This window comes from Pseudophryne corroboree, chromosome 10, assembly GCF_028390025.1.
Source record: "Pseudophryne corroboree isolate aPseCor3 chromosome 10, aPseCor3.hap2, whole genome shotgun sequence".
Lineage (NCBI taxonomy): Eukaryota > Metazoa > Chordata > Amphibia > Anura > Myobatrachidae > Pseudophryne > Pseudophryne corroboree.
The window spans coordinates 186,644,450-186,932,807 of record NC_086453.1 but is presented as its reverse complement, the minus strand read 5'-3'; the positions used below and the strand labels follow the sequence as shown (position 1 = coordinate 186,932,807).

Here is a 288,358-nt window from a genome sequence, read left to right as displayed (position 1 = left end):
AGGAGGCAAGTCTTCGAATTCCAGCCTGTATCCTTGAGAAACAATCTCTAATGCCCAGGGATCCACCTGCGAGTGAACCCAGACGTGGCTGAAAAACCGAAGACGAGCCCCCACTAGATCTGCCTCCCCCCGGGAAGCCCCAGCGTCATGCGGTGGACTTTGCAGACGCAGGGGAGGACTTCTGCTCTTGGGAACTAGCTGTGTGCAGCTTCTTTCCCCTGCCTTCCCCTCTGGCAACAAAGGACGATCCCCGTACATTTTTGTTTTTATTGGAACGAAAGGACTGCATTTGATAATGAGGTGCCTTTTTTGTATGCTGCGGGGGGACATAATGTAAGAAATTCGACTTACCAGCAGTAGCAGTAGAGACAAGGTCCGAGAGGCCGTCTCCAAACAACTCCTCCCCTTTGTAAGGCAAGGACTCCATATGCCGCTTTGAATCGGCGTCTCCCGTCCACTGTCGGGTCCACAAGAGCCGCCTAGCAGAAATAGACATAGCATTTATTCTGGAGCTTAATAAACAAATGTCTCTCTGAGCATCTCTCATATACAAGGCAGCATCTCTGATATGCTCTATGGTCATTTGAATGGCATCCCTATCTAAGGTGTCAATCTCCGTAGATAAGGAATCTGCCCATGCCACCACCGCACTACAAACCCAGGCCGACGCCATAGCCGGTCTAACAATAGTACCTGAATGAGTGTAAATGTGCTTCATGGTAATTTCCTGCCTGCGATCAGCAGGATCCTTGAGGGAAGCCGTATCCTGAGAAGGCAGTGCCACCTTTGTCAGCGCATTGTCTACTTTAGGCGAAGATTCCCACCGTATCCTATCCATTTGTGGAAAAGGATATGCCATAAGAATCCTTTTGGGAACTTGTGGTCTCCTATCCGGAGATTCCCAAGCCTTTTCGCACAATTCACTCAAATGAGGACGGAAAGGTGACTTCAGGCTTTTTCCTTTATACATGTGTACCCTCGTGTCAGGGACAGGGGGTTCCTCAGTAATATGCAAAACCTCTTTAATGGCAATAATCATGTACCGAATACCTTTTGCCACCCTCGGCTGTAATTTTGCATCTTCATAGTCGACACTAGAGTCAGTATCCGTGTCGTTATCTGTGTCATCGATCTGGGATATGGTGCGCTTCTGAGACCCCGAAGGGCCTGGCGCCACAGGGACAGGCATGGACTGGCTACCTGACTGATCCCTAGCTTCAGCCTTGTCTAACCTTTTATGCAATAGATTGACATTTGCATTCAAGACATTCAGCATATCCACCCATTCCGGTGTCGGCGTTGCCGACGGCGACATGACATTCAAGCACTCCCCCTCCACATTAAGCGAGCCTTCCTCGTCAAACATGTCGACACACACGTATTGACACACTTCACACACACAGGGAACCTCTTTTTTTCTGAAGACAGTATCCCCTTCAAGGCCCTTTGGAGATACAGAGAGAGAGTATGCCAGGACACACCCCAGCGCAATGACCTTGGAGACCAACACAAAATGTTTTTCCCCCAGCCGCGCTGTATAATATGTTATCCGCCAATTATGTGCCCCCCCCTCTTTTAAACACCCCTTCACCGTGTGTAAGCAGGGGAGAGTCCGGGGAGCTTCCTCTCAGCGGTGCTGTGGAGAGAAAATGGCGCTGGTGAGTGCTGAGGGAGAAGCCCCGCCCCCTCGGCGGCAGGCTTCTGTCCCGCTCAAACTTACTAAAATATGGCGGGGGCTCTTTTATATACATGTACAGTGCCCACCTGTACATGTATATCGTCTTTTGCCATAATAGAGGTGTTATATTGCTGCCCAGGGCGCCCCCCCCCCCTGCGCCCTGCACCCTTACAGTGACCGGAGTATGTGAGGTGTATGGGAGCAATGACGCACAGCTGCAGTACTGTGCGTTACCTCAGTGAAGCTGAAGGCTTCTGCCGCCTGACGTCTTCTGACTTCGGTTCTTCTGGCTCTGTGAGGAGAACGGCGGCGCGGCTCTGGGGGTGGACGCCCAGTAAGAACCTGTGTTCACCCCCTCTGGAGCTAATGGTGTCCAGTAGCTGAGGAAGCAGAGCCTATCTTAGACAAGAAGGTCTGCCCCTCTGATAAAGCTGAATATTTATCTTATATAAAACCCTTTATGAGGTCTAAGAACACTGTACGCTATTTACGTATGGAGTACCGTAAGGGTACGCACGTTGCGTAGCAATCGCTTAGCCGTAGTCGAGACGCTCAAGCGTCACGTTCGCTCACGGCCAAGAGATCACAGGCAGGCACGCTATTGGCTGCTGACTAACGTAATGATTCGCTATAGCGTAGCGGACGCTCGGGACCACGAGGAGATCACCAGCGGCGCTGACGCTAACAATGTTAAACCTTTGTATCTAAAACATAAACAGTGTATTGTGCAGTAAAACCTTAGTGTAATGATAGAGTGTAAATGCAACACAGTATAACCTTATTAACTCAAAAGCTGTTTGAGCGTCACTGACGCTCTGAGAATACTAAACACTATAAGAAATACACAGATACCTGGGCTTAGGGTCCAACGCCTAATAAATATATATTATGAATGATATACTTGCAAAAGAATTAACACAATACAAGTCATACACTACAATATAACATAGACTACCTAACCAGATAACTACACAGGAAATACAATACAATACAATTACGTGTTAAGGGAAAAATAAGAGAGCAAGAGGAGAAGAGAGAGAGAGAGAGAGAAATGGCCCACAATAACAGTAAGAACAATATGGTTGCGGAGAAAACTTACGCACAAAGGAAACGATCGCATGCGCCTCTGGACATCCAGCTCCCGATTTTCAGCAATGATAACCGTTGAAGAGTGAGAGCTGGATGTGATCGGCTTGTCTATTTATGCCCCACACACAATACAATTCAATGGTCCCTACAATCTCATTGTTCATTGGACACAGGAATTCCTCCTCGCATTATAACAAAAGGTCATAGGTTGATTCATACAGGTGGGCCGTGACTATTTCCAACAGCTCAGGTGGGAGGGAAACTGGGTTTCCCGCCGCATGGATAAGTAAGTGCAAATACAGTAAATGTTCATAAACTTCTTATGTCCATAACTATTCGCACGAGCGATTAATCCGCTTCAAACCAACACCGGAATATTGCTAATTAAATACTCTTCCGATGGGTACTAAACACCACTGTATTACTCCTGTCTGACCCTTCGTATCAAACAAAGAGGGATTTCTCTGTTCATGAACATTCTATATTAACCAAACTTTCAGAATCTATCAAAGGGACCATGATCTACAAAATACATTATATAGTGAAAATATGTAACGATTGAGTCGCACGCTACGATCACATAAACTCTACCGTAAATACGCATACCGTGCGCCTGCGGGTGCCCGCGACTGTGAGTATGCGCACGTACGGGAGAGCGTACGCATGCGCAGCACGGACCTGTGTGAGGTGCAAATATGGTAGTGTGCATAGAGATATTTTTCTGACTTTGACAGTCCACCCTTTGGCAGTCAACAATAACTGCCACCTTCTAAAACATTTCAAAAAGAGAAAAATATATGTCAGGGGTTAATACATTTACATGGTTGGGTAGGGGAGGAGAGGAGAAGGTAGGAAAAAGGGTATGACCTAGTGAGATAGCAGGAGCATGTGTGTATGAATCCGTGCTTGGGGGTCATGTATCATCGTGCCGTACGTGTTTTAAATCAAGCTTCGAGGTATTGCGAAGTATACATTTGAATTCCTTCTTATCCCGTGGTACGGGTCTGTGGATGGGCTGTCAAACTTTACCGAGCTCTTTTCGGCTTTGGTTGTAACAAAATGGGGGAGCACATTTTAGTTGATGATACATGAATGGGGGAGATATGTGGTTGCTGATATCTGTGCCTGTATTCCCTATCGACTATGTGTGTCATTACCTGAGGGTTGTAGAAATGAAGAAAAGACATAATTACGGTAAATGCGGTGGTATTCTATGTCAGGTAAATGTACATTCGTCGATTGAGGTCTTGTTTGGTGTCTGTTGAATGCAGTCTTCTTTGTGCTTTTGCCCATAAGGTGCGAGCAAAAGCTGTCAATGTCCATAGATTTACAAAAGTGTAGGGCTAGCGTAATTTTAAAATTTCTAGGGAAACTGGGGATCCATGGCATAGTTCATCAAAAATCTGTGTATCAGGTTGTCAAAACTTCTTCTTTAATCCATCTGTTGTCTGTATATCGGCTCATCAAATTCCTCGTCTAAGTGGGTCTTTTTACCTTGGAGGAAACGGAAAAACAGGTGAAAGAAACGGACCGTAGAAATCGCATTTTCATCACATCATTGTTTCTACATTTGGGTCATAAATCAAATCCATTGGAATTACAGTTTCCTCACTCCTTAAACTCATCACCCTGGTACTTCGTTTACACTTCGTTAAAGCCTGACCGCATCTAAATATCAAGCCAATCGTTATGATAACACCTAAGATACATAGGAGAAACTTCCCAACATCCATTATGACTCCTTGAGCCCAGTCTCCTAAACCAGAGAACCAATTTCGCGGGTTCAACCATGACACCCAACCAGTTAGCTCATTACCTACAGCAGCAAGAGTGAGATTGTGTCTCCTGCGAAATTCCCACTTCAGTTGGAGAATATCGTCCATCTTTTGGTCTATGACCTCGACCGGGTCCTCGGTGCTATTCGTAATATATGTGCAACATTTCACGCCGTATTGTGTTGCCAGTGTGACACAATATCCGCCTGTCACTGCTGTGAGGTAATTAAGAACCATTCTATGCTGTACCAGTTCTGTTTTATAAGCTTGAAGTTCTCTTCCAGTATACCTAAACGTGTCATCATACATTTCAGTGATATTATCTAACAAATTTGCAAGTGCGGATATGTATTTATAATTCAACACTCCTCTGGCGGTACGAGTGATATCTAACGCGATTAGAAACTGAATCCCGGTGGATTCATGGATCATGTCAGAGGCCGGATGCTCTGTTCTTTCTATCAGGTGCCGTTTAACTATGTGCTCGTAATGGGTGTGAGTATAAGGAGTTTGGGCAACACGGTGTATGTCTTTCATTTTGTCATGTGATACAGTCATTACTTCAGGCAGTACTTTTCCAATATAACACAATCCTTCAGAGTTTGGGGCAAGCCACTTATACGCCTTTCTCCCGCATATGAAATATGCATCATCGGGGAGAACATATGGGACGGAGTAGGACATAACCATATTACACACCTTCCATGTGAAATCTCCTAACCCTAATTCTTCCATCTGCTTAGTACACGTATCAGGTTGTACGATATGTGCACAGTATCCTGGTGATACCTCTCCAACTCTCGTAATCCTATTTCCTAAGGTATACCTATACCGGAAAGATTTTCCTCTACTGGCTATGTGGCGTATAAGCTCTGTATCTGTAGGCATTCTATCTGCTCTATGCGAAAAGGTCATGGTTTGATTACTCCATGACACTTCCCAATTTCCCGGCTTTCGGGGATTGGAGATGTTAAAACATAATAGGGACCTATCCACATGGTATTGGTGGAGCTTCAAACTAGGAGGGCTGGAGATATTAAACCTCCTGTCCACCGGTCTCCCACCACTTAACTCAAGTACCTCCCCTAACGTTAAAGGAAATGGTACTAGCCCTGATTTGCTATGACCTTGAGGTACTTGAGAGCATACCCAACAATCTGTTTTATTTAACACACTACCCACTAAGGAGTGATAGTCACTCAATGGATGCCGGTCCATATGGATATTAAAACTGGATTGGCATTTCTTTATGCACCCATCCTCAATGACATTGTTACAGAGCCGACAGATACAGTTTTCTTCAGCTAATAATCCTTCACAATTCCTTCTATGGTCAATGCTATCGGATCGTTTTCTGATACTCGCCTTTGCTTGTTGATTATGTTGTTCTTGGAAAACTACGCCTCCATCTCTGTCATCAGAACCCATTCCAGAACCTCTCTCGACCTCCATGGTACTCTCGCCGGAACAGACTGCTCTGATCAACATCATGGTCAACAGGAAAATCCGGATCACAGTCTCTTGGGGCAAGTCCATCTTATAGGAGGAAACGAAGAAGAATGAGAAGGGGGAAAAAAATAATTGAGGGAGATGGGATGGGAAGTTGGAGAAAAGCAATAAAAGGGAACAGGGGATCGACAACTGCTTTTGGTCTTGTGATTTTCAATGCTCAGGTGCCTCCTTAGTCCTCCTGGAACAGACACTCCAGTGATACAACCTCTACCGTCTGTTCCTTATCACGGGACTTCTCTGGATCAGCGACCTTCTTACAGTGGGACGAATGAACCCAAGTCTCTCTCTCAGCAACCTTCAATGCTGTAGTGCTAGTCAATAAGACCTGGTATGGTCCTTCCCATCTGTCAATAAGGCAACCTGAGCGTAGAAAATTCTGTATCATTACATAATCCCCAGGTTCAATGTCATGACAATTACTATCTGGTAAATCAGGAATCACTAACTTCAGATTATCATTTTGATTCCTTAACTGTTTACTCATGTTAATCAAGTATTTTACAGTCACTTCATTGTTACACTTCAAATCATCCTGAGGGTTAATCATAACATGCGGTTGTCGACCAAACAAGATTTCAAAGGGAGACAGATTAAGAGGGGACCTAGGAGTGGTTCTGATGCTGTACAGTACAATGGGTAAAGCTTCTGGCCATGTCAGTCCTATCTCTGCCATCACTTTACTCAGTTTATTTTTAATAGTGCTGTTCACCCTTTCCACTTTCGCACTCGCCTGTGGACGGTATGGAGTATGCAGCTTGCTATCAATTCCCATCAATTTACACATTCCTTGAAAGACATCACCTGTAAAATGGGTACCCCTATCACTTTCAATTATTCTAGGGATACCATATCTACATACAAATTCCTGCACAATTTTCTTAGCAGTAAACATAGCGGTATTTGTGGCCGCCGGAAATGCTTCGACCCAATTTGAGAAAACATCTATACAAACAAGTACATATTTCAAATTTCGACACGGGGGTAATTGAATAAAGTCAATCTGTATTACCTGGAAAGGGCCGCCGGCAGGTGGGATATGAGATGGTTCTGTAGGTATTGCCTTTCCGATGTTCTTTCTCAAACAGGTAAGGCATGACATTGCTCTTTTACTCGCATGAGATGAAAATCCTGGGGCACACCAATATGCTCTTACCAACTTGCACATCCCTTCCTTGCCCAGATGAGTCAGCCCGTGAGCTGCCTCAGCTAAACATGGAAGGTATGCTCTGGGGGCCACTGGTTTACCGTGTCCATCCGTCCAGAGTCCTGAGGACTCCTGGCCATATCCTTTTGCCTTCCAGACTGCCTTTTCCTGTGTGGAACACAAATTTTGCATTTCACACAACTTCTGTGTGTTGATGGTATTAAATACCATCAATTGTGTGGTGTCTGTCTGTCTGGGGGTACCAGCTGCTAACTTAGCAGCTTCGTCTGCTCGGCTGTTACCAAGTGATACTGGGTCTTGGCTATATGTGTGTGCTTTACATTTGATAACAGCCACTCTGTCGGGTTCCTGTATCGCTGTTAGAAGCCTTTTTATGTGAGCTGCATGCGCTACCGGTGTACCAGCTGCTGTCATGAAATTTCTGAGGCGCCATAGGGCTCCGAAATCATGGACTACCCCGAATGCGTATCTAGAGTCTGTGTAGATATTGGCTGATTTGCCCTAAGCCAATTCACATGCTCTGGTTAGGGCGACCAGTTCAGCAACCTGGGCTGAGTGAGGTGGGCCTATTGGTTCCGCTTCTATGGTGCCTTGGTCATCTACGACTGCGTATCCAGTACACAAGTCTCCCGAGTCTGACTGTCTATGACAACTACCGTCCGTGTAGAACGTAAGTTCTACATCTTCCAGTGGGTTGTCACTGATGTCAGGCCTTGCGGTAAAATTTTGGGTCAAATATTCCATACAATCATGTGTGTCTTCCTTTGTATTAAATCCTCCTTCCCCACCACTCTCATCCTCCACCCTTTGTGCCTGTCCAGGCACACCTGGGAGATATGTTGCAGGATTTAATGCACTGCATCTCCTTATGGTGATGTTTACGGGGGCCATTAGTGCCAATTCCCATCTTGTAAACCGCGCTGATGAGACGTGCCTGGTTTGGGCAGAATTCAGCAAGGCTGACACTGCATGTGGTGTATGAATTGTGAGGTTGTGACCTAGCACTACATCTTCGCTTTTTGTTACTAGCAATGCTATCGCAGCAACGCTTCGCAAGCATGTGGGGAGGGATCGCGCTACCGTGTCTAGCTGAGCGCTGTAATATGCTACTGGCCTGCTGGCATCACCGTGCTTTTGGGTTAGTACGCCTGCCGCGCAACCAGCACTTTCTGTTCCGTATAGCTCAAAGGGTTTCCCATAGTCTGGCATACCTAATGCTGGTGCCTGCGTTAGGCACTGTTTAAGTCTCTCAAATGCTGTCTCAGACTCGTCTGTATGCGAAATCCGATCAGGTTTGTTTGAGGAGACCATCTCCTGCAAGGGTAACGCTAGAATGGAAAACCCTGGGATCCAGTTACGGCAATACCCACACATTCCTAAAAACGTTCTGATCTGTTGCTGGGTTTGTGGCAGAGTCATGTCTCTAATTGCTTGAATTCTATCAGCGGTCAGGTGTCTCAGTCCTTGTGTTAGACAGTGTCCCAAATATTTTACCTTAGTTTGGCATAATTGCAACTTGTCTTTGGAAACCTTGTGTCCTGTGTCTGAAAGATGAAACAGGAGCTGTTTCGTATCCTTCAGGGATGCTTCCAATGAATCAGAACACAGTAGTAGATCATCCACGTACTGTATTAATACTGATCCACTCACTGGTTGGAAAGACTGTAAACAATCATGCAAAGCCTGGGAAAATATACTTGGATTATCTATGAATCCTTGTGGTAATCGAGTCCATGTGTATTGGACTCCTCTGTATGTAAATGCGAACAAATATTGGCTGTCAGGGTGCAGAGGTACCGAAAAGAAAGCGGAGCAGAGGTCAATAACAGTGAAAAATTTCGCAGTGGGAGGGATTTGCATTAGGATGACAGCTGGATTTGGCACTACGGGGAACTGACTCTCAACTATTTTGTTAATCCCCCTTAGATCCTGCACTAGCCGGTAACCCCTCCCCCCACTCTTTTTCACAGGGAAGATGGGACTATTGGCAGTGCTGGACGTTCTTACCAGAATGCCCTGTTGTAGCAAGCGCTCTATTACTGGGTAAACTCCTAACTCCACCTCTGGCTTCAGAGGGTACTGTGGGATTTTTGGAGCTATCCTACCATCTTTTACTTGTACAACTACCGGAGCTACGTTTGCCATTAATCCAGTGTCCTGTCCATCTTTAGTCCAAAGTGACTCTGGTATCTGAGATGTCATTTCTTCTACTTGGGAGGGAGTCCTATTTGTCATAATGGTATGTGACATTAATTTTGATGGGGAGTCTAACATGTCTCGCACTTCCTGAGCGTGATTCTCAGGTATGTCCAAGAATACACCTTCAGGAGTACAATAAATGACGCACCCCATTTTACACAGTAAGTCTCTTCCCAGGAGATTAGTTGGTGCCGATGCAGCCAGCAAAAAGGAATGCTTGGTATGTAACGGCCCTACTGTAATCTCGGCTGGTTTGCTAACAAAGTAGTGCTGGACTACTCCCGTTACCCCTATGGCTGGAATTGTCTTACCAGTGGTTCTCATGCCCACTGTCGAATTTATCACTGATTTGGCCGCCCCTGTATCTACAAGAAAGTTTAATGATTTACCAGCTACATTGATTGCAATTTCTGGTTCACTCCCAAGACTTGCAATCAATTTTACTGGCAGTAGATTACAGGTATGGCCACACCCCTATTGGGTATGGTGACCTCCCTGAATCCCGCTGGCAGCAACTACTTGTGATGGAGTTAATTGGGAGCTACCAGAGGCTTGCCAGTCTCTGTTCGGGGGATATCTTTTTGTTTCCCCTGCATGTGGCTCATAACTCCGTTTCTGCGGACCCTGATCCCAATGTCGTGTGTCGTGTCGTTGTCTAGGGGGTTGATAAGATTTTTGTATATTTCTCGATCTACAGTCTCGTGCAAAGTGTCCCTGTTTGTGACAAGAATAACATGTTACCACATTTGACTTACCCACAGGGTTTGGTGATATTAACACAGGCTGTTTTGTGGTCAAGGCCTGTATACTTACTGCCATTAACTTATCACCTTGTTGTTCCCTGTGTCTGGTGATATTCCGGTCGTGATCAATAGCAGCCTCTCTCAAAGTAGCCACAGACAGACCTCGCCAACATGGTTGTGTGGTCTGTACCCTAGTCTTTAATGACTCTTTTAAACCATCCATCAGTACCGATACTGCTACTTCTCGATGGTTTATGTTTGTTTTAATGTCCTCTATGCCTGTGTATTTTGCCATCTCTAATAATGCTCTGTGAAAATATTCTGTAGCTGTTTCTGACTCCTTTTGTTTAATGGAGAATATCTTGTTCCATTTAACTACCGCTGGGAAATACTCTTTTAACTGTAAGCTTATTCTTTTTACATTGTCTTTGTTGTACACTTCTGTAAGAGGTACATCCTGATCTAATCCACAGTCAGTTAAAAATTGAGTTGCGTCAACATTGGAGGGTAAACATGCTCTCAGCAATATCTGCCAGTCTTTGTTGTTGGGCTCTAACGTGTTACCTAGGTCTCTGATGTATTTTTGGCTGGCAACTAAGTCTTTTCTAGGGTCAGGGAATTCAGACACTATGGTCCTTAATTCCATTCGGGAAAATGGGCTATACATGGCAATGTTCCTAACAGGAGTGACTCCTGAAGTGTCTGTTTTCCCATTTGGAACTACTATTACCTTAACAGGATTAACTCTAACAACCTCATTCTGTGTAGATTCTACAGGCTGTGGTGAAATAGTTTCAGCATAGTGTATGGTGCCGTACTTACCCGTTGATACGACCTCACCTATCCCTCCGCTAGGGGCCTTTGTTACTAATCTCGGGGGTGGAGCTGTGCCTACTGTGGTCTCTGCTATGGTGGCTGCTAGAGAGAGCGCTGAAATTGTTGCCGATTCGTCCTCTTGATCACACTCCTGAGGAAAGTTCAAAACAGGGTACAACTTGCACGGGTTAATACTTGCATTGGTTAATTGGTTAACATTATCTTTAACATTTACACAGTTGCTAAGTGTTTGTTTGTTACACCTTAGTGCGTCATTCTCCGCAACCAATTTCTCTCCCGATATGTATGGTGGCGGTGGGGCCGTGGCTATCAGTTTCCTGATCGAGCCAGATCCCGCCGCCTGAGCCAATCCTCTCTGTATGTCACCCTCCTGTTGCCACAGCTGCAAATAATCATAATGCTTGATTCGTCTCTTTGCTGATTTAATGAGACATATCCTTCTCCTTAAATTCGTTAACACTTCTGAGCTGAAGCTACCTACTCTTGGGAATTTCTCCCCGTCATGTGCTGTCATTCTCTCCCATTCATCACATAAAGCTTCTGTGTGACTTCCGTACTTTTCACACATTACGTACCTTGCCGACCCGACTGGTCGGTTTATGGAATCAACCCGAACCGAGGTTGATCGCCCCCTTCCTGAACAACTGGCCCCCATAATTTGCAGGTGTTACGGACCCTTACAAAAAACCAAGATATTCACGATAGGTTGACGGTAAGGTTTACCGAGCACCTTACTCACTCTGCCCACGCCGACCAATACGACCTGATCACACCGATATGGTGCTGGCGTACTCGACCCAGGGCACCTATTAACCTTTGTTTACTGGAACATGCGAGGGATATCCGCAGAACACTTACTCTTTCCAGTAAAGGTGAGGTTGTTGGATAATTCCTGAGTGACCAGCGAACTTCCCTTTGTAAAAATAAAAAATTACACAAATCACGTCAGAATGTACAAATAGCGTTTATGACCTTCGTACTCAAATAGTACCGGTCAGGTTTACTAATGCACACAATTACGTGCGGTACAATCGTTCAGCACATAAGCAACTAATCTTATGTACGGAGCGACCAGCGGAATCGAAAATTGCGGCTGCGAATTCCTTCAGCAAGAGCTTGTATGCCTATATGGGTGTTGCACCAACCCTTTTTGGTGTTGTGCCTGTGGACTGTATAGCGGACTTCCTTGTCTGCTGTACCTAGACCTCCTGGTCTGTTATGACCTCCTGGTCTGCTACAGTATGACCTCCTGGTCTGCTATACTCTAATGCTCAAATTTTATGTTTAACCAAGGATGCCTCCCTAGCCACCGTGCATGTCACTTACACGTATGTACCTCACGAGAACTCGATGATTTCTTTTGGTTCAACCTCAAAATTGTATGTAAAAACACTCACTCACCACATGTACACTTTTGTTTCTATTTCTATTTCTGCGCAGAAATTTCTCTTTAGACCAGATGTGTTACAAATTAGGAGAAGGATCTGTTAATTTAAATTTCGAATTTAAAGTAGATTTGCGCTATTTATCGCCTGTTGCGTTACTTAAAAATCCACACTATCGTGTGACTTAAGTTACGTGGGCGTACCCAGACGCTCCGTTGCGTAATTTACGCTGCGTGCGTCGGCCTTTGCGTACGCGAGTCTCCCTTTGTTAGAGACACGTGTACACCAGTCTTTGTCTACCGTAACACAACTAACACGTTTTATCAATGTAGATGATCCTCGATCATCTACCGCACACCACACCAATCTCTCCTTTTACCTTTAGGTAGAGCTGTGTGTATTTCTATACCTTAACTGTATTACCTTTACTCTTTAACTATGGAATAGCGGCAAATCTCTCTTAGTACGTTTATCAATTATACAATGGCAAACAGGAGAGTGATATATGAAAATACACGAATGAAAAGAAATGCAGATATGCGTGCGTGTGTACGCAAGACAGAAATAAACAGTTTTAAAAAGACACTATCGTTTTGTTCTTACCTCCGGTCCCGGATTCCTTCAGCACCCTTTACTAAGCGAAGCAGACGCTTATCCAAACAGCACTACGAGGAATATGACCTCCCGCCCTTTGCTGCTGGATAATGTCTGCTGAAATTACCTAGTGCAGATATGTGAAGGACGGGCGAGCCGCCAATTGATAAAGCTGAATATTTATCTTATATAAAACCCTTTATGAGGTCTAAGAACACTGTACGCTATTTACGTATGGAGTACCGTAAGGGTACGCACGTTGCGTAGCAATCGCTTAGCCGTAGTCGAGACGCTCAAGCGTCACGTTCGCTCACGCCCAAGAGATCACAGGCAGGCACGCTATTGGCTGCTGACTAACGTAATGATTCGCTATAGCGTAGCGGACGCTCGGGACCACGAGGAGATCACCAGCGGCGCTGACGCTAACAATGTTAAACCTTTGTATCTAAAACATAAACAGTGTATTGTGCAGTAAAACCTTAGTGTAATGATAGAGTGTAAATGCAACACAGTATAACCTTATTAACTCAAAAGCTGTTTGAGCGTCACCGACGCTCTGAGAATACTAAACACTATAAGAAATACACAGATACCTGGGCTTAGGGTCCAACGCCTAATAAATATATATTATGAATGATATACTTGCAAAAGAATTAACACAATACAAGTCATACACTACAATATAACATAGACTACCTAACCAGATAACTACACAGGAAATACAATACAATACAATTACGTGTTAAGGGAAAAATAAGAGAGCAAGAGGAGAAGAGAGAGAGAGAGAGAGAGAGAGAGAGAAATGGCCCACAATAACAGCAAGAACAATATGGTTGCGGAGAAAACTTACGCACAAAGGAAACGATCGCATGCGCCTCTGGACATCCAGCTCCCGATTTTCAGCAATGATAACCGTTGAAGAGTGAGAGCTGGATGTGATCGGCTTGTCTATTTATGCCCCACACACAATACAATTCAATGGTCCCTACAATCTCATTGTTCATTGGACACAGGAATTCCTCCTCGCATTATAACAAAAGGTCATAGGTTGATTCATACAGGTGGGCCGTGACTATTTCCAACAGCTCAGGTGGGAGGGAAACTGGGTTTCCCGCCGCATGGATAAGTAAGTGCAAATACAGTAAATGTTCATAAACTTCTTATGTCCATAACTATTCGCACGAGCGATTAATCCGCTTCAAACCAACACCGGAATATTGCTAATTAAATACTCTTCCGATGGGTACTAAACACCACTGTATTACTCCTGTCTGACCCTTCGTATCAAACAAAGAGGGATTTCTCTGTTCATGAACATTCTATATTAACCAAACTTTCAGAATCTATCAAAGGGACCATGATCTACAAAATACATTATATAGTGAAAATATGTAACGATTGAGTCGCACGCTACGATCACATAAACTCTACCGTAAATACGCATACCGTGCGCCTGCGGGTGCCCGCGACTGTGAGTATGCGCACGTACGGGAGAGCGTACGCATGCGCAGCACGGACCTGTGTGAGGTGCAAATATGGTAGTGTGCATAGAGATATTTTTCTGACTTTGACACCTCTCTCCTCAGTCCCTCGATGCAGGGAGCAGGGAGCCTGTTGCCAGCAGTGCTCCCTGTAAAAAAGTAGAAAAAAATCCAAACAAAAATGCTTCTAGGCAGAGAACTCAGGAGAGCTCTCTGCAGTGCACCCATCCTGCTCTGGGCACAGTGTAAAACTGAGGTATGGAGGAGGGGCATAGAGGGAGGAGCCAGTGCACACCCAGAGTCCAAAGCTTTCTTAAAGTGCCCTATCTCCTGCGGAGCCCGTCTATTCCCCATGGTCCTTACGGAGTCCCAGCATCCTCAAGGACGTTAGAGAAATAAAAATATATTATAATATATATTAAGCATCTGGAGCTGGAGCCAGCTGATTGAAGGCTGATATCTCTGGATCTGGGCATAGTAGAGACAAGCTGCCAGTGTCCTCCAAAAGGGAGAGTCCCAGCTTTTGGGGTATACTATCAGAAAACTGAAAGTCAGACCGAACCCGAGATATCTGGCTGGCAAAAGCAATTAATAAGCTTGGATGGGGACCACTGTTTTGAAGTCGGATATCTCAGTTTCCCCAGAGCCGATTTTAAAAAATCTGGTACCACTGGAAAGAGGGGACCCTCAGCTATCAGCCCAGGGCCCTTATAAACCTGGTGCAATGTGTAAAAGGAAAGGGGGATCTATCTGGCGCAATGTGTAAAAGGGGGCTCTACCTGGTGCAATGTGTAAAAGGAATGGGGGCTCTTCCTGGCGCAGTGTGTAAAAGGGAGCTCTGCCTGGCGCAGAGTATATGAGAGCTCTCCCTGGTGCAATGTGTATAAGTGGGACTACTGTGTGGCATAATTTGAATAATGGAGACTACTGTGCGGCATAATATGAATTGGTATTATTTTGTGACCACGCCCCCTTCCCCCTGAAGCCATGCCCCTAAATTTTCCTGTGCACCTTCGGGGGAACACCAATTTTATTTCTGGCACAGGGTACCAAAATGTCTAGTTACAGCTCTGGGGTGCAGTATTATATGCCAGCGGTCAGAATACCGATGCCGGCATACCAATTTTCTAAATCCCGATGGGGGGATGTCAGTATATTCCCCACTGTCCCCTACCCCTCCGTGCCCGAAGCCTAGCCCTATCCTCCCCTTTAGTGCCTAAACCTAACCTCCCTCCGGTGGTGCCTGCCTAAGCAGTCTAACCCTAACCCACCCCCCACATACCTAAACCACCCAGGAGGCACCTAAACCTAACCCCCTCATACTGGCCCTAACCTGCCAGCTATACATATGGTCGGGAATCCAGGATCGGTCTCCTGATCCTGTTGGGATTCTGGCACCGAGATTCTGACAGCTGTTGGGATTCTGATGTCTGTCGGAATTCTGGCTGCTGTGATCCCGACAGCAGGCACCTTGACCGCATCCGCCTTAGACAGCATGTGTCATATACTAGTGTAACTAATGTTCTTGATCATGAAACATAGCTGAAAGAGGAGATTCAACAGTGTTTTACACTACCATAAAATTTGGAGGCCATGGCCAATCCCTTCCTTCTGTAAACCAATCATAGGCTATTGTACAATTAAATCATATTAATAACAAATAGTGCATGTGTTCACATCAATGAGACTTAAGGGGCATATTCAATTAGGTGTGAGAATAGACTTCCTTCATTTCACTGTGCCCAGCTCCAGAGCCTGCAGCCACCACTAGATACCTGTGCAGTCTTCTTGGGCATGCACTTCCTCATCCTCCGCTGCTGGTCCAACCCCCCTGTCTCATGGTACTGCACTGTGCTGCTAGAGGAAGTGAGCTGGGCCACGCAAGGAGGAACTGGTGACTGCTGCTGCCTAGGAACCGGGAGGAGTGGTACAGTCCATCATCCATGACCTGAGAAGCTGCTGTCAGAACGAGCGGCGGCAGTGACCCGGGAGCTATGGAGAAGAGGTGACATACTTGTTCAGTTTCCACTCCCACCCTGGCTGCTTCTTCCCAGCTACCACCACTACCTCCCAGTCTGTTCCCTGCTCCCCACTACTACCACTCCCAGCCTGCCCCTATTCCCCACCACTACTACTCCCAGACTGCCCCCCACTCTGCACTACAACTACTCCCAGCCTGCCCCCACTCTGCACTACTACTACTCCAAGCCTGACCCCACTCTGCACCTCTACTACTCCCAGCCTGCCCCCTGCTCTCCATCACTACTACTCCCAACCTGCCTCCCGCTTTGCACTGCTACTCCCAACCTGCCCCTCCTGCTCTGCACTACTACAACTCCCTATGCATGTAACATGATTTTGAGACAGATTGAATGTGGGGAGCAAAGGACAGTTCTGAGTCAAGTATGACACCTAGGCAGCGAGCCTGTGGTGTAGGGTTGATTGTAGAGTTCTCAACGGTGATAGAAATATCAGGTTGGTAACTGCTATTGGCCGGTGGAAATATAATTAACTCTGTTTTGGAAATATTAAGTTTGAGGTGGCGAGACGACATCCAAGACGAAATGGCAGATTGGCATTCAGTGACCCGACCCAATACAGATAGAGACAAATCAGGGGAGGATAGGTAGATTTGAGTATCATCTGCATACAGATGATACTGAAATCCAAAAGAACTGATTAGTTTCCCAAGAGATGAGGTATCGATTGAGAAAAGCAGAGGACCTAAGACCGAGCCTTGTGGTACTCCAACTGAAAGAGGTAGCGAAGAGGAGGTGGATTCAGAAAAATGGACACTGAAAGTGCGATTAGACAGGAAGGATAGGAACCAAGATAGGGCCGTGTCCTGAAGACCCAGGGACTGCAGTGTTTGTATGAGAAGAGAGTGGTCAACAGTGTCAAAAGCAGCAGAGAGATCTAGAAGAATGAGTAGTGAGCAATGGCCTTTAGACTTCGCAGTGACTAGATCATTCACTACTTTAGTCAGTGCTGTCTCTGTGGAGTGTTGGGAGCGAAAGCCTGATTGATGTGGGTCCAATAAGTTGTACGAGTTAAGAAAGTGTGTGAGACAAGTATAGGCAAGTTTCTTAAGTAGCTTGGAGAGACATGGGTACTGAGAGATGGGACGGTAGTTTGAGAGAGAGTAAGGGTTAGAATTTTGTTTTTTCAGAATGGGAGTAATCACTGCATGCTTGAACAGTGAAGGAAAGATACCAGTAGAGAAAGAGAGATTACAGATGTTAGTTAAGTTTGGGATGAGCACAGGAGACAGAGCTTTACTGATCTGTGAGGGTACAGGATCAAGAGGAGAGGTAGTAGAGTAATAGGATGAGAAGAGTGTTGATACTTCATCTTCATTAGTGGGATCAAATGAATAGGGAGTGCCAGAGGGTTCAGGTAAGGAATTGAGTAGATCACTGGTTGAGGAAGAGCATACCATTTCATCTTGGATCTTGTCAATCTTGTCCTTGAAGTAGGAAGCAAGATCTTGCGCCTTGATAGTGGCTGGCAGGTTGGGTGAAGGAGGGTTGAGAAGTGATTTAAATGAATTAAAAAGTAATTTGGGGTTAGAGGCTTGAGCAGAGATGACAGTTTGGAAATATGTTTGTTTGGCAGTGTCCAGAGCATTACGATAAGAATGGTAGACAGTCTTATATGTGAGGAAGTCACTTGGAATACGAGATTTATGCCACTGGCGTTCAACTTTACATGACAGTTTTTGTAGGTGTCTTGGTACTTTAGAGTGCCCCGGTTGAAATCTTGGTCTACGTGGTGTATGATGGGTAGATGGAGCCACTTCGTTAAGGGCTATCTCTAGAGTCTGGTTCAGGTGTGACACAGCCATCTCAGGAGAAGTGAATGCAGAAATAGGTCAAAACTGTTGTTGCAGTGAGGTGGAAAGTTCTTGAAGATTAATTGCATTAATATTTCTGTGGGTTTGAGGAGGATTGGAGGATGTCAGTGGCACTGAGTTTGAAGAATTAGAGGAGAGCATGCAGGTGATTAGGTTGTAAACTGAGTGAGGGAAAGGAGTTAGTGAGTTCAGGAATGGAGCATAGTCTAGTGAATACTAGATCAAGGCAGTGGCCCTCCTGATGAGTAGAGGCGTCAGTCCATTGTGAGAGGCCAAGAGAAGAGGTTAGAGAGAGTAGATTGGAGGCATGAGCAGCAGATTTTGGACTATCAATAGCAATACTGAAATCTCCCATGATAATGGTGGAGATGTCAGAGGATAAGAAGTGAGGGAGCCAGGCAGAAAAATCATCTAGAAATTGTTTGGGTTGCCCAGGTGGGCGATAGCTGCAACACGCAGAGAAAAAGATGTGTCAGTTTTGATAGAATGTACTTTAAATGATGTAAATGTGAGTGATGGTACCTGTTGTAGAACTGTGTATGTGAAAGATTGGGATAGTAATAATCCAACCCCACCTCCTTTACTGTTACCAGGCCTGGGGGGGTGTATAAAGTGGAGACCACCGTGTGACAGTGCCGCAGGGGAGGCCATGTCTGGTTGTGTGAGCCATGTTTCTGTAATAGCCAGCAGGTTGAAGTTGTTAGATATGAAGAGGTCATGAATAGATGTTAGTTTGTTACAGAGTGTGCATTCCATAAGCCACATTTTAGTGATTTGGAGGGTGATGGGAGACATGTGATGTTTATGAGGTTAGCTGTATATCTATATTGCTGTGAATCAGGTGAATGGAGTGGGGCAGGTGTTTGGGGCCTGGATTAGGTGAAATATCACCAGCTCATAGTAGTAAGAGAGAGAAGTAGATATAGTTGTATGAGGTTTGTGAATGTTTTTTATGGTGTCCAGTTGTGGATGTTATTGTTAAAGTACAAAGATGAGTAAAAAGCACATGAGTGTTAATAAGAGGTGTGTGGATAATTGAGGTTGCAATATGTACAGAGGGGTGGGTTGCAGGGAGAGTAGACAATGCATTTGCTTTGATGAGAATACCATGGAGTGAAATGAAGTACAACAATTTGAGGTGCATGGTGTGTTTGCGAAAGAAGGTATTGAGTCTAGAGCATGAATGTATGTTCAAGTTTTTAAGTTGATTACTGGTGTTGGTCAGCTGTTCATTTACAAATACCTTGTTAATGTGGATGCACGTTGACCAGCACAGCTGAACCTAGATTGCATGTAATGAAATCTATGGCTAATTAATAGATTACACAGACTAGTCAAACAGCCATATAGACCTTCATGAAGTATGGATAAATATTTAAAATTTGAAGTAAAAATAGGATTTTAATTACCTGCCGGTAAATCCTTTTCTCGTAGTCCGTAGAGGATGCTGGGGTCCATTTTAGTACCATGGCGTATAGACGGTTCCGCAGGAGCCTTCGGCACTTTAAGACTTTTTAACAGTGTGAACTGGCTCCTCCCTCTATGCCCCTCCTCCAGACCTCAGTTTAGGAACTGTGCCCGAGGAGACGGACATTCTTGAGAGAGGAATTACTATTAAAATTGTGGCGAGATTCACACCATACATAAAAAACATGTCGGCTAACATGGCCAATAACATAACTCATGTCAACCAGCATGTATAACGCAACAGCAACAGCTGTCAACATCTGAACACGTGTGCAAAAAAATAAACGTAATCAGCAGGAAAAATGAGCATTGGGCGGGCGCCCAGCTTCCTCTACGGACTACGAGAAAAGGATTTACCGGCAGGTAATTAAAATCCTATTTTCTCTTACGTCCTAGAGGATGCTGGGGTCCATTTTAGTACCATGGGGATATACCAAAGCTCCCAGTACGGGCGGGAAAGTGCTAATGTTCCTGCAGAACTGACTGACCAAATTGAAGGTCGTCAGCAGCCAAGGTGTCAAACTTATAAAACTTAGCAAATGTGTGTCAAAGTCGGAAAAATATCATGCTACACGTTGCCATATATTCACCCCATGCGCTTGCCCGCTGCACATTCTCTCCCGTGCGTACACATATTCGCAGTTGTGTGATGGCGCCTCCACGGCCATGCGCTCGAGCGCGTGGTTTGTGCATTTACGGTAGAGTTTGTGTGCGTCTAGCGGGCGACTCAATCGTTACATAGTAAATCCAAATAGTATGTTTTATAGGTAATGTTCCCCTTAATAATAACTGTAAGTCTGTTTAGTGTAACTGGTCGCTGGACAGAGGAATTCCTCTTTACATGATACGAAGGGTCAGACAGGGTTTGAGCAGTTGTGTTTGGTACCTAACTAAAGAACATTTTATTAGAAACAATCCGGTGCTGGTTAGGTAAAGATTAATCGCTCCTGCGTATAGTTATGTCTATTAGTAGTTTCTGGACATTTACTATATTTGCGGTTCATTATCCATGCGGCGGGAATCCTGAGATTCCCTCCCACCTGAGCAGTTCGATATAGTCACAGCCCACCTGTTCAAACTAACCTATGACCTTTTGTTATAATGCGGGGAGACATTCCTGTGTCCAATGAACAATGAGATTATAGGTCCCTTTGTAGTGTACTGTACTCAGTGTATATAAGAACAGCCAGCCTGGCCAGCTCAGTCTTCTCTCTACAACGGTTTTCATCATTGACTAACCAGGAGCTGGTACCAGGACTGCGCAGCGAATCATTCCCCAGTGTGTAAGTTCTCTCTGTGACCATTCTTAAATCTCTGACTGTATTTTGCCACGTTCTCTCTCTCTCTCATTGTATGTTATTGTTTGCGATTGTGTCGCTATTGTATATTTATGTGTAGTTATTCTGCTTAGATATTGATGTTAGTCTGTAGTGTATGAACTGTTAACTGTTTTCCCCTTTTTACATAGCTAGATATTGTTAGTAAAGGTGTTGGAACCTTAGCAAGGTATTGTGTGTTTATTACATTGCAGAGGGTAATCGGAGCGTCTCAATTGCTCGAACAGCTTTAGTATTAACAAGGTTAAGCAGCGTTATATCGCTACAGTATTTCAGTAGTAAGATTTACAGTACAAACTCAATCTTTCAGTGTGTTGCATACAAGGTTTACGGAGTGTCATCCCGTGAGCGTCTGCGCCGCTCGTGTTCCCCTCGTGGTCACAAGCGTCCGCTACGCTAGTAGCGTAGCGTTACGGTAGTCGGCCGCCTATAGCGTGCTCGACACTAAGCGTTAAGCTGTGAGCGAGCGTGCCGCATGTGCGTCTCGACCACGGCTAAGCGTCTGCTACGCTAAGTGCGTACCCTTACGGTACCCCATATGCCAATTGCGTACTGAGTCTCTTACCCATATATATTGAATGTTATAAGGTAATAAATCGGCATTATCATGTGTTTGCATCCGACCAAGTAGCAGCTGGGCAGATTTGCAAAGCCGAGACCCCCGGGGCAGCCGCCCAGGACGAACCCACTTTCCTTGTAGAGTGGGCTTTTACCGAAGTCGGTAACGGCAATCCTGCCGTGGAATGAGCATGCTGAATGGTATTCCTGATCCAGCGCGCAATAATCTGCTTAGAAGCAGGACCCCCAATCTTGTTGGGGTCATAGAGGACAAACAGAGATTCTGTTTTCCTTATCCGAGCCGTTCTTGCAACATAAGTCCTCAGCGCTCTGACGACATCCAAGGACTTTGAGACGGCTGAGATGTCAGAAGCTACTGGCACCACCACTGGTTGGTTGATGTGAAAAGAAGACACAACCTTCGGAAGAAAGTGCTGACATGTTCTTAGTTCAGCCCTATCTTCATGAAATATCAAATAAGGACTCTTGTTTGACAGAGCTCCTAACTCAGACACTCATCTGCCCGAGGCCAAGGCCAAGAGCATGACCACTTTCCAAGTGAGAAAACTTTAACTCCACCTCTTGCAGAGGCTCAAACCAGTCCGATGTAAGGAATTGCAACACCACATTTAGATCCCATGGCGCTGCAGGAGGCACAAAGGGAGGTTGGATGCGCAGAACCCCCTTCACGAACGTCTGGACCTCAGGAAGAGAAGCCAATTGTTTCTGAAAGAAAACAAGGCCGAAATCTGAACCTTGATAGATCCTAATCTCAATCCAGCATCCACACCTGCCTGCAGAAATAGGAATAGGAAAAGTCGTCCTAATTGAAACTCCACCGCAGAAGACTTCTTGGATTCACACCAAGATACATATTTTCTCCAAATATGATGGTAATGTTTGGACATTACCCCTTTCCTGGCCAGAATAAGTGTGAGAATGACTTCACTGGGAATACCCTTATGGGCTAGGATCTGGCGCTCAACAGCCATGCCGTCAAATGCAACCACGGTAAGTCCTGATAAACTAACAGCCCCTGCTGAAGCAGGTCCTCACGAAGAGGAAGAGGCCGAGGATCTTCCATTAATAACTCTTGAAGATCTGGATACCAAGCTCTCCTTGGCCATTCCAGAGCAATGAGTATTGCTCGAACTCATGTTCTTCTGATGATCTTGAGAACTTTTGGAATAAGTGGAAGTGGAGGGAACCGATACACCGACTGAAACACCCACTGGATCACCAGTGCATCTATCGCTATTGCTTGTGGGTCTCTTGACCTGGAACAATATTTCTGAAGCTTCTTGTTGAGGCGTGATGCCATCATATCCACTTGAGGAACACCCCAACAACTTGCCACCTCCGCAAAGACTTCTGGGTGGAGGCCCCATTCTCCTGGATGGAGATCGTATCTGCTGAGGAAGTCTGCTTCCCAGTTGTCCACTCCCGGAATGAAAATTGCCGACAGAGCTTTTGCATGTTTTTCTGCCCAGAGGAGTATCTTTGTCACCTCTGCCATTGCCGCTCTGCTTTTTGTTCTGCTTTGACGGTTTATGTAAGCTACTGCCGTTACATTGTCTGACTGGATCTGTATGGGACAACCTTGAAGAAGGTGTGCCGCTTGATGAAGACTGTTGTACACAGCTCTCATCTCCAGAATGTTTACCATCTTCCTTGGAAGCTTTCGCCTTGCGTGACTGCTCCCCATCCTCGGAGACCTGCATCCGTGGTCACCAGGATTCAGGCCTGAATCCCGAACCTGAATCCCTCCAGGAGGTGAGAAATTTGTAGCCACCACAGGAGCGAAATTCTGGCTTTCGCTGACAAGGTTATCCTTTGATGCATGTGGAGATGCGACCCGGACCACTTGTCCAGTAGGTCCCACTGGAAGACCCTGGCATGGAATCGGCCATATTGTAGCGCCTCATAAGCCGCTACCATTTTCACCAACAGGTGAATGCACTGATGAATTGATACTGTTCTTGGTCTCAAACGTTGTTTGACCATGCTTTGGATCTCCTGAGCCTTTTCCACCGGTAGAAATACTCTCTGTACCTCGGTGTCCAGTATCATTTCCAAAAATGATAATCTCATTGTCGGTTCCAACTGGGATTTTGGAAAGTTGATGATCCAACCGTGCTGTTGAAGCACCTTCAGGGACAATGCTATGTTCTGGAGTAGCTTGTCCCTGGATCTCGCTTTTATGAGATCGTCCAAGTATGGAATTATGTTGACTCCTTGTTTGCGAAGGAGAACCATCATCTCTGCCATCACCTTGGTGAATATTCTCGGAGCCATGGAGAGCCCGAACGGTAATGTCTGGAATTGGTAGTGGCAATCCTGAACCGCAAACCTTAGGTATGCTTGATGTGGCGTGTAAATGGGGATATGCAAGTAAGCATCCTTGATGTCCACTGACACCAGAAATTCCTTTCCTTCCAAGCTGGAAATCACCGCTCGCAAGGATTCCATCTTGAATTTGAACCTTTTCAAATGAAGATTCAGAGATTTTAGGTTTAAAATCGGTCTGACCGAGCCATCTGGCTTCGGCACCACAAACAGGCTTGAATAAAAACCTTGGTTTCTTTGTTCGGCTGCAACCAAGGAAATTATTTTGTCTTGACATAATTTGTGTATTGCGTTCAGGACATTTGTGTAGTCCTGAGCAGAAACTGGCAAGGCTGATTTGAAAAATCGGCATGGGGAAGGTCCTGAAATTCCAACTTGTAACCTTGGGATACTATCTGTAATATCCAAGGATCCAGGTCTGAGTGAAGCTAGACCTGGCTGAAAAATAATAGACGTGCCCACACCCGATCACACTCCCGCAGAGGAGCCCCAGCGTCATGCTGTGGCTTTTGCAGAAGTAGTTGCTGACTTCTGCTCCTGGGAGCCTGACGGTGTTGTAGATTTTCTACCTTTTCCTCTCCCTTTTCCTGTGACAAAAGGGGTACTCTTAGCCTTTTTGTACTTGTTGGGCCGAAAGGACTGCATAGTATGAGAATGATATACTTTTTTAGCTGGTGTAGCTGCCGATGGCAGAAATGCTGACTTGCCAGATGTAGTAGTTAATATCATGGCATCTAGTTTCTCTCCAAAGAGGGCCTCACCATTGTAGGGAGCGCCCCAATATTTCTTTTGGATTCAGCGTCAGCGTTCCATTGGCGGATCCAGAGCGCCCTGCGGGCTGAAATCGCCATAGTAGAGGCCCTTGAGCCCAGTAAGCCTACGTCCTTCATAGCCTCAACCAAGTAACCTGCAGAATCTTTGATATGACCTAGAATTTGCAGCATATCATCTTTATCGACTGTGTCAATATTAACAATTAAATTGTCTGACCACTTTTCCACTGCGTTACCTACCCACGCAAAAGCAATTGCGGGCCTGAGTAACGTACCCGTAGCAACATAGATGGACTTTAAAGTCGTTTCTAATTTGCGGTCAGCAGGTTCTTTTAATGAAGCTGACCCTGGGGCAGGTAAAATGATTTTCTTTGACAACCTAGAGACTGAGGTGTCTATCATTGGGGGTGACTCCCACTTACACCTATCCTCTTCAGAGAAAGGGTACGCTATCCTTAGACGGAGGAAAAGTCACCATCTGTTTTTTTATTAAATTTAAAATAATCTTTTTCCTCAGGTGGAGTTGTTGTGTCAGGAAATTCCAACACCTCTTTTATAGTGACTATCATACATTGAATGCTCTTAGCCAGTTTGGGATCTACCCCCCTCAAATCTCCAGTGTCGACTTCAGTGTCGGAATCTGTGTCAGTGTCCCTTTGCATAATTTGGGTCAGAGACCTTTTCTGGGAACAGGAGGGGTCCCGAGTGGGTGACGTGGAGGAATCAGCAAACAGAGCATCCTCCACAGACTATCTCCATTGCTTTGTCTGTGGTTCAGACTCAGAGAATTTACATATTACTCTGCAGCTTTCTCACCCACACAGGCTCAGAACACTCTTGTGCCTCCAAAATGGGTCCCTCTGGGGAAGAACTTTCTCTAGACATGTTACACATGTGTATAGTCACACCTCTCACACACACAGGGGAGCTATTGGGGACAGATCTACCTAAAGTCTGTCAGAGAGATCCAGAGGGGATTGCCAGTCCACACCACGCGCCCTATATGTATTGCATACAATAAATACACAACCAGAGCGCTTATTTATCCAATATGAAGCCCACAGACTTCAATAACTATGCGCTCCCCTCCCCTTCTATAACACCCTGGCACTTGTATCAGCGATGTGTGAGGAGATGCAGCGTTCAGGATCAGCACTCCAGTGTCTCTGTGAGGAGAAAATGGTGCCAAAGTGTTACTACCAATTATGAGAAGCCCCGCCCCCTGTAATGGCGCGGTTCCGCCTCAGGAACACAATATTTATACTGGCATGGGTATGTACACCAGCGGCTCCCTTGTGTGTACTTTGTCGCCAGTGAGAGTAAGGATTTTATTTTTCATGTCCCTCAGAGCGCGCCCCCCCCCCCAGCGCGCCCTGCACCCTGTGCTGAGAGACATGTTTGTGCACAGCGTCGCGCACTGCGCTGGTACCTTAATGCCACCATGACCGGAGAGCCCCTCTCTGCAGGTCTCCGGTAAATACCAGCCTTCTGACTTCTGGCTGTTAGGAGGTGGCGGCAGTGCTGTGGGAGTGAGCAACAGCCAGGCAAGGGCTGTGTTCAGTACCCTTCAGGAGCTAATTGTGTCCTGTCAGCGGAAGCAGAGCCATTGAACTAATTGAGAAGTTGGTTCCTACTCCCCCCACCTAAGTCCCACGAAGCAGGGAAGCTGTTGCCAGCAGCTTTCCTGTAAAATAAAAAAAACTAACAAAGTCTTTTCCAGCAGAACTCTGTAGAGCTCCACTGGTGTGCATCCAGTCTCCTGGGCACATTTTCTAAACTGAGGTCTGGAGGAGGGGCATAGAGCGAGGAGCCAGTTCACACTGTTAAAAGGTCTTAAAGTGCCGAAGACTCCTGCGGAACCGTCTATACCCCATGGTAATAAAATGGACCCCAGCATCCTCTAGGACGTAAGAGAAAGTATTATAATTGCATGCAAATCACTACTACTCCCAGCCTGCTGCCTGCTCTACACCACTACTACTCCCAGCCTTCCCCCCGCTCTGCATTGCTACTCTCATCATACCCCTCCTACTCTGCACTACTACTACTCCCAACCTGCCTCCTGCTCTGTACTACTTCTTCTCCCAGCTTTTGCCCCTGCTCCCCCCAACTACTACCCTCAGCCTACCCCCTGTTCTGCACAACTACTGCTACTCCTAGCCTGTCCCTCCTGCTCTGCACCACTACTTCCAATCTGCCCCCTGCTCTGCATTACTTCTTCTCCCAGCCTGCTCCCCTGCTCCCCACACTACTACTTCTGTCCTGCCCCCTTCATCCTACTACTACTTCTCGCAAAGAAAAATGGAGGTAGGGCTAATTAATGAATAGATGGATAATCTGTTAATAACACATTTAATATATTAGGTTTAAAAATTAATTCATATAAAATGCATAGAATTACAGAATAATTCACATGAAATTTGGACATAAAAAAAGCTTTAAGGCACCACATATGTTAAGCATTCCACATCTCACCTGTTCCTACTGTTCACATAGGACCCTGTAAATTGTGCAAGTGGATGATAATACATTTCTTAGGACTGACAGCGCAGTCACAGGAATGGTAAACCTCACTTCCACCGCAGGAGGAATAACAGTCCCAATGATGTACATTTCAAAATAGGGGGTCCTCACCAGGATTACGGTGGTTGTGATGGGCGTCTGATCCTTTGGGTCAGAAAATAGTCCAACTCAGTCTCATCCGGCCTCCCGGAAATGATGTGGCGCGGTCCGAATACTGGGGAGTGCGAGCTGCAGGTCCCCGTTCACGTCCAGTAGCCAGAAAGTTAATTCTAGTAAATATAGGAGGGCATCGGCTGCGGTTCACGGATGTGCCTCAGGTGTGCCCGGCAAAGCTGTAAAGCCGAGACACCCCGGTCAGCTGCCCATGAAGAACCCACTTTACGAGTAGAGTGGGCTTTAACAGATTTTGGACACGGCAAGCCTGCCGTAGAATAAGCATGCTGGATAGTAAAACAGATCCAACGAGAAATCGTCTGCTTAGAAGCAGGACACCCAACCTTGTTGGGATCATAAACGACAAACAAAGCATCCGACTTCCTGTGACGAGTTCTCTTCACATAAATCTTCAAAGCCCTCATTATATCCAAGGACTTTGAGGAAATTGAGGAGTCAGTAGCCACTGGCACCACAATAGGTTGGTTGATATGAAAAGCTGACACAACTTTTGGAAGAAACTGCTGACGCATTCTAAGCTCAGCCCTATCTTCATGGAAAATCATATAGGGGCTCTTGCATGACAATGCCCCTAATTCCGACACACATCTAGCAGATGCCAATGCCAACAGTGTGAACGCCTTCCAAGTAAGAAACTTGACGTCCACCTACTGCAAAGGATCGAGCCAATCCGATTGCAGGAACTGCAGCACCACATTAAGATCCCAAGGTGCCGTAGGAGGCACAAAGGATGGTTGGATATGTAAAACCCCTTTCAAGAATGTCTGAACCTCAGTGAGGGCAGCCAATTGTTTCTGGAAGAAAATGGACAAGGCCGAAAACTGGACTTTTATGGAGCCCAAGCGTAAGCCCACATCCACACCTGCCTGCAGAAAGAGGAGAAACCGTCCATGTTGAAACTCCACCGTTGGAAACGTCTTGGATTCACACCAAGACACATTTTTTCCAAATCCGATGGTAATGTTTAGACATAACTCCCTTCCTAGCCTGAAGTAAGGTAGGAATTACCTTCTTTGGAATGCACTTCTGAGCTAAGATCTGGCGTTCAACCGCCATGCCATCAAACGTAGCTGCGCTAAGTCTTGATAAGCGAACGGCCCCTGTTGAAGGTCCTCACGAAGAGGAAGAGGCCTTGGATCCTCCAGGAGTAATTCCAGAAGATCCGCATATCAAGCCCTCCTTGGCCAGCCCAGAGCAATGAGGATCGCCTGAACTCTCGTTCTTTTTATTAGTTTGAGAATCCTTGGAAGAGTGGAAGTGGTGGGAACACATACAGTGACTAAAACACCCACGGAGTTATCAGTGCGTCTACTGCCACTGCCTGTGGGTCTCTCGACCTGGAACAGTACCTCCAAAGCTTCTTGTTTAGGCGAGAGGCCATCATGTACACCCCATCGGCTTGTCACCTCTGCGAACACCTCTGGGAGGAGGCCCCATTCTCCTGGATGCAGATCGAGTCTGCTAAGGAAGTCCGCTTCCCAGTTGTCCACTCCCGAGATGAAGATTGCTGACAGCGCCATCGCATGTCCTTCTGCCCAGAGGATGATTCTTGTTACCTCTGACATTGCAGCTCTGCTCTTCGTTCCGCCCTATCTATGTAGGACATCGCTGTGACGTTGTCGACTGAACCTGAATGGGTTGATCTTGCAGAAGATGTTCCGTTTGTAGAAGGCCGTTGTAAACGGCTGTTAATTCCAGAGCATTTATTGGAAGGAGAGATTCCTGACTGAACCACCTTCCTTGGAAGTTTTCTCTACTGGTAGCAACACCCTCTGCACTTCCGTGTCGAGTATCATCCCCAGAAAAGGCCATCTCCGTGTCGGTTCCAAATGTGACTTTGGAAGGTTTAGGATCCACCTATGATCCTGAAGTAGTCGAGCTGAGAAAGCAATACTCTGCAACAACTTCTCCCTGGTTGATGCCTTTATCAGCAGATCGTCCAGATATGGAATTATGTTCACTCCTTGCCTGCGAAGGAGAAGCATCATCTCTGCCATGACCTTGGTGAATACCCTCGGTGCTGTGGAGAGGCCAAAAGGCAATGCCTGGAACTGATAGTGATAATCCAGTAAAGCAAATCGGAGATAAGCCTGGTGAGGTGGCCAGATCGGAATGTGAAGGTATGCATCCTTGATATCCCAGGATACCAGGAAATCCCCCTCTTCCAGACCTGAGATCATCGCTCTCAGAGACTGCATCTTGAATTTGAACTCCCTCAAGTAGGGGTTCAAGGACTTTAGGGTTAATATCGGCCTTACTGAACCGTCCGGTTTCGGCACCACAAATAGGTTTGAGTAAAAACCGTTGTGTATTAGTTGAGGTGGAACTGGAACAATAACATTTGTTCAGACCAATTTTTTTAATGGCTTCTAGCAGGATAGCACTTTCTGTCAGCGAAACTGGTAAGCTTGACATGAAGAATCTGTGAGGTGAGAGTTCCTGAAACTCCAATCTGTAGCCCTGGGTAACAATATCTGTCACCCAGGGTTCCAGGCATGATGACGCCCAGATGTGACTGAAATATTTTAGTCTGGCTCCCACCTGCCGGATCCCCAGGCTGGGAGGTCCACTATTATGCTGAAGATTTTGAGGAAGCGGAACCTGGTTTCTGTTCCTGAGAACCTGTTGGAGCAGGGTTTCTGGATTTTCCCCGACCACCCCTGCCGAAGGTGGATGGGGATTTGGAATTTTTAAAGTTTGTGGTCCAAAAAGACTGCAGTGTAGACGTAGGATAAGATTTCCCAGTCGGCGGTGTTGCTGATGGGAGAAAGGGTGACTTACCCATGGTTGCCGTGGAGATCCACGCATCCAATGCATCCCCAAATGGAGCCTGACCTGTGAAGGGTAGGTTCTCCAAACTTTTCTTAGATTCTGCATCCGCAGTCCATTGGCGTAGCTAGAGTCCTTTGTGTACTGAGACCGCCATGGAAGTAGCCCTTGCATTCAGCATTCCAAGGTCTTTCATGGCCTCCACCATGAACCCAGCAGAATCCTGTACGTGATGTAAAAACAAATCAATGTCACTCCTATCTATAGTATCTAAGTCCTCTAGTAATGTGCCTGACCACTTTACTATGGCTTTAGAAATCCACGCACAAGCAATAGTGGGCCTTAAAGCCTCGCCTGTAGCAATGTATAGAGATTTGAGCGTAGTCTTAATCTTGCGGTCAGCCGGCTCCTTTGGGGCGGTTGAACCAGGGACATGTAAAACCACCTTTTTAGACAACCTAGATACCGAAGCGTCTACCATAGGTGGGTTTTCCCATTTCTTTCTATCCTCTTCAGGGAAAGGAAGAGCAATGAGAATTCTTTTAGGGATCTGGAATTTTTTCTTTGGGTTTTCCCAGGATTTTTCAAATAAAGAGTTCAGCTCTTTAGAAGCAGGGAAGGTGAGGGAGGATTTCTTATTTTCTGTAAAATAAGATTCCTCTTCTGGCTCAGGTACCTTCTCAGTAATATGCAAAACATCCGTAATGGCTTCAATCATCAACTGCACCCCCTTAGCAAGGGATGTATCCCCCCCCTGCATATCCCCATCACCGTCCCCTGTATCAGAGTCGGTATCAGTGTCAACTTGCATTATTTGGGCAAGCGTACGTTTTTTAGGGTATGAAGGTGGGGTATTTGAGGGAGTAGGAGCTGAATGCTTCAAACCCTCTACAGACTTTCTCAAAAACTATGTCTCTTTCTCATTATGTGACATCCTTGTTTAAATATGTGATATCATTCCCCTTAAAGAATCCACCCATATGGGGTTCAGATTCGGCAGGTTGGAAAAGCACATTGCAGTCCTGAGTACATGGGATAGACTCTTCAGGGGAAGATACACACTCTGCAGCACATTATACAGAGTCTTTAGACATGGTAATGTGGATATATACACATAAACACACACATACAGGAAAATGTCAGACACAGTTTCCCCCAGAGTACCTTCAGAGAGTCACAGAGTATAAGGAGCCAGCCACACTGCGCCCCAGTGAGCAGTTATTATGATAACAGCCCGGCGCAGACTAAATAACCTTAATAGGTTAAATAGTACTAACTACACTCTCCCCCCCTGTCTACAACAACCAGGTACCGCAGTAACTGGAGTTATGTGGAGGGTCAGTGCTCCCTGTCAGCGTGTCTCAGCATTCTGCAGGGAGAAAATAGCGCTGGTGAGTGCTGGAACCGCTCTGAGAAGCCCCGCCCCCTGAAATGGCACGCGGCTTTCCGCAGATTATGTTTATACTGGCCTGAGGTTTTTAATGCTAACAGCAGGATTAGCCCCTGTTAGCTACATTACCAGTGTCAGGGTGATCACGCTGGCGCAGGACGCCCCTCAGCCGCGTCCACAGTAACCTGTTGCTGAGTCTTCATGGAGCTCAGCCTGACAGAGCTGCGCTCCCACCCTTGTGCCGCTAACCGGGCCGTCGGTGCCGAACTCACCACTCTTCTTTCTTTTGGCTCTGTTAGGGGGTGGCGGCCGTGCTGCAGGAGTGAGCGGTCGCCTCGTGGGCTTGCGATCAGCACCCTCAGGAGCTCAGTATTCTGTCAGTTGAGATAGAGATCAATTAACTTCAAGAGTTGGTTCCTACTCCCCCAAGTCCCACGAAGCAGGGAGGCTGTTGCCAGCAGCTTTCCTGTACCTAACAACTCTTAGAAAACCAAAAAAAACCTAGAAAAACTCCTAGGAGCTCCCCCAGCTGTGACCGGCTCCTCTGGGCACATTTTCTAAACTGAGTCTGGTAGGAGGGGCATAGAGGGAGGAGCCAGCCTACACTATTAAACTCTTAAAGTGCCAGTGGCTCCCAAAGGACCCGTCTATACCCCATGGTACTAAATATATTTTTATATTTTCATTGGTGGATTGCTCTGGCTCCTGAACTCTGATCCCCAAAGGTGGGAATCTCCAGTTTTTTAATCCAATTCAAAGCTAAGAAATCTATTTCCAGGAACTTTAGATATCTGTAGTCAAGCAAGCTGCCCTGCCACCAGAAATCTTTTGTCAGGCAGCATAGCGTCTTCATTATACACTGCTCAAAAAAAATAAAGGGAACACTAAAATAACACATCCTAGATCTGAATGAATGAAATATTCTTATTAAATACTTTGTTCTTTACATAGTTGAATGTGCTGACAACAAAATCACACAAAAATTATCAATGGAAATCAAATTTATTAACCCATGGAGGTCTGGATTTGGAGTCACCCTCAAAATTTTGCAGGGCTCTGGCAGTGCTCCTCCTGTTCCTCCTTGCACAAAGGCGGAGGTAGCGGTCCTGCTGCTGGGTTGTTGCCCTCCTACGACGTCCTCCACATCTCCTGATGTACTGGATTGTCTCCTGGTAGCGCCTCCATGCTCTGGACACTACGCTGACAGACACAGCAAACCGTCTTGCCACAGCTCGCATTGATGTGCCATCCTGGATGAGCTGCACTACCTGAGCCACTTGTGTGAGTTGTAGGGAGGTCATACAGGCACGTGGAGGCCACACACACTACTGAGCCTCATTTTGACTTGTTTTAAGGACATTACATCAAAGTTGGATCAGCCTGTAGTGTGTTTTTCCACTTTAATTTTGAGGGTGACTCCAAATCCAGACCTCCATGGGTTAATAAATTTGATTTCCATTGATAATTTTTGTGTGATTTTGTTGTCAGCACATTCAACTATGTAAAGAACAAAGTATTTAATAAGAATATTTAATTCATTCAGATCTAGGATGTGTTATTTTAGTGTTCCCTTTATTTTTTTGAGCAGTGTATATTCTACTATGCTGCCGGGAGCCAGGAACCGGCGCTGCTATATCAGTGCATATTTCTGCCGGGGCAACGGCAATACACCACTGGCTAGTATGTGGGACACACAAGGGAACAATGTGGCTGGCTCCCAGTTCCGACCATGTAAGCAAGCTCGCCGAATAACTCCCCCGGCACATACCCCACTCGCCCCACCCTTTTTACGCCTCTAATTGCTGTAGGCTGTGGGGGCTATTCAGAGTTGGTCGCAGATTTATTTCACACACACCAAAATCTGTGACAATAGACTCACATGCTGGGGGCCACCCAGCATGTGTGGCACCAAACTGCGATGCGTTCACAATTTATTTGTAAACACATCGATTAGAGGTCGACCCGTTTGTGTAGCATGGCTGCATAGACAAGGGTACCGCTACCATTTTTTCATATACAGGAAATGCAGGCGACATCATAGACCTGCCTCCAAAACGTCCATGACACGCCTGCGTTTCCCGATATCTCTCCCGTCTCCTGTCAATCACCTAGCGATCGCATCCTGCTCGGTGAAGGGTCGCACCCGCGCATTATGGCAGCTATGCAGGCGCAGACCCTATGGACGTGGCTGCTGCATGTAAATGCAGTGGCTGCGCACATCTCTGAGTAAGGCCCAGTGATCAATCATAGCTGCACATGGAGGGCTGACAGCAGGAGCCACATCCTGGTGATACCTGTGCTATAATGGAAGTTAAAAAAAACAGGATGTTAATACCTACCAGTAAATCCTTTTCTCCTAGTCCGTAGATGATGCTGGGGTCCACTTCAGTACCATGGGGTATAGACGGTTCCGCAGGAGCCATGGGCACTTTAAGACTTTTCTAGAGTGTGAACTGGCTCCTCCCTCTATGCCCCTCCTCCAGACCTCAGTATAGGAACTGTGCCCAGGGAGATGGACATTTCGAGGAAAGGATTTACTTTAAAGTTAACGGTGAGATTTACATCAGCTCACACTTCAACCATGCCGCACAACGTGATATTCAACAAAACACATGCCAACGGGCATGAACATTACATCAAACGTGCTGAAAACATTTTCAACAAAATAACAACTGCAGGTAAAGTACGCACTGGGTTGGGTGCCCAGCATCCTCTACGGACTAGGAGAAAAGGATTTACCGGTAGGTATTAAAATCCTGTTTTCTCATACGTCCTAGAGGATGCTGGGATCCACTGCAGTACCATGGGGTTATACCAAAGCTCCAGTACAGGCGGGAGAGTGCGGATGACCCTGCAGCACCGATTGACCAACCTGTAGGTCCTCATCGGCCAAGGTGTCAAACTTGTAAAACTTAGCAAACGTGTTTGCCCTTGACCAAGTAGCTGCTCGGCAAAGCTGTAATGCAGAGACCCCCCGGGCAGCCGCCCAGGTTGAGCCCACCTTTCTAGTAGAATGGGCAGTCACCAAATTCAGTAACGGCAATCCTGCCGTAGAATAAGCATGCTGAATCGTACCTCTGATCCAGCGCGCAATAGTCTGCTTAGAAGCAGGACCCCCAATCTTGTTGGGAGCAGACAAACAGAGCCTCTGTTTTCCTTATCCGAGCTGTTCTAGCGACATAGATTCACAAAGCCCCAACCACATCTAGGGACCTTGAAGCAGCGATGGTGTCAGTAGCCACTGGCAACAAAATAGGCTGGTTTATATGGAAAGAAAAAACCACCTTTGGAAGAAATTGTTGACGAGTTCGTAACTCAGCGCTAGCTTCATGGAGAACCAAAGTAAGGCTCTTGTGAGACAAGGCCCCTAACTCGGACACCATTCTTGTGGATGCCAAGGCCAACAGCATGACCACTTTCCAAGTGAGAAATTTCAACTCAATCTCCTGGAGAGGTTCAAAACAGTCCGATTGAAGGAATCGCAACACCATGTTAAAATCCCATGGTGCCACAGGAGGCACAAATGGAGGTTGGATGTGTACACCCCCTTCACGAATGTCTGAACTTCTGGAAGGGAGGCCAATTGTTTCTGAAAGAAAACGGACAAGGCCGAAATCTGGACCTTGATTGAACCCAATCGTAGGCCCGCATCCATACTCGCCTGGAGAAAATGGAGAAAACTGAAACTGTTCCGTTGGAGTCTTCTTGGTTTCACACCAAGACACATATTTTCTCCAAATACGGTGTAATATTTAGACGTTACTCCCTACCTGGCCTGAATAAGAGTGGGAATGACTTCTTTTGGAATACCCTTTCGGGCTAGGATTCGGCGCTCAACAGCCATGCCGTCAAATGTAGCCGCGGTAAGTCCTGATACACGCACGGCCCCTGCTGCAGCGGGTCCTCGCGGAGAGGAAAAGGCAGAGGATCTTCTAAGAGCAACTCCTGAAGATCTAGATACCAAGCCCTCCTTGGCCAGGTCTGGGACAATGAGGATTGCTCGAACTCCTGTTCTTCTTATGATTTTGAGAACTTTCGGAATGAGTGGAAGTGGAGGGAAGACATATAGCGACCGAAACACCCACTGGGTCACTAGTGCATCCACTGCTATTGCTTGAGAGTCTCTTGACCTGGAACAATATGTTTGAAGCTTCTTGTTGCGACGAGACGCCATCATGTCTATTTGAGGAATTCCCCAAAGACCTGTCAACTCTGCGAAGACTTCTTGGTGGAGGCCCCACTCTCCTGGATGGAGATCGTGTCTGCTGAGGTAGTCTGCTTCCAAGTTGTCCACTCTCAGAATGAAAATTGCTGACAGAGCTTTTGCATGTCTTTCTGCCCAGAGAAGGATCTTTGACACCTCTGCCATTGCCGCTCTGCTTTTCGTTCCACCCTGACGGTCGGTTTATGTACGCGACTGCTGTTACATTGTCCGACTGGATCTGTACGGGTTGATCTTGAAGAAGATGTACCGCTTGTAGAAGGCCGTTGTAAATGGCTCTCAACTCCAGAACGTTTATGTGAAGACAAACTTCTTGACTTGACCATCTTCCTTGGAAGCTCTCCCCCTGTGTGACTTCTCCCTAGCCTCGGAGACTTGCATCCGTGGTCACCAGGATAAAGTCTTGAATCCCGATCCTGCGTCCCTCTAGGAGGTGAGCACTGTGTAGCTACCACAGGAGCGAAATTCTGGCTTTGGATGACAGGATTATCCTCTGAAGCATGTGCAGATGGGATCCGGACCACTTCTCAAATAGGTCCCACTGGAATACTCTGGCATGGAATCGGCCAAACTGTATGGCCTCGTAGGCCGCTACAATCTTCCCCAACAACCGAAAGCATTGATAAATCGACACTCTTGTTGGTTTCAGAATTTGTTTGACCATTCTTCTGTGTCCAGTATCATCCCCAGAAAGGACAATCTTGTCGTCGGTTCCAATTGTAACTTTGGAAAACTTATGATCCAACCGTGATGTTGAAGTACTGTCAGGGAGAGTGCTATGTTCTGCACCAGCTTTTCCCTGGATCTCGCTTTTATCAGGAGATCTTCCAGGTCAGGAATTATATTGACTCCTTGCTGTCGAAGGAGGACCATCATCTCCTGCCATCACCTTGGTGAAAACTCTCGGTGCTGTGGAAGGTCCGAACGGCAACGCCTGAAATTGGTAATGACAATTCTGTATTGCGAATCTCAGATAAGCTTGATGTGGAGGATAAATGGGAACGTGTAAGTACTGTAGGCATCTTTTATGTCTACTGTGACACCCTGAAGTCCCCCACCTCCAGACTGGAAACCACTGCCTTCAGAGATTCCATCTTGAACTAGAACCTTTGCAGGTAGAGATTCAGAGTAACAACTTAACAAAAATAAATAAACCTGCACAGGATATAACAATTATTATTCAGTGAATTAGAAGTAATTAATATTAGACCAACGTGAAAGCCTACTTAAATGATAAGTTCAGCAAATGGTTGGTGGTGCTCCCGGAAGATAGTTATAACAACTATGAAACAACAGGTATGGTCCTTTGGAGAGAACAAAGAACCAAAAAAAGCAACTATAGGCCTTTTCCTGGGCACACTTGAAAAATTGAAATGATGAGATTAAAAAATATCTTTTATTAATGAATACTTTAAGAAAAGACGAGAGCTGGCATCAATGATTAAAGAGATTCAGAGTATACAGGTTTAGAATCGGTATGACCGAGCCGTCCGGCTTCGGAACCACGAATAGGGTTGCAATAAAACCCTTTTCCTTGATGTAACAAGGGAACCAGGACAAAAACTTGATCCTTACACAATTTTTGTATTGCTGCTGCCACCAGTTCCCTGTCTGGGATAGAAGCTGGTGAGGTCGATTTGAAAATATGGCCTGGGGAAATGTCTTGAAACTCCAGTTTGTACCCGTGGGACTTTATTTGTATGACCCACGGGTCTAGGCCAGATTAAACCCAGAACTGACTGAAGAGTTTCCGACGTGCCCCCACCTGAGCGGACTCCCGCAAGGGAGCCCTAGCGTCATGCTGAAGATTTGACAGAAGCAGAGGTTGATTTCTGCTCCTGTGATCCTGGAGACACTGTGGACTTCATTTCCTTTTCCCCTTCCTTTTACCCACAAAGAAAGGGGAACCTTTACCCTTTTCTGTAATTTTTGGGCCGAAATGACTGCATCTGAGAGTGATGTGTCTTTTTCGCCGGCGCAGGAGCAATAGGCAAGAATGTCGACTTACCTGCAGTAGCCGCAGAAACTAAAGCATCCAGCCCATCTCCAAATAAGGACTCACCATAATACGGGAGAGCCTCCATATTCCTTTTGGAATCTGCGTCAGCATTCCATTGGCGAATCCACAACGCCCTTCGTGCCATGGTAGCGGCTCTTGATCCCAAGAGACCAAAATCTTTCATGGTTTCTAGCATGTACGCAGCAGCGTCTTTGATATGACCTAACGTTAGGAGTATCTCGTCTCTATCTATTGTGTCAATGTCTGATGACAGGTTTTCTGACCACTTTTCAATAGCACCACTCCCCCATGCACAGGTAATGGTAGGCCTGAATAGTGTCCCATTGGCCACATCAATAGATTACAACGTAGTCTCCAACTTGCGGTCTGCCGGCTCCTTAAGGGAACCCGTCCCAGGCGCAGGGAGAAACACCTTTTTTCTTTAACCGTGACAGGGCACTGTCTAAAATGGGGGGTGACTCCCACTTTTTCCTGTCCTCTGCATGGAAAAAGCTAAGCTGCCTGACTTCTTTTGGAAATCTGAAAATTTCTTTTTGGGTTAAACCAGACTCCCTCCAAGAGACTGTACAGCTCATGAGGTGGAGGGAAAGTTACATTACTTCTTTACTAAAGTAAGCCTGCTCCTGTGGTAAAGGAGGGGGCCCTGTAACTTCTAATACCTCCTTCAGAGCTAAAAACATGTTTTAATGTTTTTCGCTAACTTAGGACCTATTCCCCTGGAATCACTATTGTCGACACAGGAATCAGTGTCCGTGTTGGTATCATTTCATACTACTTGTGCAAATGTTTATGTGACCCAGTTGGGTCCCCTGTGGATGAAAGGCAGAACTCAGAGGTTTCCGAACTGTGTGCCGTGGCTCCCTAGGGTGCCTCGGGACACTTGCAGGGGTGCCCTGGGTTGGTGGTCCAGGACCAATTCAAATTATTCATGGTCATTATAATAGGCAAAACCAGTGCTGGTGGCTGCCAGTCATAAAATATGTGGCCAAACAGAAGCAAATCTTGTCCCTCACCACACAACTGACCCTAAGGATGACATGTAAACGCGATCTACTTAATGTAATATTTCTTTCTAAGTTTCTTATTAAGAAATTTTTGGCCTAGGGGCGCCGTGAAAAAAATTCTGATATTCTAGGGCGTTGTGATTCAAAAAAGTTTGGAAACCACTGGCAGAACTATTAAAAATCACATCTTCAACAGATTATTTTCAGTTTTCTGCATGAGACTCAGACTTATCCAATCTCTTACTAATATGATTCACACTATCACGTAATCTTTCACCCAGTCAGGCTCTTGGTGTCACATTACAACTCTGTGTCCCTAACATGGCTCCCACAGAGGAAGAGCTCCCTGCCTCAGACATGTCACACACGTGCACAATCATACCAGACACTCCGGGGCTTATAGGGGACAGACCCACAGTAAAATCTGTCAGAGGGACACAGAAAGGAATTGCCAGTCCACAAATCAGCGCTTAAATAAAAAATCCCTGTGTCATGTACTTTGTACACAGAGACTTTCCGCTCTATATATATTGTCCATAATAGGTTATTATACCACAATATACACTTTTCCCCCCTTTTTTCACTCTGATACTAAAATCATAAGTTGAGAGGAGGATCTTCCCTTGCTTTCTCTGGCTGGGTCCACAAGATTATCCACAGGATAACATTGGGATATGGTTGAGCGACAGCGGAAATGGCACCAACACGGTCACAAGCTTTCTGGCCTCCCAGGATGCATCGGGGCTTCCCCATATAATCCCGCCCACTGACTCAGTCAGATCAGTTTTTTGCTTGGTGCGGCAGGAAGCCGCATGGTCACAGGGCTGCTGTAGATAAAGTAGCCTAACGCCTTTTATTGTTTTATTTTTATAGACTTACTATGTTTTTTTTGAGCAACTCTTCTTAACAGCGTCTTAAACGCATACTGGAAAGAATCGCTCCAACAACTCCCCACCGGGTCGCAACAACGCTTACCTTCGCGGTACAGTGCTGTCTCGACGGGCGTCTGTGTCGGATGTTCTAGCAGGTCCAGCAGACGTTACCAGGCTGTGGCCGGAGCATGGGGGAAGGTAAGTCTATGGATTTTCTCTTACAAGAGGAGTCCGGACACAGCTACACTGATTTGGTGGAGACTACAGTGTGTTGATGCGCCGAACATCTCGAGTGCGACAGCGCTACGCTCTAGGGATTATAGGCGCCAGGACTAGGTAGAGCCCGCGATCCTTAGAGTTTATGTCAACGGGGGGATTCAGACGCTCTCCTGGCCGCCCCTCCTCCGAGTTCATGACCAGTTTCCGCGCGTCTCCCGTCCATGAACTGAATGACCTCACTTCTGTCTCAGACGCTACCACGAGGGTACTCGGTCGCAGCTTAGACGCTGCGGTTGTGTACCATAGAAATCCCGCCTAGACCGAGTCGCAGGCCTTAGCGTCTGCATACACGTGAAAGTCGCTGAGCGTCCGTGTCCGCAGGGAGCGACTGTGTCCGTTATCAGTTATACAAGAGCGGTAGTGTACATCAGTAGCGTCTGAATCCACTCAGCGTCTTACGAGCGTATTTGCTTGGATATGGAAGTGTGGTGACTCTCCCTGTATACCGCTCTACAGAGGAAGGGTATACAGTACTAAATATTCTCTCTACTTGTTAGTATGAATTGTTAATTTTTAGTACATATTGCATATGGGGTCTGTGTATTACGGTGTTTTCTGCATGTTATGTTGAAAAAGAATCAGTTAAAAACAGAAGTACAATTTTCCTACTTACTTGTAAGTTGTTATGGGGGTTGTATTCTCATATGACAATGTCTAATGCCTTAACATGTGACTGACTGCTAGTATGTGTGCTGACTTTTCTATGTAACGTCAGTCCTGTTCTGACCCTCAATTCAGGTCAGTGGTCAGATTGATCTCACTTCTATATACTCATATATAGGTGATTTTCAGTCACAAATTGTGTAGTCATTTACAGATTATTACCATGTCTGTGAGCGGCAAAAGTGACGAGGACAATTTATCAAGCACTCCTACATCCCTAAAATGCTTATCTTGTAAGACAGGGTTAATTGGTATGGACCAATTACTCACTTATGAGGGGTTGTGTTCGAACTGTTTTGCTTTTCAGCAAAGTAAAAAACAGGAGTTGGTTCAACTACAAACAGAGCCACCATGGAATATGTTCACAAAGACTTTATCCTCAATAGCGGACAGGTTAACTCCGGTAGCACCACCTCAAGGGTTAGGTTACACTATTAACCCATACATGCAGCTCCTTTCCTACGGCTTGGTTCCAGTAGCCTCTACAAGCAACCAATGGACAGGTAAGACTAAGACAGATACGTCTATGTGGCAGACTGCACAAGATGATACAACAGATGATGATACAGTATATTCAAATACTCCGTATGATGATCAGTCGCAGAGTTTTAGTTCAGAGGATGTAGCTGAACTTATTGATGCTGTGAAGGCTGTTCTCTCTTTGAAAGAGCCAGCCAAGACAGTGTTAAAATCTAAAGCACCTGTGTTTAAACGAACAAAATCAGTGGGAACTCAATTCCCAGCGTCAGATGAGCTGACGGAAATGATGGATGAGTCTTGGGCGACGCCCAGTAAGAAATATGAGATTCCGAAAAGATGGAATTCTTATTATCCATTTCCAGCTGCGGATTGTTCGAAAAGAGAAGTTCCTCCGAAAGTAGATGCACGTGTACTGCGACTTGTGCATAAATCTGCTTTACCACTGTCATCTACCTCACTAAATGATGTAACAGACAGAAGGGTAGTTTCTTGAAAAATTTATTTTCTCTAGTAGGAGCAGTGGTAAGACCTGCTATGGCTTCGGCCTGGGTAGCAAAGGCAATGGGCGAATAGATAGAGGAACTAGAGAATGACATCTCTTCTCCTAATAGGGAGCAAGAGTATCATTTAAGCCGTTTAAGACAATCTGCCCAATACTTAGAAGTAGCAGCAATTGATATGGGTACAGTTGCTTCTAAAGCTTCAGCCTTGACAGTAGCCGCTCGCAGAGCAGTTTGGCTACGTACCTGGAAGGCAGATGCGGAATCCAAGAAGGAATTTGAAGCATTGCCTTTCATTGGTAATATATTGTTTGGGAAACCATTATCTGATATCCTAGAATCAGAGGCTGAATCAAAGGTCAGATTTCCGGCTACTTATAACTCTAAGTCTAAGGGTTCAAAGTTTTGCTAATTTCGTTGGCAAAGCAAAGCAATAGTTAAAGAGGAGTCGTAGGAAGCAGTGGGCTAGCAAAAAGCCAGCTTCCAAGCCTGAACAGAAACCATCAGCCTGAAGAGACGGGCCTCCGCCTGGAGGATTCCAGGGTTGGGGGCCGACTCTTTCATTTTGCACACATATGGCAGCAGTCAACAACAGATGCTTGGGTGCAGAAGGTGGTATCTCAGGGGTATGGGTTCCCATTCAGGAGGCAGCCTCTTCAAAGATTTTTTTGCACCAGCCCGTCTCGTATAGAGTCGAAGGCCAATGCCCTGCAAGAAGCAGTCCAAAAATTACTGCAGTCAGGTGTGATTGTCCCAGTACCTCCATCCCAAAGGGGACAGGGGTTTTACTTCAATCTGTTTCTGATACAGAAACCAAATGGGTCATATCGACCAATTCTCAAGCTGAAAAATAAGATTTTACTCACCGGTAAATCTATTTCTCGTAGTCCGTAGTGGATGCTGGGAACTCCGAAAGGACCATGGGGAATAGCGGCTCCGCAGGAGACTGGGCACAACTAAAGAAAGCTTTTAGGTCACCTGGTGTGCACTGGCTCCTCCCACTATGACCCTCCTCCAAGCCTCAGTTAGGACACTGTGCCCGGACGAGCTGACATAATAAGGAAGGATTTTGAATCCCGGGTAAGACTCATACCAGCCACACCAAACACACCGTATAACTCGTGATACTATACCCAGTTTAACAGTATGAAAACAACTGAGCCTCTCAACAGATGGCTCAACAATAACCCTTTAGTTAACAATAACTATGTACAAGTATTGCAGACAATCCGCACTTGGGATGGGCGCCCAGCATCCACTACGGACTACGAGAAATAGATTTACCGGTGAGTAAAATCTTATTTTCTCTGACGTCCTAGTGGATGCTGGGAACTCCGAAAGGACCATGGAGATTATACCAAAGCTCCCAAACGGGTGGGAGAGTGCGGATGACTCTGCAGCACCGAATGAAAGAACTCAAGGTCCTCCTCAGCCAGGGTATCAAATTTGTAGAATTTTGCAAACGTGTTTGCCCCTGACCAAGTAGCAGCTCGGCAAAGTTGTAAAGCCGAGACCCCTCGGGAAGCCGCCCAAGATGAGCCCACCTTCCTTGTGGAATGGGCTTTTACTGATTTAGGATGCGGCAGTCCAGCCGCAGAATGCGCCAGCTGAATTGTGCTACAAATCCAGCGAGCAATAGTCTGCTTAGAAGCAGGAGTACCCAGTTTGTTGGGTGCATACAGGATAAATAGCGAGACAGTTTTCCTGACTCTAGCCGTCCTGGAAACATAAATTTTCAAGGCCCCGACTACGTCCAGTAACTTGGAATCCTCCAAGTCCCTAGTAGCCGCAGGCACCACAATAGGTTGGTTCAAGTGAAAAGCTGATACCACCTTAGGGAGAAACTGGGGACGAGTCCTCAATTCCGCCCTATTCATATGGAAAATCAGATAAGGGCTTTTACATGACAAAGCTGCCAATTCTGACACACGCCTGGCTGAAGCCAAGGCCAATAACATGACCACTTTCCACGTGAGATATTTTAGATCCACGGTTTTAAGTGGCTCAAACCAATGTGATTTTAAGAAGCTCAACACCACGTTGAGATCCCAAGGTGCCACTGGAGGCACAAACGGGGGCTGAATATGCAGCACTCCTTTCACAAACGTCTGAACTTCAGGTAGTGAAGCTAGTTCTTTCTGGAAGAAAATCGACAGAGCCGAGATCTGTACCTTAATGGAGCCTAATTTCAGGCCCATAGTCACTCCTGCTTGTAGGAAATGCAGAATCGACCTAGTTGAAATTCCTCTGTTGGGGCCTTTTTGGCCTCACACCAAGCAACATATTTCCGCCATATGCGGTGATAATGCTTTGCAGTTACATCTTTCCTGGCTTTAATCAGCGTAGGAATGACTTCCTCCGGAATGCCCTTTTCCTTCAGGATCCGGCGTTCAACCGCCATGCCGTCAAACGCAGCCGCGGTAAGTCTTGGAACAGACAGGGCCCCTGCTGCAGCAAGTCCTGTCTGAGCGGCAGAGGCCCTCTGAGATCATCTCTTGAAGTTCCGGGTACCACGCTCGTCTTGGCCAATCCGGAACCACGAGTATTGTTCTTACTCCTCGTTTTCTTATTATTCTCAGTACCCTTGGTATGAGAGGCAGAGGAGGGAACACATAAACTGACTGGTACACCCACGGTGTCACTAGAGCGTCCACAGCTATCGCCTGAGGGTCCCTTGACCTGGCGCAATATCTCTCTAGTTTTTTGTTTAGGCGGGACGCCATCATGTCCACCTGTGGCCGTTCCCATCGATTTACAATCAGCGTGAAAACTTCTTGATGAAGTCCCCACTCTCCCGGGTGGAGGTCGTGCCTGCTGAGAAAGTCTGCTTCCCAGTTGTCCACTCCCGGAATGAACACTGCTGACAGTGCTAGTACGTGATTTTCCGCCCATCGGAGAATCCTTGTGGCTTCTGCCATTGCCATCCTGCTTCTTGTGCCGCCCTGTCGATTTACATGGGCGACTGCCGTGATGTTGTCTGACTGGATCAGTACCGGCTGGTGTAGAAGCAGGGATTTTGCCTGACTTAGGGCATTGTAAATGGCCCTTAGTTCCAGAATATTTATGTGTAGGGAAGTCTCCTGACTCGACCATAGTCCTTGGAAGTTTTTTCCCTGTGTGACTGCCCCCCAGCCTCGAAGGCTGGCATCCGTGGTCACCAGGACACAGTCCTGTATGCCGAATCTGCGGCCCTCTAGAAGATGAGCACTCTGCAGCCACCACAGCAGAGACACCCTGGTTCTTGGAGACAGGGTTATTAGGCGATGCATCTGAAGATGCGATCCGGACCATTGGTCCAACAGGTCCCACTGAAAGATTCTGGCATGGAACCTGCCGAAAGGAATTGCTTCGTAAGAAGCCACCATCTTTCCCAGGACCCGCGTGCAGTGATGCACCGATACCTGTTTTGGTTTCAGGAGGTCTCTGACTAGAGATGACAGCTCCTTGGCTTTCTCCTCCGGGAGAAACACTTTTTTCTGGACTGTATCCAGAATCATACCCAGGAACAGTAGACGTGTCGTCGGAACCAGCTGTGATTTTGGAATATTCAGAATCCAACCGTGCTGGTGTAGCACCTCCTGAGATAGTGCTACTCCCACCAACAACTGCTCCTTGGACCTCGCCTTTATTAGGAGATCGTCCAAGTACGGAATAATTAAAACTCCCTTTTTTCGAAGGAGTATCATCATTTCCGCCATTACCTTGGTAAACACCCTCGGTGCCGTGGAGAGTCCAAACGGCAGCGTCTGGAATTGGTAATGGCAATCCTGTACCACAAATCTGAGGTACTCCTGGTGAGGATAGTAAATGGGGACATGCAGGTAAGCATCCTTGATGTCCAGGGATACCATGTAATCCCCCTCGTCCAGGCTTGCAAAAACCGCCCTGAGCGATTCCATCTTGAACTTGAATTTTTTTATGTATGTGTTCAAGGATTTCAAATTTAAAATGGGTCTCACCGAACCGTCCGGTTTCGGTACCACAAACAGTGTGGAATAGTAACCCCGTCCTTGTTGAAGTAGGGGCACCTTGATTATCACCTGCTGGGAATACAGCTTGTGAATTGCCGCTAGCACAGCCTCCCTGTCTGAAGGAGTAATCGGCAAGGCAGATTTTAGGAACCGGTGGGGTGGAGACGCCTCGAATTCCAGTTTGTACCCTTGAGATACTATTTGCAGGATCCAGGGATGCACCTGTGAGCGAGCCCACCGATCGCTGAAATTTTTGAGGCGGCCCCCCACCGTACCTGGCTCCGCCTGTGGAGCCCCACCGTCATGCGGCGGACTTGGAAGAAGCGGGGCAGGACCTTTGCTCCTGGGAACCTGCTGTTTGTTGCAGCCTTTTTCCCCTACCTCTGCCTCTGGACAGAAAGGACCCGCCTTTTCCACGCCTGTTTTTCTGAGTCCGAAAGGACTGTACCTGATAAAACGGCGCCTTTTTAGGCTGTGAGGGAACATGGGGTAAAAATGCTGACTTCCCAGCAGTTGCTGTGGAAACTAGGTCCGAGAGACCATCCCCAAATAACTCCTCACCTTTATAAGGCAAAACTTCCATGTGCCTTTTTGAATCTGCATCCCCTGTCCACTGGCGAGTCCATAAGCCTCTCCTAGCAGAAATGGACAATGCACTTATTTTAGATGCCAGCCGGCAGATCTCCCTCTGTGCATCTCTCATGTATAAGACTGAGTCTTTTATATGCTCTATGGTTAGCAGAATAGTGTCCCTGTCTAGGGTGTCAATATTTTCTGACAGGGAATCTGATCACGCAGCGGCAGCACTGCACATCCATGCTGACGCAATAGCTGGTCTAAGTATAATGCCTGAGTGTGTATATACAGACTTCAGGATCGCCTCCTGCTTTCTATCAGCAGGTTCCTTGAGGGCGGCCGTATCCGGAGACGGTAGTGCCACCTTTTTAGACAAACGTGTGAGCGCTTTATCCACCCTAGGGGGTGTCTCCCAACGTGACCTATCCTCTGGCGGGAAAGGGAACGCCATTAGTAACTTCTTAGAGATTACCAATCTTTTATCAGGGAAAGCCCACGCTTCTTCACACACTTCATTTAATTCTTCTGATGGGGGAAAAACTACGGGTAGTTTTTTCTCCCCAAACATAATACCCTTTTTAGTGGTACCTGGGTTTATATCAGAAATTTGTAACACCTCTTTCATTGCTTCAATCATGCAACGAATGGCCTTAGTGGACATTAGACTAGACTCATCGTCGTCGACACTGGTGTCAGTATCCGTGTCGACATCCGCGTCTGCCATCTGAGGTAGCGGGCGTTTTAGAGCCCCCGATGGCCTTTGAGACGCCTGGACAGGCACGAGCTGAGAAGCCGGCTGTCCCGCATTTGGCATGTCGTCAAATTTTTTGTGTAAGGAGTCGACACGTGCACGCAATTCCTTCCATAAGTCCATCCACTCAGGTGTCTGCCCCGCAGGGGGTGACATCCCTTCTATAGGCATCTGCTCCGCCTCCACATCATTATCCTCATAGAACATGTCGACACAGCCGTACCGACACACCGCACACACACAGGGAATGCTCTAACAGAGGACAGGACCCACAAAAGCCCTTTGGGGAGACAGAGTGAGAGTATGCCAGCACACACCAGAGCGCTATATAATGCAGGGACTAACTGAATTATGTCCCCTATAGCTGCTGTTATATATACTGCGCCTAAATTTAGTGCCCCCCCTCTCTTTTTTACCCTTTTCTGTAGTGTAGACTGCAGGGGAGAGCCAGGGAGCTTCCTTCCAGCGGAGCTGTGAGGGAGAAATGGCGCCAGTGTGCTGAGGGAGATAGCTCCGCCCCTTTTTTCGCGGACTTTTCTCCCGCTTTTTTATGGATTCTGGCAGGGGTAATTATCACATATATAGCCTCTGGGGCTATATATTGTGGTATTTTTGCCAGCCAAGGTGTTTTTATTGCTGCTCAGGGCGCCCCCCCCTAGCGCCCTGCACCCTCAGTGACCGGAGTGTGAAGTGTGTATGAGGAGCAATGGCGCACAGCTGCAGTGCTGTGCGCTACCTTGGTGAAGACTGATGTCTTCTGCCGCCGATTTTCCGGACCTCTTCTTGCTTCTGGCTCTGTAAGGGGGACGGCGGCGCGGCTCCGGGACCGAACACCAAGGCCAGTTCCATGCGGTCGATCCCTCTGGAGCTAATGGTGTCCAGTAGCCTAAGAAGCCCAAGCTAGCTGCAAGCAGGTAGGTTCGCTTCTTCTCCCCTTAGTCCCTCGCTGCAGTGAGCCTGTTGCCAGCGGGTCTCACTGTAAAATAAAAAACCTAATTATATACTTTCTTTTTAGAAGCTCAGGAGAGCCCCTAGTGTGCATCCAACCTCGGCCGGGCACAAAATCTAACTGAGGCTTGGAGGAGGGTCATAGTGGGAGGAGCCAGTGCACACCAGGTGACCTAAAAGCTTTCTTTAGTTGTGCCCAGTCTCCTGCGAAGCCGCTATTCCCCATGGTCCTTTCGGAGTTCCCAGCATCCACTAGGACGTCAGAGAAATGTTGAATACATTTGGATTCCAAGGTTCCACATGGAGACGTTACGCTCCATAATGTTGGCTATGGAACCGGGAGATTACATGGTTTCTCTGGATGGACGGGATACTTACCTACATGTGCCTATAGCACTGTCTCATCAGTGTTACCTCAGGTTTGCCATCCTCCAGGAACATTTTCAGTTCCAAGCTTTGCCCTTCGGGCTAGCAACAGCACCTAGGGTGTTTACCAAAATTATGGTGGTTATGGCAGCTTGTCTGCGCAAACAGGGGATAAGAATATTCCCATACCTCGACGACCTGTTAATCTTAGCACATTCGCAAGATTTGCTTTTGAGCCATCTTCAACAGACAGTAGTTTGTTTACAGAGACACGGGTGGCTCATAAATTGGGAAAAGTCATCTCTGAATCCGTCACAGCGGATGGTTCATTTGGGGGCCATATTGGATTCAGACCTACAGAAAGTTCTCTTACCAGAGAAAAAGATAGTCAAGGTGCAGGTCATGGCTCAGGAAGCGATGCACACCCAGACAATGTCAGTCCATGCAGCAATGCGACTGTTGGGTCTGATGGTATCAACCTTCGACATGGTGGAATATGCGCAATTCCACTCCAGACCATTGCAGCACCTTATTCTGACCAAATGGAATGGAAATCATCAGACGATAAAAAAGCAGATGATAAAGTTTCCAGTAAACGTAAAAAGGTCTCTAGCGTGGTGGCTATAGACAGACCATTTAAACAAGGGGAGACCCTTTTGGATAATAGAATGGCAAGTCCTGACGACAGATGCCAGCCTGCAAGGCTGGGGTGCGGTACTCGGAAGCCTTTGGTTCCAGGGAAAATGGACCGCAAGGGAAAGTCGCCTGCCGATAAATCTGTTGGAAATAAGGGCCATTTACTTGGCTCTAGTTCAGGCAAAGGACAGTCTGCAGTAGCGTACCTCAATCATCAAGGAGGAACTCACAGCAAGATTGATGGAGGAAGTAACTCCCATTCTAAGATGGGCAGAGCTCCATCTCCCAGCATTGTCAGCAGTGTTTGTCCCAGGTGTTCTGAACTGGGAAGCGGATTTTCTCAGTCGACACACCATTCAGGAAACCGAATGGGCATTACACCCAGAAGTGTTTCAGACATTAATGAACAGATGGGGTCTACCAGAGATAGACCTCATGGCGTCTCATCTAAACAACAAGGTTCCAAGGTACGGATCGAGAACAAGGGACCCAGGAGCGGTCCTTGTAGACAGTGCATCAGTAGAATGGAAATTTAATCTGGCATATCCGTTCCCTCCAATATCTCTGTTACCCAGAGTAGTGAGAAAAATAAAGCAAGCAAAGGGAGCGATAATTCTAATAGCTCCAGCTTGGCCAAGAAGGCATTGGTACACAGATCTGTTAAGAATGTCCGTGGAAGCACCGATACTGCTCCCTCAACGTCCAGATCTGTTAATACAGGGTCCTTGTTGCCACAGTCATCTCGATCGTCTGTCTTTGACGGCGTGGCTGTTGAAACCTCTATCTTAGAAGCTAGAGGATTTTCAAAACAAGTAATCCAAACTATGCTTAGAGCAAGAAAGCCTTCTTCAGCTTGTGTTTATCACAGAATATGGCAAGCCTATATTCATTGGTGTACTGGAAAAAGTTTGAATCCAAGATCTTTTAAAGTATCCAGGATTTTGGATTTCCTTCAAGCAGGATTGGATAAAGGTTTCAAAGTTGCTTCCTTGAGAGTTCAAGTATCAGCATTAACTGTATGGTTTCAGCGAAAGATTGCTGATTTACAGGATGTACGTACTTTCTTTCAGGGAGTTGTACATATTCAACCTCCATTTGTTCCTCCTGCAGCTCCCTGGGATTTGAATTTTGTTCTTAGATTCCTTCAGGGACCTCCGTTCGAACCACTTAAGAGAGCAGATCTTAAATGCTTAACGGCTAAAGTACCTTTTCTACTGGCAATGGCGTCAGCCAGAAGAGTGTCAGATTTAGGAGCGTTATCGTGTAAGTCTCCTTTCCTAAGTTTTTTTCCAGACAGAGCAGTTCTCAGAACGAGATCTGGTTATCTTCCAAAGGTGGTGTCAAAGTTTAACCTGAATGAAGAGATTGTAGTCCCAGCTTTTCAGGTATCGGGACTATCTGCGGGAGAAGCGTCGCTGGCCGTAGTCCGAGCTTTAAGAATCTACATAGATCGTACTAGTGCCATCAGGAAAACAGATTCTCTCTTCATCCTCTACGGATTCCATAGAAGAGGATGGCCTGCTAGTAAACAGACGCTGGCGAGATGGCTACGAATGGTAATATCAGAAGCTTATTCTCATGCAGATCTCCCTACTCCGGCTAATGTCTCTGCTCACTCTACACGTAAGGTACGTCCTTCATGGGCAGCACAACAGGGTGCTTCAGCAGAACAGATTTGTAAGGCAGCCACATGGTCTTCCATAAACACATTCATTAGACATTATGCCTTGGATACTTTTGCCTCTCATGACGCAGACTTCGGTTGAAAGGTCCTCCTGTGTAATCAGGAGCGTCCCCACCACTAAAATTGGCTTTGGGAATCCCAATGTTATCCTGTGGATAATCTTGTGGACCCAACAGACGTTATGGTAAGAACTTACCGTTGATAACGTGATTTCTCTTATGTCCACAGGTATCCACAGGGATCCCACCCTGACGCACCTGATTTCAGGATCTTGCCAATCACTAAACCTCTTCCCTCTTGTATAAAAGGGTGTGCATGTGTGTTCTTATCGCCTAAATAGGTTTCTACCTGATGCTCCTGCCTAAATCGCTGTGGAAAGAACTGATCTGACGGAGTCAGTTGGCGGGATTATATGGGGAAGCCCCGATGCATCCTGGGAGGCCAGAAAGCTTGTGACCGTGTTGGTGCCATTTCCGCTGTCGCCCAACCATATCCCAATGTTATCCTGTGGATATCTGTGGACATAAGAGAAATCACGTTATCAACGGTAAGTTCTTACCATAACGTCTATTTTTGCTGGAAGAAAATGGCGCTGAACAGTGTGCTGGCTGCCTGAGGAAGAAGCCCCGCCCCCTGCAATGGCGCATTTTTCCTCAGCAAACATGAGGTAATATTTATACTGGCGGGGGTGTAGGATTGTGCACGGCCCAATATGCTACCTTTTTGCCAATCAGAGTAGGTTTTCATGCTTTCCAGGGCGCCCCCCCGCGCCCTGCAGTGCGCTGTGTATGGATAGCATGTCCGCGCAGCGTTCCCACTCGCTGCGCGGTACCTTGAGCCGTCACGATGACCGGAGGTCCCTCTTGCAGATCTCCGGTAATAATACTCACGCGTCTTCTGACTTCTGGCTCTGTTAGGGGGGTGACGGCGTGCTGTGGGAGTGAGCGCATAGCCGCAGCTAGTGTTCAGTTCCCTTCAGGAGCTAATGGTGTCCTGTCAGGAAGAAGCAGAGCCATGAATTATTCAGGAAGTTGGTTCCTACTTCTTCCCCCTAAGTCCCACGAAGCAGGGAGACTTTTGCCAGCAGTCTCCCTGAAAATAAAAAACCTAACATAAAGTCTTTTAGTGAAACTCAGTAGAGCTCCACTAGAGTGCGACCAGTCTGCCTGGGCACATTTTCTAAACTGAGGTCTGGAGGAGGGGCATAGAGGGAGGAGCCAGTTCACACTCTAGAAAAGTCTTAAAGTGCCCATGGCTCCTGCAGAACCGTCTATACCCCATGGTACTGAAGTGGACCCCAGCATCCTCTAGGACGTATGAGAAATAAAACTGTTTTAAACAACATGAGGGGAGGTGGGTTGCGACATGTGCCTGTGTGCAGCAAGTGGCTATGTAAGACTTGTATGTATAACAGCACGTTTGTTTAAGCACCTCACTGTGCTGCTCCCCCCTCCATTCATCCCTCTGTCCGGGGCCAGCAGCAGCGGGGTAGGAAGCTATATGTCTCCCGCTCACAGCAGCGCACGGACCCCTCCGCTGTGTGTGCAGGCCTGACAGTCTCCCGGGAGCAGCAGCCGCAGCTTCGTGATGGAACAGAGGAGCCGGCTCTAAGCTCTCGCTCCCCGCTGACAGCTCGTCAGACAGGTCCCCATGACGGACACGCGCATAGAAAGCTCCTCAGCGGCAGGCGTCGCTGCAGGGAGCAGGTCACGTTCGACGTTCCCTCCACAGTAGTCATTACAGCATTACTGTCACTAGAGCGATATTAGTGCTTACCATACTGTCTCACTTGCCAGGAATTCGGCGCCATTTTAAAAATGACCAAGGTTGCTGCGGGTTTCAGGAAGCTTTCACAGTAAGCAACTTTAAACATTTTTTACTTAAACATAACGTCCTCGTCCACCAGCATAAACTGAGATGCAAACCTCGGTCACTGTCCACCGCAGAGTGATCTGAGTGTGTACGGTTATTGCGCTGAATATAGAGGTGAATCATGTGAAAGGGGCTGTTACTGTAGCTACAAAATGTCTCAGCTTGTGCTAGTACACTGACAGCAGCTATAAAATACACACAGTGTACACCCTTATCCTTATAAAATACCACGCATTATGGCTAATAGTGATAACCTGTTCATTGGCAGATTTTATATGTGCATGTAGTCTGTGTGTAAAACCGAATGTGAGAATCAACCATGGTATTTTATGTCACTCTTGCATTCAGTATACTTTATTACACTGTTGCATGTTTTCTGTCTGTTATACAGAACATGGTCACACTGACCTGGAATTGGTCGTGTGTAGATTATAGCATGTAGCCATGCATGGAGTAATTTTAATTTTGTCCAGAAATCTAGGCCCTCCCTTACAGCTATATTTATTATATTGTATATAGTATTATGATACCTCCCAACAGGGGCGTTTCTACAGAGGAGAGGACCCGCGTGCACCTCCGGGTGGGCCCCCTTCTCTGAAAAGCCGGAGTCTACAGCGCATGCGCAGGTCTCCGGAAACATGGCGCCCGCCCAGTTCATGACGTCAGTCCCCGACGGATCGGGCAGTGTGTATGCTCAACACACTGCCCGATCCGTCCATAGATATATCTGCAGATCAATTGATCTGCAGATATATCTTTCTAGTGTGTACCCACCTTAAGAGAAAATTGCAATCTTAACTTGTGTTTGGTGCCGCTGACTTATACCCCTTATCCACTAGAAGTCTCGGGTCTGACCCGGAATTTGGAACACGGTTCCAAGCCAGGTCAGACCCGAGATGGACCCCTTTTCCATTACGACGCCGACCTGGGAATATCCCGTGTACGCGCCGTTTACACTGAACCCGGGTACAGTGTCTTCTGGCCGGCACTTGGAGATGACGTCATCTCCAAGCGCCGGGAAAACCGGCAGATCGAGACCCCCAGGGCATGGCCTCGGTCCCGTTAGGCCACGCCCCCAATTCCACGCTGCCCACCGTCACGCGGGGGGCAAGCCCAGCACTCTGGAAGCTGCTGGGCTGCCTCCAGCCTCCGGCAACCGCTTTCCCGGCCGGCGCTGCTGTCTGCATAGCAGGAGAGACAGCATGCGCTGTGTTCCCCCAACCTCCCGACCGCCCGCGAGACCCTGCAGTCAGGGAGGTATGGGATCTTCACATGCTGTAAACGGGTCCCGTGTCGGCTGACACGGGTAACCCGTTTACACTACACCTTACCTGAGTCATTTCCGTGTCCTACCCAGTGATAAAGTCAGTTATTACCTAAAAACATTAAGCTATATTCTATTATGGACTAAGTACGCTATTGGCGCACTGAGTACCGTAAGGGTACGCACTTAGCGTAGCAGATGCTAGGCCGTGGGCGAGACGCACGAGCGACACGCACGCTCACGGAATGTTACACAGTAACCCTTAGTAACAACACACCATAAGGGTACGCTTTACACTTTAAACCTTGGCAATGAAATACTAAAACGATGTAATGCTTATTAACCTTGATTATATGAGAAGCTGCTTGAGCGATTGAGACGCTCAGAAACCCCTTTACAGTAACTAGTGAAAACACAAGACCTGGTTAGGATATAAAAACCACTTAGGCTCTAACACCCAGTGGATAATTCTATTTGAGTAAAAAGGGGAAAAACAGTACAGCTTATACACTACAAAACTAACATAAAATCTAAACAGAATAACGAGGAATAATATGAACAATAGCGAACGATCGCAAACACAAGAAAACAGAATGAGTACACAATGAGAACAAATGGCAAACACAGAGGATAACAAAATGGCTACAGAGAACTTACACACGTGGGAATGATTCGCAGGCGCGTCCTGAATCCAGCCCTCAGCCTTCAATGTGAAAACCTTGCAGAGAGAGTGAGTGACTGGACAGGCAATGGTGGTCTTTATATACACAACATACAGTAACAATACAATGGTCCCTATTATCTCATGGTTCATTGGACACAGGAATGTGTCTCTGCATTATAACAAAAGGTCATAGGTGGGTTCGAACAGGTGGGCTGTGCCTTTCTCCAACTGCTCAGGTGGGAGGTATCCTTTGGATTCCCGCCGCATGGGTAATGAACAGCAAATACAGTAAATATCTATAAACTACTTTTGTACATAACTATGCGCAGGAGCGAGCATTCTCTTCCTAACCAACACCGAAATGTTACTAATAAAATACTCTACAGCTGGATACTAGTCACCACCGTTCTACCTTTATCTGACCCTTCCTATCATGCAAAGAGGAATTTCCCTGTTCAAGAACCGTTTAAACTAAACATACTTTCTGACATTGTTAAGGGGAATATTCACTATAAAACACACTATGAAGGTAAAATATGTTATGATCGAGTCGGCCGCTAGACGCTTACAAATTCTACCGTAAATGCGCATACACCGCGCGTGATCGCCGGAGCGATCTTACGCAAATTGCGGATATGTGCACGCACGGCAGAGCGTGTGCACGTGCAGCGGGCATGTGCATGAGGGGTTAGTACAAGGCATATGAAAGAGGATATTTTTCGACTTTGACAGTCCACCCTTTTGTTAGTCAACAATAACTGCCACTATCTAAACAAGCAGAAAAATATATTTCTCTGACGTCCTAGTGGATGCTGGGAACTCCGTAAGGACCATGGGGAATAGCGGCTCCGCAGGAGACTGGGCACATCTAAAGAAAGCTTTAGGACTATCTGGTGTGCACTGGCTCCTCCCCCTATGACCCTCCTCCAAGCCTCAGTTAGATTTTTGTGCCCGACCGAGCAGGGTGCAATCTAGGGGGCTCTCCTGAGCTTCTTAGATAAAAGTTAGTTTTAGGTTTTTTATTTTCAGTGAGACCTGCTGGCAACAGGCTCACTGCATCGAGGGACTAAGGGGAGAAGAAGCGAACCTGCCTGCTTGCAGCCAGCTTGGGCTTCTTAGGCTACTGGACACCATTAGCTCCAGAGGGATCGAACACAGGCCCAGCCTCGGAGTCCGGTCCCAGAGCCGCGCCGCCGGCCCCCTTACAGAGCCAGAAGCAAGAAGAGGTCCGGAAAATCGGCAGCAGAAGACATCAGTCTTCATCAAGGTAGCGCACAGCACTGCAGCTGTGCGCCATTGCTCCTCATGCACACCTCACACTGCGGTCACTGATGGGTGCAGGGCGCTGGGGGGGGGCGCCCTGAGCAGCAATATTAACACCTTGGCTGGCAAAAATACATCACATATAACCCCCAGGGCTATATGGATGTACATTAACCCCTGCCAGAATCCATAAAAATGCGGGAGAAAAGTCTGCGAAAAAGGGGCGGAGCTATCTCCTTCAGCACACTGGCGCCATTTTTCCCTCACAGCTCCGTTGGAGGGAAGCTCCCTGGCTCTCCCCTGCAGTTAATACACTACAGAAAGGGTTAAAAAGAGAGGGGGGGGCACAATTTAGGCGCAGTATACAATATATATGCAGCTATAAGGGAAAACACTTTTTTATAGGTGCTATCCCTGTGATATATAGCGCCCTGGTGTGTGCTGGCATACTCTCCTTCTGTCTCCCCAAAGGGCTTTGTGGGGTCCTGTCCTCTATCAGAGCATTCCCTGTGTGTGTGCTGTGTGTCGGTACGGCTGTGTCGACAGGTATGTGGAGGATAATGAGGTGGAGGCGGAGCGAATGCCTGTAAATATGTTGTCACCCCCTGCGGGGTCGACACCGGTGTGGTTGAACTTATGGAAGGATTACGTGAAAGTGTCAACTCCTTACATAAAAGGTCGACGACACGGAACAGCCGGCTACTCAGCTTGTGCCTGTTCCAGCGTCTCAAATGTCATGGGGGGCTCTAAAATCGCCCGCTACCTCAGATAACAGACACAGATGTCGACACGGATACTGACTCCAGTGTCGACATCGATGAGACTGGTGTACCCTCCAAATAGGTCCACCCGTTACAGGATTGAGGCAATGAAAAATGTATTACACATTTATGATTATACCCCAGGTACCACATAAAAGGGTATTGTGTTTGGTGAGAGAAAACTATTAGTAGTTTTTCCTGCATCTGAGAAATTAAATGAGGTGTGTGAGGAAGAGTGGTCTTCCCCCGGTAAGAAATTGATAATTTCTACAACGGTTATTGGCAGCGTACCCTTTCCCGCCAGAGGATAGGTCACGCGGGGAAACACCCCATAGGGTAGATACAGCGCTTACACGCTTATCAGAAAAGGTGGCACTACCGTCTCCGGGTACGGCCGCCCTGAAGGAACCTGCTGATAGAAAGCAGGAGGTTACCCTATAAGATATGGTCACACACTAGGGCATTATATTGCGACCAGCCGTTGCTTCGGCATGGATGTGCAGTGCTCCCGCTGCGTGGTCAGATTCCCTGTCGGAAAATAACTATGGATAGGGACAATATTTTGCTGAAAATAGAGCATATAAAAGACGTGGTCTTATACATGCGTGATGCACAGAGGGATATTTGCCGGCTGGCATCAAAAATAAGCGCTAGGTCCATTGCCGCCAGACGGGGGTTATGGACTTGGCAATGGTCAGGCGATGCCGACTCGAATCGGCACATGGAAGTTGCCCTATAAGGGGGTAAAACTGTTTGGGGATAGTTTTTCAGACCTCGTTTCCACAGCTACTGCTGGGAAATTGATTTTTTTGCCACAGGCTACCCCACAACAACAGAAAGCACCGTATCATCAAGTACAGTCCTTTCGGCCCCTGAAAAGCAAGAGGGCTAGAGGCTCATCCTTTCTGCCGAGAGGCAAAGGTAGAGGAAAAAGCTGCAACACACAGCTAGTTCCCAAGAGCAGAAGTCCTCCCTGCGTCCGGTAGGTCCACAGCATGGTGCTGGGGCTGCTCAGGCGGACCCGGGTACGGTGGGGGCCCGTCTCAGATATTTCAGCGGACAGTGGGCTCTCTCACATGGATCCCTGGGTCCTTCAAGTAGTATCTCAGGGGTACAGGCTGGAGTTCGAGACGTTCTTCTCCCCGCCGTTTCCTAAAATCTGCCTTACCGGCACCTCCCTCTGCCAGGGAGACGGTGTTGGTGGATATTCAACACTATAATCACAACAAGTGATTGTCAAGGTGCTCCTCCTTCAGCAAGGAAGGGGTTACTATTCCACAGTGGTTGTGGTACCGCAACGGTTCGGTGAGACCCATCTTGAAATTAAAATACTTGAACTTTTATATCAGAAGATTCAAGTTCAAGATGGAATCGCTCAGGGCGGTTATTACGAGCCTGGACGAGGGGGATTACAGGGTCTCCCTGGACATCAAGGATGCGTACCTGCATGTCCCCATTTACCCCCCTCACCAGGAGTACCTCAGATATGTGGTACAGGACTGTCACTATCAGTTCCAGACGCGGCCGTTGGAGTTGTCCACGGCACCGAAGGTCTTTACCTAGGTAATGGCCGAAGTGATGATACTCCTTCGCAAGAAGGAAGTTTTTATTATCCCGTACTTGGACGATCTCCTGATAAAGGCGAGGTCCAAAGAACAGTTGGTAGTGGGGGTAGCACTCTCTCGGGAAGTGCTACGACAGCACGACTGGATTCTCAATATTCCAAAGTCACAGCTGGTCCCGACGACACGTCTTCTGTTCCTGGGAATGTTTCTGAACGCAGACCAGAAAAGAGTGTTTCTTCCAGTGGAAAAAGCCGAGGAGTTGTCATCTCTAGTCAGAGACATCCTAAAACCAGGACAGGTGTCGGTACATCAATGCACACGAGTCCTGGGAAAAATGGTAGCTTCGTACGAAGCATAATTCCATTCGGAAGACTCCACGCACGTTCCAGTGGGACCTGTGGGACTAATGGTCCGGGTCCCATCTACAGATACAACAGCGGATAACCCTGTCAGCAAGAAACAGGGTGTCGCTGCTGTGGTGGCTGCAGAGGGCTCATCTACTAGAGGGCCGCAGATTCGGAATACAGGACTGGGTCCTGGTGACCACGGATGCCAGCCTTCGGGGCTGGGGTGCAGTCACACAGGGAAGAAATTTCCAAGGAGATTTCGCTTCACATAAATATTCTGCAGCTAAGGGCCATTTACAATGCCCTAAGCCAAGCAAGGCCCCTGCTTCAGAACCAGCCGGTACTGATCCAATCAGACGACATCACGGCGGTCGCCCATGTAAACAGACAGGGCGGCACAAGAAGCAGGATGGCGATGGCAGAAGCCACAAGGATTCTCCGATGGGCGACCTACACCCAGGAGAATGGGGACTTCATCCAGAAGTTTTCCAAATGCGGGTAAACCGTTGGGAATGACCACGGGTGGACATGATGGCGTCCCGCCTCAACAAGAAGTTGAAAAGATATTGCGCCAGGTCTAGGAACCCTCAGGCGATCGCTGGGGACGCTCTAGTGACACCGTGGGTGTACCAGTCGGTTTATGTGTCTCCTCCTCTACCTCTCATACCCAAGGTACTGAGAATAATAAGAAGGCGAGGAGTGAAAACCATACTCGGGGTTCCGGATTGGCCATGAAGAGCTTGGTACCCGGAACTTCAAGAGATGCTGGCAGAGGACCCTTGGCCTCTGCCGCTCAGACAAGACCTGCTGCAGCAGGGACCCTGTCTGTTCCAAGACTTACCGCGGCTGCGTTTGACGGCATGGCGGTAGAACACCGGATCCTAAAGGAAAAGGGCATTCCGAAGGAAGTCATCCCTACCCTGATCATAGCCAGGAAGGATGTCACCGCAAGACATTATCGCCTCGTTTGGCGAAAATTTGTTGCTTGGCGGGAGGCCATGAAGGCCCCGACGGAGGAATTTCAACTATGTCGATTCCTGCACTTCCTGCAAGCAGGGGTGACGTTTGGGCCTCAAATTGGGGTCCATCAAGGTCCAGATTTCGGCTCTGTCGATTTTCTTCCAGAAAGAACTGGCTTCACTGCCTGAAGTTCAGACTTTGGTTAAAGGAGTACTACATATTCAGCCTCCTTTTGTGCCTCCTGTGGCACTTTTTGGATCTCAACGTGGTGTTGGATTTCCTAAAGTCGCATTGGTTGAGCCACTTAAAACCATGGAGCTAAAGTATCTCGCGTGGAAAGTGGTCATGCTGTTGGCCTTGGCCTTGGCCAGGCGTGTGTCAGAATTGGCGGCTTTGTCATGTAAAAGGCCTTATCTGATTTTCTATATGGATAGGGCAGAGTTGATTACTCGTCCTCAGTTTCTCCCGAAGGTGGTCTCAGGTTTTCACTTGAACCAACCTATTGTGGTGCCTGCGGCTACTGGGGACTTGGAGGATTCCAAGTTGCTGGACGTAGTCAGGGCCCTGAAAATTTTATTTTTCCAGGACGGCTGGAGTCAGGAAAACTGACTCGCTGTTTATCCTGATGGCACCCAACAAGCTGGGTGCTCCTGCTTCTAAGCAGTCTATTGCGCGCTGGATTTGTAGCACTATTCAGCTGGCGCATTCTGCGGTAGGATTACCGCAGCCTAAATCAATAAAAGCCCATTCCACAAGGACGGTGGGCTCATCTTGGGCGGCTGCCCGAGGGGTCTCGGCTTTACAACTTTGCCGAGCAGCTACTTGGTCAGGGGCAAACACGTTTGCAAAATTCTACGAATTTGATACCCTGGCTGAGGAGGACCTGGAGTTCTCTCATTCGGTGCTGCAGAGTCATCCGCACTCTCCCGCCCGTTTGGGAGCTTTGGTATAATCCCCATGGTCCTTACGGAGTTCCCAGCATCCACTAGGACGTCAGAGAAAATAAGAATTTACTTACCGATAATTCTATTTCTCGTAGTCCGTAGTGGATGCTGGGCGCCCATCCCAAGTGCGGATTGTCTGCAATACTTGTACATAGTTATTGTTAACTAATCGGGTTCTTGTTGTGAGCCATCTATTCAGAGGCTCCTCTGTTATCATGCTGTTAACTGGGTTTCATATCACAAGTTGTACGGTGTGATTGGTGTGGCTGGTATGAGTCTTACCCGGGATTCAAAATCCTTCCTTATTGTGTACGCTCGTCCGGGCACAGTATCCTAACTGAGGCTTGGAGGAGGGTCATAGGGGGAGGAGCCAGTGCACACCAGATAGTCCTAAAGCTTTCTTTAGATGTGCCCAGTCTCCTGCGGAGCCGCTATTCCCCATGGTCCTTACGGAGTTCCCAGCATCCACTACGGACTACGAGAAATAGAATTATCGGTAAGTAAATTCTTATTATTACCATGAAATACCTTATTATGATTGGGAGTAGGGAGAAGAGGAGGAGGTGGGAAATGTATGACCTAGTGAGATAGTAAAAAGCATGTATGTATGAAATCCATGTCTGAGGGGTCATGTATCATCGTGCCGTACATGTTCTAAAATAAGCTTAGAGGTTTTGCGAAGTATACATTGAATCCTTCTTATCCCGTATTAAGGGTCTGTAAGTGGGCTAACAAACTCTACCGAGCTCTTTTCGGCTTTTAGTTCCAACAAATGGGGTGCACATTAATTGATGATACATGAAGGGGGAATGTATGTGAGTGCTAATATATGTGTCTATATCACCTGTCGACTATGTGTGCCACTACCTGAAGATAGAAGAGATGAAGATAAGAAACATGCGTTATAAATGCATTCGTATGAATATATATGTGTGGTCGTCCTTGGGCGTCTGTTGGAGCCTTGTTGATGTCTTGTCCGGATAGCTGTATCTTTGCTGTGTGGCAAGCAAAGCTCTTCAAGTGTCCATAAAAATTAAAGTCTCTAACAGTTCATCAAATGGCTGTGACAAAGTTCATCAATGGTCTGTATAATGGGTCATCAAAATCTTCTTCCGAGTCGGTGTCTTTTTACCTTGGAGAAAAACAAAGGAGAAACGGGTGAAAGAAACGGACCGTGGAATCACGTCTTATCACATCATTGTCTCGATTGCTGGGTCATAAATTAAACTAGTTGTTGTTACAATGTCCTCGCTCCTCAAACTCATCAATTTGGTACTTCGCTTGCAATTCATTAAAATTCGAACACATCTGAATATCAAACCAATCATTATGACAACTCCTAGGATACATAAGAGGAATTTCCCTACAGCAACGATAACATTTTGAGCCCATTCTCCTAAACCTGAGAACCAATTGCGTGGGTTCAACCATGATACCCAGCCGGTCAGTTCATTACCCACAGAAGCAAGGGTAAGGTTGTGTCTCCTTCGGAACTCCCACTTCAATTGCAAGATATCGTCCATCTTTTGATCTATGACCTCGGTTGGGTCCTCAGTGCTGTTTGTGATATACGTACAACACTTCACTCCATACTGAGTTGCTAGGGTGACACAATACCCTCCTGTTACTGCTGTGAGGTAATTGAGAACCATCCTGTGCTGGATCAGTTCCGTTTTGTAAGCTTGCAATTCTCTCCCAGTATATCTAAAGGTGTCATCATACATCTCGGTGATATTGTCTATCAGGTTCGCTAGCGTGGTAATATACCTAAAATTTATAATTCCTCTGGCGGTCCTCTGGCGGTACGGGTGATATCTAGCGCAAGCAGGAGTTGAATCCCGGTGGATTCGTGGATCAAATCAGAGGCTGCATGCTCTGTCCTATCTATAAGGTGTCTCTTTACAATGTGTTCGTAATGGGTGTGAGTGTAAGGAGCTTGAGCATTGCGGTGAACGTCTTTCATTTTATCATGGGTAATGGTCATTACTTCCGGTAACACTCTTCCAATGTAACACAATCCCTCTGAGTTTGGGGCAAGCCACTTATACGCCTTCCTCCCACATATCAAATATGCATCATCGGGGAGGACATATGGGACAGAATATGACATCACCATATTACATACCTTCCAGGTGAAAAATCCTATCCCTAGTTCTCTCATCTGACTAGTACACGTATCAGGTTGTATGATATGCGCACAGTATCCTGGTGATACTTCTCCAACTCGCATGGGCCTACTTCCTAGAGTGTACCTATATTGGAAATATCTTCCACTGTTGGCTATTTGGCGTATAAGTTCTGAGTCAATGGGCATTCTATCGGCTCTGTGTGAGAATGTCATGGTTCGGTTGTTCCATGTCACTTCCCAATTTCCCGGCTTTCGGGGATTGGAAATGTTAAAACATATTAAGGACCTATCCACATGATATTGGTGGAGCTTCAAACTAGGAGGCCTAGAAATATTAAATTTCTTGTCCACCGGTCTCCCACCCCTTAATTCAAGTACCTCATCTATCGTTAAAGAGTATGGCACTAGTCCTGACTTTCTATGACCTTGAGGTACTTGTGAGCACACCCAGCATTCCGTTTGGTTTAAAACCTTACCCACTAATGAGTGATAGTCACTCAATGGATGACGGTCCATATTGATATTAATGCTGGACTGACATCTCTGGATGCACCCATCCTCAACTATGTTGTCACAATTCCTACATATACAATTCTCTTCAGCTAACAATCCTTCACAATGTCTGTTAGTGTCATGGCTACCAGATCGTTTTCTGATACTCGCCTTTGCTCGGTGATTGTGTTGCTCTTGGAATTCTACGAATCCATCCTGGTCATCAGAACCCATTCCAGATCCTTTCTCGACCTCACTGGTACTCTCACCGAAACAGACTGCTCTGGTCAACAACAGGGTCAACAGGAAAATACGGACTGCAGTCTCCTGGGGCGAGTCCATCTTAGGAGGAGAAAGAAAGAGTTGTAATGGGGGAAAGAAAACAACTAGAAGGGAAAGAAAACTTTGCGCGACAACCGCCTCCGATCTTGTGGTTCTTTGTGCTCAGGTGCCGTGACAACAGTACTGCCTCTCCGCCTTCCCGGAACAGACACTCCAGTGATATGGTTTCCTCCACACTCTGCTCTTTGTCACGGGCTCTCTCTGGGTCAGCGACCTTCTTACAGTGGGACGAGTGGACCCAAGTCTCTCTTTCGGCAACCTTCAATGCTGTCGTGCTGGTCAATAAGACTTGGTACGGTCCTTCCCAACGGTCAATCAGGCAACCTGAGCGTAGAAAATTCCGAATCATTACATAATCCCCAGCTTCAATATCATGACAATTTACTGTCTGGCAGATCAGAAATCACCAGCTTTAGATTTCTATTCTGATTCCTCAACTGCTTGCTCATCTTAACCAAATACTTTACAGTGACTTCATTGTTACATTTCAAATCATCCTGGGGGTCAATCATTACATGGGGTTGTCGACCAAAAAGAATTTCAAAGGGGGACAGATTAAGAGGGGACCTGGGAGTGGTTCTGATGCTGTACAATACAAGTGGCAAAGCTTCTGGCCACAACAATCCAGTTTCAGCCATTACTTTGCTCAACTTGTTCTTAATAGTGCTGTTTACTCTTTCCACTTTCGCACTCGCCTGTGGGCGGTACGGAGTATGCAGCTTACTATTAATTCCCATTAATTTGCACATTACCTGAAAGACTTCACCTGTGAAATGGGTACCCCTATCACTTTCAATTATCCTAGGGATACCATACCTGCACACAAATTCCTGCACAATTTTTTTTGCAGTAAACGTAGCGGTATTTGTGGCAGCAGGGAACGCTTCAACCCAATTTGAAAACACATCAATACAAACCAATACATACTTTAAATTTCTACAGGGTGGCAATTGTATGAAATAAATTTGTATTACCTGAAAAGGGCCGTCCGTTGGCGGAATATGGCATGGTTCTGTTGGTATCGCCTTTCCAATGTTCTTCCTCAAGCAGGTGAGGCATGTCATCGCCCTCTTACCCGCATGGGAAGAAAATTCTAGTGCACACCAGTAGGCTCTTACCAACTTGCACATACCTTCTTGACCTAGTTGAGTCAGCCCATGTGCCGCCTCCGCTAAACTCGGAAGGTATGCTCTGGGTGCCACTGGCTTACCCTGTCCATCTGTCCAGAGTCCTGAGGACTCCTGGCCACATCCTTTTGACCTCCAGACTGCCTTTTCCTGTGGAGAACACAAATCTTGCATTTCACTCAATTTCTGTGTGCTGACTGTATTGAATACAGGTTGAGTATCCCATATCCAAATATTCCGAAATACGGAATATTCCGAAATACGGACGTTTTTGAGTGAGAGTGAGATAGTGAAACCTTTGTTTTCTGATGGCTCAATGTAACAAACTTTGTTTAATACACAAAGCTATTAAAAATATTGTATTAAATGACCTTCAGGCTGTGTGTATAAGGTGTATATGAAACAAAAATGAATTGTGTGAATGTACACACACTTTGTTTAATGCACAAAGTTATAAAAAATATTGGCTAAAATTACCTTCAGGCTGTGTGTATAAGTTGTATATGTAACATAAATGCATTCTGTGCTAAGATTTAGGTCGCATCACCATGTTATCTCATTATGGTATGCAATTATTCCGAAATGCGGAAAAATCCGATATCCAAAATACCTCTGGTCCCAAGCATTTTGGATAAGGGATACTCAACCTGTACCATCAATTGTGTGATGTCTGTCTGTCTTGGGGTACTGGCTGCTAGTTTAGCAGCTTCGTCTGCCCGGCTGTTACCAAGTGACACTGGGTCTTGGTTGTATGTGTGGGCTTTACACTTGATAACAGCCACTCTGTCAGGTTCCTGTATTGCTGCTAAAAGTCTTTTGATGTGGGTCGCATGCGCCACGGGTGTGCCAGCTGCCGTCATTAAATTTCTGAGGCGCCATAGGGCCCCGAAATCATGCACTACTCCAAAGGCATACCTAGAATCCATGTAAATATTGGCTGACTTACCTTTAGCCAATTCACACGCTCTGGTTAGGGCAACCAGCTCAGCAACTTGTGCTGAGTGAGGTGGGCCCAGGGGTTCCGCTTCTATGGTGCCTTTGTCATCTACGACTGCGTACACAAGTCTCCCGAGTCCGTCTGTCTGTGGCAACTACCGTCGGTGTAGAAAGTAAAATCTACACCTTCCAGTGGGTTGTCACTGATGTCAGGCCTTGCAGTGAAATTTTGGGTCAAATATTCCATACAATCATGTGTGTCAGTGTCTGTACTAAATCCTCCTTCACCATTACTCTCATCCCCCACCCTTTGTGCCTGTCCAGGCACACCTGGGAGATACGTTGCAGGATTTAGTGCGCTGCATCTCCTTATGGTGATGTTTACAGGGGCCATTAGTGCTAATTCCCACCTTGTAAACCGTGCGGATGAGACGTGTCTGGTTTGGGCAGAATTCAGTAAGGCTGACACTGCATGAGGTGTATGGATTGTCAGGTTGTGTCCTAGCACTACATCTTCGCTTTTACTCACTAGCAATGCTATTGCTGCAACACTTCGCAAGCATGTGGGGAGGGATCGTGCTACTGTGTCTAGCTGAGCGCTGTAGTAGGCTACCGGCCTGCTGGCATCACCATGCTTCTGGGTTAAGACACCTGCCGCACACCCAGCACTTTCTGTACCGTACAGTTCAAAGGGTTTCCCATAATCCGGCATACCTAATGCTGGTGCCTGCGTTAGGCACTGTTTGAGTCTCTCAAATGCCAGTTCGGACTCATCTGTGTGCGAAATCCGATCTGGTTTGTTTGATGAGACCATCTCTTGTAAAGGTAAGGCTAGTATGGAAAACCCTGGGATCCAGTTACGGCAGTACCCACACATTTCTAGGAAAGTGCGAATCTGTTGCTGGGTTTGTGGCAGAGTCATGTCGCGAATCGCCTGTACTCTATCAGCAGTGAGGTGTCTCAGTCCTTGCGTCAAGCCATGTCCCAAATATTTTACCTTGGTCTGGCATAATTGCAACTTATCCTTTGAAACCTTGTGTCCCGTATCAGAAAGATGAAGCAGAAGCTGTTTCGTGTCTTTCAAGGATGAGTCGAGTGAATCAGAACACAGCAGTAAGTCGTCTACATACTGTATTAATACTGATCCGCTCTCAGGTTGAAAGGATTGTAGACAATCATGCAAAGCCTGTGAGAAAATACTTGGGCTGTTAATGAAACCTTGTGGTAAACGAGTCCAGGTGTACTGTACTCCTCTGTATGTGAATGCAAACAAATATTGGCTGTCAGGGTGCAGAGGTACCGAGAAGAAGGCGGAGCAGAGGTCAATAACAGTAAAAAATTTCACAGTGGGAGGGATTTGCATAAGGATGACGGCTGGATTTGGCACTACGGGGAATTGGCTCTCAACTATTTTGTTGATCCCCCTTAGATCCTGCACTAGCCTGTAACCCCTCCCCCCGCTCTTTTTCACAGGGAAGATGGGACTATTGGCAGTGCTGGACGTCCTAACCAGAATGCCCTGTTGTAGCAAGCGCTCTATTACTGGGTAAACTCCTAACTCCACCTCTGGCTTCAGAGGATACTGTGGGATTTTTGGAGCTATCCTACCATCTTTTACTTGAACTACTACAGGAGCTACATTTGCCATTAATCCAGTGTCTTGTCCATCCTTGGTCCAAAGTGACTCCGGTATCTGGGAAATCATTTTCTCTACCTCGGGCGGACACCTATCTGTAACAGCAGTGTGTGACATTAGCCTTTGTGGGGAGTCTAGCATATCCTGTACTTCCTGAGCATGATTCTCGGGTATATCTAAGAACACACCTCCAGGAGTACAATATATGACACACCCCATCTTGCACAGTAAATCTCTCCCAAGTAGATTAGTCGGAGCCGATGCAGCTAGCAGAAAGGAGTGCTTGGTCTGCAAAGGCCCTATCGTAATCTCTGCTGGTTTGCTTAAAGGGTAGTGTTGTACTACTGTTACTCCCATGGCTGGAATTGTTTTACCAGTGGTCTTCATACCCACTGTTGAATTTAACACTGACTTGGTCGCCCCCGTGTCTACAAGGAAAGGTAGAGATCTACCAGCTACATCAATTGTGACCTCGGGTTCACTTCCAAGGCTCGCAATTAATTTCACTGGCTGCAGACTACAGGTGTGGCCCCACCCCTATTGTATGTGGTGACCTCCCCGCAGCGCGCTGGCAGCTACAACAAGTGAAGGGGGTAACTGGGAATTTTCAGAGACTTGCCAGTCTCTTTTTGGTGGGTACCTTCTTGTTTCCCCTGCATGTGGCTCATAACTCCGTCTCTGCGGTCCCTGATCCCAATTACGTGTGTCATGTCGTTGTCTAGGGGGTTGGTATACCTTATGTGGGTCGTTAAACATACAATTCCGTGCATAATGCCCTTCCCTCTGGCAGGTATAACATTTTATCACATTTGACTTACCCACAGGGGTCTGGTGCTTAGGCTGAGGTGGCTTCGTTGTAAGGGCTTGTATACTTACTGCCATCAGCTTATCGCCCTGTGACTCCCTGTGTCTCATGATGTTCCGATCATGTTCAATAGCGGTCTCTCTCAAAGCAGCCACCGACATACCTCTCCAGTTGGGTTGAGTGGTCTGTACCCTTGTCCTCAACACTTCCTTTAAACCATCCATTAATACAGAAACTGCTACTTCCCTATGGTGCACATTTGTCTTAATGTCTTCTATTCCAGTGTACCTAGCCATTTCCTGCAGTGCCCGATGGAAATACTCAGAAGCAGTTTCTCCTTCTTTTTGTCTTATGAAGAAGATTTTGTTCCACTTGACAACAGTTGGGAAATATACTCCTAACTGCAGGTTGATACGTTTTACATTGTCCTGATTGTATTCATCAGTGAGAGGTACCTCTTGATCTAACCTACAATCAGTGATAAACTTTGCAGAGTCGATATTGCGGGGCAAGCATGCCCTCAGCAATGTCCGCCAATCTTTGTTATTGGGTTACCTAATTCTCTAATGAACCTTTGGCTTGCAACTAGATCTTTCCTAGGATCAGGGAATTCAGACATAATTGTTCTTATTTCTGTCCTGGAAAAGGGACAATGCATTGCAATGTTCCTGACGGGAGTGACTCCTGTAGCGTCAGTTTTTCCATTTGGGACTGCAATTACCCTGACAGGATTAAGTTCAATCACATCACTCTGGGTTGATTCTACAATGTGTGGTGTAATTGTTTCTGCATAATGTACAGTACCGTACTTACCTGCGGACACGACCTCACCTGTCCCTCCACTTGGGGCCTTTGCTACTCCTCTTACTGGTTGGGCCGTGCACACTGTAGTCTCTCTTATGGTGGCTGCTAGAGAGAGTGCCGATATTGTGGTAGGCTCATCTTCCTGGTCGCAGTCCTGAGGGAAGTTTAAGACAGGATACAACTTGCACGGGTTAACATTAACATCAATACACTTATCTACTTTACTCTTATCATTTATACATTTATTAAGTGCACTTTTATCATATACCAGTATGCCATTCTCTGTAGCCACTTTCTCTCCTGTTATGTATGGTGGTGGTGGTGCGGTAGCTATCAAGTTTCCTGATAGGATTGGAACCAGCTGCTTGAGCTAATCCTCTTTGTATCTCGCCTTCCTGTTGCCATAACTGTAAATAATCATAATGTCTAATCCGTTGCTTGCCGGACTTTATTAGACATATCCTTCTCCTTAAATTTTGCAAAACCTCAGGATTAAAACTGCCTACCCAGGGAAACTTCTCCCCATCGTTCACAGTCATACGTTCCCACTCATTGCATAAAACCTCTGCGTGTGATCCATATTTTTCACACATTATGTACCTCGCTGACCCGACTGGCCGCGGAATAATATCAACCTGAACCTTGGTTGATCGTCCCTTACTTGAGCAACTGGCCCCCATTCTTTGCAGGTATTGCCTTCTCAGCGAATTCCTACAAAAACCACGTTCCCAGAGGTAAGGCGACGGTGAAAGTCCAACGAGTGCCTTCACCCACTCTCGCCCACGTCGACCAATATGCCCACACACTGCTTCAGCGCTGGTGTACTCAACCCAGGGCCCCTATGTGACCTCTACTTACTGGGGTGTGTGGGAGTATGCTACCCTCCCCAGTAAGTATCAGTTGCTGGAGAATTCCTGAGTGAACAGCGAACCTCCCTTAAAATTAAAAAAAAAACCTACACAAATCACGTTAGAATGTACAAATAGTGTTTATGATCCCGCAAAGCGTACGCAAATTGCGTAATGGGTATCAAGGTAACCAACTAATGCACACAATTACATGCGGTACAGTCGCAATGCGTATAAGTAACTATTACTTATCCGCAGAATGACCAGCGGAATCGGTTGTTTAGGCTGCGAAACCTTCAGCCGGAGCGTATTCTCAAAACGGGCCTATATGGGTATTGCGCCAACCCCCAGGGCTGCGCTCACTACCTCTGACCTTTCTTAAGTCAGGGTCTTCAGAAGCTTCGTATAGGTACTTTTAACGGCTTTCTGACTTTCGCGGACCTTCTGGTCTGCTGTAACACTAATTGCTCCTCTTACCTTATTCACTTTAAACGTGAGATGGCCTTCTCCCACGCCACCACGTGTTCACTTCACGGGTATCCTTCTACGAGATCTCGAATTCCGGGGTTCACACCAAAGAAAACTTTACTTGCATACACATGCTCTTTCACTTCATACATACTTTGATTTTTCTGTACAGAAAATTTCTTTCATTCAGGTAACACAGGCTAATCCCAGAGGTAATGCAACGAGAGGAGGATCTTTTTTTTTTTTTTTAAACTAAATTTTGGAAACTGAACAAATTTGTGCTATTATCTCGTGGCTTCCGTATCTACTACTAAATCAATGCTATCGTGTGATTTGTATTTAGTGGGCGTATCCGTACGCACGTTGCCTAATGTACGCCACGTGTGTAGGCCTTTGCGTTGCGTACGCTGTCTCGCACTCGGTCAGAGACACGTGTACACAGGCCGGATACGTCCGCAGTAACACAAATAACACGCTTCTATAAATGCAAACGATATTTAACTATAATCGTTTACCAAACACCATACAGTATCTCCTGTATAACCTTTATAACTGGGTCAGGCTGCGTGAGTGTTTTACAATTACTCCCTTAAGTATTACTTTTACTTTTAACTAAATAGCAACAAATTTTCTCAGCACGTGATCAATGCTAATGGCAAACAGAAAGGTAGATATGTGAAAATACGCAAATGGAAATACAAGTGTGTGCGTGTGTTGCGTGCGCAATTTTCACCAATACAGAAATTTAAACAGATTTAAAAGACAATAGCTTAACGTTCTTACCTTTCGGTTCCGGATCCCACCAGCATCCCTACAAACCAAGCGGAGCAGACGCTTATCTAATCAGCACTTTACCGTATCCCCAACCACCAAACGGCTAACAGGGGATACTACCTTCCCGCCCTTTGCTGATGGATAAAGTCTGCCTGGTTCCGCTTGGCTGCGGATATGAGGAGGCCCGGACGGAGCCCCCAATTGATAAAGTCAGTTATTACCTAAAAACATTAAGCTATATTCTATTATGGACTAAGTACGCTATTGGCGCACTGAGTACCGTAAGGGTACGCACTTAGCGTAGCAGACGCTAGGCCGTGGGCGAGACGCACGAGCGACACGCACGCTCACGGAATGTTACACAGTAACCCTTAGTAACAACACACCATAAGGGTACGCTTTACACTTTAAACCTTGGCAATGAAATACTAAAACGATGTAATGCTTATTAACCTTGATTATATGAGAAGCTGCTTGAGCGATTGAGACGCTCAGAAAACCCTTTACAGTAACTAGTGAAAACACAAGACCTGGTTAGGATATAAAAACCACTTAGGCTCTAACACCCAGTGGATAATTCTATTTGAGTAAAAAGGGGAAAAACAGTACAGCTTATACACTACAAAACTAACATAAAATCTAAACAGAATAACGAGGAATTATATGAACAATAGCGAACGATCGCAAACACAAGAAAACAGAATGAGTACACAATGAGAACAAATGGCAAACACAGAGGATAACAAAATGGCTACAGAGAATTTACACACGTGGGAATGATTCGCAGGCGCGTCCTGAATCCAGCCCTCAGCCTTCAATGTGAAAACCTTGCAGAGAGAGTGAGTGACTGGACAGGCAATGGTGGTCTTTATATACACAACATACAGTAACAATACAATGGTCCCTATAATCTCATGGTTCATTGGACACAGGAATGTGTCTCTGCATTATAACAAAAGGTCATAGGTGGGTTTGAACAGGTGGGCTGTGCCTTTCTCCAACTGCGCAGGTGGGAGGTATCCTTAGGATTCCCGCCGCATGGGTAATGAACAGCAAATACAGTAAATATCTATAAACTACTTTTGTACATAACTATGCGCAGGACCGAGCATTCTCTTCCTAACCAACATCGAAATGTTACTATTAAAATACTCTACAGCTGGATACTAGACACCACCGTTCTACCTTTATCTGACCCTTCCTATCATGCAAAGAGGAATTTCCCTGTCCAAGAACCGTTTAAACTAAACATACTTTCTGACATTGTTAAGGGGAATATTCACTATAAAACACTATGAAGGTAAAATATGTTATGATCGAGTCGCCCGCTAGACGCTTACAAACTCTACCGTAAATGCGCATACACCGCTGGGGCGATCTTACGCAAATTGCGGATATGTGCACGCACGGCAGAGCGTGTGCAGCGGGCATGTGCATGAGGGGTTAGTACAAGGCATATGAAAGAGGATATTTTTCGACTTTGACACCAGGTAGGATTCCCGGATCACTTAACCTGGATTTCTCTAACGTCCTAGTGGATGCTGGGGACTCCGTCAGGACCATGGGGATTAGCGGCTCCGCAGGAGACAGGGCACAAAAATAAAGCTTTAGGATCAGGTGGTGTGCACTGGCTCCTCCCCCTATGACCCTCCTCCAAGCCTCAGTTAGGTTTTTGTGCCCGTCCGAGCAGGGTGCAATCTAGGTGGCTCTCCTAAAGAGCTGCTTAGAAAAAGTTTTTAGGTATTTTATTTTCAGTGAGTCCTGCTGGCAACAGGCTCACTGCATCGAGGGACTTAGGGGAGAGAAGTCAACTCACCTGCGTGCAGGATGGATTGGCTTCTTAGGCTACTGGACACCATTAGCTCCAGAGGGATCGAACACAGGCCCAGCCATGGAGTCCGGTCCCGGAGCCGCGCCGCCGACCCCCCTTGCAGATGCCGAAGATGGAAGAGGTCCAGAAGCAGGCGGCAGAAGACTTTTCAGTCTTCCTGAGGTAGCGCACAGCACTGCAGCTGTGCGCCATTGTTGTCAGCACACTTCACACAGCGGTCACGGAGGGTGCAGGGCGCTGGGGGGGCGCCCTGGGCAGCAATGTATAATACCTTTTTATGGCTAAAAAATACATCACATATAGCCCTTGAGGCTATATGGATGTATTTAACCCCTGCCAGATCTCACAAACTCCGGAGAAGAGCCCGCCGAAATAGGGGGCGGGGCTTATTCTCCTCAGCACACAGCGCCATTTTCCTGCTCAGCTCCGCTGTGAGGAAGGCTCCCAGGACTCTCCCCTGCACTGCACTACAGAAACAGGGTAAAACAGAGAGGGGGGGCACTTTTTTTGGCGATATTACTATATTTAAGCTGCTATAAGGATACAACACTTATATAGGGTTGTTCCCATATATATTATAGCGCTTGGGTGTGTGCTGGCAAACTCTCCCTCTGTCTCCCCAAAGGGCTAGTGGGGTCCTGTCTTCAATAGAGCATTCCCTGTGTGTCTGCTATGTGTCGGTACGTGTGTGTCGACATGTATGAGGACGATGTTGGTGTGGAGGCAGAGCAATTGCCGGTAATGGTGATGTCACCCCCCAGGGAGTCGACACCGGAATGGATGGCTTTGTTTATGGAATTACGTGATAATGTCAGCACATTACAAAAATCAGTTGACGACATGAGACGGCCGGAAAACCAGTTAGTACCTGCCCAGGCGTCTCAGACACCGTCAGGGGCTGTAAAATGCCCTTTACCTCAGTCGGTCGACACAGACCCAGACACGGACACTGAATCTAGTGTCGACGGTGAAGAAACAAACGTATTTTCCAGTAGGGCCACACGTTATATGATCACGGCAATGAAGGAGGCTTTGCATATCTCTGATACTACAAGTACCACAAAAAGGGGTATTATGTGGGGGGTGAAAAAACTACCTGTAGTTTTTCCTGAATCAGAGGAATTGAATGATGTATGTGATGAAGCGTGGGTTAACCCAGATAGAAAAGTGCTAATTTCAAAAAAGTTATTGGCATTATACCCTTTCCCGCCAGAGGTTAGGGCGCGCTGGGAAACACCCCCTAAGGTGGATAAGGCGCTCACACGCTTATCAAAACAAGTGGCGTTATTGTCTCCTGATACGGCCGCCCTCAAGGATCCAGCTGATAGGAGGCTGGAAACTACCCTAAAAAGTATATACACACATACTGGTGTTATACTGCGACCAGCCATCGCCTCAGCCTGGATGTGCAGTGCTGGGGTGGTCTGGTCGGATTCCCTGACTGAAAATATTGATACCCTGGATAAGGACAGTATTTTACAGACTTTAGAGCAATTAAAGGATGCTTTTCTTTATATGCGAGATGCTCAGAGGGATATTTGCACTCTGGCATCGAGAGTAAGTGCGATGTCCATATCTGCCAGAAGAAGTTTATGGACACGACAGTGGTCAGGTGATGCGGATTCCAAACGGCATATGGAAGTATTGCCGTATAAAGGGGAGGAATTATTTGGCGTCGGTCTATCGGATTTGGTGGCCACGGCAACTGCCGGGAAATCCACCTTTTTACCTCAGACCCCCTCCCAACAGAAAAAGACACCGTCTTTTCAGCCGCAGTCCTTTCGGTCCTATAAGAAGCGGGCAAAAGGACAGTCATATCTGCCCCGAGGCAGAGGAAAGGGTAAGAGAGGGCAGCAAGCAGCTCCTTCCCAGGAACAGAAGCCCTCCGCGGGTTCTGCAAAGCCCTCAGCATGACGCTGGGGCTTTACAAGCGGACTCAGGAACTGTGGGGGGTCGACTCAAGAATTTCAGCGCGCAGTGGGCTTGCTCACAGGTGGACCCCTGGATCCTGCAGGTAGTATCTCAGGGTTACAGGTTGGAATTCGAGAAGTCTCCCCCTCGCCGGTTCCTAAAGTCTGCTTTGCCAACGTCTCCCTCAGACAGGGCGACGGTATTGGAAGCCATTCACACGCTGTTTTCTCAGCAGGTGATAGTCAAGGTACCCCTCCTACAACAGGAAAAGGGGTATTACTCCACGCTATTTGTGGTACCGAAGCCGGCCGGCTCGGTAAGACCTATTCTAAATCTGAAATCTTTGAACCTGTACATACAAAAATTCAAGTTCAAGATGGAATCACTCAGAGCAGTGATAGCGAATCTGGAAGAAGGGGACTTTATGGTGTCCCTGGACATAAAAGATGCTTACCTGCATGTCCCAATTTGCCCTTCACATCAAGGGTACCTCAGGTTCGTGGTGCAAAACTGTCATTATCAGTTTCAGACGCTGCCGTTTGGATTGTCCACGGCACCTCGGGTCTTTACCAAGGTAATGGCCGAAATGATGATTCTTCTGCGAAGAAGAGGCGTATTAATTATCCCTTACTTGGACGATCTCCTGATAAGGGCAAGGTCCAGAGAACAGCTGGAGGACGGAGTAGCACTAACCCAAGTAGTGCTGCAACAACACGGGTGGATTCTGAATTTTCCAAAATCTCAGTTGACCCCGACAACACGTCTGCTGTTCCTGGGAATGATTTTGGACACGGTTCAGAAAAAGGTGTTTCTTCCGGAGGAGAAAGCCAAGGAGTTATCCGAACTTGTCAGGAACCTCCTAAAACCAGGAAAAGTGTCTGTGCATCAATGCACAAGAGTCCTGGGAAAGATGGTGGCTTCTTACGAAGCAATCCCATTCGGCAGATTCCACGCACGAACTTTTCAGTGGGATCTGCTGGACAAATGGTCCGGATCGCATCTGCAGATGCATCAGCGGATAACCTTATCGCCACGGACAAGGGTGTCTCTTCTGTGGTGGTTGCAGAGTGCTCATCTGTTAGAAGGCCGCAGATTCGGCATACAGGACTGGGTCCTGGTGACCACGGATGCCAGTCTGAGAGGCTGGGGAGCGGTCACACAGGGAATAAACTTCCAGGGAGTATGGTCAAGCCTGGAGATGTCTCTTCACATAAATATACTGGAGCTAAGAGCGATTTACAATGCTCTAAGCCTGGCAAAACCCCTGCTTCAGGGTCAGCCGGTGTTGTTCCAGTCGGACAACATCACGGCAGTCGCCCACGTAAACAGACAGGGCGGCACAAGAAGCAGGAGAGCAATGGCAGAAGCTGCAAGGATTCTTCGCTGGGCGGAAGATCATGTGATAGCACTGTCAGCAGTGTTCATTCCGGGAGTGGACAACTGGGAAGCAGACTTCCTCAGCAGACACGATCTACACCCGGGAGAGTGGGGACTTCATCCAGAAGTCTTCCACATGATTGTGAACCGTTGGGAAAAACCAAAGGTGGATATGATGGCGTCTCGCCTCAACAAAAAACTGGACAGGTATTGCGCCAGGTCAAGAGACCCTCAGGCAATAGCTGTGGACGCTCTGGTAACACCGTGGGTGTTCCAGTCAGTGTATGTGTTTCCTCCTCTGCCTCTCATACCCAAAGTACTGAGAATTATACGGCAAAGGGGAGTAAGAACGATACTCGTGGCTCCGGATTGGCCAAGAAGAACTTGGTACCCGGAACTTCAGGAGATGCTCACGGAAAATCCGAGGCCTCTACCTCTAAGACGGGACCTGATTCAGCAGGGACCGTGTCTATTCCAAGACTTACCGCGGCTGCGTTTGACGGCGTGGCGGTTGAACGCCGAATTCTAAGGGAAAAAGGCATTCCAGAAGAGGTCATTCCTACACTGGTTAAAGCCAGGAAGGAGGTGACAGCACAACATTATCACCGCATTTGGAGAAAATATGTTGCGTGGTGTGAGGCCAGGAAGGCCCCCACGGAGGAATTTCAATTGGGTCGATTCCTACATTTCCTGCAAACAGGATTGTCTATGGGCCTCAAGTTGGGGTCCATTAAGGTTCAAATTTCGGCCCTGTCGATTTTCTTCCAGAAAGAATTGGCTTCAGTTCCTGAAGTCCAGACTTTTGTAAAAGGAGTACTACATATACAGCCCCCGGTTGTGCCCCCAGTGGCTCCGTGGGACCTTAATGTAGTTTTGGATTTTCTCAAATCCCATTGGTTTGAGCCACTCAAATCGGCGGATTTGAAATATCTTACATGGAAAGTAACCATGCTACTGGCCCTTGCTTCAGCCAGGAGAGTGTCAGAATTGGCGGCTTTATCGTATAAAAGCCCATATCTGATTTTCCATTCGGACAGGGCAGAACTGCGGACGCGTCCTCATTTTCTGCCTAAGGTGGTGTCAGCGTTTCACCTGAACCAGCCTATTGTGGTGCCTGCGGCTACTAGCGATTTGGAGGATTTCAAGTTGCTGGACGTTGTCAGGGCATTGAAAATATATATTTCAAGGACGGCTGGAGTCAGAAAATCTGACTCGCTGTTTATACTGTATGCACCCAACAAGCTGGGTGCTCCTGCTTCTAAGCAGACGATTGCTCGTTGGATTTGTAGCACAATTCAACTTGCACATTCTGTGGCAGGCCTGCCACAGCCTAAATCTGTCAAGGCCCATTCCACAAGGAAGGTGGGCTCATCCTGGGCGGCTGCCCGAGGGGTCTCGTGGTCGGGGGAGAACACGTTTGTAAAATTCTACAAATTTGATACCCTGGCTAAAGAGGACCTGGAGTTCTCTCATTCGGTGCTGCAGAGTCATCCGCACTCTCCCGCCCGTTTGGGAGCTTTGGTATAATCCCCATGGTCCTGACGGAGTCCCCAGCATCCACTAGGACGTTAGAGAAAATAAGATTTTACTTACCGATAAATCTATTTCTCGTAGTCCGTAGTGGATGCTGGGCGCCCATCCCAAGTGCGGATTGTCTGCAATACTTGTACATAGTTATTGTTACAAAAAAATCGGGTTGTTTCTTGTTGTGAGCCGTCTGTTCAGAGGCTCCTACGTTGTCATACTGTTAACTGGGTTCAGATCACAAGTTGTACGGTGTGATTGGTGTGGCTGGTATGAGTCTTACCCGGGATTCAAAATCCTTCCTTATTGTGTACGCTCGTCCGGGCACAGTATCCTAACTGAGGCTTGGAGGAGGGTCATAGGGGGAGGAGCCAGTGCACACCACCTGATCCTAAAGCTTTATTTTTGTGCCCTGTCTCCTGCGGAGCCGCTAATCCCCATGGTCCTGACGGAGTCCCCAGCATCCACTACGGACTACGAGAAATAGATTTATCGGTAAGTAAAATCTTATTTTTTTCAGAGGGAGCCGTTTCCACTAGCAAAAAACACGGGTAAATGCGTGCCCCTGTGCAAAAACCTGTTGTTTTTTTTGAGCTAGTGGAAAAGGGTTATAATCGGTTAATTCAGTTAGATAATTCTACTTTGGAGATCTTCGTTCACTCCCCATAGAGGTGTGCGCAAAAATCTTTGATTTTGCAGCAGTGCTGGGGGTGCCATTTATGGCAAATATATGCACACAGCCACATCGTCATCATTGCACCCACTAATTGTCACAACCCCTTAGGGGGGATTGTAATACTGGCGACGTGCAGCCATGTTTGCTTGCACGCATCATGCCAGTTACAGTAGTCCTGACACCATATGTTTTCCTGCGCTCCTCTGTAGGGTGCAAGGCATAATCTGAGATGTAGATGGATGCAATTTCCTGTTTCTGAATTGCAATTCCTCCCCATTGTGCTAATTAGAATTTCCCCCAAGACTGTTATATCTTTAAAGGAAGGACCTCTTCTGTTTTTGTTGTTGTTGTTGTTTATGCTGCCTAAACATCTGTGTTTATATTCCTATTTCTCTAACGTCCTAGTGGATGCTGGGGACTCCAAAAGGACCATGGGGAATAGCGGCTCCGCAGGAGACTGGGCACAAAGTAAAAGCTCAGTTAAGATTTTGTGCCCGAACGAGAAGGGTGCAATCTAGGTGGCTCTCCTGAGCTGCTTAGAGTAAAAGTTTAAATAGGTTTTTTATTTTCAGTGAGACCTGCTGGCAACAGGCTCACTGCATCGAGGGACTAAGGGGAGAAGAAGCGAACTCACCTGCGTGCAGAGTGGATTGGGCTTCTTAGGCTACTGGACATTAGCTCCAGAGGGACGATCACAGGCCCAGCCATGGATGGGTCCCGGAGCCGCGCCGCCGGCCCCCTTACAGATGCTGAAGCAAGAAGAGGTCCATAAATCGGCGGCAGAAGACTTTCCTGTCTTCATAAGGTAGCGCACAGCACTGCAGCTGTGCGCCATTGCTCTCAGCACACTTCACACTTCGGTCACTGAGGGTGCAGGGCGCTGGGGGGGGCGCCCTGGGAAGCAATGAATTTACCTTATTTGGCAAAAAATACATCACATATAGCTCCTGGGCTATATGGATGTATTTAACCCCTGCCAGTTTTCCAGAAAAAAGCGGGAGAAGAGCCCGCCGTGAAGGGGGCGGGGCCTATCTCCTCAGCACACAGCGCCATTTTTCCCACACAGCTCCGCTGGTAGGAAGGCTCCCAGAATCTCCCCTGCATCCTGCAACTACAGAAACAGGGTAAAAAAGAGAGGGGGGCACTTATTTGGCAAAATAACAGATATAAGCAGCTATAAGGGATAGACACTTATTGTAAGGTTGTCCCTATACATATATAGCGCTCTGGTGTGTGCTGGCAAACTCTCCCTCTGTCTCCCCAAGGGGCTAAGTGGGTCCTGTCCTCTATCAGAGCATTCCCTGTGTGTGTGCTGGGTGTCGGTACGTGTGTGTCGACATGTATGAGGAGGAAAATGATGTGGAGGCGGAGCAATTGCCTATAATGGTGATGTCACCCCCTAGGGAGTCGACACCTGAATGGATGGCCGTAATTAAGGAATTACGTGACAGTGTCGGCACGTTACAGAAAACTGTTGACGACATGAGACAGCCGGCAGCTCAGTTAGTGCCTGTCCAGGCGTCTCAAACACCGTCAGGGGCTATTAAACGCCCGTTACCTCAGTGGGTCGACACGGACCCAGACACAGACACTGACTCCAGTGTCGACGGTGAAGAAACAAACGTATTTTCCAGTAGGGCCACACGTTACATGATCACGGCAATGAAGGAGGTTTTGCACATCTCTGATACTGCAAGTACCACAAAAAGGGGTATTATGTGGGGTGTGAAAAAACTACCCGTAGTTTTTCCTGAATCAGATGAATTGAATGAAGTGTGTGATGAAGCGTGGGTTACCCCCGACAAAAAACTGCTAATTTCTAAAAAATTATTGGCACTATATCCCTTCCCACCAGAGGTTAGGGCTCGTTGGGAAACACCCCCTAGGGTGGATAAGGCGCTCACACGCTTATCAAAACAAGTGGCGTTACCGTCTCCAGAAACGGCCGCCCTTAAGGAGCCAGCAGATAGGAGGCTGGAAAATATCCTTAAAAGTATATACACTCATACTGGTGTTATACTGCGACCAGCAATCGCCTCAGCCTGGATGTGCAGTGCTGGGGTGGCTTGGTCGGATTCCCTGACTGAAAATATTGATACCCTGGACAGGGACAATATATTATTGACTATAGAGCATTTAAAGGATGCATTCCTATATATGCGAGATGCACAGAGAGACATTTGCACTCTGGCATCAAGAGTAAGTGCGATGTCCATTTCTGCCAGAAGAGGATTATGGACGCGACAGTGGTCAGGGGATGCGGATTCCAAATGGCATATGGAAGTATTGCCGTATAAAGGGGAGGAGTTATTTGGGGGCGGTCTATCGGACCTGGTGGCCACGGCAACGGCTGGGAAATCCACCTTTTTACCCCAAGTCACCTCGCAGCAGAAAAAGATACCGTCTTTTCAGGCTCAGTCCTTTCGTCCCCATAAGGGCAAGCGGGCAAAAGGCCACTCATATCTGCCCCGGGGCAGAGGAAGGGGAAAAAGACTGCAACAGACAGCTTCTTCCCACGAACAGAAGCCCTCCCCCGCTTCTGCCAAGTCCTCAGCATGACGCTGGGGCCTTACAAGCGGACTCAGGCACGGTGGGGGCCCGTCTCAAGAATTTCAGCGCGCAGTGGGCTCACTCGCAAGTGGACCCCTGGATCCTGCAGGTAGTATCTCAGGGGTACAAATTGGAATTCGAGACGTCTCCCCCTCGCCGGTTCCTGAAGTCTGCTTTACCAACGTCTACCCCCGACAGGGAGGCGGTATTGGAAGCCATTCACAAGCTGTATTCCCAGCAAGTGATAATCAAGGTACCCCTCCTACAACAGGGAAAGGGGTATTACTCCACGCTGTTTGTGGTACCGAAGCCGGACGGCTCGGTGAGACCCATTTTAAATCTGAAAGCCTTGAACACTTACATAAAAAGGTTCAAGTTCAAGATGGAGTCACTCAGAGCAGTGATAGCGAACCTGGAAGAAGGGGACTACATGGTGTCTCTGGACATCAAGGATGCTTACCTCCATGTCCCAATTTGCCCTTCTCACCAAGGGTACCTCAGGTTTGTGGTACAGAACTGTCACTATCAGTTTCAGACGCTGCCGTTTGGATTGTCCACGGCACCCCGGGTCTTTACCAAGGTAATGGCCGAAATGATGATTCTTCTTCGAAGAAAAGGCGTCTTAATTATCCCTTACTTGGACGATCTCCTGATAAGGGCATGGTCCAGAGAACAGTTAGAGGTCGGAGTAGCACTATCTCAAATAGTACTACGACAGCACGGATGGATTCTAAATATTCCAAAATCGCAGCTGATTCCGACGACACGTCTGCTGTTCCTAGGGATGATTCTGGACACAGTACAGAAAAAGGTGTTTCTCCCGGAAGAGAAAGCCAGGGAGTTATCCGACCTAGTCAGGAAACTCCTAAGACCAGGCCAGGTGTCAGTGCATCAGTGCACAAGGGTCCTGGGAAAGATGGTGGCTTCTTACGAAGCGATTCCATTCGGCAGATTCCACGCAAGAACTTTTCAGTTGGATCTGCTAGACAAATGGTCCGGATCGCATCTTCAAATGCATCAGCGGATAACCCTGTCTCCAAGGACAAGGGTGTCTCTCCTGTGGTGGTTACAGAGTGCTCATCTCCTAGAGGGCCGCAGATTCGGCATTCAGGATTGGGTCCTGGTGACCACGGATGCCAGCCTGAGAGGCTGGGGAGCAGTCACACAGGGAAAAAATTTCCAGGGCTTGTGGTCAAGCATGGAAACGTCACTTCACATAAATATCCTGGAACTAAGAGCCATTTACAATGCCCTAAGTCAGGCAAGGCCTCTGCTTCAGGGTCAGCCAGTATTGATCCAGTCGGACAACATCACGGCAGTCGCCCACGTTAACAGACAGGGCGGCACAAGAAGCAGGAGGGCAATGACGGAAGTGGCAAGGATTCTTCGCTGGGCGGAAAATCATGTGATAGCACTGTCAGCAGTGTTCATTCCGGGAGTGGACAACTGGGAAGCAGACTTCCTCAGCAGACACGATCTTCACCCGGGGGAGTGGGGACTTCACCCAGAAGTCTTCCACATGATTGTAAACCGTTGGGAAAAACCAAAGGTGGACATGATGGCGTCTCGCCTCAACAAAAAACTGGACAGATATTGCTCCAGGTCAAGGGACCCTCAGGCAATAGCTGTGGACGCTCTGGTAACACCGTGGGTGTACCGGTCAGTGTATGTGTTCCCTCCTCTTCCTCTCATACCAAAAGTACTGAGAATCATAAGAAGGAGAGGAGTAAAGACTATGCTCGTGGCTCCGGATTGGCCAAGAAGGACTTGATACCCGGAAATTCAAGAGATGCTCACGGAAGACCCGTGGCCTCTACCTCTAAGACAGGACATGCTCCAGCAGGGACCATGTCTGTTCCAAGACTTACCGCGGCTGCGTTTGACGGCATGGCGGTTGAACGCCGGATCCTGAAGGAAAAAGGCATTCCGGATGAAGTCATCCCTACCCTGATCAAAGCCAGGAAGGATGTAACCGTACAACATTATCACCGTATTTGGCGTAAATATGTTGCGTGGTGCGAGGCCAGGAAGGCCCCTACGGAGGAATTTCAACTGGGTCGATTCCTGCATTTCCTGCAAACAGGACTGTCTATGGGCCTCAAATTAGGGTCCATTAAGGTTCAAATTTCGGCCCTGTCGATATTCTTCCAAAAAGAACTAGCTTCTGTTCCTGAAGTTCAGACGTTTGTCAAGGGAGTACTGCATATACAGCCTCCTTTTGTGCCTCCAGTGGCAACTTGGGATCTCAATGTAGTGTTGGGATTCCTAAAATCACATTGGTTTGAACCACTCACCACTGTGGACTTGAAATATCTCACATGGAAAGTGGTAATGCTGTTAGCCCTGGCTTCAGCCAGGCGTGTATCAGAATTGGCGGCTTTATCCTATAAAAGCCCTTACCTAAATTTTCATACGGACAGGGCAGAATTGAGGACTCGTCCTCAATTTCTCCCTAAGGTGGTTTCAGCATTTCACTTAAACCAACCTATTGTGGTGCCTGCGGCTACTAGGGACTTGGAGGATTCCAAGTTGCTGGACGTAGTCAGGGCCCTGAAAATATATGTTTCCAGGACGGCTGGAGTCAGAAAATCTGACTCGCTGTTTATCCTGTATGCACCCAACAAGCTGGGTGCTCCTGCTTCTAAGCAGACGATTGCTCGTTGGATTTGTAGTACAATTCAGCTTGCACATTCTGTGGCAGGCCTGCCACAGCCAAAATCTGTAAAAGCCCATTCCACACGGAAAGTGGGCTCATCTTGGGCGGCTGCCCGAGGGGTCTCGGCTTTACAACTTTGCCGAGCAGCTACTTGGTCAGGGGCAAACACGTTTGCTAAATTCTACAAATTTGATACCCTGGCTGAGGAGGACCTGGAGTTCTCTCATTCGGTGCTGCAGAGTCATCCGCACTCTCCCGCCCGTTTGGGAGCTTTGGTATAATCCCCATGGTCCTTTCGGAGTCCCCAGCATCCACTAGGACGTTAGAGAAAATAAGAATTTACTTACCGATAATTCTATTTCTCATAGTCCGTAGTGGATGCTGGGCGCCCATCCCAAGTGCGGATTGTCTGCATTACTTGTACATAGTTATTGTTACAAAAATCGGGTTATTGTTGTTGTGAGCCATCTTTTCAGAGGCTCCTTCTGTTATCATGCTGTTAACTGGGTTCAGATCACAAGTTGTACGGTGTGATTGGTGTGGCTGGTATGAGTCTTACCCGGGATTCAAAATCCTTCCTTATTGTGTACGCTCGTCCGGGCACAGTATCCTAACTGAGGCTTGGAGGAGGGTCATAGGGGGAGGAGCCAGTGCACACCAGCTAGTCCTAAAGCTTTTACTTTGTGCCCAGTCTCCTGCGGAGCCGCTATTCCCCATGGTCCTTTCGGAGTCCCCAGCATCCACTACGGACTATGAGAAATAGAATTTTCGGTAAGTAAATTCTTATTTTTACTCTGAAAAAGCATTGCATCACAGTGGCTTTATCAACATAATTTATTAATAACGTATTCTAAAACTAAATAGCATGGATGAATCAGTTTTTTTTTTCTCATACGTCCTAGAGCAGAGGTTCTCAAACTCGGTCCTCGGGGGCCCACACAGTGCATGTTTTGCAGGTCTCCTCACAGAATCGCAAGTGAAATAATTAGCTCCACCTGTGGACCTTTTAAAATGTGTCAGTGAGTAATTAATACACCTGTGCACCTGCTGGGTTACCTGCAAAACATGCACTGTGTGGGCTCCCGAGGACCGAGTTTGAGAACCTCTGTCCTAGAGGATGCTGGGGTCACCATTAGAACCATGGGTTATAGACGGGATCCGCAGGAGACATGGGCACTTTAAGACTTTCAAAGGGTGTGAACTGGCTCCTCCCTCTATGCCCCTCCTCCAGACTCCAGTTTTAGAATTGTGCCCAGTGAGACTGGACGCACTACAGGGGAGCTCTACTGAGTTTCTCTGAAAAAAGACTTATTGTTAGGTTTTTTATGTTCAGGGAGACTGCTGGCAACAGTCTCCCTGCTTCGTGGGACTTAGGGGAGAGAAGTATGACCAACTTCCAGTGAGTTCAATGGCTCTGCTTCTGGCTACAGGACACCATTAGCTCCTGAGGGTGCTGATCGCTGGGTACGCCTAGATGCTCACTCCCGCAGCCGGCCGTCACCCCCTTACAGAGCCAGAAGTCAGAAGACAGGTGAGTAGCAGAAGAAAAGAAGACTTCAGTGATGGCATTTCTGAGGTACCGCGCAGCGGTCGGACGCTGCATGCCTGGCTCCCACACACGCACACAGCATTACAGGGTGCAGGCCAAGGGGGGGGGGGGGGCGCCCTGGGCAGCTAAAAATCCTTAGTGTACACTGGCAAGAAGGGACATTAGTGCCAAGGCACTGTCCTAACCCCCGCCAGTATATTCATTTATTGAAATAAGCAGGACAGAAGCGCGTCATTAAGGGGGCGGAGCTTCGTCCTCACAGCTCACTCGGCGCCATTTCCTCTCCTCAGGCTGCAGAGAAGCCGGTCCTTCCTCACACTGTGCAAAACGGCACAGGATAATTGCAGCAATACACTTAATATTAAAAGCGCTACAGGTCTGGGGCATTTTTTAGTGTTTTCAGACCCGTCAATTTGGCGCTGGGTTGTGAGCTGGCAAATCCCTTCTGTGTCTCTCTGACAGACTTTACTGTGGGTCTGTCCCCTATATGCCCGGTGTGTCTGTGGGTGTTTGGTACACGTGTGTCGACATGTCTGAGGCTGAGTGCTCTTCCCAGGAGGAGGCTGTATTAGGGACACAAACGGCTCTGGGGGTGACCCTGTCGGCACCGCCGACTCCTGATTGGGTAAATGTTTGAATGCTTTGAATCCTAATGTGTCTCTTATTAGTAAGAGATTAGATAAGTCTGAGTCTCAGACCCAGGCATGCAAGAAATCTGTGGAGGATGTGTTATTACAAGTTCAGGACCCCTCGGGGTCACAAAAACGTACTTTTGCCCAGTTGGCAGACACTGGTACCGACACGGACACTGATTCCAGTGTCGACTATAGTGATTCCAGATTAGATCCAAAATTGACAAAGAGCATTCAGTACATGATTGTGGCGGTTAAAGATGTATTACATATCACTGAGGACCCTGCTGTTCCTGATAAAAGGGTCTGTTTGTATAAGGAAAAGAAACCTGAGATAACATTTCCTCCCTCTGATGAACTGAACACACTATTTGAAAAAGTCTGGGAAAGCCCTGACAGAAAGTTTCAGATTCCCAAAAGGATTCCGGTGGCTTATCCGTTTCCCTCTGAGGATAGGGACAAGTGGGAGTCACCCCCCCATTGTAGACAAGGCCCTATCACGTTTGTCTAAAAAGGTTGCTCTCCCGTCACCTGGCACGGCAGCCCTTAAGGATCCTGCAGATCGTAAGCAAGAAACTACGTTAAAATCCATTTATGCGACCACAGGCACGCTACTCAGACATGTCATTGCATCTGCGTGGGTGAGTAGTGCTATCAAAAAGTGGGCAGATAACTTGTCATCTGATATAGATACCCTAGATAGGGATAGCATCCTCTTGACGCTGGGTTATATCAAGGACGCTGCAGCGTACCTAAAGGAAACTGTGAGAGATATTGGCCTTTTGGGATCAAAGGCCAATGTCATCGCAGTCTCAGCTAGGCGAGCATTGTGGATTCACCAATGGAATGCTGACACTGACTCCAAGAAAAATATGGAATCTCTACCATATAAAGGTGGTGCCTTGTTTGGTTTCGGCCTCGCTGATTTGGTATCTATGGCTACCGCGGGTAAGTCATCTTTTTTGCCTTATGTTCCTCCACTACAAAAGAAAACCCACCACTATCAAATGCAGTCCTTTCGGCCCAATAAATACAGAAAAGGGCGAGGTTCTTCCTTCCTTGCTACTAGTGGAAGGGGAAGAGGTAAAAGATCACCAGCCTTGTCTGGTTCCCAGGAGCAGAAGTCCTTCCCAGCTTCTGCCAACTCCACCGCATGACGCTGGGGCTCCTCTGCAAGAGTCCGCACCGGTGGGGGCACGTCTAAAACTCTTCAGTCAGTTCTGGTTTCGTTCTGACCTGGACCCATGGGTTTTACAAATAGTATCCCAAGGGTACAAATTGGAGTTTCAAGACGTTCCCCCTCTCCGATTTTTCAAATCGGCCTTACCAGCTTCTCTTCCGGACAGGGAGGTAGTATGCGACGCAATACAAAGTTGTGTCAAAATCAGGTCATTGTCATGGTTCCCCCGTCACAACAGGGAGAAGACTTTTATTCAAGCCTGTTCTTGGTCCCGAAGCCTAAACCTAAAATCCCTCAATTTCTACTTAAAAAATTTCAAATTCAAGATGGAGTCTCTCCGAGCAGTGATCTTTAGTCTGGAGGAAGGGGATTTTATGGTGTCGGTGGACATAAAGGATGCCTATTTACATGTTCCCATTTATCCTCCGCACCAGGCTTACCTGAGGTTTGCAATTCAGGATTGTCATTATCAATTTCAGACGTTGCCGTTTGGTCTGTCCACGGCTCAGAGGATTTTCACCTAAGTGATGGCGGAAATGGTGGTTCTCCTTCGCGAGCAAGGAGTCACGATTATCCCGTACTTGGACGATCTCCTGATAAAGGCGAGATCCAAGGACCAGTTGGTGCAAAACCTTGCTCTCTCCCTGACAGTTCTTCAACAACATGGTTGGCTCCTAAACTTGCCAAAATCACAGTTGATTCCGACGGCACGGTTGTCGTTTTTGGGAATGATACTGGACACAGAACTACAGAGAGTTTTTCTTCCAGTGGAATAGGCTCTGGAACTTCAGAATCTGGTCAAACAAATTCTGAAACCAGCAAGAGTGTCAATCCATCAATGCACTCGGTTGCTGGGGAAGATGGTTGCGGCCTACGAGGCCATTCAGTTTGGCAGATTCCATGCCAGAGTGTTTCAGTGGGACCTGTTGGACAAGTGGTCCGGATCCCACCTGGACATGCACCGAAGGATAATCCTGTTTACCAAGACCAGAATCTCACTCCTGTGGTGGCTGCACAGCTCTCACCTCCTAGAGGGGCGCAGGTTCGGGATCCAGGGCTGGATCGTAGTAACCACGGATGCAAGTCTCCGAGGCTGGGGAGCAGTCGCATAGGGGGAAAACTTCCAAGGAAGATGGTCAAGCCAGGAAACTTGTCTCCACATAAACGTTCTGGAGTTAAGGGCCATTTACAACGGCCTTCTACAAGCGGAACATCTTCTTCGCAATCTGCCTGTACTAATACAGTCGGACAATGTAACAGCAGTAGCGTACATAAACCGCCAGGGCGGAACAAAAAGCATACAAGCGCTCTGTCAGCGATCTTCATTCCAGGAGTGGACAACTGGGAAGCAGACTTCCTCAGCAGACACGATCTCCATCCAGGAGAGTGGGGCCTCCATCAAGAGGTCTTCACAGAAGTGACAAGTCCTTGGGGAATTCCTCAAATAGACATGATGGCATCTCGTCTCAACAAGAAGCTTCAGAGATATTGTTCCAGGTCGAGGGACCCTCAAGCAATAGCAGTGGATGCACTGATGACACCATGGGTGTTTCAGTTGGTGTATGTATTCCCTCCACTTCCTCTCATTCCGAAAGTTCTAAAGATCTTAAGAAGAACAAAGATTCAAGCAATCCTCATTGTCCCAGACTGGCCAAGGAGGGCTTGGTATCCAGATCTTCAGGAATTATTCATAGGAGATCCCTGGCCTCTTCCTCTACGCCTGAGGACCTGTTACAGCAGAAGCCGCGTGTGTATCAAGACTTACTGCGGCTACGTTTGACGGCATGGCGGTTGAACACCAAATCCTAGCCCGAAAGGGTATTCCCAGTGAAGTCATTCCCACACTTATTCAGGCCAGGAAAGGAGTAACGTCTAAACATTACCACCGTATTTGGAGAAAATATGTTTCTTGGTGCGAATCCAAGAAGGCTCCTACGGAAGAATTTCAGCTAGGACGTTTTCTCCATTTTCTACAAGCAGGTGTGGATGCGGGCCTAAAGTTGGGCTCAATTAAGGTACAGATTTCAGCCTTATCGGGTTTTTAAAAAAAAAACAATTGGCCTCCCTTCCAGAAGTTCAGACTTTCGTGAAAGGTGTGTTACACATCCAACCTCCATTTGTGCCCCCAGTGGCACCATGGGATCTTAACATGGTGTTGCAGTTCCTTCAATCACATTGGTTTGAACCTTTACAGAAGGTGGGGTTGAAATTCCTCACTTGGAAAGTGGTCATTCTGTTAGCCTTGGCACCCGCAAGGCGGGTGTCTGAGTTAGCGGCCTTGTCTCACAAGAGCCCTTATTTGATCTTCCATGAAGATAGAGCAGAGTTGAGGACTCGTCAGCAATTTCTGCCGAAGGTGGTTTCATCTTTCCACATGAACCAACCTATTGTGGTGCCAGTGGCTACTGATGCCTTAATTGAATCAAAGTCTCTGGATGTGGTAAGAGCTTTGAACATTTATGTCGCCAGAACGGCTCAGGTTAGGAAAACGGAGGCTCTGTTTGTCCTGTATGCTCCCAACAAGATTGGGTGTCCTGCTTCCAAGCAGACCATTGCACGCTGGATCTGTAATACGATTCAGCATGCTCATTCCACGGCTGGATTACCGTTACCGAAATCGGTGAAGGCCCATTCTACTTGAAAGGTGGGCTCGTCCTGGGCGGCTGCCCGGGGGGTCTCGGCATTACAACTTTGCAGAGCAACTACTTGGTCGGGTGCAAATACTTCTGCAAAGCTTTACTAGTTTGATTCCCTGGCCGTTGATGACCTCAAGTTTGGTCAATCGGTGCTGCAGAGTCATCCGCACTCTCCCGCCCGTTCTAGAGCTTTGGTATAACCCCATGGTTCTAATGGTGACCCCAGCATCCTCTAGGACGTATGAGAAAATAGGATTTTAATACCTACCGGTAAATCCTTTTCTTAGCCTGTAGAAGATGCTGGGCACCCCTCCCAGTGCGTACTGTATCTGCAGTTATTAGTTGTGGTTACACACATGTTGTGTTACGTTTATAGTCAGCCTGCTGCTGAAATTGTTCATGCCGTTGGCTTTTGTTCTGTTGAATGCCACGTTGTGCGGCATGCATGAGGTGTAATAAATCCTTTCCTCGAAATGTCCGTCTCCCTGGACACAGTTCCTATAACTGGAGTCTGGAGGAGGGGCATAGAGGGAGGAGTCAGTTCACACCCTTTGAAAGTCTTAAAGTGCCCATGTCTCCTGCGGATCCCATCTATACCCCATGGTTCTAATGGTGACCCCAGCATCCTCTACGGACTAAGAGAAAAGGATTTACCGGTAGGTATTAAAATCCTATTTTTTTTTTAATTGTAAACATCACAGATACCCATATATTATTTGTAGTAGTGCTCCCGGGTTGCAGTAAAACTAGGCAGATGCCCAATGATACTCACAAATGGTGACATAATATCTGACATAAATGAGACTGAGAACCTAGGAACCAGTGATCATCATCAGTATGATTTAATATAAAGATAGAGACGGAATCATGGCGTACAAAGACGGACTCATGCCGTGTTAGATTGTAGGAAGGCTGATTTTGTTGAGATGAGATGTGTAAGTGATTCATTGGTGTCGATAAAAGAGTGCAGGAGAGTTGTGAATAATTAAAAAGTGCAATACTAAAACCAGCAGACCTTTGTATCAAAAGGAAAAATGGCATGGAAAAGAAGGCCAGTGTGGATTACAAAAGAAGTATACACTAGTGTGAAAGCAAAAAATATGGCTCAAAATAATGCATGCAAAGTGGTGTATCTTGTTAGACTAAAGGTACCCGCACACTAGGACAATATTGTGCCTTTTAGCAAGAAATCGATGCATCGGACCGACGTATCGTAAGTGGATCACATTGTGTGTGGTCCACTTACTATCTGAGGCGAGCTCCCAGGGGTCGTAAGTAGGGTTTTCAGATCTCACCTTCAGTAGGTAAGATCTGGCCCTGTCACTTGCGATGAGGTGCTGTAACGCTAAATTGCATGTGATCTGGCAGTAGCACATTGTGAGTATAAACACCTGGACTTGCAATATCGTGAGTCCAGGAGCTTCTGGGAGCAAGCGAGGAGTTGGGGGTATTGCATGTGACAGAGTGCATGTGATACCTGTTCCTGGTGTATGGGCACCTTGAAGGAGGCTAATACCCCTTTCACACTGCCAATGCCGGATCCCACCCTGGAATTGGAAATGGGTCCTTCCCGGGTGGGATTCGACATTGGACACTGCTGCTGGTTTCCCCGACCCGGCTATATGCCGGGCGGGTTGCCATAGCAGCGGGGCGGAGGCGGCGCTGGGAGATAAGATCATGTCCGCGCCGCCTCTCCCTGTTGTAGTGAACCCGGGAGCCCGTTTACGCTGCCATTGACCCGATATTCAACCCGGGTATAACACTCCTTTTAGATACCTAGCGTCTCAGACGGAAGCGGGAACTCAGTTCATGGTGGGAAACTCGTAGGAAACTGGTCATGAACCAGGGGCAGGGGTGACCAAGGGAGCGTCTTACTCCCCACTGCTGACCTCAACTCCAGGGACCGCGGCCTCATATTACCCCTGGAGCCCATGATCCCTGAGGCCTAGCGCTGGTGCACCCGAGGTGGCAGCTGTGTCAGCGACTGTTCGTAGTCTCCATCCCGAAACAGTGCAGCTGTGTCTAGGGTTTCCCCTACTAAGCGGAACCTATGCCTTCTCCCCGTTCTCCAGCCACAGCCTGGTATCGTCTGCTGGACTTGCTAGTACATCCTACACAGATGCCCGCTAAAACAGCACTGTACACGTGGGTAAGCGTTGTCGCGACCCGGCGGGGAGTTGTTGGATCGACTCTTTCTAAGGTACGTATAAGACGCTTTTAAGAAAGATCGCTAAAAAAAAACTAGTAAGACTATAAAAATAAAAAAGCTTATGGCTGCTAAAAACCAGCGACCCATTTACCATGGTCCGGCTCCTGCCGCACCAAACAAAAAACTGATTTGCCTAAGCCAGGAGGCGGGGATATAGGGGCAGTCCTGTTGCATTCTGGGAGGCCGAAAGCTTTGATCGTTTGGTTACATTATGTAATGACCTTAGCTTACACCTATTTATTTTTGATGTATGTTGTATGATCAGTTCATGTCTCTTCATTGGCTGTTACGGTCTTCAGTTCTATAGCCAATTTTATAGCTCTCCTGACCATATTAATGTCTCTTCTGTAGCTCATCCATTCAGTACCCTATTTAGTAGGGTGACACATACTTATGCCATTAGGTGGTGAGGTATCTTAACCACTTGACTTGCATAGTGCTTGGGCTATATGTCCCGATCCCATAACGATATTTGGTTTGTTTCTGTAAGGATGCATTCTTTTGTTAGATGTGAGGCCTAAAATATAATTAGGTCACCTACCATTTTTCCTTTTGCTGTTAATGCGGCACCAAGGCCAATGGGGCTAATTCAGCATGGAACACTGCTGTGACAGCATTCGTATGCTGATGCCCTGTGAAGTATGCGCAGAAGCTGCACTCCGTGTGCGCACACTGTAAAATGCGATGGCATCTCACATATGCAAACTCCTCTGCCTGACTTACAGGCAAAGGTGTTTGCGGGGCAGGAGGAGGCATTGTCCGGACCGTCTGCAAGTATTTGTAGTCACATAAACAAATTTTGGGTAAATTTATATTTTCAACTATTGCACAGAAGTGTGTTCTTATCCATTTCATTTTGGAAACTACACCACAAAAATGACAGCTCTACTCTGATTGCTTTTCCTATGCATCAAGTTTCCTAAATGTCTCTAGTTTGTAATTTACATAATTAATCTGTTTTGTTATTTCAATTTAGTGTGTACAGTTAATGACTACAAAACCTATATGCTTAATCAGTGTACGGAGTGATCTTGGAGGGCGCCAGAATGTCTTGTCAGGTGAGAACGCTGCCTTCAGTTTTTTGTACTTTGCACTTAGTTTCCAATTTAAAAAGAAACATACATGAAAATACCAGTATTATGTTGGAACATTTAGATTGAGGATGCTAAACCATTTGTGGTACGAGGGACACATGGATTGAGATGATAATCACATTGTGTCTCGCTTGTAGTAATTAGAACTGCGCACTACAGTGAATCAGACTGCAGCAGATTTAACTTGATTCGATGTTGGCGTTGCTGATTTCTCTTACGTCCTAGAGGATGCTGGGGTCCACATTAGTACCATGGGGTATAGACGGGTCCAATAGGAGCCATTGACAATTTAAGCGTTTAATAGTGTGGGCTGGCTCCTCCCTCTATGCCCCTCCTACCAGACTCAGTTTAGAAAATGTGGCCGGAGGAGCCGGTCACAGCTAGGGGAGCTCCTAGAGCTTCTTTTAGTTTTATTTTTTCTTATATATAGGCACAAGGAGGCTGCTGGGGGGGAGGGAAGGGGGGAGTAGTGTCCGCCCTGAGGGGTTCGAGCCACTATCTCCGCTGACAGGACACTGAGCTCCTGAGGGTGATGATCGTTAGCCGCCCCAGGCGACCGCTCACTCCCGCAGCATGCCGCCACCCCCTTACAGAGCCAGAAGGCCCTCCCCTTTAGAATGTAAGCTCTCACGAGCAGGGCCCTCTTCCCTCATGTGCTTATCCTTTCTTACTTTAATAATCTTCAACTGCACCAAATCCAGCAGTCTTCTGCCACCTGATACTTATTCCAGTGTCATCTGCTGATGTAACTATGTTTCTCTATCGTCCTAGTGGATGCTGGGGTTCCTGAAAGGACCATGGGGAATAGCGGCTCCGCAGGAGACAGGGCACAAAAAGTAAAGCTTTAGGATCAGGTGGTGTGCACTGGCTCCTCCCCCTATGACCCTCCTCCAAGCCTCAGTTAGATTTTTGTGCCCGGCCGAGAAGGGTGCAATCTAGGTGGCTCTCCTAAAGAGCTGCTTAGAAAAGTTTAGCTTAGGTTTTTTATTTTACAGTGAGTCCTGCTGGCAACAGGATCACTGCAACGAGGGACTTAGGGGAGAAGAAGTGAACTCACCTGCGTGCAGGATGGATTGGCTTCTTGGCTACTGGACATTAGCTCCAGAGGGACGATCACAGGTACAGCCTGGATGGTCACCGGAGCCTCGCCGCCGGCCCCCTTGCAGATGCTGAAACGAGAAGAGGTCCAGAATCGGCGGCAGAAGACTCCTCAGTCTTCTTAAGGTAGCGCACAGCACTGCAGCTGTGCGCCATTTTCCTCTCAGCACACTTCACACGGCAGTCACTGAGGGTGCAGGGCGCTGTGAGGGGGGCGCCCTGGGAGGCAAATGAAAACCTTTTTTGGCTAAAAATACCTCACATATAGCCTCCGGGGGCTATATGGAGATATTTAACCCCTGCCAGAATCCGTTAAGAGCGGGAGACGAGGCCGCCGAAAAAGGGGCGGGGCCTATCTCCTCAGCACACAGCGCCATTTTCCCTCACAGAAAGGCTGGAGGGAAGGCTCCCAGGCTCTCCCCTGCACTGCACTACAGAAACAGGGTTAAAACAGAGAGGGGGGGCACTAATTTGGCATTAGAAATATATAAAAAAGATGCTATAAGGGAAAACACTTATATAAGGTTGTCCCTATATAATTATAGCGTTTTTGGTGTGTGCTGGCAAACTCTCCCTCTGTCTCTCCAAAGGGCTAGTGGGTCCTGTCCTCTATCAGAGCATTCCCTGTGTGTGTGCTGTGTGTCGGTACGTGTGTGTCGACATGTATGAGGACGATGTTGGTGAGGAGGCGGAGCAATTGCCTGTAATGGTGATGTCACTCTCTAGGGAGTCGACACCGGAATGGATGGCTTATTTAGGGAATTACGTGATAATGTCAACACGCGCCAAGGTCGGTTGACGACATGAGACGGCCGACAAACAATTAGTACCGGTCCAGACGTCTCAAAAACACCGTCAGGGGTTTTAAAACGCCCGTTTACTTTAGTCGGTCGACACAGACACAGACACGGACACTGAATCCAGTGTCGACGGTGAATAAACAAACGTATTCCTTATTAGGGCCACACGTTAAGGGCAATGAAGGAGGTGTTACATATTTCTGATACTACAAGTACCACAAAAGAGGGTATTATGTGGGATGTGAAAAAACTACCGTAGTTTTTCCTGAATCAGATAAATTAAATGAAGTGTGTGATGATGCGTGGGTTCCCCCCGATAGAAAATATGGGCGGTATACCCTTTCCTGCCAGAAGTTAGGGCGCGTTGGGAAACACCCCTTAGGGTGGATAAGGCGCTCACACGCTTATCAGAACAAGTGGCGGTACCGTCTATAGATAGGGCCGTCCTCAAGGAGCCAGCTGACAGGAGGCTGGAAAAATATCATAAAAAGTATATACACACATACTGGTGTTATACTGCGACCAGCGATCGCCTCAGCCTGGATGTGCAGAGCTGGGGTGGCTTGGTCGGATTCCCTGACTAAAAATATTGATACCCTTGACAGGGACAGTATTTTATTGACTATAGAGCATTTAAAGGATGTATTTCTATATATGCGAGATGCACAGAGGGATATTTGCACTCTGGCATCAAGAGTAAGTGCGATGTCCATATCTGCCAGAAGATGTTTATGGACACGACAGTGGTCAGGTGATGCAGATTCCAAACGGCACAAAGGTGTATTGCCGTATAAAGGAAGAGGAGTTATTTGGGGTCGGTCCATCGGACCTGGTGGCCACGGCAACTGCTGGAAAATCCACCGTTTTTACCCTAAGTCACATCTCTGCAGAAAAAGACACCGTCTTTTCAGCTTCAGTCCTTTCGTCCCTATAAGAGTCATATCTGCCCAGGGATAGAGGAAAGGGAAGAAGACTGCAGCAGGCAGCCCATTCCCAGGAACAGAAGCGTTCCACCGCTTCTGACAAGCTCTCAGCATGACGCTGAGACCGTACAGGACCCCTGGATCCTACAAGTAGTATCCCAGGGGTACAGTTTGGAATGTCGAGACGTTTCCCCTGCGCAGGCTCCTGAAGTCTGCTTTACCAAGGTCTCCCTCCGACAAGGAGGCAGTATGGGAAACAATTCACGAGCTGTATTCCCAGCAGGTGATAATTAAATTACCCCTCCTACAACAAGAAAAGGGGTATTATTCCACACTATATTGTGGTACTGAAGCCAGAAGGCTAGGTGAGACCTATTCTAAATCTAAAAAAATTTGAACACTTACAAAGGTTCAAATCAAGATGGAGTCACTCAGAGCAGTGATAACGAACCGGGAAGAAGGGGACTATCTGGTGTCCCGAGACATCAGGGATGCTTACCTCCATGTCCCAAATTTGCCCTTATCACTAAGGGTACCTCAGGTTCGTGGTACAGAACTGTCACTATCAGTTTCAGACGCTGCCGTTTGGATTGTCTACGGCACCCCGGGTCTTTACCAAGGTAATGGCCGAAATGATGGTTCTTCTTCGAAGAAAAGGCGTTTTAATTATCCCTTACTTGGACGATCTCCTGATAAGGGCAAAGTCCAGGGAACAGTTGGAGGTCGGAGTAGCACTATCTCGGATACTGTTACAACAGCAGGGGTGGATTCTAAATATTCCAAAATCGCAGCTGATCCCGACAACAAGTCTCCTGTGCTTAGGGATGATTCTGGACACAGTCCAGAAAAAGGTGTTTCTCCCGGAAGAGAAAGCCAGGGAGTTATCCGAGCTAGTCAGGAACCTCCTAAAATCAGTGCATCATTGCACAAGGGCCATGGTAAAAAAATGGTGACTTCCTTCGAAGCAATTCCAGTCGGCAGATTTCATGCAAGAACTTTTCAGTGGGATCTGCTGGACAAATGGTCCGGATCGCATCTTCAGATGCATCAGCGGATAACCCTATATCCAAGGACAAGGGTGTCTCTCCTGTGGTGGTTACAGAGTGCTCATCTTCTAGAGGGCCGCAGATTCGGCATTCAGTTTTGGATGTTGGTGACCACGGAGGCCAGCCCGAGAGGCTGGGGAGCAGTCACACAAGGAAAAAATTTCCAGGGAGTGTGATCAAGTCTGGAGATTTTTCTCCACATAAATATAGCTAAGGGTAAATTTATAATGCTCTAAGCTTAGCAAGACCTCTGCTTCAAGGTCAGCCGGTATTGATCCAGTGGGATAAAACATCACGGCAGTCGCCCACGTAAATAGACAGGGCGGCACAAGAAGCAGGAGGGCAGTGGCAAAAACTGCAAGGACTTTTCGCTGGGCGGAAAATCATGTGATAGCACTGTCAGCAGTGTTTCATTCCGGGAATGGAAACTGGGAAGCAGACTTCCTCAGTAGGCACGACCTCCACCCGGCAGAGTGGGAACTTCATGGGGAAGTTTTCCACATAATTGTAAACCGTTGGGAATTACCAAAGGTGGACATGATGGCGTCCCGTCTGAACAAAAAACGGGACAGGTATTGCGCCAGGTTAAGAGACCCTCAGGCAATAGCTGTGGACGTTCTGGTAACACCGTGGGTGTACCAGTCGGTGTATGTGTTCCATCCTCTGCTTTTCATACCTAAGGTACTGAGAATTATAAGACGTAGAGGAGTAAGAACTATACTCATGGCTCCGGATTGGCCAAGAAGGACTTGGTACCCGGAACTTCAAGAGATGCTCACAGAGGACTTATGGCCTCTGCCGCTAAGAAGGGACTTGTTTCAGCAAGTACCATGTCTGTTCCAAGACTTACCGCAGCTGCGTTTGACGGCATGGCGGTGGAACGCCGGATCCTAAGGGAAAAGGCATTCAGGAAGAGGTCATTCCTACCCTGGTCAAAGCCAGAAAGGAGGTGACCGCACAACATTATCACCACATGTGGCGAAAATATGTTGCGTGGTGTGAGGCCAGGAAGGCCCCACGAAGAAATTTCAACTCGGTCGATTCTTGCATTTCTTGCAAACAGGAGTGTCTATGGGCCTCAAATTGGGGTCCATTAAGGTTCAAATTTCGGCCCTGTCAATTTTTCTTCCAGAAAGAATTGGCTTCAGTTCCTGAAGTCCAGAAGTTTGTCAAGGGAGTATTGCATATACAACCCCCTTTTGTGCCTCCAGTGGCACTGTGGGATCTCAACGTAGTTCTGGGATTCCTCAAAACACATTGGTTTAAAACCAGTCAAATCTGTGGATTTGAAGCATCTCACATGAAAAGTGAACATGCTCTTGGACCTGGCCTGGACCAGGCGAGTGTCAAATTGGTGTTTTTTTTTTTTTTTCTCAAAAAAGCCCATATCTGTTTGTCCATTCGGACAGGGCAGAGCTGCGGACTCGTCCCCAGTTCTCTCCCTAAGGTGGTGTCAGTGTTTCACCTGAACCAGCTTATTGTGGTGTCTTGCGCCTACTAGGGACTTGGAGGACTCCAAGTTGCTAGATGTGGTCAGGGCCCTGAAAATATAGGTTCCAGGACGGCTGGAGTCAGGAAAACTGACTTGCTGTTATCCTGTATGCACCCAACAAACTGGGTGCTCTTGCTTTTAAGCAGACTTTTGCTAGTTGGATGTGTAATACAATTCAGCTTGCACATTCTGTGGCAGGCCTGCCACAGCCAAAATATGTAAATGCCCATTCCACAAGGAAGGTGGGCTCATCTTGGGCGGCTGCCCGAGGGGTCTCGGCTTTACAACTTTGCCGAGCGGCTATTTAGTCAGGGGCAAACACGTTTGTAAAATCCTACAAATTTGATACCCTGGCTAAGGAGGACCTGGAGTTCTCTCATTCGGTGCTGCAGAGTCATCCGCACTCTCCCGCCCGTTTGGGAGCTTTGGTATAATCCCCATGGTCCTTTCAGGAACCCCAGCATCCACTAGGACGATAGAGAAAATAAGAATTTACTTACCGATAATTCTATTTCTCGGAGTCCGTAGTGGATGCTGGGCGCCCATCCCAAGTGCGGATTATCTGCATTACTTGTACATAGTTACAAAAATCGGGTTATTATTGTTGTGAGCCATCCTTTCAGAGGCTCCGCTGTTATCATACTGTTAACTGGGTTCAGATCACAGGTTGTACAGTGTGATTGGTGTGGCTGGTATGAGTCTTACCCGGGATTCATAAATCCTTCCTTATTGTGTACGCTCGTCCGGGCACAGTACCTAACTGAGGCTTGGAGGAGGGTCATAGGGGGAGGAGCCAGTGCACACCACCTGATCCTAAAGCTTTACTTTTTGTGCCCTGTCTCCTGCGGAGCCGCTATTCCCCATGGTCCTTTCAGGAACCCCAGCATCCACTACGGACTCCGAGAAATAGAATTATCGGTAAGTAAATTCTTATTTTATTTACCCTGTACTTGTCCTATACTGTCATCAACTGTAAGTTGCTGTTTTCCTGTTTGATTTTTTAATGTACTCTGTAATTGGGCGCTGCGGAACCCTTGTGGCACCATATAAATAAAGGATAATAATAATAAAAAGATTCCGGTGGCGAGTGATTCATCGGCCCCCACACCAAGCGGGGAGCCGGTATGAAGATGGCGGCAACAGGGTGGGAGCGCAGTACTAACTGCGCTCCGGAGGCTCAGTGGTACACAGTGCGGCACTTTGAGGGGTGCCCGGAGCCAGTGCCTATACCCTACACTGGTCACCAAGGCTGTCAGGGATCTTGGTAATGCTGCCAGCACCATTCCTCAGGCCAGTATAAAGAAGTGAAGAGCGGGAAGCAGCATTGCCATGGTCAGGGGGCGAAGCTTCTCCTCAGAGCAGACCCAGCAGCGTTCAGCTCCATTTTCCTGCCTTCAGATCCAGTACAGAGATGCTGACAGGGAGAGCTGTCCCTCCACGCAACTCCAGCTATCCTGTGCGGTACCAGGGGGTTGTAGAAGGGGGGAAGGCTGTGTAAATACTGTGCAGTCTATTAAGGTACACAGGCAGCACCAGGTAGTTATATTATATCTACCTAGGGTAGCGCTGTGTGTGGGTTGGCTCCAATCTCTGTGTTTATCTGTGGCATACTTGGGGGGAAACTGTGTCTGACATTTTTCTGTGTGTGTGTTGGTGTTTGTTTCTCACAAAGCCATGTCTAGGGACTCGGTGTCTTATGCTGCAGAGGACATTTCCTCTCAGGAGGAATCCATTCCATGTACACAGGACTGTAATGTTTTGTCTCAGATCCCTATTACTGAGCCTGAGTGGTTGAACTCTATTAAGGGAATGATCTCTCAGATCTCTACTAGGGTAGCTCATACTGGGACTGAAACTCAGGTACTAAAGAAGTCTATGGCAGTTTGGTCGGGTTCTGTCCCTATTCCTTCAAAACACCCTAGCATATACCCACAAAAACGTGCACTTGCCCAGATTATGCAAGATGACACGGATACCGACTCTGACACTGCTGACGGTGATGGGGATGTGCTGAGGTGGGCGGTATCCCTGGCTAAGGGGGTGCAGCTCATGATTGAGGCTATTAGAGATGTGTTAAACATTTCTGACACAACACCTGAGCAGGTTGAGGAGGCTTACTTCACAGATAATAAGAAAGCCTCGCTAACTTTCCCTGTGTCTGAAGAATTAAACGCTTTATTTGAAAAATCCTGGGAGAACCCGGGGAGAAAATTCCAGATCCCCAAAAGGGTTTTGGTTGCTTTTCCTTTCCCTGAGGATGATAGAAAAAAATAGGAAAATCCACCCATAGTTGACGCATCTGTTTCCAGACTGTCAAAGAAGGTGGTCTTACCTGTCCCTGGATTTACCGCATTAAAAGAACCGGCTGATCGTAAGTTTGACACTACGCTCAAATCCATATACACTGCTTCAGGGGTGGCGTTGAGACCCACTATTGCCTGTGCATGGATTTCTAAAGATATAGTAAAGTGGTCAGGCACGTTACTAGAGGATTTGGATTCAATGGATAGAAGTGACATTGAATTATTTTTACGTAACATACAGGATTCTGCGGGGTTCATGGTGGAATCCTTCAAGGACCTGGGTACGCTGACTGCAAGGGTATCTTCCATGTCGGTCTCAGCTTGCAGGGGTCTCTGGCTACGCCAATGGATGACAGACGCGGAATCCAGGAGAAGTGTGAAGAACCTAGCCTACACAGGTCAGGCTCTATTTGGGGAAGCATTGGATGCCGGATTTCCACGGCAACCGCGGGTAAGTCACCTTTTCTTCCATCAGCTACGCCTTTCTACGAAGAAACACTTTTCTTCATTTGCATGGCAGTCCTTTTGGACTGCTAAGACAAAAAAAAGTCCAAGCCTCCTACCACCTTCTTTAGAGGTGGTCGTGCAAAATCCAAAAAGCCTGCACCCGCAGGCTCCCAGGACCAGAAACCGGCTTCTGTTTCCTCAAAATCCTCAGCATGACGGTGGTCCGCGAAGCCTGGAAGATGGGCTGGTGGGTGCGAGGCTCAGACGTTTCAGCCACGTCTGGGTGTCGTCCGGCCTGGATCCCTGGGTATAGGATATTGTGTCCCAAGGGTATAGACTGGAGTTTCAAGACCTTCCGCCGCACCGATTCTTCAAATCAGGCTTTCCAGTTTTGCTGGCAGACAGGGCTATCCTACAGGAAGCCATCCAAAAATTGGAAAACTCACAGGTCATTGTCCCTGTTCCACCTCATATGCAAACCAAGGGTTATTATTCAAACCTTTTCGTGGTACCGAAACCAGATGGTTCGGTCAGACCGATTTTGAACTTGACATCGTTAAACCCTTATCTGAGGGAGTTCAAATTCAAAATGGAGTCTCTGAGAGCGGTGATCTCCGGTCTGGAGGAGGGAGAGTTTCTGGTATCCCTGGATATCAAGGATGCGTACCTCCACATTCCCATTTCGCCGCCACACCAGGCTTATCTCAGATTTGCACTGTTGTACTGTCACTATCAGTTCCAGGCGCTGCCATTCGGCCTCTCCACGGCACCGAGGGTGTTCACCAAGGTGATGGCAGAGATGATGGTTCTCCTCCACAGACAGGGGGTGAACATAATTCCATATCTGGACGACCTGCTGATAAAGGCATCGTCCAGGGAGAAGTTGTTACAGTCCATTGCTCTCATGACTCATCTACTCAGGGAGCACAGTTGGATCCTGAAACTTCCGAAGTCACATTTGGAGCCGACAAGGAGATTGTCGTTCCTGGGAATGATCCTCGACACATAGGTGCAGAGGGTGTTTCTACCGGAGGTGAAAGCTTTGGTGATTCAAACAATGGTCCGGGATGTCCTGAAATCAGCCCGAGTATTGGTTCATCAGTGCATTCGCCTTCTGGGGAAGATGGTTGCCTCTTACGAGGCTTTACAGTACGGAAGATTTCATGCTCTGTCATTCCAGCTGGATCTCCTAGACAAGTGGTCGGGATCTCACCTACACATGCACCAGAGGATACGTCTGTCGCCGAAAGCAAGGATTTCACTCTTCTGGTGGCTTCAACTGCCTCACCTTCTGGAGGGCCGCAGGTTCGGGGTTCAGAACTGGATCCTTCTAACCATGGATGCAAGTCTCAGAGGTTGGGACGCAGTCACCCAAGGGGAAACCTTCCAAGGAAGGTGGTCAAGTCTGGAATCCCTTCTTCCAATAAACATCCTAAGGGCCGTGTAAAACGCCCTTCTGCAAGCTGCTCATCTTCTACAGGATCGGGCTGTTCAGGTGCAGTCGGACAACGTGACCACAGTGGCCTACATAAACCGACAAGGCAGAACGAAGAGCAGGGCTGCCATGTCAGAGGTGTAAAAAATCCTCCTCTGGGCAGAAAGGCACAGGGTGGCGATGTCGGCAATCTTCATTCCGGGTGTAGACAACAGGGAAGCAGACTTCCTCAGCAGACACGATCTCCATCCAGGAGAGTGGGGCCTCCATACGGAGGTGTTCGAGGAGGTAACCGGTTGGTGGGGGGTTCCTCACATAGACATGATGGCTTCAACAAGAAGCTGCGGAGGTACTGTTCCAGGTCGAGAGACCCACAGGCAGTGGCGGTGGATGCACTGGTTACACCGTGGGTGTTCCCGTCAGTGTATGTGTTCCATCCACTTCCTCTGATACCAAGGTTTCTTCAGCTGATAAGAAGAACAAAGGTTCTGGCAATCCTCATTGCTCCGGACTGGCCAAGGAGGGCTTGGTACGCGGATCTACTGGATCTTCTGCTAGAAGATCCAAGGCCGTTACCTCTTCGGGAGGATCTGCTACTGCAGGGGCCATTCGCTTATCAAGACTTACCACGGCTATGTTTGACGGAATGGCGGTTGAACGCCAGATCTAGGCTCAGAAGGTTATCCTGAGTGAGGTCATTCCTACCCTGATACAGGCTAGGAAGGGGGTAACGTCTAAACATTACCATCACATTTGGAAAAAATATGTTTCTTGGTGCGAGTCCAAGAAGTTTCCTGCGGTGGAGTTTCAACTTGGATGTTTTCTCCTTTTCATGCAAGCAGGGGTGGATATGGGACTGAGATTGGGCTCAGTCAAGGTCCCATATCTCTGCTTATCCATTTTCTTTCAAAAACAATTGGCTGTACTCCCTGAGGTTCAGACCTTTTTGAAAGGGGTTCTGCACATCCAGCCTCCCTTTGTGTCACCAACGGCACCCTGGGATCTTGATGTGGTGTTGCAGTTCCTGCAGTCTGCTTGGTTTGAGCCTCTACAGGAGGCTGATCTCAACTTTCTCACGTGGAAGGCGGTCACTTTGTTGGCCTTGGCTTCTGCACGACATGTGTCGGAATTGGGGGCTTTATCTTGTAAAAGTTTTGGGACTCATCCGCAGTTCCTGCCTAAGGTTGTATCGGCTTTCCATATCAACCAACCTATTGTGGTGCCAGTGGCTACTGACTCCTCAATTGCTTCAAAGGCCTTGGATGTAGTTAGGACTTTGAAGATTTATGTGAAGAGAACAGCTCGTCATAGGAAAAGTGACTCTCTGTTTGTCCTCTATGATCCCAAGAAACTTGGGTGTCCTGCTTCTAAGCAGTCGATTTCACGCTGGATCAGGTTCACTATCCATCATGCTTATTCCATGGCAGGATTGCCGTGTCCGAAATCTGTAAAGGCTCACTCTACTCGTAAGGTGGGCTCTTCCTGGGTGGCTGCCCGGGGTGTCTCGGCTGTACAACTCTGCCGAGCAGCTACTTGGTCTGGGTCGAACACGTTTGCCAAGTTTTACAAGTTCGATACTTTGGCTCTGATGACCTCAAGTTTGTTCAAGCAGTGTTGCAGGACCCTCCGCGCTCTCCCTCCCGTACTGGGAGCTTTGGTACATCCCCATGGTACTAATATGGACCCCAGCATCCTCTAGGACGTAAGAGAAAATAGGATTTTAATTACCTACCGGTAAATCCTTTTCTCATAGTCCGTAGTGGATGCTGGGCGCCCACCCAACGCTGCGTTTTCCTGCATTGGTTTTATAGTTCAGTACTGCCTGGTTCCTAGGTAAGTTTTGCGTTATTTACTATTTCAGCTGTTGCTGTGTTATTCTGGCATGTTAGCCGGTTTTGCCTGTTGTGTGAGCTGGTATGAATCTCGCCACTATCTGTGTAATTCCTTCTCTCGAAGTATGTCGTCTCCTCGGGCACAGTTTCTAGACTGAGTCTGGTAGGAGGGGCATAGAGGGAGGAGCCAGCCCACACTATTAAACTCTTAAAGTGCCAATGGCTCCTGGTGGACCCGTCTATACCCCATGGTACTAATATGGACCCCAGCATCCTCTACGTACTACGAGAAAAGGATTTACCGGTAGGTAATTAAAATCCTATTATAACCCATCACCACTTATATGCCATCATACTTCTCCACATGCCGCTTATATGCTATTAAACCCCTCATGCCCCCAGTATGCCATCAGACCCCTCCACATCTCCCTTATATGCCATCAAACACCTCCACATTCCTATTTTATCAGACTTCTACACATGCCACTAATGCACCATCCGATTTATCCACATGCCCTTTATATGCTATCATACTTCTTCACATGCCCTTATATGCCATCAGACTCCCCATATTCGAAGAATAGTCATATTTCATTGTTCAGTGTTGTAGTGATGCAAAGTCAGGGATAATTATTCTAAAGTTGCATGATTTCTGTTTTCTTATAGTAATTTAGTGTTTTCCTAATGCATAATCTCTATTAAAGTACATGATAAAAGTCTGGCATTGCTTCAAGGAGGCAGGTAAGGAAAAGCCAGGCAGTTACATCACTTGAGACACCATAGAGCAGGCATGTCCAAACTGCGGCCCTCCAGCTGTTGAGAAACTACACATCCTAGCATTCCCTGACACAGCTTTAGCATTCTCTGACAGCAAAACGGTGTCAGGGCATGCTGGGATGTGTAGTTTCACAACAGCTGGAGGGCCGCAGTTTGGACATGCCTGCCATAGAGTGTTACTGGAACCTAGTGAATCGACAGACCAACTGTTTGTGAATACAATTGGTTCTACTGTGCACAGGTCATAGGAACTGTTTAAACTTTGAAAGATAGTGCAAAATATCAATGTTACCTTTTCTTAACAAACTTCTAATAGTTCACTTAAAGTACTTCTGATTTTATTTGTATCTGCTGCCTGTTATAAGTTTTTGTGATTTTTTTTTTTTTTGTCATGTCATTAATTTAAATTGTGTTTTTGTGGCATTCTAATTGCTATGGTTCTAAGATTTGTTTGTTTCACAGGTTCCCATTATATTCCATGATGTTGCAGCTTCTTTTACAGAGGAACAGTGGATGCGTCTGGACAACTGGCAGAGAGACATTTACAAAAACGTCATGATTGAAATCCATCGAGCCCTAACAACATTAGGTGAGAAGCTTATGGCTTAACACCTGCCACATCGACTTAGCAGTTTTTGAGTGGTGGATGTTAGTGAGCCGGGGCAAGCGATCAGAGGAGGAGCAGTGGCATTAGGTTCAACAATACCTATCTTTGCTCTTTTCTTGGTGTGCTCATAGGGAAACTTGGGGCCAATGCCTGATCTAGCCATCAATGTAAACGATTCAGCCAAAGATGTGGTCAATATGAGTATGCTAGGTGGTCATGCTCTGCCCAATTTGCAAAAAAATAGAAACACAGGCAGAACTTCACATTTTAAGTTCGTGTTCTGGTACACATTGTTCATTAGCTTAACATTGCCCTTTACCAACCAATATACTACTTTTACGAAAGCTTACTTTGCAATGTAAACTCAATATTAGTACATTACATAACTGTTCTGAAGCTTGCCATGAAACACAGTTAACAAACCAGAAAGGATAGCAGCCACAGCAAGTTAGTAAACATACGCTGTATTAAGATAATTAAAGAATAGTACAAAGCACTATATGCACCTGGCTCCTCCTGGAGTAAACAGTAGTATATGCAACTGGTTTACGCCACAGTGGTAGTGGTAAATGCTAAATAAACAGTACACAATTCATATGCAATATAGTTCTTGACAGTGTTATTAATAACAAATAAAATCACATCTACCATGCAAAAAGAAATTACAACGGATGCCATATCAAAATGAAAGTATTACATTAAAATCAATACACACATCCATTATCTTCCCCTTTAAAATTAAATGGAAATATGCTTTATTGCTGTGGACCATTCACAAGTGGGAGGTATTTAGATGCAGTCAGACAGTCAGAAGCGGCTGTCAGTTGTCATGATCAGTTTTGCATTTTGCATCAGTGGTCAAGCAGCAGCAAATGATCTGTCTCCTAACAGGCGCATATGAGATTTATTGTGGTCAGAATTGGTCACATTTTGCTCAGACATGTTCTTTTTTTAAATAACTGATTTTTATTGAGGTTTTTCATATATAAGAAATATATAAGACATATGCGTTTGACAATATGACATCAGCATTATAATGTGACGAACCTTAGAACATAGGGAACGTATGAAAAGTGGATCAATACAAGTATATCTAAGCCAAACAACAATATGTAATAAGAAAATACAGTCAAACAAGGGGGGGGGGGAGGGGGGTGAAAGATCAGAGCGCTGTCGGCCCATCAAAGGCAGAAACACCAAATTAGGGTGGGGTCATGAACATACAACCATACATCGTTATACATAGTTCCCAATTAAGTTATTGTAACTAAACTGATGTAATATTACATTAATAAAAATAATAACAAGCTAGGCATGTAGAAGATATGAAAAGACAAGAGAGAAGATGACATCTAGAAGATTGACGAGGAGATAAAGAGGAGGATAGGAGTAGAAGAAGAGAGAAGCCAGATTATCTGGACATTGTCCACTGAGAATTTTCAAAGGTTGCAATTATCGCGGATTGGGTGGTCTGGTCTAGAGTAGCCATATAGGGGCCCCATTTTTTGTAGAACCTGGCAAGGTCAGAGGGACCCGTAAGGAGAGTGGACCTACGATCAAATTACAAATATTGTAACATAGTTTTCAGAACTTCAGCTAGGGAGGGGGTCGATCTAACAACCCAATGTTTCAGAATTGCTTTTTTGGATATGGTAAACAACATGGTCAGCATGGGGAAAAGTAGGTTAATCCCTCTCTCCAATCTCCAGGTAGAAAAATTAATGCAAAGACAGGCCAACGGGTCCGGTCTCAATGCCGTATGGAAATGGGTATTTATGAATACAAATAGTTTATTCCAAAAGCGTTGGATCCTAGTACAGCTCCAAAGGCAGTGGTAGAAAGTGGCTCTAGCTCCTTTACATTTAGGGCATCTATTAGGGAATGCAGGATCAATGGGTATCTGTTCATAAGGAGGTAAGTATGCCCTATGGATGGATTTTATATGTACCTCCTGTAGGTACGCAGAACTAAGAATTGACATGGTCCGGTGATGGTTGTCTAAGAGGAGGTCACAGGAGGTCACGCTTGGAATGTCTGCTTGCCAGGAGGCAACCAGTCTGGAAATGAATGGCTTGGATGGGATATTTACAATGAGTGAGTAAATTTGCTTTAATTTGTAGGGATGGGATTCCCAGTGCTTTAGAATCTTAGCTAGTGGGGAAGAAGGAGATGAGAGGATAGAGTCGAGGCGCAGTGAATGGAGATAGTGTCTCACTTGTAGATACATATAGAAGTGGGAGGACGGAATAGAGTACCTGTCTCTTAGTGTTGCAAATTGGGCGATATGGCCACCCGGGTCAAATACTTGTGAAGCAGCGCACAGCCCCCTCTCCCGCCATCGGACAAAAAGAGCATTGTGATGGGAAGGAGGAAAAGAAGGGTTTCCCCAGAGGGATACATAAGAAGAAACAGTGTGGTCAGATTTGAGTTTTCTATGTAATTTCACCCAACTAAAGTAAGTGTCTCGAAATAAAGGATGTTTCAGGATTGATGGAGGTATGTCAGCTTTTTTGGTGTGTAGAAGTGCGCATGGGGAATAAGGTCGAAAAGCGTCAGTATCTAGAGCCAAGTCAGTATACGTGCTTTTTCCTAAGAGCCAGTCAGCAGCATATCGGAGAAAGATTGTAAGTGAGTACGAAAGAAAGTCCGGGACTCCCAGTCCACCCATTGATTTGTCCATTACTAGTTTGGCAAAGGCCACTTTTGGTTTCTTCCCGTGCCATATAAATCGAGTCATAGCCTTGCGTAATGTAGAGCCATCCGCTTCTCTGAGGCTGAATGGAAAAGACTGCATAATATAAAAGATTTTGGGAAATATTACAGATTTAAGGACTGCAATCCTTCCTAGCAATGAGAGCGGTAGGGTAGCCCAACCCTCTAGTTTAGAAAGCACGGCCTTAATGGCCGGGGAGAAATTAATCTCGTAGGTACGCGAAATATCACGTGTAATATTAACTCCTAGGTATTTAAAGTGAGACTGAGTGATCGTGAAGGGTGAAGCCTGGGTAAGAGAAGATAGTGTGGAAGGGGGGACGTATATAGGAAGCAATTCTGATTTAGTGACATTGATCTTATAGCCAGCCTTTTCACCAAAGTCCGAAATCAAACGCAGGATTTCCGGGACTGACGTGAGAGGGTTTGAGACAAATAATAACATGTCGTCAGCGAACAGGGCGACTTTAAGCTCAGTGTTGCCTATGGAGATGCCAGTAAAGGAAGGGGAAAGCCTAAGAGCCACTGCAAGAGGTTCTAGAGCGATGGCAAAAAGGAGTGGGGAGAGAGGGCAGCCCTGTCTAGTGCCTTTTTCTATATAGAAGGGGTCGGAAAGGAAACCGTTGCAAGAAATTTGAGTGGCCGGGGATGAATATATTGCACGGATAGCCTTAATAAACGCATCAGGGAATTTAAATTGTGTCATGGTTGCGTAAAGGTGTGGCCATTCGACGAGGTCGAAGGCCTTTTCCGCGTCTAAGGATATGATGGCATATCCTGAAGAAGACATGTTACCGTGGCAGGAATGCATGGCCGCTAACACCCTTCTCACGTTGACCACCGAGTGTCTGCCTGCAATAAAGCCTGTCTGATCGGGGTGGACAATGTGGGGGAGTATGAGTTTCAGACGATCGGCAAGTATCTTGGTGAATAACTTGTAATCTAAGTTTAACAAAAATAGTGGTCGATAGGAGCCTGGAAGGGATAAATCTCTGCCTGGTTTAGGGAGCAATTTGAGGAGTGCCGAATTAAAGTGGGGTGGGGGGGTCTTAGCTAGCAGTAAGGAGTTGAAAATGTCCACCAGAATGGAGTCGAATTTATGGGAGAGGAGTCTATAGAACTCTCCACTATAGCCGTCAGGACCTGGGGCCTTATTGGGTTTTAATTGTTTGATCGCTGACCGGACTTCAGTGATAGTGATCGGGGATAGCAGTTGAGAGGCCATATCATCTGTAAGAGCAGGGTAAGGTAGGGCTTCCCAAAAGAGAGGAGTGTTGGAGGAATTGTCAGCGGGGGTAGGGGGAGGGTATGGTGGTTGAGAGCAGGGTGTCGGGGAATGTAAAGCAGGCGAAGGTGGCTGCGGGGTGTTTGGAAGGGTGGATGAGTATAATTGGGAAAAGTAAGACTGCATGATATGTGCAATCTGCTTGTTTGTGGAAGTCAGTGTGCCTTGTTGTGTGCGGAGAGGGTGAACCACTGCAGATGAAAATGTGTCACGAAGCAAGTTGGAGAGTAAGCGGCCAGATTTGTTCCCGAATTTGTGGAACTTGTAGTGGACAGAAAAAAGGTATTTATTTCCCATTTCGGAGATGTGTTCGTCAAAGTGGGTTTTAGTAAGCAGATATGCTTGCTTAGTGGCTGGTGAAGGTGCATGTTTGTACGCCTGAAAGGCCACAGTGAGAGCGTTCTGGAGCGTCAGATATTGCTTTGAGAAATTCTTGTTGGAGGCTGCGGTGAAGGACATAATCGCCCCTCTGAGTACGGCTTTCGCCGACATCCAAAACAGAAAGGGATTCGTCTGGAGGTGTTCAGAATTGGTAGTGCAATAGTCGTCCCAAGCAGCCTCCAAGAAGGACTTGAAAGTAGCAGAGCGACAAAATCTAGTTGGGAATTTCCATAACCTAGTCGTGTCCCTGTCATCTGGAAAGTGGATAGTCAATGAAATCATAGCGTGGTCTGACAGTGAGATGGGGGCAATAGAGCAGTCCGTGACCTGAGGGAAAAGAGCATGAGAGATGAAGAAATAGTCGATGCGAGAGAGAGAGCCGTGCGCCGCCGAGAGACAGGTGTATTCTCTTTCTGTTGGGTACAGGGCTCTCCACAGGTCTATAACCTGCAGGGTGGAGGTGAAGAGGGGGATGCCAACCTTAGGGAGTGGAGGGGGGGTCCCACGGGTGTTTGATCTGTCTAATATGGAGGAAGAGATCAGGTTAAAATCGCCACCAATAATCAAATTGTCACCCATGAAGGGGGTCAGGAGGGTAATCAAGTACTGGAAGTATGACTTAGAATAGGGAGGGGGGATATATACATTTGCCAGCGTGAGCCTTTTGCCCAGTATATCCACCGAAACCACCACATATCTACCAGTATCGTCAGTAACAACACTGTGAACCTCATGAGCCAGAGTGCGTTTTACCAGGATAACCACTCCTCTTGCCTTGGAGCTGTAGGAAGAGGATGCCAATACAGACCAGCCCAGCATTCCCAGTTTTGCAGATTCAGAGGTAGTCAGATGAGTTTCCTGGAGCAATGCCACGTCCACACCAGACTTTTGTAAGAAAATCAAAATTTTCCTGCGTTTCGCCGGAGAGTTGATACCTCCAACGTTCCAGGTTGCGTAGCGTAGACTAGGCATCCCTGCAGGAAACAGGGAAAAAAAGGAACAGCAGTTTAAAGCATAAAAAGACAAAAAGGGGAACTTTTAGTATAGCGATGTCAAAGGATATCATACATTTTGGCAAAGTTATATAGGGTAGGACAGCGCCCACAGGAGTTGGAGGAGGGTACCAGTCAGTGAGTGAGGGGAGGAGTGTACGGGAGGGGAGGTAGGGAACACAAATGAAAAGAGGCATACAAACGCTAGCATTTGATGCCAGACTTCCAAGCAAAAGCACATAAAGTATCATAACAAAAAGGATAAACATCCAGCACGGAGGGGCGTGTCCGCCCCCCGATCCTCAAAGTGCAGCAAAATATTAACGTATAGCTGTAAAACTGTAAAACTGGGGCCCGTAGGTCCCGGCAGTGCGCCACACATAAGAACAATAAAATATCATGTAGTTTAGAGAGAATGAGCCACTAAATGTGAAAACAAAAGGTAGCGGTGTAAACTCAGAAATCACGGAACAGACATGAAATCATGCAAAACAGAGAGAACTTAATGAGACAATTTAGAACATGGAGCACAGTCCTTCATTTAGTTGAATCAGAGATGTCTGCATCTTTGGCCTGGGACAGCTCCTGGAGGTAAGCCAAAGCGTCAGGCGGGGTAGAAAAGTCCTTAAATGAAGACCCGTCATAAATGAGAAGCCTGGCAGGATATAGCAGGCCAAATTTGCGCCCTTCAGCGACTAATTGAGAGCAAACAGGGGAAAAGGATTTCCTGGCTCGTGACAATTCAGCGGAGTAGTCTTGAAAAATATGAAGCTTATGTCCTTCCCATGACAAAGATTTTGCTTTGCGAGAGGCCGACCATATCTCCATTTTGTGTAGGTAATTTAAGCAGCGGAACAGGGTAACGCGGGGTCTCGGCCTGTTGGGGGTCGGAGTCGGGTCCACCCTATGGACCCTCTCTATTACCATGTCCTGGCAAACCGCTTCTATGCCTAAAAGCGAGGGTAGAGTGTTGCGGACAAAATGGGCCAAAGCGGGCCCCTTGATAGATTCAGGGAGGCCGACCAGCCTAATATTGTTTCGACGCGATCTGTTCTCAATATCGTCTATCTTGTTCCATAGCTGGTAGGAATCGTTAGTGAGGCGCTTCACGGTGTGTTGCAAATCTCCTATATCATGGGAGGCTATATTGATCTGCTGCTCTGTATTAGAAACCCTGTGGGTCAGATGTTGCAGCTGGCTGGTGATATCAGCCACTGCTTTGGATAGAAGGGGGGTCATGGTAGCTGTAATGGCCGCCACCACCTCTGAGTAAGTCACAGGGGCATCGCAGCCTGCACTCACGTGTCCCCCAGGTCCTTCGGCCGCGGTTTTCTTATGCAGGGGGGGTGCACTCTCCACTGCAGAGTCTGCCTGCATGGTCCCTGCAGCCCGCCGCTTCTCCTGGCGTGGAGGCTGCGGCTGCTGCTGGTCCGTCTGGGGCTGCGGCGTCAGCAGCGCTAAAAAGCGGTCCATGTCGGCTGCGGGGAATGTAAGGTCACTGCGGGAGAGCTCCGGGCGCCAAACGAGGCTTTAAAAGCCTAATTAAAAGTGTCTGAAGAGGAGCGGGGGACCGAGCTCAGAACGGAGCTCAGGTCTCCATGAAGCCGGAACCGGAAGTCCCCCACTCAGACATGTTCTTACTGTACATTTGCCACACCTACACTCCCTCCAACCCTGTTTCGTCCTCATTAGTGCAAGAGGTAATAGGTGTAAAATGCATCAGCATTGGAAATGTTGGTGCAGTATGTGGGATAAAACACACAAATTGCGTTTCCGTTGTCAAAGTCAGAAAAATATCTCTATACACACTGCCATATTTGCACCTCACACTGGTCCGCGCTGCGCATGCGTGCGCTCTCCCGTGAAGGCGCATACCCGCTGTTGCGTGCACCCGCTGGTGCACGGTATGCGTATTTACGGTAAAGTTTGTGTAGTCGTAGCGTGCGACTCAATCGTTACATATTTTCACAAATAATGTATTTTATAGATCATGGTCCCTTTGATAGATTCTGAAAGTTTGGTTAATATAGAATGTTTATGAACAGAGGACTCCCTCTTTGTTTGATACGAAGGGTCAGATAGGAGTAATACAGTGGTGTTTAGTATCCATCGGAAGAATATTTAATTAGAAATATTCCGGTGTTGGTTTGAAGCAGATCAATCGCTCGTGCGAATAGTTATGGACATAAGAAGTTTATGAACATTTACTTTATTTGCACTTTATTACCCATGCGGCGGGAAACCCAGTTTCCCTCCCACCTGAGCAGTTGGAAATAGTCACAGCCCACCTGTATGAATCAACCTATGACCTTTTGTTATAATGCGAAGCCGAATTCCTGTGTCCAATGAACAATGAGATTGTAGGGACCATTGAATTGTATTGTGTGTGGGGCATAAATAGCAGGCCGACCATATCCAACTTCACTCTCTTCAACGGTTCTCATTGCTGATAATCGGGAGCTGGATATCGAGGCGCATGCGATCGTTCCCCTTGTGCGTAAGTTCTCTCCGTAATCATATTGTCTTACTGTGAGCCATTTCTCTCTCTCCCTCTCTTCTCTTTCTCTCGTATTTTTCCTTGATTAGACTTAAATTGTATTGTATTGTATTTCCTGTGTAGTTATCTGGTTAGTTGGTTTATGTTATATTGTAGTGTATGCTTTGTACTGTGATTCCTTTTGCAAGTATAATAGTCATAATACACATAATAGGTTTCGGACCCTAAGCCCAGGTATCTGCGTATTCTTTATAGTGTTAAGTACTCCCTGAGCATCGGTGACACTCAAGCAGCTTTGTAGTTAATCAGGTTACACAAGGTTGCACTTACACTTTGTCTCTACATTAAGGTTTGCTGTGTATTTCATTGCTAAAGGTATAGATATAAAGGTTTAACGTTGTGAGCGTCTGCATCACTGGTGATCTCCTCGTGGTCCCGAGCGCTGCTACGCTATAGCGAATCATTACGATAAGTCAACAGCCAATAGTCTGCCTGCCTGCGATCACTTGGCCGTGAGTGAACGTGACGCCTGAGCGTCTCGATCACGGCTAAGCGATCGATACGCAACTTGCGTACCCTTACGGTACTTCTTACGTAGATAGCGTACATTGTTCTTAGACCTCATAAAGGGTTATATACACGATAAATATTTAGCTTTATCAATTGGGGGCTCGTCCTGTCCTTCACATATCTGCACTAGGTAGATCAGCAGACATTATCCCTCAGCAAAGGGCGGGAGGTTGTCTCGTAGTGCTGACGGGATAAGCGTCTGCTTCGCTTAGATAAAAGAGTGCTGAAGGAATCCGGGAACCGGAGGTAAGAACAAAACGCTAGTGTCTTTTAAAACTGTATTTTTCTGTCTTGCGTACACACGCACGCACACATATATATCTGCATTTCTTTTTCTTTTTCATTTTCGTATATCACTCTCCTGTCTGCCAGTTTTATAGTCGATAGAAGTGCCAAAAGAGATTTGCTGTTATTTCATAGTTTAAGAGTAAAAGTAATATAGTTAAAAGATAGACAAACACACAGTTTTGCCTGGGAGATAAGGCGAAGTCAGTGTGTTGTGTGGTAGATGACCAGGGATCATCTACATTGATAAAAATATAAATTGTGTTACGGTGGATCTTTGCTTTGCGTACACGTGTCCCTAACAAAAGACTTGTGTACGCAATCCAAAGGCAGACGCACGCAGCGTACATTACGCAACGGAGCGTCCGGTTACGCCCACGTAGCTCAAGTCACGATAAGTTGATTTTTAACGCAACGCGATAAGTAACGCAAAGCGGTAAATAGCGCCACAGGCGATAAATAACGCAAGTCTATTTTTGGAAATCCAAAATTTAAATTAACAGATCCTGCTCCTAATTGGTAACACAGCTGGGCTAAAGAAAAATTTCTGCGCAGAAATAGAAATAGAAGCAAAAGTGTACATGTGATGAGTGAGTGTTTTTGTATTACATAAGTTTATATAACTTAAAGGTTGAACCACAAGAAAAGTCGAGTACTCGTGAGGTACACGCGTGTAAGTGACGTGCACGGTGGCTAGGGAGGCATCCTTGGTTAAACATAATATTTGAGCATTAGAGTATAGCGGACCAGTATAGAACAAGACCAGGAGGTCAGACCAGGAGGTCGTACAGAACAAGACCAGGAGGTCATAGTAGACCAGCAGGTCCAGGTACAGTAAACAGGGAAGTCCGCTATACAGTTCAGAGGCACAACACCAAGAGAAGGGTTGGTGCAAGACCCATATAGGCCGTACAAGCTCTGGCTGAAGGAATTCGCAGTCGTAAGTTTCGATTCCATTGGTCTTTCCGTACACAAGCTTAGTTGTTTGTGTACTGAACGACTGGACCGCACGTAATTGTGTACAGTAGTTAGTAATCTGACCTAGTACCATTAGAGTAAAGGGGTCACAAACGCTATTTGTACATTCTGACGTGATTTGTGTAATTTTTTATTTTTCAAGAAGGGAAGTTCGCTGGTCACTCAGGAACTATCTGACAAACCTCACCTTTACTGGAAAGAGTAAGTGTTCTGCGGATAACCCTCGCATGTTCCAGTAAACAACGGTTTTTATAGGTGCCCTGGGTCGAGTGCGCCAGCACCATATCGGTGTGATCAGGTCGCATTGGTCGGCGTGGGCGAGTGAGTGGGGTACTCGGTAAACCGCCACCGTCAGCCTATTGTGAACAATCTGGTTTTCTGTAAGGGTTCGCTGAAGACTTTGATATAGAGATCAGAGGTAGAGCAAGCAACGCCTGCAGAGTTATGGGGGCCAGTTGTTCAGGTAGGGGGCGATCAACCTCGGTTCAGGTTGATTCAGTGGTCCGACCAATTGGGTCGGCCAGGTATATCATGTGTGAGAAATATGGAAGTCACACAGAGGTTTTATGTGATGAATGGGAGAGAATGACGGTACAAGACCGGGAGAAATTCCCAAGAATAGGTAGCTTCAGCCCAGAGGTGTTACAAAATTTAAGGAGGAGGATATGTCTCATAAAATCAACAAAGAGACGAGTTCAGCATTATGATTATTTACAGTTGTGGCAACAGGAAGGTGAGATACAGAGAGGTTTGGCTCAGGCGGCGGGATCTGGCTCTAACAGAAAACTGATTGCCACGGCCCCGCCGCCACCATATATATCAGGAGAGAAGTTGATTACGGAGAAAGACGCACTAAAGTGTAACACAAAATCACTTAGTAACTGTGTAAATGTTAATGATAATGTTAACCCATTAACCCATGCAAGTATTAACCCGTGCAAGTTGTACCCTGTTTTGAACTTTCCTCAGGAGTGTGATCAAGAGGACGAAGCGACAACGATTTCAGCGCTCTCTCTAGCAGCCACCATAGCAGAGACCACAGTAGGCACAGCAACACCCACGAGATTAGTAAAGGCCCCTAGCGGAGGGATAGGTGAGGTCGTATCAACTGGTAAGTACGGCACCATGCATTATGCTGAGACTATTTCACCACAAGCTGTAGAATCTACACAGAATGAGGTTGTTAGAATTACTCCTGTTAGGGTAATAGCAGTTCCCAATGGGAAAACAGATGTATCAGGAGCCACTCCCATAAGGAACATTGCCATGTACAGCCCATTTTCCCGAATGGAATTAAGGACCATAGTGTCTGAATTCCCTGACCCTAGAAAAGATTTAGTTGCCAGCCAAAAATACATCACAGACTTAGGAAACACTTTAGAGCCCAATAATAAAGATTGGCAGATATTGCTAAAAGCTTGTTTACCCTCCAATGTCGACTCAGCTCAATTTTTAGCTGATTGTGGACTAGATCTGGATGTACCTCTTACAGATGTGTACAACAAAGATAACGTAAGAAGGATAAACTTACAGTTAAAGGAGCATTTCCCAGCAGTTGTTAAATGGAACAAAATATTTTCCATTAAACAAAAAGAGTCAGAAACAGCTGCAGAATATTTTCACCGGGCACTATTAGAAATGGCAAAGTACACTGGTATAGAGGACATTAGGACAAATCCAAACCATCGAGAAGTAGCAGTATCTGTACTAATGGATGGTTTGAAGGAAACATTAAAGGCAAGGGTACAGACCACGCAACCATGTTGGCGAGGTCTGTCAGTGTCCACTTTGAGAGAGGCTGCTATTGATCACGACCGAAACATCACCAGACACAGGGAGTCGCAGAGTGATAAGCTAATGTCAGTAAGTATACAGGCTCTGACCACAAAGCAGCCTGCGTATGTACCATCCAACCCTGTGGGTAAGTCAACTATGATAACATGTTATTCTTGTCAAAGACAGGGGCACTATGCACGAGACTGTAGAGCGAAAAATTCGCAAAGATCATACCAACCCCCTAGACAACGACACGACACACGACATTGGGAGCAAGGTCCGCAGAAACGGAGTTACGAGCCACATACAGGGGAAACAAAAAGATATCCCCCAAACAGAGACTGGCATGCCTCTGGTAGTTCCCAACTATCTCCCTCACAAATAGTTGCTGCCAGCGGGATTCAGGGAGGTCACCATACCCAATAGGGGTGTGGCCATACCTGTAATCTGCAGCCAGTGAAATTGATTGCCAACCTTGAAAGTGAACCCGAGGTCACAATTAATGTAGCTGGTAAAACTTTAAACTTTCTTGTAGACACAGGGGCGGCCAAGTCAGTGATAAATTCGACAGTGGGCATGAGAACCACTGGTAGGACAATTCCAGCCATGGAGTAACAGGAGTAGTCCAGCACTACCCTGTTAGCAAACCAGCCGAGATTACAATAGGGCCTTTGCATAACAAGCATTCCTTTTTGCTGGCTGCATCGGCACCAACCAATCTCCTAGGAAGAGACTTACTGTGTAAAATGGGGTGCGTCATTTATTGTACTCCTGAAGGTGTATTCTTGGACATACCTGAGAACCACGCTCAGGAAGTGCGAGACATGTTAGACTCCCCATCAAAATTAATGTCACATACCATTATGACAAATAGGAATCCATCCCAAGTAGAAGAGATGACATCTCAGATACCAGAGTCACTTTGGACAAAAGACGGACAGGACACTGGATTAATGGCAAACGTAGCTCCAGTAGTTGTACAAGTAAAAGATGGTAGGATAGCTCCAAAAATCCCACAGTATCCTCTGAAGCCAGAGGTGGAGTTAGGAGTTTACCCAGTAATAGAGCGCTTGCTACAACAGGGCATTCTGGTAAGAACGTCCAGCACTGCCAATAGTCCCATCTTCCCTGTTAAGAAGAGTGGGGGGAGGGGTTACAGGCTAGTGCAGGATCTAAGGGGGATTAACAAAATAGTTGAGAGTCAGTTCCCCGTAGTGCCAAATCCAGCTGTCATCCTAATGCAAATCCCTCCCACTGCCAAATTTTTCACTGTTATTGACCTCTGCTCCGCTTTCTTTTCGGTACCTCTGCACCCTGACAGCCAATATTTGTTTGCATTCACATACAGAGGAGTCCGATACACGTGGACTCGATTGCCCCAAGGTTTCATAGATAGTCCAAGTATATTTTCTCAGGCTTTGCATGATTGTTTACAGTCTTTCCAACCAGACAGTGGATCAGTATTGATACAGTATGTGGACGATTTATTACTGTGTTCAGATTCACTGGAAGCATCTCTGAAGGATACGAAACAGCTCCTGTTTCATCTTTCAGACACCGGACACAAGGTGTCCAAAGACAAGTTGCAATTATGCCAAACTAAGGTAAAATATTTGGGACACTGTCTAACACAAGGACTGAGACACCTGACCGCTGATAGAATCCAAGCAATTAGAGACATGACCCTGCCACAAACCCAGCAACAGATCAGAACGTTTTTAGGAATGTGTGGGTATTGCCGTAATTGGATCCCAGGGTTTTCCATTTTAGCGTTACCTTTGCAGGAAATGGTCTCCTCGAACAAACCTGATAGGATTTCGCATACAGACGAGTCCGAAACAGCATTTGAGAGACTCAAACAGTGCCTAACGCAGGCACCAGCACTAGGTATGCCAGACTATGGGAAACCCTTTGAACTATACGGAACAGAAAGTGCTGGTTGCGCGGCAGGCGTACTAACCCAAAAACACGGTGATGCCAGCAGGCCAGTTGCATACTACAGCGCTCAGCTAGATACGGTAGCGCGATCCCTCCCCACATGCTTGCGAAGCGTTGCTGCGATAGCATTGCTAGTGACAAAAAGCGAAGATGTCGTGCTAGGCCACAACCTCACAATCCATACGCCACATGCGGTATCAGCCTTATTGAATTCTGCCCAAACCAGACACGTCTCATCAGCGAGGTTTACAAGATGGGAATTAGCACTAATGGCCCCCGTAAACATCACCATAAGGAGATGCAGTGCATTAAATCCTGCAACATATCTCCCAGGTGTGCCTGGTCAGGCACAAAGGGTGGAAGGTGAGAGTGCTGGGGAAAGAGGATTTAATACAAAGGAAGATACACATGATTGTATGGAATATTTGACCCAAAATTTTACCGCAAGGCCTGACATCAGTGACAACCCACTGGAAGATGCAGAACTCACGTTCTACACGGACGGTAGTTGTCACAGACAGTCAGACTCGGGAGACTTGTGTACTGGATACGCAGTCGTAGATGACCAAGACACCATAGAAGCGGAACCGCTAGGCCCACCTCACTCAGCCCAGGTTGCTGAACTGGTCGCCCTAACCAGAGCATGTGAATTGGCTAAGGGTAAGTCAGCCAATATCTACACCGATTCTAGATACGCATTCGGGGTAGTCCATGATTTCGGAGCCCTATGGCGCCTCAGAAATTTCATGACGGCAGCTGGTACACCGGTAGCGCATGCAGCTCACATAAAAAGGCTTCTAACAGCGATACAGGAACCCGACAGAGTGGCTGTTATCAAATGTAAAGCACACACATATAGCCAAGACCCGGTATCACTTGGTAACAGCCGAGCAGACGAAGCTGCTAAGTTAGCAGCTGCTACCCCCATACAGACAGACACCACACAACTGATGGTATTCAATACCATCAACACACAGAAGTTGTGTAAAATGCAAAATTTGTGTTCCACACAGGAAAAGGCAGTCTGGAAGGCAAAGGGATGTGGCCAAGAGTCCTCAGGACTCTGGACGGATGGACATGGTAAACCAGTGGCCCCCAGAGCATATCTTCCATGTCTGGCTGAAGCAGCTCACGGGCTGACTCATCTAGGCAAGGAGGGAATGTGCAAATTGGTAAGAGCCTATTGGTGCGCCCCAGGATTCTCCTCTCATGCGAGTAAAAGAGCAATGTCATGCCTTACCTGTCTGAGAAAGAATATTGGAAAGGCAATACCTACAGAACCATCCCATATCCCACCTGCCGGCGGCCCTTTCCAGGTAATACAAATTGACTTCATTCAATTACCCCCTTGTCGGAATTTGAAATATGTACTTGTTTGTATAGATGTTTTCTCGAATTGGGTCGAAGCATTTCCTGCAGCTACAAATACCGCTATGTTTACAGCTAAGAAAATTGTACAGGAATTTGTATGTAGATATGGTATCCCTAGAATAATCGAAAGTGATAGGGGTACCCATTTTACAGGTGATGTCTTTCAAGGAATGTGTAAGTTGATGGGAATTGATAGCAAGCTGCACACTCCGTACCGTCCACAGGCGAGTGCGAAGGTCGAAAGAGTGAACAGCACTATTAAAAATAAATTGAGTAAAGTGATGGCAGAGACAGGATTGACATGGCCAGAAGCTTTACCCATTGTACTGTACAGTATCAGAACCACTCCCAGGTCCCCTCTTAATCTGTCCCCCTTTGAAATCTTATTTGGTCGACAACCGCATGTCATGATTAACCCTCAGGATGATTTGAAATGTAACAATGAAGTAACTGTAAAGTACTTGATTAACATGAGTAAACAGTTAAGGAATCAAAATGATAATCTAAAGTTGGTGATTCCTGATCTACCTGATAATAGTTGTCATGACATTGAACCTGGGGATTATGTAATGATACGAAATTTTCTACGCTCAGGTTGCCTTATTGACAGATGGTAAGGACCATACCAGGTCTTATTGACTAGCACTACAGCATTGAAGGTTGCTGAGAGAGAGACTTGGGTCCATTCATCCCACTGCAAGAAGGTTGCTGATCCAGAGAAGTCCCGTGATAAGGAACAGACGGTAGAGGTTGTATCACTGGAGTGTCTGTTCCAGGAGGACTGAGGCGGCACCTGAGCCTTGAAGACCGAGAGCTGTTGTCGACTCCCCACTCCCTTTTATTGTTTTTCTCCACTTCCCATCCCCTATCCCTCAAATGTATTTTTCCTCCTTCTCATTCTTCTTCGTCTCCTCCTCAAAGATGGACTTGCCCCAAGAGACTGTGATCCGGATTTTCCTGTTGACCATGGTGTTGACCAGAGCAGTCTGTTCCGGCGAGAGTACCATGGAGGTCGATAGAGGTTCTGGAATGAGTTCTGATGATAAAGATGGAGGCGTAGTTTTCCAAGATCAACCTAACCAACTAGCAAAGGCGAGTATCAGAAAACGATCCGATAGCATTGACCATAGAAGAAATTGTGACGGATTGTTAGCTGAAGAAAATTGTATCTGTAGGCTCTGTAACAATGTCATTGAAGATGGGTGCATTAAGAAATGCCAATCCAGTTTTAATATCCATATGGACCGGCATCCATTGAGTGATTATCACTCCTTAGTGGGTAATGTATTAAACAAAACAGATTGTTGGGTATGCTCTCAAGTACCTCAGGGTCATAGCAAATCAGGGCTAGTACCATTTCCTTTAACGATAGGGGAGGTACTTGAGTTAAATGGTGGGAGACCGGTGGACCGGAGGTTTAATATCTCCAGCCCTCCTAGTTTGAAGCTCCACCAATACCACGTGGATAGGTCCCTATTATGTTTTAACATCTCCAATCCCAGAAAGCCGGGAAATTGGGAAGTATCATGGAGTAACCACACCATGACCTTTTCACATAGAGCAGATAGAATGCCTACAGATACAGAGCTTGTACGCCACATAGCCAGTAGAGGAAAATCTTTCCGGTATAGATACACCTTAGGAAATAGGATTACTAGAGTTGGAGAAGTATCACCAGGATACTGTGCACATATCGTACAACCTGATACGTGCATTAAGCAGATGGAAGAATTAGGGCTAGGAGATTTCACCTGGAAGGTGTGTAATATGGTAATGTCTTTCTCCGTCCCATATGTTCTCCCCGATGATGCATATTTCATATGCGGGAGAAAGGCGTACAAGTGGCTCGCCCCAAACTCGGAAGGATTGTGTTATATTGGAAAAGTATTGCCTGAAGTAATGACTGTAACACATGACAAAATGAAAGACATACACCGTGGTGCCCAAGCTCCTTATACTCACACTCATTATGAGCACCTCGTTAAAAGACAACTGTCAGAAAGGTTAGAGCATCCGGCCTCTGATCTGATCCATGAATCCACCGGGATTCAGGTTCTGGTGGCGTTAGATTTCACTCGCACCGCTCGAGGAGTGATGAATTACAGATACATTTCCGCACTCGCCAATTTGTTAGATAATATCACTGAAATGTATGATGACACGTTTAGATATACTGGAAGAGAACTTCAAGCTTATAAAACAGAACTGGTACAGCATAGAATGGTTCTTAATTACCTCACAGCAGTGACAGGCGGATATTGTGTTACATTGGCAACACAGTACGGCGTGAAGTGTTGCACGTATATCACAAATAGCACCGAGGATCCGGTAGAGGTCATAGACCAAAAGATGGACGATATTCTCCAATTAAAGTGGGAATTTCGCCGAAAACACAATCTCACTCTTGCTGCTGTAGGTAATGAGCTGACTGGTTGGGTGTCATGGTTGAACCCGCGAAATTGGTTCTCTGGTTTAGGAGACTGGGCTCAAGGAGTCATAATGGATGTTGGGAAGTTTCTACTATGTATCTTAGGTGTCGTTATATCGATTGGATTGATATTTAGATGCGGGCAGGCTTTAATGAGGTGCAAACAAAGTACCAGAGTGATGAGTTTGAGGAGTGAGGAAACTGTAATTAACCTGGATTTGATTTACGACCCAACGATAGAAACAATGATGTGATGAAAATGCGATTTCTACGGTCCGTTTCTTTCACCTGTTTTTCTGGTTTTTCTCCAAGATAACAAGACCCCCTTGGACGAGGAAGTTGATGAGACGCTATACAGACAACGGATAGACCAAAGAAGAAGTTTTGACCACTTGAGATATGGACATTTGATGAACTTTGCCATGGATCCCCAGTTTCCCTAGAATTCTTAAAATTACGCTAGCCCAACATTTTTTGTAAATCTAATGGCATTGACAAAGCTTATTGCTCACGCTTAATGAGCAAAACAGCGCAAAGAAGACGACTTTCAACTGATACCGAACAAAACTTCAACCGACAGATGTACATTAACCTGACATAGAATACCACCGCATTTACCGTAATTATGTCTTTTCTTCATTTCTACAACCCTCAGGTAATGACACACATAGTATAGGGAATACAGGCACAGATATCAGCAATCACATATTCCCCCATTCATGTATCATCAACTAAAATGTGCTCCCCATTTTGTTCAAAATCCGAAAAGAGCTCGGTAAAGTTTGACAGCCCATCCACAGACCTGTACCACGGGATAAGAAGGAATTCAAATGTATACTTCGCAATACCTCGAAGCTTGATTTACAACACGTACGGCACGATGATACATGACCCCCCAAACATGGACTCATACACACATGCTTCTGCTATCACACTAGGTCATACCTTCTTCACACCTACTCCTCTCTCCTCCCTCACCCAACCATGGAAATGAATTAACCCCTGACATATATTTTTCTCCTTTTTGAAATGTTTTAGAAGGTGGCAGTTATTATTGACTGCCAAAGGGTGGACTGTCAAAGTCAGAAAAATATCTCTATACACACTGCCATATTTGCACCTCACACTGGTCCGCGCTGCGCATGCGTGCGCTCTCCCGTGAAGGCGCATACCCGCTGTTGCGTGCACCCGCTGGTGCACGGTATGCGTATTTACGGTAAAGTTTGTGTAGTCGTAGCGTGCGACTCAATCGTTACATATTTTCACAAATAATGTATTTTATAGATCATGGTCCCTTTGATAGATTCTGAAAGTTTGGTTAATATAGAATGTTTATGAACAGAGGAATCCCTCTTTGTTTGATACGAAGGGTCAGATAGGAGTAATACAGTGGTGTTTAGTATCCATCGGAAGAATATTTAATTAGAAATATTCCGGTGTTGGTTTGAAGCAGATCAATCGCTCGTGCGAATAGTTATGGACATAAGAAGTTTATGAACATTTACTTTATTTGCACTTTATTACCAATGCGGCGGGAAACCCAGTTTCCCTCCCACCTGAGCAGTTGGAAATAGTCACAGCCCACCTGTATGAATCAACCTATGACCTTTTGTTATAATGCGAAGCCGAATTCCTGTGTCCAATGAACAATGAGATTGTAGGGACCATTGAATTGTATTGTGTGTGGGGCATAAATAGCAGGCCGACCATATCCAACTTCACTCTCTTCAACGGTTCTCATTGCTGATAATCGGGAGCTGGATATCGAGGCGCATGCGATCGTTCCCCTTGTGCGTAAGTTCTCTCCGTAATCATATTGTCTTACTGTGAGCCATTTCTCTCTCTCCCTCTCTTCTCTTTCTCTCGTATTTTTCCTTGATTAGACTTAAATTGTATTGTATTGTATTTCCTGTGTAGTTATCTGGTTAGTTGGTTTATGTTATATTGTAGTGTATGCTTTGTACTGTGATTCCTTTTGCAAGTATAATAGTCATAATACACATAATAGGTTTCGGACCCTAAGCCCAGGTATCTGCGTATTCTTTATAGTGTTAAGTACTCCCTGAGCATCGGTGACACTCAAGCAGCTTTGTAGTTAATCAGGTTACACAAGGTTGCACTTACACTTTGTCTCTACATTAAGGTTTGCTGTGTATTTCATTGCTAAAGGTATAGATATAAAGGTTTAACGTTGTGAGCGTCTGCATCACTGGTGATCTCCTCGTGGTCCCGAGCGCTGCTACGCTATAGCGAATCATTACGATAAGTCAACAGCCAATAGTCTGCCTGCCTGCGATCACTTGGCCGTGAGTGAACGTGACGCCTGAGCGTCTCGATCACGGCTAAGCGATCGATACGCAACTTGCGTACCCTTACGGTACTTCTTACGTAGATAGCGTACATTGTTCTTAGACCTCATAAAGGGTTATATACACGATAAATATTTAGCTTTATCACCGTCCACTTTTATATTAGCATCTTTAGATATAAGAAGAAAAGCCTGCACCCAGGAGTTCTGGGTAGAATTAGCCACCGTATCATCTAATATATTAATTTGATTTTTGAAAAACAATTAAATGCTTTCACATAAAGATGCAGAGCCATGGCCAACTTGTAGAGTGCTGCTGTTAGTCGATCAGATTTGTAACATAGTTAATGAGGTTGAAAAGAGGCAAAGTGCCCATCGGGTTCATCCTGTATTCTATACTAAGCTATGCGCATTATAATGTACCTGCTGAAGTACTGATTTTAGTACCAATTGACAACTATAATTTGTATCACTCCCAGATATTTAATGTCAATATATTAAATCCTATAGCCTTGGATACCTTTTTCAGTTTGAAATTTGTCCAATCCGCTTTTAAATGCATTTACAGAGTCCGCCATTAATCACCTTCTCCGGCAGGGAGTTCCAAATCTTTATTGCCCTTACCGTGAAGAACCCTTTCCTACGTTGTATATGGAATTTTCACTTCTTTAGCCTCAGCGAGTGCCCACATGTCCTAAACAGAGTTCTTTTAATAAACAAATTGTTATGCACACCAGTGCCTGCAGGAATGTACTGGTGTCTGAACTGTTATGCACACCAGTGCCTGCAGGAATGTACTGGTGTCTGAACTGTTATGCACACCAGTGCCTGCAGGAATGTACTGGTGTCTGAACGGATAGGGATGCAAAACAAATGAACTCACAGACAGACTGGGGAATATGACATTACGTACACAGAAGGTGATAGGGTAACAAAATAAACACAAAGTGAACAGAGAAGCCCAGAGGCAAGAAACTGGGTGTCTCCCTAGTATTAGTAATGCTCAGGTGGAAAAAGCAAGATGTTGTGTTTTAATACGTAGAGAACCCGAAATGCTGTTGCTAAGGGCAACAGCAAAACCCTAAAGGGTTACCAACGGGTGTGGCAGTAAACTCCTTGGTCAGAGATGGAATGATAGACACAAGGAGAGTCTCCACAATCCTAATCCTCACTTGCAGTGCACAGGTTCAGCTTACTGCCACTAAACTGACATCTGAACACCTTGCACAGTGAGAAAGGATTTAGGCAGGCAAGTCTGAGAATACAGCCGCAAACTTGCTAAGTTCACAGAGTAGCAAAAGAACCCCAGCAAGTTAAACGACTGACTCCAGTCTTACTGCTAGGTCTGGATTGGCAGAGTGTAGTACCAAACCCCAAGGCCTATTTGCAGTAAGCAACAACAAATACAAAGCTACACAGTACTGGCTAACTTTCAGGAACTGACTAACCAACAAAGATTCAGCAGCATCTGCTTAACCTGAGAAGAGGGTTTTTAAAGCAGGTGCTGTCCACGCCCCACTCAGACCTCACAGACTGTGAGCACAAAAACCAGCACCGGATCCCCTGCCGTGCACAGAGCCTGTAACCACTGCACAGCAAAAGACCCGAGCCGGAGTATCAGCTGCGCTCAGGTTAATCCGCTAGCACTTGTCTCCCGGTTGCCATGACGACGTGGCAGCACAGGGCAGGAGACCCTAACACAAATCCCCTGCTAACTCCTTGTATGGAGATCATTTGTGAGGGATCATTTATGTGCAAGGCCAGCAGTGACAAGATAAAACAATGACCAATGAAACTAGATACATTTTCTTAATTCTCATGGATCAAAATTCTTTGTGTGCACCAAATGAGTCTTACTCACTAAATAAGCTATATTAATTTTCTTCCTGTAACTGGCTATACAGATATGCCTAGTCTTTCTTAAGTGAATTATGATTAACTGCTTATGATTAGTTTATTAAAGGTGAAGTACAACAGCTATACCTTTATAATAAATTACTTTAGTGTATGTATCATACACTAGAATAATTTACTATAAAGGTATAGCTACTTCACTGCCATGACAGCATTTGGCCCAATATCTGTGTGGGTAATGCTGCACAAGGAGCTATACATTATGACATAATATATTTCATATGGGACTGCTTTATATAGAGGACACCAGTCCATTTTATATGCTGGTCATTTCTGCGTATGATATTTGCCAAGTTTTCAATGTAATATTATATTCTAAAATCATCCATTGGATGACTCTAGTAGAAGATTCATGGGGTATGATGAGTGGTGGATGGAGCCTGTGTGCCTCCTCTCCTGAGGGCACTTTTTTCTAAACTGCCTGTGGGAGGGGGCATAGAGGGGAGGAGCCAGCACACCCAGTGAAGAAATTTAAAGTTCACCGGCTCGCCGAATTCTGTGGTTGAGGTCCTGGAAGGTGGACTTAGACTCCAAAAAGACCTTGGAGGTTAAAGGAGACATCCTATTTGGGGAGGATCTGAATAAGATTGTGACTGACTTGGCGTCTGCTAAGACTGCGTTCCTCCCAAGTACTAATCCTTCTGCACGTAAGGCAAAGAGTACTACTTTTCGTTCCTTTCGACCTCCAGAGAAAGCAAAGGGTCAGGCATATCCGAGACAGGCTCGTACTTCCAAAACCACTAAGCCCAAACCTAAACAATCCTGGGCAGCCCGTCAGCCTGCTTCCAAGCAAGACAAGCCTGCTGCATGACGTGGCGGGTTTTCCCCTGGGGGATCCGAGGGTGGGAGGCGGACTTCTACAGTTCGCCCAGGCCTGGGTGCGGGAAGTTGTCTCTCACGGATACGCAATCTCTTTCAAGAGATGTCCCCCTTGCCAGTTCTGCTCGATGGTTATCCCTTCAGATCCATTGAAAGCGCAAGCTCTACACTTGGTTGTGCGATCCCTCCTGGGCACAGGAGTGGTAGTGCCGGTACCCCTATCCCAGAGAGGCAGGGGATACTATTCGACCCTGTTTCTCATTCCGAAACCCAATGGATCCTTCCGGCCTATACTCAACCTCAAATCATTGAACAATTTTGTGAGAGTGTCCAAATTCCGGATGGAAACTCTGCGCTCTATTGTACTGGCCATGGAACCCGGAGATTATATGATATCCCTAGACATACAGGATGCTTATATCTGCAATGCAATATCTTTGGTTTGCTATTGGCAACCTACATTACCATTTCCAGGCTCTGCCATTTTGACTGGCCACGGCCCCTCGGATCTTCACCAACGTCATGGCCGTAATGACGGCCCTTCTCTGCCGTCAGGGAATCGGGATCCTGCCGTATCTGGATGACTTGCTGATCCTGGCGAACTCCAAAGAGGTTCTCCTCAGTAATCTGGAACGGACGGTCCAATTCCTACAAGCCCACGGATGGCTCATCAACTGGAAAAAATCCTCGCTGTCCCGCTCTGAGCATGGTGCACCTGGGGACACTGCTAGACACACACAGCCAAAGACTGTTTCTGTCTCCGGAGAAAGTCCTGAAACATCAGGACAGGATCAGATGCTTCCTTTCTCGCCCAAGAGTGTCGATACACTCGTTGATGCAAGTACTAGGCCTCATGGTGTCGGCTTTCGACATGGTGGAGTTCGCTCAGTTTCATTCCCGCCCTCTGCAAATGTTAATCCTTTCCAAGTGGGACGGCCTACCTCATCGAAGCAGGTCTCAAATGATACTGACTACAGAGGTTCGTCTGTCACTGCGCTGGTGGCTACAGGACCAACAGTTGAGCAGGGGCCGTCCCTTCTGGATCCCCAATTGGGTCCTACTGACAACGGTCGCCAGTCTGCGAGGTTGGTGCTAGAGCAACACTCTCTCCAGAGTCGGTGTTCCAAGGAGGAATCTCTCCTCCCGATTAACATTCTTGCCCTGCCTCTGATACAGAACAGGCCTGTTCAAGTACAAACCGACAACGCCACACGGTGGCATACATAAATCATCAAGGCGGCACTCGAAGCCTCATGGCAATGATGGAAGTGTCAAAAATTCTTTGTTGGGAACGCCATCTGCCGGCAGTATCGGCAGTGTTTATTCCGGGAGTCCTCAACTGGGAAGCGGATTTCCTGAGTCGTCAGGACGTGCACGCCGGAGAGTGGAGTCTTCATCCGGAAGTCTTTCAACTCCTAGTGGACAAGTGGGGCCTACCAGATGTAGACCCGATGGCGTCTCGACACAATCGCAAGGTTCTGGTCTTCGGCTCAAGGACAATGGATCCTCATGCAGCGTTCGTGGACGCACTGGCAATTCCATGGAACTTTCGGCTGCCATACGTGTTCCCTCCAGTTATGGATTGTTTTGCAACAGAGAGCGCTGTGTAATGAGTATAATAGTGGCACCTGCAAAAGTAAATTTTGTTAGTAAAAAAATGTTTACAGCCCTATTAGGCTAGGTAAGGGGATAAACAGTCCACTTTTATAGATGTTTCCAGACTTTACCAGGATGTTAGTGTCCTACCTGTCCCTGTCTAACCGCGGCACTTCCAGAAGATGGTGTACGGCTGGCCGCAGCTGTCCGTCTCTGTCCGTCTTTACTCCGCTGCGTCCAGCGGGTTGTAGCCGATGACGTCACCGGGTATTTGCCGAGACGGCTCGTGGAGCGGCGTGGAACAGCTGGTAAATTTTTTGATAGAGCCAGTCTGTAGTAGCGTGGCTGGTCAGCTTGAATGTAGTCCAACGCGTTTCATGTGACATGCACACTTTTTCGAGGATGAATGATTTATTTCATAAAAATAAAGTCTTTTATATGTTTAAAATACCGGAACTTCCAGCCGGAAGTGTTTTTTTTTTTTATTTGTCCCCGCAAAAAAAAATCGTCACTTCCGGCCGGAAAAATTTGCGCACGGCATTGCCAGAGTGTACCCTCCTTCTTAGGCTTGCATTGGGATGTCCTATCCTCTACCAGGTAGGACAAAAGAGGAAACAGGAGTTTTTACTCCGTGTAAAATCAATTCCTCCGAGTTCATCTGGGGTACACTGGGTACCTTCCCTGTTTTTATTATTATTACGTTTTATTATTTTTCTTGTGCTTAGTGCAAAAATTTAATTGCATGTTGATATGGAGAGGTTAATAGGGACGGAGTTTTAGCTCCAATAGATTTAACTATTTGGTGCCTACTCTTCACCGTTCCCTCTCAATCCATATTCTACCAGTGTCACCCAAATGGACTCACTGTGAGCACTTTTTTTAATTTTTCAGAAATTACCAACTATTTGGAAATGTTCTGATTTCTGCTAAGTTTAATGTCTTTCACTTGCTCTTTTCGGATCAGTATGAGATCCTGGCAGTCAGGAGACCGACGCCGGAATCCTGACAGAGAGCGTAGTGTCCCCCCTTGTGGACTCACTGCGCTCGCTATGCTTCGGGCCCGGTGGCAACCTTCGGTCACCAAAGGGTTCTGTTCCCCTTCGGGTTGTGGGGTGGTCCACCACCCCCAAGTTGGGGAACTAGCCGGCGGTCGGGACTCCGACCGCCGGCATTGCAGCCTGTGTCGGGATTCCGGCGTCGGTATATTGACCACAGGGATCCTGTCCGGCGGTTAGATGACTGCCTCGCGCTCTTTTCTCTTACGTCCTAGAGGATGCTGGGGTCCACATCAGTACCATGGGGTATAGACGGGTCCACTATCATGGATCTTTGGGGCTTACTTTAAACAGACATGATGGCCTCTCGTCTCAACAAGAAGCTTTGGCGTTATTGTTCCAGGTCGAGGGACCCACAGACAGTGGCAGTGGATGCCCTGGTGTCTCCGTGGGTGTTCCAGTTAGTGTACATGTTTCCACCACTCCCACTCATCCCTAGATTCCTAAAACTCATAAGGAGAACAAGGGTTTAAGCGATCCTCATTGCCCCAGACTGGCCAAGAAGGGCTTGGTACGCGGACCTTCTGCATCTACGGCAAGAGGAGCCGAGGCCTCTTCCTCTTCGGGAGGACCTGCTGCAGCAGGGGCCGTTCGCCTATCAAGACTTACCGCGGCTACGTTTGACGGCATGGAAGTTGAGCGCCTAATTCTTGCTCAGAAGGGCATTCCGAAGACGGTTATTCCTACCCTCATACAGGCTAGGAAAGGGGTAACGTCTAAACATTGCTATCGTATTTGGAAGAAATATGTCTCTTGGTGTGAGTCCAAGAAGTTTCCTATGGTGGAGTTTCAACTGGGACGTTTTCTCCTCTTCCTGCAAGCAGGAGTGGATATAGGTCTGAGGTTGGGATCTGTGAAGGTCCAGATTTCAGCCCTATCCATTTCCTCTCAGAAACAATTGGGTGCCGTCCCTGAGGTTCAGACCTTTTTGAAGGGAGTTCTGCATATCCAACCTCCCTTTCTAACGCCTACGGCGCCCTGGGAACTTAACGTGGTGTTGCAGTTCCTCCAGTCGGATTGGTTTGATCCTCTACAGGAGGTAGAGGTCAAATTTCTTACATGGAAGGCGGTCACTTCGTTGGCCTTAGCTTCTGCTAGACTGGTGTCCGAGCTGGGGGCTTTATCCTTTAAAAGCCCTTACTTGATCTTCCACGAAGATAGAGCTGAGCTCCGGACTCGTCAGCAGTTTCTTCCGAAGGTTGTGTCGGGTTTTCATATCAACCAACCTATTGTGGTGCCAGTGGCTACTGACTCCTCAATTACATCAAGGTCCTTGGATGTCGTAAGGGCTCTGAAGATATATGTGAAGAGAACTTTTTGTCACAGAAAGTCGGACTCTGTTTGTCTCTCGCTGGATTAGGTTCACTATCCAGCACGCTTATTCTACGGCAGGACTGCCGTGTCCAAAATCTGTTAAGGCCCACTCTACTCGTAAGGTGGGGTTTTCCTGGGCGGCTGCCCGGGGTGTCTCGGCAGTGCAACTTTGCAGAGCTGCAACTTGGTCTGGGTCGAACACGTTTGCAAAGTTTTACAAGTTCGATACTTTGGCCTCTGATAACCTGAAGTTCAGTCAATCAGTTCTGCAGGAGCCTCCGCGCTCTCCCTCCCGTTCTGGGAGCTTTGGTACATCCCCATGATACTAATGTGGACCCCAGCATCCTCTAGGACGTAAGAGAAAATAGTATTTTGGTACCTACCGGTAAATCTCTTTTCTCGTAGTCCGTAGAGGATGCTGGGCGTCCGCCCAGCGCTTAGTTTTCCTGCAAATGTTGTTTGGTTCAGTACCACTTCATTTTGGTTGAGTACTGTGTTGTTACTTGGTAAGTAATGTTTCAGCTGTTGCTGAGTAGTTCAAGCTCATTGGCTTGACGTGCCTTGTATGTGTGAGCTGGTATGAATCTCACCACTATCTGTGTATAATCCTTCTCTCGAAGTATGTCGTCTCCTCGGGCACAGTTTCTAGACTGAGTCTGGTAGGAAGGGCATAGAGGGAGGAGCCAGCCCACACTATTAAACTCTTAAAGTACCAATGGCTCCTGGTGGACCCGTCTATACCCCATGGTACTAATGTGGACCCCAACATCCTCTACGGACTATGAGAAAAGGATTTACCGCTAGGTACCAAAATCCTGTTTTTCTTTAGGCAACACTGGTTTGAACATATTTTTGATGATTGGTCTGCTTTAATATAGATCACATAATGACTAATTGTTTTTAACTGGTAGGATTTATTTATACTTTTTGGTTAACCAATTTAAAGTGCTAATTTATTCTTTTACATTTATGTTGACAGGTTATGCGATCGCTAACCCAGATGTTTTATTTAGCATTAAAAAACCACATGAACCATGTGTGCGAATTGATTGTAGTTCTGGAGAAACTAAAGAGATTCCTGTTGGAGGTAACTTGATTTTATATTTACAATGAGGCATGTTTTATGACTTTGAAAGTTTTTACTTTTTAAAGCTACAGTTTAATTTAGGTGCCAGCTCCGGCCCCAACCTGTAATCCCATGGTCCACTGTCCCACAAGCCTTGCTAAAATAGAATGTATATAATTTATGGTATTATTCATAATTCTACTTTGTTGCTTAGTTAAAAGCCTGCCAGCCAGCAGGTTAAAGTTGTTGCTGTGTTTTTAAGGTGCATGTGACGGGTGTGGTTCATCAAATCGACAGTGTCTAGGTCGACCACTATAGGTCGACAGTCACTAGGTCGACATGGATGGAAGGTCGACAGGGTTTCTAGGTCGACATGTGCTAGGTCGACAGGTCTAAAGGTCGACATGATGATTTTTTTTTTTTGTGTCGTTTTCATCGTAGAGTGACCGGGATCCCAAATTAGTGCACCGCGTCCCCTCGCATGGCTCGCTTCGCTCGCCATGCTTCGGACATGATGCCTTCGCTCCGCTACCGCTTCGCTCGGCACACTTTACCGTTCCAATCGTAGTCCACGTGGATCGTTAAGTATGAAAAAATAAAAAAAAATAAAAAAAATTTGAAAAACTCATGTCGACCTTTAGACCTGTCGACCTAGCACATGTCGTCCTAGAAACCCTGTCGACCTTCCATCCATGTCGACCTAGTGACTGTCGACCTATAGTGGTCGACCTAAACATTGTCGACCTAGACACTGTCGATCTTCAGACCGGATCCCGCATGTGGAGTCTGCTAATTTGTTTGGGCTTGACTAATATTCCTTGACAATGTCACCATAAACTTCTCTATGAACCAGTGGTAACATGCCCCAATAACGTTGCTGGTGTTAAAAGAAATAAAAAGTGCATTTATTACTGTGTAGTTGAGCTGAAATGCAAGACCACTTGAATCTTACATTTTATGGTTGATGAACTTTGTTAAATGAGTATCTGGTCCTAAACTAATTCAGATCTTAATCTTAATTATCTTTATAATTTAATATTTCTACTTGTGGAAGGGTGTTTTCTGTATGTAGAACTATTACTCTGAATGGTGGTTTTCTTTAAATGCAATTAATGTATATGAGATACTACTTTAGCTATTTAACGTTGAGGTTGTATTTTTTAATTATTTTCTTTAGACCATCCTGACATTTTAATAAGGATAAAGGAAGAAGACGGCGAAGACCAAATAGAAACTTTTGTTGAATCATCGAATTGTGAGTGTTAGACATGTAATGCTTAGTATGGACTGTGGTAGACACAATGCTTAGACCTGTGCTGATGGTATGCAATTCAGGACTCCATTGCTGTTTGCAGAGTAGCTATGCAGCTAACTAATATTTGGGGTTCCTGATCAAAACGAATGCAAAGGTTTTTTTCTGCAGCGGGGTACACTGTGTTCCAGAGGGAATACATCGGGGTGTAGAGTTGGATCTTGATCCAGAGGCACCAACAGGCTAAAGCTTTGACTGTTCCCAGGATGCATTGCATGGCCTCCTCTATAACCCCGCCTCCGGACACTGGAGCTCAGTTTGTAAGTTGGTGCTGGCAGAGCAGGTCACTTAACAGGGGGGCTGCGCTAGGCAGCCCTGAAAAGAGGTTTTCTTAGAAGATTCTTCAAAGGCTGCAGCACTTTTATGTCCTAGTGACATACTGTGCTGTGGCTCAACACCTCTCCAGCGGCGCAGCATATTCCCGCTGGCCGGGTTCCCGGGTACTTGCGGAGGCGCTCCGGTTTCCAGGCACACGCCGCTGGTACTCTGCAGAATCGCGTGGCTGCTCATTTGGGAGGAGGTAAAAGGGTCCCCCAGGTGGGACCCGCTGAAATCGCATTCCGGTCACGGTCTTAGGAGACGGACCGCGGCGCTGGCGTGGACACTGTTACCGTGCAGGGACCCCACTATATCCACCAGGGCAGGGAGCACATGTCTGATTACACAAAAATCCTTTTTAACAAGGCTCACAGTGCCCGGTGGTGAGGACCAGCATAGGTGATAAGATGCTTGACCTGTAGACCCTCCCCAGCTATGGTCGCCATCTACTGCTGGTGTTCCCGCCCTGGAGCTGCTTCTCACTCTCCCTCACTCCCTGACATAGAATTTGGCGCCATGTTTACACAAGTAGCTACGGCTGATCTACGGGACTGCAGGGCTCTGTTTCCTCTGTAAATCCGCCTGCCTCATCAGCGCTGTGCATTTACAGTCACTTAGATATTCTACATGTCATTTTAGACAGTGTTAGTTAAAACAAGTGTACTTCTACCTGAATATTTAGTATAAGTATTCTGAGATATACATCCTGTATCTGACTGTGCACCAAATCTTATTGACTTTTTTTGACTGTGACTAAAGTGATGCATAAAGGTGGAGCCGTGGATATAGCTTATCTAGACTTTAGTAAGGCATTTGACACTTTTCCACATCGCAGACTGCTAAATAAACTTGGAAGTTTGGCATTGGATACTAGGATTATTGATTGGATAAGATCTTGGTTGCAGGATAGAAAACAGAAAGTTGTGGTAAATGGAGTGCACTCACAGGAGGGAAATGTTACCAGTGGAGTACCCCAGGGATTTGTACTTGGACCAGTGCTTTTTAATATCTTTATTGGTGACATTGCAAATGGCATTAAAGGGAAAGTATGCCTTTTTGCAGATGACGCAAAGGTATGCAACAGGGTAGACACACCAGGTGGGGTAAAACAAATGATTGAGGATCTAGGTAGACTAGAGGAATGGTCAAGAGTGTGGCAATTATAGTTTAATGCCAAAAAATGCTAAATCATGCACTTGGGTCTCAAAAATCCAAAGGCTAAATATAGTATTAATGGCACTATACTGGAAACTACTGAGGAGGAAAGGGATCTAGGAGTCACTATTTTAGGTGACTTAAAGGCAGGTAAGCAATGTAACAAAGCAATGAGGAAGGCTACTCAGATGGTTGGCTGCATTGGGAGAAGAATAAGCAGCAGCAGAAAGAAAGAAAAGTAATAATGCCATTGTATAGGTCATTGGTACGGCCTCATCTAGAATACTGTGTTCAATTCTGGATGCTATATCTTCAAAAGGATATTATTACATTAGAGACTGTACAAAGAAGTGCAACTAAAATGGTGCATGGCCTACATCACAAAACATACCCAGAAAGACTAAAAAATCTCAATATGTATAGTTTGGAGCAGAGAACGGAAAGGGGGGACATGATAGAAACTTTCAAATATACCAAGGGTTTTAACAAAGTCCAGGAGGGAAACATTCTCCAAATGAAGAGAATCAATAGGACACGAGGACATGCACTGAGACTGGTGGGGGAGAGGTTCAGGGGAAATATGAGGAAAAATTACTTCACAGAAAGGGTAAAGTGGGATAGCCTCCCATCAGAGGTGGTAGAGGCTAAGACAGTAGAGCAATTTAAACATGCATGGGATAGGCATAAGGATATTCTTACAAGGAAATAAGGATCAAATAAGGTTTGAGATAAAAATATGGTTAAAAAAAAAAGCAGCAGACTAGATGGGCCAAGTGGTTCTCATCTGCCGTCAAATTCTATTGTTATATCTATATATACATATTGATATGTAGTTTTACTGGTCCAGTGCAGTTTTATTGTTTATTTGAAATAACTACTGCATTGTAACTGTGACTGAGTGTGCCTGTAGCTGCTGTGTGGATTTTATATATATATATATATATATATATATATATATATATATATATATATATATATATAATATATACAGTGGTCGAAGTGGGGCGGTATACGGTACACTTCTTCCACTGACCCGGAAATGAGGAACTGAAAGTGCAGCAGGAGGCGAGGGAAGTGGCCATCCTGCTGCACATGTTGCTCCCTATCCCTGCGCGGCGGTCGGCGGCTGTGTAAAGCACTGTACTAGCTCACAGCAGCCAGCAGCCCACCGATCACTGCTGCCAGCCACCAGCAACAAATGAGGTAGTGTTCCCCTGCTGTCACCTCTCTCCCTGTCGTTCTCCCTGTCCCTACTGTCACTCTCTCTCTCCCAGCTGTCACTGTCGTCACTCTCTCTCTCTCTCCCTCTGCTGTCACTGTTGTCACTCTCTCTCCCTGTTGTCACTCTCTCTCCCTGTTGTCACTCTCTCTCCCTGTCGTCACACTCCCTCCCTGTCGTCACTCTCTCTCCCTGTCGTCATTGTCTTCACACTCTCTCCCTGTCGTCACTCTCTCTCTCTCTCTCCCTGTCGTCACTCTCTCTCTCCCTGTCGTCACTCTCTCTCCCTGTCGTCACTCTCTCTCTCCCTCCCTGTCGCCACTCTCTCTCTCTCCCTCCCTGTCGTCACTCTCTCTCTCTCTCTCTCTCTCTCCCTCCCTGTTGTCACTCTGGCTGTCCCTGCTGTCACAATTTCAGCTCATTCAGTGTGCTACAATGCGAATTTCGGCTCATTCAGTGTGCTACAATGTGAATTTCGGCTCGTACCGTGTGCTATAATGTGAATTTCAGCTCGTACCGTGTGCTATAAGGTGAAAGGGGCACCAGTACTAGATGGTATAAGGGGTTCTACTACACTGGACACGCCCCCTTTTGGGTGACCACACCCCCTTTTCTGGAGCGCGCACATAATTATGTCCTTGACTTTCGCATACCCCCACTCACATCTCCCAGTAAGCCTGCAGCACCTGTGGCCAATCAGGATCCACCTTGGGCAGCATTCTCAAGTATGCTGAATACGCTTGTGACACGCCTTGCGCCCCCTGTGGGGCCTCCTGTGCCATTGCCATTGCTGCCTCATATTGTACCTGTAGTCAATCCGCCCTGGGCGAACACTCTGTCTACTCAGATACAACAATTAAATCAATCTTTGGTTAGACAAAAGTCTACCCCACGCACCCTCTGGAGTCAAGGGGTCATCTAAGCGGGCCGCTTCCTCCTCACAATCCACTAATATTTCAGATAATTCTTCTGATGAGGATAGGGAATATACTAATCCGTCAGATACTGATACAGTTGCTTCTGACGAGGAACCTACAACTCGGGTTTATGTTCCTGACCCAGTGGAGGCTATTAAGCTGGTTCTACATATTGATGATGAGGTAGATCCCACCACTGCGTCTAAGAAACCTGATAAATTCAAACGTCAGAAGGTTACTAAAGTAGTCTTACCACATTCTGACCATTTAATTGACATACGTCTGGAATCCTGGTCATCTCCAGAAAAGAAATTCTCCCTGTCTAAAAAGATGCTAGCTCATTATCCTGTCCCTGTAGAGTTGAGTAACAAGTGGGAAACTCTGTCTTGTGGTGTCATCTACTCTGCCTGTCACCACTGTCACCTCATTAAATGAACCGACTGATAAGCGTGTGGAGGGATGCCTGAAGTCTTTTTACTCCCTTACCGGTGCTGTACATAAACCCACTATAGCAGCCTCCTGGGCAGCAAAAGGAATTGAAGCATGGGTTCAGGCATTGGAGGATGAGCTGCATCAGGATATTTCTGACACTGCCAGACAATACCTGTCGCATATTATCACAGCCTCCCACTATATTTAGGAGGCGTCCTCTGAGGCAGGTGTAATGGCGGCCAATGCGTCTACTACGTCTGTACTGGCTCGCCGAATTCTGTGGTTGAGGTCCTGTAAGGTGGACTAGACTCCAAAAAGACCTTGGAGGATAAGGGAGACACCCTATTTGGGGAGGATCTGAATAAGATTGTGACTGACTTGGCGTCTGCTAAGACTGCATTTCTCCCAAGTACTAATCCTTCTGCGCCGAAGGCAAAGAGTACTACTTTTCGTTCCTTTTGACCTCCAGAGAAAGCAAAGGGTCAGGCGTACCCGAGACAGGCTGGTACTTCCAAAACTACTAAGCCCAAACCTAAACAATCCTTGGCCGCCCGTCAGCCTGCTTGCAAACAAGACAAGCCTGCTGCATGACGTGGCGGGCCTCCCCCTTGGTGATCCGAGGGTGGGAGGCTGACTTCTGCAGTTCGCCCAGGCCTGGTTAAAGACCACTTCAGATGCCTGGGTGCGGGAAGTTGTCTCTCACGGGTACGCAATCTCTTTCAAGAGACGTCCCCCTCGCCAGTTCTGCTCGACTGTAATCCCTTCGGATCCGTTAAAAGCGCAAGCTCTTCACTTGGTTGTGCGATCCCTCCTGGACATAGGAGTGGTAGTGCCGGTACCCCTATCCCAGAGAGGCAGGGGATACTATTCGACCCTGTTTCTCATTCCGAAACCCAGTGGTTCCTTCCGGCCTATACTCAGGTGGCTCATCAACTGGAAAAAGTCCTCGCCGGTCCCTGCTTGGAGCATGGTGCACCTGGGGGCACTGCTAGACACACACAGCCAAAGACTGTTTCTGTCTCCGGAGAAAGTACTGAAACTTCAGGACAGGATCAGATGCTTCCTTTCTCGCCCAAGAGTGTCAATACACTCAGCGATACAAGTACTAGGCCTCATGGTGTCAGCTTTCGACATGGTGGAGTACGCTCAATTTCATTCCCGCCCTCTGCAGAGGTAAATCCTTTCCAAGTGGGACGGCCTATCTCATCGGATCAGGTCACAAATGATCTCCTTGACTATGGAGGTTCGTCTGTCACTGCGCTGGTGGCTACAGGACCAACAGTTGAGCAGGGGCCGTCCCTTCTGGATCCCCAACTAGGTCCTACTGACAACGGACGCCAGTCTGTGAGGTTGAGGCGCGGTGCTAGAGCAACACTCTCTCCAAGGTCTGTGGACCAAGAAGGAATCTCTCCTCCCGATAAACATTGCCCTGCCTCTGATACAGAACAGGCCTGTTCAAGTTCAATCAGACAACGCCACCACGGTGGCATACATAAATCATCAAGGCGGCACTCGAAGCCTCATGGCAATGATAGAAGTGTCAGAAATTCTTTGTTGGGCGGAACGCCATCTACCAACAATATCGGCAGTGCTCATTCCGAGGGTCGTCAACTGGGAAGCGGATTTCCTCAGTTTTCAGGACGTGTATGCCGGAGAGTGGAGTCTTCATCCGGAAGTCTTTCAGGTCCTAGTGGACAAGTGGAGCCTACCAGATGTAGACCTGATGGCATCTCGACACAATCGCAAGGTTCCGGTTTTCGGATCACGAACAAGGGATCCTCAAGCAGTGTTCGTGGACGCACTTGCAATTCCATGGAACTTTCGCCTGCCATACGTGTTCCCTCCAGTGTCACTTCTGCCCAGGGTACTGCGGAAGTTCAAGCAAGAAGGAGGAATAATACTTCTAGTCGCTCCAGCGTGGCCCAGACGGCATTGGTTCTCAGACCTGCAGAGTCTATCGATAGAGCGTCCTCTTCTACTTCCTCAACGCCCAGACCTCCTCGTTCAGGGATCTTGTGTCTACCCAGGCCTAGCAAGACTGGCTTTGACGGCGTGGCTCTTGAAGCTTCACTCTTGAGGGCCAAAGGATTCTCCTGGGCGGTTATCCAAACTATGCTAAAGGCCCGCAAACCGGCTTCTGCTCGGATTTATTACAGGGTCTGGAATTCTTACTTCACCTGGTGTGCTGCTAAGAATTATGATGCATACAATTTCAGAACGTCCGTACTTTTTGCTTTTCTGCAACAAGGCCTAGACTTAGGCCTTCGTCTGGCCTCCCTCAAGGTTCATATTTCTGCCTTGTCGGTGTGATTTCAGAGGAAGATTGCGTCTATTCCTGACGTTCATACTTTCACTCAAGGCGTTTTACGGATTCAGCCTCCCTATGTCCCTCCTGTGACTCCATGAATCCCCTTGAATGCCCTACACGAGTCTCCATTTGAACCTCTTGAGGCTGTGGTACTTTACATTTCTTACGCTTAAGGTCGTTTTTCTGCTGGTTATTGCCTCTGCTAGGAGGGGGTCAGACTTAGGTGCTTTGTCCTGTCGTCCACCCTTTTCTGATTTTTCACCATGACCGAGCAGTTCTCAGAACTCGTCCCGGTTATCTACCTAAGGTGGTGTCTTCTTTCCATCTTAACCAAGAGATTGTGGTTCCGGCTTTTATCTCTCCTGGTTTGTCCTCCAAAGAGCGGTCTTTGGATGTGGTACGGGCTCTCCGTATTTACATGGAGAGGACTGCCTCTCTCAGGAGGTCCAATACCCTTTTTGTACTTTTTTGGTTTTCACAAACGTTGCTGGCCTGCGAATAAGGAAACCTTGGCCAGATGGATTAGAATGGTGATTGCACAAGCTTATGCTTAGGCTGGTCTCCCAGCTCCTGCTGCTATCAAGGCCCATTCTACTCGGTCTGTTGGACCTTCTTGGTCGGCCTGCCGTGGCGCGTCCGTTGAACAATTGTGCAAGGCGGCTATGTGGTCATCTGTGAACACATTCATCAGGTTCTATGCCTTTGATGCTTCCGCCTCCCAGGATTCCACAGGGCGCCCATCCTGACGCACTTAGCTTCTTTGGGTTTATATGACATTAGCCGCTGGTCCCTTCCCCTGTCGTGAGTACGTGGTTCTATGTGACTAACATCTGCCTTCTCTTTTACCTGCTACTGCATTGGACGGGTTAACGAAACTGAGTTCCAGTGTCCGGAGGCGGGGTTATAGAGGAGGCGGTGCGGTGCATCCTGGGAACAGTCAAAGCTTTTAGCCTGTTGGTGCATTGGATCAAGAGCCAACTCTACACCCCGATGTATTCCCTGTGGAACCCAGTGTATCTCGCAGAAAGAGATTTAACCATGGTAAGTCTTACCATCAATCTCCTTTTGTTTACCCATAATATGTATAATAAAATTAATCACCAGTTTATAAAATCTTAATCTCTTGACTTCAAATTGTTGATTTTTTTTCAGCCAAATTGGTAGTATCAGAGTTGTCAGTGCCTAGTCCTATCACAATAAGTACAGCATGGAGAAGGCACATTCCATTTCCTGTTTTTTCCTAATTGTAAAATGGACCTGAATTCTCTGGCTGATCAGAGGTGTTGGGTACAGAGCCTCATTTCTCCAACGTCCTAGGGGATACTGGGATGGTCTGGTATCATGGGGTATAGATGGGGTCCATTGGAGCCTGGCCCTGTACATTTCTTCAGAGTGTGCCTTCTCCTCCCCCCTATGCCCCTCCCGCAGACTCAGTTTAGTAAAATGTGCCCAAGGAGTCGATGCATTCTCTGGAACTCCAGAGAGATTGCTTCAAAAATTTGTTTTAGTTTATTCTTTTCTTAGGAGATGGGACGAGTACCAACCTCTTGAAAGGTTAATGGTTCGGATCCACGCTGACAGGACATAGCTCCTGAAGGGGGTTGTTTCACTCACACACTGCGGTGAGCGCTCTCCCCCACAGCATTCCCCCACCCCTAATTGCTAAGCTGAAGACGATGGCGGTGAGTACAAAGCCGGGGTCTCGGTTGGCGGGTACCCGGTTCTGATGGCGGCGTTAGGGTGGCAGGCACACAGGTTAAGTGCTGCTGTTGTCCCTCCATGTAAGCCCAGACTGGCCCTGATGCTAGATAGGGGTTTTAACCCCATTTTCTCTAGCATCCATAAGGTATTTTGGGGTAATCTAGTACGATGGGGTATAGACGGGATCCAAAGGAGCAGGTGCACTTTAAATTTCTTCAACTGGCTGTGCTGGCTCCTCCCCTCTATGTCCCCTCCCACAGGCAGTTTAGTTTAGAAAAAAGTACCCTCAGGAGAGGATGCACACACTGCAAGTTCCAGAGAGTTTTCTTCAGTTAATTTTAAATCTTTGTTTTTTTTTGGTATGCGCTGTTTGGGCAACAGCATACCTGCACCGTGGGAGTTAGGGGGGCGCAACTTTACACATACAGTGATATTAGGATTAATTTACACAATAATGATGTATCAGAAATTCCATACTTCAGATAGATAGTGATACACTTTCCCTTGGGCAATGAATACTAAAAATGGAGAGGAACACAAAACATAGTGCAATTCTATTGATAAAACATATATGTCTTTATTAGTTATTGGTCCCACTCACATAGCGAAGCTGACAATTTTGCATGTAGAAATCAGAATTCTGAACATACACGATTCCACTTCATAAAAATGTTGGACACATATTCTCCATTGGGCACTGGAAATAAGAGATAGTGATAGTGCAATACCGTCTATGAATGTGGTTAAATAGCTTTAATAAATACACTCACAAACACAAATTAAAATCGGCATGTAACAAGGATGTGCTGCATAGACATCAGGGAAGCAAGAAATCGCAAACAGCAGCATAGGAGTATAGTCACCAAGAGTCCCGGTTACTAAAGGTGTCCCCAGACTGTTTGTCACGTCCTCCGGATCCCCGGTCAGAGCAGCACACACAGTCCCCTGCTTAAGCGCTTTTGGATGAATATCCTTCATCAGAAGCCTAGGGGACAGCCACGCTAGCATCTTAAAATACTACCCTAATTACAAAATGAGAAACAGCTGTAACAACGCGTCACTGGCATCCTCCCAGCCCGCTCCCAGCTCCTCCCCATCCATACTACAAGAACTTCCTAGTAGGCCATAAAGAGATTGGCATAGCTTGGGACGAACCTGGTGGCCATAGCAGTCCCCACACGCTGGAAGTAATAGGTACCATTGAAAAAAAAAAATATTTCTTAATATGAACTTAATTCCATCTACAATATTGTATGTTTTGGCACCTATGGATTGCCTTGTGTGAGGCATGGACTTTTAATATGTTGTGGAACGCAAGCTTCGAGAACTGGAATGCATATCTTGCTGGCTATGGTACACAAACGTCACTTCCGGTGACGCGCCTGTCGGGAATAGGAATGAAACGCAAACGTCACTTCCTGTGATGCGGATCCGATCGCCGGGAGGATGCCAGTGACTCGTCCAGTTACAACTGTTTCTCATTTTGTAATTAGGGTAGTATTTAAAGCTGCTAGGGTGGCTGTCCCATATGCTTCTGAAGAAGGATATTCATCCGAAAGCGCTTAAGCAGGGGACTGTGTGTGCTGCTCTGACCGGGGATCCGGAGGACGTGACAAACAATCTGGGGACACCTTTAGTAACCGGGACTCTTGGTGACTATACTCCTATGCTGCTGGTTGCGATTTCTTGCTTCCCTGATGTCTATGCAACACGTCCTTGTTACATGACAATTTTAATTTGTGTTTGTGAGTGTATTTATTAAAGCTTTTTAACCACATTCATAGACGGTATTGCACTATCACTATCTCTTATTTCCAGTGCCCAATGGAGAATATGTGTCCAACACTTTTATGAAGTGGAATCGTGTATGTTCAGAATTCTGATTTCTACATGCAAAATTGTCAGCTTCGCTATGTGAGTGGGACCAGTAACTAATAAAGACACATATGTTTTATCAATAGAATTGCACTATGTTTTGTGTTCCTCTCCATTTCTCTATCGTCCTTGTGGATGCTGGGGTTCCTGAAAGGACCATGGGGGAATAGCGGCTCCGCAGGAGACAGGGCACAAAAAGTAAAGCTTTCCGATCAGGTGGTGTGCACTGGCTCCTCCCCCTATGACCCTCCTCCAGACTCCAGTTAGATTTTTGTGCCCGGCCGAGAAGGGTGCAATCTAGGTGGCTCTCCTAAAGAGCTGCTTAGAGAAAGTTTAGCTTAGGTTTTTTATTTTACAGTGAGTCCTGCTGGCAACAGGATCACTGCAACGAGGGACTTAGGGGAGAAGGAGTGAACTCACCTGCGTGCAGGATGGATTGGCTTCTTGGCTACTGGACATCAGCTCCAGAGGGACGATCACAGGTACAGCCTGGATGGTCACCGGAGCCGCGCCGCCGGCCCCCTTGCAGATGCTGAAGTAAGAAGAGGTCCAGAATCGGCGGCTGAAGACTCCTGCAGTCTTCTAAAGGTAGCGCACAGCACTGCAGCTGTGCGCCATTTTCCTCTCAGCACACTTCACACGGCAGTCACTGAGGGTGCAGGGCGCTGGGAGGGGGGCGCCCTGGGAGGCAAATGAAAACCTTTTTTGGCGAAAAATACCTCACATATAGCCCCCAGAGGCTATATGGAGATATTTAACCCCTGCCAAGATTCACTAAATAGCGGGAGACGAGCCCGCCGAAAAAGGGGCGGGGCCTATCTCCTCAGCACACAGCGCCATTTTCTCTCACAGAAAGCCTGGAGAGAAGGCTCCCAGGCTCTCCCCTGCACTGCACTACAGAAACAGGGTTAAAACAGAGAGGGGGGGCACTGATTTTGGCGATATTGAGATATATATAAAGATGCTATAAGGGAAAACACTTATATAAGGTTGTCCCTATATAATTATAGCGTTTTGGTGTGTGCTGGCAAACTCTCCCTCTGTCTCCCCAAAGGGCTAGTGTGGGTCCTGTCCTCTGTCAGAGCATTCCCGGTGTGTGTGCTGTGTGTCGGTACGTGTGTGTCGACATGTATGAGGACGATGTTGGTGAGGAGGCGGAGAAATTGCCTGTAATGGTGATGTCACTCTCTAGGGAGTCGACACCGGAATGGATGGCTTATTTCGGGAATTACGTGAGAATGTCAACACGCTGCAAGGTCGGTTGACGATGTGAGACGGCCGACAAACTATTAGTACCGGTCCAGGCGTCTCAGAAACACCGTCAGGGGCGTTAAAAACGCCCATTTACCTCAGTCGGTCGACACAGACACAGACACGGACACTGAATCCAGTGTCGACGGTGAATAAACAAACGTATTTCTCATTAGGGCCACACGTTAAGGGCAATGAAGGAGGTGTTGCATATTTCTGATACTACAAGTACCACAAAAAAGGGTATTATGTGGGAGTGAAAAAACTACCTGTAGTTTTTCCTGAATCAGATAAAATAAAATGAAGTGTGTGATGATGCGTGGGGTTACCCCGATAGCAAATATTGGCGTTATACCCTTTCCCGCCAGAAATTAGGGCGCGTTGGGAAACACCCCTTAGGGTGATAAGGCGCTCACACGCTTATCAAGTGGCGTTACCGTCTCCAGATACGGCCGCCCTCAAGGAGCCAGCTGATAGGAAGCTGGAAAGATATCCTAAAAAGTATATACACACATACGGTGGTTATACTGCGACCAGCGATCGCCATCAGCCTGGAGATGCAGTGCTGGGTTGGCTTGGTCGGATTCCCTGACTGAAAATATTTTATTCATATAGAGCATTTAATAGGATGCATTCTATATATATATGTACGTGAGATGCACAGAGGGATATTTGCTCTCTGGCATCAAGATAAGTACGTTGTCCATATCACCCAGAAGATGTCATGGACACGACAGTGGTCAGGTGATACAGATCCCATACGGCACATGGAAGTATTGCCGTATAAAGGGAAGGAGTTAGTTGGGGTCGGTCCATCGGACCTGGGGACCACGGCAACAGCTGGGAAATCCAACCTTTTTACCCCAAGTTACATCTCAGCTGAAAAAGACACCGTCTTTTCAGCCTCAATCCTTCCTTTCCCATGAGGGCATGCAGGCAAAAGGCCAGTCATATCTGCCCAGACATAGAGGTAAGGGAAGTAGACTGCAGCAGGCAGCCCCTTCCCAGGAAAAGAAGCCCTCCACCGCGTCTGCCAAGTCCTCAGCATGACGCTGGGGCCATGCAAGCGGACTCAAGGTGGGGGGGTAGTCTCAAGAGTCTCAGCGCGCAGTGGGATCACTCGCAGGTTGACCCCTAGATAGTACAAGTATTATCCCAGGGGTACAGATTGGAGAGTCGAGACATCTTCTCCTCGCAGGTTTCTGAAGTCTGCTTTACCAACGGCTCCCTCCGACAGGGAGGCAGCATTGGAAACAATTCACAAGCTGTATATCCAGCAGGTGATAATCAAAGTACCCCTCCTACAACAAGGAAAAGGGTATTATTTTTCCACACTATATTGTGGTACTGACGCCAGACGGCTTGGTGAGACATAGTCTAAACTGAAATCTTTGAACACTTACATAAAAGGTTCAAATCGAGATGGAGTCACTCAGAGCAGTGATAGCGAACCGGAAAAAAGGGGACTATATGGTGTCCCTGGACATCAAGGATTACCTCCATGTCCAAATTTGCCCTTCTCAACAAGGGTACCTCTGGTTCGTGGTACAGAACTGTCAATATCAGTTTCAGACGATGCCGTTTGAATTATCCACGGCACCCCGGGCCTTTTTACCAAGGTAATGGCCGAAAAGATGTTTCTTCAAAGAAAAAAGGCATCTAAATTATCCCTTACTTGGACGATATCCTGAAAAGGGCAAGTTCCAGAGAACAGTTGGAGGTCGGAAGAGCACTATCTAAAGTAGTTCTACGACAGCACGACTGGATTCTAAATATTCCAAGAATCGCAGCTGTTTTCCGACGATACGTCTGCTGTTCCTAGGAATGATTCTGGGCATAGTCCAGAAAAAGGTGTTCCTCCGGGAGGAAAAAGCCAAGGAGTTATTCGACCTAGTCAGAAACCTCCTAAAACCAGGCCAAGTATCAGTGCATCAATGCACAGGAGTCCTGGGAAAAATGGTGGCTTCTTACGAAGCGATTCCATTCGGCAGATCTCAGGGGATTTGCTGGACGAATGGTCCGGATCGCATTTTCAGATGCATCAGCGGATAATCCTGTCTCCAAGGACAAGGGTGTCTCTTCTGTGGGGGCTGCAGAGTGCTCATCTTTTAGAGGGCAGCACACTCAGCATTCAGGACTGTGTTCTGGGGACCACGGATACCAGCCTGAGAGGCTGGGGAGTAGTCACACAGGGAAAAAATTTCCAAGGAAGTGTGGTCAAGTCTGGAGACTTCTCTCCACATGAATATACTGGAGCTAAGGGCAATTTACAATGCTCTGAGCCTAGGAAGACTCCTGCTTCAAAGTCAACCGGTGCTGATCCAGTAGGACATCATCATGGCGGTCGCCCACGTTATCAGACGGGGCGACACAAGAAGCAGGAGGGCAATGACAGCAAGGATTCTTCGCTGGGCGGAAAATCATGTGATAACACTGTCAGCAGTGTTCATTCCGGGAGTGGGCAACTGGGAAGATTTCCTTAGCATAAATGAATTCCACCCGGAAAAGTGGAAACTTAATCTGGAAGTTTCCACATGATTGTAAACCGTTGGGAAAGACCAAAGGTGGTTATGATGGCGTCCCACCTGAAGCGCCAGGTCAAGAGACACTTAGGCAATAGCTGGGACGCTCTGGTAACACCGTCGGTGTACCAGTCGGTGTATGTGTTCCATCCTCTGCTTTTCATACCCAATGTATTGAAAATGATAGGAAGGAGAGGAGTAAGAACTATACTCGTGGCTCCGGTTTGGCCAAGAAGGACTTGGTTCCCGGAACTTAAAGAGATACTAAGAAGGGTCTTGATTCGGCAAGAACCGTGTCTGTTCCGGGACTTACCGCAGCTGCGTTGACGCCAAGGCGGGTGAACGCCGGATCCTAAGGGAAAGAGGCATTCCGGAAGAGGTCATCCCTACCCTGGTCAGAGCCAGGAAGGAGGTGACCGCACAACATTATCACCACTTAGGTGAAAATATGTGCCAGGGTGTGAGTCCAGGAAGGCTCCACGGAAGAATTTCAACTAGGTTAATTTCTACATTTCCTGCAAACAGGAGTGTCTATGGGTCTCAAATTGGGTCCATTAAGGTTCAAATTTCGGCCTGTTGATTTTCTTCCAGAAAGAAATTGGCTTCAGTTCCTGAAGTCCAGAAGTTGTTAAGGGAGTACTGCATATACAGCCCCTTTGATGTCTCCAGTGGCACTGGGCGATCTCAACGTAGTTTTGGGATTCCTAAAAAATCACATTGGTTTAAACAACTCAAATCTGTGGATTTGATATATCTCACATGGAAAATGACCATGCTGTTGGTCCTGGCCTCGGCCAGGCGAGTGTCAGAATTGGCGGCTTTATCTCACAAAGCCATATCTGATTGTCCATTCGGACAGAGCAAAGCTGCGGACTCGTCCCCAGTTTCTCCTTAAGGTGGTGTCAGCGTTTCACCTGAACCAGCTTATTGTGGTACCTGCGGCTACTAGGGACTTGGAGGACTCCAAGTTGCTGGATGTTATCAGGGCCCTGAAAATATAGTTTCCAGGTTGGCTGGAGTCAGGAAATCTGACTTGCTGTTTATCCTGTATGCACCCAACAATGCTGGGTGTTTCTGCTTCTAAGCAGTCGATTGCTCGTGGGATTGGTAGCACAATTCAACTTGCACATTCTGTGGCAGGCCTGCCACAGTCTAAATCTGTTAAGGCCCATTCCACAAGGAAGGTGGGCTCATCTTGGGCGGCTGCCCGAGGGGTCTCGACATTACAACTTTGCCGAGCAGCTACGTGGTCGGGGGAGAACACGTTTGTAAAATTCTACAAATTTGATACCCTGGCAAAAGAGGACCTGGAGTTCTCTCATTCGGTGCTGCAGAGTCATCCGCACTCTCCCGCCCGTTTGGGAGCTTTGGTATAATCCCCATGGTCCTTTCAGGAACCCCAGCATCCACAAGGACGATAGAGAAAATAAGAATTTACTTACCGATAATTCTATTTCTCGGAGTCCGTAGTGGATGCTGGGCGCCCATCCCAAGTGCGGATTATCTGCAATACTTGTACATAGTTATTGCTAACTAAATCGGGTTATTGTTGTTGTGAGCCATCTTTTCAGAGGCTCCGCTGTTATCATACTGTTAACTGGGTTCAGATCACAGGTTGTACAGTGTGATTGGTGTGGCTGGTATGAGTCTTACCCGGGATTCAAAATTCCTCCCTTATTGTGTACGCTCGTCCGGGCACAGTACCTAACTGGAGTCTGGAGGAGGGTCATAGGGGGAGGAGCCAGTGCACACCACCTGATCGGAAAGCTTTACTTTTTGTGCCCTGTCTCCTGCGGAGCCGCTATTCCCCATGGTCCTTTCAGGAACCCCAGCATCCACTACGGACTCCGAGAAATAGAATTATCGGTAAGTAAATTCTTATTTTTTAGTATTCATTGCCCAAGGGAAAGTGTATCACTATCTATCTGAAGTTTGGAATTTTCTGATACATCATTATTGTGTAAGCTAATCCTAATATCACTGGATGTGTAAAGTTGCGCCACTTGGTTTCACTATTTTTGGTTTATATTGTCTGTTAAAACCACGGTGAAGGTTTTCTGTGGGACTAAGGGCTGCCACTTACTTTAAGCGCAATAAGGATCTTCACTTGCTATATGTGTGTATGTAAGTGTTGTTACTGTAAACATGGTAAAACACCAATTATGCAGTGTATGTCACACCTGATTCTCTCCTCCTACGTCTGGTTCATTATCATGTGAATAATGTAGTCAGTCCTCACAGCTCTGTGATGTGACTGTGGGGGGGGAGGGTCAAAAGCCTTCCTGGCTGGGTGCCATTAAAAACATTATGTCTGATATATCATCTCAGCTCACTGCTACTTCTCAAAAAACTCAACAATTGCAGCGGGCTGTTGCAGACCTGGCTGCAAGGACTGACCAGCCCCCCTCTCTAATTCAGGGCCCCAAAAACGTGGGTCGCCTGCTTTACTCTCAGATTCAGATGTGGAAATACTGGAGAAGGGGGAGGAATTTTAACCTATTGCTGGGGATTCCCCGTCTACACAGAGTATTGAACCCCTCAGTTTGGCTATATGGGACATGTTAAAACTCCCTCTAGAGGATGCTGCGTCACAGCAGTCGTTTTTCTTCACAAAGAACAAGCCCAATGTCACTTTCCCTGATTCTGCAGAGTTCGCTGACCTATTTAAGTTAGCCTGGAAAAATACAGATAAAAAATACCAAGTGTCAAAACTGTTTTTACACACTTTCCCATTTGATTTTGAAGGCAGAAAATTCTAGGAAGAACCACCGGCTTTGGATGTTTCAGTCTCGTGCCTATCCAAGAAGGCGGTGCTGCCGGACTCGGGCTCCTTCACCATTAAAAGGACCCTGGGGATAGGAAGATAGACTTCAGTGTAGTCTCTATCTACACAGCAGCGGGTATGTCTCAAAGACCGTTCATAGCAGGTTGCTGGATGTCTCATGCCATTCATACATGGGCTAATCAGATTCAGGAGGGCAGGGGATATGCCCCTGGTCACCAAAGTGACTCTCTTGAAGCACATTCAGGACACCGCACGTGTGCTGTGTGACTCTCTCAAGGAGATAGGCAATATTAATGCTAGGACCACTGCTATGGCAGTGTCGGCGCGCAGGGCTTTGTGGTTGCATCAATGGATAGCGGACGCAGAATCCAAGCGCAGTGTAGAGGCTTTTCCCTCTTCGGGGGAATGGCTCTTCGGGGTAGAATTGGATACGTGGATTTCTAAAGTTACTGCGGAGAAATCCATGTTTTTCCCCTCTGGGGCCCCACCGTCTAGGCCAGGCCTGGCCAACCTGTGGCTCTCCAGCTGTTGTAAAACTACAAGTCCCATCGTGCTTTGCCACAGTTTTGCTATTAGGGAATGCTAAAACTGTGGCAAGGCATGCTGGGATGTGTAGTATCACAACATCTGGAGAGCCACAGGTTGGCCAGGCCTGGTCTAGGCGTTCCTACCTGGGGTCGTCTACCCAGTCCTTTTGGTCTAACAGGTTTAGGTCTAGGGCCAGAGGTGCCTCCAACGCGGCTAGAGGCACCAGAGGGAAGACAAAAAATCAGCGATCGCCAGTTCTCAGGAGAGCACCGGTACTGCTTCCACTAAGGCCTCAGCATGACTGTGCCCACCCACCTCAAGGGGATTTCGAGGTGGGAGCTTGGCTGCATCACATCAGCCGCATCTGGGAAAGTTTCTGCCAGGATACCTGGGTCAAGGACCTCATTTCTCAGGGCTACGAGCTGGAGTTCAACAGTCCTCCTCCCAAACGATTTTTCAAATCAAACTTACCAGCTTTGAAAGGTACGCGTGTTACACTGCAACAGGCCATCCTAAGATTGGTATAAACTCCAACTGGTTCGTGGTTCCGAAACCGGACGGTTCAGCGAGGCCCATTTTGAATCTAAAATCCTTGAAGCTCCACCTAAAGTTCAAGATGGAATCCTTGCGAGCAGTGATTGCGGGCCTGGTAGAATGGGAGTTCATGGTCTCCCTGGTATAAAAGACGCCTATCTCCATATCCCGATTTGGCCACCTCATCAGGCTTACTTGAGGTTTGCCTTGCTAAACGATCACTACCAGTTCCAGGCACTACCCTTCTGCCTGTCCACAGCTCCGAGGGTGTTCACGAAGGTGATGGCGGAGATGATGTTCCAACTTTGGGTCCAGGGGGTCAATGTTGTCCCTTACCTGGATGATCTCCTGATCTAAGCAAGAGCTTTTATTGCTTCATATAATCCGCACTATCCAGCTTCTGTCACACCATGGGTGGATCCTCAATTTACAGAAGTCCCACCTGGAGCCCTCTCAGAGACTCCTGTTCCAGGGAATGTTGCTGGTTACTGTGACCCAAAAAAGTGTTCCTCCCAGAGGACAAGCCGAGAACACTTCAGGAGATGGTCCGCATGGTTCTCCGGCCTACTCTGGTATCCATCCATCTTTGCACAAGATTGTTTGGGAAAATGGTTGCCTCGTACGAGGCTATCCAGTATAGAAGGTTCCATGCCAGGACTTTTCAATTGGATCTCCTGAGCAAGTGGTCCGGATCACATCTTCTGATGCACTGGATAATTCGGCTGTCACCTCAGGCCAGGATTTCTCTCCTGTGGTGGCTGCAGTCCTTCAACCTACTAGAAGGCCGAAGTTTCGGGATTCAGGATTGGATCCACCTTACGACAGATGCGAATCTGAGAAGATGGGGAGCTATCACCCAGTGGGCTCAGTTCCAGGGCAGGTGATCAACATTCTGGAACTTCGGGCGATTTACAATGCTCTGCTTCAGGCCTCTCCTCTACTCGGGGATCACGCGATCCAGATGCAGTCGGACAATGCCACGGCAGTGGCGTACATCAATCGACAAGGAGGGACAAAAAGCAGGGCCTGCATGTGAGAGGTGTCAAAGATACTCCTCTGGGCAGAAAGAAGTGCAAGAACAATGTCCGCAATCTTCATTCCGGGAGTAGACAACTGGGAAGCGGACTTCCTGAGTCGACATGATCTCCACCCGGGAGAGTGGGGGCTTCGCCATCAGGTGTTTCAGCAGATCATCGACCGGTGGGGTTGCCCTCAAATCGACATGATGGCTTCTCGACTCGACAAGAAGCTCCGTTGTTATTGCTTACGAACCAGGGACCCTCAGGCGAGGGCAGTAGATGCCCTGACGTCGCCGTGGTCTTACCGGCTTGTCTACCTGTTTCCTCCGATTCTATTGCTCCCAAGGGTGCTCATGCGAATCAGGAATCAAGGAGTCCAGGCAATTTTGATTGCCCCGGATTTTCCTAGGAGGGCTTGATACGCGGATCTTCTGGACATGTCCGTCGAAGACCCTTGGCCTCTGACTCTGAGAAGAGATCTTCTTCAACAAGGACTGTTCGTCTACCCGGACTTACGGCTGCTTCGTTTGACAGCATGGAGGTTGAGCGGAACATCCTAGCTCACAAGGGCCTTTCCAAAAAGGTTTTTGCTACCATGGTTCAGGCCAGAAAGCCTGTGACGTCAAAACACTATATATCTGGAGGAGATATGTCTTTTGGTGCGAGGAACGTACGTATCCGCCTGCAGAGTTTCACTTGGGACGGTTCCCTCGTTTCCTGCAAGCTGGTGTGGATAAGGGCTTGCGTCTGGTTTCCGTTAAGGTCAATTTCAGCGCTTTCGATTTTCTTCCAGAAGAAATTGGCGGTATTGCCAGAAGTTCAGACCTTCTTGCAAGGGGTGCTTCAATTCAACCTCCTTTTGTGCCGCCCACGGCACCATGGGACTTGAATGTAGTGTTGGAATTTCTACAGTCCTCCTGGTTTGAACCTCCGATGACGTTAGAAGACAAGTACCTCACGTGGAAGACGTTGATGTTATTGGTCCTGTCTTCTTCTAGGCGGGTCTCAGAATTGGGGGACTTATCGTGTAAAAGCCCCTATTTGCTCTTTTATGAGGACAGAGCGAAGCACAGGACTTAGGCAGCAGTTCCTGCCGAGTGTCGTCTCTGCGTTCCACTTGAATCAACCTATCGTGGTTCCGTCAAGTTCTGGCACTTCTGCATTGGATGCTGTGCGAGCCTTGAAGATGTATGTCAAGAGAACGGCTCGGATCAAAAAGACTAATTCCTTGTTCGTGCAATATGATGCGCAGAAAAAGGGTTGCCCTGCTTCTAAGCAGTCCATTGCTCGTTGACTTAGGCTTACTGTCCAACAGGTCTGTGTCAGCATCCTTGCCTGTTCCACAGTCTCTTAAGGGCCCACTCTACAAGGTCGGTGGGCTCTTCCTGGGCGGCTGCCTATGGAGTCTTGCAACTATGCAGAACTGCTACCTGGTCGGGGAAGAACACCTTTGTGAAGTTCTACAGGTTTGATACCCTGGCCAAAGAGTATTCCCGGTTTGGGCAGGCGGTGCTGCAGCAGTCTCCGCACATTCCCGCCCATTCTGGAAGCTTTGGTACGTCCCTATCGTACTAAATCTCCCCAGTATCCCTTATGGATGCTAGAGAAAATAGGATTTTAATTACCTACCGGTAAATCCTTTTCTCATAGTCCATAAGGGATATTGGTTGCCTGCCTCAGTGCATTAACTTTTCTGCAGGTTCTCTTTTCTATGGTTGCCTGTTCAGCTGTTGCTGTTTTGTTACCTGCTGTTGCTGGTTGTTTTATGTTAGTGGTGTGCTGGTTTATAATACTCACCACTCGTTTTGTTCTTTCTCATAAGTATGTCTTTTCTCCTTTGGACACTATTTTACCTATAACTGCCTGTGGGAGGGGGCATAAAGGGGAGGAGCCAGCACAGCCAGTTGAAGAAATTTAAAGTGCACCTGCTCCTTTGGACCTTGTCTATACCCCATCGTACTAGATTCTCCCAATATCCCTTATGGACTACGGGAAAAGGATTTACCGGTAGGTAATTAAAATCCTATTTTCTTTGCAATTATAACCCTGACAGTGTAATATGCGGGAACTACCGCATGCCATTAAGGGGGTGGTGCTCCTGTAGAGCAGGACCAACAACTCAAGGCACTATTTCCTGCTGCATCACAGGCACCAGATTGCTGCAAGGAAGCGCTGGTCCTCATAAGGACCCTCCAAAACACCTTGTCTGGTACCATGGAGTTTGTGGTGGGGTGGAGCAATATACTGTGTATATATAATATGTAAAACTAAGTCCCTTATCCAAGTTGCCTAGTTAAACTGCCTGGCAAAGCACTGCCTTGGCTGTAGTGGCAAGGGTGTGCTGGTTTCCCCCCCCTCTCTGTCTTATTCCTTGCAGACTATCTAGGTTAACTGTGTTATTAACGTGTGTGTGTGTGTGTGTGTGTGTGTGTGTGTGTGTGTGTGTGTGTGTGTGTGTGTGTGTGTGTGTGTGTGTGTGTGTGTATTCTGCTGTACAGTATGTCTGGAAAGAAAATAGTATGTTAGTCCTTCAGCACAAAGTTTTTCCCTTCCCCTGGGCGATCTCTATTGTGTGCACAGTGCATTCCCCCTTCACAAGGAAGCGGCACTCAGGAGACAACATGGTTGGACTCTGTAAAAGGGATGATTACAGACATATCCTCTGAACTGGCTACTGCCAGGCAGGAGAGGCAGCATTTGAAAAAAAGTTATGGATGATTTCATGTTACAGAAAGCTGACCATAGACCAGCTTATCAATCCTCTATAAACAGAAAAAAATTAAACAAAAAAAAATTCACCAGCGCTGGCTGCTCATGGATTACAAGGAAAAATAGAATTAATAATTCTGAAGGCTTATATAAAATAAACACATTTATTAGTACTGCATAATTTAAGACCATAAATTAAAAATACATATGATTGACCACATGAAGAGCCTGTGTCTAAAATTTCCACAATACTGGCTAGGGAGCACTCAGAGAGGACCAATGTCACTGGATAGGACCATCATTAATCGGTAGTTCTGCATGTATCCGATATTAGGCAATCATGAGGTTGTTACCAGTGTTCCAGATGCAGATACCGTCCACCTTTAATAGCACTGGAAGAGTGCACTTTGCTCCTGAGGAAGCTGGAATCTATCTACCAGCGAAACGCGTTGAGACGATCAGCCTGCTACTGTCACATACCTTCTACTGGCACTTATTGGTCACTCCTTTGCAAACAAGACGGGACTTTCCTCTGCAGTTTCTACACCTTCCTGGATCTGTCCGATACTCCAAGGACATACAATACACTCTTCCAGTGCTATTAAAGGTGGACGGTATCTGCATCTGGAACACTGGTAACAACCTCATGATTGCCTAATATCGGATACATGCAGAACTACCGATTAATGATGGTCCTATCCAGTGACATTGGTCCTCTCTGAGTGCTCCCTAGGCAGTATTGTGGAAATTTTAGACACAGGCTCTTCATGTGGTCAATTATATGTATTTTTAATTTATGGTCTTAAATTATGCAGTACTAATAAATGTGTTTATTTTATATAAGCCTTCAGAATTATTAATTCTATTTTTCCTTGTAATCCATGAGCAGCCAGCGCTGGTGAATTTTTTTCTGTTTGTTTTTATCTACTTAGGGGAATCACCACCCCCTTACCAGCTGCTATTGTTAGCGCACCCTTATTCTTTTTTCCCACTTATCAATCCTCTATGTTGGTTTCACAGAAACGCACACTGCCCCATTTTCTCCAGTCTGACTCGGATGACAATATGCCAGACCTTGAGGAGGGGGAGGTGGAGGCTGACAAGGGTGAGGGTACTCTGTCTCAGGGAGTAGATGTCCTTATATACTCTATTTGGGATGTTCTGAATAGCCTGAATACAGAGACGGAAATAGTGGAAGAGTCGTATTTTAATGTAAAACCAAAGTCCACTGCTATGTTTCCGGTCTCAAGAGTTAAACACGGTTTTTAAAGAAGCATGGGTTAATCCTGATAAGAAATTTGAGATCCCTAAGAGCTTACTGACATTTCCTTTTCCCACTGAGGATAGGAAGGTGTGGAAAAATCCCCCTACAGTGTTTACTTCAGTGTCCAGGCTGTCACGTAAACTCACGCTGCTAGTACCGGGAGTTATCTCCTTAAAAGACCCTGCTGATTGTAAAATTGAAGCTACACTCAAGGCTATTTACACTGCAGTTGGAGTGGTTCAGTCCGGTTCCTCCAGGCCAGCAACCACCACTTTTAGAGACTCCATCTTGAACTTGAACACTCGCAAATACAGGTTGAGAGTTGAGGTTCAAGATCGGCTGAACCGAACCATCCGATTTCGGTACCACGAACAGGCTGGAGTAAAAACCTTTGTAGAGGTGGGACTGGAACAATGACCTGTATGTGTTGCAGGTGTTGAATGGCTGTTTGCAAAGTAACCCTTGACACAGGTGAAGCTGGTAAGCTTGACTTGAAAAATCTGTGAGGTGGGAGTAACTGAAACTCCAAACGGTAACCCTGGGTGATGAGGTCTCGCACCCAAGGGTCCCGGCAGGATTCCGCCCAAACATCAGAATCAGCTTTATTGGCCAGGCATACTTGCGTATACTAGGAATTTGACTTTGGTTTTCTATACAACAGCCAAGTAGGTAACAGATAAGTGTGTGTGTGTGTGTGTGTGTGTGTGTGTGTGTGTGTGTGTGTGTGTGTGTGTGTGTGTGTGTGTGTGTTAAGTAAAGTCATACAGATAGGTATATTGTAGGGACACAAGTGAGTTACATGTACATCTAGTCAATCAATGTTCAGGAGTTCAGCAGGCAGACCACTTGGGGAAAGAAACTTTTGAGGCTTGGTCTACTTGTTCCCACCGATTCCTCTCATTCCCAGAGTTCTAAAAAGACTAAAAAGGTAACGCGTTCAGGCAATTCTGATTGCCCCAGATTGGCCCCCACAGGGCCTGGTATGCGGACCTCCTGGCCATGTTCCTCGAAGAACCCTGGCCTTTCCTGCTTCAGGAGGATCTTCTTCTGCAAGGGCCATTCATCTATCAAGACTTACCACGGCTACGTTTAACGGCATGGAAGTTGAGAGGGAGATTTTAGCCAGAAAAGGTCTCCCTCGCAAGGTTATCACAACTATGGCCTAGGCTAGGAATGTGGTCACGTCCAAACATTACCATCGCATATGAAAGAAATATGTCTCTTGGTGTGGGGCTCGGCAGTACTCTACTGTGGCCTTCATCTGGGTCGGTTCTTACTCTTCCTGCAGGCAGGTGTGGATATGGGCCTACGCTTAGGCTCCATCAAGGTTCAGATCTCAGCCTTGTCTATTTTCTTCCAGAGACAATTGGCTGTTATCCTAGAAGTCCAGACGTTCGTGAATGGTGTCGTTCATATGCAACCACCCTTTGTGCCTCCCACGCTGCCGTGGGATCTCAATTTGGTTCTGACTTTTCTCCAATCGGACTGGTTTGTACCTTTACATAAGGTGGACATGAAGTATTTGACATGGAAGACTGTCATGTTGTTGGCCTTGGCCTCAGCACGGCGTGTTTCAGAAGTAGGGGCCTTGTCCTGTAAGAACACTTATCTCGTGTTCCACGAGGGTAGAGCGGAGCTTAGAACTCGCCTGCAATTTTTGCTTAAGGTGGTGTCAGCGTTTCACATCAATCAGCCGATAGTGGTTCCTGTGGTGTCTGACACGTCTGTTACGCCTAAGTCCTTGGATGTGGTTCGGGCTTTGAAGGTTTATGTCAAGAGAACAGCACGTCATAGGAAATCTGATTCACTTTTTGTTCTCTATGACGCTACAAAGATTGGTTGTCCTGCTTTGAAGCAAGGTCGGTGGGTTCTTCCTGGGCGGCTGCCCGTGGTGTCTCGGCTTTGCAGTTATGTCGAGCAGTTACTTGGTCTGGTTGGAACACGTTTGTAAAATGTTACAAGTTCGATACCTTGGCTACAAAGGACCTTCAGTTTTGTTGATCAGTTTTGCAGGGGTCTCAGCACTCTCCCACCCGGTCTGGGAGCTTTGGGACTTCCCCATGATACTAAACCATCCCAGTATCCCCTAAGACGTAAGAGAAATTGGGAATTTAATACCTACCGGTAATTCCCTTTCTCATAGTCCGTAGGATACTGGGCGCCCACCTCTGTGCTTCGTTGTTTCTGCTAGTTGTTCTTGTTTGTGTCTGCTGTTGCTGTCCCTAGTTTCAAGTTGTGGTTAGCGTTGCTATCCTCTTGTGTTGTGCGCTGGTTTGTGTCTCACCACTTTCTTATCTATTATCCTACTCTCAAAGTATGTCCGTCTCCTCGGGCACAGCTTTCCTAGACTGGGTCCGCGGGAGGGGCATAGAGGGGAGGAGCCAGCACACTCTGAAGAAATTTAAAGTGCCAGGCTCCAATGGATCCCATCTATACCCCATGGTACTAGAACACCCCAGTATCCCCTAAGGCAGGCATTCCCAACCACGGTCCACAAGGCACACCAACAGTGCAGGTTTTAGTGATATCCAGGCTGCAGCACAGATGGTTAAATCAAAATAACTGAGCTACTAATTAAGTCACCTGTGCTGAAGCCTGGATATCACTAAAACCTGCACTGTTAGTGTGCCTTGAGGACCGAGGTCGGGAATGCCTGCCCTAAGGACTACGAGAAAGGGAATTACCGGTAAGTATTAATTTCTTTTTGTGTACTGTTAATCGGATGTCATTGGCAACTTACAGTTGTACAGTACATTTGCAGGATAGTACATTGTTAGGCAACTAATGCAAACAGAGTATTCAAGTGCACACGCCACGTGTAATAAATATTAAAGTGAACAGTAGTTTAGGAGAAAAAAGGTAAAATGTTATTTAAACTAGGGGTGGTTCTACAGTGATTGATTGAAATTTGCTACTGTGCATGTGCAAAAGTTTAATGTGTTACATATGGTGTACGTACATAGGTGCTGTTAAGGTTGATTAAGATGGTTTTAGAAAGGTAGCGGAAAAGTTAAAGGCTTTCCTGGGCAGTGACTAGGAGTTGGCTACTAGTGCACGCATAAATGGTCTATTCAGTGGGTATGTTATAGGAATGTCGCAGGCGTGATAACACAAGTGGGTGCATTCACAGACTCGCAGCCACAAGCATAGGAGGCTATGGTCTGACAGACTGTACCTTCCGTAGGGATGGTGCGACCGATGGCGGTGTATAAGGAATGTACATAAGGGAAGGAGTTTGCATAACCTCGCAGACAGTCGACTGCTAGTAGACACTGCTGTGTACGACTCAGGCGTAAAGTGCTCTGGGTGGATCATCAGGCTTCACTGATACAAAACCAAAGTGGTGTGCAGTGGGTATTCATTAACAACCATATCACTACTACTTGCTTAAATGTGTCTTCTAATAACTGATCTTGCAGTTATTCACAGAGTTTTTATGATATGTATTGTAATAACAAAATATCAGATTGATTTAACCTTTTCATAATTTTTTTTTAAAAGCGCATAATAAAAGTACAAAAAAACAAAACCTAAGTAAATAAATAAAACCTTGATAAGTTTAATGTAGGGAAAAGGGTGGATCTAAAGTAATAAAGTTGGACTTTGATGTAGCATAATTATGCTTTCTGACATCATTTTTAGGAAAATCTGCCAAACTATAATTGTAAAGACAGTTTGATTTTACTGGGTTGTTTACAAATGCCATAAAGTTGCTGTGCACTATTACAAATACCATAGAAAGACAAGTAGCCGGACTTCCGGTTGGCGGGCCATCCGGCATGATTGCTTTTTAGATGAGCTCCGTCGTGCAGGCTGGGAATACACGGGCATCCTTATTCTCTACAACATATAATCTCCTGGGAGATCCTGTATATCACTCCCCACATCATAGGGAGCCCGTTGGTACCCTGCACAGGTGGGAGCGAGACTGTACCCCCGGAATCCGGCCATCGTTGGGACGGCCTGCATGAAAGCCGGCATCTTGTCTGGCGCGAAACGTTGCTGATCGGTGCTAACCATAGCAGTACTGCCCTGGTTACTGACTATCACGCTGGGATTCTCACTCACCTGCTGCCCCGTGGGCTTGGTGATAATCTGTGCCGGCACCTTGAAGCTGAGTGGACGAGTGGAGGCGAGGGTTCCTCGTGACGGGACTGGACGCCGGCTCCTTCTCCCCTGTGACCTGTGGACGGAGCTGCCGGTGATCACGAGTGGAGGACCCCGCTGCTGACTGCGGCGCTGCGGAGAGATAGCGACGCTCTCTGGTGAAGCTGGCTCTGCGTCTGCCCCTTCTGTCTTCATTTTCCCGGCTTAGCAGAGGAGTCTGGATGACAAGTCGTGCGATGGAGTGGTGTGCAGCGTCCGAGGGTGAAGCCGGGTGAGTGACTGCGGAGTGGTCCGGGTGACATCTGCCTGCGGAGGTGAGGTGTGCAACTTCCTCACTTGAGACCGGGAGGACTCCAAAGGCAGACTGCTTGCGGAGGTGAGGTGTGCGGCATCCGTCTTCAAGACCAGGAGAGCGGCTGTTGTTGCCCCTGCAGCACCTTGGGTTCCCTGTGTATCCACTTCTCTCCTGGAACCTGTGGAGTTAGCGCCTGTGACTGCCTTGGTGACAACCTGAATGCTGGAACCACCTGTTCTTACACTGTTGTCAAGAGGCAGCGGTGTTTGAGGAGGTGGGCTGCATAACTGTCCTAATATATTGGGGTAGCTTTGCGTGCTCCATGCAGTGACTCCCCTATACTAGCCGCAGTTTTGTGGTGGGGGCTGCTAGTGACTGGAAAATAATGCAGAAGGCAGCACATTGGCAACTACAGTACCTGTCTGTGGAGCTGCCTGTTGAAGACCACTGGCTGATTGACTCTGCTGGCTGAAATTGCAACGTTCTCTAGGGACCCTTTGTGGACTTCTACTACATCAGCTGGTGCTTACCTTTTAAATACCTCTCCCCAACTTCTCTCTTACCTACTAGCGTCTTTTCACTGCTGCCTATTTCTTTCTCTTTCTTTCCCCCCTGCCTTGGCCCTTTCACCTCATGGTGTGGGTGCCTCTGCTTCTCCTCTGCTCTTTCTTGCTTATTTCACTAGTTTCTCCCTTCTTTCTTTTTCTACCCACTCCAAGTACTGCCTTCAATACTAATGTTTGGATTTGCCTCATAGGGCTAAGGTAAACTGTCTGATTGAGGTTTGTTGTGTCCCATTTCTGTAACTGCAGTATTTAAGTATATGATGCTGTGTAATGTATGCTAAGTAATAACTGTTAGGTTATATTGCCACCTAGTGGCTACTTGCTGGTATGACGTTCTGATACATATCTTTCATTGACTTTACTAATTCATTGCTGCATAGCTCTGTCACGTCCTCAATCTCGGATTGTATTTATTTCTCTTACGTCCTAGAGGATGCTGGGGACTCCGTAAGGACCATGGGGTATAGACGGGCTCCGCAGGAGATAGGGCACCTAAAAAGAACTTTGACTATGGGTGTGCATTGGCTCCTCCCTCTATGCCCCTCCTCCAGACCTTAGTTAGATCTTGTGCCCAGAGGAGAATGGGTGCACTGCAGAGAGCTCTCCAGAGTTTTCTGTTGAAGAAGAATTTTGTTAGGTTTTTTATTTTCAGGGAGTCCTGTTGGCAACAGGCTCCCTGCATCGTGGAACCGAGGAGAGAGAGAAGCAGAGCTGGCTTGTCAAGTTGGGCACTGCTTCTAAGGCTACTGGACACCATTAGCTCCAGAGGGAGTCGGAACACAGGTCTCACCTGGGTTTCGTCCCGGAGCCGCGCCGCCGTCCTCCTCACAGATGCCGAAGATAGAAGCCGGATGAGAAGGCAGAAGACATCTTAGGCAGCAGAAGACATCAAACCTTCATGAGGTAAGGCGCGCAGCGGTAAGCTGCACGCCATTGCTCCCAGTCACACACACACACACACACACACACACACAGAGCAGCACTGAAGGGTGCAGGGCGCAGGGGGGGAAGGGCGCCCTGGGCAGCAATAAACCTCACATTTGGGCAAATGCAGATTGATTAGGCTGCAGAGGCAGTAAATCTATGATCCCCCGCCATTTTTATTGAAAAATCACTGGGACCGAAGCCCGCCGTCAGGTGGGCGGGGCTTGATCCTCAGCACTAACCAGCGCCATTTTCTCCACAGAAGCTGCATGAGGAAAATGCTGGCTCCCTGGTCTCTCCCCTGCTGAACTTCACAGGCTGGAAACAAGAGGAGGGGGGCACATTAGCGACGCAGTGAGTGGGAATTGGCATATTGTATATAGAAAAGCGCTATCTGGTCATATTTTTTCCAGTGTTTTTAAGCGCTGGTGTGTGCTGGCATACTCTCTCTCTGTCTCTCCTTAGGGCCTGGTTGAGGTTTTGTCCCCTTATAGGTTAATCCCTGTGTGTGGGGGCTGTCGGTACGTGTGTGTCGACATGTCTGAGGCGGAAGGCTTCTCCAAGGAGGAGGTGGAGCAAATGAGTGGTGTGTCCCCGTCGGTTGTGCCGACTCCAGATTCGATGGACATGTGGCATATGTTGAATGCAAGTGTGGCATCTTTACATAAAAGGCTTGATAAGGCTGACTTAGGGGGGACATCAGGGGGTCGATCCTCGGATTGGACCGACTCACAGGGCCCGTCGGGGTCTCAAAAGTGTCCCTTAACACAAGACACTACTACCGACACGGATTCTGATTCCAGTGTCGACTACGACGAAGTAAAATTGCACCCTAGGGTGACTAAAACCATTCAGTGTATGATTGTGGCAATAAGGGACGTGTTGCATATTGAGGATGAACCCTCGGTCCCCGACACAAGGGTGCACATGTTTAAGGAAAAGAAACAGATTATTAACTTTCCCACATCTCATGAATTGAATGATTTCTTTGGAAAAGCTTGGGAGACTCCGGATAAGAGACCGCAGATCCCCAAAAGAATTTATATGGCATACCCCTTCCCTAAGCAGGACAGGGAGATTTGGGAATCACCCCCCACTGTGGACAAGGCCCTGACGCGCTTGTCCAAGAAAGTGGCGCTACCGTCTCCTGACACAGCAGCCCTTAAGGACCCTGCAGATCGCAGGCAAGAAACTACCTTAAAGTGTATTTATTCTCATACGGGTGCTGTGCTTAGACCGACAATTGCGTCGGCATGGGTGTGTAGCGCAATTGCAGCTTGGACAGATGAGCTGATAGATCAATTTGATAATATGGATAAGGATACTATATTCTTAACTCTAGCCCATATTAAAGACGCAGTCTTATTTATGAGGGATGCTCAAAGGGACATTGGATTGCTAGCTTCTAGGGCCAATGCCATGTCTATCTCAGCGAGAAGATCCTTATGGACTCGCCAATGGACGGGTGATGCGGATTCCAAAAAACATATGGAAGTACTACCCTATAAGGGTGATGTATTGTTTGGGGATGGGCTGACGGACCTGGTTTCCACAGCTACAGCAGGTAAATCAAATTTTTTACCATATATTCCCCAACAGCAAAAGAAAGTAACACCCTATCAGATGCAGTCCTTTCGGTCGCACAAGTCCAAAAGAGGTCGGGGATCCTCTTTCCTCGCCAGAGGTAAGGGCAGAGGCAAGAGAGCACCTGCTTCGGCAGGTGCCCAGGAACAAAAGTCCTCCCCGGCTGCTCCAAAACCCACAGCATGACGCTGGGGCTCCCCTGAGGGAGTCCGCACCGGTGGGGGCACGTCTTCGACTTTTCAGTCAGGCCTGGGTCAGTTCGGACCTGAATCACTGGGTGTTGGAAATAGTTTCCCAGGGTTACAAATTGGAATTCGAGGAGGTGCCCCCGCGCCGATTTTTCAAATCGGCCCTACCAGCTTCCACATCGGAAAGGGATATAGTGTTAGCTGCAATTCAAACACTGTGTATACAGCAAGTGATAATCAAGGTTCCCCTGCACCAGCAGGGAAGAGGTTACTACTCAACCCTATTTGTGGTCCCGAAACCGGACGGTTCGGTCAGACCTATTTTGAATCTGAAATCCCTAAACCTGTACATAAAAAGATTCAAATTCAAAATGGAATCTCTCAGAGCGATAATAGCCAACATGGAGGATGGGGAGTTTATGGTGTCTCTGGACATAAAGGATGCGTACCATCAGGAATACCTGAGATTCGCTGTACAGGATTGTCATTACCAATTTCAGACGTTGCCGTTTGGACTCTCCACGGCCCCGAGGATTTTCACCAAGATAATGGTGGAAATTATGGTGGTCCTGTGCAAGCATGGAGTCACAATTATCCCATACTTGGACGATCTCCTGATAAAAGCGAGATCAAGGGAGAAATTGCTGAGCAGTGTGGCGCTCTCTCTGAGAGTGCTCCAGCAACACGGTTGGATTCTAAATCTACCGAAGCCACAGTTGATTCCGACAACTCGACTACCGTTCCTAGGTATGATACTGGATACGGAACAAATGAAGGTCTTCCTCCCAATAGAGAAAGCCCAAGACATCCAGAACATGGTCAGAGACCTGCTAAAACCGAAAAGGGTGTCAGTTCACCAATGCACTCGAGTTCTGGGGAAAATGGTGGCGGCCTACGAGGCCATTACCTTCGGAAGGTTCCATGCAAGGACTTTTCAATGGGACCTTCTGGACAAGTGGTCCGGGTCCCATCTGCACTTACATCGGAAAATAACTCTGTCCCCAGGGACCAGAGTGTCCCTCCTGTGGTGGTTGCAAAGTGCTCACCTCCTGGAGGGTCGCAGGTTCGGAATTCAGGATTGGATCCTGGTTACCACGGATGCGAGCCTCCGAGGATGGGGAGCGGTCACACAGGGAAAAATTTTCAGGGTCTTTGGTCAGACCAGGAGTCCTGTCTACACATCAATGTGTTGGAACTCAGGGCCATTTACAACGGCCTTCGACAAGCGGAGAGTTTTCTTCGAAACCTACCGGTTCTGATTCAATCAGACAATGTCACAGCAGTGGCTCATGTGAACCGCCAAGGCGGGACAAGAAGCAGAGTCGCGATGGCGGAAGCCACCAGGATCCTTCGCTGGGCGGAAAATCATGTAAGCGCTCTGTCGGCTGTCTTCATTCCGGGAGTGGACAACTGGGAAGCAGACTTCCTCAGCAGACACGATCTCCATCCAGGAGAGTGGGTACTTCATCAAGAAGTCTTTGCAGACGTAACTCGTCTTTGGGGAACTCCTCAAATAGACATGATGGCGTCACGCCTCAACAAAAAACTTCGGAGGTATTGCGCCAGGTCTCGGGACCCTCAGGCAGTAGCAGTAGACGCTCTGGTAACACCGTGGGTGTTCAAATCGGTCTACGTGTTTCCTCCTCTTCCTCTCATCACAAAAGTGTTGAGGATCATAAGACGAAGAAGAGTACAGTCGATACTCGTTGTCCCAGACTGGCCTCGAAGGGCCTGGTACTCGGATCTACAAGAGATGCTCACAGGAGATCCCTGGCCTCTTCCTCTGAGGGAAGACCTGTTGCAACAGGGGCCCTGTGTATTTCAAGACTTACCGCGGTTACGTTTGACGGCATGGCGGTTGAACGCCGAATCCTAGCGAAAAAGAGGATTCCGGAAGTGGTCATCCCTACTTTAATAAAGGCTAGGAAGGAGGTGACGGTAAAACATTATCACCGTATCTGGCAAAAGTATGTGTCTTGGTGTGAGACCAAGAATGCACCTACGGAAGATTTTCATCTGGGTCGTCTTCTCCACTTCCTACAGACAGGAGTGGATATGGGCCTGAAATTAGGCTCTGTTAAGGTACAGATTTCGTCCCTCTCGATTTTTTTTCAGAAGGAATTGGCTTCTCTTCTAGAAGTCCAGACGTTTGTAAAGGGAGTGCTGCACATCCAGCCCCCTTTTGTGCCTCCAGTGGCACCATGGGACCTGAACGTGGTGTTGCAGTTCCTAAAATCACACTGGTTTGAACCGCTTAACAAGGTTGAGTTGAAATTTCTTACCTGGAAGGTGGTCATGTTGTTGGCCTTAGCATCAGCAAGGCGAGTGTCAGAATTGGCGGCTTTGTCACACAAGAGCCCCTACTTGATTTTTCATGTGGATCGAGCTGAATTGAGGACACGTCCGCAATTTTTGCCTAAATTGGTTTCTTCGTTCCATATGAATCAACCTATTGTGGTGCCTGTGGCTACAAGTGACCTGGAGGATTCCAGATCCCTGGACGTAGTCAGGGCCTTACAAATTTATGTAGCCAGGGCGGCTAGAATTAGGAAAACAGAGGCTCTGTTTGTCCTGTATGCGGCCAATAAGATTGGCGCTCCTGCTTCGAAGCAGACTATTGCTTGCTGGATTTGTAATACGATTCAGCAGGCTTACTCTACGGCTGGATTGCCGGTACCAAATTCGGTTAAGGCCCATTCCACTAGGAAGGTGGGCTCTTCTTGGGCGGCTGCCCGAGGCGTCTCTGCATTACAGCTTTGCCGAGCGGCGACTTGGTCGGGGTCAAACACTTTTGCTAAATTCTACAAGTTTGATACCCTGGCTGATGAGGACCTAGCGTTTGCTCAGTCGGTGCTGCAGAGTCATACGCACTCTCCCGCCTGATTGGATGCTTTGGTATAAACCCCATGGTCCTTACGGAGTACCCAGCATCCTCTAGGACGTAAGAGAAAATAAGATTTTAAACCTACCGGTAAATCTATTTCTCCTAGTCCGTAGAGGATGCTGGGCGCCCGTCCCAGTGCGGAAACTCTGCAAGACTTGTATATAGTTGTTGCTTACATAAGGGTTATGTTACAGTTGACATCGGTCTTGGACCGTTACTGTCGTTTGTTCATACTGTTAACTGGTTATGTATGTTCCAGGTTACATGGTATGATTGGTGTGGGCTGGTATGAATCTTGCCCTTGGATTGCTAAATCCTGCCTTGTATTGTCCATCTCCTCTGGGCACTGTTCTCTAACTGAGGTCTGGAGGAGGGGCATAGAGGGAGGAGCCAGTGCACACCCATAGTCAAAGTTCTTTTTAGGTGCCCTATCTCCTGCGGAGCCTGTCTATACCCCATGGTCCTTACGGAGTCCCCAGCATCCTCTACGGACTAGTAGAAATAGATTTACCGGTAGGTTTAAAATCTTATTTTTTTACCTACTGGCGCAGTTTACCCATTGTAGAGCCTGTTGACTTTTGCAGTCTACAGTAATTCTCGTAGATTTATTCAAGTTATAGAGCTGTTGTTCTGCCCCCAATTCTACCCCCACCTGGCAGTTAATTGGTGGAATGCTTGTTCCATGTCTTTACGTGCATACTATGTAATTTAATGTTGGTTTTTTTGCTGAGTAGCTCTGACCTATCTTCCACCTGAAGCTCACACGGGAGGTGTTCTTACTTTTCCTGTTTTATTGTGAGCTGACATACGGGTCACCCACTCCCTATTTCTCTAACGTCCTAGTGGATGCTGGGGACTCCGAAAGGACCATGGGGAATAGCGGCTCCGCAGGAGACTGGGCACAAAGTAAAAGCTTTAGGACTAGCTGGTGTGCACTGGCTCCTCCCCCTATGACCCTCCTCCAAGCCTCAGTTAAGATTTTGTGCCCGAACGAGAAGGGTGCAATCTAGGTGGCTCTCCTGAGCTGCTTAGAGTAAAAGTTTAAATAGGTTTTTTTATTTTCAGTGAGACCTGCTGGCAACAGGCTCACTGCATCAAGGGTCTAAGGGGAGAAGAAGCGAACTCACCTGCGTGCAGAGTGGATTGGGCTTCTTAGGCTACTGGACATTAGCTCCAGAGGGACGATCACAGGCCCAGCAATGGATGGGTCCCGGAGCCGCGCCGCCGGCCCCCTTACAGAGCCAGAAGAGTGAAGAGGTCCGGAAAATCGGCGGCAGAAGGCGTCCTGTCTTCAATAAGGTAGCGCACAGCACCGCAGCTGTGCGCCATTGCTCTCAGCACACTTCACACTCCGGTCACTGAGGGTGCAGGGCGCTGGGGGGGGGGCGCCCTGGGACGCAATGAAAATACCTTAAATGGCTAAAAATACATCACATATAGCTCCTGGGCTATATGGATGTATTTAACCCCTGCCAGTTTTCCACAAAAAAGCGGGAGAAAGGCTGCCGAGAAGGGGGCGGAGCCTATCTCCTCAGCACACAAGCGCCATTTTTTCCTCACAGCTCCGTTGGAGGAAGGCTCCCAGACTCTCCCCTGCAGTCCTGCACTACAGAAACAGGGTAAAACAAGAGAGGGGGGGCACTAAATTGGCATATTAATATATACAGCAGCTATACAGGTTGAGTATCCCATATCCAAATATCCGAAATACGGAATATTCCGAAATACGGACTTTTTTGAGCGAGAGTGAGATAGTGAAACTTTTGTTTTCTGATGGCTCAATGTACACAAACTTTGTTTAATACACACAGTTATTAAAAATATTGTATTAAATGACCTTCAGACTGTGTATATAAGGTGTATATGAAACATAAATGAATTGTGTGAATGTAGACACACTTTGTTTAATGCACAAAGTTATAAAAAATATTGGCTAAAATTACCTTCAGGCTGTGTGTATAAGGTGCATATAAAACATAAATGCATTCTGTGCTTAGATTTAGGTCCCATTGCCATGATATCTCATTATGGTATGCAGTTATTCCAAAATACGGAAAAATCCGATATCCAAAATACCTCTGGTCCCAAGCATTTTGGATAAGGGATACTCAACCTGTATTAGGGAAAAACACTTATATAAGGTTATCCCTGTATATATATAGCGCTCTGGTGTGTGCTGGCAAACTCTCCCTCTGTCTCCCCAAAGGGCTAGTGGGGTCCTGTCCTCTATCAGAGCATTCCCTGTGTGTGTGCTGTGTGTCGGTACGCTGTGTCGACATGTATGAGGAGGAAAATGGTGTGGAGGCGGAGCAATTGCCTGTGTTAGTGATGTCACCCCCTAGGGAGCCGACACCTGACTGGATGGTCTTATGGAAAGAATTACGTGATAGTGTCGGCACTTTACAAAAGACTGTTGACGACATGAGACAGCCGGCAAATCAGTTAATACCTGTACAGGCGTCTCAAACACCGTCAGGGGCTATAAAACGCCCGTTACCTCAGGTCGATACAGACACTGACACGGACACTGACTCCAGTGTCGACGGTGAGGAAACAAACGTATTTTCCAGTAGGGCCACACGTTACATGATCACGGCAATGAAGGAGGTTTTGAACATTTCTGATACTACAAGTACCACAAAAAAGTGTATTATGTGGGGTGTGAAAAAACTACCCGTAGTTTTTCCTGAATCAGATGAATTAAATGAGGTGTGTGATGAAGCGTCGGTTTCCCCCGATAAAAAACTGCTAATTTCTAAAAAATTATTGGCATTATACCCTTTCCCGCCAGAGGTTAGGGCGCGTTGGGAAACACCCCCTAGCGTAGATAAGGCGCTCACACGCTTATCAAAACAAGTGGCGTTACCGTCCCCTGATACGGCCGCCCTCAAGGAACCAGCTGATAGGAAGCTGGAAAATATCCTTAAAAGTATATACACACATACTGGTATTATACTGCGACCAGCAATCGCCTCAGCCTGGATGTGCAGTGCTGGGGTGGCTTGGTCGGATTCCCTGACTGAAAATATTGATACCCTGGACAGGGACAATATATTATTGACTATAGAGCATTTAAAGGATGCATTTCTATATATGCGAGATGCACAGAGGGATATTTGCACTCTGGCATCAAGAGTAAGTGCGATGTCCATTTCTGCCAAAAGAGGATTATGGACGCGACAGTGGTCAGGGGATGCGGATTCCAAACGGCATATGGAAGTATTGCCGTATAAAGGGGAGGAGTTATTTGGGGTCGGTCTATCGGACCTGGTGGCCACGGCAACGGCTGGAAAATCCACCTTTTTACCCCAAGTCACCTCGCAGCAGAAAAAGATACCTTCTTTCAGGCTCAGTCCTTTCGTCCCCATAAGGGCAAGCGGGCAAAAGGCCACTCATATCTGCCCCGGGGCAGAGGAAGGGGAAAAAGACTGCAGCAGACAGCCTCTTCCCACGAACAGAAGCCCTCCCCCGCTTCTGCCAAGTCCTCAGCATGACGCTGGGGCCTTACAAGCGGACTCAGGCAAGGTGGGGGCCCGTTTCAAGAATTTCAGCGCGCAGTGGGCTCACTCGCAAGTGGACCCCTGGATCCTGCAGGTAGTATCTCAGGGGTACAAATTGGAATTCGAGACGTCTCCCCCTCGCCGGTTCCTGAAGTCTGCTTTACCAACGTCTCCCCCCGACAGGGAGGCGGTATTGGAAGCCATTCACAAGCTGTATTCCCAGCAGGTGATAATCAAGGTACCCCTCCTACAACAGGAAAAGGGGTATTATTCCACGCTGTTTGTGGTACCGAAGCCGGACGGCTCGGTGAGACCCATTTTAAATCTGAAATCCTTGAACACTTACATAAGAAGGTTCAAGTTCAAGATGGAGTCACTCAGAGCAGTGATAGCGAACCTGGAAGAAGGGGACTATATGGTGTCTCTGGACATCAAGGATGCTTACCTCCATGTCCCAATTTGCCCTTCTCACCAAGGGTACCTCAGGTTTGTGGTACAGAACTGTCACTATCAGTTTCAGACGCTGCCGTTTGGATTGTCCACGGCACCCCGGGTCTTTACCAAGGTAATGGCTGAAATGATGATTCTTCTTCGAAGAAAAGGCGTCTTAATTATCCCTTACTTGGACGATCTCCTGATAAGGGCAAGGTTCAGAGAACAGTTAGAGGTCGGAGTAGCACTATCTCAAGTAGTACTACGACAGCACGGATGGATTCTAAATATTCCAAAATCGCAGCTGATTCCGACGACACGTCTGCTGTTCCTAGGGATGATTCTGGACACAGTACAGAAAAAGGTGTTTCTCCCGGAGGAGAAAGCCAAGGAGTTATCCGACCTAGTCAGGAACCTCCTAAGACCAGGCCAAGTGTCAGAACATCAATGCACAAGGGTCCTGGGAAAGATGGTGGCTTCTTACGAAGCGATTCCATTCGGCAGATTCCACGCAAGAACTTTTCAGTGGGATCTGCTGGACAAATGGTCCGGATCGCATCTTCAAATGCATCAGCGGATAACCCTGTCTCCAAGGACAAGGGTGTCTCTCCTGTGGTGGTTACAGAGTGCTCATCTCCTAGAGGGCCGCAGATTCGGCATTCAGGATTGGGTCCTGGTGACCACGGATGCCAGCCTGAGAGGCTGGGGAGCAGTCACACAGGGAAGAAATTTCCAGGGCTTGTGGTCAAGCATGGAAACGTCACTTCACATAAATATCCTGGAACTAAGGGCCATTTACAATGCCCTAAGTCAGGCAAGACCTCTGCTTCAGGGTCAGCCGGTGTTGATCCAGTCGGACAACATCACGGCAGTCGCCCACGTAAACAGACAGGGCGGCACAAGAAGCAGGAGGGCAATGATGGAAGTGGCAAGGATTCTTCGCTGGGCGGAGAATCATGTGATAGCACTGTCAGCAGTGTTCATTCCGGGAGTGGACAACTGGGAAGCAGACTTCCTCAGCAGACACGATCTTCACCCGGGGGAGTGGGGACTTCACCCAGAAGTCTTCCACATGATTGTGAACCGTTGGGAAAAACCAAAGGTGGACATGATGGCGTCCCGGCTCAACAAAAAACTGGACAGATATTGCGCCAGGTCAAGGGACCCTCAGGCAATAGCTGTGGACGCTCTGGTAACACCGTGGGTGTACCAGTCAGTGTATGTGTTCCCTCCTCTTCCTCTCATACCAAAAGTACTGAGAATCATAAGAAGGAGAGGAGTAAAGACTATACTCGTGGCTCCGGATTGGCCAAGAAGGACTTGGTACCCGGAAATTCAAGAGATGCTCACGGAAGACCCGTGGCCTCTACCTCTAAGAAAGGACCTGCTCCAGCAGGGACCATGTCTATTCCAAGACTTACCGCGGCTGCGTTTGACGGCATGGCGGTTGAACGCCGGATCCTGAAGGAAAAAGGCATTCCGGATGAAGTCATCCCTACCCTGATCAAAGCCAGGAAGGATGTAACCATACAACATTATCACCGTATTTGGCGTAAATATGTTGCGTGGTGCGAGGCCAGGAAGGCCCCTACAGAGGAATTTCAACTGGGTCGTTTCCTGCATTTCCTGCAAACAGGACTGTCTATGGGCCTCAAATTAGGGTCCATTAAGGTTCAAATTTCGGCCCTGTCAATATTCTTCCAAAAAGAACTGGCTTCTGTTCCTGAAGTTCAGACGTTTGTCAAGGGAGTACTGCATATACAGCCTCCTTTTGTGCCTCCAGTGGCACCTTGGGATCTCAATGTAGTTTTGGGATTCCTAAAATCACATTGGTTTGAACCACTCACCACTGTGGACTTAAAATATCTCACATGGAAAGTGGTAATGCTGTTAGCCCTGGCTTCAGCCAGGCGTGTCTCAGAATTGGCGGCTTTATCCTATAAAAGCCCTTACCTAATTTTTCATACGGACAGGGCAGAATTGAGGACTCGTCCTCAATTTCTCCCTAAGGTGGTTTCAGCATTTCACTTAAACCAGCCTATTGTGGTGCCTGCGGCTACTAGGGACTTGGAGGATTCCAAGTTGCTGGACGTAGTCAGGGCCCTGAAAATATATGTTTCCAGGACGGCTGGAGTCAGAAAATCTGATTCGCTGTTTATCCTGTATGCACCCAACAAGCTGGGTGCTCCTGCTTCTAAGCAGACGATTGCTCGTTGGATTTGTAGTACAATTCAGCTTGCACATTCTGTGGCAGGCCTGCCACAGCCAAAATCTGTAAAAGCCCATTCCACACGGAAAGTGGGCTCATCTTGGGCGGCTGCCCGAGGGGTCTCGGCTTTACAACTTTGCCGAGCAGCTACTTGGTCAGGGGCAAACACGTTTGCTAAATTCTACAAATTTGATACCCTGGCTGAGGAGGACCTGGAGTTCTCTCATTCGGTGCTGCAGAGTCATCCGCACTCTCCCGCCCGTTTGGGAGCTTTGGTATAATCCCCATGGTCCTTTCGGAGTCCCCAGCATCCACTAGGACGTTAGAGAAAATAAGAATTTACTTACCGATAATTCTTTTTCTCATAGTCCGTAGTGGATGCTGGGCGCCCATCCCAAGTGCGGATTGTCTGCATTACTTGTACATAGTTATTGTTACAAAAATCGGGTTATTGTTGTTGTGAGCCATCTTTTCAGAGGCTCCTTCTGTTATCATGCTGTTAACTGGGTTCAGATCACAAGTTGTACGGTGTGATTGGTGTGGCTGGTATGAGTCTTACCCGGGATTCAAAATCCTTCCTTATTGTGTACGCTCGTCCGGGCACAGTATCCTAACTGAGGCTTGGAGGAGGGTCATAGGGGGAGGAGCCAGTGCACACCAGCTAGTCCTAAAGCTTTTACTTTGTGCCCAGTCTCCTGCGGAGCCGCTATTCCCCATGGTCCTTTCGGAGTCCCCAGCATCCACTACGGACTATGAGAAATAGAATTATCGGTAAGTAAATTCTTATTATATAGCGGTATAGTGACCGGTGGATGGACAAATATGTCCATAAAACTTCAGCGGTTAGATCTTCCCAATCAGCGAATACAAGAATGAGTAAGAATAAGAATACAGCGGGGAAATCTAAACCCCTCCCTCTACCCCGGCTGTAGAGAGTTCTCGAGCCTCAGAACAGCCTCAGGAAATGGAGGCTCTGCCTGATCAGCCCTCTTTACTGCATATGGCCCAGAATCTTTTGCGGCTTCTCATGCCCCAAATTGACAAGAAGCTTGAAAATATCCCTTTAATTGATAAGAGGTAGGAGCAAATACAAACACTACTTGACTCAACACTTGCAAAAATTGACCACAACACCTCACGGATAACTTCTTTAGAACAGCGGGTTAGTGATGGGGACAATCAGGTACACACATTCCAGCGTTCCGCTGACACTCAAGACTCATCTTTCAAAGCTTTACAGGCAAACATAGATGGTCTTGAAAACAGGGATAGGAGATCAAACCTACGTTTTGTGGGCATCCCTGAATCAATCAGGGACGGGCAGTTGTCAGATTTCATAATGAATGACCTGTTCATGGCTCTGGAAATTACAGATTCCCCACATTTACCACACATTGAAAGAGCGCATAGAATTGGTCCTTTTCGTCCTGACACTGACGTGAGTCCAATGCCAGTCATTGCGAAACTTATGGATTTTCGCATGAAGGAGCATGTCTTGCACTCCTACCAAATTCCCACAGCTGGTAGTGAACGGGCAGGCACATCTTGATTTTTCAGGATATCTCTGCTTCTGTTGCGCAGAAGCGGAGGGAATTCTCTGACGTTTGCAAATTGCTCCATGAGAATAATACCAGATTTGCGTTGATGTACCCAGCTAAACTGCGCATTCATGACAATGGTTGCACACTATTTTTTGTTGATCCTGCTATTGCCAAATCCCATGTTACACATATGTTGAACCCCGGGAGCCCTTCTCACCGGTGATAGCTTTACTATTACTGAATGCTTTACTCCCTGAGTTTGTTTACTTTTCACAGATAGGAGACCATAGGTCTCATTATGAGCTACTCAGCTTCAATATAATTGATACACTAAATAATGATGTGTTCCTCGCCGGTGCTACTGGTTGGTTTAGCACTTGCATTGTCACTGTTTTGGATTGGAAAAAGTGAAAATGGTTATGTGAAGCAATGTGTGTTTTATTTACTTTTTTGTTTTGTTCGTGCCGTACCTCTTTCGACCATTCTGCTGCTGAGCTCTATGGTAGAATATGGATTTTGTTGACCCTCTCCGCTCGCTGGGACTGAGGAGGGCGACTTAGTGTGATAATGTTCAGTTAGGATTACCACCCTCGTGTGGGTGTAGGTTAATAGACTAATGACTGAGTCATTTTTAGTTGCTTCTCCGTTGGATACATGTTTTAAGATTATCTCTTGGAGTGTGGGCTTCCTTAACTCCCCAGTTAAACGTAAAAGAATTGTCACCCATTTAAAATGACTCAAACCTCAAATTATATTTCTCCAAGAGACTCACTGGATGTCAGGGACATCCTCGACTCTTCGTGCACCCTGGTTATACACTTGCATTTCAGCAGACTACACAAGGAAAACTAGGGGGGTGGCGAACTTATTTAGCAAAAATTTACAATACGCTATTCTGAGTTTCGTAATTGATCCAGGTGGTCGTTATTTAATTATCGATGTAGAAATTTGGGGCACTAAGTACACGCTGGTGAATGTCTATTCACCCAATATTGAGACCGCTGCCTTCCTCCAGGAATTAAGCTCTAAGCTGTTGCAGCGCGACAATTTTCAGTTGGTACTGGGGGGTGACTGGAATACGGTTGATGATCCTAATATGGATAAATGTCCTATCCCACGCACTTCAGGGTCTCCTTTTTGGACACAACTTCAAACTTTAAAAGTCTCCCTTCAGCTTACTGATGTTTGGCGTCTCCTCAATCCTTCTTATAAGTCGTTTACTTTTTTTTCTGGGGTTCATCGATCCTGGTCCAGGATTGATTGTTTTGGCTGCTGATTCTCTAGTCACACATGCTGATATCCACAACAGTCTAATATCGGATCATGCTCCTGTGACATTGACGTTAGAAAGAACTCTTCAGTCGGGGGAGGACCAGGAATTGGAGATTTCCAAATTATCTTTACAATTGTGATGATTTTCGGAAATTTCTAATAGCTAATTGGGCCAACTTTTTAGACAATAACTTAGAATACTGGGACCGCCCAACTACTTTATGGGGTGCGGCAAACGCTGTTCTTTGGGGTCAAATTATTGAACATGTTCATAGATTGAAAAAGAAAACTTTGACGACCTATACTGCCTTACAATCTGAGTTAACTGCTGCGCTGCAGCTTCATCTCACCTTACAGACTGACGACTCATTGCAACTTTATTTACAGGCCAAGCAATTATTAAGTGACCATTTGCTAGCACAAGCAAAACACGACTTGGTATTTTCCTCTCATAAGTATTATCAATGGGGAAATAAAACTGGTCGATTGCTAGCAAATATGGCTAGGAAAAAAACAACCCGGAAATTTGTAACGGCTATTAAAAATCAAGATACGGGACAACTTCTTACCAACTCTCCTTCTATAGTGAAATATTTTGAGTCCTATTTTGCCAAATTATATTCTGATCTCCCCTTTAATGAAAACGCACATGATACACTTTTACCTGACACAGTTTTACCTCCCATAACGAGTGCACAGTCAGACTTACTGGTGGGTGCTTTTACAGAGGAGGAACTTGTCTCGGCAATATCCAGAGTCCACCTGCATAAATCTCCGGGGCCGGATGGGCTTTCAAATGAATTTTATAAAATTCTTCAGCCTCACATAATTCCTACTCTGCTCGAATTGTTTAACAACCATTTGCATCATTGTGCCCCTTTTCATAATTTCACAACAGCCCATACCGTTTTAATCCCTAAACCTGTGCAAGACCCACAATTGGTGACCTCATACAGACCCATTACGTTATTAAACACTGACATAAAATTGTTTACTAAAACTTTAGCAGATCGCCTACAGACGATTCTCCCCCACACTTTAACTAGTCACCAGCTTGGCTTTGTTAGCAATACACACTCGGTTAACAGAGTTATTGACTCTGCTCACTCACCCCAATCCAAAAATATACTCCTAAATTTGGACACTACTAAGGCCTTCGATACAGGGTCCTACAACGTAGAAAATTCCATCAGGATTTTATTAATATCATCCGTTATTTATATGATTCCCCTTCCACTACCTTATTACTTAATGGTTATACAAGTGACCCCATTATTATGCATCGTGGCACACGGCAGGGCTGCCCCTTATCTCCCCTGTTGTTCAACTTGCCCATAGATCCCCTCCATCATTTACTATTAAATGACACTCAGTTTCATGGTATTCAAGTCGCCGGGAACTTAAACTCACTGCTTTTGCTGATGATCTTTTGGTATACGTCTCGGATCTGGAGACCTCCTTGACTCACATATTTAATTATGTTGCAGGCGTATGGACGTTTTTCTGGTTTCAATGTTAACTGGTCTAAGTCGGTGGCACTTAGGTTGGGGGGCGGTACTTTTTTGAGAGACGGGGTGGGGGGCTTACCATTACAGTGGAGTTCGGTTCAATTAACGTACCTGGGTATACGAATATCGAGAAGGCCGGAGTGAATGTATGCCCTAAATTTTTCCTCAGTCATTCAAAAAATTGAAACAGAACTTGAAACCTGGAAGTCTATGCCTTTATCATATATGGGGAGGGCTAGCTTGCTTAAAATATCATTCCCCCGTCTGATGTACTTTATCCAAGCCATGCCACATATGCTTTTGCCGAAAGATGTTCAACGTCTCAATTTTATCTTTCGAAGATTTATTTGGCTGGGCAAGGGGCCACGTATAGCACTAATGGTGGCAGGCAGGCGCGGACAATGTCTTTATTTTTATTTTTTATTTTTTCCTCTCCTGTTGATTTCAATAATATTTATTTTTCATTTGTCACCCTGAACTGTGTATGTTTGGGTTTACCGTATGATGGATTTTAGACCAATGGGTCAGGAAGTCTCCATACACACCATGTATGTTTTGTAATATTTTCCAACTGTAATGGTTATGGTTTTTGACTACAGACTCAACTATATTCCTGTATGTTACCCTATCATATTTGCCTTTCTGACATCTGTCTGATCTACTGTGAATATATATGTATGTACTACAGATATTGCTTCAATAAAAACAGTAGAAAAAAAAAAAAGACAAGTAGCCGTGTGTTTGAATTTTGTTATTGTGTACTTTCCCAGACATAGGCATACTCTTGATTACTTAGCAAAGAGAGCATCATATACAATAGTTAATGTTTCAGTGAAATATCTCCTTTAAATTATATTCTCCTTTATATGTTTTATTACAGCCAGTGCTGTGATCACATCTGTTGTTTCCCTGGATTTGAAGGAAACCCATGACCTGCATGATGAAGCCAGTTCTGACGCTCCACAGAACATGATGAGTAAGTCACTACTGGTATAGTATGTATATAGGCCCTCATTCCGAGTCGTTCGCTCTGTATTTTTCATCGCATCGCAGTGAAATTCCGCATAGTGCGCATGCGCAATAGTCGCACTGCGACTGCGCCAAGTATCTTTGCTATGAAGATAGTATTTTTACTCACGGCTTTTTCCTCGCTCCGGCGATCGTAATGTGATTGACAGGAAATGGGTGTTACTGGGCGGAAACACGGCGTTTTATGGGCGTGTGGCTGAAAACGCTACCGTTTCCGGAAAAAACGCAGGAGTGGCCGGAGAAACGGGGGAGTGTCTGGGCGAACGCTGGGTGTGTTTGTGACGTCAAACCAGGAACGACAAGCACTGAACTGATCGCACTGGCAGAGTAAGTGTGGAGCTACTCTAAAACTGCTAAGTAGTTTGTGATCGCAATATTGCGAATACATCGGTCGCAATTTTAAGATGCTAAGATACACTCCCAGTAGGCGTAGGCTTAGCGTGTGTAACTCTGCTAAATTCGCCTTGCGACCGATCAACTCGGAATGAGGGCCATAGTGTTCACTCTAGGATTTTTTTAGAGCAGGGTGCTGAGCATTGAAGAGGGCACATTTTTATTTTGAAGGGCGCATTTTTGATGTGACGCTTTGCGCACAAAGCATAGCGCATATGTTTATAGTTTTAGTACATACATTTTGCCCTTAGTGAATCATATACCCATGCATACATATAAGACACCTAACAGCTGTACTGAGAAACATACTGTATATGTCCAGTCTTCTTGAAAGATCGGCTGTAGCAAATACATAAGTAGATCATTATAAATGTCTCCTCCAGTGCTGAAGTAATTATAATCCTTATGTGTTATAAAACAGAAAAGTTAAACAATGGGTTAAAATATATAGGAAAAAAAATAAGTCTGTTCTACTAGGGAAATACTGTAAGCAGTACATGCTCACTGCTTACCCTGTTCTTTCCCTCTTTATCAGAGTGCTGTGTTATTTACAGTGCCTCCTCTGCCATCCAGTTGGCTTAAGGCCCGTACACACTGGCCGATATATCGCGGGTCCGTCGGCCAGTGTGTACAGCCGATACGTCTGTGAACTCCGTCGTTCACAGACGTATCGCGTCGGCCCCGCAGCACAGTCGACGGCCAATATATCTAACGATATATTGGCGCGTCGCTGTGTGTGTACGGCGGTCGGCCGACCGCCCGTACACATGCTGCGGCGGCCGGTGGTGATTGACAGCTGAACTGGGCGGCGTGTGTACACGCCCGCCCAGTTCATGACGTCAATCCCTGACGGATCGGGCAGTATGTATGCACAGCACACTGCCCGATCCGTCCATAGATATATCTGCAGGTCATTTGATCTGCAGATATATCTATCAGTGTGTACCCACCTTAAGGATAGAAATTGTGTTCCAATTTCAGAGGTGGGCAAGGAAAGGAGTGGACGACAACATTGTAACATGCCCTCTGACTGTTGCATTCTGTATACAAGGGGGTGATTTAAGGTCCTGCAGGGTGCACTGAAATAGGGCAGGGTGCTTTTTCACATTTAAAAAATGGGCAGGGTGCAGCACCCTGCTGAAACAGCCTAGAAGGAACACTATGTATAACCAGCGCGTGCTATTAGTCTGTATTGCCCTGCAGTTCTGTGGTAGTGGATATTCAAGTACAGCATGTTTATTATGTTGTTACTCCTGCATAGTAGAGCATCACTGGTATCCAGAACGGAATGTACAGTAGTTATGTGACACAATACATACCCCTACTGTACATCCTGCCCCCTCACAATTTCGGCGGTCGGCATGCTGACCAACAGGGACTATTCCCACTCGTGCCGGTCACGCATACCACAATCTCCAGAACTTGCCAGAAGATGTAAAGACCATTATGCAGTAACTCTGTGTCTTCTGCTACAAGGTAGCCATTTACTGATTATTTCCTAATTAATTAAAGATAAAAAAAGTATGTCTTATATTTTAACTTCTATCATAGCAGACGAAAATCTTGTTTAACTGTAGGCGTTGTCCATGTAAGCAAATAGGTGGGTCTCCCCGTAGCCCCTAGCTCCGTACCTGAAGCCTAGAGCCAGTTGTATTATTTAGAGTCCTGCTAAAGAACTGTGAGTAGATGTTTGTACTAAGGGCCTAATTCAGAGGCGATCACTGCAATGATTGCCCTCTGGAGCCCTATGTGCGGGTGCACTGCTCATGTGCACCCAGTGAGATGCGAAAGCATCTCGCTGGTGCGATCACCTCTGCCTGATTGACAGGCAGAGGGAGTCGCGGGGTGGGAGGGGTCCTACCAATGGTGTTAGAATGCTGTTGGGGGGCGGAGCGGTCCGGACAACGCAGGCGTGTCCGGACCGTTGCTGGGGCAGGCCGCAATGGCTGCATGACGCCACACGCAGCCGCTGCGACCCAAAAGCATGGCGGGTAGCTGTCTGCCAGCGCAGGTAGGGAGTTACTCGCCGGGTGTAAGAGCATCGCCGCCGTGCGATGCTTTTGCACCTGTGCGTAGGGCTTGACATGCGGGGCGGACTAGCCCTGTGCTGAGCGCCCTCCCGCATGCAAGAGATGATTATCGTAGATGTGCTCATTTTAGCACGTCTACGATCAGCTCTGAATCGGGCCCTAGGACAACACTTCCATGAATACGAGCAGGCTGTTGCATTATAATGCACTCGACTTGCCTATGGGCCTGATTTGGATTTGGAAGCAAGGCACAAAAGTATGTAAGTTTGTATCTGGAACAAACCATTTTGCAATGCGAGGGGAGCAAATGCATTTATATTTTCTCTTACGTCCTACGGGATACTGGGAATCCATATAGTACCATGGGGTATAGACGGGTCCACTAGGAGCCATGGGCACTTTAAGAAATTGATAGTGTGCGCTGGCTCCTCCCTCTATGCTCCTCCCACCAGACTCGGTTTAGAAAATGTGCTCTGAGGAGCCGGTCACATCTCTGAAAGCTCCTGAAGAATTTTCTGCATTTGTTTTCTGTGGTTGTTATTTCTCTAGCATCCATAAGGGATATTGGGGGTCATTCCGAGTTGTTCGCTCGGTATTTTTTTCTCGCAACGGAGCGATTAGTCGCTAATGCGCATGCGCAATGTCCGCAGTGCGACTGCGTCAAGTAAATTTGCTATGCAGTTAGGTATTTTACTCACGGCATTACGAGGTTTTTTCTTCGTTCTGGTGATCGTAATGTGATTGACAGGAAGTGGGTGTTTCTGGGCGGAAACAGGCCGTTTTATGGGTGTGTGCGAAAAAACGCTACCGTTTCTGGGAAAAACGCGGGAGTGGCTGGAGAAACGGAGGAGTGTCTGGGCGAACGCTGGGTGTGTTTGTGACGTCAAACCAGGAACGACAAGCACTGAACTGATCGCAGATGCCGAGTAAGTGTGGAACTACTCAGAAACTGCTAAGAGGTGTCTATTCGCTATTTTGCTAATCTTTCGTTCGCAATTTTGATAAGCTAAGATTCACTCCCAGTAGGCGGCGGCTTAGCATGTGCAAAGCTGCTAAAAGCAGCTTGCGAGCGAACAACTCGGAATGACCCCCATTGGGGACAGATCATAGTGAAGCCCCGCCCCTTCAATGGCGCGCGGTCTTCCCGCTCTTTTTTATACTGGCTGTATGTGTCTAAATGTATAAATGGAGACAGACTCATTTTATGGCTTTGATGCCAGTCTGGGTACTGTGTCCGCTGTTCAGCTTCTGTGTCCTTACACAGCGAGAGACGCAGTCCACCCCGTTTAGAAGCCGTGTGTCCCAGTACCCTCATGCCGACCAGCTAACCGGGATGCCAGCTTAGTACTCACCACTCTTCTTTCTTCTGGATCTGTTAAGGGTGGCGGAGTGCTGCGGGAATGTACGCTCGCTGTGGTGGGGCTTGCGACCATTAACCCTGAGAGAGGTTGGGTCGTCCTTACCACCCCCCCTCCTAAGTCCCACAAAGCAGGCAGGCTGGTGCCATCCAGTCCTGCCTGAAAAATAGGATTTCTCTAACGTCCTAGTGGATGCTGGGGACTCCGTAAGGACCATGGGGAATAGACGGGCTCCGCAAGAGACTGGGCACTCTAAAGAAAGATTCAGTACTATCTGGTGTGCACTGGCTCCTCCCTCTATGCCCCTCCTCCAGACCTCAGTTAGAATCTGTGCCCGGCCAGAGCTGGGTGCTCCTAGTGGGCTCTCTTGAGCTTGCTAGAAAAGAAAGTATTTTGTCAGGTTTTTTATTTTCACAGAGCTTCTGCTGGCAACAGACTCTCTGCTACGTGGGACTGAGGGGAGAGAAGCAAACCTACTCACTGCAGCTAAGTTGCGCTTCTTAGGCTACTGGACACCATTAGCTCCAGAGGGATCGAACACAGGTACCTAACCTTGATCGTCCGTTCCCGGAGCCGCGCAGCCGTCCCCCTCGCAGAGCCAGAAGTACAGAAGCAGCAGAAGCAAGAAGACATCGAAATCGGCGGCAGAAGACTCCTGTCTTCACTTAAGGTAGCGCACAGCACTGCAGCTGTGCGCCATTGCTCCCGCAGCACACCCACACACTCCGGTCACTATAGGGTGCAGGGCGCAGGGGGGGGGCGCCCTGGGCAGCAATTAAGATACCTGATGGCAAAAGTATACATATATACAGTCAGGCACTGTATATATGTGCGAGCCCCCGCCATTTTTATACAGGAGAAGCGGGACAGAAGCCCGCCGCTGAGGGGGCGGGGCCTTCTTCCTCAGCACACCAGCGCCATTTTCTCTTCACAGCTCCGCTGGAAGGACGCTCCCCAAGCTCTCCCCTGCAGTATACAGGTGCAATAGAGGGTTAAAAAGAGAGGGGGGCACATAAATTTAGGCGCAGAGATATATATATATATATAAAACAGCAGCTACTGGGTAAACACTAAGGTACAATGTAATCCCTGGGTTATATATAGCGCTGGGGTGTGTGCTGGCATACTCTCTCTCTGTCTCCCCAAAAGCCTTTGTGGGGTCCTGTCCTCAGTCAAAGCGTTCCCTGTATGTGTGCGGTGTGTCGGTGCGCTTGTGTCGACATGTTTGATGAGGAAGGATACGTGGAGGCAGAACAAGTGCAAATAGATGTGGTGTCGCCCCTGACGGGGCCGACACCTGATTGGATGGATATGTGGAAGGTGTTAAATGATAATGTAAGCTCCTTTCATAACAGATTGGATAAAGCTGTAGCCTTGGGACAGTCGGGGTCTCAACCCATGCCTGCTCCCACAGCGCAGAGGCCGTCGGGGTCTCAAAAGCGCCCAATATCCCAGTTAGTTGACACAGACGTCGACACGGAATCTGATTCCAGTGTCGATGACGATGATGCAAAGTTGCAGCCTAAAATGACTAAAGCCATCCGCTACATGATTGTGGCAATGAAGGATGTGTTACACATTTCTGAGGAAAATCCTGTCCCTGACAAGAGGATTTATATGTATGGGGAGAAAAAGCAAAAAGTGGCTTTTCCCCCGTCACATGAATTGAATGAATTATGTGAAAAAGCGTGGGATTCCCCTGATAGGAAGGTAGTAATTTCCAAGAGATTGCTGATGGCGTATCCTTTCCCGCCAACGGACAGGTTACGCTGGGAATCCTCCCCCAGGGTAGACAAGGCGTTGACACGCTTATCTAAGAAGGTGGCCCTGCCGTCTCAGGATACGGCCGCCCTAAAGGATCCTGCGGATAGAAAGCAGGAAGCTATCCTGAAGTCTGTTTACACACATTCTGGTACGCTGCTGAGGCCAGCAATTGCTTCGGCCTGGATGTGTAGTGCGGTAGCAGCATGGACGGATACTCTGTCTGAGGAGTTAGATACCCTGGACAGGGACTCTGTTCTAATGACCCTGGCACATATCAAGGACGCGGTCCTATATATGCGGGATGCCCAGAGGGACATTTGCCTGCCGGGCTCTAAAGTAAACGCAATGTCCATTTCTGCCAGAAGGGTCTTATGGACTCGGCAATGGACAGGGGATACCGACTCTAAAAAACACATGGAGGTTTTACCTTATAAGGGTGAGGAATTGTTTGGGGACGGTCTCTCAGACCTAGTTTCCACAGCTACGGCTGGGAAGTCAAATTTCTTGCCTTATGTCCCGCCACAGCCTAAGAAAGCACCGTATTACCAAATGCAGTCCTTTCGTTCGCAAAAGAGCAAGAAAGTCAGAGGTGCATCCTTTCTTGTCAGAGGCAGGGGTAGAGGAAAGAGGCTGCACCACGCAGCTAGTTCCCAGGAACAAAAGTCCTCCCCGGCTTCCACTAAATCCACCGCATGACGCTGGGGCTCCACAGGCGGAGCCATGAGCCGTGGGGGCGCGTCTCCGACATTTCAGCCACCAGTGGGTTCGCTCACGGGTGGATCCTTGGGCTATACAAGTTGTGTCTCAGGGATACAAACTGGAATTCGAGGTGACGCCCCCTCACCTTTACATAAAATCGGCCTTGCCAGTTTCCCCCATGGAAAGGGAGGTAGTGCTGGCAGCAATTCACAAGTTATACCTCCAGCAGGTGGTTGTAAAGGTTCCTCTCCTTCAACAGGGAAGGGGTTACTATTCCACTATGTTTGTAGTACCGAAACCGGACGGTTCGGTCAGACCCATCTTGAATTTAAAATCCCTGAACATTTATCTGAAGAAATTCAAGTTCAAAATGGAATCGCTCAGAGCGGTCATTGCAAGCCTGGAAGAGGGGGATTTTATGGTGTCTATGGACATCAAGGATGCTTACTTGCATGTCCCCATTTATCCACCTCATCAGGAGTACCTCAGATTTGTGGTACAGGACTGTCATTACCGATTCCAGACGTTGCCGTTTGGGCTCTCCACGGCACCGAGAATATTTACCAAGGTAATGGCGGAAATGATGGTGCTCCTGAGAAAGCAAGGAGTCACAATTATCCCATACTTGGACGATCTCCTCATAAAGGCGAGGTCCAGAGAGCAGTTGCTGATCAGCGTAGCACACTCTCAGGAAGTGTTGCAACAGCACGGATGGATTCTGAATATCCCAAAATCGCAGCTGATTCCTACGACGCGTCTGCCCTTTCTGGGCATGATTCTGGACACAGACCAGAAGAAGGTGTTTCTCCCGGCGCAGAAGGCTCAGGAGCTCGTGACTCTAGTCAGAGACCTCTTAAAACCGAAACAGGTGTCGGTGCATCACTGCACGCGAGTCCTGGGAAAGATGGTGGCATCAGACGAAGCCATTCCCTTCGGCAGGTTCCATGAGAGGATCTTTCAGTGGGATCTGTTGGACAAGTGGTCCGGATCGCATCTTCAGATGCATCGGCTGATCACCCTGTCCCCCAGGGCCAGGGTGTCTCTTCTGTGGTGGCTGCAGAGTGCTCACCTTCTCGAGGGCCACAGGTTCGGCATACAGGACTGGGTCCTGGTGACCATGGATGCGAGCCTCCGAGGATGGGGGGCAGTCACTCAGGGAAGAAACTTCCAAGGGTTGTGGTCAAGTCAGGAGGCTTGTCTGCACATGAATATACTGGAACTAAGGGCCATATACAACGCCCTGAGTCAAGCGGAGCCTCTGCTTCGCAACCAACCGGTGCTGATTCAGTCAGACAACATCACCGCAGTGGCTCATGTAAACCGCCAGGGCGGCACAAGAAGCAGAGTGGCGATGGCGGAAGCCACCAGGATTCTTCGTTGGGCGGAGAATCACGTGCAAGCACTGTCAGCAGTGTTCATTCCGGGAGTGGACAACTGGGTAGCAGACTTCCTCAGCAGGCACGACCTCCAACCGGGAGAGTGGGGACTTCATCAAGAAGTCTTCACGCAGATTGCAAGTCGGTGGGAACTGCCACAGGTGGACATGATGGCGTCCCGCCTCAACAAAAAGCTAAAAAGGTATTGCGCCAGGTCAAGGGACCCTCAGGCGATAGCTGTGGACGCACTGGTAACACCGTGGGTGTTCCAGTCGGTCTATGTGTTTCCTCCTCTTCCTCTCATACCCAAGGTACTGAGAATCGTAAGGAAAAGAAGAGTGAAAACAATACTCATTGTTCCGGACTGGCCAAGAAGGACTTGGTACCCGGAACTGCAAGAAATGCTCACAGAGGAACCATGGCCTCTGCCTCTCAGACAGGACCTGTTGCAACAGGGGCCCTGTCTGTTCCAAGACTTACCACGGCTGCGTTTGACGGCATGGCGGTTGAACGCCGAATCCTAGCAGAAATCGGCCCTATCCATCTTCTTTCAAAAAGAACTGGCTTCACTGCCTGAGGTTCAGACGTTTGTTAAGGGAGTGCTGCATATTCAGCCCCCTTTTGTGCCACCAGTGGCACCTTGGGATCTTAACGTGGTGTTGGATTTCCTGAAATCCCACTGGTTTGAGCCACTTAAGACCGTGAAACTAAAGTATCTCACGTGGAAAGTGGTCATGCTGTTGGCTTTAGCTTCAGCTAGGCGTGTGTCAGAATTGGCGGCTTTGTCATGTAAAAGCCCCTATCTGGTTTTCCATATGGACAGGGCAGAATTGCGGACTCGTCCGCAGTTTCTGCCAAAGGTGGTGTCATCTTTTCATTTGAACCAACCTATTGTGGTGCCTGCGGCTACTCGTGACTTGGAGGACTCCAAGTTGCTGGACGTAGTCTGGGCTTTGAAGATTTATGTAACCAGAACGGCTGGAGTCAGGAAGACTGACTCGCTGTTTATCCTGTATGCATCCAACAAGCTGGGTGCTCCTGCTTCAAAGCAAACTATTGCTCGCTGGATCTGTAACACGATTCAGCAGGCTCATTCTGCGGCGGGATTGCCGCAGCCGAAATCAGTGAAAGCCCATTCCACAAGGAAAGTGGGCTCTTCTTGGGCGGCTGCCCGAGGGGTCTCGGCATTACAGCTTTGCCGAGCTGCTACTTGGTCGGGTTCAAACACTTTTGCAAAATTCTACATGTTTGATACCCTGGCTGAGGAGGACCTTGTGTTTGCCCATTCGGTGCTGCAGAGTCATCCGCACTCTCCCGCCCGTTTGGGAGCTTTGGTATAATCCCCATGGTCCTTACGGAGTCCCCAGCATCCACTAGGACGTTAGAGAAAATAAGATTTTACTCACCGGTAATTCTATTTCTCGTAGTCCGTAGTGGATGCTGGGCCAAGTGCGGACTTTCTGCAATACGTGTATATAGTTATTGCTTAACAAAGGGTTATGGTTATGTAGCATCGGTTGAGCGATGCACAGTTGTTGTTCATACTGTTAACTGGGTAAGTTTATCACAAGTTGTACAGTGTGATTGGTGTGGCTGGTATGAGTCTTACCCTGGATTCCAAAATCCTTTCCTTGTAATGTCCGCTCTTCCGGGCACAGTTTCCTTAACTGAGGTCTGGAGGAGGGGCATAGAGGGAGGAGCCAGTGCACACCAGATAGTACTGAATCTTTCTTTAGAGTGCCCAGTCTCCTGCGGAGCCCGTCTATTCCCCATGGTCCTTACGGAGTCCCCAGCATTCACTACGGACTACGAGAAACAGAATTACCGGTGAGTAAATTCTTATTTTTAAATACTCACCAGTAAATCCTTTTCTCGTAGTCCATAAGGGATATTGGGGACAGATTAGCTCCTCCCGTCCATGCCTCCTCCTACAGGTCAGTTTAGAAAAAAGTGCCCTCAGGAGAGGATGCACACTCTGCAAGCTCCAGAGTTTTTCTTCAATTTCTTTTTAAGTTTTATTTCTTTCGGTATGCTGTTTGGTCAACAGCATGCATGCACCGTGGGAGTTGGGGGGGGGGGGGCGGTCACCGGTCTCTTGAGGTGCAGAGCCGCTTCCCCACTGCAGAACCACCGTCCTGAGGGGCTGTTTGTTCATCGGGGCATGGCACACCCCTAACGCTGCCTGAAGGTGATCATCGGTGAGTACTCTCCGGGGACCCCGCTAGGGGGGTCCCCCAGTTCACTATGCAGCTGATGCGTGGTGAGGTGTACGGGTCCCTCCTGGGGGGGGACCCGCTGTATCCGCTGCGTGAGACTAGCTAAAATACATTGTACCAACCATTTATGTGAAGCTACAAACATAGGGAGACATGGCCAGTATAAATATAAATCAGTAGCTCCGGCGCTATGGCGGGGAGCGGAGCTACATGAGAGCGAGCTCAGCTGCATTTTGGCTTTTTCCTCTGCATAGCAGCAGCAGCCTCAACAGCTCCTCCATAACAGTCCCTGGATCACTGGTACCGGGTGTAGAGGGGGAGAGCCGCTATAATGTGCACAAGTAACATTCCTCTGAGGGATTTTTCATAATACAGTCTCACTGTTGTTTACATATATAAAACTCAGACAGCCTCACTGGGGCTGTGCAGCGTTTGGTGCGCTGGTGTCCTCTCTCCTGTGTCTCCTCTCACATGCATTAGGACAGGCTTGTATTGTATTTCAGGCTGTGTTGTATATGTATTGTACCTGTTTTCTTATTCAATATGGTAAAACAGAAGTTATGCAGTTTGTAATGCTAGATTCTCCCCTAGTTCATCTGGTTCAATATCGTGAGCAGTGTAGTCAGTAATCTCAGAATGTTGATAACAATGTGGGGGAGAGTCCAGAGCCCTCCTGGTTGGGGGCTATCAAAACTATGATGTCTGATATGGCATCACGGCTCACTGCAAATGCAAATAAAACTCAGGAACTGCAACAAGCAGTGGCAAGTCTAAGGGCTGTAACACACTGGCCGGTTTCTCCCGGATGGCAAAAAGCCGGACAAAGTTTGTCCGGCTTTTTGCCATCCGGGAGAAACCGGCAGAGTCTCGCACACAGGACGGCTTTGAGCCGTGTGTGATGCTGTGCGCATGCGCAGCATCAGACACGGCTTCAGAAAAAACCGTTGTGTGTGAAAGCTCCCCTTCACACACATGGTTTACTGGCTCCAAAGACGGCCCGGCGGCCGCCCGGCCGCCGGACCTTCCAGTGGTGAGACCCGGCTGCAACCCGGCAGCCGGGCCGGGGCCGTGCAGTGTGAAGGGACCCTAGCCCTCACACTGTTAACTACAATGCCGGCACGGGAAAAAGCCGTCCGGCTTTTTCCCGGCCGGCAAAAGCCGGGTAGTGTGTTTCAGCACTAACTGTTAAACATCCCTGCCTGTCTGCTACAGGTGCACAAAAATGTGCTCTACCTGCACTCCTATCAGATACTGATGATGATATACAGGATGATGAGGATGATGTGGACCCCATAAGTGGGGATTCCACCCCAACCCAGGGTATTAAACCCCTCATCTTGGCTATCCCCCTGGAGGATGCTAATACTCAGCAGTCATTTTTCCTCACACAAGACAAACTGACAGTCACATTTCCTGATTCCAAGGAATCAGATGTCCAAATGGTTTCTGCATACATTCCCCTTTGCCTCTGAAGGCAGAAAATTCTGGGAAGAATCTCCAGCAGTGGATGTCTCAGTATCTAGCTTTTCTAAAAAGGCGGTACTTCCTGCTCCGGGCTCCTTTACGGTGAAGGACCCGGCAGATAGGAAAATTGAGGCCACTCTAAAATCTATCTACACTGCTGCAGGTGTAGCTGAAAGACCAGTCATTGCTGCTTGCTGGATGACACATGCAATTCATTCCTGGGCTTCTCAAATTCAGGAAGGAATTTCGGGTGATATGACCTTAGTTACTACTACTGTAACTTTTCTAAAACACATTCAGGACACGGCAAGAGTCCTCTGTGACTCCCTTAAAGAGATTGGCAATATTAATGCTAGGACCTCTGCTATTGCTGTGTCTGCGCGTAGAGCCATATGGTTGCGTCAGTGGATTGCTGACGCTGACTCCAAATGTAATGTGGAATCTCTTCCCTTTACAGGTAAATGACTCTTTGGAGGTGAATTGGACTAAAGCTACTGCTGGGAAATCCACGTTTCTCCCTTCATGAGCTCCGCATGCTAGACGTACCTACCCGGGAAGTCTATTCGGTCCACTAGATTTCGACCTAGGGCCAGGGGGGCCTCCAACGCAGCTAGAGCCACCAGAGGTAAGCCTAAGAAACCAGCCGTTTCCGGATCTCAGGATCAGAACACCAGATCTGCTTCCGCAAAATCTTCAGCATGATGGTGCCCACCCACCCCGAGTGGATCTCGTGGTGGGAGCTCGGTTACGTCCCTACAGCCACATCTGGGACGGTTTCTGCCAAGATGCTTTGGTAAGGGACCTTAACTCTCAAGCTGGAGTTCGACGGTGCTCCTCCCCAACGATTTTTCAAATCAAGCTAACCAGCTTTGGAAAATATGCGAGGTACGCTGCTACTGGCCATTAACAGGTTTGTCCAGTCCCAGGTCATTATTCCAGTACCCCTACAACAAGGAGGACAAGGTTATTACTCCAGTCTGTTCATAATGCCAAAACCAGACGGGTCTGTGAGACCCATTCTGAATCTGAAGTCCTTGAATCCTTACCTGTAGGTTTTCAAATTCAAGATGGAATCTTTTGAGAGCGGTAATCGCAGGCCTGGAACAACAGGAATTCCTAGTGTCCCTGGATATCAAGGACGCTTACCTCCATATCCCAGTTTGGCCTCCTCATCAGGCCTATATGCTGTTCACCCTACTGAATGATCACTACCAGTTTCAGGAGTTACCCTTCGGCCTGTCTACAGCTCCGAGGGTGTTCACGAAGGTGATAGCGGAAATGATGTTTCAGCTGAGGGTCCAGGGGGTCAACATAATTCCATACCTGGACGATCTCCTGATACAAGCGAGTTCCAGGGAGCTTCTATTGCTCCATATAGGTCGCACTATCCAACTTCTGTCTCACCACGGGTGGATCCTCAACCTGCAGAAGTCCCATCTGGACCCGTCTCAGCGGCTTCTGTTTCTGGTGATGCTACTGGATACTGTAGCCCAGAAAGTGTTCATCCCAGAGGAAAATGTGGGAACTCTTCAAGAAATGGTTCGCTTGGTGCTCTGACCTGCTCGAGTCTCCATTCATCTGTGCATAAAATTGGTGGGAAAGATGGTGGCCTCGTACGAGGCAATTCAGTTTGGAAGGTTTCATGCCAGACCGTTCCAATTGGACATCCTGAACAAGTGGTCCGGTTCCTATCTTCAGATGCACCGGATGATTCGGCTGTCACCCCAGGCCAGGATTTCACTCCTGTGGTGGCTACAGTCTCCCAACCTGCTGGAAGGTCGACGCTTTGGGATTCAGGATTGGATCCTCCTCACAATGGATGCAAGTTTGAGATGATGGGGAGCTGTCTCCCGGGGTGCAGTTCAAGGGCAGGTGGTTTGCCCAAGACGCCCTCCTTCCGATCAACGTCCTGGAACTTCAGGCCATTTACAGTGCTCTGATTCAGGCCTCCCCTCTACTCCGGGATCGGGTGATCCAGGTTCAGTCGGACAACGCCGCTGCCGTGGCGTACATCAATCGACAAGGAGGGACAAAAAGCAGTCCGCATGCGAGAAGTGTTAAGAATACTCCTCTGGGCAGAACGAAATGCAAGAGCACTGTCCACGATCTTCATTCCGGGAGTGGACAACTGGGAAGCGGACTTCCTGAGTCGCCACGACCTCCACCTGGGGGAGTGGGGACTACACCCTCAGGTGTTTCAACAGATCGACAGGTGGGGATACCCACAGATCGACTTGATGGTGTCTCGCCTCAACAAGAAGCTTAGCTGCTATTGGTCACGAACCAGAAACACTAAGGCGAGCACAGCGGGTGCGCTTAGTTCGCCTTGGCCTTATCAGCTGGACTACCTGTTTCCTCCGATTCCGTTGATCCCAAGGGTGCTCAAGCAGATCTGGCATCAAAGAGTGGGAGCAATCTTGATTGCCCCGGGTTGGCCCCGAAGAGTGTGATACGGGAATCTTTTGGACATGTCCGTAGAGGACCCGTGGCCTCTACCACTAAGAAGGGATCTTCTTCAACAAGGACCGTTCGTCTACCCGGACTTACGGCGGCTTTATTTGATGGCATGGAAGTTGAGCAGAACATCCTAACTCACAAAGGGCTTTCCAAAAAGGTCATTGCCACTATGGTGCAAGCCAGAAAACCTGTGACGTCAAAACACTATCATCATATCTCGCGGAGATATTTCTTCTGGTGCGAGTAACACACATATCCCTCTGCAGATTTCCACATGGGAAGGTTCCTACGTTTCCTGCAGCCTGGAGTGGATAAAGGCTTACAGTACGTCTGGGATTCATTAAGGTCCAGATTTCAGCTCTTTCCATCTTCTTCCAGAAGAAGTTGTCTCTCTTGCCGGAAGTTTAGACCTTCTTGCAAGGGGTGCTTCACATACAACCTCCATTCGTGCCGCCTATGGCACCTTGGGATCTGGATGTAGTGTTACGCTTTTCTACAGTCCTCCTGGTTTGAACCTCTGACGACTGTAGAAGATAAGTTCCTCACGTGGAAAACAGTGATGTTACTGGCCCTGGCTTCTGCTAGGTGTGTCTCAGAATTGGGGGCCTTGTCGTGCAAAAGTACGTACTTGGTCTTTTATGAGAACAGTGCGGAGTTTAGGACTAGGCTGCAGTTCCTGCCGAAGGTGGTTTCCGCTTTTCACTTGAATCAACCTATTGTGATTCCGTCCAGTTCTGACACTTCTGCTCCTCCAGAGGCATTGGATGCAGTGCGAGCGTTGAAAGTCTATGTCAAGAGGACTGCTCGGATCAGAAAGACTGATTCCTTGTTCGTGCTGTATGAAGAGCGGAAAAAGGGTTGCCCTGCTTCAAAGCAGTCCATTGCTAGTTGGATTAGGCTTACTATCCAACAGGCCTATGCGTCTGCAGCCTTACCTGTTCCACAGTCTCTGCAGGCCCACTCTACCAGATCGGTGGGCTCTTCCAGGGTGGCTGCCCGTGGAGTCTCGGCCCTACAACTATGCCGAGCTGCTATCTGGTCGGGGAATAACACTTTTGTGAAGTTCTACAAGTTTGATACCCTGGCCAAAGAGGATATCCAGTTTGGGCAGGTAGTACTGCAGATGTATCCGCACATTCCCGCCCGTTCTGGAAGCTTTGGGACATCCCCATCGTACTAATGTGTTCCCCAATATCCCTTATGGATGCTAGAGAAAATAGGATTTTAAATATCTACCGGTAAATCCTTTTCTCGTAGTCCATGAGGGATATTTGGTGCCCACCTCTGTGCGGTGACTTTCTGCAGGTTCTCTGTTTCCTGTTCAGCTGTTGCTGTTGATGTTGCCAGGCGTTGCTGGTTAAGTTAAGGTCCATACACACTTAACGATAAAATGAGCGACGTCGCTCATTTTCCACCTCCTTGAGCGACGTCGCTCATTTTATCGTCAAGTGTGTATGCCTCCAGCGACGACCGATGCGTGGCCCCGCGGGTCGGCAACGATCGTCGCTTTCGGTAGGGCATGCATGAAGGATGTGGACTGTCGTCCATGACCTTCATGCAGGGCTGGCGGAGGCGTGACGTCACTGAGCGATATGAGCGGTCATATCGCTCAGTGTGTACAGTCAGCCGCCGACCGGCCGGCCCGGGAGGGGGAAACATTAGACGATGTCGCTCACAGAGCGACATCGTCTAATGTGTATGGGCCTTTATATGTTGGTGTGCTGGTGTGTAAATCTCACCACACCTTTTGTTGTTATGTTCCTTATGGACTACGAGATAAGGATTTACCGGTGCGTACTTAAAATCCTATTTTTCAGGCAGGACTGGATGGCACCAGCCTGCCTGCTTCGTGGGACTTAGGGGGGGTGACGACCCAACCTCTCTCAAGGTTAATGGTCCCGTTCCCCCCTGACAGGACACTAGCTCCTGAGGGAACTATTCGCAAGCCCCACCACGGCGAGCGTACATTCCCGCAGCACACCGCCACCCCTAACAGAGCCAGAAGAAAGAAGAGTGGTGAGTACTAAGCCGGCGTCCCAGTTAGCTGGTTGCCGGCCATTATGGCGGCATGAGGATACGGAGACGCACGGCTTCTAAACAGGGCGGACTGCGTCTCCCGCTGTGTAAGGACACACAAGCTGAACAGCGGACACAGTACCCAGACTGGCATCAAAGCCATAAAATTAGTCTGTCTTCATTTTATGCATTTAGACACATACAGCCAGTATAAAAAAAAAGCGGGAAGACCACGCGCCATTGAAGGGGCGGGGCTTCACTATGAGCTGATCCAGCAGCTCACCATCGCCGTTTTCCCTCTGCAGCTGACACAGACTGACATGAGAGACTCCGGAGAGACTCCAGATTTCCTCTGCGGTACCAGGGGGTCATAGCAGGTGGGGGGGAGTGCTTATTAGTGTACGAAGTCCCTAATCTAGGTACTTAGTCTGCGACCCGGCTAAGCTTGGCATTATAGTTAAGGGTGGCGTATGCTGGTTCCATACTCCCTGTGTCTCCTTTGAAGGGCTCTTTGTGGGTTAATTGTGCATTTAACCTTTTCCTGTGTGTGTGTGTGTGTGTGTGTGTGTGTGTGTGTGTGTGTGTGTGTGTGTGTGTGTGTGTGTGTGTGTGCTGTCACTATACAGTATGACAGGCAAAGAGTGTGATTCATGTAAGGCACAGTGTTCCTCTTCCCCAGGGGGTTCACTAGTGTGTTCTCAATGTAGTGTCCCTTCCCGGACTATTGGGGCAGAACCAGCATGGCTGGACTCCATTAGGAGGAGGATTTCCACAATCTCTACTAAGTTATCTCGGACCGAGAAAGAGACTCAATACTTAAGACAATCTATGACTGAATTTAAGAAAGAGAGACTCAGTACCCAAACCAGCGTCTCAGTCCCCTGCCATTTGTCCGCAAAAACGCACTTTGGCCCATATCCTGCAGTCTGACTCGGATGATGATGGGTCAGACTTGGAGGAGGGGGAGGTGGACTCAGAGGTGGGGGAAGGTACCGTGTCTCAGGGAATAGAGGCTCTCATAGAAGCTATCAGAGAAGTTCTAAATATCCCTGATAAGGTGACAGAGGAGAGTGAGGAATCTTATTTTAATATAAAAAAGAAATCCTCAGCCACTTTTCCTGTGTCAAAGGATTTTAATACCCTGTTTGAAGAACCATGGGTTAGTCCTGATAGGAAATTTCAAAATTGAGACTACGCTCAAATCCTTGTATACCCACTATAGCATATGGGTGGATTACTAGAGCCATTGCCAAATGGTCGGGTAACCTGATTGAAGGGTTAGACACCTTGCCTCAGGAAGAGGTTATCTTGTTCCTACAGCATATACAGGACTCTACGAATCTTATGGTGGAAGCCATAAAAGAAATAGGCTTGCTTAATGCACGCACTACGACTATAGCGGTGTCTGCATGCAGGGGTCTATGGCTACGCCAGTGGATGGCGGATGCGGACTCCAGGAAAGGCGTGGAAGGCCTACCTTTCACAGGCGAGGCCTTTATTTGGAGATGAACTAGACAAATGGATCTCCAAAGCTACCACGGGTAAGTACACATACCTTCCTTCTGCAGCTCCCTCAGCTAAGAAGGCCTACTCAGGTTCCAATTTACAGTCCTTTCGGACTTCCAAGTTTATGGGCAAACCCAGAGGTTCTACTACAGCCACCAGAGGCGCTAGAGGTAAACCACGCAAACCAGCAACTGCCGGTTCACAGGAACAGGGCTCAAGCTCTGCTTCCTCAAAACTTTCAGCATGACGGTGGACCGCGATGCCTGGAAGACTGGCAGGTGGGGGCCCGATTAAAATTCTTCAGTCACATCTGGACAAGTTCATGCCAGAATCCCTTGGTCATAGATCTTATTTCCCAGGGCTACAGACTGGAGTTCCAGGAGTTCCCACCTCACAGATCCTTCAAATCAGGCTTACCAGTTTCACAAGAGACAAATATAACTTTACAGGACGCCATTCAAAAACTGGTACAGTCTCAGGTCATTGTTTCAGTTCCACCTCATCTGCAAAACAAGGGGTACTATTCCAACTTGTTTGTAGTACCGAAACCGGACGGTTCGGTAAGACCAATTCTGAACCTCAAGTCATTGAACCCGTACTTACGAGTCTTCAAATTCAAGATGGAGTCTCTGAGAGCGGTGATCTCAGGTCTGGAGGAGGGGAAATTCCTAGTGTCTCTAATTATCAAGGATGCGTACCTTCACATACCGATCTGGCCGCCTAATCAGGCTTATCCATGGTTTGCATTGCAGGACTATCACTACCAGTTCCAGGCCCTGCCATTTGGTCTCTCCACGGCACCGAGGGTGTTCACCAAAGTGATGGCAGAGATGATGTTTCTACTCCGCAAACAAGGAGTGAACATAATTCCTTACCTGGATGATCTTCTGATAAAGGCACCGTCCAGGGAGCGGTTGTTGGACAGCATTGGCCTCTCAACCAGACTACTCCTGGATCACGGATGGATTCTGAACCTACCAAAATCTCACCTAGAACCAACACGGAGGCTTCCTTTCCTGGGAATGATACTGGACACAGAGTCTCAGAAAGTGTTCCTTCCCTTGGAAAAGGCGATGGTAATCCAGTCGATGGTTCGGGCTGTCCTGAAGCCAACCCAGATTTCGGTGCATCTGTGCATTCGCCTTCTGGGAAGGTTTCATGCAAGGCCCTTCCAGCTGGATCTGTAGGACAAATGATCAGGATCACATCTTCACATGCACCAGAGGATCCATCTGTCACCAAAATCCAGGCTCTCCCTTCTGTGGTGGATACAGATTTCTCACCTAGTCGAGGGTCGAAGGTTTGGGATTCAGAATTGAATTCTGCTAACCACAGACGCAAGCCTCGGAGGTTGGGGCGCAGTCACCCAGGGGGTGCAGTTTCAAGGAAGATGGTCAAGTCAGGAAGTCGTCCTTCCGATAAACATCCTGGAACTCAGGGCTATATACAACGCCCTTCTGCAGGCCTCATCTCTTCTTCAGAATCAGGCCATTCAGGTTCAGTCGGACAATGTGACGGCAATGACGTACATAAACCGATAGGGTGGAACTAAAAGCAGAACCGCAATGTCAGATGTGTCAAGAATTCTTCTCTGTGCGGAAAAACACGCTGTGACATTGTCAGCGGTCTTCATTCCGGGAGCAGACAACTGGGAAGCAGAGTTCCTCAGCAGATACGACCTGCACCCCGGGGAGTGGGGCCTTCACCCGGAGGTGTTTCGGTGGTTGACATGTTGGTGGGGATAACCACAAATCGACATGATGCCTTCTTGACTCAAAGCGGTATTGTTCCAGGTCGAGGGACCAACAAGCAGTGGCGGTGGACGCTCTGACAACTCACTGGGTCTACCAGCTGGTGTGCATGTTTCCTCTACTTCCTCTGATCCCAAGAATTCTTAAAAGAATAAAAAGGTAAAAGGTTCAAGCAATTCTCATTGCCCCGGACTTGCCACGAAGGGCCTGGTATGCGGATCTTCTCGAGATGCTGTTCGAAGATCCGTGGCTGCTACCCCTTCGCGAGGATCTTCTGCAAGAGGGCCCGTTCGTCTATCAAGACTTACCGCAGCTACGTTTAACAGCATTGAAGTTGAACTGCTGATTCTAGCCAGGAGAGGGATTCTTGACAAGGTCATCCCGACATTACCACCGTATTTGCAAGAAATATGTCTCTTGGTGTGAGAGCAGACAATATTCTGCGGTGGAATTTCATCTGGGACGTTTCCTGCTTTTTCTGCAGTCGGGAGTGGATGTGGGCCTACACCTAGGCTCCATAAAAGTCCAGATTTCGGTCTTGTCTATTTTCTTTCAGAAACAATTAGCTTCTCTCCCTGAGGTCCAGGTGTTCTGCACATCCAACTACCCTTTGTGCCTACCTTGGTGCTGCAGTTCCTCCAATCGGACTGGTTTGAACCGTTACACTTTTGGCCTTGGCTTCAGCAAGACTTGTGTCGGAGCTGGGGGTGTTGTCTCACAGGAGCCCCTACCTAATTTTCCATGAAGACAGAGATGAACTCAGAACTCATCAGCATTTTCTTCCTAAGGTGGTGTCTGCGTTTCACATCAACCAGCCTATTGTGGTTATAGTTGTTACGGACACCTCTGCTACTTCAAAGTCTTTGGATGCTGTGAGGGCTTTGAAGGTGTATGTAAAGAGGACAGCTCGTCACAAGAAATTGGAGTCTCTGTTCGTTCTCTATGATCCCAATAAAATTGGGTGTCCTGCTTCAAAGCAGTCAATTGCACGCTAGATCAGGCTCACTATCCAGCATGCTTATTCCACAGCAGGCTTGCCGGTTCCAAAATCTGCACAGGCCCACTCTGCTAGGTCGGTAGGTTCTTCTTGGGTGGCTGCCCGGGGTGTCTCGGTTTTACAGCTCTGCCATGCAGCTACTTGGTCAGGTTCGAACGCATTTGTAAAGTTTTACAAGTTCGATACTTTGGCCTCTCTGAGGACCTTCAGTTTGGTCAATCAGTTCTGCAGGAACCTCGGCACTCTCCCACCCGGTTTGGGAGCTTCGGTACTTCCCCATGGTACTAAATGGATTCCCAGTATCCCCTAGGACGTAAGAGAAAATAGGATTTTAATTACCTACCGGTAAAAAAATTTCTAGTAGTCCGTAGGGGATACTGGGTGCCCGCCCGGTGCTTCGTTCTTCCTGCACTGTTACTTGGGTAAGTATTTCAGTTTGTTCAGCTGTTGCTGTTCCTGTTTCAAGTTTGGTTAGCATGTCTTTCTCTTACATCCTAGAGGATGCTGGGGACTCCGTAAGGACCATGGGGTATAGACAGGCTCCGCAGGAGACATGGGCACTATAAAGAACTTTTAGTATGGGTGTGCACTGGCTCCTCCCTCTATGCCCCTCCTCCAGACCTCAGTTAGATTTTGTGCCCAGAGGAGATAGGGTGCATTACAGGGGAGCTCTCCTGAGTTTCTCTGAAAAAGAATTTTGTTAGGTTTTTTATTTTCAGGGAGCACTGCTGGCAACAGGCTCCCTGCATCATGGGACTGAGGAGAGAGAAGCAGACCTACTTAAATGATAGGCTCTGCTTTTTAGGCTACTGGACACCATTAGCTCCAGAGGGAGTCGGAACGCAGGTCTCACCCCGCCGTTCGTCCCAGAGCCGCGCCACCGTCCTCCTCGCAGAGCCGGAAGATAGAAGCCGGGTGATTATAAGAAGAAAAGAAGACTTCAAGGCGGCAGAAGACTTCAGTTCTTCACTGAGGTAAGCGTGCAGTGGTAACGCTGCGCGCCATTGCTCCCACACACTACACACACACTGAAGGCACTGATGGGTGCAGGAATGGCACCTCTGGAGTGGCAACAGGGTACATTAGGCTGCGGAGGAGATAAATGAAAAAATCCCCCGCCATTTTTTGTATATTGGAGCAGGACCGAAGCCCGCCGCTGGAGGGGGCAGAGCTTGATCCCTCAGCACTAACAGCGCCATTTTCTCCACAGAACGCTGCAGAGAAGCTGGCTCCCCGGACTCTCCCCTGCTGAACACGGTGACAGAGGGCTGGAAAGAAGGGGGGGGGGGGGCATTTGTAAGGCGCAGTGAGTGTATACACATTTATTATACATATAAAAAGCGCTATATCTGGGTTTTTATTCCAGTGTCAGTTGGCACTGGGTGTGTGCTGGCATACTCTCTCTCTGTCTCTCCAAAGGGCCTTGTTGGGGAATTGTCCCCTTATAGATATATCCCTGTGTGTGGGGGGGTGTCTGTACGTGCGTGTCGGCATGTCTGAAGCAGAAGGCTCGTCCAAGGAGGAGGTGGAGCAGATGAGTGGTGTGTCTCCGTCGGCAACGCCGACTCATGATTGGATGGACATGTGGCATATGTTAAATGCAAGTGTGGCCTCATTACATAAGAGAATGGAAAAAGCAGAGTCCAGGGAAAAAGCAGGGAGTCAATCCACGGATTGGACTGGGTCACAGGGCCCTTCTGGGTCTCAAAAACGTCCCCTATCCCAAATAGCAGACACTGGTACCGACACGGATTCTGACTCCAGTGTCGACTACGATGATGCAAAATTACACCCAAGGGTGGCAAAAAGTATTCAGTATATGATTATTGCAATAAAATATATTTTGCATATCACTGATGACCCCTCTGTCCCTGACATGAGGGTGCGCATGTATAAGGAAAAGAAACCTGAGGTAACCTTTCCCCCATCCCATGAGCTTAACAAGTTATTTGAAAAGGCTTGGGAAACTCCAGATAAAAAACTGCAGATTCCCAAAAGGGTTCTTATGGCGTATCCTTTCCCTGCACAGGACAGGGTACGTTGGGAATCCTCTCCCAGGGTGGACAAGGCTTTAACACGCCTGTCCAAGAAGGTGGCGCTACCGTCTCCGGATACGGCAGCTCTCAAGGATCCTGCTGATTGCAGACAGAAAACTACTTTAAAGTCTATTTATGCGCATACAGGTGCTTTGCTCAGACCGGCAATAGCATCGGCATGGGTGTGTAGTGCAGTTGCAGCGTGGACAGATACCCTGTCAGCTGACCTTGATACCCTGGACAGGGATACCATTTTATTGACCTTAGCCCACATTAAAGACGCAGTCTTATATATGAGGGACGCTCAAAGAGACGTTGGGCTGCTGGGTTCCAGAGCCAATGCCATGGCTATTTCTGCGAGACAAGCTCTATGGACCCGCCAATGGACGGGTGATGCAGACTCAAAGAAGCATATGGAGGTTTTACCTTACAAGGGTGAAGTGTTGTTTGGGGATGGGCTCGCGGACCTGGTTTCCACAGCTACCGCAGGTAAATCTACCTTTTTACCTTTTGTTCCCCAACAGCAAAAGAAAACTCCACAGTATCAGATGCAGTCCTTTCGGTCGCATAAGTCCAGAAGAGGTCGGGGCTCCTCCTTCCTTGCCAGAGGTAAGGGTAGAGGAAAGAGAACGCCTGCTTCGGCTAGTTCCCAGGAGCAGAAGTCCTCCCCGGCTTCTACATAATTCACCGCATGACGCTGGGGCTCCACTGAGGGAGTCCGCACCAGTGGGGACACGTCTTCGACTTTTCAGCCAGATCTGGGTTCTTTCAGACGTGGATCCTTGGGCGATGGAAATTGTTTCCCAAGGCTACAAGCTGGAATTCGAAGAGGTGCCCCCTCGACGATTTTTCAAGTCGGCCTTGCCAGCTTCACCTCCGGAGAGGGAAGTAGTGTTAGCTGCAATTCAAAAGCTGTGTCAACAGCAAGTGATTGTCAAGGTTCCCCTGGTCCAACAGGGAAAAGGGTACTATTCAACCTTGTTCGTGGTCCCGAAGCCGGATGGTTCGGTCAGACCCATTTTAAATCTAAAATCCCTAAACCTGTACTTGAAAAAGTTAAAATTCAAGATGGAATCGCTCCGAGCTGTAATATCCAGCCTGGAAGGGAGGGATTTTATGGTGTCACTAGACATAAAGGATGCATACCTTCATGTCCCCATATATCCCCCTCATCAGGAGTACCTGAGATTCGCTATACAGGACTGTCATTACCAGTTTCAGACGTTGCCGTTTGGGCTTTCCACGGCCCCGAGGATTTTCACCAAGGTGATGGCGGAGATGATTGTGCTCCTGCGCAGGCAGGGAGTCACAATTATCCCATACTTGGACGATCTCCTGATAAAGGCGAGATCGAGAGATCAATTGCTGAAGAGCGTGTCGCTCTCCCTGAGAGTGCTGCAACAGCACGGTTGGATTCTCAATCTGCCAAAGTCTCAATTGGTTCCAACGACTCGGCTATCATTCCTAGGCATGATTCTGGACACGGAACAAAAGAGGGTTTTTCTCCCATTGGAAAAAGCCCAGGACCTCCAGAACATGGTCAGAGACCTGCTAAAACCAAAAAGAGTGTCTGTTCACCAATGCACTCGAGTTCTGGGAAAAATGTTGGCAGCCTACGAGGCCATCCCCTTCGGCAAGTTCCATGCGAAGACATTTCAGTGGGACAAGTGATCCGGATACCATCTACAAATACATCAGAAAATAACCCTGTCCCCCAGGGCCAGGGTCTCTCTCCTGTGGGGGCTGCAGAGTGCTCACCTTCTAGAGGGTCGCAGGTTCGGCATTCAAGACTGGGTTCTGGTGACCACGGACGCGAGCCTCCGAGGATGGGGAGCAGTCACACAAGGAAGAAATTTTCAGGGACTATGGTCAAGCCAGGAGGCTTGTCTACACATCAACATACTGGAATTGAGGGCCATATACAACGGCCTACGACAAACGGAGAATCTTCTTCGCGACCTACCGGTTCTGATTCAATCAGACAAAGTCACAGCCGTGGCTCATGTAAACCGCCAAGGCGGGACAAGGAGCAGAGTGGCGATGGCGGAAGCCACCAGGATTCTTCGCTGGGCGGAAAATCACGTAAGCGCTCTGTCAGCTGTCTTCATTCCGGGAGTGGACACGATCTCCATCCAGGAGAGTGGGGAGTTCATCAGGAAGTTTTGGCAGAGATAACAAGTCTTTGGGGAATTCCTCAAATAGACATGATGGCGTCACGCATCAACAAAAAGCTTCGGAGGTATTGTGCCAGGTCACGGGACCCTCAGACAGTAGCGGTGGACGCCCTCGTGACACCATGGGTGTTTCAGTCAGTCTATGTGTTCCCTCCTCTTCCTCTCATCTCAAAAATATTGAGAATCATAAGACGAAAAAGAGTGCAGACAATACTCATTGTTCCAGATTGGCCTCGATGGGCCTTCAGGAAATGCTCACAGAAGATCCGTGGCCTCTTCCTCTCAGGGAGGACCTGTTACAGCAGGGACCCTGTGTGTTCCAAGACTTACCGCGGTTACGTTTGACGGTTGAACACCGAATCCTAGCTGGGAAAGGTATTCCGGAGGAAGTCATCCCTACTCTGATAAAGGCTAGGAAGGAGGTGACGGCAAAACATTATCACCGTATCTGGTGGAAGTATGTATCTTGGTGTGAAGCCAAGAATGCTCCTACGGAAGATTTCCATCTGGGCCGTTTTCTCCACTTTCTACAGACAGGAGTGGATATGGGCCTGAAGTTAGGCTCCATTAAGGTACAAATTTCGGCCCTATCTATATTCTTCCAGAAGGAATTGGCTTCTCTCCCAGAAGTCCAGACGTTTGTGAAGGGAGTGCTGCACATCCAGCCCCCCTTTGTGCCCCCAGTGGCACCGTGGGACCTTAACGTGGTGTTAAGTTTCCTAAAATCTCACTGGTTTGAACCTCTTCAAACGGTTGAATTAAAATTTCTCACGTAGAAGGTGGTCATGTTATTGGCCTTGGCATCTGCAAGGCGGGTGTCCGAATTGGTGGTCTTGTCCCACAAGAGCCCCTATTTGATTTTCCATGTGGATAGAGCGGAGTTGAGGACTCGTCCTCAATTTTTGCCTAAGGTGGTTTCTTCATTTCATATGAACCAACCTATTGTGGTGCCTGTGGCTACGGGGAACTTGGAGGACTCTAAGTCCCTGGATGTAGTCAGGGCCATAAAAATGTATGTAGCCAGGACGGCTAGGGTTAGTAAAACAGAGGCTCTGTTTGTCCTGTATGCAGCCATCAAAGTTGTCGCTCCTGCTTTTAAGAAGACTATTGCTCGCTGGATCTGTAACACGATTCAGCAGGCTCATTCTACGGCTGGATTGCCGTTGCCAAATTCGGTAAAGGCCCATTCCACTAGAATGGTGGGCTCTTCTTGGGCGGCTGCCCGAGGCGTCTCGGCATTACAGCTTTGCCGAGCAGCTACTTGGTCGGGTTCAAACAATTTTGGAAAATTCTACAAGTTTGATACCCTGGCTGAGGAGGACCTTGCGTTTACTCAGTCGGTGCTGCAGAGTCATCCGCACTCTCCCGCCCGGTTTGGAGCTTTGGTATAAACCCCATGGTCCTTACGGAGTCCCCAGCATCCTCTAGGACGTAAGAGAAAATAAGATTTTAAACCTACCGGTAAATCTTTTTCTCCTAGTCCATAGAGGATGCTGGGCGCCCGTCCCAGTGCGGACTAAATCTGCAAGACTTGTTGTTGCTTACATAAGGGTTATGTTACAGTTGGAATCTGTCTTTGACTGATACTGTTTTTTGTTCATACTGTTAACTGGTTGCGTATTTTCCAGGTTATATGGTATGATTGGTGTGGGCTGGTATGAATCTTGCCCTTAGATTAACAAAATCCTTTCCTCATGTTGTCCATCTCCTCTGGGCACAGTTTCTCTAACTGAGGTCTGGAGGAGGGGCATAGAAGGAGGAGCATGCTTCTCTCTCCTCAGTCCCACGATGCAGGGAGCCTGTTGCCAGCAGTGCTCCCTGAAAATAAAAAACCTAACAAAATTCTTTTTCAGAGAAACTCAGGAGAGCTCCCCTGTAATGCACCCTATCTCCTCTGGGCACAAAATCTAACTGAGGTCTGGAGGAGGGGCATAGAGGGAGGAGCCAGTGCACACCCATACTAAAAGTTCTTTATAGTGCCCATGTCTCCTGCGGAGCCTGTATATACCCCATGGTCCTTACGGAGTCCCCAGCATCCTCTAGGATGTAAGAGAAAGACATGCTAACCAAACTTGAAACAGGAACAGCAACAGCTGAACAAACTGAAATACTTACCCAAGTAACAGTGCAGGAAGAACGAAGCACCGGGCGGGCACCCAGTATCCCCTACGGACTACTACGGAGTCCCCAGCATCCTCTACGGACTAGGAGAAAAAGATTTACCGGTAGGTTTAAAATCTTATTTTCCTCTTGTTTTGTGTGTGCTGGTTCGTAATCTCACCTCTTTCCTTATGTATCCTTCTCTCAAAGTATGTCTGTCTCCTCGGTCACAGTTTCCTTGACTGAGTCTGGTGGGAGGGGCATAGAGGGAGGAGCCAGCGCACACTATCAATGCAATTTTGATATCCGTTTCAACACACCCCACCCAAATCTAAATCTCTCTGCACATGTTACTTCTGCTCCACCTGCAGTGCAGCATGGTTTTGTCCAGTTGCTTGCATTTTTTTATTTTAATCTTAATCTGAATAACCCCCTATATTAGATGGTGGTAAGTTAAAGTGGACATTTTGTTTACGGTACGTCAGTAGAGATAGATTATTTGGGAATAAAATTATCCCCTCCAATAAAATCAATTTGAATCATTCATTTTTCTTTAGCATCCATGAGGGATATTGGGGAATCTAGTATTATGGGGTATAGACGGGGTCCAAAGGAGCTGGTGCACTTTAAATTTCTTCACTGGGTGTGCTGGCTCCTCCCCTCTCTGCCCCCTTCCCACAGGCAGTTTAGAAAAAGTGCCCTCAGGAGAGGATGCACATCTCTGAGCTACAGAGAGTTTTCTTCAATTTCTTTTTAATGTATGTTTGTTTTCGGTATGATATTTGAGCAACAGCATAACTGTACCATGGGAGTTAGGGCGGGGATGGTCACCGGCCTTGCGATGTGCAGAGCGGCTTCCCCGCTGCAGGACCACCATCCTGAGGGGTTGTGATTTAGCGGGGCACTGCGCCTTGGCTGTCACATTCGCAGCACGCCACACACCCCTAACACTGCCTGAAGTTGACGTCTGTGGTGAGTACAAACCGGGGTCCCCCGGTTCAAAGTGCCGCTGAACGCGCGCGAGCGCGTACGGAACACATCTGGGGGGTCCCGCTAGGGTCCCACGTGTAGACTGGCTGACAATCGCTTGAACTAGCACTTGTGTGACGTTTTTAACAGGAGACATTGCCAGTATAAATAATCACTGTAGCTCTGGCGCCAATGGAGGGGGCGTGGCTACCTCAGAGCGGGACCAAAGGCATTTTGGCGCCTTCCTCTGCTTAATGCAACCACAGACAGCACACACAGCACTTCCTGCCTCACAAGACACTCTGGAAAACTGGTACAGGGTGTAGCAAAGGGGGAGAGCCGCTATTGTACACTATCTGGGTCCTCTACAGGACAGACATTATTAGTGTTTACTGTGATATAGTTAGCTGTCATTCTCACTGGGGCTGTGCAGCTAGGGGTGTGCTTATGTCCTTCTCTCTGTGTGTCTCCTCTCACATACAGTGAGGGCAGGCTTGAGATATATTACTGTCTGTGTGTATGTTATTGTGCTTACTGTGAAGCATGGGTAATCACAAGTTGTGCAGTGTATGTCGCACTAGATTATCTCCAGTATTATCTGATTCTGTTTCTTGTGAACAATGCAGCTAAGCTTCACAAATCAGTGAAGTTGCTGAAGGAGAGGGTCCAGAGCCCCGATGGCTAGGGTCTCTGAAAAATATGATGTCTGATATGTGATCTCAGCTCACTGCTAATGTTCAGAAAACTCAGCTACTACAACAGGCTGTTGCAGATTTAGCTGCTTGGGCAGATGTTACACAGCCCCCCTCCTCTCATGCAGGACCACAAAAGCGTGGTTTGCCTGCTCTACTATCTGACACAGATGAGGATATACAGGAGGATGGGGAGGGCTTGGACCCCGTTAGTGGGGATACCGATTCTGCTCAGGGTATTGAACCCCTAATTCTGGCTATACGGGACGTGTTAAAGCTCCCTCTAGAAGACACTGCGTCACAGCAGTCGTTTTTCATTACACAAAACAAGCCTAATGTCACTTTCCCTGATTCTACAGAGTTAGATGACCTATTCAAGTTGGCCTGGAAAATCCAGATAAAAAATTTCAAGTGTCAAAAAAGTTTTTGCGCACTTTCCCATTTGCTCCTGAAGGTAGGAAATTTTGTGAGGAATCCCGGAGGATTGATGTATCAGTCTCTCGACTGTCCAAAAAGGCGGTGCTGCCTGCCCCGGGCTCCTTTACCATTAAGGATCCTGGGGATAGGAAAATAGAAGCTACACTCAAATCTATTTACATGGCAGCTGGTGTATCGAAAAGGCCGGTCATTGCGGGTTGCTGGATGACCCATGCCATTCATTCATGGGCCACTCAAATTCAGGAGGGCCTGTCCGGGGCTATGCCCCTGGTCGCTATAGTGACCCTCCTAAAATACATTCAGGACACTACATGTGCCCTCTTTGATTCCCTCAAGGAGATGGGGAACATTAATTCTAGGACCTCTGCCATGGCAGTATGGGTGCGCAGGGCCTTGTGGTTGCATCAGTGGATAGTGGACGCTGAATCCAAATGCAGTGTGGAATCCCTCCCCTTTTCAGGGAAATGGCTCTTTGGGGTTGAATTGGATACATGGATTTCCAAAGTTACGGCTGGGAAATCCACGTTTCTCCCCTCTGGGGCCCCACCGGCGAGACGCTCCTACCCGGGCCGTCTGTACAGTCCTTTCGGTCTCTCAGATTTCGATCTAAGGCCAGAGGTGCCTCCAATGCGGCTAGAGGCACCAGAGGTAAGTCAAGAAAGCCTGCAAGCACCAGGTCTCAGGAACAGATCACCAGTTCTGCTTCCACTAAGGCCTCAGCATGACGGTGCCCACCCACCCCGAGGGGATCTCGAGGTGGGAGCTCGACTGCGTCACTTCAGCCGCGTCTGGGAGGCTTCCTGCCAGGATACCTGGGTCAGGAATCTCGTTTCTCAAGGCTACAAGCTGGAGTTCGACAGTGCTCCTACAACGATTTTTCAAATCAAGCTTACCAGCTTTGGAAGATATGCAGGTTACGTTGCAGCAGGCCATCCTAAAGTTGGTCCAGTCCCACGTCATTGTTCCAGTACCAATACCACAATGAGGCAGGGGTTATTACTCCAACCTGTTTGTGATACCGAAACCGGATGGTTCAGTAAGGCCCATTTTTAATCTAAAGTCCTTGAATCCTTACCTGAAGGTGTTCTAGTTCAAAATGGAATCCTTGCGGGCAGTGATTGAGGGCCTGGAAGAACAGGAATTCATGGTTTCCTTGGATATTAAGGACGCCTACCTCCATATTCCGATTTGGCCACCTCATCAGGCAAATCTGAGGTTTGCCCTGCTGGACAATCACTACCAATTCCAGGCACTGTCCTTCGGCCTGTCAACAGCTCCAAGGGTGTTCACAAAGGTGATGGTGGAGATGATGTTCCAGCTCCGAGTCCAGGGAGTCAATATTGTCCCTTACCTGGACGATCTTCTGATCAAAGCAAGATCCAGGAAGCTTTTGTTGCTCCATATCGACCGCACTATCCAAGTTCTGTCACGCCATGGGTGGATCCTCAACTTACAGAAGTCCCACCCGGAGCCGACTCAGCAGCTCCTGTTCCTGGGGATGTTGCTGGATACTGTGGCCCAGAAGGTGTTCCTACCAGAGGACAAGGTGAGAAATCTTCAGGAGATGGTCCGTATGGTGCTCCGACCTACTCGAGTGTCCATCCATCTTTGCATCAGATTGTTGGGGAAGATGGTCGCCTCATACGAGGCGATCCAATATGGGAGGTTCCATGCCAGGACTTTTCAGCTGGATCTCCTGAGCAAGTGTTCCGGATCACATCTTCAGATGCACTGGATGATACGGCTGTCGCCTCAGGCCAGGATTTCCCTCCTGTGGTGGCTGCAGCCCTCCAATTTACTGGAGGGCCGGAGTTTCGGGATTCAGGATTGGACCCTCCTCACGACGGATGTGATTCTAAGGGGATGGGAAGCTGTCACCCAAGGGGTGCAGTTCCAGGGCAGGTGGTCAGCCCACGAAAGCCTCCTTCCGATCAACATTCTGGAACTTTGGGCGATCTACAATGCTCTGCTTCAGGTCTCTCCTCTGCTCAGGGATCAAGCGATCCAAGTACAGTTGGACAACGCCACAGCAGTGGCGTACGTCAGTCGGCAAGGAGGGACAAAAAGCAGAGCCTGCATGCGAGAGGTTTCAAGGATACTCCTCTGGGCAGAAAGAAATGCAAGAGCAATGTCCGCAATCTTCATTCCGGGAGTAGATAACTGGGAAGCGGACTTCCTGAGTCGTCACGATCCCCATCCGCGGGAGTGTGGTCTTCACCAGCAGGTGTCAGATAGACATGATGGCTTCTCGTCTCAACAAGAAGCTTCACTGGTATTGCTCACGAACGAGGGACCCTCAGGCGAGAGTGGTAGATGCACTGACGTCGTCTTGGCCTTACCGGCTGTTCTACCTGTTTCCTCCAGTTCCGTTTTTCCCAAGGGTTCTCAAGCGCATCAGAAATCGGGGAGTCCAGGCAATTCTAATTGCCCTCAGAGATCGTGGTACGCGGATCTTCTGGACATGTCCGTCGAAGATCCTTGGCCTCTACCTCTCAGAAGAGATTTTCTTCAGCAAGGACCGTTCGTCTACCCGGACTTCCCAAGGGCTTTTCCAAAAAGGTTATTGCTACCATGGTTCAGGCCAGGAAGCCTGTGACGTCAAAACACTGTCATCATATCTCGAGAAGATATGTTTCTTGGTGCGAGGAACGTGCGTATCCGCCTGCGGAGTTCCACTTGGGACGTTTCTTACGTTTCCTGCAGGCTGGTGTGGATAAGGACTTACGTCTGGGTTCCATTAAGGTCCAGATTTCAGCACTCTCCATTTTCGTTGAGAAGAAATTGGCAGTGTTGCCAGAAGTTCAGACCTTCTTGTAGGGGGTACTCCACATGCAACCTCATTTTGTGCCGCCTACGGCACCCTGGGATTTGAATGTAGTGTTGGAATTTCTACAGTCCTCCTGGTTTGAACCTTTGATGACGGTAGAAGACAAGTACCTCACGTGGACGGTGATGTTACTTGCCCTGGTTTCTGTTCGACGTGTCTCAGAATTGGGGACTTATCATGTAGAAGTCTGTACTTGGTCTTTTACGAGGACAGAGCAGAGCTCCGAACTAGACATCAGTTCTGCCGAAGGTTGTCTCCGCATTTCACCTGAATCAACCTATTGTGGTTCCGTCCAGTTCTGATACTTCTGCTCCTCCGGAGGCATTGGATGCTGTGCGGGCCTTGAAGATCTATGTCAAGCGAACAGCTCGGATCGGAAACACAGATTCCTTGTTCGTGCTCTATGATGCGCAGAAAAAAGGTTTTCCTGCTGCTTCGAAGCAGTCCATTGCTCGTTGGATTCGGCTTACTATCCAACAGGCCTATGTGTCTGCAGCCTTACCTGTTCCTAAGTCTTTGAAGGCCCACTCTACAAGTTCGGTGGGCTCTTCCTGGGCGGCTGCCCGTGCAGTCTCAGCCTTGCAACTATGCCGAGCTGCTACCTGGTCGGTGAAGAACACCTTTGTGAAGTTCTACAAATTTGATACCCTGGCAAAAGAGGATACCCAGTTTGGGCAGGCGGTGCTGCAGCAGTCTTCCCGCCCGTTCTGGAAGCTTTGGGATGTCCCCATCGTACTAGATTCCCCAATATCCCTTATGGATGCTAGAGAAAATAGGATTTTAATTACCTACTGGTAAATCCTTTTCTCGTAGTCCATAAGGGATATTGTCCTCTGTGCGTTGACTTTTCTGCAGGTTCCCTTTTATGTAGTTACCTGTTCAGCTGTTGCTGTTGTTGTTTCCAGCCGTTGCTGGTCGTTGTATGTTAGTGTGCTGGTTTATAAATCTCACCACTCTTTGTTGTCGTGTTTCCTTCTCTCATATATGTCCTTTCTCCTTCGGGCACGTTTTTACCTATAATTGTCTGTGGGAGGGGGCATAGAGGGGAGGAGCCAGAGCACTCAGTGAAGAAATTTAAAGTGCACCGGCTCCTTTGGACTCTGTCTATACCCCATCGTAATAGATTCCCCAATATCCCTTATGGACTACGAGAAAAGGATTTACCGGTAGGTAATTAAAATCCTATTATTTAAATTACATAATTTCAGGATATACTGTATCCGCTAATGCTGCTATTCTTTTCAGCACTTGGCCATTTTTTTCTGTGCATATTTTAGGACTGTTGCCTATCTACATTTTATTGCAGGTTCTACAGAGTCCTTGGGTTCTTGCCCTTTCGTTATTAAAACAGATAAAGGAATTTTTTCAATAGAAGACAATGATGGAGATGGGATTGAAAACCCTGAACGTTTCAAATTAGGTAAGACATCCTGTTAATAAAGAGAGCAGAGAACCCGCAGGTGTTTACATACAGGATACAAAAAATGGAATTGAGACAAAATGAGGCCATAGATGTCAAAGCTTTTGTATTAGCAAGTAACATGCCCGAAGCGTTAATGGTATAGGTTGACCATGGGTAGTGGCAGAGCAAGGTACAGAGGCAGTTGAAAAAAGCTGGGACTTGTACTTCCTGAAAAGCTGAAAACTGACAAGTTGGCTAAACATGGATGCTCTTTTTTAATATCTGTCAGTCTTTTCTCTGGCAGCAAGGCTGGGGGACATTGGACCATATGGTTGTGATGAGGACCACAGGAGATGGCACTTAAACTAAATCTGCAACTTTAAGAAGCCTAAGCTTCCCCATCTGCAACCCCCAGCAGGCAGTGCCATTTAAATGCCCGTCGGAGTGGGAATGGTTTGGGGGTGCTGCAGCTACATTATAGTTTTGTATTTTTGTGTAATGGTTATTTTCTGTTATTAAGTAGATTTCTACTGGCAGCTTTCAGTGGGAGCGCGCCGGCTGCAGGGAGTCCAGGCGGCGATTGCTGTCATGCAGCCACTGGTCAATCCCCCTCTTATGAGACCATCTGGACCCCAGGACTTGTGCGCACCCTCACCCTTTAAGGGGGTACTGGGTGCTAACGTGGCCCCCGGTGGCTCGGCCTTGCTTGGAGGGCCTTTGCATCAGCTTCCTTGCAGTGTGTGTCTTCGAAGGCGGTACCAGTGTATTCTCTACATGGAAAAGGGGCTCTACAAAGTGGTGTGGAGAGTGCAAGCACAGAGTGGGGGTGCAGAGCTTGACGTGGCTGGTGTCCCCCCTGCTGATCTGCATGCCTGTAGTGTGGTCCTGGGAGCTGCGTGTGACATTGGCAGTTGCCCTTACAGGATTAATCTGCACCAGACTCCTTCAAATTCACTGTCTGGACGTTGCCTATGCTCCCCTCCTCTGTGATTTGGTCCGGGCCACTGCCGTGGCTGTGTTTTCAGTGCAGGGTCTGGATTCCCCTACTCCTGTAGGCACATTTTCTCAGTCAGTGTCGGATCGGCACTGGCTGCGTGCCATGGAGTGCATGGTTCTGTATTTGCAAAGGTTTGCTCATGTATGGCACACAAGACGGTTCTTTCGGACGGTGAGGTTTTGGATTTTGGGCGAGAATGCCCACATTTTTAAAGTGGCAATCATTTATAAGGCAAAACCTGGTTGGTTTCCCCTTTAAATGATTGCCGCTTTAAAAATATGGGCATTCTCACCCGAAATCTTGCACGTCCAGCAACTTGAACCCTATTACATTTGCCCCTTTGAGTGAGAAAGCCACATTTGTACTACAGACAGCATTAGTGTCCTTCCATATAACGCAGACATCATTAAACGCCTAGTTACATCACTAAGTCTTACTAAAAAAATAAACAACTGAATCTTAACTAACTCTGTTAAAACATTTACCGCTTACCACCCCTTTATCTTTAATGTTACCTAACACAAGCTAAACCAACCCTCTCCACCCTACCCTCCCACACCTGTTGCCTGTTGATTTCTTCTGTTGAATTTGTCCCTATCCTGTTGCAGACACAAAGCAGTGCTCAGGAAGGAGGAAGCAGCAGCCTGTCAGGCAGGTCCCACTAAGGCTGCTGCTGTCAGTGAGAAGGAAGCGGGGTCATGCAGAGACAGACAGGGAAGACGGGGGCTGACCAGTCTATTGTCACTGAGCATGGCCCCTGGGTGGGATAACTATGTGCTAACTATACCCTCCATCCTCTTTGCCATCGCAGCTTAGACAGCTGTAACTATGCATCCCTTGCTGGAGCCCCCCCCCCCCCCCCCCCCCCGCCCCCCAATTGCATTCCCGACTTGTACTTTACTTTTTACACAACCCTAGTATGCCACAGCCACGTCCCTGTCCTACTTTGGAGACCTCTAGTGTTGGGAGGTATGGTAAAATGGCTACTGCATTGTGCATCATACGTAAAAATGGCGTATGTTTTCCATTTTAACCCATAACTGGAAAAGATTTGCTGCCAAATGTTTTAGTTGCAATAGATAAATGTTCCTGATTTCATAAACGTCCCAACTGTCTACTAAATTTGACATTCATTCTTATACTATTGGATAATTGTGTCTCCTCCACAATAATAGGGGTAATACTTTGTACAAAACAATATTATTACAGAAACCATAACATACTACATATGTTCCTGAGGTTAAGGCTAGAAAAAGATCCAAAACATCTACCTGTTTAATGGCGATGTAGTTATGTGACCGGTGGTCTCACAATACAGACAACTACATCCCGAACCACCACTGTCCCGACAGTCGGCATGCCAACCAGCAGAGACTATTCCCACTTGTGGGTGTCCACGACACCCATAGAGTGGGATCAGAACCTGTGGTAAGCCCCGCAAGGGACTTCGTTGCATTCGCCCACGCCGGGCATCTAAATGCTGGGATCCCGCCGTCGGTAATGTGACCGTTGGTCTCCTGACCGCCGGTCACATATACCTAACACGTTTAATGGGGGAGATTCAATTGTTTGAAAAGTCGATTGGGTGTCTGTGTTTTCCTGTCTATTAAATAGGAAAAAACAGACATCCAACTGACTTTTCAAACAATTGAATCTCCCCCAATGTATTAATGTTAATATGGAATATCAAAGAATGTGTTTATTATCACTTCATTTGGTCATTCTGAAAAAACTAAATAAAAATACATCTGGAGGCCTACTGTCAGTTTATGATATGAATTATTATTTCACTTTCTTGAGCCAAGGGAACTTAGAATCTAGTGGATTTAGAAATTAAGCGAGAAGAAATCCTTTAATAGCAACTCGTTGGGGGGGATTCAAATGTTCGAAAAGTCAGTTGGGTGTTTGTTTTTTCCTGTCTATTTGATAGGAGAAAAACAGCCACCCAACCGACTTTTCAAACATTTGAATCTTTCCTTTTGACTTTCAAATGTATATTTTTATTATTATCAATGCTGTTGCCACTAGGCTTCTTCTGCTGCATCTCAGGTCAAATTAAGCAGGCCGGTTCCATTAACCATGATGTTCAGCTGTTCACATACGGAATATGCCTCTTACAGTAGGAATCAACGTCCCAAGTTTTCCTGCTCACCTGTAAGTGGTATTGCTGGACTTCATGTTGTGTCGGGACATCGTGGTTAATAAAATCGCTGGTGTAAACTGTTTTTAGTTAAATTCTAAGGTAAAGTTAGACCACTATTCTTGTGATGTTTCTATAGTGCAAATTGTGTTTAGTGATTTTCATAAATAAACTTAAGTTTTCCACATTAGTAAGAATAAGTAAGATAATGGTAGTCAACATCGCAAAGGGTTTATCAGGCCTAGGTATCAGCAAATACGTATTAAACCAGTGACTAAGGGAACAGAAAGGATAGAGAGAAGAAAAGATAGAAATGCAAGAGGGGAGAAAATAAAGAAATAGAACAGGGGCGGGTGGTCAACCAAGAGGTGACAATACTAGTATTGCCAGAATTAGGGAACAATAAAAACCGTACTGTCGAGGTCCCGGAGCCAGTAACTAGATACCAGAAATCGTCCTTGGTAGGGTAGCTAATTGTCAGGAGAACTTGTAATATTCCTTTACATGTAACTGTTCATATTGTTTGATATTAAAATCCCACTATTATTACAGACCATTTAATTAAACAAGAAGAGGAGGATATGAGTGGTGACTGCTTGGAGGACAAAGATGCTATCATCTGTCGTAGTCCAAGTAAGTGTCACGTGGATTGTAGTGCTATATGCTTTTCAAACCACCCTCTTCAGGGGTAATACCCTTAATGCTTAACTAGTAATTACTGTTCACAGCGATTGACTGGTGAAGTTGTAAAGCGGGAGGGAGCGTTTTACAGCTGCCTCATGATTGGTTGTGAGCAGATCATCTGTGATATTCCACTCTCTATGGCACTGAACACTATTTAGGCTTGAAGACATGGGCAGGGGAGAAAGAGTCCGAGTATAGTAAGGGGGTGTTCATTAGATCCTCACATAGAAGCTGAAACACCCATGCTTGTGAATAGTCATATGTGTTGTGGGTGCCCGAATTCTGCTACATTAAACACGGTTAATGACATTAGATTGCCAGGACTAGGTAGCCTGTTCTCATTGGCTGTTTGAGAATCCCCCTCCATAGCAAATAAGTGCTTTCTTTATTTTATTATTTTTTTAAAATTATTATTTATTTATTAGGTACCACACAGTCACATATTGGGATCGATTCAGTTAGAGGTGAGCGGAGCACCTCATCTTGTCCCCATCTCACCCCTTACTTGCAGATTTTTGTCTTCAGCCCTAAGGGGCTTCAAACAGAACTGTGAAAGTCCACAGCTACTGTAAGTGTGGCATATGGCTGCACTTTACTCACGCAGCAAACCGACTTGTTGCTTATTAAATTGACCTCTTTATAGTCATTGCAACAAATAACAACCCAAAAGTACGGTACACCATCACACAAGTATGCAGCAAGAAAAGAAAACCACAATAAACCAGGCATAAGAATATCCTAACAAAGAACTAAGGATCAAAAAGGGTTGAGGTTACCTAAAGGTCAGAAAAGAGGCAGACTAGATGGGCCAAGTAGATCTAAGTGGACACATCTGTACTTGTTTAAAACTGATGTTGATTATATTGTTTCTCTAACGTCCTAGTGGATGCTGGGAACTCCGTAAGGACCATGGGGAATAGCGGGCTCCGAAGGAGGCTGGGCACTCTAGAAAGATCTTAGACTACCTGGTGTGCACTGGCTCCTCCCACTATGACCCTCCTCCAAGCCTCAGTTAGATTTCGTGCCCGGCCGAGGTTGGATGCACACTAGGGGCTCTCCTGAGCTCTTAGAAAGTTATAGTCTTAGAATTTGTTATTTTCAGTGAGACCTGCTGGCAACAGGCTCACTGCAGCGAGGGACTAAGGGGAGAAGAAGCGAACTCGCCTGCTTGCAGCCGGATTGGGCTTCTTAGGCTACTGGACACCATTAGCTCCAGAGGGATCGACCGCAGGCCCAGCCTTGATGTTCGGTCCCGGAGCCGCGCCGCCGTCCCCCTTACAGAGCCAGAAGTAAGAAGATGGTCCGGAAAATCGGCGGCATGAAGACTCTGTCTTCACCAAGGTAGCGCACAGCACTGCAGCTGTGCGCCATTGCTCCTCTCACACACTTCACACTCCGGTCACTGAGGGTGCAGGGCGCTGGGGGGGGCGCCCTGAGGCAGCAATAAAAACACCTTGGCTGGATAAAATACCTCAATATATGGCCCCAGGGGCTATATATGAGGTAAATACCCCTGCCAGAATTCCATAAAAAACGGGAGAATAGGCCGCGAAAAAGGGGCGGAGCCTATCTCCTCAGCACACTGGCGCCATTTTTCCCTCACAGCTCGGCTGGAAGGAAGCTCCCTGGCTCTTCCCTGCAATTCTACAGTACAGTAAGAGGGAAAAGAGAGGGGGGGCATTAAAATTGGCACTGTATACAGTATATTATATAAAAAGCAGCTATTAGGGACATAACTCAGTTAGTCCCTGTATATATATAGCGCTCTGGTGTGTGCTGGCATACTCTTACTCTGTCCCCCCAAAGGGCTTTTGTGGGTCCTGTCCTCGTTTAGAGCATTCCCTGTGTGTCTGCGGTGTGTCGGTACGGCTGTGTCGACATGTTGAATGAGGAGGCTTATATGGTGACAGAACAGAGGCCGATATATGTGATGTCGCCCCCTGTGGGGCCGACACCAGAGTGGATGGATAGGTGAAAGGTATTAACCGACAGTGTCAACTCCTTACATAAAAGGGTGGATGACGTAACAGCTGTGGGACAGCCGGCTTCGCAGCCCGCGCCTGCCCAGGCGTCTCAAAGGCCATCAGGGGCTCAAAAACGCCCGCTCTCTCAGATGGCAGACACAGATGTCGACACGGAGTCTGACTCCAGTGTCGACAAGGTGGAGACATATACACAATCCACTAGGAACATCCGTGACGTGATCCCGGCAATAAAAAATGTGTTTATACATTTCTGACTTTAACCCAAGCACCTCTAAAAATGGGTTTTAGGTTTGGGGAGAAAAAACAGGCAGTGTTTTGTTCCCCCATCAGATGAATAAATGAAGTGTGTGAAAGCGTGGGTTCCCCCGTTAAGAAACTGGTAATTTATAAAAAGTTACTGATGGCGTACCCTTTCCCGCCAGGTGGATAAGTTAAACTGGGAGATATCCCCTAGGGTGGATAAGGCGCTCACACGTTTGTCAAAAAAGGTGGCACTGCCGTCTTAGGATACGGCCACTTTAATAGGTACCTGTTGATAAAAAACAGGAGGCTATCCTGAAGTCTGTATTTACACACTCAGGTACTAGACTGAGACCTGCAGATAGTGCTGCTGCAGCGTGGTCGGTGACCCTGTCAAACAGGGATACTAGTTGGCAAACATAAAAACATATTAAAGACGTCGTCTTATATATGGGGGATGCACAGGGATATTTTGCCGGCTGGCATCCAAAATAAATGTAATGTCCATTCTGTCAGGAGGGTATTAGAGACCTGTCACTGGACAGGTGATGCTGACTTAAAAAGCGCATAGAGAGCCTTATAAGGGTGAGGAATTATTTGGGGATGGTCTCTGGGACCTCGTATCCACAGCAACTGCTGGGAAGAAATAATTTTACCTCCGGTTTCCTCACAGACAAAGGTACAGTCCTTTCGGCTTCAGAAAAGCAAGCGGGTCAAATGGCGCTTCCTTTCTGTACAGAGACAAGGGTAGAGGGAAAAAAGCTGCACCAGTCAGTCTGTTCCCAGAATCAAGATTCTTCCCCCGCCTCCTGTGAGGCCACACCATGACGCGGGTGCTCCACAGGTGTAGCCAGGTACGGTGGGGGGCCGTCTACTTCAACAAGGACGGGGTTACTATTCCACACGGGTTGGGGTACCGAAACCGCATGGTTCGGTGTGACCCATTTTATATTTAAAATCCTTGAACACAAAAATTCAAGTTCAAGATGGAATCGCTCAGGGCGGTTATTCCAAGCCTGGACGAGGGGGATTACATGGTATCCTGGGACATCAAGGATGCTTACCTGCATGTCCCCATTTACCATCCTCGCTAGGAGTACCTCAGATTTGTGGTACAGGATTACCATTACCAAGTCCAGACACTGCCGTTTGGACTGTACATGGCACCGAGGGTGTTTTATCAAGGTAATGGCCGAAATGTTGATACTCCTTCAAAAAAAAGGGAGTTGTAATCATCCCGTACTTGGACAATCTCGTTATAAGGGCGAGGTCCAAGGAGCAGTTGGTAGTCGGGGTAGCACTATTTTGGAAAGTGCTACAACAGCATGGTTGGATTCTAAACAGTCCAAAGTCACAGCTGGTTCCTATGACACGTCTACTGTTCCTGGGGATGGTTCTGGACATAAACCAGAAATAGTGTTTCTCCCGGAGGAGAAAGCCAAGGAGTTGTCATCTCTAGTCAGAGACCTCCTGAAGCCAAAATAGGTAGCGGTGCATCATTGCACGCGAGTCCTGGGAAAAATGGTAGCTTCCTACGAAGCAATCCCATTAGGCAGGTTCCATACAAGAACTTTTCAGAGGGACCTGTTGGACAAGTGGTCCGGATCGCATCTTCCGATGCATAGGCTGATACCCTGGTCCTTGGAGACAGGGTTATCTCTACTGTGGTGGCTGCAGAGTGCCCATCTTCAAGAGGGCCGCAGGTTCGGCATACAGGACTAGGTCCTAGTGACCATGGATTCCAGCCTTTGAGGCAGTCACACAGGGAAGAAATTTCCAGGGACTTTGGTCAAGTCAGGTTATTTCCCTACACATAAATATTCTGGACCTGAGGGCCATTTACAATGCCCTGAGGCCGGCAAGGCCTCTGCTTCAAAACCAGCCGGTACTGATCCAATCAGACAACATCACGGCAGTCGCCCATGTAAACCAACAGGGCGGCACAAGAAGCAGGATGGCGATGGCAGAAGCCACAAGGATTCTCCGATAGGCGGAAAATCATGTGTTAGCACTGTCAGCAGTGTTCATTCCCGGAGTGGACAACTGGGAAGCAGATCTTCTCAACAGACACGACCTCCACCCGGGAGAATGGGGACTTCCTCCAGAAGTCTTCCAATAGGATTGTACACCATTGGGAAAGGCCACAGGTGGACATGATGGCGTCCCGCCTCAACAAAAAGCTATAAAAGATATTGCACCGGGTCAAGGGACCCTCAGGCGATAGCTATGGACGCTCTGGTAACACCGTGGGTGTACCAGTCGGTTTATGTGTTCTCCCCTCTGCCTCTCATACCAAAGGTACTGAGAATAATAAGAAGGCGAGGAGTAAGAACGATACTCGTGGATGGCCAAGAAGAGCTTGGTACCCAGAACTTCAAGAATTTATATCAGAGGACCCATGGCCTCTGCCACTCAGACAGGACCTGCGGCAGCAGGGGCCCTGTCTGTTCCAAGACTTACCGCGGCTGCGTTTGTCGGCATGGCGGTTGAACGCCGGATCCTGAAGGAAAAGGGCATTCCGGAGGAAGTCATTCCTACGCTTACTAAAGCCAGGAAAGAGGTTACAGCAACTCATTATCACCGCATATGGCGAAAATATGTTGCATGGTGTGAGGCCGAAAGGGCCCCAACAGAGGAATTTCAACTAGGTCGATTTCTGCATTTCCTGCAAGCAGGAGTGACTATGGGCCTTAAATTGGGTTCCATTAAGGTACAGATCTCGGCTCTGTCGATTTTCTTTCAAAAAGAACTAGCTTCAGTACCTGAAGTTCAGACATTTATAAAAGGAGTGCTGCAGAGTCAGCCCCCGTTTGTGCCTCCTGTGGCACCTTGGGATCTCAACGTGGTGTTGAGTTTCTTAAAATCACATTGGTTTGAACCACTAAAAACCGTGGATCTGAAATATCTCACGTGGAAGGTGGTTATGTTATTGGCCTTGGCTTCTGCCAGGCGAGTATCAAAGTTGGCGGCTTTGTCTTGTAAAAGCCCTTATTTGAGTTTCCATATGGATAGGGCAGAATTGAGGGCTCGTCCTCAGTTTCTCCCAAAGGTGGTGTCAGCGTTTCACCTGAACCAGCCTATTGTGGTGCCTAGGCTACTAGGAACTTGGAGGACTCCAAGTTGCCAGACGTTGTCAGGGCACTGAAAATATATGTTTCCAGAACGGCTAGAGTCAGAAAATCTGACTCGCTGTTTATCCTATATGCACCTAACAAGCTGGGTGCTCCTGCTTCTAAGCAGACTATTGCTCGTTGGATTTGTAGTACAATTCAGCTTGCACATACTGTGGCAGGCCTGCCACAGCCAAAATCTGTCAATGCCCATTCCACAAGGAAGGTGGGCTCATCTTGGGCGGCTGCCCGAGGGGTCTCGGCTTTACAACTTTGCCGAGCAGCTACTTGGTCAGGGGCAAACACGTTTGCAAAATTCTACAAATTTGATACCCTGGCTGAGGAGGACCTGGAGTTCTCTCATTCAGTGCTGCAGAGTCATCCGCACTCTCCCGCCCGTTTGGGAGCTTTGGTATAATCCCCATGGTCCTTACGGAGTTCCCAGCATCCACTAGGACGTTAGAGAAAATAAGAATTTACTCACCGGTAATTCTATTTCTCGTAGTCCGTAGTGGATGCTGGGCGCCCATCCCAAGTGCGGTTTATCTGCAATACTTGTACATAGTTATTGTTAACTAAATCGGGTTATTGTTGAGCCATCTGTTGAGAGGCTCTATTGTTTCATACTGTTAACTGTGTTTCATATCACGAGTTGTACGGTGTGATTGGTGTGGCTGGTATGAGTCTTACCCGGGATTCAAAATCCTTCCTTATTGTGTACGCTCGTCCGGGCACAGTACCTAACTGAGGCTTGGAGGAGGGTCATAGTGGGAGGAGCCAGTGCACACCAGGTAGTCTAAGATCTTTCTAGAGTGCCCAGCCTCCTTCGGAGCCCGCTATTCCCCATGGTCCTTACGGAGTTCCCAGCATCCACTACGGACTACGAGAAATAGAATTACCGGTGAGTAAATTCTTATTTTTTACATCTAATGTCATTTTATCCATGCAGACCAGTAGAATTTATTGTTGATTTATTTTCTAGTTAGACAACTGATCATTTGCAGGTTATAAGAATTATTGTCACATAACACATATTTACCAATATCTACTTAGGATACTGTGGATCACTCACATTGGGGCTCATCACTACCGAAGATACCATAAAAGAAACAAGAAGTTGAGCGCAGCACATCTTCTCCTAGTTTCTGTTTTTATGTTTAAACCACTGACAGGGTGGAACAGTGAGGACAGGGATAACTTATGGCAACTTGCTGTAAGTAGTGGGAGCAGGCAGTGGTCAGTCACAGAGAAAAGTACCAGTTCTCAATAGTCCTGTACCCATCTTATAGATCAGTGGTTCCCAAACTCGGTCCTCAAGGACCCCCAACAGTTCACATTTCCAGGTCTCTTCACAGAATCACAAGTGAAATAATTAGCTCCATCTGTGGATCTTTTAAAATGTGTCAGTGAGTAATGCGTATACCTGTGCACCTGCTAGGTGACATGAAAAACATGAACTATTGGGGGTCCTTGGGGACCGAGTTTGGGAACCACTTGTATAGATGAACAGACAGTATGAATTTTTTTTTTTTTTTTTTTTACATTTTGGTGAAAGTGTGCTTCTAGCACTGGCATGCGATGCTTTATGATACTTGTCAGTGGTTTTGCCATCATTGCTGTGTTTTCAACAGTCTCTAGGCACTATCCAATAATATACAGTACTTGAGGTTGTCTTACAATTTCATGGATGTACTTTGCTGCTGTTGCAGCCCCTGTCATGGCGAAAGAAGAGGAAGATGATTGCCCCTATGAAGAAGATGAATTAACAGACAGTTACAGTACAGGTAAGTACATGTCTATTATTTTTTCAGCTTCCTTAATGGAAATGTGTCATTATAACAGGTATTCAAAAAATTGCTTAAGAGTATATGCCTATAAAAAATAGAAAACTGTATATTTGCCGTTGATCTCTTGCTCATCTAACAGCGAGAATACCAATGGCTGAGCTCACTCAGTGGCAGGGAGCATGCGTTTTTGTAACCGGACATTGATCACAGCTGTCCTGTAACTAGAGTTGTGTCACAGAAGGTAAAGTGTACTTGTTAGTGTTCATGGGTGCTCCTTCAATCAGCAGTTCGCTTTCATCTACAACCTCTGCGCCAGATCTCTCCTGCTAAGACTCAAGCAGTGGGGACAATAAGCAGTAACTCTCAGGGATGTATGTTAAGTGAAAGGATTTTGCTCATTACAAGAAATTATGAAGTTCCAAAGGGGAAGGGATGCCAACAAAATACTGTTTGGTAGGAAGGACAATTCAAAAAATGATATATTTTCAGGTGGCTATACCCTTTAATAAGGCAAATATTTAGTTGAGTTCACCTGTTATTTTTATTGATTCTATTGTCATCTTGTGTAAGGAAAGGAAGTATTGAGCGCTCGCCTTTGTTGTGTGTGTGTACTGTCTAGCTGAAGATAGGTTAGAGGAGAATCTGTTCCACTGTAGTACTGTATATAAAAATTGGTTATCTGCACTTTGGCAGTACAGGTTGAGTATCCCATATCCAAATATTCCGAAATACGGAATATTCCGAAATACGGACTTTTTTGACTGAGAGTGAGATAGTGTAACCTTTGTTTCTCTGACGTCCTAGTGGATGCTGGGAACTCCGTAAGGACCATGGGGAATAGCGGCTCCGCAGGAGACTGGGCACAAAAGTAAAGCTTTAGGACTACCTGGTGTGCACTGGCTCCTACCCCTATGACCCTCCTCCAAGCCTCAGTTAGATTTTTGTGCCCGGCCGAGAAGGGTGCACACTAGGGGCTCTCCTGAGCTTCTTAGTGAAAGTTTAGTTTTAGGTTTTTTATTTTCAGTGAGACCTGCTGGCAACAGGCTCACTGCATCGAGGGACTAAGGGGAGAAGAAGCGAACCTGCCTGCTTGCAGCCAGCTTGGGCTTCTTAGGCTACTGGACACCATTAGCTCCAGAGGGACCGAACACAGGCCCAGCCTCGGAGCTCGGTCCCAGAGCCGCGCCGCCGGCCCCCTTACAGAGCCAGAAGCAAGAAGAGGTCCGGAAAAATCGGCGGCAGAAGACATCAGTCTTCAACAAGGTAGCACACAGCACTTGAAGCTGTGCGCCATTGTTACTCAGGCACACTTCGGTCACTGAGGGTGCAGGGCGCTAGGGGGGGGCGCCCTGAGCAGCAATGTAAACACCTTGGCTGGCATAAATACACCACATATAACCCCCAGGGCTATATGGATGTATTTTAACCCCTGCCAGAACTCACCAAAAAGCGGGAGAAAAGGCCGCCGAGAAGGGGGCGGAGCCTATCTCCTCAGCACACGGGTGCCATTTTCCATCACAGCTCCGCTGGAAGGACGTCTCCCTGACTCTCCCCTGCAGTCCTGCACTACAGATAAGGGTAAAAAAGAGAGGGGGGCACTAATTTGGCGCAGTTTTAATACTAACAGCAGCTATAAAGGGAAAAGCACATTTTATAGTGGTATTCCTGTCTATATATAGCGCTCTGGTGTGTGCTGGCATACTCTCCCTCTGTCTCCCCAAAGGGCTAGTGGGGTCCTGTCCTCTATCAGAGCATTCCCTGTGTGTGTGCGGTGTGTCGGTACGATTGTGTCGACATGTTTGAGGAGGAAAATGAGATGGAGGCGGAGCAATTGCCTATTATAGAGTTGTCACCCCCTAGGGAGTCGACACCTGAGTGGATGAGCTCATGGAAGGAATTGCGTGACAGTGTCAGCTCTTTACGACAGACAGTTGACGTCATGAGACAGCCGGCTACTCAGTTTGTGCCTGTCCAGGGGTCTCAAACGCCATCAGGGGCTTTAAAACGCCCGTTACCTCAAATGGCAGACACGGATACTGACTCCAGTGTCGATGATGAGGAGACAAACGTGACTTCCACTAGGGCCACACGTTACATGATTGAAGCAATGAAAAATGTATTGCATATCTCTGATAATACAAGTACCACTAAAAAGGGTATTATGTTTGGTGAGAAAAAACTGCCTGTAGTTTTTCCTGTATCCGAGGAATTAAATGAAGTTCGTGATGAGGCGTGGGTTTCCCCCGATAAAAAACTGATAATTCCTAAAAGGTTATTGGCATCGTACCCTTTCCCGCCTGAGGATAGGGCACGTTGGGAAACACCCCCTAGGGTGGATAAAGCGCTCACACGCTTGTCTAAACAGGTAGCACTACCCTCTCCTGATACGGCCGCCCTAAAGGAACCTGCCGATAGAAAGCTGGAGAATATCCTAAAATGTATATACACTCACACGGGTGTTATACTGCGACCAGCAATCGCCTCAGCCTGGATGTGCAGTGCGGGCCTGGCGTGGTCGGATTCCCTGACTGAAAATATTGATACCCTAGATAGGGACAGTATATTACTGACTATAGAGCATTTGAAGGATGCATTTCTATATATGCGTGATGCACAGAGGGATATTTGCCGACTGGCATCAAGAGTTAGCGCGCTGTCCATTTCTGCAAGAAGAGGTTTATGGACGCGGCAGTGGTCAGGTGATGCGGATTCTAAAAGGCACATGGAAGTATTGCCTTATAAGGGGGAGGAGTTATTTGGGGTAGGTCTATCAGACCTGGTAGCCACGGCAACTGCTGGAAAATCCACATTTTTACCCCAGGTAGCTTCTCAACCTAAGAAGACGCCGTATTATCAGGCGCAGTCCTTTCGGCCCCATAAGGGCAAGCGGGCAAAAGGCGCCTCATTTCTGCCCCGTGGCAGAGGGAGAGGAAAAAGGCTGCAACAAACAGCCAGTTCCCAGGAACAAAAGCCCTCTCCCGCCTCCGCAAAGTCCTCAGCATGACGCTGGGGCTTTACAAGCGGACTCAGGCACGGTGGGGGCCCGTCTCAAGAAGTTCAGGGCGCAGTGGGCCCACTCGCAAGTGGACCCCTGGATCCTTCAGGTGGTATCTCAGGGGTACAAATTGGAATTCGAGACGTCTCCCCCTCGCCGTTTTCTAAAGTCTGCTTTACCGACGTCTCCCTCAGACAGGGAGGCAGTATTGGAAGCCATTCACAAGCTATATTCCCAGCAGGTGATAATCAAGGTACCCCTCCTACAACAGGGAAAGGGGTACTATTCCACACTATTTGTGGTACCGAAGCCGGACGGCTCGGTGAGACCAATTTTAAACCTAAAATCCTTGAACACTTACATACAAAGGTTCAAATTCAAGATGGAGTCACTCAGAGCAGTGATTGCAAACCTGGAAGAAGGGGACTATATGGTGTCTCGGGACATCAAAGATGCTTACCTACATGTCCCAATTTACCTTTCTCACCAAGGGTACCTCAGGTTTGTGGTACAGAACTGTCACTATCAGTTTCAGACGCTGCCGTTTGGATTGTCCACGGCACCCCGGGTCTTTACCAAGGTAATGGCCGAAATGATGATACTCCTTCGAAGGAAGGGAGTTTTAGTTATCCCTTACTTGGACGATCTCCTGATAAGGGCAAGATCCAGGAAACAGTTGGAAGTCGGAGTAGCACTATCTCAGATAGTGCTGCGCCAGCACGGTTGGATTCTCAATATTCCAAAATCGCAGCTGATCCCGACGACACGACTTCTATTCCTAGGGATGATCCTGGACACAGTCCAAAAAAAGGTGTTTCTCCCGGAGGAGAAAGCCAGGGAGTTATCCGAACTAGTCAGAAATCTCCTAATACCAGGCCAAGTCTCAGTGCATCAATGCACAAGGGTCCTGGGAAAGATGGTGGCTTCTTACGAAGCAATCCCATTCGGCAGATTCTACGCAAGAACCTTCCAGTGGGATCTGCTAGACAAATGGTCCGGGTCGCATCTTCAGATGCATCAGCGGATAATCTTGTTACCAAGGACAAGGGTGTCTCTCCTGTGGTGGTTGCAGAGTGCTCATCTTCTAGAGGGCCGCAGATTCGGCATTCAGGACTGGGTCCTGGTGACCACGGATGCCAGCCTGAGAGGCTGGGGAGCAGTCACACAGGGAAGAAATTTCCAGGGCTTGTGGTCAAGCCTGGAGACATCACTTCACATAAATATCCTGGAGCTAAGGGCCATCTACAATGCTCTAAGCCTAGCAAGACCTCTGCTTCAAGGTCAGCCGGTGCTGATCCAGTCAGACAACATCACGGCAGTCGCCCACGTAAACAGACAGGGCGGCACAAGAAGCAGGAGGACAATGACAGAAGTTGCAAGGATTCTTCGCTGGGCGGAAAATCATGTGATAGCACTGTCAGTAGTGTTCATTCCGGGAGTGGACAACTGGGAAGCAGACTTCCTCAGCAGACACGACCTCCACCCGGGAGAGTGGGGACTTCACCCAGAAGTCTTCCACATGATTGTGAACCGTTGGGAAAAACCAAAGGTGGACATCATGGCGTCCCGTCTCAACAAAAAACTAGACAGGTATTGCGCCAGGTCAAGGGACCCTCAGGCAATAGCTGTGGACGCTCTGGTAACACCGTGGGTGTACCAGTCAGTGTATGTGTTCCCTTTTCTGCCTCTCATACCCAAGGTACTGAGAATCATAAGAAGGAGAGGAGTAAGGACTATACTCGTGGCTCCGGATTGGCCAAGAAGGACTTGGTACCCGGAACTTCAAGAGATGCTCACAGAGGACCCGTGGCCTCTACCTCTAAGAAGGGACCTGCTCCAGCAGGGACCCTGTCTGTTCCAAGACTTACCGCGGCTGCGTTTGACGGCATGGCGGTTGAACGCCGGATCCTGAAGGAAAAAGGCATTCCGGATGAAGTCATCCCTACCCTGATCAAAGCCAGGAAGGATGTAACCGTACAGCATTATCACCGTATTTGGCGTAAATATGTTGCGTGGTGCGAGGCCAGGAAGGCCCCTACAGAGGAATTTCAACTGGGTCGTTTCCTGCATTTCCTGCAAACAGGACTATCTATGGGCCTAAAATTAGGGTCCATTAAGGTTCAAATTTCGGCCCTGTCGATTTTCTTCCAGAAAGAACTGGCTTCAGTTCCTGAAGTTCAGACGTTTGTCAAGGGGGTACTGCATATACAGCCTCCTTTTGTGCCTCCAGTGGCACCTTGGGATCTCAATGTAGTTTTGGGGTTCCTAAAATCACATTGGTTTGAACCACTCACCACTGTGGACTTAAAATATCTCACATGGAAAGTGGTAATGCTGTTGGCCCTGGCTTCAGCCAGGCGTGTCTCAGAATTGGCGGCTTTTTCCTATAAAAACCCTTACCTAATTTTTCATACGGACAGGGCAGAATTGAGGACTCGTCCTCAATTTCTCCCTAAGGTGGTTTCAGCGTTTCACTTGAACCAGCCTATTGTGGTACCTGCGGCTACTAGGGACTTGGAGGACTCCAAGTTGCTGGACGTAGTCAGGGCCCTGAAAATATATGTTTCCAGGACGGCTGGAGTCAGAAAATCTGACTCGCTGTTTATCCTGTATGCACCCAACAAGCTGGGTGCTCCTGCTTCTAAGCAGACTATTGCTCGTTGGATTTGTAGTACAATTCAGCTTGCACATTCTGTGGCAGGCCTGCCACAGCCAAAATCGGTAAAAGCCCATTCCACAAGGAAGGTGGGCTCATCTTGGGCGGCTGCCCGAGGGGTCTCGGCTTTACAACTTTGCCGAGCAGCTACTTGGTCAGGGGCAAACACGTTTGCTAAATTCTACAAATTTGATACCCTGGCTCAGGAGGACCTGGAGTTCTCTCATTCGGTGCTGCAGAGTCATCCGCACTCTCCCGCCCGTTTGGGAGCTTTTGTATAATCCCCATGGTCCTTACGGAGTTCCCAGCATCCACTAGGACGTCAGAGAAAATAAGAATTTACTTACCGATAATTCTTTTTCTCGTAGTCCGTAGTGGATGCTGGGCGCCCATCCCAAGTGCGGATTGTCTGCAATACTTGTACATAGTTATTGTTACAAAAATCGGGTTATTATTGTTGTGAGCCATCTTTTCAGAGGCTCCTCTGTTATCATGCTGTTAACTGGGTTCAGATCACAGGTTGTACGGTGTGATTGGTGTGGCTGGTATGAGTCTTACCCGGGATTCAAAATCCTTCCTTATTGTGTACGCTCGTCCGGGCACAGTATCCTAACTGAGGCTTGGAGGAGGGTCATAGGGGGAAGAGCCAGTGCACACCAGGTAGTCCTAAAGCTTTACTTTTGTGCCCAGTCTCCTGCGGAGCCGCTATTCCCCATGGTCCTTACGGAGTTCCCAGCATCCACTACGGACTACGAGAAATAGAATTATCGGTAAGTAAATTCTTATTTTTTTGATTGCTCAATGTACACAAACTTTGTTTAATACACAAAGTTATTAAAAATAATAAGAATTTACTTACCGATAATTCTATTTCTCGTAGTCCGTAATGGATGCTGGGAACTCCATAAGGACCATGGGGAATAGCGGCTCCGCAGGAGACTGGGCACAAAAGTAAAGCTTTAGGACTACCTGGTGTGCACTGGCTCCTCCCCCTATGACCCTCCTCCAAGCCTCAGTTAGGATACTGTGCCCGGACGAGCGTACACAATAAGGAAGGATTTATGAATCCCGGGTAAGACTCATACCAGCCACACCAATCACACCGTACAACCTGTGATCTGAACCCAGTTAACAGCATGATAACAGAGGAGCCTCTGAAAAGATGGCTCACAACAATAATAACCCGATTTTTGTAACAATAACTATGTACAAGTATTGCAGACAATCCGCACTTGGGATGGGCGCCCAGCATCCACTACGGACTACGAGAAATAGAATTATCGGTAAGTAAATTCTTATTTTCTCTGACGTCCTAGTGGATGCTGGGAACTCCGTAAGGACCATGGGGATTATACCAAAGCTCCCAAACGGGCGGGAGAGTGCGGATGACTCTGCAGCACCGAATGAGAGAACTCCAGGTCCTCCTCAGCCAGGGTATCAAATTTGTAGAATTTAGCAAACGTGTTTGCCCCTGACCAAGTAGCTGCTCGGCAAAGTTGTAAAGCCGAGACCCCTCGGGCAGCCGCCCAAGATGAGCCCACCTTCCTTGTGGAATGGGCTTTTACCGATTTTGGCTGTGGCAGGCCTGCCATAGAATGTGCAAGCTGAATTGTACTACAAATCCAACGAGCAATAGTCTGCTTAGAAGCAGGAGCACCCAGCTTGTTGGGTGCATACAGGATAAACAGCGAGTCAGATTTTCTGACTCCAGCCGTCCTGGAAACATATATTTTCAGGGCCCTGACTACGTCCAGCAACTTGGAGTCCTCCAAGTCCCTAGTAGCCGCAGGTACCACAATAGGCTGGTTCAAGTGAAACGCTGAAACCACCTTAGGGAGAAATTGAGGACGAGTCCTCAATTCTGCCCTGTCCGTATGAAAAATTAGGTAAGGGCTTTTATAGGATAAAGCCGCCAATTCTGAGACACGCCTGGCTGAAGCCAGGGCCAACAGCATTACCACTTTCCATGTGAGATATTTTAAGTCCACAGTGGTGAGTGGTTCAAACCAATGTGATTTTAGGAACCCCAAAACTACATTGAGATCCCAAGGTGCCACTGGAGGCACAAAAGGAGGCTGTATATGCAGTACCCCCTTGACAAACGTCTGAACTTCAGGAACTGAAGCCAGTTCTTTCTGGAAGAAAATCGACAGGGCCGAAATTTGAACCTTAATGGACCCTAATTTTAGGCCCATAGACAGTCCTGTTTGCAGGAAATGCAGGAAACGACCCAGTTGAAATTCCTCTGTAGGGGCCTTCCTGGCCTCGCACCACGCAACATATTTACGCCAAATACGGTGATAATGCTGTACGGTTACATCCTTCCTGGCTTTGATCAGGGTAGGGATGACTTCATCCGGAATGCCTTTTTCCTTCAGGATCCGGCGTTCAACCGCCATGCCGTCAAACGCAGCTGCGGTAAGTCTTGGAACAGACAGGGTCCCTGCTGGAGCAGGTCCTTTCTTAGAGGTAGAGGCCACGGGTCCTCTGTGAGCATCTCTTGAAGTTCCGGGTACCAAGTCCTTCTTGGCCAATCCGGAGCCACGAGTATAGTCCTTACTCCTCTCCTTCTTATGATTCTCAGTACCTTGGGTATGAGAGGCAGAGGAGGGAACACATACACTGACTGGTACACCCACGGTGTTACCAGAGCGTCCACAGCTATTGCCTGAGGGTCCCTTGACCTGGCGCAATACCTGTCTAGTTTTTTGTTGAGGCGGGACGCCATCATGTCCACCTTTGGTTTTTCCCAACGGTTCACAATCATGTGGAAGACTTCTGGGTGAAGTCCCCACTCTCCCGGGTGGAGGTCGTGTCTGCTGAGGAAGTCTGCTTCCCAGTTGTCCACTCCCGGAATGAACACTGCTGACAGTGCTATCACATGATTTTCCGCCCAGCGAAGAATCCTTGCAACTTCTGCCATTGCCCTCCTGCTTCTTGTGCCGCCCTGTCTGTTTACGTGGGCGACTGCCGTGATGTTGTCTGACTGGATCAGCACCGGCTGACCTTGAAGCAGAGGTCTTGCTAGGCTTAGAGCATTGTAGATGGCCCTTAGCTCCAGGATATTTATGTGAAGTGATGTCTCCAGGCTTGACCACAAGCCCTGGAAATTTCTTCCCTGTGTGACTGCTCCCCAGCCTCTCAGGCTGGCATCCGTGGTCACCAGGACCCAGTCCTGAATGCCGAATCTGCGGGCCCTCTAGAAGATGAGCACTCTGCAACCACCACAGGAGAGACACCCTTGTCCTTGGTGACAAGATTATCCGCTGATGCATCTGAAGATGCGACCCGGACCATTTGTCTAGCAGATCCCACTGGAAGGTTCTTGCGTGGAATCTGCCGAATGGGATTGCTTCGTAAGAAGCCACCATCTTTCCCAGGACCCTTGTGCATTGATGCACTGAGACTTGGCCTGGTTTTAGGAGATTTCTGACTAGTTCGGATAACTCCCTGGCTTTCTCCTCCGGGAGAAACCCTTTTTCTGGACTGTGTCCAGGATCATCCCTAGGAATAGAAGTCGTGTCGTCGGGATCAGCTGCGATTTTGGAATATTGAGAATCCAACCGTGCTGGCGCAGCACTATCTGAGATAGTGCTACCCCGACTTCCAACTGTTCCCTGGATCTTGCCCTTATCAGGAGATCGTCCAAGTAAGGGATAACTAAAACTCCCTTCCTTCGAAGGAGTATCATCATTTCGGCCATTACCTTGGTAAAGACCCGGGGTGCCGTGGACAATCCAAACGGCAGCGTCTGAAACTGATAGTGACAGTTCTGTACCACAAACCTGAGGTACCCTTGGTGAGAAGGGTAAATTGGGACATGTAGGTAAGCATCCTTGATGTCCAGAGACACCATATAGTCCCCTTCTTCCAGGTTTGCAATCACTGCTCTGAGTGACTCCATCTTGAATTTGAACCTTTGTATGTAAGTGTTCAAGGATTTTAGGTTTAAAATTGGTCTCACCGAGCCGTCCGGCTTCGGTACCACAAATAGTGTGGAATAGTACCCCTTTCCCTGTTGTAGGAGGGGTACCTTGATTATCACCTGCTGGGAATACAGCTTGTGAATGGCTTCCAATACTGCCTCCCTGTCTGAGGGAGACGTCGGTAAAGCAGACTTTAGAAAACGGCGAGGGGGAGACGTCTCGAATTCCAATTTGTACCCCTGAGATACCACCTGAAGGATCCAGGGGTCCACTTGCGAGTGGGCCCACTGCGCACTGAACTTCTTGAGACGGGCCCCCACCGTGCCTGAGTCCGCTTGTAAAGCCCCAGCGTCATGCTGAGGACTTTGCGGAGGCGGGAGAGGGCTTTTGTTCCTGGGAACTGGCTGTTTTTTGCATCCTTTTTCCTCTCCCTCTGCCACGGGGCAGAAATGAGGCGCCTTTTGCCCGCTTGCCCTTATGGGGCCGAAAGGACTGCGCCTGATAATACGGCGTCTTCTTAGGTTGAGAAGCTACCTGGGGTAAAAATGTGGATTTTCCAGCAGTTGCCGTGGTTACCAGGTCTGATAGACCTACCCCAAATAACTCCTCCCCCTTATAAGGCAATACTTCCATGTGCCTTTTAGAATCCGCATCACCTGACCACTGCCGCGTCCATAAACCTCTTCTTGCAGAAATGGACAGCGCGCTAACTCTTGATGCCAGTCGGCAAATATCCCTCTGTGCATCACGCATATATAGAAATGCATCCTTCAAATGCTCTATAGTCAGTAATATACTGTCCCTATCTAGGGTATCAATATTTTCAGTCAGGGAATCCGACCACGCCAGGCCCGCACTGCACATCCAGGCTGAGGCGATTGCTGGTCGCAGTATAACACCCGTGTGAGTGTATATACATTTTAGGATATTCTCCAGCTTTCTATCGGCAGGTTCCTTTAGGGCGGCCGTATCAGGAGAGGGTAGTGCTACCTGTTTAGACAAGCGTGTGAGCGCTTTATCCACCCTAGGGGGTGTTTCCCAAAGTGCCCTATCCTCTGGCGGGAAAGGGTACGATGCCAATAACCTTTTAGGAATTATCAGTTTTTTATCGGGGGAAACCCACGCCTCATCACACACTTCATTTAATTCCTCGGATACAGGAAAAACTACAGGCAGTTTTTTCTCACCAAACATAATACCCTTTTTAGTGGTACTTGTATTATCAGAGATATGCAATACATTTTTCATTGCTTCAATCATGTAACGTGTGGCCCTAGTGTAAGTCACGTTTGTCTCCTCATCATCGACACTGGAGTCGGTATCCGTGTCTGTGTCTGCCATTTGAGGTAACGGGCGTTTTAAAGCCCCTGATGGCGTTTGAGACCCCTGGACAGGCACAAGCTGAGTAGCCGGCTGTCTCATGTCGTCAACTGTCTGTCGTAAAGAGCTGACACTGTCACGCAATTCCTTCTTTAAGCTCATCCACTCAGGTGTCGACTCCCTAGGGGGTGACAACTCTATAATAGGCAATTGCTCCGCCTCCATCTCATTTTCCTCCTCAAACATGTCGACACAATCGTACCGACACACCGCACACACACAGGGAATGCTCTGATAGAGGACAGGACCCCACTAGCCCCTTGGGGAGACAGAGGGAGAGTATGCCAGCACACACCAGAGCGCTATATATAGACAGGAATACCACTATAAAATGTGCTTTTCCCTTTATAGCTGCTGTTAGTATTAAAACTGCGCCAAATTAGTGCCCCCCTCTCTTTTTTACCCTTTTCTGTAGTGCAGGACTGCAGGGGAGAGTCAGGGAGACGTCCTTCCAGCGGAGCTGTGATGGAAAATGGCGCCCGTGTGCTGAGGAGATAGGCTCCGCCCCCTTCTCGGCGGCCTTTTCTCCCGCTTTTTGGTGAGTTCTGGCAGGGGTTAAAATACATCCATATAGCCCTGGGGGTTATATGTGGTGTATTTATGCCAGCCAAGGTGTTTACATTGCTGCTCAGGGCGCCCCCCCTAGCGCCCTGCACCCTCAGTGACCGAAGTGTGAAGTGTGCCTGAGTAACAATGGCGCACAGCTGCAGTGCTGTGCGCTACCTTGTTGAAGACAGATGTCTTCTGCCGCCGATTTTTCCGGACCTCTTCTTGCTTCTGGCTCTGTAAGGGGGCCGGCGGCGCGGCTCTGGGACCGAGCTCCGAGGCTGGGCCTGTGTTCGGTCCCTCTGGAGCTAATGGTGTCCAGTAGCCTAAGAAGCCCAAGCTGGCTGCAAGCAGGCAGGTTCGCTTCTTCTCCCCTTAGTCCCTCGATGCAGTGAGCCTGTTGCCAGCAGGTCTCACTGAAAATAAAAAACCTAAAACTAAACTTTCACTAAGAAGCTCAGGAGAGCCCCTAGTGTGCACCCTTCTCGGCCGGGCACAAAAATCTAACTGAGGCTTGGAGGAGGGTCATAGGGGGAGGAGCCAGTGCACACCAGGTAGTCCTAAAGCTTTACTTTTGTGCCCAGTCTCCTGCGGAGCCGCTATTCCCCATGGTCCTTACGGAGTTCCCAGCATCCACTAGGACGTCAGAGAAATTGTATTAAATGACCTTCAGGCTGTGTGTATAAGGTGTATATGAAACATAAATGAATTGTGTGAATGTACACACACTTTGTTTAAAGCACAAAGTTACAAAAAATATTGGCTAAATGACCTTCCTGCTGTGTGTATAAGGTGTATATGTAACATAAATGCGTTCTGTGCTTAGATTTAGGTCCCATCACAATGATATCTCATTATGGTATGCAATTATTCCAAAATACGGAAAAATCCGATATCCAAAATACCTCTGGTCCCAAGCATTTTGGATAAGGGATACTCAACCTGTATTATAGTCTGAAGAATTAATCAATGAATCAATCAAGAATAAACTTTACTAAGTTGCTTAAAAATAGATACAATGATCCAGTGTTAGAGAAACATATCAATGTAGCACCTCATGTATTTGAGAATGGGAGCTGGATCTCCGGAGAAGGGGAGGAGAGGAGGGGGTGGGGAAGAGAGTAGATGGGACAAGGGGATATGTGGGGTGAAGGGTTGAAACCCCCGACAAATAGAGAAAAAGACAGAAACTAATAAAAATAATAAAATAAAATATAAAACTGAAAAAACTGAGAAAAACTTATAATGATAGAATAATACATCAATACTGTAGATCAATTGAATGATATTTTAGTATGTCAGTTATATTGTTATGGTTTTCCGTGTCTATTAAACAGGTAGAAGTTGCAGGCGTCCCGTTCTCCTGATTGTCAGAGTTTGTGCACAATAAAGTCGGGTACCTTGATGCTCTTATGGGGGTAATTCAGAGTTGATTGCTGCAGCAAATTTGTTAGAAGTTGCGCAAAACCATGTGCACTGAAGGGGGGACAGATATAACATGTGCAGAGAGCATTAGATTTGGGTGGGTTATTTTGTTTCTGTGCAGGGTAAATATGGCTGCTTTATTTTTACACTGCAATTTAGATTTCAGTTTGAACACACCCACCCACATCTAACTCTCTCTGCACATGTTATATCTGTTCCCCCCTGCAGTGCACATGGTTTTGCCCAACTGCTAACAAATTTGCTGCTGCGATCAACTCTGAATTAGGCCCTATGTCCGTGGATGATTTCTTGCTTTCTGGTAATAGGTGCTGGATAGCTGCAGAGAGGGGTCTCAGAGTCTCTGGGCTGGTCATATGGCGGCACTGTCCCGCATTTGGCGGTCCGTCCTCCATGAGGGCTTCCCCCGACCACAAGTCACTTCCTTAGTCTTGCTTTAACCTGGGGAGGGAGCGTTGATGGTTTGGGCTCAATAAACCTGTTGCCACACACTCCCTCCACTGCAGAGATTACCTGATTGTTCCTCCTCTTAATGCTGTGCTTCTGCTTTCTTGCGGTGGTCAGGTGATTCACCGTGCTGTGTGGTGTTGCGGTGCCAATTGCTTCTTCCTGGTAATTTGTATAGATGTCAGCAGTGTTCCAATGAGTAGCGGCCTAAGGGCATTCCTTAGGAGACATCCAGAATGCTGTATCTTTATAACGGGTATGGTATGTTTTGTGACCATTATCATGTCGACATGCATCATGTCTACATGAATGTTATGTTGATATAATAGAATGTCTACAAACTGTTCCTGGTGGTCTAGTAGTGTCTTACCCGCTCGCAGCGGCGTCTCCAGCATGTTCTTCCGGTTCCCTGCGGTCACATGAGAAGCAGTTCCAGTGGTAACATCGGTGGAGCATCAGTGCGGTGAGTATTCTTTCCATGTCCCAGAGTTTACCAGAGTCTACAGTCCAGATTTTAAGGATATCCCTAGCTGACTTAATTAATACCTCAGTCAATTTGATTTAACCATCTATAATCAAGCATGGATATCTTAAAAACCTGGACTGTAATGGCGGAGTTTGGGAAACTCTGCGTGCTACTTAACCCTAACCCCTCCCACTAGTGCCTAGCCCTAACCTTTTCCCACACTCCCCGCAGCCTGTGAGAATGTTGACATTTCACTTGTCAACATAGTGCCTTACAACATGTTGTGCCATGTCGATGTGGTAAGTTTTGGCCTTGTAAAAGGATCACCTTTATAACAGCAACTAATTGCCCTTAACTGCATAAAGTGTAAGAAAATTTGCACTTAGATAATCACTTTGTAGGAAACTAATTTTTTAAAAATCTTTTAATGGATCAGAATTATATCTTCATACTAGTATATTGCATTTCAGACCACTACTTTTTTCTCATATTTGGATATCTCATACAAACATGTCCCGTAACAAAAGCTGAACATATGACAATAAGAAACGAGTGCAGACTTGGTAGACTTTCCTTGAAAAATTATAATAAAAAATGCTTATACAGTATACTGTACATAACATTAAGAATAACAAAAGTATAAAGGATGAGATCTATAATAATGAGTCCATGAGCCACAGAAACACCTTTAGGAGCTAATGTTTAACAGTGAAGGAGAATGAGGAAAAGTGCACGTGGAAATGGTGGAATAGATTTCTCTTGCGTCTCAGAGGATACTGGGGTCCATTTAGTACAATGGGGGTATAGACTGATCCACTAGGAGCCATGGGCACTTTAAGAATTTGATAGTGTGGGCTGGCTCCTCCCTCAATGCCCCTCCTACCAGACTTCATTTAGAAAATGTGTCCGGAAGAGCCAGTCACGCTGAAGGAAGCTCCTGAAGAGTTTTCTGTATTTATTTTCTATGTCTATTGTTTTCAGGCAGGGCTGGTTGGCACCGGCCTGCCTGCTTCGTGGGACTTAGGGAGGGGGACGGCCAAACCTCTTGAAGGGTTAATGGTCCCATTCCCCGCTGACAGGACACTGAGCTCCTGAGGGACCTATTCGCAAGCCCCACAACGGCGAGCGTACAGTCCCGCAGCACACCGCCACCCGTAACAGAGCCAGAAGAATGAGTACTGAGCCGACGCCCTCCTGCCATTATGTCAGCATGTGGGTACGGAGACGCACGGCTTCTACACGGGGCAGAATGTGTCTCCGGACACAGTACGCATCTGCGTCCCCATACACTGTACACTACACAGTACCCATACTGGCACAACAGCCTTAAAACGGTTCTCTCCATTTTAAGCACCAGATTCCTCCGCCAGTATAAAAAAAGTGGGAAGACCGCGCGCCATTGAAGGGGCGGGGCTTCACTATGAGAGGATCCAGCAGATAACCAGCGCCATTTTCCCTCTGCAGTGGACACAGACGCTTACAGGACAGGGACGCACGGCTCCTCCAGTGTTACTCCAGTTTACCTCAGCGGTACCAGGGGTTCATAGCAGGGGGGGAGCGATTATTGGTGTACTAAGTCCCCTATCAGGGTAGTTAGTCTGTGACCCGGCTAAGCTTGGCATTAGCGATAAAGGTGTAGTGGGGGCTTGCTCCAAACAACTCTGGGTCTCCCTGAAGGGCTCTTTGCAGGTTAATTGTGCTTAACCTTTCTTGTGTGTGTGTGTGCTGTCACATTACATTATGTCAGGCAGAGAGTGTGTGTCTTGTACCGCGGAGTGTTCCTCTTCACCAGGGGGCTCACTACTGGGTATTCAGGGTTCACAGGCTAGCGGGGCTGATCCGGAATGAGTTAATTCTCTTAAGGGAATGATCTCAACTCTTTCTACAAAATTGTCCCGCAATGAGAAAGAAACGCGATACTTAAAACAGACTGTGGATGAGTTTATGAACAGAGACTCAGTCCCCAAGACAGCGTCTCAGTCTCCTCCCATTTGTCCGCAAAAGTGATCTCTGGCCCATATCCTGCAGTCTGACACTGACGCTGACAGGTCAGACATGGAGGAGGAGGTGGACTCGGGGGTGGGATGCAGCTCTGTCACAGGGAACAGAGACTCTTACAGAGGCTATCAGAGATGTTCTGCATATTCCTGATTAGGTGTCAGAGGAGTGTGAGGAATCTTATTTCGCTAACGTCCTAGTGGATGCTGGGGACTCCATACGGACCATGGGGAATAGACGGGCTCCGCAGGAGACATGGGCACTTTAAGAAAGAATTTAGATTCTGGTGTGCTCTGGCTCCTCCCTCTATGTCCCTCCTCCAGACCTCAGTTTGAGACTCTGCCCGGACGAGCTGGGTGCTGTTCAGTGAGCTCTCCTGAGCTTGCTGTGAGAAAGTATTTTGTTAGGTTTTTTATTTTTAGGGAGATCTGCTGGCAACAGACTCCCTGCATCGTGGGACAGAGGGGAGAGAAGCAGCCCTACTCTCTGAAGCTAGGTCCTGCTTCTTAGGCTACTGGACACCATTAGCTCCAGAGGGATCGAACACAGGATCTCACCCTCGTCGTCCGATCCCAGAGCCGCGCCGCCGTCCCCCTTGCTGAGCCGGAAGACAGAATCCGGGTGAGTATAAGAAGCAAGAAGACTTCGAAATCGGCGGCAGAAGACTCCGTTCTTCACTGAGGTGACGCACAGCACTGCAGCTGTGCGCCATTGCTCCCACACACCTCACATACTCCGGTCACTGTAAGGGCGCAGGGGGGGGGGGGGCGTCCTGGGCAGCATATGGACCTCTTTTGGCAAAAGTACACATATATACAGTTGGGCACTGTATATATGTATGAGCCCCCGCCAAGAAAATGTATATTTCTCTGACATCCTAGTGGATGCTGGGAACTCCGTAAGGACCATGGGGAATAGCGGCTCCGCAGGAGACTGGGCACAAAAGTAAAGCTTTAGGACTACCTGGTGTGCACTGGCTCCTCCCCCTATGACCCTCCTCCAAGCCTCAGTTAGATTTTTGTGCCCGGCCGAGAAGGGTGCACACTAGGGGCTCTCCTGAGCTTCTTAGTGAAAGTTTAGTTTTAGGTTTTTTATTTTCAGTGAGACCTGCTGGCCTGTTGCTCACTGCATCGAGGGACTAAGGGGAGAAGAAGCGAACCTGCCTGCTTGCAGCCAGCTTGGGCTTCTTAGGCTACTGGACACCATTAGCTCCAGAGGGACCGAACACAGGCCCAGCCTCGGAGTCCGGTCCCAGAGCCGCGCCGCCGGCCCCCTTACAGAGCCAGAAGCAAGAAGAGGTCCGGAAAAATCGGCGGCAGAAGACATCAGTCTTCAACAAGGTAGCGCACAGCACTGCAGCTGTGCGCCATTGCTCCTCAGGCACACTTCACACTCCGGTCACTGAGGGTGCGGGGCGCTAGGGGGGGGCGCCCTGAGCAGCAATGTAAAACACCTTGGCTGGCGAAAATACGTCACATATAACCCCAGGGCTATATGGATGTATTTTAACCCCTGCCAGAATTCACCAAAAAGCGGGAGAAAAGGCCGCCGAGAAGGGGGCGGAGCCTATCTCCTCAGCACACGGGCGCCATTTTCCATCACAGCTCCGCTGGAAGGACGTCTCCCTGACTCTCCCCTGCAGTCCTGCACTACAGAAAAGGGTAAAAAAGAGAGGGGGGCACTAATTTGGCGCAGTTTTGATAATAACAGCAGCTATAAAGGGAAAAGCACGTTATATAGTGGTATTCCTGTCTATATATAGCGCTCTGGTGTGTGCTGGCATACTCTCCCTCTGTCTCCCCAAAGGGCTAGTGGGGTCCTGTCCTCTATCAGAGCATTCCCTGTGTGTGTGCGGTGTGTCGGTACGATTGTGTCGACATGTTTGAGGAGGAAAATGAGATGGAGGCGGAGCAATTGCCTATAATAGAGTTGTCACCCCCTAGGGAGTCGACACCTGAGTGGATGAGCTTATGGAAGGAATTGCGTGACAATGTCAGCTCTTTACGAAAGACAGTTGACGATATGAGACAGCCGGCTACTCAGCTTGTGCCTGTCCAGGGGTCTCAAACGCCATCAGGGGCTCTAAAACGCCCGTTACCTCAGATGGCAGACACAGACACGGATACTGACTCCAGTGTCGACGATGAAGAGACAAATGTAACTTCCAGTAGGGCCACACGTTACATGATTGAGGCAATGAAAAATGTTTTGCATATTTCTGATAATACAAGTACCACTAAAAAGGGTATTATGTTTGGTGAGAAAAAACTGCCTGTAGTTTTTCCTGTATCCGAGGAATTAAATGAAGTGTGTGATGAGGCGTGGGTTTCCCCCGATAAAAAACTGATAATTCCTAAAAGGTTATTGGCATCATACCCTTTCCCGCCAGAGGATAGGGCACGTTGGGAAACACCCCCTAGGGTGGATAAAGCGCTCACACGCTTGTCTAAACAGGTGGCACTACCCTCTCCTGATACGGCCGCCCTAAAGGAACCTGCCGACAGAAAGCAGGAGAATATCCTAAAATGTATATACACTCACACGGGTGTTATACTGCGACCGGCAATCGCCTCAGCCTGGATGTGCAGTGCTGGGGTGGCGTGGTCGGATTCCCTGACTGAAAATATTGATACCCTAGATAGGGACAGTATATTACTGACTATAGAGCATTTAAAAGATGCATTTTTATATATGCGTGATGCGCAGAGGGATATTTGCCGACTGGCATCAAGAGTTAGCGCGCTGTCCATTTCTGCAAGAAGAGGTTTATGGACGCAGCAGTGGTCAGGTGATGCGGATTCCAAAAGGCACATGGAAGTATTGCCTTATAAGGGGGAGGAGTTATTTGGGGTAGGTCTATCAGACCTGGTAGCCACGGCAACTGCTGGAAAATACACATTTTTACCCCAGGTAGCCTCTCAACATAAGAAGACGCCGTATTATCAGGCGCAGTCCTTTCGGCCCCATAAGGGCAAGCGGGCAAAAGGCTCCTCATTTCTGCCCCGTGGCAGAGGGAGAGGAAAAAGGCTGCAGCACACAGCCAGTTCCCAGGAACAGAAGCCCTCTCCCGCCTCCGCAAAGTCCTCAGCATGACGCTGGGGCTTTACAAGCGGACTCAGGCACGGTGGGGGCCCGTCTCAAGAAGTTCAGCGCGCAGTGGGCCCACTCGCAAGTGGACCCCTGGATCCTTCAGGTGGTATCTCAGGGGTACAAATTGGAATTCGAGACGGCTCCCCCTCGCCGTTTCCTAAAGTCTGCTTTACCGACGTCTCCCTCAGACAGGGAGGCAGTATTGCAAGCCATTCACAAGCTGTATTCCCAGCAGGTGATAATCAAGGTACCCCTCCTGCAACAGGGAAAGGGGTATTATTCCACACTGTTTGTGGTACCGAAGCCGGACGGCTCGGTGAGACCAATTTTAAATCTAAAATCCTTGAACACTTACATACAGAGGTTCAAATTCAAGATGGAGTCACTCAGAGCAGTGATTGCAAACCTGGAAGATGTCCCAATTTACCCTTCTCACCAAGGGTACCTCAGGTTTGTGGTACAGAATTGTCACTATCAGTTTCAGATGCTGCCGTTTGGCTTGTCCACGGCACCCCGGGTCTTTACCAAGGTAATGGCCGAAATGATGATACTCCTTCGAAGGAAGGGAGTTTTAGTTATCCCTTACTTGGACGATCTCCTGATAAGGGCAAGATCCAGGGAACAGTTGGAAGTCGGGGTAGCACTATCTCAGATAGTGTTGCGGCAGCACGGTTGGATTCTCAATATTCCAAAATCGCAGCTGATCCCGACGACACGCCTTCTATTCCTAGGGATGATCCTGGACACAGTCCAGAAAAAGGTTTTTCTCCCGGAGGAGAAAGCCAGGGAGTTATCCGAGCTAGTCAGAAATCTCCTAAAACCAGGCCAAGTCTCAGTGCATCAATGCACAAGGGTCCTGGGAAAAATGGTGGCTTCCTACGAAGCAATCCCATTCGGCAGATTCCACGCAAGAACCTTCCAGTGGGATCTGCTAGACAAATGGTCCGGGTCGCATCTCCAGATGCATCAGCGGATAATCTTGTCACCAAAGACAAGGGTGTCTCTCCTGTGGTGGTTGCAGAGTGCTCATCTTCTAGAGGGCCGCAGATTCGGCTTTCAGGACTGGGTCCTGGTGACCACGGATGCCAGCCTGAGAGGCTGGGGAGCAGTCACACAGGGAAGAAATTTCCAGGGCTTGTGGTCAAGCCTGGAGACATCACTTCACATAAATATCCTGGAGCTAAGGGCCATCTACAATGCTCTAAGCCTAGCAAGACCTCTGCTTCAAGGTCAGCCGGTGCTGATCCAGTCAGACAACATCACGGCAGTCGCCCACGTAAACAGACAGGGCGGCACAAGAAGCAGGAGGGCAATGGCAGAAGCTGCAAGGATTCTTCGCTGGGCGGAAAATCATGTGATAGCACTGTCAGCAGTGTTCATTCCGGGAGTGGACAACTGGGAAGCAGACTTCCTCAGCAGGCACGACCTCCACCCGGGAGAGTGGGGACTTCATCCAGAAGTCTTCCACATGATTGTGAACCGTTGGGAAAAACCAAAGGTGGACATGATGGCGTCCCGCCTCAACAAAAAACTAGACAGGTATTGCGCCAGGTCAAGGGACCCTCAGGCAATAGCTGTGGACGCTCTGGTAACACCATGGGTGTACCAGTCAGTGTATGTGTTCCCTCCTCTGCCTCTCATACCCAAGGTACTGAGAATTATAAGACGGAGAGGAGTAAGAACTATACTCGTGGCTCCGGATTGGCCAAGAAGGACTTGGTACCCGGAACTTCAAGAGATGCTCACAGAGGACCCGTGGCCTCTACCTCTAAGAAGGGACCTGCTCCAACAGGGACCCTGTCTGTTCCAAAACTTACCGCGACTGCGTTTGATGGCATGGCGGTTGAACGCCGGATCCTGAAGGAAAAAGGCATTCCGGATGAAGTCATCCCTACCCTGATCAAAGCCAGGAAGGATGTAACCGCACAACATTATCACCGTATTTGGCGTAAATATGTTGCGTGGTGCGAGGCCAGGAAGGCCCCTACAGAGGAATTTCAACTGGTTCGTTTCCTGCATTTCCTGCAAACAGGACTGTCTATGGGCCTAAAATTAGGGTCCATTAAGGTTCAAATTTCGGCCCTGTCGATTTTCTTCCAGAAAGAACTGGCTTCAGTTCCTGAAGTTCAGACGTTTGTCAAGGAGATACTGCATATACAGCCTCCTTTTGTGCCTCCAGTGGCACCTTGGGATCTCAATGTAGTTTTGGGGTTCCTAAAATCACATTGGTTTGAACCACTCACCACTGTGGACTTAAAATATCTCACATGGAAAGTGGTAATGCTGTTGGCCCTGGCTTCGGCCAGGCGTGTGTCAGAATTGGCGGCTTTATCCTATAAAAGCCCTTACCTAATTTTTCATACGGACAGGGCAGAATTGAGGACTCGTCCTCAATTTCTCCCTAAGGTTGTTTCAGCGTTTCACCTGAACCAGCCTATTGTGGTACCTGCGGCTACTAGGGACTTGGAGGACTCCAAGTTGCTGGATGTAGTCAGGGCCCTGAAAATATATGTTTCCAGGATGGCTGGAGTCAGAAAATCTGACTCGCTGTTTATCCTGTATGCACCCAACAAGCTGGGTGCTCCTGCTTCTAAGCAGACTATTGCTCGTTGGATTTGTAGTACAATTCAGCTTGCACATTCTGTGGCAGGCCTGCCACAGCCTAAATCTGTAAAAGCCCATTCCACAAGGAAGGTGGGCTCATCTTGGGCGGCTGCCCGAGGGGTCTCGGCTTTACAACTTTGCAGAGCAGCTACTTGGTCAGGGGCAAACACGTTTGCTAAATTCTACAAATTTGATACCCTGGCTGAGGAGGACCTGGAGTTCTCTCATTCGGTGCTGCAGAGTCATCCGCACTCTCCCGCCCGTTTGGGAGCTTTGGTATAATCCCCATGGTCCTTACGGAGTTCCCAGCATCCACTAGGACGTCAGAGAAAATAAGAATTTACTTACCGATAATTCTATTTCTCGTAGTCCGTAGTGGATGCTGGGCGCCCATCCCAAGTGCGGATTGTCTGCAATACTTGTACATAGTTGCTGTTACAAAAATCGGGTTTTTGTTGTTGTGAGCCATCTTTTCAGAGGCTCCGCTGTTATCATGCTGTTAACTGGGTTCAGATCACAGGTTGTACGGTGTGATTGGTGTGGCTGGTATGAGTCTTACCCGGGATTCAAAATCCTTCCTTATTGTGTACGCTCGTCCGGGCACAGTATCCTAACTGAGGCTTGGAGGAGGGTCATAGGGGGAGGAGCCAGTGCACACCAGGTAGGTCTAAAGCTTTACTTTTGTGCCCAGTCTCCTGCGGAGCCGCTATTCCCCATGGTCCTTACGGAGTTCCCAGCATCCACTACGGACTACGAGAAATAGAATTATCGGTAAGTAAATTCTTATTTTAAGTGGGACAGAAGCCCGCCGTCGAGGGGGCGGGGCTTCTTCCTCAGCACTCACCTGCGCCATTTTTTCTCCACAGCTCCGCTGAGAGGAAGCTCCCCATGCTCTCCCCTGCAGATACACGGTAGAAGAGGGTAAAAAGAGAGGGGGGGCACATAATTAGGCGCAAAAATCAATATAAACAGCAGCTACTGGGTTAACATTAAGTTACTGTGTAATTCCTGGGTTTATAGCGCTGGGGTGTGTGCTGGCATACTCTCTCTCTGTCTCTCCAAAGGGCCTTGTGGGGGAATTGTCTTCAGATGAGCATTCCCTGAGTGTGTGGTGTGTCGGTACGTGTGTGTCGACATGTCTGAGGTAAAAGGCTCCCCTAAGGAGGAGATGGAGCAAATGTGTGTGTGAGTGGTGTCTCCGTCGACAACGCCGACACCTGTTTGGATATGTGAAATTAAGTGCTAAGGTAAATTTATTGCACAAAAGATTAGAGAACAGACAGGGAATCTACCCATGTCTGTCCCTATGTCGCAGAGACCTTCAGAGTCTCTCAATGCTCACTATCCAAAATAATAGACACTGATATCGACACGGAGTCTGACTCCAGTGTCAACTACGATAATGCAAAGTTACAGCCAAAATGGCAGGAAAGTATTCAATATATGATTATTGTAATAAAAAAATGTTTTGCATATCACTGATGACTCATCTGTCCCTGACACAAGGGTACACATGTTTAAGGGGAAGAAAGCTGAGGTAAATTTCCCTCCTCTCATGAAGAAAAAGAGCGGGTATCTCCAGACAAGAGACTGCAGTTTCCCACAAAGAATTCTCAGGGAGTATCCTTTCCCTACTAGGGCCAGGATACGATGGGAATCTTCCCCTAGGGTGTCACGTTTGCCCAAAAGGTAGCGCTGACTTAACAGCTATCCTCAGGGATCCTGCAGATAGCATGCAGTAAAAGTACTTTGAAGTCCATTTACACGCATTCTGGTACACTACTCAGACCGGCGATTGTGTCGGCATGGGTTTATAGCGCTGTAGCAGCGTGGACAGATACCTTATCAGCAGAGATTGAGACCCTAGTATGTATATATATATATATATGTATATATATAGATATATATATATATAAAAGATGCTGTCTTAGATATATATATATATATATATATATATATATAAAACATGCCCAAAGAGACATTAGTCTACTGGGTTCTAGAGTCAACGCTATGTCGATTTCTGCTTGACGTGTCCTGTGGAACATGCAATGGACAGGTGATGCCGACTTAAGAGGCATATGGAAGGTTTACCTTACAAGGCTGAGGATTATGTGGAGAAGGGATCTCGGACCTGGTCTCCACAGCTATGGCTGGTAATTCTGATCTTTTGCCTTATATTCCCGCACAGCCTAGGAAAGCACAACATTATCAAATGCAGTCCTTTCGATCACAAAGAAACAAGAAAGTCCGAGGTGCGTCCTTTCTTGCCAGAGGCAGGGGCAGAGGAAAGAAGCTGCACAACACAGCTAGTTCCCAGGAACAGAAGTCCTCCTTCCCGGCCTCTACAAAATCCACCGCAGGCGGAGCTAGGCCTGGTGGGGGCACGTCTTTGAAATTTCAGCCACAAGTGGGTTCACTCCCTGTTGGATCCCTGGGCAATAGATATTGTGTCTCAGGGATACAAGCTGGTCTTCGAGGAGAATTGTATCTTCAACAGGTGGTGGTCAAGGTGCCCCTCCTTCAACAAGGAGGGGGTTATTATTCGACCATGTTGTAGTCCCGAAACCGGACGGTTCGGTCAGACCCATATTGAATTTAAAATCCCTGAACATATACCTGAAAAGGTTCAAGTTCAAGATAGAATCGCTGAGAGCGGCCGCAAGCCTGGAAGGGGGGGATTTTATGGTGGCTCTGGACATAAAGGATGCATACCTTCATGTCCCCATTTATCCACCTCATCAGGCGTACCTCAGATTTGTGGTACATTATTGTCATTACCAATTTCAGACGTTCCGTTTGGTCTCTCCACGGCACCGAGAATATTTACCAAGGTAATGGCGGAAATGATGGTACTCCTGCGGAAGCAAGGGGTCGCAATTATCCCATACTTGGACGATCTCCTCATAAAAGCGGGATCAAGAGAGCAGTTGCTGATCAGCGTAGCACTTTCTCTGGAAGTGTAACGGCAACACGGCTGGATTCTAAATATTCCAAAGTCGCAGTTGGTTCCTACGGCTTGTCTGCCTTTCCTAGGCATGATTCTAGACACAGACCAGAAAAGGGTTTATCTCCCGATAGAGAGAGCCCAGGAGCTCATGACACTGGTCAGGAACCTATTAAAACCAAAACAGGTGTCAGTGCATCACTGCACTCGAGTCCTGGGAAGGATGGTGGCATCATGCGAGGCCATTCCCTTCGGCAGGTTCCATGCAAGGACCTTTCAATGGGACTTACTGGACAAGTGGTCAGGATCACATCTTCAGATGCATCGTTTAATCACCCTATCCCCCAGGGCCAGGGTGTCTCTCCTGTGGTGGCTGCAGAGTGCTCACCTTCTCGAGGGCCGCAGATTCGGCATTCAGGACTGGGTCCTGGTGACCACGGATGCAAGCCTCCGAGGGTGGGGAGCAGTCACACAGGGAAGAAATTTCCAAGGTCTGTGGTCAAGTTAGGAGACTTGCCTTCACATCAACATCCTGGAACTAAGGGCCGTATACAACGCCCTACGTCAAGCGGGGACCCTGCTTCGCAACCAACCGGTTCTGATTCAGTCAGACACCATCACCGCAGTGGCTCATGTAAACCGACAAGGCGGCACAAGGAGCAGGGAAGCGATGGCGGAAGCCGCCAGAATTCTTCGCTGGGCGGAAAATCACGTAAGCGCACTGTCAGCAGTGTTCATCCCGGGACACGACCTCCACCCGGGAGAGTGGGGACTTCATCAGGAAGTCTTCGCACAGACTGCATGTCGGTGGGAACTGCCACAGGTGGACATGATGGCATCCCGCCTCAACAAAAAACTACAGCGGTATTGCGCCAGGTCAAGAGACCCTCAGGCGATAGCTGTAGACGCCCTGGTGACACCGTGGGTGTTCCAGTCGGTCTATGTATTTCCTCCTCTTCCTCTCATACCCAAGGTGCTGAGAATAATAAGAAAAAGAGGAGTGAGAATGATACTCATTGTTCCAGATTGGCCACGAAGGACTTGGTGTCCAGATCTGCAAAAAATGCTCACAGAGGAACCGTGGCCTCTTCCTCTAAGACAGGACTGGTTACAACAGGGGCCCTGTCTGTTCCAAGTCTTACCGCGGATGCGTTTGACGGCATGGCGGTTGAACGCCGGATCCTAGCGGAGAAAGGCATTCCGGAGGAGGTCATTCCTACGCTGATAAAGGCTAGGAAGGACGTGACAGCTCAACATTATCACCGTATATGGCGAAAATATGTTGCTTGGTGTGAGGCCAGGAATGCCCCTACGGAGGAATTCCAGCTGGGCCGTTTCCTTCACTTCCTACAGTCAGGAGTGAATTTGGGCCTAAAATTGGGTTCCATTATGGTCCAGATTTCGGCCCTATCCATTTTCTTTCAAAAGGAGTGGACTTCTCTACCTGACGTTCAGACGTTTGTAAAGGGAGTGCTGCATATTCAGCCCCCTTTTGTGCCTCCAGTGGCACCTTGGGATCTTAACGTGGTGTTGAGTTTCCTGAAATCCCACTGGTTGAACCACTCAAAACGGTGGAGTTGAAATATCTCACGTGGAAGGTGGTCATGCTATTAGCCTTGGCTTCGGCTAGGCGTGTGTCAGAGTTGGCGGCTTTGTCACATAAAAGCCCCTATCTGGTTTTCCATGCGGATAGAGCTGAATTGCGGACCCGTCCACAATTTATGCCGAAAGTGGTTTCATCCTTTCATATAAACCAACCTATTGTGGTGCCTGTGGCTACTACTGACTTGGAGGATTCCGAGTTGCTTGATGTGGTCAGGGCTTTGAAGGTTTATGTAGCCAGAACGGCTAGGGTCAGGAAAACAGAGTCTTTGTTTATTCTGTATGCTTCCAACAAGCTTGGTGCTCCTGCTTCAAAGCAAACTATTGCTCGCTGGATCTGTAACTCGATTCAGCAGGCTCATTCTGCAGCTGGATTGCCGCTGCCAAAATCAGTTAAGGCCCATTCCACTAGGAAGGTGGGCTCTTCTTGGGCGGCTGCCCGAGGGGTCTCGGCATTACAGCTTTGCCGAGCGGCTACTTGGTCAGGTTCAAACACTTTTGCAAAGGTCTACAAGTTTGATACCCTGGCTGAGGAGGACCTTGTGTTTGCTCAATCGGTGCTGCAGAGTCATCCGCACTTTCCCGCCCGTTTGGGAGCTTTGGTATAATCCCCATGGTCCTTACGGAGTCCCCAGCATCCACTAGGACGTTAGAGAAAATAAGATTTTACTTACCGGTAAGGGATGCTGGGCGCCCGTCCCAAGTGCGGACTTCTTCTGCAATGCTTGTATATAGTTATTGCTTCAATAAGGGTTATGTTATGGTTGCATCAGGGTTGGACCTGTTGCTCTGTTGTTGTTCATACTGTTGACTGGGTATGTTTATCTCAAGTTATATGGTGTGATTGGTGTGGCTGGTATGAATCTTGCCCTGGATTACCAAAATCCTTTCCTTGTACTGTCAGCTCTTCCGGGCACAGTTTCTCTAACTGAGGTCTGGAGGAGGGACATAGAGGGAGGAGCCAGAGCACACCAGAATCTAAATTCTTTCTTAAAGTGCCCATGTCTCCTGCGGAGCCCGTCTATTCCCCATGGTCCTTACGGAGTCCCCAGCATCCACTACGGACTACGAGAAATAGATTTACCGGTAAGTAAAATCTTATTTTTAATGTAAAAAAGAAGTCCTCAGTCACTTTCCTGCGTCAAAGGACTTGAATACCCTGTTGAAAGAACCATGGGTTAATCCTGATAAGAAGTTTCAGATCCCTAAAAGGTTGCTCTCATCTTTTCCTTTTCCTATGGAGGATAGGAAAAAATGGGAAAATCCACCGATAGTGGACGCATCAGTCTCTAGGCTGTCACGTAAAATTTAATTGTATTGCCTGTTCCTGGTGAAGCCTCTCTGAAAGATACGGCTGATCGTAAAATTGAGACTACACTCAAATTACTGTACACAGCTGCTGGGGTGACCCAAAGACCCACTATTGCTTGTGCGTGGATCACTAAAGCCATTGCGAAATGGTCAGGAAACCTAATTGAGGGGTTAGATTCCTTTTCTAGGGGGGGTGTTGTCTTACTCCTGCAGCTTACACAGGAATCTGCAAACTTTATGGTGGAAGCCATAAAGGAAATAGGCGTGCTTAACGCACGCACCGCCGCTATGGCAGTGTCGGCATGCAGGGGCTTGTGGCTATGCCAGTGGACTGCTGACGCGGATTCCAGGATAGGCGTGGAAGGCCTACCATTCACAGGAGAGGCCTTGTTCGGAGATGAATTCGACAAATGGATCTCCACAGCTACTGCGGGTAAGTCTACGTATCTTCCTTCCGCAGCCCCCCCCCCAACCAACCAAGAAGACTTATTCAGCTTCTAAGTTACAGTCCTTTCGGACGGCCAAGTTCAAGGGCAAATCCAGAGGTGCTTCTACGTCCTCCAGCGGCGCAAGAGATAAACCACGCAAACCAGCAACAACAGGTGCTCAGGAACAGAGCTCAGGCTCTGCTTCCTCAAAGACTTCAGCATGAACCGCAATGCCTGGAAGGCTGTCAGGTGGGAGCCCGACTACAATTCTTCAGTCAGATCTGGTCAAATTCGTGCCAAGATCCCTGGGTCATAGATCTTATTTCCCAGGGCTACAGACTGGAGTTCCAAGAGCTCCCACCTCACAGATTCTTCAAATCAGGCTTGCCAGTTTCACAAGAGGCAAGTATAACTTTACAACATGCCATAAAAAACTGGTACAGACTCACCTCATTGTTCCAGTTCCACCTCATCAGCTAAAGAAGGGGTACTATTCCAATTGTTTGTAGTACCGAAACCTGACGGTTCGGTAAGATCAATTTTGACCCTCAAGTCGTTGAACCCGTACTTACTAGTGTTCAAATTCAAGATGGAGTCTCTGAGAGCGGTGATTTCAGGTATGGAGGAGGGGGAATTCCTATTGTCTCTGGATATCAAGGATGTGTTCCTTCACATTCCGATCTGGCCGCCTCATCAGGCTTACCTACAATTTGCACTGCAGGACTGTCACTACCAGTTCCAGGCCCTGCCATTTGGTCTCTCCACAGCACCGAGGGTGTTCACCAAGGTGATGGCAGAGATGATGATTCTACTCCGCAAACAGGGAATGAACATAATTCCGTATCTGGACGATCTCTTGATAAAAGCACCATCCAGGGAAAGGTTGCTGGACAGCATTGCTCTCTCAACCGAACTTCTCCAGGATCATGGGTGGATTCTGAACCTTCCGAAATCTCACCTAGAGCCAACACGGAGGCTCCCATTCCTGGGAATGATACTGGATACGGAATCGCAGAAGGTGTTCCTTCCGTTGGAAAAGGCATTAGTGATCCAGTCGATGGTTCAGGATGTCCTGAAGCCAACCCGGATATCGGTGCATCTGTGCATTCGCCTCCTGGGGAAAATGGTGGCCTCTTACGAAGCTCTTCAATACGGAAGGTTTCACGCAAGACCCTTCAGGTCGATCGTTGGACAAATGTTCATGATCGCATCTTCACATGCACCAGAGGATCCGTCTGTCGCCAACGTCGAGGGTCGGAGGTTCGGAATTCAAAACTGGATTCTGTTAACCACAGACGCAAGCCTCAGTGGTTGGGGAGCAGTCACTCAGGGAGTGCAGTTTCAAGGAAGAAGGTTCAGTCAGGAAGTCGTCCTTCCAATCAACATTCTGGAACTCGGGGCCATATACAACGCCCTTCTGCAGGCCTCACATCTTCTTCAAGATCGGGCCATTCAGGTCCAGTCGGACAATGTGACAGCAGTAACGTACATAAACCGACAGGGCAGAACGAAAAGCAGAGCAGCAATGTCAGGTGTGTCAAGAATTCTCCTCTGGGCAGAGAGAAATGCTGTGGCGTTGTCAGCGATCTTCATTCTGGGAGTAGACAACTGGGAAGCAGACTTACTCAGCAGACACGACCTGCACCCGGGGCAGTGGGGCCTTTACCCGGAAGTGTTCAGGTGCTTGACAAGTCGATGGGGATATCCACAGATAGACGTGATGGCCTCTCGTCTCAACAAGAAGCTCAAGCTGTATTGTTCCAGGTCGAGAGAGCCACAGGCGGTGGCGGTAGACGCCCTGACGACTCCATGGGTCTATCAGAGGGTGTACGTGTTTCCTCCACTTCCTCTGATCCCAAGAATTCTAAAAAGAATAAAAAGAGAAAAGGTTCAAGCAATTCTAATTGCGCCGGACTGGCCAAGGAGGGCCTGGTACGCGGACCTTCTGGAGATGCTCCTCTTCGTCTTCGCGAGGATCTTCTGCAACAGGGCCCGTTCGTCTATCGACTTACCGCGGCTACGTTTGACAGCATGAAAGTTGAACGTCTGATTCTAGCCATGAGAGGGATCCCTAACAAGTTTATCCCGACTATGATCCAAGCCAGGAAAGTGGTAATGTCTAAGCATTACCATCGTATTTGGAAGAAATACGTCTCTTTGTGTGAGAGCAGAAAATTTTCTGCGGTGGAATTCCATCTGGGACGTTTCGTGCTTTTTCTACAAGCAGTAGTGGATGTGGGCCTACGTCTGGGCTCCATAAAAGTCCAGATTTCGGCCTTGTCCATTTTCTTTCAGAAACAATTGGCTTTTCTCCCTGAGGTCCAACCTCCCTTTGTGCCTCCCACGGCACCTTGGTATATCGATGTGGTGCTGCATTTCCTCCAATTGGACTGGTTTGAGCCGTTACAGGAGGTGGACGTAAATATCTTACATGGAAGACCGTCACACTGTTGGCCTTGGCTTCAGCAAGACATGTGTCGAAGCTGGGGGCTTTGTCTCTCAAAAGTCCCTATTTAATTTTCCATGTAGACAGAGCTTAACTCAGAACTTGGCAGCAATTTCTTCCTAAGGTGGTGTCTGCGTTTCACATCAACCAGCCTATTGAGGTTCCAGTTGTCACCGACACCTCTGCTACTTCAAAGTCTTTGGATGTTGTGAGGACTTTGAAGGTGTATGTGAAAAGAACAGCGTGTCACAGAAAGATGGACTCGCTGTTTGTTCCTTATGATCCCAATAAGATTGGGTGTGTCCTGCTTCAAAGCAAACGATTGCACGCTGGATTAGACTTACTATCCAGCATGCTTATTCCACGGCAAGTTTGCCATGTCTAAAATCTGTACAGGCTCACTCTACTAGGTCGGTGGGTTCTACCTGGGCGGCTGCCTGGGGTGTCTTAGCTTTACAGCTCTGCCGAGCAGCTACTTGGTCAGGTTCGAACACGTTTGCTAAGTTCTACAAGTTCGATACTTTGACCTCTGAGGACCTTAAGTTTTGTCAATCAGTTCTGTGGGAACATCAGCACTCTCCCTCCAGGTTTGGGAGCTTTGGTACATCCCGATGGTTCTAAATGGAACCCCAGTATCCTCTAGGACGTAAGAGAAAATAAGATTTTCATTACCTACCGGTAAATCCTTTTCTCGTAGTCCGTAGAGGATACTGGGCGCCCGCCCACTGCTTCGTTCTTCCTGCACTGTTACTTGGTTAAGTAATGTTGGTTCAGCTGTTGCTGTTCCTGTTTCAAGTTTGGTTAGCTTGGCTTTCCTCTTGTTGTGTGTGCTGGTTCGGAATTTCACAACTATGCGTATCTATCCTTCTCTCAAAGTATGTCCGTCTCCTCGGGCACAGTTTCCGAGACTGGGTCTGGTATTAGGGGCATAGAGGGAGGAGCCAGCCCGCACTATTAAATTCTTAAAGCTCCTACTGGACCCGTCTATACCCCCATGGTACTAAATGGACCCCAGTATCCTCTACGGACTACGAGAAAAGGATTTACCGGTAGGTAATTAAAATCCTATTTTTGTCATTGTTGTACTATTGTTGTACAGGTTCTAAAAAATTAAAGCAGTGGTTGTTATAGGTATCGAAGCCGGACGCAGTTTTGTTTGTGCGTTGTAGTGTTACAATTTCTGTAATAGTCGGAAATATTTGCAGCCTTTTAGTACACTGTTTAAGGGGTGGTCTTCTGTATGCCGAATGTCGGGATCCCGGCGCACAGTATACCGGCGCCGGAATCTCGACACCCGGCATACCGACAACTATTCTCCCTCGTGGGGGTCCACGACCCCCCTGGAGGGAGAATAAAATAGTGTGGCGTGCGTATCGCGCCACCGTGCCCACAGCGTGGCGAGCGCAGCGAGCCCGCAAGGGGCTCCTTTGCGCTTGCCACGCTGTCGGTATGCCGGCGGTCGGCCTCCCGGCGCCGGTATGCTGGGCGCCCCAGCGCCGGCATACCGTACGACACCCTGTTTAAGTATGGGTATTGTTATCTGGAATGTTTGTGCTTTTTGTGGTTTTATGATTAGCAATTGTATTTTCATTTTGTAATTTTGACCATTTTTATCTGTATTTAAAAAATGACCCGTCATTTTCCATACTGCTCCTAATATGTCCCTCTTAATTACACTGCTTTAAGCTGACTATAAGTATACATGCCATATAATCATGTCGTTCCTATATATTGCTGACCTGTAACTCGGGTGTACAGCTGTTACTCACATGTGTTTTCCATATCTGTTTCATATTTTTTCAATTCTGCAGATTTACACTGTCAGGATGCAAACACACAGCAAAATGACTTTCTGGAAGAGCAATTAAAAAATTCTGTACGGGGTAAGTTATCAAAGCGAAGATTATACACATGCTCTCAATGTGATAAAAGTTTTCTCTGCAAATCAAGTGTTAGCAGACACAGGAAAATTCATCAGGGGGACCTATATAAATGTTTGGAATGTGGCCAGTGCTTCCCGGGACTCCCATACCTTGTGTTGCACCAGAAGACTCACGACAATGAAAGTCCATATTCTTGTGACGAGTGCCAACAACCTTTCCAAAACCAAACCAGTCTTTATAAGCATAGGACAACCCACACAGGAGAGAGGCCATATGCATGTGAAATTTGTCCAAAAAGTTTCCGAAATCGATCCAGTCTCTATAAGCATAAGAAAACCCACACAGGTGAAAGACCTTTTACTTGTGACGACTGTCACAAAACGTTTAGCCACAACTATGATCTGCTGCGACACCAGCGCGCCCACACCGGAGAGAGACCCTTTGAGTGCAACCTCTGTGGGAAAAGGTTTTATCGTAAAGACACTCTCGAAAAACATCAGGTAGTCCACGCTAAACAGAAGAGCTTTATGATAAAAGCCGGATGGCTGGTTTAAACAACATAATTGTTTATTTATGAAAATGGCTTTAGATATAATATCAGAAACATCCAGACCGGTTGTTTTTAGCGCAATTTGCTTTTTCTTAATTTTCTGTTATGCTGTTTTTTCCATAATGTAATTCATTGTCCTGGATTATGAACCTTTTATTCTGTATTGCGTAGAAATATATAAAAAAAAGCAATATAATCGACATTATTTGTGTGTATGTGTGTATATACAGTATATACCTGATTTAACCTGTATCAGTATAGTAGTTTGGTTGTTGCATTCATTTATGAGTTGAGCTACAGATAAAATATGTTTGGCTTCATTTATTTTTAGATCTTGGTAATGTCCAAATTCCCAATATGTACAAAATAACTGTAGTATGATTGCACGAGTCAGCGACTTAGAGCCTTATTTAGAGGTGGATGCAAGTGTCTCCCCCTCTGTGTCTTTGTATGGCTGTACGAAATTATTCAAATGCCGCTGGAGGCGTCTTGTGGCTTACTGTGAGGCGTCACTGCTGGATTAGCTGATCTGCTGGCTGTTTCAAAAAACGCAGCATCGGATCAACTTCGCGACCCGGCTGCAGCATTAAACATGTGACTAATCTAAAATGAAGGCCCCTATACATATAAGTGCTGATTCCCCGATTCCTCGACTCTGCTGGTACGGCCAATCTGCCAAATGGATCTGTTGATCGCGGCCACCGATGATCGGGGAAATTAAACATCTTAAAAATGCAGGATTTGTTGATCCCAACCGTTTTCGGTCAGAATTGGAGAATCAAAATTTTAAACATATTTTATATTCCCGATTTCCCCGACCTAGCAGGGGGATAAGCAAATAGCAATAATATGTTTTAGATATTTGTGCGCCATTACTCAGAATGTTCACTGTATCTAAGCTGCTGAGTCCAGTGACACTGCTTAAGAAGGCGCTGGCTTGGCCACTCCCACAAAACGGAGGTGACACATCTCTGTTTTGTGCAGCATATCAGTCATGCAGTTGTTAACAGTGAACTGCGACCAACGCATTCTTCAAAACATAACTCATCTGCATAAAAATCTAAACAACGTCCACCTCTAAATCAGCCCCTTTGTGCACTTATGTGAGCTGGGATTGTCTGTTCAGATGCTAACTAGGCCAAGGCTACAGTGTAGAGATGTTAATTGGCTCAGGTTACAGAAACCAATATTACTAGTTTAATTCTTTGTATAATAGTAAAATATAATATATGTCTCTAAAATGGATATAAGGAAATTACTCTGTAACAAGCGCCATTACTCAGAATGTCCACTGCATCTAAGCTGCTGAGTCCAGTGACTCTGCTTAAGAAGGCACTGGCTTGGCCACTCCCACAAAACAGAGGTGACACATCTCTGTTTTGTGCAGCATGTCAGTTATGCAGTTGTTAACAGTGAACTGCGACCAACGCAGTCTTCAAAACATAACCCATCTGCATAAAAATCTAAACAACGTCCACCTCTAAATCAGCCCCTTTGTGCACTTTATGTCTCTCCTTTTAAAGCAATGTTAAGTATTGAAGAAAATTAAAAAACACAATATTTATAGGTGTGCGGCTGAGTCCCGAGGCCAACATGATAAATATTACAATGAATTTGGAGGTTTTATCCCATTTAATAGAAGAATTCATTCTGCCTTTCTATAGGGAATATTTACAATATATGATGGCTTGAATTCTTTCTACATACATGTATTGTTCTATTCCAGAGCTCATCAACAGACTCTTAAAATACAAGCAGCAGGTTATGTGTTAATGGTTAGACAATTACCCAGTGTGATAATTAGTGGAGGGTTTTTTTTGTAGGAGGCCAAAAAAAGAGAAAAACTCTTTTTGGGGAAACACTTAAAATTGTAATGCGAATCATGTTTATTTATTAAAATATTAAAAAAATATTTGAAATAATGATGGGAATGTTCCTTTATGTGAGATAACAGAGTGTTACTAATTAGACACACAATGAAGACACAAAATAAACAGTTTATAAAAATTATAACTGTGTATCCGTTACAACTGATTCCTCACTCTTGCCCTCATTCCGAGTTGTTCGCTCGCTAGCTGCTTTTAGCAGCATTGCAAACGCTAGGCCGCCGCCCTCTGGGAGTGTATCTTAGCTTAGCAGAATAGCGAACGAAAGAGTATCAATACGGCTACTAAATAATTCCGTGCAGTTTCTGAGTAGCTCCAGACCTACTCCTAGACTGCGATCACCTCAGTCCGTTTAGTTCCTGGTTTGACGTCACAAACACGCCCTGCGTTCGGCCAGCCACTCCCCCGTTTCTCCAGCCACTCCTGCATTTTTATCAGGCACGCCTGCGTTTTTTAGCACACTCCCTTGAAACGCCAGTTTCCGCCCAGAAACACCCACTTCCTGTCAATCACACTACAATCACTCGAGCGATGAAAAAACGTCGCTCGAGCTTGTGTAAATCTACAAAGTTTTGTGTGAAAGTACTTAGCGCATGCGCACTGCGTACCATGCGCATTTTTGCCGTTTTTTCACTTGATCGCTGCATTGCGAAAATCGGCAGCGAGCGAACAACTCTGAATGACCACCTCTATTCTTACCACTGTAGTCTGTTAATTAGAGAATCTTTGCTACCAAACCGTACCATCATTCTTCCAGGATTATCCTTATATTAATAACCACTGAGATTTTTAGGAAGGGATCCACAGTTTAAGGGGGGTATTCCATTAAGTGCCATTTTTTTGTCAAATCGACATGGACAAAAATTGCACCAAAAATGGGCTAAAACGCCCGCAAGTTCGCAAAAACACATGTATCGGCAGCGAACTTGCCGATACACGTGGTTTTCGTCGATACCGGATTTTAAATAAACGGCACGGGCAGTGAATAGGTCAGATGTAAATTTGACCTCAAAACGGGTGTAAAGTGAAATTTATTCGACTGGTCAAAAAAAACTAATTGAATACCCCCCTAAGTGTTATATTCACAGAAATATAGATGCTAAACTAGTGTAGGTAACAGTTTGATTTATTTTGTTTATACAGTGGTTTTGGGTATATACAGTAGTAGTAGTTTATGCACATCTTATGAAAATATAGCCTGTGATTCAAGAATAAATAATTTCTTTGGCTGTTAATGAAGTGCCTCGTGCCTCAGTTGCTAGTGATTTCATATTTTGCCTTCTCAACAGCATTGTTCAGCACACAAATTGGCTGCCTGCTTAGCGATTAGGCAATGTATTAAAAGTATGTAATACATGCAATTAAGCCTAACATATTTTGGCTGTAGCTTTGATTTATTTAATGCACTTGTAGAAGAAATAATGATTGACATTATGTAATTTTAAATTACCTGATTGTGTTGGGAATACCTATATTGCTGAATTTGTAGTATTCATTTGTTTAACACCATTTAATATTTGGCTTGATTTGTGTTTTTTGTGCAATTTTAGTTGTACATATTTTATTATTGAATTGTTTAACCCGTTTACAGTAACTTGATACCGTTTTCATAATACATTACCTTCATTCTGCTTCCATTTCATATTATTGCATAATGTTTTGGGTTAGCTTTCGAGCTTTGATACCACCACATAAAGTATGAATCTGTATGAGATTTCTGTGTCATAATTACTTTGCCATTGATTGATTGGTTTATGTTACTAGAATTGTACAAATAAAAGTGCTGTGCAGAATTTCACTGCAGCCATTCAGATATTTACTTTTTGGTTAGTCTTCATTCTAGCACCCTGCACCTAATCAGTGAGGAGGGCATGTTTTAATTTTTAAGGGAAAACTTTTATACATCATGTATCGCTACAGTGATACATCACATCTAAAATGTTGCCATTCAAAATTAAAATATGCCCTCCTCACTGATTAGGTGTAGGGTGTTGAGAATAAACACAAATTGTTTACATGCTGCAAGAAACATCAAAGCTAACTTCTTATTGGTTGCTACCAATAAGCTAAGAATTGTCTAGATGAAGATACAGAATAGTGAAAATCATTTTAGGCTATAGTTTGTCAGTTTGTGGCTTGTTCGTTTATGATGCACATTATGAGGCAGATTTAACTGAACTCAAGATTCCATTTTGTTTGTCCGTTACGGTAGCCTAATTCTGCTTGCAGCCTCTGTCAAATAACAAGCAGACGTTGCCAAAACAGGCCCAATCGGTTTCACTGCATATTTGAATTTTCCCCATAGTACTGTATCATTATTATTATTATAATAATAAGATCAAACATGCCTTTGTAAACAATTCTCCAACTGACAAGTAGGGGCAGATTCAGTTGCTGGCCATCTAAACGAATGGGCATGTCACAGAGCTATTCAATTGTTGCTCCTATCAGATGTCTCCGGAAGTGCATCAAAAAATGTTGAGCTCCCAAACCTGAACTTTGCATGGCTAAATCCAGAGCTGTCAGTCACAGGGCATCTGATAGATGCTTATTCATTTAGACTGCCAGCAGGGGGTGTGCGCCACTATTGAATGGGCCCCATACAGTGGAGACAGCCATAGTCATGAGAATGCAGCTCACTCTCTAAGGCTGTATGTTTGTCAACTTGCACTGTCTTAATATTTGAGCAGGTCAGCCAGTTCTCTTCTTCACTTTAACATTGCCTACATATATTTGTACATATAGCATTATAATATATATACTGTATATATCACCCACTTCTTGGTTGGTAGTCAAAATAATTTTGTAAAAAATTATAGTTAAAAAAAACAAACAAACTTAGCTTATATCCTTTGCTCATAGTTCCTCCTTAAATGATCGGGCAACTAGTATGTCCCTATTGCCATTTACCAACTTAGAAATGTTCTTTCTAACCTGTAGACCACTTAATAAGGCAACTGATATTGGTTTGTAGTTCTTTGAAAAATGTAACTTACATTGTTTACACCACAATATATACTCTACTATTCCCAGGTAGGGAGCAAAAAAATATGTTCCAGTTCAGTTGTTTGGTCCATCAGAAATAAATTGTAATACATGTGCATTAACAAAATACCCCTCCCAAAATAACAAAAAAAACGGGCTCTGGGTACAGTACAGAGAGATATCATTAATCCCAGAGTTTGACTTACCTCTGATTGGTCTGGATGTCTCACATTGCGCTCTGCTGTCTGTTTGGCCTGTATAAAACAAACTATTCCAGTGCCCCTTCCCTGTTTGGGATCCACTTCTAGAAATACATCTATAGAAGAAATTGGGCCTGATTGAGAGGTGGACGCTTGTCTGTTGCCAGAGTCGCTGGTGTGATAATATGCAAAACCTAGGGGTAAATTTACTAAGATTCGTATTTTCCCGTTTCAGGTCAAAGTTCAATCACGAATGACATCGAAAGTGTAAAACTGCAACTTTTTGAATTGATTACGACTAATTTACTAAGCTGTCGTATTCGGGTTTTTCTTTTGTTCCGATGTCGATGTCATTCGTGGTTTTTTTTTCTATTTTTACGGCAGTGATTAGCAAAACACTGCCGACTTTTTTACAATGAATCTCGGCCGGATCTGTGTGATCCGTGCTGGGGTTCATTTTTTTTGTTTTTTTTAAATTAAACACTGTCAAATATTTAAAAAAAAATTGCGTGGGGTCCCCCCTCCTAAGCATAACCAGCCTCGGGCTCTTTGAGCCGATCCTGGTTGCCGAAATATGGGAAAAAAAATGACAGGGGTTCCCCCATATTTAAGCAACCAGCATCGGGCTCTGCGCCTGGTCCTGGTTCCAAAAATACGGGGGACAAAAAGAGTAGGGGTCCCCCGTATTTTTAAAACCAGCACCGGGCTCCACTAGCTGGACAGATAATGCCACAGCCGGGGGTCACTTTTATATAGTGCCCTGCGGCCGTGGCATCAAAAATCCAACTAGTCACCCCTGGCCGGGGTACCCTGGGGGAGTGGGGACCCCTTCAATCAAGGGGTCCCCCCCCCCAGCCACCCAAGGGCCAGGGGTGAAGCCCGAGGCTGTCCCCCCCCCATCCAATGGGCTGCGGATGGGGGGGCTGATAGCCTTTGTTGTAAAAGAAAAGATATTGTTTTTAGTAGCAGTACTACAAGTCCCAGCAAGCCTCCCCCGCATGCTGGTACTTGGAGAACCACAAGTACCAGCATGCGGCGGAAAAACGGGCCCGCTGGTACCTGTAGTACTACTACTAAAAAAATACCCAAAAAAACACAAGACACACACACCGTGAAAGTATAATTTTATTACATACATACACACATACATACATACTTACCTTATGTTCCCACGCAGGTCGGTCCTCTTCTCCAGTAGAATTCAAGGGGTACCTGTTGAAGAAATTATACTCACGAGATCCAGGGGTCCAGGGTCCTCGGGGAATCCAGGTGTAATCCACGTACTTGAAAAAAATAACAAAACGGACACCAGAGCCACGCACTAAAAGGGGACCCATGTTTGCACATGGATCCCCTTTTCCCGACTGCCAGAAACCCACTCTGACTGATGTCTAAGTGGGTTTCTTCAGCCAATCAGGGAGTGCCACGTTGTAGCACTCTCCTGATCGGCTGTGTGCTCCTGTACTGAGTGACAGGCGGCACACGGCAGTGTTACAATGTAGCGCCTATGCGCTCCATTGTAACCAATGCTGGGAACTTTCTGCCCTGCGGTTGACCTAAAGTGACGTCACCGCTGAGCAGAAAGTTCCCAGCATTGGTTACAATGGAGCGCATAGGCGCAACATTGTAACACTGCCGTGTGCCGCCTGTCACTCAGTACAGGAGCACACAGCCGATCAGGAGAGTGCTACAACGTGGCACTCCCTGATTGGCTGAAGAAACCCACTTAGACATCAGTCAGAGTGGGTTTCTGGCAGTCGGGAAAAGGGGATCCATGTGCAAACATGGGTCCCCTTTTAGTGCGTGGCTCGGGTGTCCGTTTTGTTATTTTTTTCAAGTACGTGGATTACACCTGGATTCCCCGAGGACCCTGGACCCCTGGATCTCGTGAGTATAATTTCTTCAACAGGTACCCCTTGGATTCTACTGGAGAAGAGGACCGACCTGCGTGGGAACATAAGGTAAGTATGTATGTATGTGTGTATGTATGTAATAAAATTATACTTTCACGGTGTGTGTGTCTTGTGTTTTTTTGGGTATTTTTTTAGTAGTAGTACTACAGGTACCAGCGGGCCCGTTTTTCCGCCGCATGCTGGTACTTGTGGTTCTCCAAGTACCAGCATGCGGGGGAGGCTTGCTGGGACTTGTAGTACTGCTACTAAAAACAATATATTTTCTTTTTTACAACAAAGGCTATCAGCCCCCCCATCCGCAGCCCATTGGATGGGGGGGGACAGCCTCGGGCTTCACCCCTGGCCCTTGGGTGGCTGGGGGGGGGGACCCCTTGATTGAAGGGGTCCCCACTCCCCCAGGGTACCCCGGCCAGGGGTGACTAGTTGGATTTTTGATGCCACGGCCGCAGGGCACTATATAAAAGTGACCCCCGGCTGTGGCATTATCTGTCCAGCTAGTGGAGCCCGGTGCTGGTTTTAAAAATACGGGGGACCCCTACTCTTTTTGTCCCCCGTATTTTTGGAACCAGGACCAGGCGCAGAGCCCGATGCTGGTTGCTTAAATATGGGGGAACCCCTGTCAATTTTTTCACCATATTTCTGCAACCAGGATCGGCTCAAAGAGCCCGAGGCTGGTTATGCTTAGGAGGGGGGACCCCACGCAATTTTTTTTGAAAAAATAAGCACTTTCCCACCCCTTCCCACTGATATACATGCACGGATCTCATGGATCCGTGCATGCCTATCCAATCACGAATAAAAAAAAAAAGGTCTGTTTTTTTTTAGCACTTTTTTACGAGTTGTAATTTTTCACGGCAGTGTTTGTTTTTTTTTTTGCTTTGCACTTCTTAGTAAATGACCGAGATTCATACTTAAACAGCCGCGTTTTGACCGATGGTGTATTCATTCGTGATTTTTTTCCTAGGACTTCAAAATATTACGAATGCCCTCATCACTGCCGTGATTATTGCTTAGTAAATTACCGAGATGACACTTTGATGAAAAAACGGCATCTCGGTCAAAATCGGGAGCTTAGTAAATTTACCCCCTAGTTTCAGCCTTCCCCATGTCTACTAGCATGCCCTGTATATGCAGGCTCCAAGACGCCCACATTCAGTGCTCATTCACACTAGCACCGCCGGTGGTACTAAACAATCCGCCATCAGCGCACCATCGACACTTGCATCTGGCCTATGGCAGGTGCAGTTTCTCCATCTGAACACGGTCTACGTGGAAGCGGCTGTGCGTCTGCGAGAGCACCTGCTATTACTGACACGTAAATAATCACTCAACTACATGAATCTTTGAATTGCATGCGGTTTGCGTGCGAATCTGAATCATGTCTAGTGCATGTGAGTGCTTACACCTGTTGGAACATGGATCTGTTATAGACAAACAGACAGATAGAGAAATAGATTGATTGATTGATTGATATGGATATATCTATAGGAACTGGAAGCAAAATAAAATAAAAGTAAGTAGGTTTAAGCAAAGACAAACCATATAGCAGTGTAAAAGGTGCAAATACGTTTTCCATGCAGGATAAATACTGTCTGCTTCACATGCTGGACAGCTTTATTTTTACACTTTAATTTAGATTAGAGTGTGGACACGTCCCTCTCACCTCTAAATCTCTCTGCACTTTTTACATCTCCCCCACCAGCAGTGCAACATGGTTTTACCAAGGTGCTTAGTTACTTGCTCTTTTTGCTAAGCTTCCAGCTCAGAATCGGCCCTGTGATGTTCATTGAACTATATAAAGAAAGTGTGGTCGTTACTCACGGGCATTCACAGTAAACACTAGACCGGAGAATGCAGCTCAGGATGAGTGTAACACGTTTAACCTATAACAAAAAATTAGCGCAGTGGTTTCTGTATTTATCGCCAATTATGTGTAAACATTTTTTTTTATCATACGTCCTAGAGGATGATGGGGTCCTCTTCAGTACCATGGGGTATAGACGGTTCCGCAGGAGCCATGGGCACTTTAAGACTTTTCAAGGGTGTGAACTGGCTCCTCCCTCTATGCCCCTCCTCCAGACCTCAGTTTTAGAAATGTGCCCAGGCAGACTGGATGCACTCCAGAGGAGCTCTACTGAGTTTCTCTGAAAAGACTTGTTAGGTTTTTTATTTTCAGGGATAACTGCTGGCTCCCTGCTTCGTGGGACTGAGGGGACAGAAGTAGGAACCAACTTCCTAAAGTGTTTCATGGCTCTGCTTCTGGCTGACAGGACACCATTAGCTCCTGAATGGAACTGAACACTAGCCGTGCCTAGATGCTCACTCCCACCGCACGCCGTCACCCCCCTCACATAGCCAGAAGTCAGAAGACATGTGAGTGCTAAAAGACAGATCTTCAATCAAGAAAGCGACGGCTAAAGGTACCGCGCGGCTGGCGGGAGTGCAGCGCGCCATGTTGCCCACACATACACAGGCACTACTGCAGGGTGCAGGGCGCGGGGGGGGGGGCGCTCTGGGCAGCATGAAACCTATGGAAACTGGCATAAATAAGGGGCATAAGTTGCTGAGGCACAGTCCTACCCCTGCCAGTATAAAAAATTACCTCATAAAAGCTGAGGATAAACACACCATTGAAGAGTGGAGCTTCCTCCTCAGTCAGCCAGCACACTGCTCAGCGCCATTTTCTCTTACGTCCTAGAGGATGCTGGGGACTCCGTAAGGACCATGGGGTATCGACGGCTCCGCAGGAGACATGGGCACTGTAAAGCTTTAGAATGGGTGTGCACTGGCTCCTCCCTCTATGCCCCTCCTCCAGACCTCAGTTATTTCCTGTGCCCAGTGGAGACTGGATGCACTGCAGGGGAGCTCTCCTGAGTTTCTCTGAAAAAGCTTTTGTTAGGTTTAATATTTTCAGGGAGCACTGATGGCAACAGGCTCCCTGCTTCGTAGGACTGAGGGGAGAGAAGCAGACCTACTTAAATGATAGGCACTGCTTTTTAGGCTACTGGACACCATTAGCTCCAGAGGGAGTCGGAACACAGGTCTCACCCTGTAGTTCGTCCCAGAGCCGCGCCGCCGTCCTCCTCACAGAGCCGGTAGATAGAAGCCGGGTGAGTATAAGAAGAAAGAAGACTTCAAAGGCGGCAGAAGACTTCAGATCTTCATGAGGTAACGCGCAGTGGTAACGCTGCGCGCCATTGCTCCCGGCTCACACACACAGGCACCACAGTAAGGGTGCAGGGTGCAGGGGGGGCGCCCTGGGCAGCATTAATATACCTCACATAACACTGGCAAAGTACTTATATACACTAAAAAGGATATATATTTCAGAATCCCCCGCCAGTATAAAGATGTAGAGCGGGAACGAAGTCCGCCGTCGAGGGCCGGAGCTTGTTTCCTCCAGCACTAACCAGCGCCATTTTTTATATTAGGTATCCCTGTGTGTGTAGAGATGTCAGTACGTCTGTGTCGACATGTCTGAGGTGGAAGGCTCATATAGGGAGGAGGCAGAGCAGATGATTGTGGTGTCTCCGTCGGCGCCGCCGACACCTGATTGAATGACTAATGTGACTTTATTACAAAGTTTGGACAAAGCCGAGTCCAAGGATTAAAGCAGGGAGTCAATCCATAGCTTTTACTGTGTCACAGGGCCCTTCGGGGTCGCAGAACCGTCCCTTTTCACAGGTAGTAGACACCAATACCGACACAATTCTGACTCCAGTGTCGACAGTGATGATGCTAAGTTGCACCCAAGGGTGGATAAGTGTATTCAATATATGATTGTAGCAATTAAAGATGTTTTGCATATCACTGAGGACCTTTCTGTCTCTGACACAAAGGTCGGCATGTTTAAGGGAAAGAATCCTGAGGTAACTTTTCCCCCATCTCGCGTGCTGATCGCCCTGTTTGATAAAGCTTGGGAAACTCCAGATAAGAAAATGCAGATTCCCAAGAAAATATTATGGCGTTACCTTTCCACTCCCAGGACAGGTTACGGTGGGAATACTCACCCACGGTGGACAAGGCATTTACGCGCTTGTCGAAAAAGGGGGGCGCTACCTTCCCCTGATACGGCAGCCTTTAAGTGTCCTGCTGATTGCAGACAGAAAACTACCTTAAAATCAATTTATACATACGGGTGCCCTACTAAGGCCGACAGTAGCGTCTGCATGGGTGGGTTGCGCAGTTGCAGCGTGGGCAGATAACTTGTCATCTGACATTGACACCCTACAAAAAGATGCCATTTTGGTGACCTTGGGTCACATTAAAGACGAAGCATAATATATGAGAGAAGCTGCGAGTGATATTGGGCTGTTGGGTTTAAGAGCCAATGCCATGGAGATCTCTGTTAGACTGTCCCTGTGGACCTGCCAAGGGACAGGTATGCTGTTTTAAAAAAAAGAAGAAGGACTTTGCTTTACAAAGGTGAAGTTTTATTTGGGGAGAGCCTCGCGGATCTGGTAACCACAGCGACCGCGAGTAAATCTACTCTTTTGCCTTATGTTCCCCCACAGAAATAGAAAACACGGCAATATCAAATGCAGTCCCTTCGGTCGCATAAGTTCAGAAAGGATCGGGGCTCTTCCTTCCTCGCCAGAGGTGTAGGTAGAGGGAAAAGAACACCAGCTACGGCTATTTCCCAGGGACAAAAGTCCACCCCGTCCTCTACAAAATCCACTACATGACGCGGGGGCTCCGCTGAGGGAGTCCGCGCCGAGGTGGGCACATCTTCGACTCTTCAGACAAGTCTGGGTTCAGTTGGACTTGGATTCTTGGGCGGTAAAAATTGTATCCCAGGAATGCAAATTAGAATTAGAAGATGTGCCTCCTCACCGATTTTTCAAATCGGTCTTGCCAGTTTCCTCCTCAGAGAGGGAAACAGTGGCAGCTACCATACAGAAACTGTATCATCAGTATGTGATTATCAAGGTTCCCCTTCTATAAGGGGAAGGGGTTTTATTTAAGCCTATTTTGTGGTCCCGAAACCGAATGGCTCGGTCAGGCCCATTCTGAATCTAAAATCCCTGAACCTATATCTGAAAAGGTTCAAATTTGAGATGGAATCTCTCCGGGCAGTGATTTCCAGCCTGGAAGTGGAGGTTTTTATGGTGTCACTTGACATAAAGGATGCATACCTTCATGTCCCCATTTATCTTCCTCATCAGGCGTACCTAAGATTCGCTGTACAGGATTGTTATTCCCACGTGCGACACGTTCATTGCGGACATGATGGTGCTCCTGCGTGAGTAAGGCGTCACATTTATCCCATACTTGGACGATCTCCTGATAAAGGCGAGTTCAAGGGGGAAAATTATTACAAAGCGTATCTCTCTCCCTGAGAATACTACAACAACACGGTGGGATCCTAAATCTACCAACGTCACAGTTGTTTCCAACAACTCGACTGCCGTTTTTGGACATGATTCTGGACACAGAAAAACAAAAGGTCTTTCTCCCAGAGGAAAAGGCCCAAGTACTCCAGAACATGGTCAGAGACTAAATGCAAGTGGTCAGGGTCCCACCGTCACATACATCGGAGCCCGGTCCCCCCGGGACAGGGTCTCTCTTTCTCTCCCTGTGGTGGCTCCAGAGTGCTCACCTTCTAGAGGGTCGCAGGTTCGGCATTCAAGATTGGGTTCTTGTGACTACGGACGCGAGCCTCCGAGGATGGGGAGCAGTCACACAGAGAAGCAATGTTCAGAAATTATGGTCAGGCCAAGAGGCTTACCTACACATCAATGTGCTGAAATTGAAGGCCATTTGCAACAGCCTCAAACAAGCGGAGAATTTTCTTCACAATCCTGCCTGTTCTGATCCAGTCAGACAACATCGCGGCAGTGACGCAGGTGAACCGCCAGGGCGGGACAAAAAGCAGAGCAGAAATGGCAGAAGCCACCAGGATTCTTCGCGGGGCGAAAAAGCATGTAAGCGCTCCGTCAGAGGTCTTCATTACAGAGGACACAATATCCATCCAGGAGAGTGGGGACTTCATCAGGAAGTCTTTACAGTGGTGACAAGTCGTTGAGGACTTCCTCATATAGACATGAGGGCATCACGCCTCAACAGGAAGATTTGGACGTATTGTTCCAGGTCGAGGGACCCTCAGGCAGCGGCGGAGGACGCCCTGGTGACACCGTGGGTGTTTTAGTCGGTCTATGTGCTCCCTCCACGTATTCTCATCTCAAAAATATTGAGAATCATATTACAAACTAGAGTGCAGACAATACTCATTGAACCAGATTGGCCTTGAAGGGCCAGGTATGCAGATCTTCAGGGACTGATCTCAGAAGATCCGTGGCCCCTTCCTCACAGGGAGAACCTGCTACTACAGGGGCTGTATGTGTTCCAAGACTTACCGCGGTTACGTTTGACGGCATGGCGGTTGAACACCAAATCCTAGCTGAAAAGGGTATTCCAGAGAAGGTCATTCCTACTCTTATTAAAGCTAGAAAAGATGTTTCGGCGAAGTACCATCACCGTATCTGGAGAAAATATGTGTCTGGGTGTGAAGCCAATGATGTTCCTACTGAGGATTTCCAACTAGGAAGTTTTCTCCATTTTCTACAGACAGAAGTGGATATGGGCCTAAAGTTAGGCTCAATTAAGGTGCAGATTTCTGCCTTATCCATATTCTTTCAGAAGGAATTGGCTTCTCTCACAGAAGTCCAGACTTTGGTAAAAAGAGCGTTACACATCCAACCTCTTTTTGTGCCCCCAGTGGCACCAGGTGACCTTATCGTGGTGTTAAGTTTCCTTAAGTCACAATGGTTTGAACCGCTTCAAACAGTTACATTTAATTTTCTCACTTGGAAGGTGATCATGTTATTGGCCTTGGCATCTGCGAGGCGGGTGTCCGAATTGGCGGCCTTGTCTCACAAAAGCCCCTATCTGATTTTACATGCGGATCGAGCAGAGTTGAGGACTCGTCCTCAAAGTCTGCCTAAAGTTGGTTGCGTTATTGCATGTAAACCAACCTATTGTAGTGGCTACGGGTGACTAGGAGAATACCAGGCCCCTGGTTGTAGTCAGGGCCTTAAAGTTTTGTTTAGCCAGAACGGCTATGGTTAGGAAAACAGATGCACTGTTTGTCCTGTAGGCAGCCAACAAGGTTGGCGCTCCTGCTTCTAAGCAGACTATTGCTAGCTGGATCGGTAACATGATTCAGCAGGTTAATTTTACGGCTGATTTGCCGGTACCAAATTCAGTATAGGCCCATTCCACTAGGAAGGTGGGCTCTTCTTGGGTGGATGCCCGAGGCGTCTCGGCATTACAGTTTTGCCGAGCAGCTACTTGGTCGGGTTCAAACACTTTTGAAAAATTCTATAAGTTTGATACCCTGGCTGATGAGGACCTCCTGTTTGCTCAATCGGTGCTGCAGAGTCATCCGCACTCTCCCGCCGGTTTTGGAGCTTTGGTATAATCCCCATGGTCCTTACGGAGTCCCCAGCATCCTCTAGGACGTTAGAGAAAATAAGATTTTAAACCTACCGGTAAATCTTTTTCTCCTAGTCCGTAGAGGATGCTGGGCGCCCGTCTCAGTGCGGAAACATTCTGCAAGACTTGTATATAGTTATTGCATACTTAAGGGTTAAGTTACAGTTGAGATCGGCCTATGGCTGATGCTGTTTTTATTCATACTGTTAACTGGTTATTGTATACCACGTTGTACGGTGTGTATGGTGTGGGCTGGTGTGTATCTCGCCCTTAGATAACAAAATCCTTTTCCTCGTACTGTCAATCTCCTCTGGGCACAGTCCTGAGCTCTGGAGGAGGGGCATAGAGGGAGGAGCCAGTGCACACCCATTCTAAAGCTTTACAGTGCCCATGTCTCCTGCGGAGCCGTCGATACCCCCATGGTCCTTACGGAGTCCCCAGCATCCTCTACGGACTAGGAGAAAAAGATTTACGGGTAGGTTTAAAATCTTATTTTCTCTCTTTCCTCAGGCTGCAGAGACAACACTGGTCCTCCTCCACTACTGAACAAGTATCAGGGTGCAAAACAGGGGGGGCCACAGTGACTTTGGTGCTATATAATTGTGTGATTAACATTATAAAAGCGCTGAATGTCAGTGGGCATTTTGTGTTCAAAGACATTGTGTTACTGGCGCTGGGTTGTGTCCCTCTGACAGATTTTACTGTGGGTCTGTCCCTTATAAGTCCCGGAGTGTCTGTGGTGTGGTTGTGCACGTGTGTGACATGTCTGTGGCATGGAACTCTTTGGAGACATGTTAGGGACACAGAGGCGTAATATGACACCAAGAGCCTGACTGGGTGAAAGGTTATATGATAGTGTGAATCATATCAGTAAGAAGTTGGACTGAATCTCATACAAATGAAAATAATCTGTTGAAGATGTGATTTTTAATAGTTCTGCCTTTCATCCACAGGGATCTTTCTGGGTCACATACAAATTTGCACAAGTAGTACAAACTGATACCGACACAGACTCTGATTCCTGTGTCGACACTAGTGATTCCAGGGGAATAGGTCCTAAGTTAGCAAAAAAGCATTCAAAACATGTTTTAGCTATAAAGGAGGTGTTAGAAGTTACGAAGCCCCCTCTTTTACCACAAGGAGAGAGTTTACTTTAGTAAAGAAGTAATGTAATTTTCCCTCCACCTCAGGTCTGATTTAACCTGAAAAGAAATTTCAGATTCCCAAAAGGAATTCAGGCAGCTTACCTTTTTCCAAGAAAGCTGGGAGTCACCCCGCATTTTAGACAGGGCCCTGTCATAAAAGAGAAAAGGTGTTTCTCCCTGCACCTGGAATGGCTTCACTTAAGGAGCCGACAGACCGCAAGTGAGTGAGGTGATCTATTGATGTGGCCAATGGGACACTAAGGCCTACCATTGTCTGTGAGTGGGTGAGTAGTGCTATTGAAAAGTGGTCAGAAAACTTGTCATTAGACATTGACACAATAGATGGAGACGAGATACTCCTAACGTTAGCTCATATTAAAGACGCTGCTGCGTACGTACTCTAGAAACCATGAAATATATTGGTTTCTTGGGATCAAGAACCGCTACCATGGCAGTATCGGCTCGGAGGGCGTTGTGGATTCGCCAGTGGAATGCTGATGCAGATTCCAAAAGAAATATGGAGGCTCTCCCGTATAAACGTGAGGCCTTGTTTGGTGATGGGCTGTATGCGTTAGTCTCGGCGGCTACCGCAGGTAAGTCGACATTCTTGCCTTATGCTCCTACACCGGCGAAAAAGACACATCACTCTCACATACAGTCCTTTCGGCCCAACAAATACAAAAAGGCCAAAGGTCTCCCCTTTTTTGCAGGTAGGGGAAGGGGAAAAGGAAAGAAATCTGCAGCGTCTCCCGGATCGCAGGAGCAGAAGTCCACCCCTGCTTCTGCCAAATCTGCAGCATAACGCTGGGGCTCCCTTGCGGGAGTCCGCTCGGGTGGGAGCACGTCTGAAACTTTTCAGCCAAATCTGGATTCAATCTGGCCTGGACCAATGGGTCTTACAAATAGTATCCCATGGGTACAAACTAGAGTTTCAAGACGTCCCCCCATGCCGTTTTTTCAAATCGACCTTGCCAGCTTCTCTTCTGGGAAGAGAGGCAGTAACAACGGCAATTAAAAAATTATGTCAGGATCAGGTCATTGTCCTGGTAACCTTGGCACAGTAAGGAGAAGGTTTTTTATTCAAGCCTCTTCGTAGTTCCTAAGCCGGATGGCTCGGTCAGACCGATTTTAAACCTGAAAAATCTGAATCTCTACCTGAAAAAGGTTCAAGTTCAAGATGGAATCCCTGAGGGTAGTGATTTCCAGTCTGGAAAAGGGGGACTTCATGGTGTCAGTAGACATAAAAGATGCTTATTTGCATGTTCCCCTTTATCCTCCTCACCAAGCTTATGTGAGATTCGCAGTACAGGATTGCCATTACAAGTTTCAGACGTTGCCATTCGGACTCTCCACGGCACCGAGGGTATTCACCAAGGTGATGGCGGAGATGATGGTCCTCCTTCGTTAAAAAGGAGTCAATATAATTCCTTATCTGGACTGATAAAAGCGAGATCCAGGGAACAGTTGGTGCAGAACATCGCACTCTCCCTGTCAATACTCCAACAACACGGTTGGATCATGAATTTTCCAAAGTCGCAGTTGGAACCGACGACAAGATTGTCCATTTTAGGGATGATTCTGGACACACAAGTACGGAGAGTATTTCTTCCAGTGGAAAAGGCTCTGGAAATCCTGAAAATGGTCAAACAAATATTGAAACCAACAAGCGTGTTGATCCATCAATGCATTCGGTTGTTGTGGAAAATGGTAGCGGCCTACGAGGCCATACAGTTTGGCCGATTTCATGCCAGAGTATTCCAGTGGGACCTGTTGGACAAGTGGTTCAGATCCCACCTACACATGCACCGGAAAATAATCCTGTCCCCCAAAGCCAAGATTTCGCTCCTGTGGTGGTTACACAGTTCTCACCTACTAGAGGGACGCAGGTTTGGGATTCACGACTGGGTCCTAATAACCACGGATGCAAGTCTCCGAGGCTGAAGAGCTGTCACACAGGGGGAAAGCTTCCAAGGAAAATGGTCAAGTCAGGAAGCCTGCCTTCACATGAACGTTCTGGAATTGAGAGCCATTTACAACGGCCTTCTACCAGCAGAACATCTTCTTCAAGATCCAGGCCGACAATGTAACAGCAGTCGCGTACATAAACAGGCAAGGCGGAACAAAAAGCAAAGCGGCAATGGCAGAGGTGACAAGGATTCTCCTCTGGGCAGAAAGACATGTTAGAGCTCTGTCAGCAATTTTCATTCCGGGAGTGGACAACTGGGAAGCAGACTTCCTCAGCAGACACGATCTCCATCCAGGAGAGTGAGGCCTCCACCAAGAAGTCTTCGCAGAGGTGACAAGTCTTTGGGGAGTTCCTCAAGTAAACAAGAAGCTTCAAAGATATTGTTCCAGGTCGAGAGACTCTCAAGCAATAGCAGTGGATGCACTGGTGACCCAGTGGGTGTTTCGGTCGGTATATGTTTTCCCTCCACTTCCACTGATTCCAAAAGCTCTCAAAATAATAATAAGAACAAGAGTTTGAGCAATCTTCATTGCCCCAGACTGGCCAAGGAGGGCTTGGTATCCAGATCTTCAGGAGTTGCTCATAGAAGATCCTCGGCCTCTTCCTACTCGAGAGGACCTACTACAGCAGGGGCCGTGTGTGTATCAAGACTTACCGCGGCTACGTTTGACGGCATGGCTGTTGAGCATCGGATCCTAGGCCGAAAGGGTATTCCCAAGGAAGTCATCCCCACTCTTATTCAGGCCAGGAAAGGAGTAACGTCTAAACATTACCACCGTATTTGGAGAAAATATGTGTCTTGGTGTGAATCCAAGAAGGCTCTTACGGAAGAGTTTGAGTTGGGACGTTTTCTCCATTTTCTGCAGGCTGGTGTGGATACGGGCCTTAGATTGGGGTCAATCAAGGTCCAGATTTCGGCCTTATCAGTTTTCTTAAAAAAAAAAATTGGTCTCCTTTCCAGAAGTTCAGACGTTCGTGAAAGAGGTTCTGCACATCCAGCCTCCACTTGTGCCTCCAGTGGCACCATGGGACCTTAATGTGGTGTTGCAGTTCATTCAATCAGATTGGTTTGAACCTCTGCAGGAGATAGAATTTAAGTTTCTCACTTGGAAAGTGGTGATGCTTTTGGCCTTGGCATCCGCAAGGCGGGTGTCGGAGTTGGGGGCCCTTGTCTCACAAGAGCCCTTACCTGATCTTCCATGAAGATAGGGCAGAGTTGAGAACTCGTCAACAATTTCTTCCAAAGGTGGTTTCGTCCTTCCACATAAACCAACCTATTGTGGTGCCAGTAGCTACTGACACTTTCACTGAGTCACAGTCTCTAGATGTGTTTAGAGCTTTGAAGATTTATGTCGCAAGAACAGCTTGATTACGGAAAACAGAGGCTCTGTAAGTCCTGCATGCTCCCAGCAAGATTGGGTGTCCTGCTTCTAAGCAGACTATTGCGCGCTGGATCAGGGGGACAATTCAGCACGCTCATTCTACGGCAGGCATGCCAGTACCGAAGTCGGTGAAGGCCCATTCTACTAGGAAAGTGGGCTCATCCTGGGCGGCTGCCCGGGGCGTCTCGGCTTTACAACTTTACCAAGCAGCTACTTGGTCAGGGTCAAACACATTTGCTAAATTTTATAAGTTTGACACCTTGGCCGATGAGGACCTCAAGTTCGGTCAATCGGTACTGCAGGGTCATCCGCACTCTCCCGCCCGTACTGGAGCTTTGGTATAACCCCATGGTACTGAAGTGGACCCCAGCATCCTCTAGGACGTATGAGAAAATAGGATTTTAATACCTACCGGTAAATCCTTTTCTCCTAGTCCGTAGAGGATGTTGGGCACCCCGACCCAGTGTGTACTTTACCTGCAGTTTGTTCTGGGTCTGGGACTCAGGATCGACAGCAAAAAGGTCGACAAACCGTAGGTCAACGCCAATTGGTCGACACACCTTAGGTCAACATGGACAAAAGGTCGAAAGGAACAAGGTCGACATGGAAAAAGGTCGACATGAGTTTTGTTTTGTGTCGTTTTCTTCGTAGAGTGACCGGGAACCCCAATTAGTGCACCGCGTCCCCTCGCATGGCTTGCTTCGCTCGCCATGCTTCGGGCATGGTGCCTTCGCTCCGCTACAGCTTCGCTCGGCACAGATTACCGTTCCAATCGTAGTCCACGTGGATCGTTAAGTAAGAAAAGGTTCCAAAAAAGAAAAAAATCGTGAAAAACTCGACCAATTGGCGTTGACCTAAGGTTTGTCGACCTTTTTGCTGTCGATCTGGAGTCCGGATACCGTTTGTTCTTTATAGTTACACAAGTTGTGTTTCATTTGTTTTCAGTATGTTGCTGTAAATGGTTCATGCCTGTTGACGTGTGTCATGTTGAATGCCATGTTGTGCAGCATGGTTGAGGTGTGAGCTGGTATGAATCTCACCATTAGTATAAAAGCAAATCCTTTCCTCGAAATGTCCGTCTCCCTGAGCACAGTTCCTATAACTGAGGTCTGGAGGAGGGGCATAGAGGGAAGAGCCAGTTCACACCCTTGAAAAGTCTTAAAGTGCCCATGGCTCCTGCGGAACCGTCTATACCCCATGGTACTGAAGTGGATCCCAGCATCCTCTACGGACTAAGAGAAAAAAAGGATTTACCGGTAGGTATTAAAATCCTATTTTTTGAGACATAGACTAGAATTAGTTTCATAGGCTGAGATACAAGGTTCTTTGGAATATCTCCCACCAAGAAAATTTTCCTTGCCATGAGAGCTACTAAGAACATAAAGTAGTATTAGTATCACAACTGAGGTAAGCCTAATGAATGTGTATGATGACGTTGTATTACACAACAAACTCCACCAACTCTTCTCTTTAAGCCAAAGTAACGGAGTAGAAACTGCTGAAAGACAGTTGCAGATGGAGAACTAAAGAGAAACCGCTACAAGGTCTTAAAGAAAGTTTAAAGAATTGGATTGCTAAAAACTTTGGTGGAATACATTTTGTATCATAAATCATATGTCACATTGTATTGGTCAAGTGTGCAGTGTCTTAAGCCTGGCTGACATCACAGGAAGGTGTGAGCTGCTTACAGTCTATGGTGGTGTAGGATGTGATTACAGCTTTATTTACACATGGATCGTCCCTCTCTTTATTAGTTGTTGCTTCATTCTTACTTTTGTCTGTTATTTGTTACATATCATTGCTCTCTGTAACTATTTTGCAAATAAATAAGAAGTTGATTTCAAGACTTGGCTATCTTGTATAACTGAACATCTTATCACATAAGCAACATGTTCTGGAATTGACAAATGCAAACAGAACAGGAAAATGAATAACAACCACCATCACCACACACAAATGAATAAGATACAACTGAGGGAAACGCACTACGTCAATTTATTTTTTTCTTTGTAAGCCTGAGCTGGAGGCTATTTCCAGAAAAGGGATTTTTGATCTATTTACTTACTACTTTAAGAGACAGTTTCTAGGGCATTTCGGGCAGGGCTATGACACTTCGTATTTACCCCAAAGGGTTGTGTTGAAATTTTTTTCTTTTTTCTTTTTATTAAAAATGCTGATGTATTCAAGTATCTCTCTAAATATTTACTATTCTAACAAATCACAATGGTCGCTCTGAGAGGTTTTGATATAATGGGATAGATGTAAAGCTACTATATGTGTTCCTAACGTTATCGATTTTGTTATTACTCTGTTGGATGTGCTGCAACATAAGATGTAGAGTAGGTTGGCATACATTGTTACATACGCATTCTACATACATTTCATCTGAAGCACTATATCACCTATTATACCTTGTAGGGAATTTTTGTGTCCACTCAGAAGTAAAATGTTATGTGGCCAGCATGAGTATTTTTACATATTTTAACACACAAAATAATGCCCACTCTCATTAAATACAATTTCTGGTATGATTAAAAACAAACTTTTATTTTAATTAAAGCTGACATATGTACAAACAGGAACAAAATACATTTCATCAAAATGTGTTTTTGATGCACAACTGCATTTTCACCCATTACCACCCAGTGAAAATATAATTTGTAATTATTTTTCCTTCAAATTTGAATGCAAATCCTGTTTAGGGTTTTTGTAGAAAATATTTTAGTAAAACCAGTGGATTTTTTTTAAAATCAAAGCTTGGAGAGTGATAAAGTACCAACCATTCAGCTCCTAGCTTTCAAACACAGCCTGCAAAATGACCATTAGAAGCTGATTGGTTAGTACTTTATCTCTCTCCAAGCTGTGATAAATTTTCCCATATATATATATATAATATATATATATATGGTTCTACTGTCATTTCTGAAATACCTTGCCTATGAGGAATTGGATAAATATCAGCTCGCTATACCCTGTTCCTAACAACCACAATTAATCTATATACAGAAAATCTATGGAACTTTGGAACACTGACCCCTTTATTTGTACTTAAATTATATTGTCACCCATCATGGCAATTCGTAAACCTTGTCTAGGGCATAAGATTGTTCCCCATTTTGAGCCATACCTCATCCTTCCATCATATGTCATAGGACATTATAATGTGCCTCACACTAAGAGAGCATAATAAAATGTGACCTCACGTCTTCTTGTGGGTTCCAGCACTGAAAGAAAGCATTGGAGGCTACGTTTGACTTCCATGTCTTTTCAGTGCAGTCAATGGTAAGGAAGATTGTTACCAGAACACATGTCGGCTTATGTATACATTGCTTTGCTGACCTTCTCTTGACTTCAAGGATGAAGAGACACAGGAAGACTTTCTTCTGGTGCTGGAACCCTTGGAGAAACGACGCTGCAGAGGTGTGACATCCAAACGGCCAATGCGACGTTAAGTAAATTTAAAGTTTATCTCAATACTTTTTCATATTGTTTTACAATTTTTGTTCATGTAACAGAGCCCACTGAGGTTAAACAAGATGAAGAAAAGACAACAAAACGGGATAACATGGAGAAAGAGAATATCAATATGTGCCATGACATAAGTAAGTGTGTTTGTTCTCTACTGACTTCAATAGAGACAGCCCAGCTCTGTAAAGGTATGTTACACATTCATGTGACTTAGCAGCTTGTTCATGCCTTCCTGCAGTTTCATCTGAGTACTATTCTTTCTAGCTGCCTTCTGTCCATTTTATCCATGCAGTAATATTACTAGAAAAATTGTACAATTTTCCTAATAATATAATAACAAATATTCTTATCTGCAATCAAATTCTATGTTTAAAAATTAGAAAAATCAGCATTTTAGTTGCAGAACTGCAATTTAAAGTCCTTTGAAGGTGTAAAATCCCTTGAAAGAACATAACTAAAGAACTAAAGAAAAATATATAATTGGGTGGAGTTCAGTAGTTACATTTCAATAAATAGATCATTCATATAGGGTGTTGGGTATGTGGCATGCCGACCGTTGGGATAGTGAGTGTTCGGCATGTAGTTGCCGTTATTATGACCGGCGGTTACATAACTACATCCCTTCCTATCTTGTGTGTACTGATGGACAGATTTTCCTGGGTCCCCAATTCTTTTCTGCTGTGCTCTAGCTTGAAATTGGCCAGACGGGTGTCACAGCCTCTCCCTTAGCAAATTACCATTCTGAATGGGAGGCTCACAGGGGAGGGCTCGGCCTTCTGGATGGATAAGAATTGCATAAAGAGCAGAATGTGGTAGAACCATTACAGGCAACGGGACTCCTGTACATCTAGTGAATAGTATATTCAAGGTAAGTAGGTCTAGATTAACTCATTGAACTCCACATAGTTACTAACGTTTTTTATTAGAGTCCTTCTTTAAAGGACAATTTCACCTTTTCGGGTGGGAAGTATTGAAAAGTGAATTCTACCCCATTAACTGAACTGTAGGGTCTCTGAAGAAAGTAAGGGAGGCCTCTGCGTGCAAAGACGGGAGAACAGGAATATCACTTCAAATGTTTCACCAAACGGTGGGGTTATATACAGTACTTTAAATATTCTTTTCTTCAGTACATTAGGTATGTTTTGTTATAGTAAACTTCCAGCATACGGACAGTGTGCACTTAACATACAACCTATGCTAATAGGTTATAAAATTTTAATGTTTGCAGGCTATACACTGACCAAGAAAAATCTGTAAAGGGCCTACAATGTATTCAGTGCTGCACACAAGTCAGCCGCACTACACTTGCACTGAATGCATGGAACTAAATTTGGATATTCACAAGTATTCTGAGCTGCATGCATCTATGCTGCTGCACTTCCCCAATACTGTATGTCTGCTTGTGCAAATATCCATCATCAATATCAGTGCAGACTTGCACCAGCCCTATAGCTGGTGCAAGAGGTCAGACTGAAATTAGATGAATCTCTGCGTATGCTGATCTCAGAATAGTCTGCTATTCCACCTACATGCCTTCACTCTACTTAGTCTATTTGTGTGCTCCCTATTACCGCCCTTTCATCTGCAAGTGAAGTTACTACAGAGGGCGTACGATTTGTAATCCCCTGTAGATATGCACTACTAAAGGCTACTGTGCTGTGCAGTACTAATAAACACGTGGAGGGGAATGTAATAGCCTGCAAGAAGCAGCAAGTGTGAGACTGTGCGAGTTCTACCATTTTTTTTAAAGCGGCAATCATTTACACAGTGAAACCAGGTTGGTTTTGCCGTGTAAATGATTGCTGCTTTAAAAAAAACCCAGAGAACTCAGACAAAGTCTTGCATCTTGCAGGCTAATACATTTCCCTAATAATCTGCTTGCAGAATGGTTTTACATGTAACTCTGAATAGGCCCACCTGTGCTCCGGCCATCTCTGTATACAATAGATGGCCTATCTAGAGGACTCCTGATTCACTGCAGGAATGAAGCCGATCAGTAGCCTACATCCCTTTTGAAACTCCAACAGTCTGTAATTTAATAATACAGGGGCAGATCTATTAACCTGGAGAAGGCATAAGGAAGTGATAAACCACTGATACGTGCAAGATGATAAAGGCACCAGCCAGTCAGCTCCGTATGTGTAAATTAACAGTTAGGAGCTGATTGGCTGGTGGGTTTATCACCTTGCACATATCACTGGTTTATCACTTCCTTATGCCATCTCCAGGTTAATACATCTGCCCCACAGTATCCACTGTTCTGCTTGCCAGGGTGTGGTGTTTGTGTATTACAAGTAACAAGAAGCCAATTTACAATGTAGCGAGGGTCATATTGTAAATAAGGTGACATATAATGGAATTACTACATTTATTTGCATTTATACCATATAATTCCTGTATATGTTACTGGATATACATTAGCTATAACACATTCTGATTATTGATACAGGATTACACTTTATGCAGTAGTCAGTAAGCAAGAAGCCTGTGTAAATATGGAGCACTGCACAATGCAAGTGACAAGGATATGAAAGGCTGCTATATATGAATATGAGTAGCATTTGATATTTCCTTTATGACTCTCAAATAAAGCGCAGTTTGCTTTTTCTATTTTTTTCCCATAATTATAGAATGTGTAGTAGTGAAGGAAGAAGAGGAAGATGATGAACACATAGAGCACAAGGAGCCAATAGGTATGCATGGTTATATTTACTACCTTCATGTATAGCTTATCTATACTATACTATATTATACCTATGTCCTCATACATCTAGCCTCAATACGCAGCGCAGTGTGAGATGTCTGTGCAATTCTGCTAGCGTTGGGTTTTGTTTGTTTTTTTTGGCAGAACGCACCATGATGTGACGAGGGCGCACCAGGAGACTGTGCTGATTAATTTGATATGAGACATTTGTATATTGTGTATACGGAACACAGCGGAACTTGTTTTAGAAAAAGCTGTGGCTGCTACATTGCAGCACTTGCTGTACAGATTCAGACTCAGTCGCACACAGATATACAAGTGTCACGTATAAAAACAATCAGCACAGTCTCCTGGTGTGTCCTCGTCCCATCATGTTTTCCGCAAAAAACATGCCCGGCGCTAGCAACCTCTCATGGGACCTGGTGCGTTGAGAGGGGCTGTTTAGCGCAGCTGCAGCAATGCAGGGACGGATCTAGACTTTTCTTTTAGGGGGGGGCGGTTTACTGTTTAATCTTGACTCCTCCCCTATCTAGTCCCAACTCCTCCCATCTGCAATCCTAACTCCTCCTCTCTCAATTCCTGAAAAACTGAACTTTTTGAGTGAGACTGAGATAGTGCTTTGTGATTGTTCTATGTACATGTTACTGTGCTGTGGGGTAATTGTATTTATTAGCCCTAGTACCCACACACCTGCAAGTGAGGGGCATATGCTCTATAACCCTTGCTCTCCTGGCTCCTCTGTGCTGCTGTGGTATAGGCTGCAGATGCAGCAGGACAGCGTTCTGCCTCAGGCTCTCCCTGGAGAGCTCTCTTCAGCTCAAAAGTGGGTGTGGCTATGACTGTGTTAGGGGGGGGCGGTCGCCCCCTTCGCCCCCCCCCCCCCCCCCCCCCCCCCTAAATCCGGACCTGCAGCAATGATGTATGAGGATACATCTGTATAAATTAGCCATGTATTGCTCTGAATGATTAGGTAAACTCTATCAGCTTTATTTGGGTGTGGTATGTTAGGTTGACAGTTGTCATGTTGGCAAGCATTAGGTAGACATGAGCATGTTGACCTAGTCATCATGTCTACACAGATGACATTTAGACATAATGTTCCTGGTAGCCCAGCAGCTACTTTCCTGGTCCTATCGTCTCCAGCTTCTTTAAGGTCCCGGTGGTCATATGATGCGCTTGCGTTTTCCAGTAAGGACACCTGCCCTGTTCTCCACATGTACTACCTAACATTACCCACCACTCTCCCTGCAGCCTAACTCTTTCTGTGGTGCCTAAAGGGCCCTACTCATTTCCCGATGCGCCGCCGAGGTGCCCGACGGCCGATACGGCCGACGAGCGACCCGGCGGCGGGGGGGCAGTGACGGGGGGAGTGAAGTTTCTTCAATCCCCCCGTCACGCGGCTGCATTGAAGTGCAGGCAAATATGGACGAGATCGTCCATATTGGCCTGCATGCACAGCCGACGGGAGACCAGCGATGAACGAGCGCGGGGACGCGCATCGTTCATCGCTGGAGTCTCCACACTGAAAGATATGAACGAGTTCTCGTTCATTTATGAACGAGATCGTTCATATCTTTCAGAAAATCGGCCAGTGTGTAGGGCCTATAACCCTGATCAGCATTTCACATTGGGACATTTCAGATGTCAACATTGTCATCATGTCAATATTATAAAAGTCACTATGGTGAATTTCAACTATGTGACTGGATACCGGTTTATTTCTCTATATACGTTAATTATTTATGCTTTTCATCACTTTGAGTCCAGGCACTTACTCAGTTTGAAATAAGACCTAGGAGTAAATATAAGAGCCTGCGGCTTGCAGGCATCAGCTAGATCCAGCCAAGTCTGGCCAATGTTTTACAGTGGTAATCCTTTAAAAGGCTAAAACAACCTAGTTTTGCCTTTTAAATGATTGTCACTGTTAAACATCATCCAGACTCACTGGTTTTGCCGTTTAAATGATTGCTGTGAAATGTTTCTTCCTCTCAGAGTTCTCTCATAGGATTTCAGACTCAGATTTTAGAAAATAGGGATCAATGCATGTATTGTGTTCAAAAGGGCAGCTGGAGAGCCAATAGAAACAGGGATTTCTAGTAATTGTTCCAAGGTCAATCACTCGCTGTTTCCCAAAATAAAACTCTGGAGACAGACTCTATCCTTTTCTGGGTGTTCTTTTGTGTTTTCAATGCAGTACTCCTTCCCACCCTGCATCTGGTGTTATCAGAATGCAGTACCCCCCTAATTTATGTAGTAACAGTTTCTTATATAGCGCAGCACATTTTATTGCTCTTTACAATTGGTAATGAGTCACAATATTCCCAGTTCTTCACAGAATGCAAGATAAATGAAATGATAAAAAAAAATATTTAAAGTAATTGAGATGCACAATCCTACGTTTACATTGCAAACGAATTAGCCCTCACTCAATAATATATTTATAATCATAATAATAAGAAGAAACAAAAAAACAGGAAACTGCTTTAAAAGGTAAGCAATGCCAAACCAATATAAATATAGCCATTGACTCTTTACTGGATATGCATTATATGTCTTGGTAATGTACTAGAAGCTCATTTAGAACACCTTCCTACATATATTAAAATCTTTTTTTCAGGTGTGTTTGACTGTCACATCATGCTTGTGTTAATATGGATTTCTTACACATCTGCATGTCCCTAGTTTTGAAATGGACAATTTTAAACAACCTGCTGTCAAATAGATCTTCCGATTACTCACAGGAGCACAAAGCATTTCAGGAGATGTGTGCTGATTGTATGGTGGCGGTAATCTGTCCATTTGTGTGATTACGTTAGGGAGGACAGGGCTGCATGTGATGGGTGTAGTTTCATGATGTAAGGATGGGAATGGAGGCAATTAAGGCATAATTCTGACAAATAAAGGCTGATAGATTGTGGAAGGAATAGAGTCCCACAACAGCACATTGCAATGATATAAGGCTTAATTCAAACTGTTACAGGAAGATTGTAATGCACTTTTTATATGAAATGATACATACATTTTGATTTTCCATCTCATCAGGTTCTCTGACTGACAAAGCTGTGACCTGCTCCAGAAATGTGCACCAGGAGGGCCAGGCATATAAATGTGTGGAATGTGCTGAGTGGTTTCTTGGAATGACTTCACTCACGTTACATCAGGCAACACACACCAGTGAAAGACCGTTCTCTTGTGACCAGTGTCCAAAAACATACAGATATCAGTCCAGTCTGTACAAGCATAAGAAGACCCACAAAGGAAAGAGGCCATTTGCCTGTGAAGACTGTGATAAGAGCTTCAGTCACAATGTGTACCTCCTGCGACACCAGTTAGTCCACACAAGAAAGAAGCCTTTTGAATGTAACTTGTGTGATAAAAAGTTTTACCGTCAAACTGGGCTCGACAAACATCATCTCGTAAAGCATATGATTACTACAGGAACATAGGGGCCGATTCAAACCCTGACACTGATGTCCAAAAATCTGCACAAGCACTTACGCTGGTACTCGCATGTGCAAGGTCCTAAACTGCGTTCTCTTCATAACGCAGTTTAAGACCTGGAGGGGGGTGACAACATGGTGTCGACACTGTTTTGTGGGCGTCAATGCTTTTTTAGGGGCGCAGTCTGGACAACGCAGGCGTGTCCGGACCGCTTGTGGGGCGGGCCGCGGCAGCAGCATGATGTCACACGCAAACACTGCGAACCTTAACATGGTGGGTAGCCGTCTGCTTTCGCAGCTATGGTGCGCAGGCAGAGCGCTACTCAAAACAAGCAAAAGCATCGCCTCCGTGCAATGCTCTCACATATCTGCAGGGGGGGATGGGTTTGGCATGCGAGGCGGACTTGCCCTGTCTTGGGCGTTCCCTCCGCACGTCAAAGAAATTGATCATAATGTGCGTTTTCTCGCACATCTACGATCATGTCTGAATTAGGCCCCTAGTACTCTAATTATGTTGAGAGAACTCGTTCCGATGATGGGAACATGTACATTTTTTTGTTTTCGATTCCTCAACAGATTTAGGAATCCAATTGTTTGTTTGTTTTTTTGTAATTGCACTTTGACACCGAGCGTCTGCCCTGCTTGTCCATTAATTAGGAGTAACATCTGTAACTAGATGGTGTATTCCTGTGCTTAGCGCAACAAATAAACCACAATAAGATGACAGCTGTGGACGCTATGGCAGTCTATAGCTACAACATCATATAATACTAGTGTTTGGCATATATTTGATAACAGGGAAAGTGTGGCTCTCTAGCTTTTGTGAAATGAATGATGTAATTTCTCTCCTTTACCTGCTCTTTTTTATTTATGCCCGAAACGTACTGATTATCTGTGATTTATTGTTCTTCTTATATTATGAAAAGCATTGCAATTGAAAATCGCATTCGTAAATGTTTATAATCTCTGTATTCTGAAATATGTGCAAAAGAAGTAAAGGCTAAAGTTAGTATTAGTATAGGAGGAAAACTAAACCAACCTACAGTAGTATTCAGTTATTCTGTCATTATCTGTGCCAGTATTAAGCAGTTTTTCTTTATCTATTTCAATAGGTATTTCTGCAGTATAAAATGTCAGTAATTTATTGCACAAAGTATTTGACCTATTGTGTATAATGTAAATAAAAACATATTTTTTTAAAGTGATATTCTGGTTATGTGTTGTGCAAGCTTAAAATGTTCAAATAAAATAAGGAAGACCCGTCTATGCTGCACCTCATAACAGACCTGATACAAAGTGTGTGTGTGTGGGGGGGGGGGGGGGGGGGGTTTGTTTTTTTAAATCTCTTGGTAAACATATTAGTAGATCGGACACATAAGGAGATGAACACGAGATAATGCTAAGGGAATTGGCCCGGAGGAGACCACATTTTTTTTTTTTTTTCCTGAAACTGTCCACTACATTTGTGTGTCAGATACAGAGGGCATACTATTGACTATTTTATATAATATAGAAAGCATTCTAGTGACTGTTATACAATATAGGGAATTCTACTAACAATATACAATGCAGAGAGCATTACTGTGACCAATACAAATAGTGTTTTAGTGTGATAGTTATACAATAGAGAGGACATCCTAGTCACTATATACTGTACAATTCAGATAGCATTCTAGTGACCAATATAGACACAAAAGCATAGTACACAAGGGGAGATGTGATCAGAGATGTGTGCTGAGCGATCAAGCACAAACCGCTCAGCACACATCTCTCCCGCCGCTCAGCGAGGGGGGCGCTCATTTCACCCAGCGGTGAAATGACAGGCCAGTATAGCACCGGCGATAGCAATGCGCGGGGCTGCGCATCGCTGTCGCCGGTACCCCTACACACGGAGTGATGTGTTCTTAATTTCTAAGCAATCTAGTCAGATTGCTTAGAAATTGAGTGAACATCGCTCCATGTGTACCCCCCTAAAGAGTATTCGTAACTTTTATGCAATACAGAGAACATTCTAATGACTTATATACAGTCAGGTCCATAAATATTGGGACATCGACACAATTCTCATATTTTTGGGCTCTATACACCACCACAATGGATTTGAAATGAAACAAACAAGATGTGCTTTAACTGCAGACTTTCCGCTTTAATTTGAAGGTATTTACATCCAAATCAGGTGAACGGTGTAGGAATTACAACGGCTTCTATATGTGCCACCCACTTTTTAAGGTACCAAAAGTAATGGGACAATCGACTCAAAAAAGCTATTTCATGGACAGGAGTGGGCTATTCCCTCGTTATTTCATCATTAATTAAGCAGGTAAAAGGTCTGGAGTAGATTCCAGGTGTGACATTTGCATTTGGAATCTGTTGCTGTCGACTCTCAATATGAGATCCAAAGAGCTGCCACTATCAGGGAAGCAAGCCATCATTAGGCTGAAAAATCAAAACAAACCCATCAGAGAGATAGCAAAAACATTAGGTGTGGCCAAATCAACGGTTTGGACCATTTTTAAAAAGAAAGAACGCATCGGAGAGCTCAGCAACACCAAAAGACCCAGAAGACCACGGAAAACAACTGTGGTGGATGACAGAAGAATTATTTCCCTGGTGAAGAAAAACCCCTTCACAACAGTTGCCCAGATCAAAAACACTCTCCAAGAGGTAGGTGTATACTGTATGTGTCAAAGTCAACAATCAAGAAAAGACTTCACAAGAGTGAATATAGAGGGTTCACAAGATGTAAACCATTGGTGAGCCACAAAAACAGGAAGTCCAGATTAGAGTTTGCCAAACAACATCTAAAACAGCCTTTAGAGTTCTGGAACAACATCCTATGGACAGATGAGACAAAGATCAACTTGTACCAGGGTGATGAGAAGAGAAGAGTATGGAGAAGGAAAGGAACTGCTCATGATCCAAAACATACCACCTCATCAGTGAAGCATGGTGGTGGTAGTGTCATGGCGTGGGCATGTATGGCTGCCAATAGAACTGGTTCCCTTGTATTTACTGATAATGTGACTGCTGACAAAAGCAGCAGGATGAATTCTGAAGTGTTTCGGGCAATATCTGCTCCTATTCAGTCAAATGCTTCAGAAATCATTGGATGGCGCTTCACAGTGCAGATGGGCAAGACCCGAAGCATACTGCGAAAGCAACCAGAGTTTTTTTTAAGGCAAATAAGTGGAATGTTATGCAATGGCCAAGTCAATCACCTGACCTGTATCTGATTGAGCATGCATTTCACTTGACGAAGACAAAACTGAAGGGAAAATGCACCAAAAACAAGCAGGAACTGAAGACATTTGCAGTAGAGGCCTGGAAGAGCATCACCAGGGTTGAAACCCAGCGTCTGGTGATGTCTATGCGTTCCAGACTTCAGGCTGTAATTGACTGCAAAGGATTTGCAACAAAGTGTTAAAAAGTGAAAGTTTGATTTAGGATTGTTTAGTTTGTCCCATTACTTTTGGTCCCTTAAAAAGTGTGCGGCACATTTAGAAACCGTTGTAATTCCTACACCGTTCACCTGATTTGCATGTAAATACCCTCAAATTAAAGCGGAAAGTCTGCAGTTAAAGCACTTCTTGTTTGTTTAATTTCAAATCCATTGTGGTGGTGTATAGAGCCCAAAATATGAGAATTGTGTCGATGTCCCAATATTTATGTACCTGACTGTACAGTAGGAAAGAACATTATATATACAATTCAAAGAAAACTGGGATCTAGTGCTCTGTTAAAGAGCAAAAATATGCAAATGCTAGTTTAAGCATTCCCCACATGTATGAGCATGAGATGGACTGTATCAAAACGTGAAATATTCGTTATGGTAAAACTTACCATTGATAACGTTATTTCTTCTAAGTCCACAGGATCCACAGGGTAACATTGGGATATGATGACGCGACAGCGGATTTGCACCAATCGGTCAAAGCTTTTGGCCTCCCAGCATGCAACGGGCCCGTCCATATATCCCGCCTCCTGGCTCAGTCAAATCAGTTGTTTTTCCAAAGCTCATGGCAGGAGCATCACAGAGAGCCCTAATCAGGCGAGAAGAACACACATGCACACCCTTTCGTACAAGAAGGAAGAGGTTAGTGAGTGAAAGGATACTCAAATCGGGTGCGTCAGGGTAGGATCCCTGTTGATCCTGTGGACTTAGGAGAAATAACATTATCAATGGTAAGATTTACCATAACGAATATTTCTCTGGCAGGGTCCACAGGATAACATTGGGACGTCTCAAAGCAATTTAGTGGTGGGGACGCTCCTGATTGGACAGGAGAATCCATCACCCGAATTCAGTGTCCTGAGAGGCAAAGGCATAATGTCTAATGAATGTGTTAATGGAAGACCATGTGGCTGCCTAACATATATCTATTCTGCTGAAGGACCACGCTGTGCTGTCCATAATGGACCTACCTTACGAGTAGAGTGAGCAGAGACATTAGCCGGAACAGGGAGATCAGCTTGAGAGTGTGCTTCTGAATATTTAATCCGAAGCCACTTTGCCAGAGTGTGCTTATCAGCAGGCCATCCTCTCGTGAAATCCGCAGAGAATGAAAAGATTGTCTTTCTGATGGCACGGGTATGATCCACGTAGATCCTTAAGGCACAGACTATGTCCAACAATGCATCTCCCGCAGAAAGGTCCGGCCCCTGGAAGGCCGAGGCTACAATTTTTTCATTAAGGTGGAATATAGACACCACTTTAGGAAGATACCCAAATTTGGTTCTGAAAACCGCTCTATCTGGATAAAAAAAATCAAATGGAGGGTGACACAACAATGCCCCTAAATCTGAAACTTTTCTAGCTTGAAGCAATAGCCAGTAGAAAGAGAACTTCAGCTGTCAACCATTTAAGATTCACTCATTTTAATGGTTCAAATGGGGCAACTTGAAGGACCTTTAAGACTAAACTGAAGTCCCAAGGCACTGTAGGAGGAACAAAAGGAGGTTGAGTGTGCAGCATTCCCTGGAAAAAAGTGCGCACATCCTGTAGGTTAGCAATTTTCTTTTGGAACCATGCAGTCAATGCTGACACTTCCACTCTCAAGGAAGCCACCCATAAACATTTATGCATTCATGCTTGAAGGAATGCTAAGACTCTGGAAACTCTGAAAAACCTAGGGTC

The 288,358-nt window shown here is 47.1% G+C and overlaps 1 protein-coding gene across 5 annotated transcripts; it reads left to right on the top strand.

Moving 5' to 3' along the window:
- Positions 1–52,059: 52,059 nt before the first annotated feature.
- Positions 52,060–284,429, top strand: LOC134966322 (zinc finger protein 569-like). Of its 5 annotated transcripts, XM_063942967.1 has the most exons (13): positions 52,068–52,475; positions 92,328–92,409; positions 105,061–105,187; positions 132,404–132,511; positions 133,668–133,745; positions 178,230–178,325; positions 210,948–211,061; positions 214,733–214,813; positions 221,909–221,983; positions 254,080–254,151; positions 277,128–277,214; positions 279,711–279,773; positions 282,827–284,429. In XM_063942967.1, exons 2-13 carry the CDS (start codon positions 92,398–92,400, stop codon positions 283,228–283,230), a joined length of 1,317 nt encoding a protein of 438 aa, XP_063799037.1. In that variant the 5' UTR covers positions 52,068–52,475; positions 92,328–92,397; the 3' UTR covers positions 283,231–284,429. The 5 variants fall into 5 exon arrangements, 4 of the variants coding, with proteins under 4 accessions (XP_063799039.1, XP_063799037.1, XP_063799038.1 ...); XM_063942969.1 differs by lacking the exon at positions 210,948–211,061 and having other exon boundaries at positions 52,060–52,475; XM_063942968.1 differs by lacking the exon at positions 92,328–92,409.
- The last annotated feature ends 3,929 nt before the right edge of the window (positions 284,430–288,358 follow it).

Coding starts and splice junctions, on each gene's coding strand:
- LOC134966322 (XM_063942967.1), top strand. Junction 132,512..133,667: donor TAAAGAGATTCCTGTTGGAG/GTAACTTGATTT, acceptor TATTTTCTTTAG/ACCATCCTGACATTTTAATA. Junction 221,984..254,079: donor AACAGACAGTTACAGTACAG/GTAAGTACATGT, acceptor TCAATTCTGCAG/ATTTACACTGTCAGGATGCA.